The sequence below is a fragment of the Saccoglossus kowalevskii genome, chromosome 22, assembly GCF_978046115.1.
Source record: "Saccoglossus kowalevskii chromosome 22, keSacKowa6.1, whole genome shotgun sequence".
Classification (NCBI taxonomy): domain Eukaryota; kingdom Metazoa; phylum Hemichordata; class Enteropneusta; family Harrimaniidae; genus Saccoglossus; species Saccoglossus kowalevskii.
In genome coordinates, this window is record NC_140662.1 from 6934663 (window position 1) to 7183254 (window position 248592).

The window sequence follows — 248592 nt, forward strand, 5'->3', positions numbered from 1 at the left end:
AATTAAATGACCTTTAGTCATCTCTGTATAATTAAATGCCCTATAGTCATTCCTGTACAATTAAAGGCCTTGCAGTCATTCCTGTATAATTAAATGACCTTTAGTCATCTCTGTATAATTAAATGCCCTATAGTCATTCCTGTACAATTAAACGCCTTGCAGTCATTCCTGTACAATCAAAGGCCCTTTAGTCATCCCTGTATAATTAAATGCCCTGTAGTAATTCCTGTACAATTAAATGCCCTATAGTCATTCCTGTATAATTAAAGGCCCTTTAGTCATTCCTGTATAATTAAAGGCCTTTTAGTCATTCCTGTATAATTAAAGGCCCTTTAGTCATCCCTGTATATTTAAATGCCCTATAATCATTCCTGTATAATTAAAGGCCCTTTAGTCATTCCTGTATAATTAAATGACCTTTAGTCATCTCTGTATAATTAAATGCCCTATAGTCATTCCTGTACAATTAAAGGCCTTGCAGTCATTCCTGTACAATCAAAGGCCCTTTAGTCATCTCTGTACAATTAAAGGCCCTTTAGTCATCTCTGTATAATTAAATGTCCTATAGTCATTCCTGTACAATTAAAGGCCCTGCAGTCATTCCTGTACAATCAAAGGCCCTGTAGTCATCCCTGTATAATTAAAGGCCTTTTAGTCATTCCTGTATAATTAAAGGCCCTTTAGTCATCCCTGTATAATTAAATGCCCTGTAGTAATCCCTGTATAATTAAAGGCCCTTTAGTCATTCCTGTATAATTAAATGACCTTTAGTCACCTCTGTATAATTAAATGCCCTGTCGTAATCCCTGTATAATTAAAGGCCCTTTAGTCATTCCTGTATAATTAAATGACCTTTAGTCATCTCTGTATAATTAAATGCCCTATAGTCATTCCTGTACAATTAAACGCCTTGCAGTCATTCCTGTACAATCAAAGGCCATTTAGTCATCCCTGTATAATTAAATGCCCTGTAGTCATTCCTGTACAATTAAATGCCCTATAGTCATTCCTGTATAATTAAAGGCCCTTTAGTCATTCCTGTATAATTAAAGGCCTTTTAGTCATTCCTGTATAATTAAAGGCCCTTTAGTCATCCCTGTATATTTAAATGCCCTATAATCATTCCTGTATAATTAAAGGCCCTTTAGTCATTCCTGTATAATTAAATGACCTTTAGTCATCTCTGTATAATTAAATGCCCTATAGTCATTCCTGTACAATTAAAGGCCCTGCAGTCATTCCTGTACAATCAAAGGCCCTGTAGTCATCCCTGTATAATTAAAGGCCTTTTAGTCATTCCTGTATAATTAAAGGCCCTTTAGTCATCCCTGTATAATTAAATGCCCTGTAGTAATCCCTGTATAATTAAAGGCCCTTTAGTCATTCCTGTATAATTAAATGACCTTTAGTCATCTCTGTATAATTAAATGCCCTGTAGTAATCCCTGTATAATTAAAGGCCCTTTAGTCATTCCTGTATAATTAAATGACCTTTAGTCATCTCTGTATAATTAAATGCCCTATAGTCATTCCTGTACAATTAAAGGCCTTGCAGTCATTCCTGTACAATCAAAGGCCCTTTAGTCATTCCTGTATAATTAAATGCCCTGTAGTCATTCCTGTACAATTAAATGCCCTATAGTCATTCCTGTATAATTAAAGGCCCTTTAGTCATTCCTGTATAATTAAAGGCCTTTTAGTCATTCCTGTATAATTAAAGGCCCTTTAGTCATCCCTGTATATTTAAATGCCCTATAATCATTCCTGTATAATTAAAGGCCCTTTAGTCATTCCTGTATAATTAAATGACCTTTAGTCATCTCTGTATAATTAAATGCCCTATAGTCATTCCTGTATAATTAAAGGCCCTTTAGTCATTCCTGTATAATTAAAGACCTTTTAGTCATTCCTGTATAATTAAATGCCCTTTAGTCATCCCTGTATATTTAAATGCCCTATAATCATTCCTGTATAATTAAAGGCCCTTTAGTCATTCCTGTATAATTAAATGACCTTTAGTCATCTCTGTATAATTAAATGCCCTATAGTCATTCCTGTACAATTAAAGGCCCTGCAGTCATTCCTGTACAATCAAAGGCCCTGTAGTCATCCCTGTATAATTAAAGGCCTTTTAGTCATTCCTGTATAATTAAAGGCCCTTTAGTCATCCCTGTATAATTAAATGCCCTGTAGTAATCCCTGTATAATTAAAGGCCCTTTAGTCATTCCTGTATAATTAAATGACCTTTAGTCATCTCTGTATAATTAAATGCCCTGTAGTAATCCCTGTATAATTAAAGGCCCTTTAGTCATTCCTGTATAATTAAATGCCCTGTAGTCATTCCTGTACAATTAAATGCCCTATAGTCATTCCTGTATAATTAAAGGCCCTTTAGTCATTCCTGTATAATTAAAGGCCCTTTAGTCATCCCTGTATAATTAAATGCCCTGTAGTAATCCCTGTATAATTAAAGGCCTTTTAGTAATTCCTGTATAATTAAAGGCCCTTTAGTCATCCCTGTGTAATTAAATGCCCTGTAGTAATCCCTGTATAATTAAAGGCCCTTTAGTCATTCCTGTATAATTAAATGACCTTTAGTCATCTCTGTATAATTAAATGCCCTATAGTCATTCCTGTACAATTAAAGGCCTTGCAGTCATTCCTGTATAATTAAATGACCTTTAGTCATCTCTGTATAATTAAATGCCCTATAGTCATTCCTGTACAATTAAACGCCTTGCAGTCATTCCTGTACAATCAAAGGCCCTTTAGTCATCCCTGTATAATTAAATGCCCTGTAGTAATTCCTGTACAATTAAATGCCCTATAGTCATTCCTGTATAATTAAAGGCCCTTTAGTCATTCCTGTATAATTAAAGGCCTTTTAGTCATTCCTGTATAATTAAAGGCCCTTTAGTCATCCCTGTATATTTAAATGCCCTATAATCATTCCTGTATAATTAAAGGCCCTTTAGTCATTCCTGTATAATTAAATGACCTTTAGTCATCTCTGTATAATTAAATGCCCTATAGTCATTCCTGTACAATTAAAGGCCTTGCAGTCATTCCTGTACAATCAAAGGCCCTTTAGTCATCTCTGTACAATTAAAGGCCCTTTAGTCATCTCTGTATAATTAAATGTCCTATAGTCATTCCTGTACAATTAAAGGCCCTGCAGTCATTCCTGTACAATCAAAGGCCCTGTAGTCATCCCTGTATAATTAAAGGCCTTTTAGTCATTCCTGTATAATTAAAGGCCCTTTAGTCATCCCTGTATAATTAAATGCCCTGTAGTAATCCCTGTATAATTAAAGGCCCTTTAGTCATTCCTGTATAATTAAATGGCCTTTAGTCACCTCTGTATAATTAAATGCCCTGTAGTAATCCCTGTATAATTAAAGGCCCTTTAGTCATTCCTGTATAATTAAATGACCTTTAGTCATCTCTGTATAATTAAATGCCCTATAGTCATTCCTGTACAATTAAACGCCTTGCAGTCATTCCTGTACAATCAAAGGCCATTTAGTCATCCCTGTATAATTAAATGCCCTGTAGTCATTCCTGTACAATTAAATGCCCTATAGTCATTCCTGTATAATTAAAGGCCCTTTAGTCATTCCTGTATAATTAAAGGCCTTTTAGTCATTCCTGTATAATTAAAGGCCCTTTAGTCATCCCTGTATATTTAAATGCCCTATAATCATTCCTGTATAATTAAAGGCCCTTTAGTCATTCCTGTATAATTAAATGACCTTTAGTCATCTCTGTATAATTAAATGCCCTATAGTCATTCCTGTACAATTAAAGGCCCTGCAGTCATTCCTGTACAATCAAAGGCCCTGTAGTCATCCCTGTATAATTAAAGGCCTTTTAGTCATTCCTGTATAATTAAAGGCCCTTTAGTCATCCCTGTATAATTAAATGCCCTGTAGTAATCCCTGTATAATTAAAGGCCCTTTAGTCATTCCTGTATAATTAAATGACCTTTAGTCATCTCTGTATAATTAAATGCCCTGTAGTAATCCCTGTATAATTAAAGGCCCTTTAGTCATTCCTGTATAATTAAATGACCTTTAGTCATCTCTGTATAATTAAATGCCCTATAGTCATTCCTGTACAATTAAAGGCCTTGCAGTCATTCCTGTACAATCAAAGGCCCTTTAGTCATTCCTGTATAATTAAATGCCCTGTAGTCATTCCTGTACAATTAAATGCCCTATAGTCATTCCTGTATAATTAAAGGCCCTTTAGTCATTCCTGTATAATTAAAGGCCTTTTAGTCATTCCTGTATAATTAAAGGCCCTTTAGTCATCCCTGTATATTTAAATGCCCTATAATCATTCCTGTATAATTAAAGGCCCTTTAGTCATTCCTGTATAATTAAATGACCTTTAGTCATCTCTGTATAATTAAATGCCCTATAGTCATTCCTGTATAATTAAAGGCCCTTTAGTCATTCCTGTATAATTAAAGGCCTTTTAGTCATTCCTGTATAATTAAAGGCCCTTTAGTCATCCCTGTATATTTAAATGCCCTATAATCATTCCTGTATAATTAAAGGCCCTTTAGTCATTCCTGTATAATTAAATGACCTTTAGTCATCTCTGTATAATTAAATGCCATATAGTCATTCCTGTACAATTAAAGGCCCTGCAGTCATTCCTGTACAATCAAAGGCCCTGTAGTCATCCCTGTATAATTAAAGGCCTTTTAGTCATTCCTGTATAATTAAAGGCCCTTTAGTCATCCCTGTATAATTAAATGCCCTGTAGTAATCCCTGTATAATTAAAGGCCCTTTAGTCATTCCTGTATAATTAAATGACCTTTAGTCATCTCTGTATAATTAAATGCCCTGTAGTAATCCCTGTATAATTAAAGGCCCTTTAGTCATTCCTGTATAATTAAATGCCCTGTAGTCATTCCTGTACAATTAAATGCCCTATAGTCATTCCTGTATAATTAAAGGCCCTTTAGTCATTCCTGTATAATTAAAGGCCTTTTAGTCATTCCTGTATAATTAAAGGCCCTTTAGTCATCCCTGTATATTTAAATGCCCTATAATCATTCCTGTATAATTAAAGGCCCTTTAGTCATTCCTGTATAATTAAATGACCTTTAGTCATCTCTGTATAATTAAATGCCCTATAGTCATTCCTGTATAATTAAAGGCCCTTTAGTCATTCCTGTATAATTAAAGGCCTTTTAGTCATTCCTGTATAATTAAAGGCCCTTTAGTCATCCCTGTATATTTAAATGCCCTATAATCATTCCTGTATAATTAAAGGCCCTTTAGTCATTCCTGTATAATTAAATGACCTTTAGTCATCTCTGTATAATTAAATGCCCTATAGTCATTCCTGTACAATTAAAGGCCCTGCAGTCATTCCTGTACAATCAAAGGCCCTGTAGTCATCCCTGTATAATTAAAGGCCTTTTAGTCATTCCTGTATAATTAAAGGCCCTTTAGTCATCCCTGTATAATTAAATGCCCTGTAGTAATCCCTGTATAATTAAAGGCCCTTTAGTCATTCCTGTATAATTAAATGACCTTTAGTCATCTCTGTATAATTAAATGCCCTGTAGTAATCCCTGTATAATTAAAGGCCCTTTAGTCATTCCTGTATAATTAAATGACCTTTAGTCATCTCTGTATAATTAAATGCCCTATAGTCATTCCTGTACAATTAAAGGCCTTGCAGTCATTCCTGTACAATCAAAGGCCCTTTAGTCATTCCTGTATAATTAAATGCCCTGTAGTCATTCCTGTACAATTAAATGCCCTATAGTCATTCCTGTATAATTAAAGGCCCTTTAGTCATTCCTGTATAATTAAAGGCCTTTTAGTCATTCCTGTATAATTAAAGGCCCTTTAGTCATCCCTGTATATTTAAATGCCCTATAATCATTCCTGTATAATTAAAGGCCCTTTAGTCATTCCTGTATAATTAAATGACCTTTAGTCATCTCTGTATAATTAAATGCCCTATAGTCATTCCTGTACAATTAAAGGCCTTGCAGTCATTCCTGTACAATCAAAGGCCCTTTAGTCATCTCTGTACAATTAAATGCCCTGTAGTCATTCCTGTACAATTAAATGTCCTATAGTCATTCCTGTATAATTAAAGGCCCTTTAGTCATCCCTGTATAATTAAATGCCCTATAGTCATTCCTGTACAATTAAATGCCCTATAGTCATTCCTGTACAATTAAAGGCCCTGCAGTCATTCCTGTACAATCAAAGGCCCTGCAGTCATCCCTGTATAATTAAATGCCCTGTAGTCATTCCTGTACAATTAAATGCCCTGTAGTTATTCCTGTATAATTAAATGCCCTTTAGTCATTCCTGTATAATTAAATGATCTGTAGTAATCCTTGTACAATTAAAGGCCCTGCAGTCATCAGAAATTGAATACTTGTCCCATCTCTGAAATCATTGGCCTTATCATCTGTGTATATACTTATAGCAAACACTGACATTATAAACGTGACCATCATTATGGTATTAGCTTTTCCAGGTTTTTTGTACCAGTGAATGTGCTCACCAACATCGCTGCTTGTGCTCATTGCTACTCACCCTAATTGCTGGTTACCCTTATCACTACTCATCCTCATCGCTACTCACCCTCATCACTGCTCACCCTCATCACTGCTCACCCTCATCACTGCTCACCCTCATCACTGCTCACCCTCATCACTGCTCACCTTCATCACTGCTCACACTCATCGCTACTCACCCTCATTGCTACTCACACTCATCGCTGCTCACCCTTATTGCTACTCCCCCTCATCCCTGCTCACCCTCATCCCTGCTCACCCTCATTGCTACTCACACTCATCGCTGCTCACCCTTATTGCTACTCCCCCTCATCCCTGCTCACCCTCATCCCTCCTCATCCCTGCTCACCCTCATCCCTGCTCACCTCCATCACTACTCACCCTCATCGCTGCTCACCATCATCACTGCTCACCTTCATCGCTGCTCACACTCATCGCTGCTCACCCTTATTGCTACTCCCCCTCATCCCTGCTCACCCTCATCCCTGCTCACCCTCATCCCTCCTCATCCCTGCTCACCCTCATCCCTGCTCACCTCCATCACTACTCACCCTCATCGCTGCTCACCCTCATCACTGCTCACCTTCATCGCTGCTCACACTCATCGCTGCTCACCCTTATTGCTACTCCCCCTCATCCCTGCTCACCCTCATCCCTGCTCACCCTCATCCCTGCTCACCCTCATTGCTACTCACCCTCATCGCAGCTCACCCTCATCGATACTCACCCTCATCGCTGCTTACCCAGGCAGCAGTTTATGCCTAACAAGGGGGAAAATGTTTTTGTTTCCTCATTAATCACTTTGAATGTTTTCTTGTCCTGGCATTACAGGAGACTGGGGGTCACTTTATGGGTCAGCTGCTGTTACATGTACAATAAACAGGTCATGCAAGTCATATATATCCCACCCAACATGCAACTCAATTAAATGGTGCATGTCCTGTCGGCTCTCTGTACTTAAACGGTCAGCCGTCAACCTGCAAGTAGTGATTCTAACACAATGAGAATGAATGTGTGCAAAGAATTAAAATTACCGGTATAGAAGGTTGCGTTAAATATGCAGATAAAAAAAAAAATGGACAAAACCAACGTGTATCCTGGGGCAAATGTATAGCGACGATAATGTACTTGATATGATCATGAGCTACGACCTTCATTTACTGCCCTTCTGCATTGAAGTGAAATATGTAGTGTGCGTGATGTAGAACGAATAAAAGATGTCTCTAACACTTACATAAACCTGTATAGTGTCCTGTGAAGTGAATACAATTTTTTAACCTTTTGAAAACCACTATTTTTTTGCTAATTTTTTTTTTATAATTTATGGTTAATTTAAGATGAAAATAATTTCCCCTTGATTACATGTCTTGATAACAATTATTGAAAATTTGAAAATAATAATAATGCGAGTTTGATTTTGTAAAAGTTCAAAGCGGCTACAGAATAAAACTTCTTTATTTTGTTCCTGATTTTTTTCAAAAATTTTGTTCATGACATTATGGCCAAAGTTAAATTTTTGGGTCTATTTTTTGTATAGTTCAAAATTAACAAAAAAATTAGTGAAAAATGCAAAAATATGCATGGAATGTTGAAGTAGATTTTTGGCAGGAAAGAGTTGGCTGTTTTTCTGCAATCTGGTAAAAAAGGTAATGTATGTATTGGTATGGAACTTAAATTTTAAAATTGATGGTCCATATCCTATGTCTGCAAATATGACTGTACTAAATTTTCAAAATAGATTGAAAATAAAAATTAAAAAGAATGGGTAGATGTAGTGCAATGCCTTCTATTTTGAGACTGAAATATGGTAACACTTGTAAATTTGTTAATTTAATAATATGTTGATATTACTTGTTTGTATTGACTACATCAGTATGAATATACTGGTAGTATTGTCACATGTGATACAGTATACAATATTTGCCATTGAGAGAAACATGTGAATAAAATACCATTATATTCAACCATATTTCATCAAACATGCTGTAAAACAATTTTTTTCACTTACATTTAATTTCACTATTTTGATGTTTTGAGCAATTTCACTGGTTTTCTATTTCATGAACTCAACATACATGTATGTTCACATGGATTTAATTTTAAATTAGCATATTATTGGTGAAAATAGCAAAAATAAAAACCTATGAATAATTACTGCAATTTACAGTAGAATAAGTATTTCTGGTAACATGCATTCAAAGAATCTGCAGCAACACAATGTCACTACACCATGAAGTAAAGCTCTCATTGTTTCAAGACAAAATTTTGTATAATGATAAATTCTCTATCAGGATGTTTAATGCCCCACATACATGTATCACTGAAATGGTGACATACTGGTATGTACTGTACAACAAAAGCAACAGCTATGGTATTTGCAAATATCTAGAGTTTCTTATCAATAGCTGAGCATCACCGATTTTGTGGATTTGTTTGTGATTGAATTTGCATATGGGATTCACCAATCAAAGATGGACTATATTAAACAATCCATATTCCATGTTAAGTATTTTTCATTAAGATTAATCTGAGATGTACTTGTGTTGTTTCCTGTTTCTCGGGGTGGCCATTCAGGCATTTTTGAATGCCTGGCAACCATTCCTGGTGATAACAATGGTTGAAAACTCCCAGGAAACGGTACTTTAAGCTAGTTGTTGAGACTCCCCTAAACAGTGTAACAAGACAAATGTACATATAAATCACATGTATAAGTTTGGTTGTTAAGGATTGTCCTAAAGTTGAGTTTGTACTGTTTTCTCAACTTTAGGCCCATAGAAATACATGGTAGAGTGGTGCGCGTCTTAGCAACATACTAGTAGAATGTTCTGTGACATAGCTCCGCCTCCAGGAGTAGTCTTTAGGTTCTTCCCATTCAAAGTTATCATGTTCTTTCCCTTCAAAAATGTTAAATTATGGTTGATTTAGGCAAGTCATCAACTTTATTTTGTTGTTGCCAGTACAAACTATTTTCTTAGAGAAAGACTGTCAGAAAACATATACATGTACAAATGGTACTTTTTGGAACTATTCCTATAGAAATTTCTAAAAAAATATTATTTGTCAGAATTTCACATTTATTCGGGCAACCATCTTCTCCATGTAACTACATACATTTTCTTTTATGCTATCGATAAAGAGCCATTGCTCGAAACGTCTAGCTATTTTTAATAGTTATTTAGGACTACGATTACCAAATATTATCTTCTATATATCATGTTTATCAGTCCGAGCAGCGTTTATTAATTTATATACTACATACATTTATGATTTTTTTTCGTGCCATACATGGTATGCACCTGAACAAAACTATTTTATGACAAAAATTTTACTGTAAGAACAGTAAATGGTTCTAAAATTATCATTTTTATGCATATTTGTTCTTTGTGCGAAAAGTATTTTGATGGGCTTACTTTTTTATCTGCATTTTGTGAGCACCAGCATAAAATAAATTCATATGGTAAAAGTCAAGGAGATCTGGCGATAAGTTTTTATGGTATTCAACTAGTGTACATTTGTAATCAATAAATGATGCAATATGTTCAGTTTCAATCATAAACTCAAGAATGCTTTAAGTTTCAGATTTGATTCTTGGCATAGTTGCACACAATTGAAAGGGCTTTCAACTCAGTTTATTAACAAATGAACAAATATTATTTTGGGAGATAGCTGAATTGTTTGAAGAAAGATGTTGTGAGTTGTTGAATTGTTTGAAGAAAGATGTTGTGAGTTGTTGAATTGTTTGAAGAAAGATGTTGTGAGTTGTTGAATTGTTTGAAGAAAGATGTTGTGAGTTGTTGAATTGTTTGAAGAAAGATGTTGTGAGTTGTTGAATTGTTTGAAGAAAATGTTGTGAGTTGTTGAATTGTTTGAAGAAAGATGTTGTGAGTTGTTGAATTGTTTGAAGAAAGATGTTGTGAGTTGTTGAATTGTTTGAAGAAAATGTTGTGAGTTGTTGAATTGTTTGAAGAAAGATGTGAGTTGTTGAATTGTTTGAAGAAAGATGTTGTGAGTTGTTGAATTGTTTGAAGAAAGATGTTGTGAGTTGTTGAATTGTTTGAAGAAAGATGTTGTGAGTTGTTGAATTGTTTGAAGAAGGATGTTGTGAGTTGTTGAATTGTTTGAAGAAAGATGTTGTGAGTTGTTGAATTGTTGAAAGTGTGGATTAGTCAGTGGTGACAAACAACAACATAGAAACACAGATGATTTTATTTTGTTGTCAATAAGAAGAAACATCTAGATTTGGATTGACTGAAAATTGATAAATAAAATATTGTTTTAGTGAAAATTAGGTAGAGTAACTACGGTAATAAAATAATTAGGTACATGGTTAAAGAGGCAGTGATGGGTGTTGTCATTGAACATGGGTGTTGTCATTGAACATGGGTGTTGTCATTGAACATGGGTGTTGTCATTGAACATGGGTGTTGACATTGATCATGGGTGTTGACATTGATCATGGGTGTTGTCATTGATCATGGGTGTTGTCATTGAACATGGGTGTTGTCATTGAACATGGGTGTTGTCATTGAACATGGGTGTTGTCATTGAACATGGGTGTTGTCATTGATCATGGGTGTTGACATTGATCATGGGTGTTGCCATTGATCATGGGTGTTGTCATTGATCATGGGTGTTGTCATTGAACATGGGTGTTGTCATTGATCATGGGTGTTGTCATTGAACATGGGTGTTGTCATTGAACATGGGTGTTGTCATTGAACATGGGTGTTGTCATTGAACATGGGTGTTGTCATTGATCATGGGTGTTGACATTGATCATGGGTGTTGCCATTGATCATGGGTGTTGTCATTGATCATGGGTGTTGTCATTGAACATGGGTGTTGTCATTGATCATGGGTGTTGTCATTGAACATGGGTGTTGTCATTGAACATGGGCGTTGTCATTGATCATGGGTGTCGCCATTGAACATGGGTGTCGTCATTGAACATGGGTGTCGTCATTGATCATGGGTGTTATCATTGATCATGGGTGTTGTCATTGATCATGGGTGTTGTCATTGATCATGGGTGTTGTCATTGAACACGGGTGTTGTCATTGATCATGGGTGTTGTCATTGATCATGGTGTTGTCATTGATCATGGGTGTTGTCATTGATCATGGTTGTTGCCATTGAACATGGGTGTTGTCATTGATCATGGGTGTTGTCATTGATCATGGGTGTTGTCATTGAACATGGGTGTTGTCATTGAATATGGGTGTTGTCATTGAACATGGGTGTTGTCATTGAACATGGGTGTTGCCATTGATCATGGGTGTTGTCATTGATCATGGGTGTTGTCATTGAACATGGGTGTTGTCATTGATCATGGGTGTTGTCATTGAACATGGGTGTTGTCATTGATCATGGGTGTTGTCATTGAACATGGGTGTTGTCATTGATCATGGTTGTTGACATTGATCATGGGTGTTGTCATTGATCATGGGTGTTGTCATTGATCATGGGTGTTGTCATTGAACATGGGTGTTGTCATTGATCATGGGTGTTGACATTGATCATGGGTGTTGTCATTGATCATGGTGTTGTCATTGATCATGGGTGTTGCCATTGAACATGGGTGTTGTCATAGATCATGGGTGTTGTCATTGAACATGGGTGTTGCCATTGAACATGGGTGTTGTCATTGATCATGGGTGTTGCCATTGAACATGGGTGTTGTCATTGAACATGGGTGTTATCATTGATCATGGGTGTTGTCATTGATCATGGGTGTTGTCATTGATCATGGGTGTTGTCGTTGATCATGGGTGTTGTCGTTGAATATGGGTGTTGTCATTGATCATGGGTGTTGACATTGATCATGGGTGTTGTCATTGATCATGGGTGTTGTCATTGAACATGGGTGTTGTCATTGATCATGGGTGTTGTCATTGATCATGGGTGTTGTCATTGAACATGGGTGTTGTCAATGAACATGGGTGTTGTCATTGATCATGGGTGTTGCCATTGAACATGGGTGTTGTCATTGAACATGGGTGTTGTCATTGATCATGGGTGTTGTCATTGGACATGGGTGTTGTCATTGGACATGGGTGTTGTCATTGATCATGGGTGTTGTCATTGTTCATGGGTGTTGTCATTGATCATGGGTGTTGTCATTGATCATGGGTGTTGTCATTGATCATGGGTGTTGTCATTAATCATGGGTGTTGTCATTGGTCATGGGTGTTGTCATTGATCATGGGTGTTGTCATTGATCATGGGTGTTGTCATTGATCATGGGTGTTGTCATTGAACATGGGTGTTGTCATTGTTCATGGGTGTTGTCATTGAACATGGGTGTTGTCATTGAATATGGGTGTTGTCATTGAACATGGGTGTTGTCATTGAACATGGGTGTTGCCATTGATCATGGGTGTTGTCATTGATCATGGGTGTTGTCATTGAACATGGGTGTTGTCATTGATCATGGGTGTTGTCATTGAACATGGGTGTTGTCATTGATCATGGGTGTTGTCACTGAACATGGGTGTTGTCATTGAACATGGGTGTTGTCATTGAACATGGGTGTTGTCATTGAACATGGGTGTTGTCATTGAACATGGGTGTTGTCATTGATCATGGGTGTTGTCATCACTGTATTGTGTGTGTTTGTTTTCCCAACATGTTGTCCTTGATATTACTTGCCAAACCCATTAAAATGCTGGTCAAATGACAGTTTTAATACTTTCATGTACTGTGAAGAACTAAACACTGTAAAATTGAAAGATTAAATAAAAAATGAATATTAGGTATAGCATATACAAGATACATGTAAGGTTATGCAACTTTTCTGTATATGTACTGTGATATTGTGAGGACATCCAATTTGAATTATAGGCCATAATTCGTGAAAATGTCTTGAGAAATTGAAATTGTGAAGAAAATATTGGAATATTTGAAGGATATCAAAGCATCCAAGATCTAGGCAATTGACAATAGATTTGGGGTTGAAATAGCACCCAAGCGTATACGTAGGGGACATAAACCTGTTCTGATCCTGTCATCGGCGCACAGAAAAAATCCCATCCTTGTCGTAGTGAGTAGCAGATTACACAATGTATGTGGGATGACTGGAACTTACTCTAATTCAGAGTCTGTAGATGGCCGCCATGAATTATGGAGACAATACTATTAATATGAGCTTACAGATGGATGGATGGATGGATGGATGGATGGATGAATGTGCTTATCAAGTAAGAAATCCATGTATGGCTTGTATAACAATCACAGAACTTGTTTAACCTTTTACCCTTTGAGCACCAAATTCAACTTATGTCACCATTCAAAATAAATATATATATAATTTTTCCAATAATTTGTTCAAATATTTTGATCAATATCTGTTGCCAATAGAGAATTATGTCTACTGGACCCAAAATTATCGATAAAATTATAGAAAAAAAAATAAAAATGGGCAACATTCTGCAACAACATTTTGTTGGAAATAATCATGGCATTAAAATGATTCAACTTAGTGTCCAGATGATATGGGTTACTATGGATACCAGTGCATGTCCATATATGTACAGTAACTGAATGATCAAACATAAAAAATTAATAAATTTTTTTTATTGCAGTGTTTTTACAAATTCAGTAAATAAATCATGTACATTACAAGTATATATCTCTAGTTCTTGGCTGACCTTTGACCTGAGTACTTAACTAGCAACCTGGTAACTATGTGTTAATGATTATATCTAATGAACAACATGACACTAATGTTGTTAAATATCGTGGTTACCTAGCAACCAGTACTCAGACTTAATAAGTCAGACATATTCCCGTACAAATAGTTTAGCTCAAACTTAACCCCAATCACACATATGCTCGGTGATTGAGTCTGTGCTCAGATTTAACTTCTTAAATTGTGTAAATGTTGTTGTTGAAAATATGTGATAAAATATTAGACGTTCAATTTTCTCAGCAGGAATTATTAAAATTGTTCCATCAATTTAGAAACTACATAAACACATGTATGATACAATTATTCATCTACTGTAGAATACTTTATTTTAGCTGGAATTAATTTTTGCTGAAAGGACTTTTTGGGTTTTTTTTGTGAGTTGAATGTAAGATATAGGAAAAAAGGTATATTCACTGGATTTTATTTTCACTAAATCACTCCTTCAGCGAAAATAGCGAAAATTTATTCCAAGCAAAAATAAAGTATTTTACAGTACGTGGATCTAAAGATAGAGATTAAGTAATTTGTTCTTCTTAGTGTACTCAAATGTTTATTATGTTTGAAGCAATTTTACAATTACAAATTATCACTTATATTTCCCTACATTTTTGGAGAGACAATATTTCCAAAAAACCCTGGGAAAAAAACTAAACAGTGAGGCAAATGTTTCACATCTCATAGTGAGAAAATTAGGGGTTGAGTTACATGTCAAAATCAAATTTAATTTGATTTACTGAAAACTCATTGATATTTCTTCATTATGAATGAATGAATGATGTATTTGTTGAAACTTTTTCCTTCATGAAGCACGTACCTTTACATACCTGAGACAAGTACGGTATCTCTCAAATATTGTGTTCATATCCACAATTTTCTCTGCTTAAATTGAGTATATATGGTGCAAATTCATATTTACATGAACTTATATCGAATATAATTATTTCATTATAATTTTTGGAAGTGATTTACAAAAATGTTTGAATTTAACGTTATACCAGGGTGAGCAAGCCAATTGTCAGACCCAATTCACTCAAAATATATTGCCAAGGATGAATAATTGTTTGACCTTTGACCCAGCTGACTTAAAATCGTTTGCTTATGCCTTGGATAATGGAATAGGCTGGAGTTTCCAATAAACTGATTAGGTTTGGAATTAATTTGGGGAATGCAGGAATCTGGATCAAACTATTACTTTCTAGGGGTGTTATAGCAGGGGGAGGAGAGGTGTAGTCTAAAAACGAATATCTAAAGGAAAGCATTCTGGAATAATTTAAGTTTAACTTGACAGTAATAGCAATAAATTGGGTCCAGTTGCCTGCACATGTATGTAAAAAATCCCTCTACCTGCACTTGCTTCTACCCCCTTATCTGGAATGAATTCTTCCACAGTAAATTTGAATGTAAAATATGTTATTTGGTTCAGAAATTGAAGGCATATCATGACTAGCCATAAGATAATCCTCATTTAATAATAGAGATGTGTTTTCTGACATTTTATCCACTAAATTATAACATATAAAAAAGTGATATAATAATTGCGTCATAAAATGTGTGATGTGATACAAATGTATATTCACAAGAAATCACCTAGTGACCTAAAAGCTGCCGAAAAATGTTCTGACCTGAGCTTGGCAGAGAGATGTTTACTACAGCTAAACTTACAGAAAACTGGCATTGTTTAGAATCTCTTATACATACACCTTTAATACATACCTTAAATTCTTTGGAGACTTTGTGTGTTTTAAATCTCAGGTGTCTGGAACAATAATATTCTTACACTTTGACCTTTGAAATTGTGAAATATTTGTGGGTCTTACTTAAAATATTTTGTTTTCTGATCAAGATTGTAATTTTTTACTAACAGAATACTGAATAATATTCAAAGTTCATATCATTGAGAAGAATACAGTGAAGGGCAGAAAGTTGGGGTTGTTACAATGTTTTATAAAAAGACATTTTTATAAATCAAAATGGATGTTAGAATTCAGATGGTAGAATCATATGTTTTAATTAATATTAGTTCAAAAGTTAGTTCAAAATTAAAATTAAATACTTGAATTTGAATGAGAGCTGATAATTGGTATTTATAATTTTTTATATATACATACAAATGTATATAAACTAAAGCACAGCTTTATGCCATTCACTGTACTTTACTTTCACTTGGAAATTATTTTTCACCGTTTTCACTGAAATAATTTTTCACCAGTGAAAATGCTTCTTCCACAATAGATTGCATATGTTTTATGACCAATCAGTGACAGTAGACTGTAAATCACACAATTCAAGCCATGGAATCTATGGTCTATGTTCAAGAAAAAATGCTTTGTTTAGCAAAACTTCTAGCTCAATCTAAAGTAATCGTATTTAAGTTTTTTACTCTTAATGCATTTGTGTTTATGCTCAATTTGAATGTCACGTTGCACCAAATGATTGTGTTCTCTTGTTTTATTTCTATGAACGCCGAACAAAAGTTGAATTAGTTGCGTGGGATCTGGGGCAGGGACAGGAGGTTAAGGGTAATGTTTGTTTAGAATGACCCATCGTGCTGAAAACTGTCTGTGTGAAGTTTCATGTGTAACTCTATACAAAAACACGAACATACTAAAATCGTTAATCGCTATGATTTGGGTTTAGAGGGCATGAGGTGACGCTCGACAGTATTACGTTTACTGAATGTCCCCAGGCATTGTTATGATGTGCTTTTCATCTCAATGTAGTGTTGTGTTTCTTGTGGTTGAGTGGTTAGTTAAAGATACCTCATCATAGATGGAAGATACCATTAATTCATAGGGGGGATGTGTTTCTCAGATGGAAAGCGCAAGAACAATTATATGTTTTCCTAAAGTGAAAAAGCAAATTATGTAAGAAATAGAATGTTCTATATCGCTACTTGTGCCAGTTTCTCTGGGGCTGGTATAATTTGGGAAAACTATGATGAAACTACAATCAATACCAATTAAATAGTTTGATTGATGATGACCCACACAAAATATTGGTAAAACCCTTAAAAATAGATGAAATAAACATGGGAAACTTTTTTATGGGGTAGGGGTTGAAAAAGAAATGGTTTTCTGCCACTCACAAAATTATCATAATAAAAGAAACCAGACATTCAATTGCTTAAGTGATATGAGTATTGGCAGATTTCATTCATCTGTGGACATGGAGATGTACTCGACTTTGCAACAAGAGCTGTTGTTGAAGCAGGTCCAACTCCAATAATTTATTATCATGTTTATCCTGGTACTGTAAAAAAATGGAATTCATTTTTGCTCAAAAATCTTTTTGGGTGTTTTGTATGGAATTTATTCTCACTAATTTTCAATGTTGAATGTAAAATATCAGAAAAGGAATATTCACTCGATTTTAATCATCACTACAGTGAAAATAGCAAAAATAAAAGTATTTTACAGTACTATAGTTGTTTTAAAATTTTAAAAAAATTATGAGAAAATTGTGTGGGTTTAAAATTTGTGAATGGTGAAAACAAATAAAGGGTTTAATATTTGCGCTGATGCAAGAGCTTTTATTCTGACGTATTGTACATATTGGTAATCCATAGTTTATATAATAGTGTGTATTTTAATACAAAATAAAACTTAGTACTCAGTAATAATGTATCTGGAAATCAATTCAGATTTCATTATACCGGGGGTATATTGATTTTGTAAATACATGCACTACTGACAAACAGATTCTAGTTGTTTTTATTTACAATATATACATAAAGAAATATTGTTTATATTGAAGCTACATGTATGAAAATTATTGGACGTAGGAAATGGAACGGCGCCCTCTATCATGTGTGAATGCCCTCTGTGGTCAAATTTGTGGCTGATGGTGGAAAGCACAATTTAGATCTTTCAATGGAAAGAATAAAATCCAAATACTATATTCATGTCACTTCATGCAATCACTAAAGTTTTCAAAATGAGCAACATTCTGTAAAAAAAAATTTCAATAAATTCTTCATTGCTTTTATCTCAAATAGACATTCTTTTCTGGGTACATGTTGTGAACAGAATATTTGAAAACAAAAGTAAATAAACCCCCACAATATTTGTTTTAAATTCTGTAGTCAATACATTAGAGATATCCCTCGCTTTAGTAAGAAAGAAAAGTCGCATTTGGGATAAAGATACATAAAGTAAATTGAATCAATTTTTCTGCTCTTAGTGATTTGAGTGCATTACTCTACACCTATGCAGGAAGTACATGTATCATAAAAACACCACCAAATTTGAGCATACCAGTAACTTAACCTTTTCACCACCAGACCCCCCTCCCCCAAATGTTTCTGCATTTTTTTCTTGTATTCCTCAATATTTCTGGAAATAAACCTTAAATTTGGAGCCAACAGGCAAAATTTGGGTCAATTTTCATTTTTTACTCAAAAAATTGGACTATTTTTGTCTCTATCTTCTGAAGGAAAGTGCAGACTATAAACAGGACTATCTTTGAATGCGTGATGAAAATAGGAAACTGGTGGTGAAAAAGTTAACATTTGGTTAGTTTTAATCTGGCTTATCCTTAGCTCAGCTTGCTTTTCAATCTGCCAGATATCTAAATTGTTTAGAGTAATCTGCCTGAATATGTTTTTAATAATAATTTTTGTGTGAAAAGGAGAAGCCTGTCGATAGCTTAAGTTAGAAGTTTAACTGTATTTTAGCATACCATATTTAAAGTTGATCAATGACCTTTGACCTCTGCATCTTATATGAAAGCCACTATAATTGTTATGAAATGATTGCTGACCCAATAAGGTATGTAATGTCCCACGGCTAAAGGCATAAACCGATAAAACTACATTATTTAAGCGATGATCCCATCGGCACCAGTCTTCCTGTCTGCTCCAATTATAATCTACAAAGCTATGTTTCAGTGCTCACATCACGAGAATATGATGTAAGAAAAGATTCACGTAGTCATGCGTATTCCTGTCAGTTTTTGTCAACGACAACCGAAACAATTTTGCATTTCAGTACATGTTGAAACATTTAGGCTCCCGTTTAGGTTCTGAAAAATTAATCTAAAAAAAGGGAAAGTGAACCTTTCCTGTTGTCATGGTAATTGCATTTCTGCATACTCCCTATAGATCACCATGTGCCAGTGAGCATTGTGAGATTAGATGTGGAGATTTTGATTCTTGATTTATTATATGCAATCATTGTATAAATATTATCTCACCATTTTACCTCAGCATTAAAGTGCTCTGTGTATTGCCACTACCTGTGCATGATAACAAGATATATAAATTGCTAAAAATGTCTAATTTCTATTTTATTGCTAACTTCTCCTTTAGGAAAAATGTTTATGCACTTCTTTTCTCGCAGACCCAGCAAATTAGGCAATGTTTGCCTGTTTGCACATTAGTTACTCGAGTGAATAATCACTCTGTAAATGGAAAACTTTTTAAACACATGTCAGTTTTCATTATTCATCCAGTGCTTTAGTTTTGAGAAAAATAAATTGAAAACGATCTTGACTTTTGTAGAATGTAGCAAAAGTTATGGGTTTCACATGTGGTTTAGCTACCAAATATTGACAATCATATGAAAATTAGCATCAAAATATGCAAAATATTATGTAAATTAGCTTCCAAATATGAATTACCATATGTAAATTAGCTGCCAAATATGGATTACTACATGTAAATTAGCTGCCAAATATGGATTTCTACATTAAATTAGCTGCTAAATACGGGCAATTATATGCAAATTAGCATAAAAATATGCACAATCTTATGTGAATTAGCTTCCAAATATGGGGTGCCATATGTAAACTAGTTGCCAAATATTGACAATTATATGCTTATTGCTACCAAATATGGATGTTCAGCTCAGGAGAACAGTACAATGCTACCAATTTTCCAGAACTTTTCTAATTTTGAAACATTTAATTAAAGATGAGCTCTTATTTATTGATGCATTGTCTTCACATGCAATATTCATGCCTTGCGAAAATAATTAAGAAAAAAATTGGCATAATCTCGCCTAAAGGTGTAACATATTGATAATCGAGAGTGATTCTGACACTGATGTCATTTGATAATGAATAATTGAAATGCGAGAAAAATTAAAAGTGACATCATACAATGCGTTCGAGATGTGAAACATTTATCATGTTAGTAAAGTGCCAACAATCTGAACAGATGGGACAGTAAATTATACCGACAGTTCAATCAGATTTCAAGGAGCCCGCGTAATGGTTTGCACATCAATATTTTGGATCATTTTTCACGCACCAGCGTATTATATCACTGCGTGCGATTCATTTTATTGCATTGTGAAACGCTGGTGTGTTTGGACTTGCTGTGTTTGAAATTTAAGTTTTTTTGTAATAATGACGTGTTGGCTGTAGGTCTTCTAAGTTTGTCACTTTTGTGATAAAGTGTTTTTTTCATTTTTCGGCTGGTATAAATTTGTTATTTTTCGAGGTTGATGACTACGTGATAAACAATGGCTACACCAAGAAGTACGTATATGCGAATGCGTTCTTTTACAGGGAATGCTGGTTTCTATAATGTTAGCAGGTAGGACGATGACATTTATGAATTTTCATTCTTTTAATTCAAAATATTTAAATTTTACCATTTTCATACTGTATTCTTTTTAAAAAAAAACTTCAGTATTTTTTTTTCTGTTTCAAACCATGATAACAAAAAATGTCAGAAAAGGTATTTTTGAACATTTTAATAAAATGAAAAATAATTGAAATTTATAGTGTCTTCTCATCAGTTAAAACAATAACATTTTAATATTCTGTTTATGAATAACAAAAATAGAAATTCAGAATAAGGTAATTTCTGTATTTTTACTTCAATTTTGAGAATGAACTTTTTTATTCACAATTTTTTCTTCGCAATAGGACTTTACATTTGCACATGTTCATATTGTGTTAGTGAAACTAGTCACGATTTACAAAGTTTTTGAAATCAAAATATTTTCAATACACATAAATGAACCAACAATGAAATTGTATTTTCTGATTTGTGTCAATTTTATTTAAAAGTTACTCTTGAATTCTAATCAAAATTTATAGCAGTTTGTACTTCTGGCACACCAGATTCATTCTTAATTTTCAAAACATGTTTTCTGATATTCTGGAAAAAAACGTTGGGGTGGAATTTAAAAAACTACCGATTGGTGTAAAAATAATAAAAGTGTGCTTATAAAATTAATACTAAAAATTATTAGAATTAAATCAATATTGTATGTGAATGTTTTCTCAGTTACTACCAAATCACGAACTGTAAAATTCACTTGCATTATCCATATGATGGGTGTAAGGGGGAATATTTGCATTTAATCTATTATCAGAATGCTTTGATCTCCTTTGTGTTTGGAACAGTTAATGAGAGAGGTTACGCTGTCTGTCCATCTGTCCATTTGTCTGTGCATAAAATGTAGTTAGATCAAGTGACTTGTTCATTTATTATTTCAATTTTGTGTGTATTTTTTGTCGTATTCCTGCTCAAAATACAGCTGTTGCCATGACTACATGTAATGGCAGAGCTCTATGATGTAATTGCTCTTCTGTCATCAACCAGACCCCGTCAAACACATGTATGGACAAAGTAAATTTGACTGCAATTTCATGTATTTTTATATAATTTCTTTGTTAATTCAGAACAAATGGACATACAGTAGTTCCGCATTCTTCCACATCAAAATTCAATGTTTTAATTTTTCGGATAGTATTTCAGGCCCCCCCAAATTTGCATACAGATTACTACATGGGTGTTCATGTTACAGATCTTGACATGGCTGAGCCTGAGTTGGTACATGCTGAAAAAAACGACACAGAAATTAGTTAGGTTTTCCGATTATGATACAATCACAACCTGTATACCATTTATTCCAAAACGACTCCAGTAAAATACAGCAGCAAGAATATGTTCGACTGGAACAGTAACGCGGTAAAAAACAGAAATTGAACTGCACGCGAGCAGAAGTTATACAAACACTGATTGGTCAATACCGACCACGTGCGGACGTAGACTGACCCTAATTAACATAATTTATGCATTTCAATTGGATATCAGCAGTATCACTGTAACATCGAATATGACAATAATAACAATATTATTGTTCGCAACAAAAATTGCACGTGTCGAGATCTGCAGCCTGGACGCTTGACGCCAACTGAAATCACACCCTAGGTGTTGAATTTAATAGAATATGTACTTATTCATACTAGTATGACATGTCAATGGATGGAAGTCCAGCTAAATATGGTTGGATGCTGTAGTATTGAATGAAATTAATGCAAATTGCCGTCAGCTACATGTATTTAAATGCTGCTGCTTCAACAAGAAAAAATAATTGTTTTTTGAATCTCTTTGCTGTTCATGTGTACGATGACTCGTAATGAATACCATATCAACAAATGGATATAATTTCAATATAGCAATTATTATTATTGTTTTTTTATGTTTGGGTCAAATAACACATTAACAAATGAGGGCGTGATTTCGGCACGAGCCGAGTGTGTCCGGACTAATGTGAACGCACTGCTGTAATCCAAACGTGAAGGATTACAAATTTAGGCACGTTCCATGATCCCTTAATGTGAACGTAGAAGATATGTTAATTACCTGTAGTGTATTTATTGTCAGTGTAATGGTGTTGTATTGTAATAGCCCAAATTAGCATGCCCCTAAACATCTATGCTCTGAAGAGAAACACTACTGAGTTTGTTTTATCACCTGTATACCCTAATTATGTTGTTGATGACTAAGACCATGAGTCAATATCATCTTGAATTTCCCACTTGGTTACTGATCTGTTGCCAAGGACAGAGACTCAATGTCACTCACCTTTGAGGGACAGACCAATGATATCTATGGGGTGATCAACATCTTGTCTGTATTCCATATACACATCTTATTTTTACGTTTTTGACTGTCATTTTCATAAACAGTAACAATTTTACTAAATTTCATTTTAAAAGAAAGATAAACACACCAACAATTCCACTTGAGTAAATAATTAACAAACACACTCATGTTGTTTGATCACTGTATATCAGAGAGAATTTTTACATAATGTTGTTCTTACTTGATGTGCATATTAATTAGTCAGAGTTCACTGACCTTCTTAAATGGTGTTTGAAGGTGAAGGGCTTTCACAATAATGAAGTTGCTAAATTATTAATATCTAAAGTGAATAACCCATATCATATACTGATTAAATTAATTATTTACTAAGTGTGCATCATAGATTTAGTAGTAACAGTGTAGCAAAGTTTGATCATGACATTTTCTGTAGAATACTTTATTTTTGCTTGGAATTTATTTTCATTATTTTCGCTGAAGGGATGATAATAAAATCCAGCGAATATACTTTTTTTCCTGTATTTCACTTTAAACTCATCAAAAAACTGAAAATAAATTCCATACAAAACGACCAAAAAGCCTTTTCAGTGAAAATTAATTCCAGCGAAAATTAAGTATTCCACAGTATCTAACAAACTTTAAATATTTATTTATATCTATTTATTTATTTATTTATTATTCAAACATTTTCTTTTGACCATAATGATTTGACCCAGACATTTTCTGTGTCAAAATCGCAGAACTATCCATTTTTACGCAATCTGGGAAGTTCGAATCACTAAACAAATTACAGGACAACTAAGCTGATATATAAAGCTGAACCAACACAAACAAAAATTATATCTGAAAATTAAATATTCGTGGTAATTTTAAGTGTAACCGGACTGGAGAATTTGTTATTACTCTAAATATCCAAACATATTTTAGTATACGATAGTAGTATGAATAATGATAGTATGAATGAACTTTGACCTAACATGATTCTCCACCCTGAGTGAACATGGGTGGGTAAAATGTAGCTAATCTAAGTGAATTTGATGGAAAGAGTTTTGTACCCCCATTCCTAGGACGCAAAACACTTTGTATATGCCCTTATAAGGACACCTATAGTTATCTAGAGAGGACGTGTACAATCGAATTGGAGGGCTGGGGTGAGAGTTGGTGTTAAGGGTGGAGGGTACAAAAAAAACTCTTTCCAACTTGACCAACCTGAGTGAACTTGATGGAAACAGTTCGTTTTGCACCCCTAACCCTAACCCCTAACCCTAACCCTACCCTAACCCCACCCTACCCTCCAGTGCTTCCAAACTTAATTGTATATGCCCCTCCTAAGGACAACTAGCTTTCTAGAGGAGACAATTGAATAGAGGGACTCGGGTGTGGGTGAGGGTTAGACCTCAGGGTGGGGTGCAAAAGGAACTCTTTTTAACTTGACCTAAATTGAGTGGGTAATATACAGCTACCCTGAGTGAATTTGATCTAACCTGGGTGAGTAGGCAAGATGCAGGTGCCTACAGCAAGCTTTGATTGATATTGGATGGCTTAATTTTGAGCTGCGAGGCATAAGCGAGGAAGACTTTGTCATTTTATTGTTGAAATTTGACATACATGGGACATCTTGTTATAAGCGATGAGAGAAATATCAACCTGGAGCTTCAGGCTATATAGACCACTGTGGGTGGTGAAAATAAACCAACCATGTCTAGTATTGTTTGCTTATTCATGATGCATACATCAACGAGCTATTCGAAAGTTACCAACTGTGACTCAGCAAAAGCTGTTGTCATGTAGAAGTGGTGGGACAATTGTCTAGTCTGGTTGTCTGTAATTTATAATCAAAATAGATGAACATGATAAATACATTTTACAGTATTTTTGGTGGAATTATTAATATTTTTTTTATTTTGTATATATATTGCAGCAGTTCTTACCTCCTACGTGTTAGCATCCGCAGTTATGGCAAATATTTGCTGCTATCAAACTTTCTCGTTTTTCATCTCTTATTGATTGGCCAAGCCTATAGTGACACTAATAGTCTGACTTCTATTTGGTATGGAATGAAACCAAACGATTTCCACTTTCACTTTCCAACGAGAATTCATGTCATTCTGTGTTTCTATTGGTCAGAACAAGAAATACACATTAAAGCATGTACTTTACATTTAGTGTACACATTTAATCACCAAACATCGTTACAACAGTTTCTCACCCTTATCTCTAACTTGATATCTATTTTTGTTTGAACACATATACATGTATATATGCATGTTCAGTTAGATTAATAGTGCCTAATAATTTGTACTTTGATAACTGATTGGTTTCATTAATTATTTTGATAACAAATGTCTCCCTGGGGATACATGAAACAGTTCAAATTTTTGTGATATGTAATGATCGACTGAAGATACCCCGCTAGAATAAAGAGGATGGTCTCCATGTAATGCATTCTAACAGTTGGGTGTCTTTTTACTTGTGAATATGTTGCCGTGGGCTATAGCTGTAGAAACCTACTTCTAATTACCTTAAATATGTGCCATTACCCATAATCCTTTGTGCTTCCCATGATTCAACAGTGCACTTTACCATTACCACCTAAAATACATTAATACCTCGCTGACATTACTCTATCATATTATGTTTTGTGTTTAGTTTCTTGACCACTTATGTCATACTCAAAATTTGCGTATTAACTGCAAAATAACACAGTAAGCTTTGATATTAACATAAAATAACTGAAGAAAACCTGCCAGCAAAGCTGAAAATTACAACTTTGTGCAAGTTAGATGTACACATTGCTCCACACTATTAACTAGTCGAAGGTTCCATACCTCGTTGGCATCATGTGGCTGTTCTGTATGGCATATATCGCTAAATAAACTCTTGACATTTTACCTGAAACTTTTTTTTTTGATTCAACGTTTCAATTAAATAACTTTTTTGGGAACTTACATGAAACAGATATTTTGTTTTGTGTCTCAATATCTTGGGTATATATCTACATGTAGTTCTAAAAAAAGCTGAGCGAGAGAGAGAGACGGTATTTTATGATAAACAGTATTATAGCAGGAATATAAAGGCAACTCAGTTGATTATTTAATAAGACTGTGTTTATCTATAGTTGGATGTGATGTGCTTTTAATCCCAAAAATAGCTTTTTGTTGATTGTTACAAATTTGTAACGATGGAATGTACTGTAAATAATTTTTATAATTAGACACATAAATGTAAGTTGCGGACAATAATCATTAAAATCGATCGATAACCAAATTAAATATTGTGCAATGTTTGAATTTTGCTTCCAGTTTTTATGACTCATGTTTTGGGGGCATTTCACGAAAATTTAAAAAAATAATATAATTCTCACTACTTCAAAATGTGGCAGTTTCCTCTGATACACCGAATTGTATTGATGAACTATCATGCACAGAGTTATTCTGATATTTAGAATTTGAAATACCAGCATTAGGTTCTTATAGTGAGATGGTCATCATGCTGCACTTGTTTGAATTTCATATAGTGTATGTATCTGTTGTATACATTGCTATTGAAACACACATTGAACACAACATAGCGCAATGATAACAGCTTTTCTCAGAAAAATGTGTTTGAAATTAATTTAGAATTACATGTATTGCATCATGCTATTTATATTGCATAGTTATTATTAGATCTCTAACATAAATGCCATATTTTACTTTGCTCTATGACAAGCCCTTCTTCAATAAATATAATTTATTCCAAAATGTTAATTTTAGTAGGATTTTGAAATTGTACCAAATTACACTGATCTATTTCGCTACCTGTAAATGTGGTTATAATTTTAAAATAATTTAGAGATCTCAGTTTCTAAAGAATTCAGACATTCAGAAAATATCCTTGCAAATTTGTAAAGAGATTCCATGTCAATGTAGATATAACTTTGTTTGCTTTGGTTTCCTTGGTAGGCTAATGAATAACCACTCATCACATGAATGATACAGTTTGCATTTACAAATGATTTAAAATATTAATAGTTGGAAATTTATTCCACTGAATGAATTAAAGTCAAGTATTAAAAAACATTTGACATGTACCAGTATTGTGTGTTCTGTCGTTTCATGTTGTTACCTGTTTAAAACGTTTTTTTTTGTCATTTGTGTGCCTGTCAGTGCAGATGTCACTCACGCCACTTTCAGGCGCTATTGTGTATTTAAATCCCGTAGAGTAGAAGCCACTTGAAGTATAACAATTTCTGAAAATCATAAATCTGACAGCCAAATAATGTGCACTTGTCAGTATATTCTGGGTTTTCAATATCCGATGTTTAGAGATTATTAGTTTTGTTTATGGTTTAGAATGGATGGCTATTGATGGGTTGCTATGCAACCACTTGCGATGTATTGCCGTGGGAACATATCTGACATGCTGATGTCATGATTTCTACTTCATCCTATTCACCCAGCAGCATCACTTGAAAAACTTGCACCAATGTAAATTGTGATTGGTAATTAAAAAGATAATCTCACAATCTTTTGTTTGTATCAGCATTTCTTATGAGAGACTTAAATATGTCAGCCACTAGATAACAGCGACAATGGCACTGACGAGAGGTGTAAATATGCCAGCCACTATTCAACACGCACAATGGCGCTGAAGAGAGACGTAAATATGCCGGCCGCTAGATAACAGCGACAATGGCACTAACAAGAAGTGTAAATATGCTGGCCACTATTCAACACGCACAATAGTGCTGAAGAGAGACGTATATATGCTGGCCACTAGATAACAGCAACAATAGCACTGACGAGAGGCATAAATATGCTGGCCACTAGTTAACACGCACAATGGCACTGAAGAGAGGCGTAAATATGCTGGCCACTAGTTAACACGCACAATAGCGCTGACGAGAGGCGTAAATATGCTGGCCACTAGTTAACATGCACAATGGCGCTGACGAGAGGCGTAAATATGCCGGCCACTAGTTAACACGCACAATGGGGCTGACGAGAAGCGTAAATATGCCGGCCACTAGTTAACACGCACAATGGGGCTGACGAGAAGCGTAAATATGCCGGCCACTATTCAACACAAACATTGGCGCGGAAGAGAGGCGTAAACATGCTGGCCACTAGTTAACACACACAATGGCGCTGACAAGAGGCGTAAACATGCCGGCCACTAGTTAACACGCACAATGGCGCTGACGAGAAGCGTAAATATGCTGGCCACTATTCAACTTGCACAATGGCACTGACGAGAGACGTAAATATGCCGGCCATTATTCAACACGCTCAACAGCGCTGACAAGAAGCGTAAATATGCTGGCCACTAGTTAACATGCACAATGGGGCTGACGAGAAGCGTAAATATGCCGGCCACTATTCAACACAAACATTGGCGCGGAAGAGAGGCATAAACATGCTGGCCACTAGTTAACACACACAATGGCGCTGACAAGAGGCGTAAATATGCCGGCCACTATTCAACTTGCACAATGGCACTGACGAGAGACGTAAATATGCCGGCAACTAGATAACAGCAACAATGGCACTGACGAGAGACGTAAATATGCCGGCAACTAGATAACAGCAACAATGGCACTGACGAGAGGTGTAAACATGCCGGCCATTATTCAACACGCACAACGGCGCGGAAGAGAGGTGTAAATATGCTGACCACTAGTTAACACGCACAATGGCACTGACAAAAGGCATAAATATGACGGCCACTATTCATCATGCACAATATCGCTGACGAGAGGCATAAATATGCAGGCCATGCACAATGGCATTGACTCAAAATTACTGAGATAGTTAATTGTGGCACTTACATGTACAACACCTGTTGAGTTGGCGGCCGGTACTGCAGTATGGAGCTAAAAGTGTTATATTGAATATATCATCAATAATGACGAATATATCAAGTTTATCAATTTGGACAATATGTATCAAAGAAGACTGGGCTTGCAAGGTCAGCTTCAGGAATGTTTGTGAGGATGGGCTGAATATACAAACAAAACATGAAAATGATATTCATATTTCTGAATTTGCTTCTCTGATATGTGAATATTCACAAATGCATTTCCATGAAATTAATATTAAATATCATCATCAACAATGGACTGTTCATACTTAAACAGCCATGGCCCTCTTCACAAATAGGCTCCAGTGATCTCGACCCTGTGCCACTTTGTGCTCTAACCATTGTAAGCCCACACATTTCCTTTATATTGCCACTCAGTAGCGTCTTCGGCCTTCCCCTTCCTCTGTTTGCCATTCCCATGCCCATCAACAATCTCTTGTCCAAACTATCACTCCTTAACCATTTGAAGGAAGGCTAGTTTCCTTTTATTCTTGATGTTGAGCAGTATGTTTACACAATTTATTCTTTGCAGTACTTCTTCATTAGTTATCTTTTCTGTCCAGCTTATACGTAGTATCCGCCTATAGCAAAGTCCAAAGCTCTGTGTTTTCTTTTTTCTAATATAGTAGGATGAAAATACCCAGTGCAATGCCGCAAAATTACAGCACACTTTAACCTATGACATTATGGTGACATATGTATAATAATAATTAATATGTGTCTCATGTGAAATATGCTGTGGGAAAACTAGTCGTCTTTTTATTTCATCTGGCAAGCCAATAACGCTGCATGAAATGTGTTTAGAATGGAAAGAAGCGAGTAGACCAGAGCCTATTATTGGAATATTAACATTATTCTAAATGAGTTAACGTTTGTGAAATGGTAAATTTTGTTTTCAACCAACAACCTGTGTTGACCTATACTGTAGCCTCATCTTTATGTAATGTCTCTTCTTTTGAATCAAGGAAAGAGGACAAAGAGGACAAAAAGAAGGAAAAAGAACGGAAAAAGGAAGAAAAGAAAGAAAAGAAGAAATACAAAACAAAGAATGAGGTAGGACACTTACAAATGATTACTTGTATGAATTAGACTTGTTATTTCGAAACTTGAGATGCGAGAGACTCTAGTACTGTTGGTAGGGTTGAATGACCAAGATGAGTGAAATCCAACTAACTTTTCAAATCCATTTGTCAGAAATGTTCATATCTGCTTCTTAGTATACGTGTAGTATTCACACAGCTCTATGTGTTGATAGTTATAAACCGTATTTAGCTTTGTATGCTATGTTCCAAATTAGAATTTTCTGAGACTGCTTTGAATTTAACCTGATCAGGGTTGTGATAAAATATTATCTGCTTTGACAACGGACACTTGTTTAATGACATACTTTATAGATAGCGTCATTTCCAATTTTCTGACCACCTACTCAAAATCCTGCCAGTCAAGTTATAGAAGTTTGTAATACTGTGCATGACCCCTGAAGGTCACACATCCTGGTGTTTTTAGTGGAACAATTTCATCATCAATTATAATTTTTTGATTTTTCATTTAGGACATTTATAAATTATTGCCACCTGAAAATTTGAGAATATGTTTCAATAAAAACAAAGGCATTGAAATGTTGGCCACTGAGGGTGCTATGTATATGTGTTGCACAGTCGAGTGATCTCAGTATGTTGATCATGTTTTGTATTTTTCCTCATTTTTTGGTTAAATTTTGACCAAATGGATGTGAAAAGTAACAAAACTCAACTTTGCCATCAAAACGGTTATTGGATAAGACATTAACACTACTTGGGGTACTCACTATTCCAAGTCTAAAGATCAGTACAAATGTTTTGAATAAAGTCTAATAATTCTAGTTATTTTTTTGTACATTCAACCACAATAAAGGTAATCATACATTTTTACAAACCATTGCATTCACTGAACGTCATAACTCAGGAACCAATCAAAGACTGCTTTGAAGTTGAATGACAATTTGGGATTTAAATATCCTGAAAAACTGTTCTATGTTCTTCTTGAAATGAAGTGTTCATATGCAAGAAAATTTCCACACAAAAATGATGTTTGCGTTCAAATTTAAATAGTTAAGTAGTTGGTTTAATGTGATTCCAATAGATTGTTTGGTAAACAGAAAATTTGGTAAACCCTCCTAAATAAACCTGCTTCTTAACTTCGTAATCATAATCAAGATGACTGCCTCATATAGTAAACATTTATTTTTATTTATCAGTTTGTACAGCTGATTGTGTGTTTCTAGACTGTATCAAAGCTTGTACGCTATGCAGTGTTTGATATAGATAGGTTTAGTACATGTTCACTAGTTTTTTTATAACAAGTAATTTTATGATATTTTTTCCAAAAAAAATTGCTCACTTTGTTTTAGATTAAATTTTGAAAACTTTTTGACAAACAAAAATTAATACGATAGATTTTATTAATGATATTTGGCTATCATTGATTAAAGCCACATTTCAAATGTATTTGTATCAAAAAATTTATTTTTTTACATCTAACCTATTTCACTTTTAATAAAAAATCTTGTAGATAAACATAAGCATTATTGTAATTCCCTGCGCATTAAATCTCAAATTTTGCCAGCAAATATAGAAGATAATATCAAAATAAAAATGAAACAATTATCGTTTTCCTAATCTGTTAAAAATGTGGAACAAATTTTGAAGATTACACTAGAAGGACTGGGATTGTCATTACTAAAAACAGAACCCACATTGACACCCCCCAAAACAAAATTGACAATCCCCTAATTTTGTCTTTCAAAGTTTATGCAGCAGATGAGACAAAACCTTCCGAATATTAATAAGGACCCCTTAGTTGATGTCTAGGAAAACTACTAACTGGAACCCTTTAGCTTACGTCTAGTAATACTCTAACTGGCATGAAACATATATGTAACTATGTTATGTCCTGTGAATTACGGACTAGCTGGCAGGGAGGCTAGCTAATATACTGTAGCAGTAATAACAGTCTGCTGGCTATATTTATTACGGCACACGTTTTTGTTGCGTCTGACTTGGATACCCATTAGTAAATGAGGACATATGTTTCGATGTGGGATAGTATTTCGCCAAGCACTGGGATGCTTTTTTTAAGTCTTCAGTTTCAGTATCCAGTGCGTGCTGTGATCTGTCTGCGTTCACTTTCTCAACTACTAAACTTGTTTTGATACACTGTATCACTATCAAGGTAGGTGCATGTAGTCAGACTTTTCATGCTGGAGTTTGGTTTTGTTGTTTCATTTATTTCTTTATCGACTTTAAATTACTTGGTTCAACTTAATGCAAAATGTGCTGAATATCAACATGTATATGAATTATTAAAACTTGGGTTGTAGTAGAATTGAAAATCTATTGAAAAACCTAAGAATGCAAAATGTCTGGTTAAGAATTTAATTTTAGATTCAAATGTACAGCCATGCAAGTGTAACATTTAGTGTGTAATGTTGTTCCCGATCTCTTCACTACTAAATGGAAGATTATTTTTAAGGCAGTTTGGACTGAATTGATGATTGATTATTAAACATAATTAGAGTTTTTGTAGAAAATTATTTTCGTCTTTTTTCATTGGTTTGTATGGTGCAAGTATTTCTATATTATATCTACAAAAGTCTATGGTAACATGGGCTAAGTATTGTGGTTATGATATGAATCTGGAAGTTGTTAACCAATTTGGTTAGTTTCTAATAAGATGTCACCAGGCTATAATTTGAGATATGGCGTAATATCTCTGTCATATGAACCTATGGTAAAAGCATTATAATACTGATAAAATGGCCAGTGTCCACTAAAATACAACCATCATTTTCTCAAAAATTAAGCTGGTGACCCCCAACTTTTTTTAGTCAATATTTTCATATTGTCCAGAAGTGCAGTTTATTAAAAAATGAATACATTCTGGGTATTTGAATTCATGAGTAGGTTTCTACCTTAAACACTGTTAAATTTAATATCATAATTATATTACTTATGAATAATAACACACAGATGTACCTGCTGCATGTCAGTGAATCCACTTGGATGACTTTGTAACTTTGTAACAAGTGTATTGGTCATTGGTAGCATAGTGGTTGTCGCATCAGACTCATGATTGATAGACCCTAGTTCAAATCCTACCTTAGGCTGAACATCAAAAGGGTCAATGGGAAGGCCAATTCCACTGGCCGAGATTCATTCACTAACGAATGCGACTTTGGGGGAACCTTGGTTAAGGTTTTCAGGTGCTTGTGTTCGACCGAGCCTGGTTGACACCAGGATAGAGCATTAACATTTCTATTTGATAGAGAGATGGCCACACAGCCCTGTCATACTAAAATTAAAACAATTAAAAAATATATTTTATAAATAACTGGAATCTGACACTACTATATTAATAAAAAAAAAGTTGAAGTTTTTCACTGGGTTTTCTTTTCACTAGATAGTTTTCTTTAGTAAAAAGAGAATAATCTAAAAAGTAAAAGTTATATCATTTTAGTTTTTAAAATATTTCAATTTTCACTTTATTTTCAATTTTAATATTAATCATGTTATTGCGGGTCTATGCAAAAATAGATTGTGTTTTTGGAAACATTCCATGGTTGTTATTGTAGCAGTTGGTGAGTCTGACTAAAACTAGTTTTAAAAAAATATTCAATTATAAGATCATTTTTAAATGTTGGTTCAACTATTTTTGTCTCATTTTCACCATTTTTGAAAAAAATATCACAATTGCCATATGTTGACTAATCACAGCTGTAATAGCTGAGAAAACAAGCTACTGTAAAAACTTTATTTCTGTTGGATTTTATTTTTGCTATTTTTGCTGAAGGAATAATTCAGTGAAAATAAAATCCAGGGAATATACTTTTTTTTTTTTAGATTTTACATGCAATTCAGTGAAAATAAATTCCATACAAAACATCCAAAGAGACTTTTCAATGAAAATTAAATTCAACTAAAATAAATTATTTTACAGTAGATGTTATTTGATCATGTCTGTGGTTTTGTTGTTGAAAATGAAAAAAAATTTAATAGGTTAATTTGTGAGTGTCAAATTACACTTTTGAAGAGTAACATCAGACTGCATACATGGTGCTTAGGTCATTGGAGGTCATCGGTACCCAGCATGAAATTTGAAATATTTATAAAAAATGTATTTTAAGAAATATACATGTCATGTTTAAATTAATCTTGACATGCTGGCACCATGTGGTATCAATTGACCAATGAAAATGTTCTATTTTATCTGGCACAAACGCTATGTTATTCCTGAAATAACGCTTAATTTTTTGTCATGGGAATTATGGTGGGAAAAATGTAACGTACCAAGAGGTGATGCAATAACAATGACAAAATAAAATGATTTGAAATTCTGATATTAATTAATAACCTTGTTAACATTTGCTAAATGATAATTTCATAGTTTTCATATCAAATTACTCAATAATTCATACTAAGCTATGCACTGTGGAAATATGTTACCAGCCTTTCTCAAGGGAATATTTTCTTGAGTGTATTCACCTGTATATAACTCTAGCAATCTGTATGTGTCATGCATAGCTTGATGCAATAACAATGACAAAATAAAATGATTTGAAATTCTGATATTAATTAATAACCTTGTTAACATTTGCTAAATGATAATTTCATAGTTTTCATATCAAATTACTCAATAATTCATACTAAGCTATGCACTGTGGAAATATGTTACCAGCCTTTCTCAAGGGAATATTTTCTTGAGTGTATTCACCTGTATATAACTCTAGCAATCTGTATGTGTCATGCATAGCTTTTAATTATTATCCCTGGAAGGAGGATGTTAATTCAGCTGGTGTATCAAATTATCATCCTCTTCCAAGGACATGATCTTCAAATTTCAAATGTTTCTGTTACATGTGTCTCACATACTAAACAAAATATCGTTAATTCAAGTTTGAGAATTTGAAGCGTCACTTTTCAAAATACGTTTTGTTACGCTTTCAGGACATTGACCTTTCTGTAAGACATTGACCTTTCTGTAAGACATTGACTTTTCTGTAAAACATTGACCTTTCTGTCAGACATTGACCTTTTCATCATCATTCTTATTAGGTTTTTCCAAATATAAATAATGATATATTACTCTCTGAATTTGTTCGTTTGTACTGATCACAAAGGTTCATTTGTTCGAAGTCAGGGGGGCAAATATGTTTCGATTGGAATATTATACACTGATCGGCATTTGTATGTGACATAATCCTGGACATTAATCGCCGTCATCGTAATCTAGTTGACTGTTTCCTGCATTGCAACAGTTCGAGCAAGTGACAACTGTGCATACAAAACCATTACACTGAAGACAACTGTGTATACAAACCCTTTCCCTAAAGACAACTGTGTATACAAACTTTTTCACTGAACCACAAAATACTGTACATATTAATGTATCATATTTACAGAAAGCTGCAGTAAGTTTTTGTATAAGAAAGTCAGCTTACAAACACTAATGTCAACTTTTGAACATCAGAGTCAGCTTTTGAAGTTCTATAATATGCATATGCAGTCAAACCTATGCATTCTCAGGGGTGGACATCCAGGCATTTTCACTGCCTAGCAACCATTACGGTAAAAAAGGTTGAAAACTCTCAGAAAACTGTATTACTTCAAAGTTGAGTTTGTGTTGTTTCCTCGACTTTGGCTGTTTTCGCCAGCGTTCCATAGCAGCTCGTGAAAAGCCCATAAAAATACATGCTAGAGTGGTGCGTAACGTAGATCATTCTGTGATGTAGTGAATATCTACCATAGAATTTATTCACTATAGACAATAGGTACTATAAAATCTGTATTAATAAAAGCCGCTGCTTCTATTAAAATGGTACAATGCAACAGAGGGGATGCAGCTTCTATTAGAGCATCTACACATATGAGAAGTGGTGAATTTTAGATTCACAATTTTTCAAAAAGAATGGGTGCAACTTCTATTAGGGATGCAGCTTCTAATACAGATTTTACGATATTCATTATATACAGGTTGAATTAATTAATTAGATATTCATAATTAAATGAGAGTAAAATACAACACCTGCTGAAAGCCTCCATGGAAACCCTAATTGAATGGAAAATAAAACAGAAAATATGTTAAACATGCTATCATTTCCCCCCATGTATGTAGAAATCCCAAACATGGTTACTGGTTATTTTAGACAAATGACTTTTATACAGGTCAATTACATGTACACTTGAACTGCCCAAACCCGGATACTATGGACAGATGGTCCATATATGATGTACATACATTGTATATTAAATCCAGGTGTGTTATGCCCCATATATCGTGATTGACATGAAAATGGTAACCTGTAAGCCAATCAGAACTGTCTTCCTACAGGGATGTTTGAACAGGTGGAGATCAGAAATGGTAAATTGTTGTCTATTGTTGGAAATGTCAGGTGATTGAATGTCATGTGGTCGGGTTTGATAGCGCTATTGAATGTCATATGGTTGGGTTTGATAGCGTCATTGTCACATGTTCAAGTTAGCCATATCACCAATGTTGGTTCTAATTCGATTACAAAAATGTATCTGTTGTCTGATTTCTATACTTTTTTTGTATTTTAAAATTCAATATTTATTGGATGTTTCTCAACCATCGAATTCTTCTCTGGTAATTCATGTTTTGCAAACAATTCCAAATCCACACCCACATGACAAGCAAGCATATTAACAGTGAGGGCGCTGTTTCATTTTTATTTGTTTTCTAGAAAATTTGATATCAACCAATTCAATTGTACTAGTACCTTACAACACAGCTGCTGCTGCTATTCAGTTAAACACTGTGTATGCAGTCATATATATGTAACATAGTTCTAGTGGCTTTTGACTTGGTAGTATTTATGGTCCCACCCACCTCCCTCCTCAAGCCAGCTGTGTGTTTTTCCCCAGCTGTGTCTGACCTAGTTTCTGTATGTGTTCATTCAAAGTCATGACGCGCAGCAAGCTATTCGTTGCAACAACTACATTTCTGACAAAAAAAGAAAGCTGCAAAAAAATTAATTAATGTTATATACAGTAATAACAATGAAAATATTAAAAAACAAATCGCAAATATAAGTTTGATTCTGAAACAAGTACTGCATATTATAAACGTACTTTACTCTCCCTAGCTCTACTGTTACTTGATACTAATTTGACGTTATTTCTCATTATTACCATTTCCTTTCAAAGCTTGTCAGATTTCATTTTATCCTAACCATTAGAATATAAATAAAAAGGATTGCTTTACTGAACTGGATATAGTGTGGTCACATTAACTGTCTAAAACCTTCCTTTTCTAATATATATATATTAGAATTTGAGTTTCTGCCAAATATCTGCATTGTATTTGAATGGTATGCATCTGTTAATGTGTTGGCTTGCATCAATGAGACTGTGAGCGATCCCCTCAGCTGAAAACCTCACCTGTATAATTTACATCCTGTCAGGAATACCAATCAGGGTTTTTGTTAAGAGCCAGTTGCCAGCCATATGATCTGCTACAAGCCAAAATTGGCCGTCTACTCTCTGCCCCCTCAACCACCTACGCCGGTCACACTGCCAAGGGCCTTTTTATTTATTTTTTTGGCCTGTTGTTACAGGATGATGGCCTGTTATTAAATGCATTTGTGAAACCCCCTGCAAATACAAACAATATTCAATTCCGGAGAATGGTTTTCTGAATACTGGGTACGTTATTAGTTTTGCCCACCATTTCTGTCCTGACTACACGTTAGAATATACGTAGCATTCTCTTCGCTAAGAGTAGAGGATTCCTGCAGGATGATTGGTTCTATTTCCGCAGAGCTCGCTCCTAAGATCTGGAGCTTTCAGATTTGTAGTTGGGTCCAGTGCCCCTTGATCTGTGTAATAAATGTGAATATATGCAGATTTTCCACTGTTTGTTTTATGTAGAGAAATGAAAAATATCCAATAAATGCCATGCATGAATATTTTATGCCATCATTTTGAAAAAAAATTGGTGACGTTAATATCTTCTGTTAATATTCTGTATATTAGGGAATTTTTGTTAAAGAAATTTTGAGACTCTTTTTGTGTATAGATTGACTTTTATTGCAGTAATAATAATAAATTCTAATTTTTACATATCGGTATGTTCATTTCCACTAAAATTCTAGTATGTTATTATGACATGCCAATCATATTTTTGAGAAATGGTTGGGATTTTGGTAAAAACTTTACAATAACACAGTGTTCAAAATACTTGGGTGCACACTACACTGTGCATATACACCTGAAGCAAGATGTGCATGCTGTGCATGTAACAAATGTTACTAAAAAACAAAATATGTGTCAACTGTGGCAATTGTTATTTCGGAATTCAATGATGGAAGTTTGTAAGGCTTCCTCGTGGTTTGGGTTTTTATCATACTCAAGACCATATTTTGGTTTTCTAGAAAAACAAAAACTGATGATACAGCAAACATACTATTATTTCTTGAACAAAGTTTATTATTTGATTCAAATTACACTGAGGTTGGTTTTAAGGTAATTCTTAAAACCAACAAGCAATGTATGCTGGGAAAAGTGAATATTCCATTCCCTATAATGAACAATTTCTTTATACAATGGGCCATTCCAGTTTATATCTGCACCCCCCCCCCCCCCCCCCCCCCCCCCCCCTGTTGATGTGGTCGGATTTCCAGCACTGTATGATGGGGAAAATATCCCGGAATTCCAACTGTTTATGAAGAAACAAAATCTGGAAATCCAGACGAGTATGGAAAAAAAATTCCTGGAAATCCAGGCAGTTATGGCTACTAAATAAAATACGGCCTAGCTTATCTCGCCACATAACGGTTGATGAGGTTGGATTTCCAACAGTATGACTAAAAAAACTTGGGATTCTGACTGTATATGGTAAAAAAATTGGGCCAGTATGAAATAGTTATTACTGAAATTAGATAAGGATGGTGGCACGAATGAGCTCATCAACACCGTGAATCAGGCCTAGTTTGGATTTCCATTATCAAATATAAAATTTTGAACTTGGTAAATTAGCATATGATGAGTTATATATTTGGAAATCCTACTCTGTATGGTGGCACAATGGAACTCATCAACACCACAAGTAGAAACTATAGTTTTGGATTTCCATTACTGTATGGTGAATGGTGATTTGGAAATAAAACTTTGTATGACTTATACACCCATGGAAATTATACCCTGTATGAAGTAAACACACAAACTCATCAACAGGGGGGGGGGGGGGGTGCAGATATAAACTGGAATGGCCCAATGTTAAAAGAATTTTATTAATGAAAACCATATATGCATTTACAACAAATGTGTTATTATATTTGCTTTGTGCCTGTAATCAAATTAAATTAGAAGACAACATTGCCATTTGTCGATGGTACTTATCTTTTGTACAACATCGTACCGAAGACTATGTTATCCAATTTATTAGAGTAAAGATTTTAAAAGATGAATTAAAACAAACAATGGCTGAAAGATTGATGTTTCACTTATTAGTGGAATGAAAGCTCTGCAAAGTGACTATTACCTTGTGAAAACTTGTTTCATTTGGATTATATTTTCAATATGAAATATTTCTAGTGGAATAAAACAGCTATGAAAAAATCAGGTGAAAATACATTCTGTGTGGTTTGCAACATTCTAGTCAATCTTTTGAACGACAATGTCAATTTTTTTCGAAAATCACAGGATAAATTTTTCAATATTTTTTCAAAATTAAAAAAAAAAAACTCTAAGCAATGTAAAATAATGTCATTTGGTTCAAAATTAATAAAGAAATTTTAGAAAAATATATAAAAAATCACAAAATGTTACATCCACTTATTCTGGTGGGAAACAAGATGGCGTTCAAAGAGTCAAGAACTTACAATGGCCGCACGGCAACCTCTTTCAAGATACTGTATTTTGTTGATTTATTGAAAGATAAACTAAAATGGGCTATTATTACATCATGTAGATTTTTGTCTGGACTATAAATCTGTAAAGCCTATTACTAAAACTACAAAGTATGCACTCAGACAGTCTGCCTCTATGTCGTCTGAGAGTACTCTTTGTGGGTTTTTTGTTTAATAATCTTTTTTCTTTTACGTCACATAATATTCCGATAATCTCAGCTTGTAGACTCATTTGAAAGTCACTGTGTTAGGTATATTTCAGGGTTTCAACACTATGGTCAACCAGATTTAAAGTATTCTGTAAATTGCATTAAATTGTGATGAAAAATTTTGTAGAAACAAAAATCTTGTTTTAGTTCTTTTCATGTAACAAAAACCGAGAATCATTTGGTTTTCTAATAATTTTCTTTAATTCAATCACAATATAGCTATATAGAAAAAATGTTGCTGTAAAATACTCCAAATAGGTACATTTCATTTTACTGAATTTGGCTCAATGGACAAATTATCAGAATCTTAATTTAGCTAAAGTGCTAACAATCACATTGTGAGAATAGACTTTCATTTAAATTATCCACATCCTGAATTAGCGAAATTACAGATTAGCTAGATTAGCTGAAAAGGCGTGTCATGAAGTATATCACTCGTACATCATTGTCATGAAATATGTATTCTGATCATCATCTTTCAAATAAATAAACCAGGTTTTGATCACAACCATTGAGAGAGAAGTAAAACAATTTGACAACGTAGTATTTCAGATGATGCATTGCCACTCACGTTTCTGAGCAATATTGTACCAACTTGACGTATCTTAGGGACGACGTCAAAAGATCGATGTCGGATAAAAAACTTAATTCCTTTAGTTTTTTTCCAAACCCCCCTACCCCCCACTGAAACTTAATTGATAAATATTGGTCATGGTGTCAGACTACATTCACCATTAAATACAAATTGATAATCAGACAGTAGTTGGTTGTCGGGTGGGTGTAAACAGATTTTACAAATGCACCTCATTTGACGCACAGATTTACACTCGAATCAAACCATTTTTCTGTGTTTTTTTTCTCTTTTCGGTTATATCTGTCTATGATTGGATAGAAAAAAAAAAACTACAAATACTCCAAGATTTTTTTAACTTCATTAAAAAAATAAAATCGTTTTTGTAGGATGAAAACTTTTTGAGGTCAAAACCCCCCACCCCCAAACTAAAGGAAATAACTTTTTTATCCGACATCGATCTTTTGACGTCGTCCCTTACCTTGTAGAACTTATCTTGTAAAAATAATTCAGCATATATGTATTTATGTCAAAAAAATGCCAGAAAAAGATCATATGCTCAATTACGTATCTTTTGAGAATTTGTAATTAAATAGCTGATATAAATGCATGTATACAGTGTACACTACAGTGGGGCTTCCCGGATCAACATTACTGAAAAATAATTCTCATAAGTAACACTAGAGGGCAGTATACAACCTTTGTTTAATGCATCTGTCTATTAAAACGGGTCATGATTTTCTACAAATTTGGAAAATTAAATTCCCAGTTGCATCTACTTTAAGATGTCAATAATTTCTCTACTGCCAGAAACTAGGTAGTGAAAATTTCATAAATTTCTTAAATTCTCTGTGGATTTCAACTGAATTAACATAATTCTCATCCGTGTATAAGTCTTGATCCAAATTTGAAATAAAATGATAAGACATTATGCATATTTGACCTCAGTGTTTAAAAGGTTAAATACATCCGTAAACAAATTTCTCAGGTACATCTTTCAATAATGATGTTAGTGAACTTATGAAATTAAATGAGTAAATGAAGTTGTGATGTTAAACTCATAATTTAGACAAGTGGCAATTATGATTTATGGAATATTTTCCACTGAAATTGTGATACACATTTTTTCAGATTTCTTCAATATTGTTAAAAAATTCAGTATTTAATTAATTCAGATTTTTGAATAACTATAGGATTTATCTGAGGTGGAATATATGGAGGAAATTTGTTTCCATAGCAACAAACACTGCTCCCAATCCGTTTCGCTCAGTTTAATCTTAAGACTACCGGGGGGTACATACAATATGTGTTCTATAATGAATACATACATAAAATGACAGGTGTCCGTCTATTTATGCTTCTAATTTAAATGATCCAGTTTACAATGATTTTTTTTTGTTACGCATCCTACAATAAGGCACTCACGTTAAAGTGCTCCTGTTATGCCAAGTAAAACAAATTACATGCAAATTGTTTGTGCCTGTGTAAACATACAATGCAATGAAGCCCATATTGAATATAGAGTGATAGGAGGTACTTTAATGTGAATAATGTTATATTAACTCCCATTTAATTGTCTACTATGCTTACTCACTTTTGAGGAAGTTCAATGTTGTGTTTATAAATTTGTGCAGTGTTGCATGGCAGATTTATTCATAATATAAACATAGAAATACTTGTGCAACTACTCGTAATTGCACAAAATTATTTCTCTTCACGCTTTTAACAATTTCCTACTCGTTTTCTTTTTGACGACAGCGACATTCTTCACTCTGAAATTAAAATTGACACTTTCATTTCTTTCAATCGTTAGTGTGCTAGTCTTAACGCTCGCCAGGAAGTACACGGTCCATTGCACAGATGACTTGTTCTCGCAAAGACTCAAAATCGTTGCGTTTTGAAAGAGAAATATTACAAAAATTTAGTTGAAAGTAACTTGTTTAACAAGATTATTTCTGCTACTTTGCACAAGAAGAAATGATACCAAATTTACTTTTGATTGCATTTTTTTGCTGTTAATAAAAATGGAAGTTTGGAAATGACTATAGTGCTTTTCTTGGTGTTCATAATGATTGGTTGTTCAGGTAATATCCTTTTGTGGATTCACTGCTTCATTATACACCATATATTCTGTGGTTTATTGAGGGAGATTTCGTAAACTTGAGCTTCAGTGATTTTTGTCTGGAATCTATATTTACTGTATGTCATTATGCAAAGCAAAAATAAATTTTATGTGCATGAATAAAAATACGTGAACATGAATTGCTCAATTTTTATCTGAAAATTAGCATTTCTGTATTTTGTTGTATTCTGGTTTCTGCTATAACATATTTCTATTATTTCTTTTGTCTTAAATTACCACAAAATTAACTGAAAAAAATGTTTCTTGCATACATGCAATAGTTACAAATAGCTGTCAGTTTATTCCCATCCATCATGGAGTTAACTAATTGGGTTATTACAATGATACTCGGATGTCTGTGTCAAGGGAAACAAACCACATTGGTGTCCATGATTTTATCAGTGCAAAATGTTTTCTAACATTTTCATGGCAAATTTATATAACATTAAAATTTGTACTTTTTTTATTTTATGATAATTTTGTCGATTTTGATGCTAAAAATGTCAAAATTAGCTTTAAAAAAATTATAAACACACATTCACTTTGATTGTTGTTACATTTTTTTAAAAAGGAGAATTAGAAAATGTTCAAAATTAACAAAAGTATTATAGAAAAATAGATAAAAATGTTGTGTAACCCAAATTTTTGTGGAAACATATTGTTGTGGAGTTGAAAATTTGTGTTTTTACTTTGAAAGTGTGATATCTTTTGGGGATAACCAGCAACATTTTAGTTACATATATATTATTTCAAAATTATTTATTTTTTTAAATCTTTCAGAAAAATCTTATTTTATCATTAAAAATAATTTTTATTTTTAGCTCCGCTGTTGACTTTGTCGAGCGGAGCTTATCATATGAGTGATTGTCCGTCGTCGTCGTCCGTGTCAATGTTTTACTTTTTCGACTTCTTCTTGAAAACTACAAGCCTGAATGCTTTGATACTTGGTGTATATGTACCTTGGGTAGACCTCTCTTAGGTTTGTTCATTTCATGTTGATATCTTCAATTCTCTAATTTTGGTGAATATTTTTGTCATTTTTGGTAAAAAGTGATATTTTCGACTTCTTGTTAAAAACCGCAAGTGCAATTGCAATTGCTTTGATATTACATATATAGGTATTACATGTGGACCTCTCTCAGATTTGTTCATTTTGTAATGATATCTTTAATTCTCTAATTAGTCCCCGTTCGGACGTAGTCCGAAAACGGGGACTTATGGTTTGCCCTGTGTGCGTCCGTCCGTCCGTGCGTCCGTGCGTCCGTGCATCCGTGCGTCCGTGCGTCCGTGATCACCTGTATCTCGAACATGCATGGACCGATTAAGTTCAAACTTCACTCATACATCACACATTATATGGGACATATGCACATGCATTTTTTTCATGATCCGATTAACGATAGCCGAATAGCGGCCATTTTAAGGCCGAAAATGCATCAAAATCGCACATTTTCACCATTCCGGACCCGGATCTCAGTTATGCATGGACAGATTTTGTTTAAATTTGGTACATACATTAAACATAATAGGACCTTGATGCACGTCTTTTTTTTTTTTGGATCGGGTTCGAAATAGCCGACTGGCGGCCATTTTGTTTTAAAGAATTCAGTTCTGGATCCGTATCTGAGACATGCTTGGATTGATCGAGTTCAAACTTCACACACACAAGGTACATCATGTCACAAATATGTATGTGCATTTGTTTCATGATCTCATTAACGATAGCCAAATGGCGGCCGCTTTAAGGTCGAAAATGCATTGAAATCGCACATTTTCACCATTCCGGACCCGGATCTCAGTTATGCATGGACGGATTTCATTCAAATTTGGTACATACATTAAACATAATAGGACCTTGATGCACGTCATTTTTTTTTCCGGATCAAGTTCGAAATGGCCGACTGGCGGCCATTTTGTTTTAAAGAATTCAGTTCTGGATCCGTATCCGAGACATGTCTGGATTGATCAAGTTCAAACTTCACACACACAAGGTACATCATGTCACAAATATGTATGTGCATTTGTTTCATGATCTCATTAACGATAGCCAAATGGCGGCCACTTTAAGGCCGAAAATGCATTGAAATCGCACATTTTCACCATTCCGGACACGGATCTCAGTTATGCATGGATGGATTTCATTCAAATTTGGTACATACATTAAACATAATAGGACCTTGATGCACGTCATTTTTTTTTTCGGATCAAGTTCGAAATAGCCGACTGGCGGCCATTTTGTTTTAAAGAATTCAGTTCTGGATCCGTATCCGAGACATGCTTGGATTGATCAAGTTCAAACTTCACACACACAAGGTACATCATGTCACAAATATGTATGTGCATTTGTTTCATGATCTCATTAACGATAGCCAAATGGAGGCCGCTTTAAGGCCGAAAATGCATTGAAATCGCACATTTTCACCATTCCGGACCCGTATCTCAGTTATGCATGGATGGATTTTGTTCAAATTTGGTACATACATTAAACATAATAGGACCTTGATGCACGTCTTTTTTTTTTCGGATCAAGTTTGAAATGGCCGACTGGCGGCCATTTTGTTAAAGAATTCAGTTCTGGATCCGTATCCAAGACATGTCTGGATTGATCAAGTTCAAACTTCACACACACATGGTACATCATGTCACAAATAGATATGTGCCTTTGTTTCATGATCTGCTTAACAATAGCGAAATGATGGCCATTTTAAGGCCGAAAATGCATCAAAATCACGTATTTTCACAATTCCAGAACCGGATCTCAGTCATGCATGGATGGATTTTGTTCAGATTTAGCACAATGTGTTGTACATATGCAGGTGCATTTCGGTCATGATCTGCTTTGAATGTATATGTCACTCAAATATGAACGGAACGGGGACGTGTCATTGACAATGACTTGTTTTGGTGAATATTTTTGTCATTTTTGGTAAAAAGTGATATTTTCGACTTCTTGTTAAAAACCGCAAGTGCAATTGCTTTGATATTACATATATAGGTACTACATGTGGACCTCTCTCAGATTTGTTCATTTTGTAATGATATCTTTAATTCTCTAATTTTGGTGAATATTTTTGTAATTTTTGGTAAAAAGTGATATTTTCGACTTCTTGTTAAAAACCGCAAGTGCAATTGCATTGATATTACATATATAGATACTACATGTAGACCTTTCTCAGATGTGTTCATTTTGTGATGATATCTTCAATTCTCTAATTTTGGTGAATATTTTGGTCATTTTTGGTAGAAAGTGATATAGGCTGCTTGTTTTATTTAATGATAATTTTATGGAATGCACATAAAACAGCTTTTTTGGTCAGGAGTTATTCAATAATTGTCAAGATGATTAAGTATTACATATATCCTGTTATATTTGTGCAATTAAAACTTGAGATGATAAGAGAGATTATTTGTACACTTGGGGAATTGCTGTTCATGTGTGTAGTCTACTCACTAGGGGACAGCTACTGTGCAGTTGGTAATATTGTGTTACATATACGAGAGATTATATCAGCATTTGTGAGTACAGTCAACAGAAAATGACATACCAACAACTCAAATATATGCATGTAGGTTTGTATAGGTAGAACAGTGATGTAAAAACAAACTGCAAAGTTATTCATTGTTAAACCATTTGATTGCCAAAATCTACTTTCTTCATAATTATAATAATAACTTTTTTTCCATATTATTTTTTTTAATTAAGATGCGTTTAAAATAAAAACAAATTATAGAATACATAAAGTTTGAGGAGGAAAAATTATGACGGCTTACGGTTAAATAATCATTACCACTGCCTTTACCATAGCGTTCATAGATGAAGTAGATGAGGGACAGTTATCACGTAAGAAATTAGGCAGGGATGAAATAAGGAACAGAAACAAAAGGATGGAGGAGGTGAGGATGGCAGAGCATGATAAAGAACAATAAATAGAGGGTGGTAGGGTATTGAACGGGAATTTGAAAGTGCCTGTCAAAAATATGCTAAAAAGATGATTATATTTGATCAAATTGTCAAAGAACAAAGGAAAAAACAACAAATATTAAATGTTGCCTGCCAAAAATAAAAAATAAATAGTTTGATGTCAAGTTGACAGGTAGCTGGCTACAGTAAATAGAGGACAAAAATAATGTGTAGAAGATGGAGACTTGATAGGTAGGGATGAGATGAAAATAAAGATGGATGAGAGATGAGAGAAAAATTAGTTTCTTCTCATTTATATAATTATTGCAAACAATTTGAGCACAGAAACATGCAGTAAAAAATTGGCATACAGTGATATAGTTTTATTTTCAAGTAAAAAAAAAATGGAAATGTAGGTGATTCAAACATAACTGGAAAGCCAATGTCTGTCCACATGCATACATTTTGATTGTTTTTCACTGATAAAAAGCGAAAGTTATATCTTCTGATCTGAAATTGGGTTGAGGAGTTCCATATAACGTACATCTTAACCTTTCATAAACCAAAATCAACTTCAGAAACAGATTACAAAATTTATTTTTCACTTACAACGATGATGAAAATTAAAATTTTTTTGATCACAAATTAGAAGTTATGTCACATTTGTTCTATTTTGTTCAAAATTAAGATTGAATTCAGTGAAAATTACTGAAAATCTGGATAAATTTAATTTTGTTTGAGCGGGAAAAAAAGGTTAATGACTTTTTTATTTTAATCCACATCTATGACATAGCTTTACATAGTACCTGCCTGTTCTACTGCTTTACCATATCAAGTGACTGCTATCAATGGCGTACTGAGTAGCTCCGTCAATAATGAACCCTTAAAACACATGACATAAAAATCAGTCATGGGCACGTACAATATAATAAAATCTATCATGCAACTATTGACAGTTCTACATTTATCACAACCAATCTTTATACAAGGCCAATTGCAATACAGTTGTTCTATGCTTGAGTAAACTCTTAAAAAAAATATGCCCTAAGCATATTTGTTCCAATAAATAATTTGAGTTGTGGAATCCCAACACTTGCTTTCATTTGTAGTAGGCTAAATATTAATTATTTGAGAAAAAATTGCATTTATGATTTTTTTTTGATTCGTTCTAATGTTACACAGTGTGTGTTGAAGTTATCGAGAGATTTTTATAATAGCCAAAGGAAGTATGAAGTCATCAATTTTTCCCTGCAGTTTTGAGTTTAAACAATGAGTGAAATCAGCTATTAAGATCTGTATAATCAAAAAGTCTAGTAAATTTACATAAGAAATCGTTGTTTTACTTACAGCAACTCTGTGAAATTAAAACCTAGTAACTATGCTCAAAATACCAAACGAGTAAAATTAAATCGCAGTTAATAAAACTGGGATTTTATTTCGCTATTTTGATTTTGAATGGATTAAGTATTTGACTCCAACTAAAGCTGAACCAAGGTTGGTAGATTTACATTAAATTTATCTCAAATAAATAAATATGCCATCTTTCTTGTTTAATGTTTCATTTCCATTTTTCTTGTCATTCATAAAAATGGAAACTGTTTATTTCAGCAATAATTGTTATAGGATAACATGTGCTGTCATTTTATACATGGATGTTAAACATTAATAATGGACTGACCCACTTATTTGCAAAGAATCACCCTGTTTTTTCCCTGTCTATAAATGGTATGCCCCAAATGACAGTATGGGCAGGATGGTTCTTACACCATTGTTAATTATATGGAAATAAGTTCTAAGTTTGATTGAATCCCCAGGGGGGCATATAGTAGCTATATCCCCTATCTGTTCTAATGGTATAATCCAAGATGTGTGTTTTCTGAGTGTGTGATCTTCCTATAGTACTGCAAATGTTTGATGCACTGTGAGTAGACCAAGTAATGCAACTGGCACCAGTGTCTATCAATTTGCTATTAACTTTATTGACACATCCAGTCCAAGTCAATACCGTTTTAGTTGATTGGTGAATTCCACTTGTCCTTGTATTATAATGAATGTATAGACTACATGTCCAGGGCTGTAATAAGAAGACTTGACCACACCTTTGGATATGTGACTGTTGTAGAAGGATTCTGTCCACACGTCACATACTTTTTTAGAAGTTTCCGGCATGATTTAGGCTGAGGAGTTTTAAGACATTTCTCCCAAGTTGCCTCGGAAGGCGGTATTTCTTGGGATGTGCTTTGGATGCTGTGAATTGGACAGCAAGCGAATTGGCTTTGCACCTGTCAGCTAAGGTCTGGATATTAATGCTAAGATGTTAAGAAAGGTAGGAAATAGTAGTAATCTTTTTTTTTTTTTTCAACATTTTCTATGAAACTCGTCTATTTGTGGCATTAAATTTTGTAGCGATGAACATTTTGTTGCCACGGCTACAGTCAAGTTATCTCTTTCAAAAATTAAACAGTTATAATATAGCCAGTATATATTTCATAAATGCAGATATTTTTTTAAAAGAAAATTTGCAGTTATTTATGCCATTTCTGCTTCTCACTCAAATATTGAAAATATTTTTTGTCATGATTATTGCCTTTAACTGAAATTTCAAATGCAATACAGTAAATGGACTCTATAATATTACTATTATACTATATATTCTAAATCTAGGTGCAAGCTGTAGGCTAAATACCTACATTGTGAAATCAATTCAGGTTTTAGCTCACAATTGCACAGTAACTATATCATGCTTTTTACCTGGCCGTGATTATATCGCTTTTATTCCTAGATCGGGTCTATTGTGGTTTCGTCATGAAAACAGCACTTATGCCATCACCGATATCTTAGCACTTTCAATAGTTGGATTTCACTCCCTTGCTGTTAGTATAGAGTGTTTTTCTCTTTATTCACAATTAATCATATGTGTTAACAAACAAAAACGGATAATACATGAAAACGATCAATTGCACAATTCACGGAAAGGAGAAACCGAGCGTGAGCAATTATGGATTTTTATCACTGTTTAAATTGAGGTCGTTTTAGTCCGCTATCTCGCAGGATGTGTATTTCTCCTTCAAATAAAACTTGGATGCTATATTTTCACAGTATGATGGACATTCCAATAGATAGGTAGAGCAGATAAGCGCATTCCTTAACTAAATTTACATGTTCAATTTTGCAGCGTAAGTGCATTTGTACTTCAGTGTTGTGCTGATATGGGGTTGTGTATGTGTAATTGCAGGGTAACCTAGATCATGCAGCTGCAGGTAAATGTCAAAACGGAGATAAACTATGCTAAAGCATGAACATTAGTATTTTACAGTTTTCTATTAACTGTTTTTATCAGGTTAGGGTGTTGAAAATTATCGTCAATATTTGAGGTAACGCCCACCTAGGAAATCTGCAATTACTTTTAAATTAATAATTCTGTTAGTCATTCAATCTGTAACTTTAGCAATTTATATATTTTCTGAAAGTTAAATTATAAGGAGATAATATAACTGGTGTTTAAACACAGAGCAGAATTACCAGAAATGCAAAATCTTGCAAAGTGGTCATGGTATTAAATCTGAGAAACACAAAAAAAAACTAACCCAATTTTTGTACCCTGTATCATGAGATTTTTGATGTTTCTGAGGTTTCCATGACCACTTACCATTTTCCCGGTAATTCCACTCTATTGTGGTTAATTAACAATATAAACATGCACAATATTTTTATAGACACTTCAAAAATGTTGATCAAAACTGGTAAGAATTATGAAATATGTCTATTTGGTTCAAATGATAGAAATATACATTGACTTGTGAAATATTCGTACATATAGTTTGTTCAAAAATAAGCTTCACAATAAATTTGTGCTGCTTATAGTGTTGCATTCTGGGAAATATGAATGTTCATAATATACAATTTACAAAACATATAAATGAATACATATTTACTGTTTAATATTTAGAAAGCTCAATAAATGAGTATTTTTATGATTGATGATGTGTATAAAAAATATAATAATAAATAATATTAAAATATTTGTATATATAAGCAATAATTCAGAAGTACTAAATTTTATAGATGCTTATGATATTGAATTCTGTCATTTATAAAAAATATCTGTGTCAACTGGAAACCTGTCTCACTTCCATTCCAATAAAACTAGAATATAAGCTGCTAGGACAAATAAATATGATATATAGTCGATGATATTTGGTAAATATTGTCTTCATGTTTCAGGCTATGATAAAAAGCAATTGCCAGAAACCCACTTTTGGCTGTTTTACATTATAGAGATTGGCAAATATTGTCTGCTGTATTTCATATTTACCAGTCAAGACTTGCTAAACCCTTGAACACTAATGTCAATTTTAGTCAAGTTTCACAAAATAAAATCCACATAATTTAAAAAGTTTTTATTAATCCCCAAAAATATGACCAGAATCTGTAGCTAATAAGAAATCGTATTCATTTAGTCCAAAATTATCAAAAAAATTATAGAAAAATACATAAAAAAGGAGAAAAAGTATTGCACTGACATTTTGGCGAGAATAGTTATGGTGGATTAAATGAATGATGAAATAGTTTTTTTAGCATTCAGTGCAGGATTTATTGTAATCCCCAATTACAGCTTATCTTATAAGTCACATAAACATATCGACTTTATTTCTTTTTATGTTGCATGTAAACGCAGGCACCATTGAGTTAAAATGTCAAATATTAAATAAATTTTGATATTGACAGGTGTGATTTCGAAGGTGTCCAACTATAGAGTGATAGGTATTTATTGCTGTATGAAACAGTAGTTTTCTATTGGATAATTTATGAGCGTGAAGGCGTAATGTGCCTAGAAGGAGTCATTACACACCTCCAAGACGTCTTAATGACTTAACAGAGACTTGACGCTTCCAGTCTTTGTGGTGCCATGAATAATTACCGATTGATAATTCCAATTGAGCCGAGTGTTAAGGTAGTGATTTAGTGCTTCATTGCACTGATACGAGTCTCTGATCAAATGGATGACAATCCAGTCTGCTTTCTTGACTGACTACATTCAATCTCTTATGTATTTTTTTTATAGCTACATCAATCTTGGAGATATTTTCATAAAGTAACTTGTATACGTGTTCCATCAACTACTGTATTTCTACAGATGCATAATTGTTACATGAAAATTATTTTTTGAACGGTTGAATTATTAGAGAGGGTACCCTGTGTTCTAGATGCCCACTTGACATCAGTAATTTTCTGGTATTTTTTCAAAATGTCCTAATATTATTCTTATATACAGGCAAAGATCTTTAATGTTTCTGTTAAATTTACAGTTTTACACCCAAATTTGGAAATTAACAATTAGAAATATCCAAAGACCGTTTGGCGCTAATTACCATTTTGAACAAAATGTCTTGAGCTAATTTTGACCTGAACCTCCACGGTATTTAGTAACATCATATTTGTCGAATTACAGGTGCCAATCATATATTAAATTAAATTATTTTGAAATGAAATAGTGTGAATTATTGAAAAAACAGAAAGAAAGACTCAAAAGTGTGACTATTTTAACTTTTCATTTATAAGTTTAAAATACGTTGACAGTGCTCAGCTTTAGAAATAACTTATATATTATGTAATTGGATTTTAACATGTGAAGCAGAGTTGTTTCAACAGTTTAGAAAGTATAAGACAATTACCTATTCATGTGGGGTTTGAGACAGAAGTATCGGTACATTGTATTTTGTAAATACTAGTAATAGAGAGAGTGTCCTCAAATTCATGTCAATAAATGTGAAATGATTTAGAATCAAATGTGAAATGATTTAGAATTAAATGTGAAATGATTTAGAATCAAATGTAAAATGATTTAGAATCAAATGTGAACTGATTTAGAATCAAATGTGAACTGATTTAGAATCAAATGTGAAATGATTTTGAATCAAATGTGAACTGATTTAGAATCAAATGTAAAATGATTTAGAATCAAATGTGAAATGATTTAGAATCAAATGTGAACTGATTTAGAATCAAATGTTTTAATGATTTAGAATCAAATGTTATCATTCATATTTCATTACATTATCATTTGTTACATTTGATGTTTTATACAATAAAAAACTGAAGAAAATGTGAAATATGCGCAAAACTACCTTGTACTTTTGTTTCATTAGTTTCAGAGTAACAGTATTGATTTACATAAACACAAAAGGTTTCATTGAGTGCTTTGTCACATCATGTTATGTCACATAATGTTATGTCACATCATGTTATATCACATCATAGCTAATGTATTCTTCAATTGTCATTTACAGATCTATCCTACTCAATCTTTCATAGACTGCAAGTTATAGACTACCAAATCCAAAGTCATGATTCAAACCTAGCTTGGCCAACATTTTCAATAGAAATAATTTTCATTAATCTCTAAAATTCTGAATCTTAGCACTTGAAAAACCTGACTACTGCAAAATATTTTATTTTTGCTGCAATGATTTGTCATTGGTTTTGTATGAAATTTATTTTCACTAATTTTTTGGCAAGTTGAATGTAAAATATAAGAAAAAAAAGATATATTTGCTGGATTTTATTTTCACTGAATCATTCATTCAGCAAAAATAGCAAAAATTAATTTCAAGCGACAATAAAGTATTTTACAGTATTCACTAATGTACATATGAAGTTTTTGAATTATTAATTTACATATGCAGGAACACAAAATATGGACAGTGATGTAAAAATCAACAGGTTGCCGGTCAAAACGACCACCGACTTAAATAAAATATAAATAAAATAGTGGACAGCTTGTTGCTTTTTAGTAGTAAAATACAAAAATAAATGGACAGGGACACCTACACTTCCTTTTTTTCCTCGTAATTGAATAAAACAAATGTACATCACTGTGTGGGTGTTACTAATACATCTAAAAAAGAGACTGTGGAGAATAGACCCAAGTTTTCAGTTCCAGAAATAAACACAGCCAGGTCACTATATTATAATTCATATTTCTCAAATTTGTTTCCTTGAGGCATTTACAATAATATTTAAAGATAACAAATTTAAACTTTTACCGTTTAGATTGAAACGTTAAATGTCAAGTGATATTGTTTCTGCTCTGGTTGGTTTAATTTCAGCGAAGTTTAGAATTTACCCAGAAGGCAAATCTGTTCATTTAATCAACGATGAAAACTAAACACTGAGTATAAATGCTGAGTATACCTATAGTTAATTTCTCTTCATTGTTGAATTGTACAGCTTATCTCACTACTATGTCTGTTTGTGTGTGTGTGTGTGTGTGTGTGTGTGTGTGTGTGTGTGTGTGTGTGTGTGTGTGCGTGTGTGTGTGTGTGTGTGTCTCAGTATGAGGCAGGTTGATATTAATAAAAATTAACTCCAAGTTGTACTTATACCGAGATGACATTTACATGTACAATGTACATGTATAATTCTGTCAAAGGGGCCTGGCGGTCATACTTGAATCGGGCTGATGGCTGCATGTGCGTGTATAGATCTGTCAAAGGTTCTATTGCTGTAATTACACCGAGAAGACGTCTGAATATTACAGATCTGTCAAAGGGCCTAATGGCCAGACTAAAAAATATTAAAACGTAACAAATATATTAAGAACATCAAAATTTAGTAAATGTGAAACTTGACGTTTTCACGACTTTCTGGGGATGATTTTTACGACACTGAGGGTTTGCTTACCACACAGCTGGGCGGCCAGGTGCGTATATATAATATATAATTGGCGCCAAAAATTATAATTAATATTTTACAGAAGCCCTGAAATAGTCTCACTAGTTTCATATGTGTCTGTGCTGTGGCCCTGTAGTACACAACGTGTACTGTGGTACACAAAGTATAAATTTGTTTGACTGACAACATTTATGGACACTTGAAGTGGTTTACGTTACAGATACATAGCTCAGTAATGAATTGCTGCTTGTATGACAGGATAACCTTTGACCCTATCTCCTATATAAATTTATATTATTTCTGATCTAGATGTACAAGCATCTTCTGTATGTATAGATATCTTTGTGTAGATATAATTATGTTTTAGAATGTGTTTATGGATTACAAACAAAATTTATGGTATACATGTACTCTCGTAAACTGTTCATGGGTCGGTGGAAAGCCAAGCCATACTACTTTCAGTTTAGCGGTCTGGTTCACAACGCATGTAATATATTGTTTGTTCACATTAAATTCATACACGCACTGCGTAAGGACGATGCAATGCCTCAAATAATAGTCACAAAGTTGAGAATATGTAGTCTCAAAATTTAAAAGTTGCTCCCTCTCCCTCTCATGGATGGATCTGATTTTATCGTTGATTCGCTTTTGCATGTATGGATTACTCTTGTTTCCTGCCACCGATACACGCTTGCCTTGTTGTATTTGTCAAGATACGTAATGCAACCAACGCTTCTTATTTCTGTCGAGAATTGAACATCACCTTTACTTAAAAAGGGTCGGCGATGAGCAAGATGTGAGTGTATTTGCTCCTGGCAGGTTTCTTTTCTATAGAAACTGCTTGAAATGTCTTGAAAATGCCGCTGGCACTTTTTTTTAATCCACCGTAGCTTTTGTGATATTCTAGGTTCAGCTCATTGTTGAAACATCTTTTTTTGTGGTGCCGCCTTGTCTGAGATGAAAAGGTTAGCTTCAGATGAGTTTCTCGCCCTTTGTTGAATAATCTGAATCTCTCATAAGACGTGTGTTTGAGTAGCGCCGAAATGTACGAATTCAGGATACGCGTAGTATTGATTTCCCATCTCTTTGCTTTTGACGGATAGACGCATAATATTGCATAGCGTCACACAAAAGCAGGGGATCATGAACTGTATAAAATTAAGTTTTAAAAGAACATATTTGTTATCTCGTCTGTTGAATATTCGTAATTTTGATTCCAAACGTCTCAGAATGCATTAGATCTGTGCCATTCATTTTGAAAAGTAAGTCTTTAAAACTGTAAAAAAAATAATGTAATATATGCCCTATTGACAATAACTAATCTGTAAATCTTGTGAAGGAGTCTAAGCCATTTCTGATAAGTAGGTCAGTTTCACCAAAAAAAATGTTTTCTTTTTTTCTTATTTTTAACATTTGAGTCAAAACTTGACAAAAATTAATAAAATTTGACAAAATTTTGTCATTTTGCTCTAGAATTTTCCAAAAAAATATATGAGGAAAATATTGCACCACCGTGACATTTTGGGTAAAAAAATTAGCTGTTAATCTGCTTAGAAATAAATCATTCATATTTCTGTTAATGTATGTGAGTGTTCACCATTGAGTTTAGAAAATAATTTGATAAGCAGCTATTTCCTTTTTCCTCTGGTTCTTTTATATTGTGCTGTAATTTTTTTATATAATATTAGTAAAAGAAATGACCTGAGAGAAAATATCTTACAACCGTGAAAGCATTCTGAATACAAATAATTACTGTTTTTATAGCGTATTGCAAAATTTATTCTTTGATTGTTTTTACTAAAAAAAAAACACAATACCCTAAGGGCACCTGGGATGTACGTATGAACGTTTAATTTTCCGAGTTGTGTGTCATGAGTTACGATGCAATGTACAATATACGTGATAGCAAAGCATGAACGGTGCTTTGTACACATACGCTGTTAAGTTCAGGTTTCTATGTGAATCTGAGGGCAAATTGTATCATAAAAGTTTATTATATAAACTGTCAGAGTTAAACAAGGTTTGAGCATTCGGTGTGTTTGCTGTTCATTTACATGCATAGCTATTTTAATCTAATTTGAAGAGGAAATTTAATAATGGGAAAATGACATGATGTTGTTACCATGGTGATAGAGGTCATCTTTTTCTAGTATTCTTGTATATCTGAATGCACAGATCTTAGAGAAATGTTGCTACCCATCTTAAATTCTGTTCAATGTCGAGAAAAAGCATTTTAATGTGGAACACGTCCTTTAGAACATGTCAGTTATGGGTGCTTTATTTGTTACTTTCACAAAATAGTCACTGCAATAACATATACATGAAATACTTTATTTTAGCTAAAATTAATTTTGGTTGAAAAGACTTTTTGGGTGTTTTGTATGGAATTTATTTTCACCAATTTTTGGCAAATTGAATGTAAAATATATAAAAAAAAAGTATATTTGCTGGATTTTATTTTCACTGAATCATTCCTTCAGCGAAAATAGCGAAAATTAATTCCAAGCGAAAATAATGTACTTTACAGTATCCATCAAAATATTTGTATTTGGATGTTTTCTGTAATTTTCTCTAAATTATGTTTATATTTTAACAAAACAGTCATAATACAATGTTTTATGGATCAATTCAAATTTAGATCAGGATCTTTGATGGGAAACAAACTCAAGATTACAAAGAAATATTTTTTCCAAATTTCGTGTTCATGGAGAAGTGTTATATTTTGTAGAAGTCACAAATTTGTCTTCTTATGAAATTCTCAAGACGTTCAATTGTGAATGCTAGCTACAAAATTGAAAGGTTTACAATATTTATGTGAAAAGTGAAGAAATGTGATGGTGGACATTATGGCTAAACACTGTAGGGATTATACTGAATACAACTTTCGGTTTTCATTTTTACATTACTTTCTTCGGCTCAAAATTAATGTTCTTAACAGATTGTATCACTGGTAACATAGTAATCTGCCATCCTTGCAAGAATTTTCTATGACTCCACTGTGATTTCATTCAATTCTTACAAGAATTTTCTCTGACTCCACTGTGATTTCATTCCATTCTTACAAGAATTTTCTCTGACTCCACTGATTTCATTCCATCCTTACAAGAATTTTCTCTGACTCCACTGCGATTTCATTCCATCCTTGCAAGAAGTTTCTCAGACTCCACTGTGATTTCATTCCATCCTTACAAGAATTTTCTCTGACTCCACTGTGATTTCATTCCATCCTTACAAGAATTTTCTCTGACTCCACTGTGAGTTCATTCCATCCTTACAAGAATTTTCTCTGACTCCACTGTGATTTCATTCCATCCTTACAAGAATTTTCTCTGACTCCACTGCGATTTCATTCCATCCTTGCAAGAAGTTTCTCAGACTCCACTGCGATTTCATTCCATCCTTGCAAGAAGTTTCTCAGACTCCACTGTGATTTCATTCCATCCTTACAAGAATTTTCTCTGACTTCACTGTGATTTCATTCCATCCTTGCAAGAAGTTTCTCTGACTCCACTGCGATTTCATTCCATCCCCATCGTTGCAAGAAGTTTCTCAGACTCCACTGAACCTTTTGAGTTAGATAAGTGTATCTTTTTAGGGACACCTCCCTAAGAATAAACTCTTCTGCCTCAACAATCCCATTGATTGTGCTCTTTTAATTGCTTCAGACTTCTGTAATACTATAAACACATTAAATATTTACTGGTCTTTAATTTTGCTATTTTCACTGTTAAGTAAAATTCGCTACATTAATCCATTGAGCAGGTTATATAACAATAGAATGCTTTGTTTCTCTGCCAAATCTGTGAGCTTAAAAACCCAATAAAATTGCTCAAATCATTAAAATAGTGAAATTAAATGCCAGTGAAAATAGTTTGTATTACAATATTTATTTTCATAATAAATAAATATTTTACAAATATCATAAATATGACATGTTCATTTTCTCTTAGACAATTCTGCATACATTACAGAATTTACAATTTCTCTCTGTCTATATTTCTATCATCTCAGAAAAAAGGGTCTAGATATCTTGGCTCCTTTAGTCTTGTCTTGTACCGACGCATTTCCTTATTACACTGTTTTTAAAAGTCTTATTTTCATGCTTGTATGGGTACAAATCACTCAAGGAAGTGACAACGGAGACGATATGTCTAGCATGAATTGAAGCAATCAGGTAGATTCACTACCTGAGGGATAAAACTGGGTGAGCTGTGAGATTAGATTGTCTGTTGACAGTACTGGCACAGTATTTTCTTTTATTCATGTCTTTATTGTACTCTTCATCCATCTATAACTCTCTTTGACCTGATGTTATATTTGTTTAATAATAAATTCACTGTTATCAGACCCATTGTTACCGAAGGATCATCTTGATCAACAGCCTTTTATGATGAACTTCTCCTTCTTCTCCTTTCATATACTTTTCCCACCCATCTTTTTATTTTCTCCATCAAATGATGGTGATGTATACTGTTTCTTCTGCTTCAACTACCCTCCCTCTTTCATCCCCCTCTCTCTACATCTTCCTCCCTACTTTCTTTCCTATTTCATCTCCCTCTACATCTTCTTCCCTACTTCCCTTTCTCGATATTACCTACATTGTAGGTCCAGTAAAACACAAGCACTTTCTGTCTCCCAATGTTCATTTGCTGGTGAATGAATCTTTGCCTCTGGCTTTGACATCCCTGTTGAGTACATGTATGTGGCACACTCACGCACAGGGTACAGTGGGTTTGACCTCCCCTTTGAGTCTGTGGCACACTCACGCACAGGGTACAGTGGATTTGACCTCCCCTTTGAGTCTGTGGGACACTCACCCAGGGTACAGTGGATTTGACCTTCCCATTGTGTCTGTGGCACATTCACCCAGCGTACAGTAGATTTGAACTCTCCATTTAGTCTATGACACACTCACCCAGGGTACAGTGAATTTGATCTCCCCTTTGAGGCTGTGACCCACTTACCCAGGATACAGGGGAGTTGGTCTCCCCTTTGAGTCTGTGGCACACTCACCCAGGGTACAGTGGATTTGACCTTCCCATTGAGTCTGTGGCACACTCACCCAGGGTACAGTGGATTTGACATCCCAATTGAGTCTGTGGCACACTCACCCAGGGTACAGTGGCTTTGACCTCCCCTTTGAGTCTGTGGCACACTCACCCAGTGTACAGTGGATTTGACTTCCCAAATGAGTCTGTGGCACACTCACCCAGTGTACAGTGGATTTGACTTCCCAATTGAGTCAGTGACACACTCACCCAGGGTACAGTGGCTTTGGCCTCCCCATTGAGTCTGTGACACACTCACCCAGGGTACAGTGGCTTTGACCTCCCCTTTGAGTCTGTGGCACACTCACCCAGTGTACAGTGGATTTGACCTCCCAATTGAGTCAGTGACACACTCACCCAGGGTACAGTGGATTTGACCTCCCAATTGAGTTTGTGGCACACTCACCCAGTGTACAGTGGATTTGGCCTCCCAATTGAGTCTGTGACACACTCACCCAGGGTACAGTGGATTTGACCTCCCAATTGAGTCTGTGGCACACTCACCCAGTGTACAGTGGATTTGACCTCCCAATTGAGTCAGTGACACAGTCACCCAGGGTACAGTGGATTTGACCTCCCAATTGAGTCAGTGACACACTCACCCAGGGTACAGTGGCTTTGACCTCCCCTTTGAATCTGTGGCACACTCACCCATGGTACAGTAGATTTGACCTCCCCTTTGAGTCTGTGACAAACTCACCCAGGGTACAGTGGATTTGACCTCCCAATTGAGTCAGTGACACACTCACCCAGGGTACAGTGGATTTGACCTCCCCTTTGAGTCTGTGGCACACTCACCCAGCATACAGTAGATTTGACCTCTCTATTTAGTCTATGACACACTCACCCAGGGTACAGTGGATTTGACCTCCCCTTTGAGTCTGTGGCACACTCACCCAGGGTACAGTGGATTTGACCTTCCCTTTGAGGATGTTACCCATTCACCCAAGGTACAGTGGGTTTGACCTTCCCATTGAGTCTGTGGCACACTCACCCAGCATACAGTAGATTTGACCTCTCCATTTAGTCTATGACACACTCACCCAGGGTACAGTGGATTTGACCTCCTTTGAGGCTGTGACCCACTTACCCAGGATACAGTGGATTTGGTCTTCCCTTTGAGTCTGTGGCACACTTACCCCAGGGTACAGTGGATTTGACCTCCTCGTTGAGGCTGTGACCCACTTACCCAGGATACAGTGGATTTGGTCTTCCCTTTGAGTCTGTGACCCACTTACCCAGGATACAGTGGATTTGGTCTTCCCTTTGAGTCTGTGGCACACTCACCCAGGGTACAGTGGATTTGGTCTTCCCTTTGAGGCTGTGACCCACTTACCCAGGATACAGTGGATTTGGTCTTCCCTTTGAGTCTGTGACCCACTTACCCAGGATACAGTGGATTTGGTCTTCCCTTTGAGTCTGTGGCACACTTACCCAGGGTACAGTGGATTTGACCTCCTCTTTGAGGCTGTGACCCACTTACCCAGGATACAGTGGATTTGGTCTTCCCTTTGAGGCTGTGACCCACTTACCCAGGATACAGTGGATTTGGTCTTCCCTTTGAGTCTGTGGCACACTTACCCAGGGTACAGTGGATTTGACCTCCTCTTTGAGGCTGTGACCCACTTACCCAGGATACAGTGGATTTGGTCTTCCCTTTGAGGCTGTGACCCACTTACCCAGGATACTGTGGATTTGGTCTTCCCTTTGAGTCTGTGGCACACTCACCCAGTGTACAGTGGATTTGACATCCCAATTGAGTCTGTGGCACACTCACTCAGGGTACAGTGGATTTGACCTCCCCTTTGAGTCTGTGACACACTCACCCAGTGTACAGTGGATTTGACATCCCAATTGAGTCTGTGGCACACTTACCCAGGATACAGTGGATTTGGTCTTCCCTTTGAGTCTGTGACCCACTTACCCAGGATACAGTAGATTTGGTCTTCCCTTTGAGTCTGTGGCACACTCACCCAGTGTACAGTGGATTTGACATCCCAATTGAGTCTGTGGCACACTTACCCAGGATACAGTGGATTTGGTCTTCCCTTTGAGTCTGTGGCACACTCACCCAGTGTACAGTGGATTTGACATCCCAATTGAGTCTGTGGCACACTTACCCAGGATACAGTGGATTTGGTCTTCCCTTTGAGTCTGTGGCACACTCACCCAGTGTACAGTGGATTTGACATCCCAATTGAGTCTGTGGCACACTTACCCAGGATACAGTGGATTTGGTCTTCCCTTTGAGTCTGTGGCACACTTACCCAGGGTACAGTGGATTTGGTCTTCCCTTTGAGTCTGTGACCCACTTACCCAGGATACAGTGGATTTGGTCTTCCCTTTGAGGCTGTGACCCACTTACCCAGGATACAGTAGATTTGGTCTTCCCTTTGAGTCTGTGGCACACTCACCCAGTGTACAGTGGATTTGACATCCCAATTGAGTCTGTGGCACACTTACCCAGGATACAGTGGATTTGGTCTTCCCTTTGAGTCTGTGGCACACTCACCCAGTGTACAGTGGATTTGACATCCCAATTGAGTCTGTGGCACACTTACCCAGGATACAGTGGATTTGGTCTTCCCTTTGAGTCTGTGGCACACTCACCCAGGGTACAGTAGATTTGGTCTTCCCTTTGAGGCTGTGACCCACTTACCCAGGATACAGTAGATTTGGTCTTCCCTTTGAGTCTGTGGCACACTCACCCAGTGTACAGTGGATTTGACATCCCAATTGAGTCTGTGGCACACTTACCCAGGATACAGTGGATTTGGTCTTCCCTTTGAGTCTGTGGCACACTCACCCAGTGTACAGTGGATTTGACATCCCAATTGAGTCTGTGGCACACTTACCCAGGATACAGTGGATTTGGTCTTCCCTTTGAGTCTGTGGCACACTTACCCAGGGTACAGTGGATTTGGTCTTCCCTTTGAGTCTGTGACCCACTTACCCAGGATACAGTGGATTTGGTCTTCCCTTTGAGTCTGTGGCACACTTACCCAGGGTACAGTGGAGTTGACCTCCCCTTTGAGGCTGTGACCCACTTACCCAGGATACAGTGGATTTGGTCTTCCCATTGAGTCTGTGGCACACTTACCCAGGGTACAGTGGATTTGGTCTTCCCTTTGAGTCTGTTACCCACTTACCCAGGATACAGTGGATTTGGTCTTCCCTTTGAGTCTGTGGCACACTTACCCAGGGTACAGTGGATTTGGTCTTCCCTTTGAGTATAGCTGTGGCACACTTACCCAGGGTACAGTGGATTTGGTCTTCCCTTTGAGTCTGTGGCACACTTACCCAGGGTACAGTGGATTTGGTCCCCCCTTTGAGTCTGTGGCACACTTACCCAGGGTACAGTGGATTTACAGTGGATTTGACCTCCCCTTTGAGTCTGTGGCACACTTACCCAGGATACAGTAGATTTGGTCTTCCCATTGAGTCTGTGGCACACTTACCCAGGGTACAGTGGATTTGGTCTTCCCTTTGAGTCTGTTACCCACTTACCCAGGATACAGTGGATTTGGTCTTCCCTTTGAGTCTGTGGCACACTTACCCAGGGTACAGTGGATTTGGTCTTCCCATTGAGTCTGTGGCACACTTACCCAGGGTACAGTGGATTTGGTCTCCCCTTTGAGTCTGTGGCACACTCACCCAGTGTACAGTGGATTTGACATCCCCATTTAGTCTGTGGCACACTTACCCAGGGTACAGTGGATTTGGTCTTCCCATTGAGTCTGTGGCACACTTACCCAGGGTACAGTGGATTTGGTCTCCCCTTCCAGTCTGTGGCACACTTACCCAGGGTAGTGGTTAATGCGTTTCTTGTGTTTAATCCCCAGGTAGGATTTGAACTGTGGTCTACAAGTCATGTATGGAATACAACAACCATGCTGACACATGTATGTGTTTTACAAGTTCTTTAACAACATTTAATTTAGGGGAGAGATTTCTTCTGGTCAATCTGGATTTTGATGCATTGCAATTATAGTCAGTGATACTGTGTCCAGGTGTCTTGGTTGGAAACCTCATTAAAAATGGGTGTTGTTTATTTTCACAATTTACTACTATATTTGCTATTTTAGAAGCGCATAACTGATAGAAATGCTCATGAAATTTTATTTATTTCATGATAGGTTATTAAATGTGCTACTAATATCTATCCAAATGTATGTCATATTACCCAGCCAATTTATGGCCACAGCTGGGCATACGATAATAAACTGACTTAAAATAATGCTCAGGTTCTAGGCTGAAAGTGTGCATATAAATAAACAACTCTGACCATTTGAGTACGTACATGAAATCAATCTTATTGAGTGTCTACAACATCCATATAGTCGAATCACTTTATCCAGACAGCTATTAAAAATAACAACGGCTTGTACACTCAGTAATACAAGGTGTACAACTAATGACTGATATCGAGATAGTTGCTATAGCAACAGTGAAGCAATAATTGATGATAGACTCTCATCCATATTTGACAAAAATCATAGGAATCATTATTAGCTTTCTTTAACCTCTTCACCACCAGACTCCCTTGCCCAAATTATTCTGCACTTTTTTTTTTATCAACTTCAATTACTGGAAATGAACCCTAATTTTGAAGCCAACAGACAAATTTGAGTCAACTTTCAGTTTTTACTAAGAATATTTGTCCATTTTTGTCCTAATCTTCTGAAGGAAATTGCAGACTATAAACGGGACTATTTTGTGAATTTGTGATGAGATGAAAATAGGGACTGGTAATGAAAAGTTTAACCTTTTATCTATAACGGAAAACGCTGTTAGTTCATTCAATTATTCATAAACAAACAAATAAATAAATTATTATCGATCAAAGTTTTGCAATTTTGTATACATAAAAAATTAATATAAAAGGAAATAAGTTTGAAATTGTGAATAGTGTGCCTGTAATTTTAATGTCATAAAATTGAAGGATAGATAGCTGTGTGTTTCATAGTATGCAAGACACAATGTAGATCTTTCTTTATATTTAATTTACCCGGGTACATTGAAACTAAAAATTCATAAAATCACAACAACAAAAAACTTTCAAAAGTTAGATTTACTCTAACTTAGATTTACTCTAACTTAGACAAATAAATTGAGCAGTGGCTATTTTTAGCTCATAACCACGTCAAATTTACATGCTAATGTCAATTTGTGACCTGGCTAATGAAGTAAATGTCATCTTAATGAGAAGGGAAGTTATATTCACCCCTATTTATCTCTGCAGACTGTTGGCAAACTTTGATAGAGGTCAGATGTATATGCATAAATGTCAGCAGAAATGAGTGGATTATACATACTTATTATCCCACTTAATATTTCAGTTGTAAATTGTGTTACTTTGACAAAGGTTGGATTGCTAAAGGGTTTTTCTGTTATTAGTAGAACCCACTTGTGTGAAAGTTACATTGCTTGTAATGTTAATGGCTTGTTATCACATAAGAAGGGGGGAGGATATCTGTAGTTGTCAACATTTTCATTCGGTTTTAGCTGTTTTTATATTTTGCTTGTTATTTTTATTGTTTCAAGCGCCACCTTTCACAAATCAAACATGCTAAAGAGTTCTTCTGTTATTACTGTGAAAGTTACATTGCTTTGTAATGCTAATGGCTTGTTATCGCATGAGAGGGTGGAAAAAATAGCTGTAGTTGTCAATGTCTTCATACAGTGTTGATTATTTTCAACGTTTCCCAAATTTCACAAATCAAACATGCATGCCAATACAATTAAATGTATGATTCTATGTTAATTTGATTCAAAATTAACAAAAAAATTAACAAAAGTGTGTGGAAATCAGCAATAATGTTGCTCCAGATATTAGTAGTAAAAATGATGGTGTTCATAACATCAAACAGATTTACCTCATTTCACTTCAATTATAAGTTCTTTCATTTACAATATTAGTGAAACCTTGTAGTAGCATAAAATTAACCGCTATAAAAGAATGACATTATGCTGTGATAATTATAGACCATCCCTGTAATGCTTGTACAACTTGACATAGAATTTGTCAGTAGTTCATTGCACTTTAGACGACAAACTCATTTGATTTTGACGCTGCAGGTGATATCCACTCGTACGGTTTCATTCAAAACACACGTCAATCAATCAAACAAAAACACCATCTTCATATATAGGCAACGACTAAAGGTGTCGCCAGTAGTAATAGCCACTGCTCTGTAACTATTATTTATTGCTATTTGTGTACTCGCGTATCACACGTGTCTGACGCCAACATTTTACACTGTTTCAATAGATCGAGCCCTAGGAATACATTTTGCGTCGTCAATTCATAATTTAACAAACTGAATTGAATACGAGATGTCGGACAATTTAATGGATGTCTGTATTAATGTGACAGATAGCATTTTTTGTTTCCTTAATGGCTTCAATGGAGACATCTATTAGATGGGTCTTTAGAAGGCATTCAAGGGAGATTTATTTTCATCAAGTTAAATGGTCCGTACATATAACACTAACATTGTTAATCATACAAATTATTGTTAATTAGATTAATAGTAACAAATTGTATTAGGACATTTTTATGTCGGTAACACTTTCGTTGATTAGTGGGTGTAACATGTGGCATGACATTTGGGGATTAATTCTCATCTTTTTATGTAATATACAATATTTATTCTATTGTAGCACAACTCCATATCAAAAGTTAAGCTTTTTTTTGGAAGTTTTAAAAAGGTAATAGGACATACTATATATCTTACACAAATCATTTGAACTTTTAAAATCGGCAAATATGGTGATGAAACAGATGTGCATGTACCATAGCTCCAATAAATACTGTATTTCCTTTATAATAAATACACATAACTTATAGGGCTCAAAATTTGAGAAGGCCACAATGGCAATTGTCATTATATCCTACCTAACCGCTTAGAAGTTCTTAAACTCTCACTACACAGTTTCAATGTGACCAAGACATTTTCATAATGTTATACCTCGAAAATGGGTACCCTCACAATCAAGTTTAATTTTAACATTACATATAAACTATCTCTTCTATTGATATAAGCACCTCAAATAAAATTTTATTAACATTAATTTTTAGTGTATTTCTTTTAACATATTAAATTATTTATTCAATAATATAAGGTTATTTGGAGAATATCGTCAAGTGTATGCACAAAGGGAGTATGTCGATCATATCAATGTTATCCTGTTCCACCTTAGTGCATACTTTTCAGTATCCTCATGATAACCTTTATGATACATCTTTTCCTGATTGTGGTATGAAATTGTTTAATGAGATATATCAGCTCAAAATGGCAACAAAAATGTTTTGCGGTGTGCGAACGTTTGCATTAAATGACATGATTCTATAATTTGATGTAAACAAAGGCACATGTTTGTATGTGATGTCAATAATCTAGAGGTCAACGTCAAGTTTAATGTTGGTAACGTTTTGGCTCCAAATAAGGGAGTATTCAAATGAGTGTAAATACGTTCGAACCAATGCAAGCATTTTCAATGCCAGATTTATACCGGTAATATTATAAGCTATGAATGATGTCTCAGATTGACCACTGCGACGTATTACTATTAATTCAATTGAACAAGCAAATACGCAGTTTCCATAAGGGAATTAAGGGGGGACACAGTGCAACAGTGCAGGGACGGAGATGTGCGAAAAAATGTGTGAGACACAGTCAAGCTTATTATTCAAGCGTACATCCCTATCCAAGCCCTGTTATCATGTGATAATGGGCCGTGCAGAGTCCTTTATTTTAATTGTAATAACATTTATTGTTGAAAAATTGTATATACTGCAGCAGTAGCTTGAGAAGAAAAAAATTGATAGTGTGGCTAGCCCGTCATGGACACTTTTATTTCAGTTTTGCATAGTACATTAACAAACAACATGTGAATAAATGCACATAGGTACAAATGTAGACTTTTAGATAAAAATTTACTAAGATTTCTTAAGCTAAACAAATATAGGTGCATTTGTTGTATACTTTCCATAAATATTTTCAGGAAACCTTGAATGTCGACGAGTTGCTCAAACACACAATCCTGTTCCCATGCCAGTGCACTGACAAATACTAACAAACTCCATATTTTTTCCTTTCATAAAAGTTGCACACACACACACACACACAAATTAAAAAAAATTATTGGACTTTATTAATTAATGAAGATGTTTAGCAGAGACAGGTAACCGGTACAGAACAAATGAGAATGTATATTTCAAACCTGATACGCTACATTCGAACAAAACCTGCATCCCCGATTTCACTGGATCTATCACCCTGATAAACTTAGAAGTTCAGTCATCCATCTTTAAATTCCCATATAACATATACATATACATTTGTTCAATTCATAAAAGATTTAGTTTGATGTACTTATTATGCTGCACACTCGTAGAGTAAAAGCAAAACCTCCATATTGCATCTTATCCATATTGACCCGTTTGCGTGACTTGTAATTAAATTTCTACATTCTACATACATTTTGTATATTTTTTATTCCGTACCCCATGTTAGGTGTCAATTCATTTTTGTTAGATGTTACTTGTAAAATATTTTAACTGGCGTTTTTATAAAGTTTACTTTCACTGATGTTTGACGAGTTTAATGTAAAATATAATAAAAGTATTTTCATTGCATTTTATTTTCACTGAAATAAAATACTTCTCAGTACAGACAGGTGAATGTTATGTACATGCTAGATTGATTTTTTTTCAACACAAATTTTGAGTATAAATTATTTTGCATTTTAAAATATTTTTTCTATAATAAAAATTTAATAATAGTTGGTTCATCAGGAAAGAATTTGATATTTGTTCATTATTCTGATAAAAATTTTAGTAAAAATTTGTGTTTGAAAAAAGCAGACTATAAAGTGCTCTAATTTTGTAAGTTGGAAAAAATGATAACAAATTGTAGTAGTGCATGTTTCATTTTGATCCTCAAGTTAGAGTGACTTTTCCTTACAAATGATTTCTAGTGTTGAAAATTTAAGTACTTTGTGAAGTATACCAAAAACTGGTCACTTTCATGACCTCTAAAGGTCACACATCCTGGTACTTTCATTGATATAAAAAAAAATGAGTTATTGATATTTCTGCACAATTTCCTAAACCTGACTTTTTGTCGAATAAAATCTTTCTGTTCAGATCAAAAATATACATTAAAATGCCCAAATTGTTTATGTTTGGGATGCTGTCATACCAACAAAAGTACCAGGATGTGTGACCTTTAGGGGTCATGAAAGTAGCCTTTTGGAAAGTCCTTTTCAAATTTTAAACATTATGCAAAGCTAGTAAAACAAACTCAGAAACCGTAACCCACATGGGAGGAGGAAATTATAAAATTCAATTGTCAAATTTGATTTCCCATAGTTGCTATGGTACTGTTGCTAAGATACCAGCTGAAGCTGAATCTGCATTGCTAGAATTCAATTGCATGTACATAGATGAGCAGTTTGAGGAGAATTCATCAAATTTAGAGAAATTTCAGTATTAAAATAAACATCAGAATTTTAAAAATATTAATAGTTGAAATTGTGTGCAAATTCTGAATATTATTTTGCAATTTACTGAAAGATTTCATAATTTCTACTTTTGAAACAACTCGTGTACGTCAATTATTTGTAGTATTATTTCTCAAACTGGAAATGACATTGTTTGAGTGATTGAGAGCATACAAATGAGATAATTGTGAGTATTCAATTGTATTTGAACCGGGCGCCACCCACACAACCACCTGGAAATTAACCTACTTAGTACCTGAAAATAGAATGTAATCACAAACTCTGGCATGGAATGACGAGACAAGTGTGGATTACATAATACAGATATGCTTTGAATAAAGTTTACATTGCATTGAGGAAATTAAAGTGTACAATTATTGAATATGTTGATATGTTTGGATAGATAGCTTGCTAATAGGTGACGACAATACAAGAAGGGGTGCCACTTTATGGTGACTGCATGTGTTTGTAAAACCTGAGTGTGGTAAATAAAACACTGTTATTCCATTTAAGATTAACTGTTCAGTTTGGGAAACTTTGATAAGAATCGTAATATGGATGTTTTGTTTGTACCGGTAGCTTTTTCCCCTGACACCGTTTAAACTACCTTTGTCATTGCAGTGAGCATATCAGTAGGTCATCTTACTGTAACTGGGTGAAACTTTCAGAGGGATTATAGTATTACTGGTTTTTAAGAAAATTCTTTAAGACTGAGATATCAATCTTAATCCCAGATATGGGAATGAGAGGTCAAAGGTTGATGATTGTGTTTGATAACCTTAGAAACACTTTTGCTCAAACATTGTCTGTTTCTCAGGGACCAACTAATATTTAGGGGGGTACACATGTATGTTATTTTTTGCTCAATAGAGGTTCTTGATCTTTTGAAGGTCAAAGTTAACTTTTGTCATATTTCAAAGGATTTTTTTTTTTTTTGATTTTGTCAAACCTACAAACAGTGGGAAATTTAAATTATAGAAAAATATATTTGGTAGTAATCTTGGTGGACAAAATTAATGGAATTTAAAGATTTCATGCATAGTATTTCTCTGTAATATTTTTGGTCTACCGGTAGCCCCTTCATCCCCCCAGCACCCCATGGTGCAGTAAATTGTCTATTCCTTCAAAGTGTACACTAAATCCAGGTATGGAATTGCATATTCATGATGAATATGTACTAAACCCCATACCCTCCAACCCCATACCCTCCAACCCCATACCCTCCAACCCCATACCCTCCAACCCTATACCCTCCAACCCCATACCCTCTAACCCCATACCCTCCAACCCTATACCCTCCAACCCTATACCCTCCAACTCCATACCCTCCAACCATATACCCTCAACCTCATACCCTCCAACCCCATACCTTCCAACCCCATACCCTCCAACCCCATACCCTCCAACCCCATACCCTCCAACCCCATACCCTCCAATCCCATACCCTCCAACCCTATACTTTAGCCTTAAACGGGCTAGCAGTGCCAGTGGTAATTGCGTGAGTAGAAATATTTTCAACTTTGAATCTCTTCAGCGCAAGGCATTATATAACTTCAGTCAGCGTCTACTTACGAGCGATAATGCTTTAATTCGTACTTGTGTCAACTCTGACAGTTTTTTCTTATCCAAATTTTGGACTAATCTTAGACGTTGTATTTATTAGTGTTCGTGTTTGTTATGTATTTAATATGGGACTTTTTTGGCCTGAAATAAAGGATTAATAATAATAATAATAATAATAATATACCCTCCAACCCTATACCCTCCAACCCTATACCCTCCAACCATGTACCCTCCAACCCCATACCCTCCAACCCCATACCCTCCAACCCCATACCTTCCAACCCCATACCCTCCAACCCCATACCCTCCAACCCCATACCCTCCAACCCCATACCCTCCAACCCCATACCTTCCAACCCCATACCCCCAACCCTATACCCTCCAACCCTATACCTTCCAACCCCATACCCTCCAACCCTGTATCCTCCAACCCCATATCCTCCAACCCTATACCTTCCAACCCCATACCCTCCAACCCTATACCCTCCAACCCATACCCTCCAACCCTATACCCTCCAACCCTGTACCCTCCAACCCCATACCCTCAACCTCATACCCTCCAACCCTATACCCTCCAACCCCATACCTTCCAACCCCATACCCTCCAACCTCATACCCTCCAGCCCCTTCCCCTACTCATGAAATGAGCAGTGCCAGTAGTGACCGGGGAATGCAAACCTTTGCAATTACTGTTTTTTTTTTTTAAAGTACTAGTACATTCTTGCACTCATCAAAGTTTCATTTGTCACAGTCTGTAGAATTGTTAGTTTCTCTTAGTATTAAATCAGCATGAATGCATTATTTGCTATAATATAATGCTATATATAGTTGGGTAATTGGTTAATTTGAATTTAATACAGAGTATATTTTGGATATCCAGCTGGCAAAATAATGACCAAATGAATATATGCTATTACTTTAATTTGTCTCTTTATATTAATTTACCTGCTAATATACTTCCAAAAACCATCAACATTTTCCCCACACCAAATTTTGCTTATGCTGCCATGGCAACCAAGTACATATGGTTTCTGTTTCAAAAACAAATCAGTGAAAGTAAAAGTTGAGCATAACCTAAATTTCACAACAAATTTTTTTCGTACAATTAAAAAAAAATGATTTAATGTGTATTAAAATCACTTGACAATATTATGCTATCCCATGATTCCATGGGGCAATCCCTGGCATTGTAGCTGTCCCTTTTTGCATATACATATAATGTTAGTCCATCTATCAAAAATTATGTTGAAAGTGCAGATAAAAGAGTTGTCAAACTAAAAATTATTAAAATTTCAAAAATTTAAAATTCAATAACATTTTGTAGCAATAACTCAAAATGATATCAATGGATGATTTTGTTTCTTTCTCAATATATTAACGGCTGATAAATGATGCAATACGTTGTCATGGAAACATGGTACTTGCATCTTGATTCATTCATGGTAATGAGAAATGAGAAGTGGGAGGATGATGGGCGGTTTTATGTTTAAAAAAAGCCGTAATAGGAATTATCATAGTGAGGAAATTCAGGGGTCATATTAATCTCTGCCATCATTGCTAAATGAATCCCACCCAAAATGCATCAATGATTTGTGAAAGGTACGGTACACGTGGGAATCTAATTTTTTATGGGAAATTGTTGTTCCCTGTTTCACTTTTACTTCGGAGCTTTCTTTTTAATGAACGTAATCTTTTCATTTTCCTCGGATTTCAGCGTTGTCTTCCGGTAACATGTCTGCATATAATCTCCATCCGTACTCAGTGTGTTTACGTGACGACAACAAGTCTGTGGTTTAATTACTTGATTCTTTTTTGGATAAAAAAAATTACAGCTAGAACAATCTATTTGTAGTCCAATTCAAACCATCAACCTCAGATCTCTGATAGTTTCCCCTGATGAATATTCCATTTATGTGACAGGGGTGGAGGAGGGGCATGTGACTGTCCCTGCATTGAGGTCTCTTTACTATGAATTGCAGTTTGTTTTAAGTTATTCTTTTTCACGAAAAGTCGAATTCCAAATATTTAGTTATTTTATTTGAAAAAGACACACCCGCTCGATTGATAGTTACCCAATTTAATTACTCTTCTAAGTGTCGCTATCCCTGGAGAATTCCGAGACAACTCTCTGTCTAATCGTAATCTGCGTTATTGCCACCAGATATGTAATGCTATAAATCACTGCTCGTCTACCAGACGTTCTTTGTTAAAAAGGAAAAAAAAACGCAGAAATCTTGTGTAATGGTTTGACTTGTGTTGCTGGTTACTCATTCTCTGCCTAGCACCGATGAGTCACTTATATCAACGGTCAATTCTCAAAGGTCTTGGCTTAGACGCACGGATCTATGTTGTTTGCCATCGGCCATGGCCCGCGCTGACATAACATTGCCGAGATGGATGCACCGAAAACTGGAGGTGAGAATTGTTGATACCCTCTCCTCTTTTGTGTATGTTCTACGTCTGTTACATACGAATGTATAGTACGTGTGATACTGTTATATCATTTTGCATTGTGCATCATGTGTTTTATTTTTCTGACCTATATTTCATTAATAGGTCATTACAGATTATCAGATGCGGTTTCCCTCCAAATTTTATAGTATATTCAACCCTACCAATATCACATTCATTTTGTCCACCTGAATTTTGGATTGATTTGAAAAAAAAAAAATATTGTGCTAGGATTCGTAATGACATTACTCATGTTCAATTGTAATAATACATTTAATATGAGAAATCAGTTCCGTATTAAGTATGTTTAACCTTTGACCTCTTTCAAGTTTTCACAAAATTTATTTTTTCCACACTTGAATGATACAAAAAGCTGATGGAAAATTATGTCTATTTGATTAAAAAAAAATACATACAGATGTGTACAATTTTGTATCAATATATTATCAGATAATAACTGGAAGATATTACTGTTTAAAAAGTTGTACAATTAAATAAACTGAATTTTTTCTGTAATTTCAGTATTAATATTTTAACCATAGTCTTGATCAAATTTCCTGTGTGAATAAAATAAAATTTGTTTTTCAATTGATAAAAGTCCAAATTAATAATGAAAATATTGAATATTTTCAAATTTAATTAAATTCACTTAATTAAATACATGTCAGTATCAACAATTTCAATTTTTTTATGTTCCATCATTTTCAACATTATTTTGAACAGAAAACCATGCATGGAAATCACAAGCACAAATATTGTATACACTTATTGTGTGTGCATTTTTTTTTAATATTACCTTTAGGAATTTTGATTTTAATTTCAATTGCATGGAGGTTCCATTAAATTTATGAGTCAAACAAATTAAAGTAATGGCACTTAATTTGTGGAAAGTAATATATTAGTTGATTAAATCTGTTGCTGCCATTGTCTAAATGTTGTTGCATTTCATAAAATAGTATTCCATCAGCATCACATTTTTTCTAGCAACAATATTCATCCAGATTTTTTAAACATGTTAGTAATGTTAGTTACTGAGTTTGGTACAATAATGAAAAAATAATTATTAAACATTTTTGAAGGGGAAAAATTTGTGTGGATGAAAGAATGAATGTATTTCGTATTTGCTTTTTCGTATTTCAACTTCATGAATAAAAATTAGCAAAACAGAATGCCTATTTTTGTTATATAAATGTTTGGCTACAAATAAGTTGCTTTGAAACATGACATTTGTCATTGTCAGTGATGCTTACGAGCAGCTGCAACAAAATACCACCTGGTTAGTTTAAAATCAGGATGTGTCTGGTTCCAAAATTTTAAAATTTAATTTATGATAATATGGTTTTATTTATTACCTGTGATATACTTTAATAAAATGTAAGTGACAGTGTTATATTCGCAGCAATTCACGTTTTGTATAATAAAACCTTTTTATTTCGAACGCCAACATTTTATTGCGAGTTAGAATGCAAGATCAAAGATTAATTATTCCTATTCTCTGGTGCGGAAATAAATCGCTTCTTACTGTCATGACTCATCGAAACTTAGTAGATTTGCCGCTATGAACTTGACCCAGCACACACAACAGAGTCTGCTGAGGTGACCTTCACACTTAGCAGTAGACTTATTGTCTCCAGTCATTTATTATGTCCATCAGTCATATACCTGCGCAGGTTTCGAGCGTGCCTACCATTCTAGATTCAAGTGTAGTTACAATCAAGGTTTTGACATCAGGTAGTCTTCACATCTAGCTTTGCTGTCAGACTTCTTTCCTCCAATGATGCTGCTTCCCTGTGCACACCTGATTTAGGGTGTCAAGTTATTTGACGTGGTTTTGGTTCATAGATAGTGAACACACAACAATTTTGTTGTCATGCTTTCTCAACTCTCTCCAATCAAGTTTGTTCTTCTCTTCAGTGTACTTAGGTAAGAGATGTACATTCTTTTTTTCACTGCTTGTTTCTAAGTCATATCATAAAAGTGTTAGTGCCCCCCTCATCACAACTGAAGCATCGTTAGCTACAGCACTCAAAGCGAGATTTTAGTATCATGTTTTTTTTTTATTTTCAAGCTTTATTATTATTTCCCCAAATAATTTGGTTTGATATATGCAATTTCATTTTTAAGTACACCCCCCCAAAAAAAAACTCATTTAAAAAAATTATCTAGCGAATACTATCAAATATAGAATGACATAAATTAATAATATTTTTGTCAAAATTATGGGAGACATACCTCAATATTTACTGAAATTTGTGTATTTTGATGCTCGTTTTTCTACACATTTCCATGCATCACCACGGATACGTAATATAAAGCTAGAATAAATTGTTCTGCCACGATATGTAACATGAGCTTCTTGTACTGTTGACCAAATAGTGCAGTTCATCTATAGGGACCGTGAACTGAATTACGTCTGGAATACAAACTGTTTTTTTTCTAATCTCTGAGCTCCTGAGGAATCTAGAACATCCTTGCATGGAAATTAATTTTGTCAATAAATTAATCTGAATGCATTTGTTCTGTTTGAGGGAAGGGAAGATGTTAAAGCTTGTGTTAAATGAATATTTTTTCTTCTTTTCGTCAGCCGCTTTTACAAGTGCTTGTTATTCAGTGGTTTTGAGATGCTAATGTTTGATATTGTAGCGTATAATTTTGAAAACCGTTTATTTAGCATTTGGAGTAGGTATTAAAATAACAATCGTAAATGATTACTTGCAATTACATGCTTAAATTAAGTTGTCATGGCAACCAAGTAATCTGTTTTCACTGTAGCCAAATTCTTCATACCTTTCTTTTTTTTCCTTTTGTAAATAATTTTCATTTCAATTTTAAATTTGGTCAAAATATAAAAATGTTGTATATTTGATTTTATCTTTCACAAGTATGAGTAGTCCAACGACTGTTCAGTCTAAGAAAAGTTCGTCATTTCAATAAAAGAATACCATTTCATGTGTGCTAAAACAATGTTTAGATTATACTGTAGAATACTTTATTTTTCGCTTGGAATTAATTTTCGCTATTTTTGCTGAAGGGATGATTCAGTGAAAATAAAATCCAGCGAATATCCATTTTTTCCTATGTTTTACATTCAACTTGACAAAAATCAGTGAAAATAAATTCCATACAAAATGCTTGAAAAGTGTTTTCAGCGAAAATTCATTCCAGTTAAAATATAGTATTCTACAGTAGTATATAATGACCATTTGTGTGAAATACTGCATTTGCTAGAGCAGCGTATCTCGTCTGCAATAAATAAAATAAGACTAGTTTTGGCATGTCGTTTCTGTGTGAGCTACTAATACATTGTATAACAAAATATTTTCACAATTTTGTAATTTGCAGTATTCAGTAATCAACATCTCTAGACATCAGTAGACTATGCAATAGCTACAATATTTCTAGGTTTCTCTGAAACAAAATTTTAGAATATTTCAATATTTGAAAAATATTTATTAAATATAGATTTATCTTTTCACCACCAGACTTTCTCCCCCAAATTTTTCTGCACTTTTTTTCTAATAATTTTCAATATTTCAGGAAATGAACCCTAATTTTGGAGCCAATTGAGTTAATATTCCGTTTTTACTCAAAAAATTGTCTATTTTTGTCCCCATCTTCTGAAGAGAATTGCAGACTGCAGGTCTATATGATGATGTAAATTTGTGACAAAAAGAGGAAGTTTGTGGTGAAAAGATTAATATGGTTATTTATACCTGTCCCCCCTCCACCAAATAATGGTATATCCAGAATGTTCAGATAATGAATCTCATTGCATACATACTTATATAATAGAGATTTCAAATTCTGAACTTGACGATGTATGAGTCTTAGGTCAGAAAGGTTAAATAACTACGTGGTTTATTAATGACTTTCACCCCGAGATGTGACTGACCTTTTTACAAAGATCATCATCTCAAATAAGGAAATGATGTTCCCTGTCAATTTCTCTTCCTGGAAATTTTTCCAAGCATTCGTCTCTAGAGGTTTGACCCTTGACCTCAGTACTTTACATATATCAGTAAGATCCTAATATGGGGTATATGAAGACAATAGGTGATTCGTGCTAGAATCTCGGTACCACATTTTGTAAATTTTTATGCATTTTTTATATATTTTTTAGTTGTTAATTTTGGAACAAACAAACTTAATTTCCTATTAGGTGCAGATCATGATAAAAAATATTAAAAATAATCAAAAATTGACTTTCACATTTGAGTTTCTCAGCTGTTATTGCTGATTTGTTAATCTAATTTGCATATGTATAGATACTGTGGAATCTTTTATTTTCAGTTTAAAATTTTAGTTAGCTTACCCGGTGAATGGTAAATGAAATAAAATGCAGGAGAATTACTTCCCTGAATGGTGTGTATGTAGTTTGTATGAAAGCTGGAAACAACATTAAATTTTTGGTACAACATTATCTAGGTGGGAGGTGAGTATTTAAAATTGGCTGCAAGTACTGTAAAATACTTTATTTCAGCTGGAATTAATTTTTGCTGAAAAGGCCTTTTGGGTGTTTTGTACAGAATTTATTTTCACTAATTTTTGATGAGTTGCATGTGAAATATAGGGAAAAAAGTATATTCACTGAAATAGTGAAACGCGAAAATAAAGTATTCTACAGTACACCATTTTTCCCTGACAATTAGTAGTAGTAGTGTGTGAGTTTGTCTCATTCATGTTAAGTATGACATTTCACGTACACAGCAATGTCAAATATTTTTGACCTACTTAAATTGCAAATTTTAAATATTAAAATTAAACAAAATTCCATTGAACCCAAGTCAGCTTACTGTTGCTATGAGATTCGTTGCCATAGTTATGATTCAGCAGATTATACTCAGGGGGCATTCTTTTCAAGTCTTCAGAGATTTGATTGTTTGGTAATTGCGCACTCCAAAAACCTCAATTTGTTTTTCCTGTGATTGCTTTTGCAACATAGAGCTTCTAAAAAATGAAAAAGGAAAAAAAAATGCCAGTTTTTAAAAATTACAGCCTAAAATTTGAAGTCGTTTCATTATTAGGTTTCCATTTTTGGGGATTGCACCATTGCATTGTGGGTTATCATTGTGATTTATTCTTTTTGTTTCCCCATTCCAATTTTAATTCCGCAAATTGTCTTGGGATTAAAAGGATAAAAGGTTCCCCTTTATAATTTGTGGTAGATTTAACCTTTGCTTCTTTATGAACTATGACACTGTTCCCAACAAATTTCCATCCACAGAATGTCTTTTTCCTTTCTTGTAAATTAAACTCAAGGAATTTAAAATTGTCACAGCTGTCGCACGATATGCATCCCATGCAATGTACAGCACATGTAAAATAAATCGTTTATTGTAAACAGTTTCATTTTCGCTGCTAGAAATTTGCAAATTTTATCGTGAAAACACTCCAGAGAAATGTTCATTGCTATCAAATTTAAAATTTGTTGATTTTCACTAACTCACAATAATTTCTCTCTTTAATATGAAATTAAAACGGTATCTATACAAGATTTGAATACACGGTTACTTTAATATCAGCAATGTCTTTTCAAGTATTCTAAAAGTTAACTGAAATTTGAGAAAAACAGACAAAATATGACAGAATCTGCATGCATATTTTTGGTGGGGAAAAATTGTAATAATGTATTCAAACATTTATTTTGAAGCTGCCTATGAGATTCTTCAAATTTGATAGATCAGCAAAAAAATCAATTTGTTTTAGGATTTTTTATTAGTCTATCATACTCATTCTGTCATCATTGTGGATTTTACTGTAAAATACTTTATTTTCGCTTGGAATTAATTTTCGCTATACATGTATTTGCTGAAGGAATGATTCAGTGAAAATAAAATCAAGCGAATATACCTTTTCTCCTGTATTTTATATTTAACTCGTTGTAATCAATGAAAATAAAATCAATACACAACACCCAAAAAGTCTTTTCAGCGAAAATTAATTCCAGCTAAAATATAGTATTTCACAGTATTTTGCGACACCAGCTTGTAGTTTTATCATGGTTCATAAGTCACGAATTCTTATAAACTTGGTCAAAATCTGTAAACATCGACTAATTATGTCATTAAATTAACAAATTTATAAAGTAATTCATTAAAAATTGTAAAAAAAATTTTGTTTTGTAATTTTGGCGTGAAAGATTCTATTGTTTGTATTTGCATATGACCTAGATCTGTTTTCCATGTGTGTGTGAATTTATTGACATCTATAGGTACAATGTGATTAATCCTATTAATCGTGTGAAACCTTTAGTATTTCATTGATCAGTCTTTTCAATACCTCTCACTGAAAAGAACATTTTTGAAAGCCGTAAGGAATTTATCCATTGGTCCCTGATTTCCAAATTTTCTCAGAAGTTATCATTTTATTTTGGGGATTACCGGTAACCATTTGTCACATGTTGTTTATATTTTTAGGCCTGTGGTTTAAGTGTTTAAAATAATTAGTTTTGAGTATTTTGTATTATTGACTTACCACTCTAGCTTAACGAAAATAGATAAACTGGCAATATCTATGAATTTTCATATTTTAATGCAATAATTCCAAATACAGTTGAAATTATCTAACATTGGCATTTTTGATAAATTCAGAGTTTCTATGCCAGACACTATTAATGGCACTTAAGGGTGTTTTTAATCCAGTATCATCTCTTTTTGCTTTATAGGTATCGCTTCATAAATCACTATGACATACTATAGGTCATTGGGAGGCCTCATAACAATAGAATGAGACTAATTTCTCTGTCCGCATCTGCCAAATTTTTTTTATTACCCCCGAGTGGGTTTGTCATGTCGATTTCGTAAAAATTAATAAATCAGTATGTCTGTCTTTCCTGCCTAGTATCCAATCACTGTGAAGTAGTTTGTGTCAAGATGTGCCAAGAGATCATCATCAATTTTATTTCTGTTTTAAGGATATTTTCAATTATTTGACTTATAGTGCAGATTTACTGTTATTGGTAGTTGTGGATTTGTACACTAATGTTGAAATTAATGCTTAGGGACTAGCTAATAATACTTCCGGTTGAGACATGTACTTGTGGATCTCACCAATACTTTTCTGAGGCCATGTTTTGAATATGCAATTGTTCTAAAATTCTAGAGAAAAATATATTTTTGTATGGAAAGGTGATTGCTATCTTGAAATATTTTCATTTAATTTCATTAAAAATTCAACGCAACTTTTTACATGATACTCTTTTTTCATAGCGTGAATTTTGAATCAAGAATATGCTGCCCTCTAGTGTCAAGATATAGAGAACTTGATGAAATATAAAACGTGATTTCTTCAAGCAATTAATTAAGATCATGCCTCCTAAATTTGTCCCATTTCTTCAAACGCCAGGAAATCGCAAACTTCATTTGGATGGCAAATTTAATCTGAAAATTGCTTTAGCCTGCAGAGATGGTGAGATAGGATAGCACATATAACCCAGAGTTAGAAATATGAAAAAAATATTATTTCCTAGAATGTGGTTTGTAAAAAATTCATTTCATCGGTGCCACACTGTCTAATTCTTTTATAAGACTGAAAGCATATCGTTTTCCATAATTGTTCCGGGAGAGGGTGCACCTTGCATTATAAAATAGATTAGTACACAAATTAGTTTAACATACCAGTGTACTGATCACTGCTGAAGCACTTGTAGATTTGGTGTTTTAGTCGGATGTGATTTTCTTGCATATTAAACATAATTGAGTTTGCAAGCCATTATCAGGATATTTTTTGCTATTTATTTGATATCACGAACATGTCGGTAATGTATAGAAATGGAATAGATGTTTTAGGTAACTGATTCTAATTGGTTGCAAAAATCCAAAAATGTCCTGGTACAATTTTCAAATGTCATGCCTGTGCGATTAATGGATAACTGAAAAGTTATGGGGAAGGGGGTGTCTTTGAATCATGATTACCGTTTATTAATTTGTGTCAAATTCTTTAATAATTGAAGATCAAGAAGTAACAGCAGATTTTGGAAATTTTAAAAAATATACACCAAAATTTGGTGATTGAAATCTGATCAAACTGTTATTTTGTAGATGAAATAAACCACAGACTTCTGTCACAAATGATGTGCTGGCATTTCAACAGTTCACCTATCATTATCATTTTTGGAGGGATTTTTATCAAAAACAGGTGATTATGGTGATCTACTTTGTCTCAAAACTTGTATGTAAAAATAAAGTACATTCCATTTTGTGATTGGTGTCATTTTTTGTAGTCAAATTTGTTTAATAAAGTACATAAATTTAACAGTTTTATCTTCCGTTAGAAGCCAAATACTGTCAATAGGCAAATAGGGAGATGTCATTGGTCGATGTGATATTTAGCGAAATAAATTTCACTTGAACAACCTATTTATTTATTTCACCATGTAGAATGAGCAATGCTAATTACTTTTCTGAGTGTTGTCAATTTGGCCACCCATTTTGATCAGGATTCTATTTCTTGGGACAATGTGCCTGATTGGTTACCCAACCTTAACATTTAAATGACAGACCAATCATAGAGCAGCTTGTTTGTAAACAGGTTTTTTCAGTGTATCGAATTCTGCCTTGTATATAGATGTTAGTTGTTCTGTTTTACGCATGTATACTAAATGTTTCATTCCTATTACTTTGATCATTGCCCTTAAAAAGACTGGTTCATCCCTAAAAGCAGACTGGAGTGTAGTAATTAATGTATCCTCTTCAAAAACTAATTCTTCATCCCTAATTCTGAGGTCTGTCCTCAAAAGGAAAAATGGTTCATCTATGATACATAGGACACCCCTCCAATGAAAAATTGGTTCACCCTATAAATAAATAAATAAATAAATAAACAAGCAAATAAACAAACAAACAAACAAACAAACTGGTTCATTAATACATAATATATAGGTCACTTCTCTATTAAGAAAGTAATGGTTTAATGGTATCACCCCCTTCACAGACATACTGGTTCATCCCTGATACTAAGGTTATCCCTTCAGAGACAAAATAGATCAATCCCCCAATGAAATGTGCTTCCTTCCTTCCTTACCATGCTTCTATAAAATATTTGGTTCATCCCTCATACATCTAGAAAGCATGATACCCATTGTATCGCACTTTCCAGCTTTTACGTTTATCAAGTTCATTCATCTGAACTTGACTCCTAAGATGAAACCTATTCATCATCTTTAGAGCAACTTTCACCTGATTATCATCATGGAGGTAAAAACATGTTATCATCAACTAAAAAGTGTGATCCATTTTTTTTTATGAACATTATTTTGTGGAAATGACAGAATTTGTCATTGGGTAAAAAAAAGCTTTGAGAGGTGATTCTGAGCTAGCCCGTAAAACTAATATTAAATAGAAAGGATTTATTCTCACTTGTATGCTTATTGCTTGTAGCATGATTCTTTTCAAAATATCTGTGGACAGGTAAAGTTAATCTATCGTTTTGTGTCTGACGTGAGCAGGATTTGTCGCTATCATACTGTATATGTCACTTTTACTGTCATGAATACAAATTTATTCTAGAAAATATCTTGTCAATTTAGTTCGAAAACATTTTGTCCATGTTCTTTTTTGATTATTTTTTTTTTAAATATTTTTTTCAGAATTCACTGATTATTGAACAGACAGTAGAACATTTTGGTTAGCAATTTTAAATTTCTGATTCTGGTCAACAATTTTAAATTTCTGGCGTTGATCAACAATTTTAAATTTCTGATTTTGGTCAACAATTTTAAATTTCTGGCGTTGGTCAACAATTTAAAATTATTGATTTTGGTCAACAATTTCAAACTTCTGATTTTGGTCAACAATTTTAAATTTCTGATTTTGGTCAGTAATTTCAAATTTCTGATTTTGTCAACAATTTCAAATTTCTAATTTTGTCAACAATTTCAAATTTTGATTAGAATTTTGTTCATGATAACAGAATGTGAAAGAAGACAATAGTATAAAAAAGACGACTAGGAGGTTAAGCTTTATGGAAATACAATAGTAGTTTTATAGGAACGTCTTTATATAGAATTTGTATGCAATCTAACCTATCTGAAACACGCATCAAACTAACAAACTCCTCGAAAAGCATCTCGGAGACACCAAGTCTGTGGGCAGTCTCTGCGGAACATTTCAAGTACATGTGTATTAAGAAACGACATGCCGTCTAGTAAAGATATCAGACAAGGCTAAAAGCAAGGAGGGGAATTTTTAGAAAAGAAGTACATCAATTGATAGTGCACTGGGGACATTAGTGATAAATCGAATCAGGAAATTTCATTGTTACATTTATAAAAATATAGAAAACTTAACACCTTGCGTTCACGTAGAGAAATTGTATTAAAAGTTCATGATATTTTTGATATCTGCTGCGACTCAAGATCATGTACAAATATAAATGACAAAACTAGGTTAATTTATTCATTTTCTTGTTATGAAAGCAGAGGGTATGGAATGGGGGACAGCTGTGGCTTTTGCTGATCACAAAGAAGGGTACAGGGAAGGGGAACAGCTGTGACTGTTGCTGATCACAGCCTTACATTACTGGTCATTTCAGTTGTACTGGTAGCATATAATTTATACATACATCACCTGTGTTGTGTGAAGATATCAGTAATCAGATGATTATTGCCCGTAAATGACATGCACAGTAGTGTTTGATTAAAAGCTTGAGAGTTCCTGATAGTTTCATGAATATTTAGTTGGCATGCTTCCCAGCGTGATAACATTCTCTTTATTTTCACTTGAGTGAGTATGATATTTGTATTTAACAGAAAAGTGAAAAAATATCAATTACAATATGCATAGTTATAAGGAGGTGGAATATATAATATTGATTGTAAAATCCAAATTTTGTTGCTTTTTAGAGCTGGAGCTCCTTGTGCCTTATGACAAAAAATCAAATTTTCTCAAGATGTCGTAAAAGATAAACAAGTGTCTCAGGAAATTATAAGATACTAAAAACACATCCAGTACCGTATTAATGTATTCTAAAATATTTAAGATTATTAGTTTTAATATCTCAATGTGATAGTTTGTGATAACATTGAGATTTCCATGTATCCATGGCAACTGCATCATTTTTAATTATGCAGCATCCTCACATCTTTGGAGAAAGACTCCCTAGTGATTTGACATCATCTTGTCACTTTCTTGAAAGATAATACAGCAACAACACATTTTTATCTTGAAGCCAATACATTGCACATCATTGGTGCATAATGTGTATATCCGTCAGCGACAATACGTACGTTAAAACTGTACTATGCCGCATTCTATCTCCACTAGATTATTCACCATGATAATGTGTTGCAGATAGTAGAAGTGCTGCCTTCGAGTTAAGTCGGTGCCAGCCTGTCTAATTGTGTTCCAACTATCCATTGCCATTACATTGCCTCCCAATAATTGTATACATCTTCTTTTCAATTGCTAACATATTTTCCCAATCACATCTCCATCCTGTTCCGCCAACGACGTGATTGTCACATCAGTCTTTGTCGTTTAATTCTTCTTATTTTGGGAATTTACTGTCTGACCTGATTGCTGAAGTGGTGGTTGGTGCCTTATATACGTGGGTTCCCCCTCGCATGTCTGATCTGTTGAGCTCCCAGTATGTGTGCGTTCACTCACAGATATGTCTGTCTTTGTGAACACATTCCTTCTGGTGTAAGAAGCACACATCCTGTATACTACAAGAAAGTCATCATTTTTGTCACTCAAAACCAAGTTCCTGAGTGAGATTGAGAGTCTTCTTTCTTATGATGAAACAGTTTTGAGTTCAGAGGATCCTGGAAACCATGGTTACGACACTGCTTCTCTTCATCAGACTTTGTCTCTAAGTTCTTCTCATCAGCTGCACGAACTGAACATAGTAAACTTTCCATTGAATATTTTATCAGTTGCCAGTTATCAATATCATAAAGTCCATCTGTTCTTTGAAGTCATATTTGCTGTATCATAAATATGTCTCTGTTTACTCCAAAAGACATCCAGCATCCCAGTAACCAGGTAAATACTTTTTTATGCTCAGTTATATAAATCAAGGTTTGATCACCAAGGGCTGGCAGTTACCTTGATGAACTGTGGTACCCAGCAGTATCACACTTAAGAAATTGATAAGTGTTAGAATTCATAATTTCAACAGTTTCTCTCACTTGTCATAAACATAATGTATGTTTAATCTACAATTATCGATATTGCTTTTTTAGCGCTAGTGGAGAAAATTACCATTTTTTTTTTAATCAAACTTACTAACATTCAATTTCAAGTTATCACTCCTGGGCAAATTTCATGCATGAAATCAAACTAATTTTCATTTCATGTTAAGAATCAACTAGGTCACTCTCATCTGGAATGTACACTCCAGTGTAAACCCACCTGTTGATATCGGCAATGATACTTGCATTATTTAAACTACTTTATTTTCGCTGAAAAAGCTTTTTGGGCGTTTTGTATGGAATTTATTTTCACTGATTTTTGATCAGTTTAATGTGAAATATAGGAAAAAAAGTATATTCACTGGATTTATTTTTACAGAATCATCCCTTCAGCGAAAATAGCGAAAATAAATTCCAAGCAAAAATAAAGTATTCTACAGTATTAAAATTAAAAAGTCAGCTGGATTTTGAGCCATACTTTGTGAAACTAAAGAGAAAATAGTCATTTTTTTTATAATTATTTAATTATTAAGTGAATTAATTTCATCATGGAAACAACTATACATTTAGTCTTGCCCACCTGATTTAATGAATTATGCTTTTCAATACATTCATGGTACATCTTTAATTTTTGAAATCTCGTATTCTTCAAGATATGTATATGTGTATGTGTTTTATTTACTCAAACAGCATCGATTTTCATGGCTGAGCTGCATATGCTGTTGTTTTCTGCAACAGATGTTTTCACAAAATATAAAAAAAAAATATTGAATCTGTTTGTCCAATTCATATATTGTGATGTCTGTTAGAAGCACATCTCCAATAGAAACACACATATAACAAACAAATATACCAGATAATTATTTTATATTTTTTTTTATAAGATTGAATAAATATTTTGTCAAAGATCAATTCTATTTCTTTTCGACTGTAAAATAATTCATTTTCTCTGGCGTTATTTCCTTTGAGATTTCAACTCACATGGGATTGACTATCGACTTTTAATGTGATATGTGCATTTGAACGCCTTACCATATACAGGTATAAAGCCTCTTATATACATGGAGCTTCTTATTCATACAGAGCCTGCAATGAATGCTTATATAGTACATTATTTTAGCTGTGCCACTGGTGATGTGTTAATATAAGGCTGCACATGCATGTCACAGCTGCTCAGTTTGTGTGTGTGGGTCTTTGCGATCATGTTTGTGTCTAGCATAACAAAATGGAGATTGTTTTAATGCAGTTCTACATCGCCGCTGTGAAGGTTAAAATAGATTCAAACATCTTATATTAGACCTTAGATGAGACAACCACATTAACCACACCTCATTTATCTTCTGGTCAGTTCTATAGATGTATTTATTACGTCCCAGCAGACTTTTCATCCATGTTTGAAGGAGCTCCTAGTTTTTCCATAAGATACTTTAAACTTTATAATCACCATTAAAAAAAATTCTTTTTTTTTTGTTGGTACATGTAGTTGATAAAAAAAATTTTTTTTTGTTGGTAGTTGATAAAAAATATAACTTCAATTACCATATTACTTCAAATATCTGTTCAATATTAAGAATTATTGCCATTCATAGCTCTCCACAAATTATATTGAAAGATTATAGGGACACAATGCCTGTCGTCTTTGTAAGTGAAGGCATTGTCCTCATTGTCTCCATTGTTAAATTTTTGTGTTAATAATATATACTTAAGTTGATAGCCCGGTAATACTTGTATATTTTATGATTTGGTCATGAAATCTAACTCATGTTCGATTTAGGTGTGTCTTGCATCTGTAAATTATGATATATAGTTGAAAATCCGTAATTTTAATTAATAAAGTAAAAATACACATTTTACTATTTTTTTTAGAAATGACAATTACTTTTATAAAATTATGAATTTAACATACTTAAAGCTGAATGTATCTTTGTAAAATATAAAGTTTTTCATTCCTCAAGGAATGCTTGTAATCGACGTAATGTGGTACATCCACTGTGAAGCTGTTAACAAATGTTAAACATGTATTCATTGTTTGTAGAGATTAACGATTAGCTTGTTAATCACATTAAATTTACTGTGGATTATCATAACCTGTGCATTAATTTATACAATAGGTATGTATGTGTAGAGGGGATTATCTGTTATTAGATTCTGTCCACCATTTTCTATACTGGTAGGCCAATACATAAAATACCATGTAAAGTATCAGTTATGTTAGGTTGAAAACTACAACATATCAGGAGAGCGCCCTCTACTGTTTGTATGGCACCCTCTAGTGTCAGCTTTTACCATATTGTGAGCATTTATCTTTTTTTCTGCTAAATCTCTGGTTAAAACAATCTCTCCATGCATCTTTAAAGAAAATACTTTTGGTAATGTAAAATACTTTATTTTTATTTGGAATTTATTTACGCTGGGAGATGAATCAGTGAAAATAAAATAATATTTTACATACAACTCATCAAAAATCAGTGAAAATAAAATTCATAAAAACTTGACAGTAATCTACACAACACAGTGTGCCATATGGAAGGTTGTCAAATGGGAAAATTGCATACAAGTTTATGCTGCTATCCATGTGTAGTTTAACTAAGTTTGCATTAATTCTATAATTTATTTGTTCAATTTTTGATGAACATGAATTTTCATTAACCAGGTGTTGATCAAAATACTTGAAGAATTGTTTTAGAAAGCAGTTTTATGGGTTTTATTTGTGAAAGGTAACTGGCATTCCACTTATTTATTTGTAAAAAATAAAATAAATTCACTATTGAAGAAGTACACATACCTGTAAAGCATAAAATACGAGTAATGGTAATTTTACTGGAATAGAAAAGATAGTTCATACTGCCCTAAGCTGATCACTATTCTTTATACACTTGATTCATTTTGTACAGGCTTAGTACTCAATGAATTGACTTCAACCACTGGCCTTTGAGAAATTCCCTCTTAACTGATTCAGTATCAATCACTTGTACGTGCATCATACCCGTGCACTCAAGGCATATTTAATTCCTTTTCAAGGACAGTTGACCGACAAGTGGCGATCTGTGTAGTATTTCTGTGTTCCTAGCTTGTTCACTTAAATCCTGTCCCTAATTTGCCATTAATTCTCAGTCAATAATCAGCCGTGAACTGGGACCCGGCGATAGTGTACAATACTCAATGCATTATTAATGACAGCCTTAATGATTTTTTCAGTCATGATTAATGAATGTTAATTACTTGATTTCAGCTCAAATTAACCTAAATAACAACATTGTTATTATAAAACGTATCTTGGACATCTAACCCATGGGCTACAATCGTATCAATCTAGTTCGTTGCAAGGGACATTAAAATACTTGATCAAAGGGACTGTCCAATTAATTTAATGGGGAAAATCATTTTTCAACAGGTTGCATTTATTTTTCTGAATTTTTGTTACGGTTCATGTTATTGTGATCAAATTATCTTTTATAATTTTTAAACAATTAATGTATATTCATTTTTTTGTGATAAAAATCTATGAATTTGTAATATATGTCAAATAATTATTACCATATTACCCCGGGCACGCGCCCAGGGGCCTGAACATACAAAATCGGGAAAAATTGGGGTGGGCGCTTACCCGAGGACCACCCCAAAAAAGATTTTAAAAAGTTGTTTTTGTGATCGTATGAGGTCAAATAAAGGAATGCTTTCGTACACTTTGTACACGTACTTATTTCTTGATTTATGCGAGGTTTCAATAAACGTGAGCACTCGGTCAAGAACTGTGGGAACACTAAGACACAGGGTCGAATTTCAAGAATAAAACTTGTTTTATGTCAGCAAATTTAGTAACTGTGATCAGTGCAAGTTGAAACGACCGGGAAAAACTACCCCTTGTAATCCATGATGGCGATGATCTCATTAGCATAATTTTGTTCACGCACGTATTGATACAGCGCATCGTAATTACTGAAGAATAGCAGACAGGGTTATGAAACAAATAAACCTTTTATTACTGATGTGAAATGTTTATAAACTATTGTGAATACATAAACATATCCAAATGGCGATACATGAAAAACAGACTGAAAATGAACTCTGGTCGATCTCATTAACATGATTTATTCACGCACCCACACACGTGACAAAATTACAAAAATAACAATAATGCAACAAGTTTTCATCGTCGGCATGCCTCATTATGCTTATCGTAATGGACTTGAGGTCGGCAAAATGTTTTTTCTTCAACGACAGAAAAACACTCCACATGACCGTAATGCCATAGCTGTGATGAAGGATGAAAAGAAAGTAGCATGTTTACGACGTGATGTCTCAAAAGTGCTAGCTCCCGTTGGAGCTCTCAGTCAGCGAAATGCCACATTTTGAAACCAAAGCTAAGTGCTTTAAACCACTCACCAAGGTATGGATTGTTGCAATATTGCAATATTGGATTCATCGTGAATGAAGAGAAGGCAGAACGTGTGCGCCACATGCTGCGTGGTTTATCTTACATCGTTAAGTTCCAATGAGTTTTTACGTAAAAATACAAACAAAACGACCCTTTTCAGGGCCACCACACACTCCAAAAAAGAGAACTACCGTAACAAACACACTATTTAAATAAATCAAACGCGGTCGTTTTTGACAAAAAAAAACTTTATTGTTGACCCCGTTCTTGGCTAAAAATCACCCTGGGCGTTTAACCGAAGATGTCCCCAACATGTAACTTTTGTGCCCAGGGAGGGGCGCGTGCCCGGGGTAATACGGTATTTTTATGCTGGGAAGTGTTACTGATCATAGATATTAAAATATTACATATTTGTCGCCACCTTTGTCTAAACAAATTCTTGTTTTGTTTTGGTGCTATTTGACAATTCTCAACATTTAATATCACTACTGTAAAATACTTTATTTTAGCTGGAATTAATTTTCGCTGAAAAGACTTTTTGGATGTTTCGTATGGAATTTATTTTCACTGATTTTTGGTTAGTTGAATGAAGAATACAGAAAAACATGTATATTTACTGGATTTTATTTTCACTGAAAATAGCAAAAATTAATTCCAAGCGAAAATAAAGTATTTTACAGTATATTGTTTCAGACTTTTTATGTGCAAATTCAGGTGCAAGTACAAGTACACAGAAACCTAGCCCTGCGTACAGTGCTGTGTGTACGGGGACACGTTCGGTTGATAGATGTCCCCACCACAGCCCTGCGTACCTCCATAGACAAAGTATGGGACTTTGAAAAATACAACTTTTTTAATGAAATAACATGCCCAGGTACCAAAAATGATGATCGATCACCAGATATATCCAGAACTCCCAGTTCGGAGTCCAATTGTGGATGAAATCGGCTACTTTGCCCTAAAAACAAACACATTCTCTTGCGTGAATGAAATTAAAAATGGCGGCGCTTGGTGGATAATTTCTCCGGTACCTACGCGTTTACATTTTGTCCGTCTTTACTAGTCGCTTTTTAAAGACATTTCAGTTTCAGATAACTTTGTAATGGTTGTTACGAATAACTATCGTCATTTCAACCGATTTCGGCTGGGAAACTACTTATTTTTAACTTGCGCACCAATTACGGTGCGCTCCCGGATTTTGTCTAAGGAGGTACGCAGGGCTGTGGTGGGGACATCTATCAACCGAACGCGTCCCCGTACACACAGCACTGTACGCAGGGCTAACAGAAACCATATTGAATGAGACTTGTTCTTTTGTCATGGCAATATGGGATTTCAGTGTGCTATTCTGGCGTCAACCAGGCTCAGGCTTACACAAGCATCTCCTGGCCCTAACCATTGTTCTACAAAAGTCATGTTTATTATCCTGATTTGTTGCCACCCCATTTAAAGTTGTTCATTCCTAAAAACAGAAACTAATGGTTTCTTCTCACCCACATACTGTCACATTGTCATAGTCAAGGGAGAAACCATTCTATAGCAAGGGGGATATCAAGAAATGTGATTTCATTTACATTGATACATTTGTTTATTGACGAAAGTTCTCAATTAACATTTTACAATAAATGCTATAAGACTTAACTTGAATTTTAAATTTGTTGACCCCCCCAACCCCCTCCCCCTCCCTCCATGAAAATGGAAGAAGACCATTATTGGGGTCTTTGAACCCTTAATGTTCTAACTAGAAAGGTCACAACATGCAAAGTTTCCATGGTGGTGGGACATTGTATATTATATTGTAGTATGATCTAAGGTCATGTAAATAATAGGAAATGTACGAGCAGCATGTATTCTACATTGTTGTTTGAATAAGTTATCAACTTTGCACCAAGACTCATGTGATGTTTCTCTGATATTTGGATTCTGCGCTGGATTTAAAAATGGCGAGTGCAGCTTTGATGCAAGGTACAGGTGTTAAATTTGATCGGGATGTGTATCTACACACTCTGCGGATGCTGGAAAGGAAGGTAGTTTGCAAACTGTTGAAATATAAACAGGTATGAAATATACAATAACCTGTTTCAATTTATTTGCATGTTTGTTAGCACCATTACGTTTTGAGAGAGACAACAAACTGTAGATACATACGATGACAAACTATCATCCAATAGCTGTATTGTGTTGTCTTTGTTGAATTGGATTGCAGGTTCATTTCATTAGGTTTTTGTTCGGTATTCGAATGGAATCAAGTTATACATGTACATGCATGTTTCACAATTTAATTTGTTAAGTTTGCGAGTAGAATACAATCAAACCATTGTGTTGAAGTCTGTCTACCGGTAGTTTAATAATCGGTATTCAACTGTATCTCAACTCTGTGTTTAAGTAGCGTGCCGATCATGTTGACTTATATCAGTTGATAGATAGATCCTGAGAAATATTGTAAATTTGTCTCTGATCAACAATGTTTCCTGTGTTTCCACACTTTAAGAAATTTAATGATAAAATAAATACAAGCCCAGCTGACACTTTTTGTGCATATACATGCTTTTAGGTGTAGATTCCAATATGACTTTGATTGAAGCATATACTCAGATGTGAACCCCCTCAGTAAAGTGTCAAGGTGTGCACATATATTCAAATCTGTTTTTTGGGCCTTCAGTTTTATGGGTCAATTTCCCAAAATATGTGGACAACTTGGTAGATGGCAAAATTATGATACATTACTCCAAACTGAAATTCTTGCATAAAAACAATGTAGGTAGATAATACTAAGTATGGGGAACTGCAAAACGTTATTTTTATCACATGGTTCTTGAAAAAAACACCCTAATTAAATGTTAATTTATTCAAATCTGAATTCTGGAACATGGTCAGTTAGTGTGGCGTCACTATAAATTTTCTTTATAATCTGGATTGGTGATTGGATACGGATCTTGTTAGAACAGCTGAGTTCGTGGCAACATTTGAGGAAATGTGATTAGTTTGTGTTCACACACCTCATTTGAGGTAGTAGCCGAAGGCAACCACATGCTACAAAAGAGAGATATTACATTTATATCAAGTTGAACATTTTAAAGGTAGATCTAGATTTTGTTTTGTTCTTACTCTGATTTTTTTACAATAGGATAGAATACAGTAATTCATTAATTTTTAATAACCGGTATTATGAATATTTGCGGTTACAAGTATATAATTTGAAGACTTTAGCTAAATGTTTACAAAAGTCAATATTTTCGCATATACTTTTCCTAAAATATAAAAACCTGTAGAAAATCATAGAAAAATACATTCAAATTTAGGCAAGATTTAAAAAAAAAGTTTTACAAATTGTTGATGAATTTAAAACAAATTCACTTGAAGAAATTAATTTTTTTATATAAACGACAAACAATTTAATAGTTTGAAAAGCCTCAGAGCTGTCTTTGTTTATTAAAACTTTAATGTCCTGTCAACTTGATGCAATATTGACCGTGAAAAATATAAACACACACCTGTTGATTCTCTCACATAACCTTGATAGTAATGTGTAACTAATATGAACTATTAACTGTTACCATGACAATGAGATCTGTGGATGATAACCAAGACTTTGGAAACTGTGTTAAATACTACTGTGAATACTGCATAGATTCATGTTTTTAATATGATCTTTGTCTTCTCTGTTTACAATTCCTAGTATGTCTCAATTAACAGCGAGATGTTTGTGTTTGAAGGAGAACATGCTTATTTCTATATAAAGTCAACAACTGACTACTCCTTTGATTACAGTCAGCAAATATCAAATGATGATGAACTATTCGGCTATTTTTAGAAAACCAATATTAGAATTAGTACTGGTATATATCGATTTTGATCATGGTGTTACTTTACGAATAATGACATTATGAATTGTATTTCATGTAGTGGTTTGACAGGATGGAAAAATGACTGATGTTTGTCAAAATCGATTGTGAACTGGTTTCATTGAACACTGTGTGGAATCAAAGCTCTGAATCTGATCCCGACTTTATGTAGTACATTATGCAGTTGTATTTTGATTTCAAGTGGACATTGTGTTATCTCATTGATGTACAAATATGGTCAGATTTGATAATAAGGACATTTATATCTACTTAGTGTCAACTCTCTTCATCAGTCAAAAACAGATAAAGCTTTCTTTGGAAAGGTCAGGGAGAGGTCATTTCTCAAGGATGAAACTTTACAAGAATCTTTGTTCACAGGTGTTTGTTTTTTCTTCTGGCGTAGTTTTAATCGGGTCATTTCTAGGATACCTTAATTACACACTTAGACAACGTATGATTTCACCAACCATTACTGTTTCTGTACTGTCTTTGTGTTTGCTGTATCATAATCATACACATACATATGGTAAAAGTTTTTAAAATTAAAAACATGATTTTTTATATGACTTTGTACTTCATAAATGGGATATGATTAAATGGTGATCTTACACTTATTTGTGGAGGTAAAGTGAGATATGCTACTGTCATGAATCTTACTATGCCTTACTATGACCTGATACTTTACAATTCACAAAGCGATTGAGTTTCCCAAGGATTTTCAAAATCAGTGAGTTTCCCAAGGATTTACAAAGTAAATAGGTTTTCCCGAGATTTACAAAGTGAGTGAGTTTCCTCTGAATTTACAAAGGCAGTGAGTTTCCTCTGAATTTACAAAGGCAGTGAGTTTCCCCAAGATTTACAAAGCCAGTGAGTTTTAAACCGTGTGAGATTGCAACAGTTAGAGAGGTTAATGATGTGACCTCTCTTAGTGGAGAAGTGGGAGTTTTGTCGCTTTAGTCTCTATAGACTCATTTTACGCTTTGATAAACATCACTATCTTATTGACAAAAATAGATCATTTTGCCCGAAGACATCGCCTTGTGACTTGCATAGAGTCAGATGATTAGGTTACAGATACCTACATATCCTGTATTTTCTTGGCAAAGCATGAGGCATCTTGGGAAATCTGACTTTAGAATTTTAGCAATGTAAAGATAATTCTAAAACATACACATGTATTGTAGTTGACCATAATTGTGACTGAAGACATATAAGGGGTGGACCATTTGTAATTGGTGGGGTGGGGTGGTGGAAAACTGAAGACATATAAGGGGTGGACCATTTGTAATTGGTGGGGTGGGGTGGTGGAAAACTGAAGACATATAAGGGGTGGACCATTCGTAATTGGTGGGGTGGGCTGGTGGAAAACTGAAGATGTATAAGGGGTGGACCATTTGTAATTGGTGGGGTGGGGTGGTGGAAAACTGAAGACATATAAGGGGTGGACCATTCGTAATTGGTGGGGTGGGCTGGTGGAAAACTGAAGATGTATAAGGGATGGACCATTTGTAATTGGTGGGGTGGGGTGGTGGAAAACTGAAGACATATAAGGGGTGGACCATTCGTAATTGGTGGGGTGGGTTGGTGGAAAAGGGGAGGACCATTTGTAATTGGTAAGTGGGTTGGTGAAAAACTGAAGACATATAAGGGGAGGACCATCTGTAATTGGTAAGTGGGTTGGTGAAAAACTGAGACATATAAGGGGTGGACCATTCGTTATTGGTAGGTGGATTGGTAAAAAACTGAAGACATAAGGGGTACCGGTAGACCATTTGTAATTGGTAAGTGGGTTAGTGAAAAACTGAAGACATATAAGGGGTGGACCATTGGTAATTGGTGGGTGGGTTGGTGGAAAACTGAAGACATATAAGGGGTGGACCATTCGTAATTGGTGGGGTGGGGTGGGCTGGTGGAAAACTGAAGACATATAAAGGGTGGACTGTTCGTAATTGGTAGGTGCATGGGTTGGTGGAAAACTGAAGACATATAAGGGGTGGACCATTTGTAATTGGTAAGTAGGCTGGTGGAAAACTGAAGACATATAAGGGGTGGACCATTCGTTATTGGTAGGTGGATTGGTAAAAAACTGAAGACATAAGGGGTACCGGTAGACCATTTGTAATTGGTAAGTGGGTTAGTGAAAAACTGAAGACATATAAGGGGTGGACCATTGGTAATTGGTGGGTGGGTTGGTGGAAAACTGAAGACATATAAGGGGTGGACCATTCGTAATTGGTGGGGTGGGGTGGGCTGGTGGAAAACTGAAGACATATAAAGGGTGGACTGTTCGTAATTGGTAGGTGCATGGGTTGGTGGAAAACTGAAGACATATAAGGGGTGGACCATTTGTAATTGGTAAGTAGGCTGGTGGAAAACTGAAGACATAAGTGGTGAATAAATAAATCAGGATTACTTGATAGTTACATAGCTTGTCGAGTCATAAAAGTTGTTTTAAGATGGATGGTAATTGCACACAGGGAAAACTGTAAACTGATATATCATCACCACTAGAAAGGTTTATTTTTGCTCCTTCATAGTTTCACAATTTGTCTACTTTGCATAAAATTAGTAATGCACGACTAATCCTTTGGACGCCATTATTTTTCCTGGCAAAACTTTGGTGCAACATTAACTTCATATTTTTAGATATTTTTTTGGTATTTTTTTGGATAATTTTGGACCAAATGAGCATCCTATTGGTTCTTGATCAAAATTTTGGAAAAAATATGAAAAAAATTATGTGCAACATTTTCTTTATTTTTATGTTTTTTTTTTGTTTTTTTTTGATAATTTTCAACCAAAAGTTGCCGTAGATTGAGTTTAAAACACATTTTTTCACATTTTGGCATTTGGCGAGAGTCGAAAATCTGGACACAGTCTCCCGTTTCAGGATAGGTGGGCGTGGCTACACACGAGAAATATCCCAAATTTACTTGGATACGAGTAATCATTTTCAGCAAAAAAATCAAGAACTGCCCATTTCAGTGGGATACAGATCTAAAATGGGAAACGTGAGGGTGGGCATTGCACAGACACTTTAAATTATGTTCAATTTGGTCCAAATTTAAGAACAAGAATACTTAAAAATGCTCAAAATAAGTACTATGCGAATATATTGGCCTCAATGAGGTTAGAACTCCTGTTCTAGAGGGCAGGCTATTTGTTCATTATATACAGTGACTGTAAATTTGGAGATAACGAATCAATTTTCATGTCTGTTACATTGATTGTTGATCCCCATAGACTGAATAACATCACCCCACTTTGCGTCTGATTTGTATCCGTCAGACATTCGTTTCTATGGCGATGAATAAATTGACTTTTAAACGCCTTCAACTAAAACATGTCAATTGTTCCTGGCATTTTGAGAACATGTGTTGGTTTTGTCCTCTGATGCATAATTATAGTTTGTACCAAACGTGGAAGAAACCATTCCTTTAGGCGAGGAAAGCAAGGTGATTGTGGTTATGATTCTGGAAAAAATATTTTTTTTAAAGTGATTATGGTACATATGTAGTGAACAGAAATTAATATTAATAATTTAAGCCTTCTAAATTACCGTTGAAAAATATATTCTTCTCTGTACACTCTATTTTAATCTATGCACCCCTATTGTATAAATGGAATGTTCCCTATTGTATTGCAGTATCTGCCCATTATTGGTGTATCCTTTTGTCATGGTGCTTTTTTAATGTCTTGTTCAGTTCATGGGTAAACCAATTACACCTTGCACTACCAAAATAATCGGATTCTACTGTTACCTGCAACTTTCCTCGCACTTTAATCTGGGATAACTTTCGGAAATATGACAGGAATGAGTAACCACACTTTTGAAGGTAGGATTACAGGCTATGTGGGCCTGACTTAATGCACACTCACTTATGCACACGTGTGAGGCATTGTGATATTTAAACAATGGTGCTAAATGCACTGTCTGGATCAATAGGGTACAAAGCATTCCCTAGATAGTACAATGCTGGCAGACATTCATGCGTAAATCAACCCTCATGGTCTACAGTTTCACACTTTTTACCAAATTTTTCACAATTTTTTCAACAATTTTGGACCAGTATGCTTAATTTACAATTTTTATACATAAATCAAATAAACTTCGTGAGAAAACATAAATTTATTTAAAAAATGGAAAAATTAATATAATTTTATTTTGTCTTTAACTCGTTGCTTGCTGACTCATTTTTTTCCTCTATTTATTTTGATAAGTCTGTAGAGCTGCAGGGACTGCGTTGATATATTATTTAAACACACGTTAAACAGAATAAACAAGTCAATGTTTATGTTTGCAGGTTTTTTGGTGTTTCATTTAATCGGTTGAAATAAATTATGTCAAGACAATCAATGATTTGAAATATCTTAGTTTAATTTTTTGCAAAGCTTAGAAATTTATGAATTAACCTTTTCACCACCAGTTATTACTTTTCATCACAAATTCACAAAATAGTCCTGTTTATAGTCTGTACTTTCCTTTTTTGAGTAAAAATTGAAAATTGACTCAAATTTTGTCTGTTGACTCCAAAATTTGGGTTCATTTCCAGAAATATTGATAAACAAATAAAGTGCAGACAAATTTTAGCAAGTAAGTCAGGTGCTGAAAAGGTTAATTAAATAATCACGGTAATTTTAAAATCTACTTTTAAAAAAATTAGAAAAAACTGTAAACAATAATTTAAAATGAATTAATAGAAAAATATCTGTATTAAACACTGTTTATTTAAATATAGGATTGCATTCAAATTAAATAAACTGATAGTATATTAGTCTGCAGTAGGTATTTTTAACAATTTTATGTAATCTATCTGTTTGCAGTACCAGCATGTTTATTTTTAGTTTGCAAGCAATGACCAACTCAAAGGAATTCTTAAAAAATGAATGAAAATTGGACAAAATTCATTGAAAGAAGAAAAATCCGTGAACACCTATTCATTGACAGGTTAACACTTTTGAAACCATTTTTGAAAACTGTACATTCTACAAAAAATATATATGATTCAGTTAAATATCAGTAGTAATTCTATCTGCAGTTTTCATGAATTAATCAAATTAATCAAATTTTCATAATTAATCAAATTATCGACTAAATTTAAATTTATATGAAGGAGAACACAAGATGTCAAAGGTCATGTGTGAAAGTTGACATACTATTTTCCTGAGGACACACCAGTAGAGGAACAGCACTTAAGGGATTGTTCTTTAAAAAATAGGTTTTAAATATTTCCAGAACAATTATAAATTTGTGCCAGAAATATTTTGGAAATGAAAATGCTAATATAATAAATATCTTCTACATGTATTTGGGAGCTGGTTCGAATACATTTCATGTAACCCTGGTGGCCAAATTCAATGATTCACTTTTCACAAAATGAATATGATCAAGACATTTATTAATAATTATATAAATGTACAAGTTTTGGTGTTTACTGTGTTTTCGCAGGGATCTGCCCACGCTGGTTGAGTCAGAGTTTGGTTAGTCAGTAAAGGCAGCCAAACAGGTAGATACAGTGGAACTTTACTACAAGAGTTTGGTTAGTTAGTAAAGGCAGCCATACAGGTAGATACAGTGGAACTGTACTACAAGAGTTTGGTTAGTTAGTAAAGGCAGCCATACAGGTAGATACAGTGAAACTGTACTACGAGAGTTTGGTTAGTTAGTAAAGGCAGCCATACAGGTAGATACAGTGGAACTTTACTACAAGAGTTTGGTTAGTCAGTAAAGGCAGCCATACAGGTAGATACAGTGGAACTTTACTACAAGAGTTTGATTAGTCAGTAAAGGCTGCCAAACAGGTAGATACAGTGGAACTTTACTACAAGAGTTTGGTTAGTTAGTAAAGGCAGCCATACAGGTAGATACAGTGGAACTGTACTACAAGAGTTTGGTTAGTTAGTAAAGGCAGCCATACAGGTAGATACAGTGAAACTGTACTACGAGAGTTTGGTTAGTTAGTAAAGGCAGCCATACAGGTAGATACAGTGGAACTTTACTACAAGAGTTTGGTTAGTCAGTAAAGGCAGCCATACAGGTAGATACAGTGGAACTTTACTACAAGAGTTTGATTAGTCAGTAAAGGCTGCCAAACAGGTAGATACAGTGGAACTTTACTACAAGAGTTTGGTTAGTCAGTAAAGGCAGCCATACAGGTAGATATAGTGCAACTTTACTTTAAGAGTTTGGTTAGTTAGTAAAGGCAGCCATACAGGTAGATACAGTGAAACTGTACTACGAGAGTTTGGTTAGTTAGTAAAGGCAGCCATACAGGTAGATACAGTGGAACTTTACTACAAGAGTTTGGTTAGTCAGTAAAGGCAGCCATACAGGTAGATACAGTGGAACTTTACTACAAGAGTTTGATTAGTCAGTAAAGGCTGCCAAACAGGTAGATACAGTGGAACTTTACTACAAGAGTTTGGTTAGTCAGTAAAAGCAGCCATACAGGTAGATATAGTAGAACTTTACTACAAGAGTTTGGTTAGTCAGTAAAGGCAGCCATACAGGTAGATATAGTGCAACTTTACTTTAAGAGTTTGGTTAGTCAGTAAGGCAGCCATACAGGTAGATACAGTTAAACTTTACTACAAGAGTTTGGTTAGTTAGTAACGGCAGCTATACAGGTAGATACAGTGGAACTTTACTACGAGAGTTTGGTTAGTCAGTAAAGGCAGCTATACAGGTGGTACAGTGGAACTTTACTACAAGAGTTTGGTTAGTCAGTAAAGGCAGCCATACAGGTAGATATAGTGGAACTTTACTACAAGAGTTTGGTTAGTCAGTAAAGGCAGCCATACAGGTAGATACAGTTAAACATTACTACATGAGTTTGGTTAGTCAGTAAAGGCAGCCAAACAGGTAGATACAGTGGAACTTTACTACAAGAGTTTAGTTAGTCAGTAAAGGCAGCCATACAGGTAGATATAGTGGAACTTTACTATAAGAGTTTGGTTAGTCAGTAAAGGCAGCCATACAGGTAGATATAGTGCAACTTCACTTTAAGAGTTTGGTTAGTCAGTAAAGGCAGCCATACAGGTAGATACAGTTAAACTTTACTACAAGAGTTTGGTTAGTCAGTAAAGGCAGCCATACAGGTAAATATAGTGGAATTTTACTACAAGAGTTTGGTTAGTCAGTAAAGGCAGCCATACAGGTAGATATAGTGGAACTTTACTACAAGAGTTTGGTTAGTCAGTAAAGGCAGCCATACAGGTAGATATAGTGCAACTTTACTTTAAGAGTTTGGTTAGTCAGTAAAGGCAGCCATACAGGTAGATACAGTTAAACTTTACTACAAGAGTTTGGTTAGTTAGTAACGGCAGCTATACAGGTAGATACAGTGGAACTTTACTACGAGAGTTTGGTTAGTCAGTAAAGGCAGCTATACAGGTGGTACAGTGGAACTTTACTACAAGAGTTTGGTTAGTCAGTAAAGGCAGCCATACAGGTAGATATAGTGCAACTTTACTACAAGAGTTTGGTTAGTCAGTAAAGGCAGCCATACAGGTAGATACAGTTAAACTTTACTACAAGACTTTGGTTAGTCAGTAAAGGCAGCCATACAGGTAGATATAGTGGAACTTTACTACAAGAGTTTGGTTAGTCAGTAAAGGCAGCCATACAGGTAGATATAGTGGAACTTTACTACAAGAGTTTGGTTAGTCAGTAAAGGCAGCCATACAGGTAGATATAGTGCAACTTTACTACAAGAGTTTGGTTAGTCAGTAAAGGCTGCCAAACAGGTAGATACAGTGGAACTTTACTACAAGAGTTTGGTTAGTCAGTAAAGGCAGCCATACAGGTAGATATAGTGCAACTTTACTTTAAGAGTTTGGTTAGTTAGTAAAGGCAGCCATACAGGTAGATACAGTGAAACTGTACTACGAGAGTTTGGTTAGTTAGTAAAGGCAGCCATACAGGTAGATACAGTGGAACTTTACTACAAGAGTTTGGTTAGTCAGTAAAGGCAGCCATACAGGTAGATACAGTGGAACTTTACTACAAGAGTTTGATTAGTCAGTAAAGGCTGCCAAACAGGTAGATACAGTGGAACTTTACTACAAGAGTTTGGTTAGTCAGTAAAAGCAGCCATACAGGTAGATATAGTAGAACTTTACTACAAGAGTTTGGTTAGTCAGTAAAGGCAGCCATACAGGTAGATATAGTGCAACTTTACTTTAAGAGTTTGGTTAGTCAGTAAGGCAGCCATACAGGTAGATACAGTTAAACTTTACTACAAGAGTTTGGTTAGTTAGTAACGGCAGCTATACAGGTAGATACAGTGGAACTTTACTACGAGAGTTTGGTTAGTCAGTAAAGGCAGCTATACAGGTGGTACAGTGGAACTTTACTACAAGAGTTTGGTTAGTCAGTAAAGGCAGCCATACAGGTAGATATAGTGGAACTTTACTACAAGAGTTTGGTTAGTCAGTAAAGGCAGCCATACAGGTAGATACAGTTAAACATTACTACATGAGTTTGGTTAGTCAGTAAAGGCAGCCAAACAGGTAGATACAGTGGAACTTTACTACAAGAGTTTAGTTAGTCAGTAAAGGCAGCCATACAGGTAGATATAGTGGAACTTTACTATAAGAGTTTGGTTAGTCAGTAAAGGCAGCCATACAGGTAGATATAGTGCAACTTCACTTTAAGAGTTTGGTTAGTCAGTAAAGGCAGCCATACAGGTAGATACAGTTAAACTTTACTACAAGAGTTTGGTTAGTCAGTAAAGGCAGCCATACAGGTAAATATAGTGGAATTTTACTACAAGAGTTTGGTTAGTCATTAAAGGCAGCCATACAGGTAGATATAGTGGAACTTTACTACAAGAGTTTGGTTAGTCAGTAAAGGCAGCCATACAGGTAGATATAGTGCAACTTTACTTTAAGAGTTTGGTTAGTCAGTAAAGGCAGCCATACAGGTAGATACAGTTAAACTTTACTACAAGAGTTTGGTTAGTTAGTAACGGCAGCTATACAGGTAGATACAGTGGAACTTTACTACGAGAGTTTGGTTAGTCAGTAAAGGCAGCTATACAGGTGGTACAGTGGAACTTTACTACAAGAGTTTGGTTAGTCAGTAAAGGCAGCCATACAGGTAGATATAGTGCAACTTTACTACAAGAGTTTGGTTAGTCAGTAAAGGCAGCCATACAGGTAGATACAGTTAAACTTTACTACAAGACTTTGGTTAGTCAGTAAAGGCAGCCATACAGGTAGATATAGTGGAACTTTACTACAAGAGTTTGGTTAGTCAGTAAAGGCAGCCATACAGGTAGATATAGTGGAACTTTACTACAAGAGTTTGGTTAGTCAGTAAAGGCAGCCATACAGGTAGATATAGTGCAACTTTACTACAAGAGTTTGGTTAGTCAGTAAAGGCAGCCATACAGGTAGATACAGTTAAACTTTACTACAAGAGTTTGGTTAGTCAGTAAAGGCAGCCATACAGGTAGATATAGTGGAACTTTACTACAAGAGTTTGGTTAGTCAGTAAAGGCAGCCATACAGGCAGATATAGTGGAACTTTACTACAAGAGTTTGGTTAGTCAGTAACGGCAGCTATACAGGTAGATACAGTGTACCAATGTCTATTTTAATAGAAGGTGCAGCTTCTAATACAGATTTTACAGTATCAATCGGATGTGCTTAATAGCTACTCATATCTTTAGAATTAAAACTCATAAACCAATTCAAAAATGACATTTTTATTATGCAATTAGAACCTAATAAATGTCTACTATTAATTGAAAAGTTAATAATTATCATTTCATATGCCTGAGTGGCCAAGCTGGCGATTTCATTATTAATAACCATTTATTATTGACCATCAATAAATTAAAAATTGTTTTTGAAGAATAAATTAATTACAAATTTTTATCGTTATACTATTTTTGTGGAGTGATTAGTTATCACTTACTTCATTAATTATGATGGTAATTAATAAAACTTAATTCTTTGAGTGCTAAATTGATTTCCCGCTTAAATTTGAGTAAGTTTGTTCAAATTTTCTGTAATTTTTACTGAATTCAATCTGAATTTTGGAAAGCAAACAGACAAAATGTGACATTGTTTCTGGTTTGAAATTTTCACATTTCGAGTGAAAAAGAGCAGATTATAAATAGATCTATTTTGTTGATGGTGACTGAAGCTGACTTTGCCAATAAAGGGTTAAACATGGTTATAGGTGGAGGGGTGTACATAATTTTGATTTCCAATTTGTTGAATTTCACAAATTTATCAAATATTTGTACTTTTCAAATTCTCAAATTTGTTCACTATTGAACGAGTTTGTTGTATCAGAGTTTATAAAGTTATCATAAGCTTTCGGGTTGTGCTTTAAAGATATGGAATAAAGGATTATGGGTAGACATACTCATCTTGGTTGTTGTAGCATCTTGTAAAATGAAGATGTTCGGTTATGAATAAACACCAGAGCCATGCTGTCTGGCGGTGTTACCTTTATAATCCGGAACTCAAAAGAATTCTAAGTCGTACAGCATCTAATATTACATTCTAAACCACGCTGGATATCCACAAAATATAGCAGGATATTCTTTTGTTGTAGAGCTTATATCTTTTGCATGAGTAAGCGAATTAACGTTTCGCGGATGTTCCTAGAAGTCTTTATTATGAACTCTGAGGATTGAAAGTCTTTCATTATTTGACACGCTCGTTTCAAAAATTGTGTACATGTATTTGTTGCATAAATTTTTTTTCCCATGAATTTTTCCCATGTTTTTGTTCAATTTCCTAAAAATATATGTAGCTCGCCCTGCTTGTATAAAACCTTGCTGAGATTTGTACTTGGAATATTTAGGAGATGTTGAAGTAGCAATTAGGATAAAGTATTTTGGAGCATATTTAAGTAATTATTATTAAAAATGCATGACATTACCTAAAATATTTATATGATTTATTGTAAATACATGTATTATCGAAAGCATGCATGCAGTACTCGTTTGCATTTTTACAGGATATACTGTAAAAGCATTTATGTTCAGTGACATTTAAATTCACTATTTTGTTATTTGAGCTTTTTTACCACGTGTTGAGTTCACGAATTTCATAGAGAAATGGGTTATATTGTAATTTTACATATTCATGTTAAAATAACAGATTATACCTATCAGCGAAGATAGTAAAATTGAAACCTAGTGAAAAATAATTGACTTCACAGTATATGCAAATGGAGTCATTTAAAAATTGTTACACTATTTAGCACTGAAGCTGAACTGATCAGTGCTTATGTATGCTTTCCAGGTGTGTATGCAGTAGGATTCTGTTTTGAGTTCTGATTAATGTCTTGCAGAGACATTATAGAAAAGGCAGACATGGATGTCATCTCTAATAACAAAAAAGCCTTATATTGAATATTGAAATTTATGTCTTGTTTTTGTATCATATGAAATTTATGACAAGTTTGCCACCACCTGCAGCTGCTGATTTTTACGTTATCAATACAGTAGACGTTTCCTGAAATCTTTTTTCAGGGAAACAAGTATTTCGCAAATAATTCATTGTTAACTAAATGATCCCAACTGTATACCCAGTTATATTACATTTCAACATACATGTATAATGTTAAACTGAATGATCAGAACATTGTCCTTGTAGCATTGGTTTCTTTGCCATCTAGTTACCTGGTAGCATTGGTTTCTTTGCCATTTAGTTACCTGGTAGCATAGTTTCACTACATCTAGTCCTGCAAGATGGTATAGTGGTTAATATGTCTGCTTCATGTAGCTTTGTTCTTTACTACATCCATTTAGCAATGTTTCTATCTAGGATCCTGTTCCTGTTTGGACATACATGTACCAGTAATTTGAAAATCGAGGAATTTACATTTTGTATGGATTGACTTGTGTGCGTTCGTGCATACATCCCACCTGTATCTTAGACATGCCTGGGCCAATTACTTTCAAACTTCACATAGACGTTGTACATCTTAGATTACATACATGTATGCTTGTCCATTAATTCTGATTCAAGATGGCCGAATGGCAGCCATCTTTGTTATTAAAATTCATCAAAATCAAGCATTACTGCAATTCCATAGCCAGATCTTGACCATGTGACAAAAAATTTCATTCAAACTTGGTGCATATATTGGGCATTATTGGACCTTGATGCATGTCATTTTGTTTTTCAAATCAGGTTCATAATGGCCGACAGACAGCTATTTTTATCTGGTTTGCTTTATTATGAAAATAGTCCATGTTTTAGGTAAAATTCTAGCGCTGAAAACAAATTATACCTCACATTAAGCTGTGTGCCTCCAATATTGAAAAAGATGTGATGCTATGACTGGTTTTTAAACAATTGTCTGTTCACAGTAATACTGGTCTCTCTTTTAATTTTGCCTCTGGAGACACTTTTTTATTCTGCGAATATAATTGGTTTGCCCCTTATACTGGCTCCAGGATTCTGTGTCATTGATGTCAATTCGTATTTCATATTATTCCACATCCTAAGGCGTTCTTACATTGTCATTTGAACCCTGTCATTATCATCAAATGTCATCATTGTACTTCAAAAAATAATCCATTAAACTGTCTGCTCAGTTTCAACTACAATCATAGCATATAGACAATGATTGCATCAATGTTGAACCAAAAAAAGAAGCACAATGACTGTCATAGTCTAAAGTTTTGAGTTAATCAATAAAGCTTGTACGAAGATTTTGGTGCAAAGTGTAAAATACTGTACACGCTGGTATTTTTCACTGTTTTCTTTGTCAATTTTGGACCAAATAAACATAATTTTATATTGCTAAATATCAGGTAAATGTATCAACATTTTAGATAGAAATAACAAACTTGTGTGTATCGGTAGGTTGATTGCGTGAACTGTCATTAAATGGTTGAGGTGAAAGCCAGTAAATATACACTTCTTCGTTATTATAAGATGAAGTTTTACCAAAAGTGAAATCTTTTTCAATGTAATTATCTCAACATACTGTAAATTAATTATTATTAGCTGGTTTTTAAATTTGCTATTTTCGCCATAAAAAAGTTTATTCTACGTGAACATCTAAAATAACAATATAGTAAAATTAAATTTCAGTAAAAATAAATGGTTTTACAGTACTAGTTTTATCAGTAGAACTTATTAATAGTGAAGTTTTATGATAGTAATTATTAACTTACGATAGATATTTATTTACTTTACCAATGAAGCATTTCATGTTGGACCAAATTAATCGCTGATGCTTTGTTGCATGTGGAGGTAACAGTGAATACCGAGGATAACTTATATTTCCAGATAAAAAGATGTACCGGCGTTTTTAGAAATTGCTCATTTGGAAGCATGTTTATTTTTGCTTCAGATACAAATTGTTGTTGCTAAAAAGTGTATCTCTTGCCACATTAAATCTTATATTGTCTGAAAGTTTGATATTTCTCTTCTCCAGTAACCATTTACACTAACTTTAGGGTAGAAGCCTACTCATAAATGCAAATGCACAGAATTTATTCATTTTGAAATAAAACTTAGAAAATTTGGGGGTCACCAGCCTAATTTTTGAGAAAATAATGGTTGTATTTTAGTGGACATTGGCCGTTTTGTCAGTATTATAGTGCTTTTAGAATGTGTTTCTATCACACAGATATTTTGCCATATCTTAAATTGTAGGCTTGTGACATTGGCTGAAAAAATCATATATTGTTCATTACGGAGTACTGTGAAATACTTTATTTTCGCTAGAATTAATTTTTGCTGAAAAGGCTTTTTGGGAGTTTTGTATGGAATTTATTTTTACTGATTTTTGATGAGTTCATTGTGAAAAGTTTATTCGCTGGATTTTATTTTCATGGAATCATCCCTTCAGCGAAAATAGCGAAAATAAATTCCAAACAAAAATAAAGTGTTCTACAGTACTTTTTGTTCTGAATTATTTAAAAAATCTGGTTTTTAAGAAGTCTCAAAAAATGCATTGGGTTTAACATTTCTAAAAAAAAAGATTTTGAAAAATTTCAGCACAACTGTCAAAAACACAAAAAAATGGTATTTCATGCCATTGGACAATAATACATCATTTTACATAATAAACCAATGAACATTGTTATGTGATTTATAACCAACTTACTTCTACCTTAATAACTCTATATTAAAGAGAAATAAAACTCAATGATAATAAAAATCATGACTAAAAGCTTTACCAATGACATAAAACGCTTAATTTTTGTTGTGTCATGTTTAATTTTATCTTCTGATATGAGTCGTATATAAAAATGATTTTCTCTTGTATGTCTGGGTAATGTAATATTGATTTAATTGTTCATCATACAATACCCCTTTGTGGTCTGAATCCCTGTGTAGAATACACAATGACTAATGTCTGAGTGCTTCCAAGATTAAAAATTGATATTACCATCTGGCAGTGTGATGTGAAGTGCTTTTATTGGTTTTGTACTCGTGGAGGAAGATACTGCTCTAATTTAAGTGCTTTTGTCATGAAGGAAAGTCTAGCTATATCACATACAAATTGCATGAAAAATAATATAGTTAGGAAATTTGTGTTATTTGAAAATTGTTTTTAAAGGTTTTTTCTTTGAGCTGGAAGCGTTTAATAGAGTACTGTATCACCATAAGAGGGCGCCATCACCATAACATGTGTTGACATAGGATATCTCTAGTAATATAGTTAATGACTTTTGTTGAGCGTGGAGATGTTTTATCCCATTCTGTGCTGAAGTGTTTATGTTAAACATGTATTGATCTGTGTGACCTATCAAAAAACAGTATCTCAGCATGTGATGTGTATTGATCTGTGTGACCAATCAAAAAGCAGTATTTCAGCATGTGATGTGTGACCAACCAATCAAAAAGCAGTATCTCGTCATATGATGTGTATTGATCTGTGTGACCAATTAAAAAGCAGTATCTCATCATGTGATGTGTGACCAATCAAAAAGCAGTATCTCGTCATGATGTGTATTGATGTGTGACCTATCAAAAAGCAGTATCTCATCATGTGATGTGTATTGATCTGTATGACCAATCAAAAAGCAGTATCTCATCATGTGATGTGTGACCAATCAAAAAGCAGTATCTCATCATATGATGTGTATTGATCTGTGTGACCAATCAAAAAGCAGTATCTCATAATGTGATGTGTGCCTAATCAAAAAGTAGTATGTGTATGCAAATATTTCATGTCATGTGACCATTGAGGAGTCTTTTCTTGACTGACAGATCCTATTATTCTATTGCAGTGTACACATTTGTATACTACATATTTATGACCTAAAATATTGATGTGTAAAAATTAAATTGGCTGCAGTTACTTTCCACCCCTCCAATCTGAAATTTAGTTGCCAGGATTTGTGATAATTTGTTATTTACTGTGAGGTCTTGCTTTATGTGGAAAACTTAAAACAAGAAGACAAACGAAAGGTCATAGGCATCGCATGGGATTCGTCAAAACCCGAAAATATTTTCAAGGTATTTCCATACCTAATAATGTGTCGTACATGGTTTATGATGATCAATTTTGATGAAGTAAAGGTACTTCAACCCTATATTCCCCTCAGAAAGATCTGTATTTTAACATCGAACCACAAAAAAAAGTTCAAAATTACTTGATTTTCATGCAATATGCAAGATTTCCCAGTGAATAGAAAATTACCTGTACTAGGAAGTGCAGTGCAGTTCTTGACGTCTATGCTCATATTTATTTCAGTTTCTTTTCTTGCATCTTTCAGGAGTTCATGGATAAGAAGATCGATGAACTCAGTAAACAGCTGGTGGAGGAAAAACAAAATACAAGAAGGTAAGATTATTCAACTCTAGGGGGCGCTATAACAAATTCCTTGCCACTTCTGAATCCAATTTCAGAATTTATGTGTTGCATATTAGATTTGTAATACTAATACTGTAAAATATTTTATTTTAGCTGGAATTAATTTTCGCTGAAAGAACATTTTGGTTGTTTTGTATGGAATTTATTTTCGCAGATTTTTGACAAGTTGAATGTTAAATATAGGAAAAAAAGGTATATATTGGCATGTCTTTTTGCATACCTAATTATTTTTATTTTCACTGAATCATTTCTTTGGCGAAAACAGCGAAAATTAAAAATAAAGTATTTTATAGTAATTTACGAAATTGATCTTTATTCATTTAATAGCATGAGGCCATTACCTCCAAAATGGCAAATTAAACATAAGGAATACATTTGTTTAATAAGTCTATATTACATGATGAGTACATCACCTGGGACTCATGTCACATGGGACCTACATATGTACATTGAATATTACGCAGCATGATAGGCTACAATTCTTTCAATTAAACTTAGGAGAATAAATACTTCAACTCAAAAAAAAAAAAATAAAAAGAACAAGGTAATCTTGTCTGCTTCTGTTCATATTAGAATTATAAAAATACTCACATACTTGGCGTTATTCCCGTAAGGAGTCTCTCACTGTTTGGTTGAAATTACATCGTCTGTCGAATTCCTTGATAACAGATTTTATCCATTTCTTCGCACTTCTTTTCTGTCTCTGTGACAGTTACTATGACAACATAGTGGGAAACAGTGTCGTCTCACTATATGATGGACCCTTGCTGTGAGGTGTTGTTTTTTCTAGAATGTAACACTTTTTCTTATGAAGAGAAAGTTCAAAATCATAGGTAGATTAGTCTATTCATTATCATCACTGTGTGTTCCTTCCTCTTTCCTCTTTCCTCCTTCTGCCTTCTCATCACTCTCCCTTCTAAACACCCCCTCTTCCTCCTGATCGACCCCCTCCCGGTCACCCTTCCTGATCCACCCTTCTCGGTCACCCCTCCTGATCGTATCTCAACCTCCTCATCATCCTTTCTCTCTTGATCATCCCCTCCTCTTCCTGGGCTCCCCTCTTCTTTCACGAATGTAACGTATCCAATACTTTTTGTAAGCTTCAGAAAATTGAAATTTGTTGGTTCTTTTTTATTCTTTGTCTAAAATGTCTTAAAATGTGTAAGAATACCATTACCATGGTTACGTAAATTGGCATGTCTTTTTGCATACCTAATTAACTCATCATAATAATCTCATGAATGTTGTAGCAAATTAACCGATTTATTCTGCCGCATTCTTGCATGGATATATCTGACATACCATACTTAACGCTTGGGTACCTTTAATTTTTGTTTGTAACTACTGTCCATCTAGGTGACAGGAAAATAGTTTGATAATAATCATGATTTCGTCGGTAGTCTTTGAAGTTTGAAGCAACTCCAAACTGTTTACATCAGTTTCTATGAGAAGCGTCATTATTTAATAATCTAGTTTATATTAATTTTATTTCAGGATACAGAATTCCGATATTTTTGACGTTGATAAAAACTCATAACGAGTGAAACTGTATGAGTTCTTTGTCCTCACACAATTTCAACATTCCCCCCAAAATACTGCTGTTGCTAGGAGACGATCCCCACGCTCATCCGTTCTCCATAATACATGTACTCAGAAAGAGTAACTCATAAAATGAAAGTTCATCCAGCTTATAATGTTATTTGTGTCTTTCAATCATTGTATTTTTCACAAAACTACAAAATTGCCAAATGCTTCCTTTGTGATTACAGCTCATCTTTGTAAAGGATGGAATTACATAAAATTGTTGCCGAGTTACGTAGACGATTCATTTCACCGCGGTTCTAAAATTACGTTTTTTCAGAGAGTGATCAGTTATGAGTATGATAGATGCTACAAAATTGCTACAAATTTATCAAATACCTTTCAGCTATAGAAATTGAATATCAAATGTCACTATAATTGCGCAAATGAAAAATCTTATTATTTGAGTAGCAATTTAACCCTTCTCTGTCATTATTTTAGATTTTTAGGATAAAAATTTACATTGTATGTTTTAAGCTACTGCACTACTTTAGAGAAATACCTGCGAAATTTCATTCATTTAATTCCTAGAAAGAAAAAAAATTCTGAAATATATATATATTTTTTGTCCTGTTTTTTCATTCTCTGTATATTTTTAGAAAAATTCCTTTTGCAAATTTTTCTATTTTCTTTAATAGCTTGGGTAATTTTGACCCAAACTACAGAACTGAAAACAAAATTTCGGAAATGAACATGCAAAGATACTGCAAAAGTTGACACTGGTGTTAAAAAAAGAAAGAAAAAACTTAGAAAAAAAAAAGAATTCAGTATATTCTATGAAATCGGAATGATATCCAGTGAAATTGATAAAAAAAATGTCTCACAAATAATAAATTTATAAAAAGAAATTCGTATCACTACATAATTTTTTAAAGATACCTTCGACCAGAAACATATTTTTTTTTAGTCTTTTCTACATGTATGATTTTAACAGAAATATTAAAAAAAAAAATGACACCACATATATTCTATTTCAAAAATGTCTGAACACTCTTTCTAAATCAGGCATCTTTTGAAAAGGTTGCATAGAATGTATATGTGGTGCGATGCAGTACGACCTATCAAAATAGTTTTGCATTCCGATGTAATAATGCAGATAAAAAACCATATTGTAAATACTTGGAGGTGATTTCCACTGAGTATGCTTCTTCAGGGAATTCACATCTGAATGTGTGGGGTTTCTATGACAACATGATAAAAACTCAGAGAATATTTGTGCATGCCTGTTGGAAGGAGGTTTAAGGTATTACTATTTGGCACCAATGGTCTCTTGAATGTATTTTAAACACGCTTTACTTTTCAATAAAAAAAAAGACATTCTTGGCGTTGACAATTTAATTGTGTTTGATTGATGGAACAGCCAAAACAAAGGGGATTCTTTCTTAGGGAGGATGTGCAGCAATTGTGAGAGCCACTGTTGAATGGCTTGCCATTGGATGTAAACTATGACCAATCAAAAGACATGTGTTGTTTTGAATAGATTCTTGCGGATCACAATCATACTATACTTGTAAACGTCTCACTTCGTTTTTACGTTTGTCTGCCGTGGAAAGTCACCACCTCATTGTTGCTAAGTTGAAAATGTAGTACACTCGTGGAAGGATTTTTTTTTACAATACCCGCTTTCCAAACATGTGTCACCTGGTTGACCGTGTCGTTGTCTGTGGCAGAGAACTATGGAATAAGAATGCTTAGACGTGACTTGTGAGATCAAATATGGATCCAAAAGATAGGTAGGAAGCTTAAGTATGAAAAAAATATTGGATATTGGGTTTATTTATTTAAATCTGTCTATTGGAGAATTTTTATCGCTAATACATATGTAAATATTTAATTTTTCTTTGTCATATTTTTATTATTTAAAATTCTTTCTCATGACTTCAACTGACATATACTTAAAATTAAAGTTTAATAAGATGGAGAAAAGAATGTCGATTTTGTTTTTTTAAATTTTTTTTGTAAGCTTTGAACAGTAATATATTAAGCGTTGAAGTGTTTTCTTCAGTGTAATTTGCATTTTTAAGAAGTGGAAATATTCCCATCTTCCCATTGAGTAATTTAATAATTTCTTGTTATACATTTGAATCATGTTTGCTTCCATGTGCGATATACATTGTACCAGGTACCCAATCCATACTGGGGATAGAATACATCTACATGTCTTGTCTGAAATACGTACCTCAAAAATGATAAATGAATGTTTTCGTGACATTTATGCAAATTACTTAGAGAATTTTGAACAGATTCTTAATTTTTTTTTAAGCTGATGTAATAATTTAAAGGGATGTTTATTTCTCATGTGATTTGCTTTTTTTATTCTTTGTTACAAAGAGAACGTGATTTATGAATATTTTTACTGAATTTTAAATTGAATATTTATTATGCACCACGTAATGTGTCATTTATAATAGAATATTATTTTTATGGTGATAAAATCAGGCCAAGTGCCAAAATATATTATGATATAAAACAATTGATATATAGATCACTGATTTATGTGTCGTATTTAAATTGTCAACGATGTTACGAATTACACTAGGACTTAGTATGGGATTAACATTTGGATTATATTATAAATCTCAGTTTTAATGTTGTCACTTGTATATATATATATTTATATTGCGATGTGCAACTTTTTTAAAAAATTTGGTGGCAAATATTTAGTTGCACATTATGTGAATTCAGCGTTTTTAGATTGAAAGTTTTGGAAAAAATAAATAATGAAAAGATAAAAACAAGCAAATGCAAAAATCAGATCAGATTTTTTCATTCAGTGGTTATGACAATGTTGTACTAGGACTTCAATAAATCTGTAAATTAAGTACGCATATTAAAAAGCAAAATTAATCAAAAATGTGAAATTTTTATCAGTCATTATTTCATTCATGAATTCTCTTTTTTTTCTTTTTTCATTTTTTGACTGAATGTCTTTTCATTAGTTACTCGACACTGTTGTAAAAAAATGCAATAATATTTGTTCATTGCCATTCCCATTCATGCAAAACGACCACATTGTGAGCTTTTGAAATCACTCTGTGATGACAACGTCAATTTCTGGTTGCAGCAGTCATTGCAATTGACGTTATCTTGTAGCCCACAATTGGCACCATCTGTTTCGTGTTATCGCTGTTTCACACTCTTATCGTCATAGTGATCATTTCATATTTGATACTGTATTGAAATTTTGGGATAAATTAGAAAATTATGATAGCAATAAATAACAATAATTTTTTTAGCCAAAATGTTAAAAAAAAGTGCTTGTTATATAATTTTAGTAAAAATATTTTAAAAACTGAATCAAATAAATATTTCTGTCTTGTTGAATTCGTTTTGACTAATTTTACTAGTGAGTAAAAATAAATATTACATTTCTATGCATAAAAGTAAAGTGAGGCGAAACCTGCATATGCAACAAACCAGATTACGAAAATAAAATCATAAAGTAGAAATACCAATCTATAGTGGGGACTGGATGAATTGATAATTGTTTTTCTTTGAACCAAAAAAAAAGGGAGAAAATAAATAAAAAAAGGAGCTACTATTTTTCATACCAACATTGAAAACAGATTTTCACAATGAAATCCATTAAGTATTAATTAATTTCCTTCAGAAAAAAAAATTCTGTTGAGTCAAAGTGCAAATTAAACAGCTGTGTATGTTCTGTAACTTAAATTGTGTTAATTGATAACATGGCTGCAAATTCATCAGAAATACTCTAACAATACAAGGTTTGCATCGCTACAAAAGAACTGTTATTAAGTTACGAAAATTGTTAATTCCCCAGTGTTGATATTGACCTTGAAGTGGTATCAAAGTATGCTATACTACTTTGTCTAATTTGGCGTGTATTCAGCAAGTTTTTCATAAAAAGTACTATTTGGGAATTAAGTGAGAATGTTACTAATATGCGTTTAATTAACCCCCAGATCATGGGCAACCCTGTATTTCCTGTATTTGCATCGCATACACTTGAGAAAATCAAAATGAAAATCTACACTTCTTTAGTGTATAGTATATTTCCCAAGCAGGAAATTAAATATATTGAACTTTTAAAATGTAACTAATGTTGAATCTGAAAATTCTGAGATGTCATCAATATATGAATTTTATTAAAATTGTGAATAAATGGATTATACTTGTTTTGATATATGTATAGGTAATTAGTTCTAATCAACATTGCAGGCCTGTATTAACAATTTCAGTGCCATTGTCAACATTTGATACACCTACAAATATAGTTGTATAGTCTGCTTCTCTGCATGTGAAATGTAGATAAAAATTAATAATCCTTTTGGGCAAAAACTAAAAGTATTATTGAAACTGTTTGTATGGCCCAAAATGGTGATGAAATTTACTGAAAATGTGACAAAACGTAAAAATATGAGCGCTGAATTTTGGGCGGGAAAAATATCCGGCACTCAAAAGGTTCAAATGTTATTTCTTCTAATAATTTTATTTTCTTTTCAATTATTCAATTCCCCTCACTAGAATGATTAATATTTGCAGTGGGTCCCAGGAGATGCAGCATTATCTCCTCTAATTGGCAACATCATGCCCCATCCTGCCTGGTTTATTCACCCATTACACTGAATTCTGGGATGTCGATATATAAACCAATGAAAACATGACACAAAGTCTGTATGATCTTAATAAAACAAAAAAAAAGAAGGATAATATTTGTTACCCAAATTTGTCAGAAGTTGATTCTGAGTGCCGCTTCAGATTCATCTTTATCATACTGAAATTGGACAATCAGCACCGAACCAGAATATCAACTATTATGTATTCATCAAATTCCTATAATACCGTACTCACTCAATACGTAACCCCTTCCTCCCCAAAAATGTCAAGATTATTCTTTTGAAAATGAAAAAAAAAAATTAGTCTATTATTAAAAGACAACGAGGATAATCCCAAAATGAAACACCTTTCAGAAACTAATCCCCAAAGGTGTGAATGAAAGGAAAGTTAAAAAAAAAAAAAGATGCGAGAACTCATTCCTCGCATCAATTTTCCCAGTTTTTTTTCTTTTGTGTGCAGTATTCTCGTTATTGGTCTTTGTCAGCATGCCGATTTCTATAAAATGTAGCCTCATTCATATCGCTATTTTTTTTTTTCAATCAATAGTTTAGAAAATACACAAATGGTATTTCGTCTTTACGCGGTATGAATCTTACTGAACTGCATGACTCACTCGTGCATTTATCTCGTATCAAGTATTCAGTAAAGTTAAAATATTGTATCATTGTTAGTATGAGGTCAAAATGAGAGCTGAAGCGTTTTTTTTTTGTCATTTTGCTGTCATTTCTAATTAAGGTTGAGTTTCATAGTTTGTATATTAAAATTGATGATTTGTTATGTAAACTGCTATGTTGCCGACTTTTCAAGAGTAGATATACAAAAACCACCACATTTCTCGTCAAAATTTGTTTTCTCTTTTTTCTTGTACATGTAATCTCCAATATTTTTGGAAATGAACCCTAATTTTGGAGCCAAAAGACAAAATTAGTGTAAATTTTAAGTTTTTACTCAAAAAAAGTTGGCTAATTTTGTCCCAATCTTCGGACAGAAAATGCAGACTATAAACAGGACTATTTTGTGAATTTGTGATAAAAAGAGGGAACTGGTCAGTGATAAAAAGGTTTACATTCCCTGTCTCTCAACCGAATACATGATGTGTTGTTCTATTCAGTTTCAGTTTGATTTAGTTGTTACGTGATCACTGGTATATCCCCAGTTTCCTTTCGTCCTGTTGCTATGACTCTATCACCCACATATAGCTTACAATTCTCAAATTGTACTTTGCTCGCAAGTTTTGCTATAATTTTTGTCTTGAAATATGAACCAGGATACAAGGTGATGTGCTCTTGGATGTCCATTGGGATGTATTTGTTTCCTCCAATTATGTAATCTGATATAATACAGCCTGATGTGATATTGCTTGAAACTATAATTACTGTAGCTGCAATACGCCTTGTCCTTTTATGACTGTAAGACACTACCAAATACTGTAGCAAAAACTTTGTAACAAATGCATCGGGTTATAGTATATGCTGACAATTCTCTGACTCTTAAGAACTTACCGGAAAATACCATGTTTATTCTATATGTATTAGTCCAAACAACATTATTTTCTTTGATTAGTTAACAAGTTCCATGTTTAATGATGTTTACAGTATAGTCTTCTCTTTTGGCCACATGTCTCTTTGACATCTTGTTATATCTTCGCATAATTTTGTCATGTTTAGACAAAAAAGGTAAAACATTACATTTTAGGTAAGGTAGGATTATCAGAACTGCACATTATCATATTTTTTTTATCAACTGTGTCTTCAGGGATTGAAATACCCTGGTACACACTGTATTATGCACATAGATTATTAGCTAGTGCAAGTAAACTCAAAATATAATGTGCACGCTGTGCATGTAGAAACAACATTTCCTCATTATATTCACTAAGCGTAAATTAAGTTCAACCAACATTGTGAAACAACAACAAAAAAAACACAATTCTTTCGTGATCGCATCAATCAAGAACCCGTAAGTTTTATTTAAACTTTAAAAGTAGTGCATTTCACAACATTTCACAACATGCACACTATGTGCAGGGAAAAAATTCTATTTCAATCCCTGGTCTTCCCAGACAGAACCCAAATTTGAAAAATTTGCCATTTTTTAAAGTAAATTGATTGTGCTTGTTTAGTCGTCTCTTGTAATACTAAGTTATCGATATATTTTGTCGCACCCTTAATTACCTCCTTGTCAAACATGTAGTCCACATATTATATAAATTGTAGACTTACTTTGTGTAATTTTGTACACTTTTAGAGTGCATATGATTTTGGCGGCTTCTTTGTAACGAGTCTGCGTGCTTTCCTCGCAGTTCCCAACTACAATAGGTATTCATTCATAATTGTATGCTGTGAAATGCTGACTGTAATGAGTCACTTTTCTTGTTGGGGATTTCATGTAATGGTGTGCTTTTCTATGGGTGGTATATTGCTTATAAAGTGATTAAATGTTATTTGGAATGAAATTGAGGGGAAAAGGGTGCATTAAGAAGGCACTTTGAGACGTCTAGGGGCACTGTGAAGCCTAAATTACAAGCCGATAAATTATCATCGCAGAAATATACTTGGTTAGATACATGGGCACTCTTGTTTACAGAATTTAATCCTTGATTGTGGAAACGCACTGAAATTGAAAAATTGAAATTATTAACAATACCCTTTCTTAAAGTGAGATAAAAATCAGCACTATACATCTGTCACTGTAACGCCCTAAGTTATAGCACGTCGTAATTTTGCGGTATTGCACTGGGTATTTTCATCCTACCATATTAGGAAATGCGAATTCCAAATAAGGGACGATTATGATTAAAAATAAACAAAAATCATGGCTGCCTCCAGGGTTGGACCGCTCCCTACACAAAGAAGTTCGCTAAATCTGTTTTGGATTTCGGCATTCCTATGATGTATTTCTGGGAGGAAAAAATGTATAATTACTCAGACAGTACTTGGTCGCATCGATCTCGGCTGTGCATCGGTCGATACTCACGCTGTACTATCTTTGTGCATACTTTTGCAGTATCCTCGTAATAACCTCATATTATCATTCTATTATTTATACTTAATTATTTTTTTTTTTCAAAACTATGTTCGCCTTTTTGTGTATATAGGTGATAAACATTAACAAATACAAAATATAAGTATAAACTTTTTTAATCTATCACTACATGAAAATATATATCATCTTCGCTTGATAAATAGCACTGAATTCTATTATAGTGTATTCAACTTATAATTCTGCACCCCCAATAAAGTATACACTTTGTTAATCTAACAAAACCTGTAAACATCCATAGTATGCTATGAAGCACATTGAATAAATAGCATCACAACTTTGTTAAGCTAACAGAACCTAGAAAATGTAAATCACTTTTCATGGTAGAAATCACTAAATTCTAATTTACCACCATAAATAAAGTATTAACTTTACTAATCCAACAAGTCCTTGAAATTTATCATATATTACTTCTCATCGAGAAGCATTAATTTCAATCAGAAGTAAAAACAATTAGTATTTATAACACGCTGATTATAATCTGTTAATCCTTCGGTGTTGATACCGTATAAATCACGATGGTGCGTGATATAAAAATAAACTCTTTTAGTGTTATTTACGAAGATTTATTCCTCATCCTCGTAATAAGAGATTCCACATTATTGGATTTTCTTGTTTCATGTTGTAGCGGTAAATTAATCCTGAAAACCCAATGTGATTTCAGTGGCCTTGCTGGGAATTTACTTTTTATTTATGTGTCTGTTTTGTCCTTACTGTGCAGAGCTTGTTTTATTGACTTGTTTATATCTTTGTGAAGCTGACTCCGGTAGAAAATTAAATTGTGTAAACCTAAATGTAAATAGAAGATATGTTTGTGGAATTAAAACTATTATACTTAACATGTACATGTATATACCGGCACATATGTTGTGATTTGATCTCCGTATTTTTTTTTCTCACACATGGACAAGAGTGTAGATGGGAGACATAGGAGGTGGAAATTGGACAAGGGTTTGGATGGGAGACAGGAGGGCCAGTGATGTAATGGTCATTCATACATTCCGTCATTCATACATTCCGTCATTCATTCATTCATTCATTCATTCATGTACTGCTAATAAATAGACACTAACATTTGTAAACCAAAAACAACAATTTTGTAAACTAATCCCGAAAACAATATTTTTTTTTACTTCTTACAGTGATTTGCTCATAAATTTTACTGTATTTTTGCAAAGTGGAATTGAGTACATGTACATTCACCAACAATATCAGTAATCAGCTTAATTACATCCCGCCAATACCTGAATAGTTAATGACACGATTTATTTTTATTGAGGCCTGGGAACTTGGATAGTTTCTTCCCACGCAGGGGGTCCCATGAAACAGTTTTCATTGGTAATTGGTACAATTCATGGGGTAGTTTGTCACGTTTCTATTCTGTAATCGCTATCATTCAGTGGCTTTGTTTGCCGTAATTATCTCTTTTTGGTTTATGTGAACATTCAAAGTCATTATCATCTCATTGTCAACCTTTTCACCACCAGACTTTCTCGCCCAAATTTTTCTGCACTTTTTTTCTTAATTCTTCAATATTTCTGGAAATGAACCCTAATTTTAGAGCCAACAGACAAAATTTGAGTCAATTTTAAGTTTTTACTCAAAAAATTTGGTTATATTTGTCCCAATCTTCTGAAGAAAAGTACAGACTATAAGCAGGATTTTGTGAATTTGTGATGAAAATAGGGAACTGGTGGTGAACAGCAGGGAGTGATATTACTGACCTTTTTTTTGACTTTTTTGAAAAAAATGACAAAGTAGTTATTAACATGAAAAATATGCATTGCTGTTTAGTACCGGTAAACTTTGTTCATCATTGCAGCATTCCAAGTGTTGGGAGCAGCGCAGCTTGTATTCCTGTTTGTCTATTTTCATCTGTCCATCTTCAAAGTTTAAGATATATAGAAGATAATATTTGGTAATCGTAGTCCTAAATAACTATTAAAAATAGCTAGACGTTTCGAGCATCTTTTCTGAAACCGTCGTATAGATTGTGTTGATATTTGCATTGACTTTGGCTGGATACAATCTTTACATGTATTTCAACCACACTTTGCCCCTTTGTGTTTGTCAAGTTCAACGTGTTTACACCTCAACTCTGAAACTATTAGGCAAATTAATTGCTTCCTTCTTTGTACTGATATGAGTTGATTCAATTCAATATACAAATGTATCTGATTTTAGTGCTTTTCTAAGCCTGTTTATGCAGGCTGAATAATGAACATATACATCTACCGATACATTGTATGTACGAGACATGAACAAACTTGTATATCGGTATATTGAGATCATATACATGTACCATATTTCATTATTACTGGTAGTAGCACATGTACTTAATATGTAAATGACAGAGGTGTTTCTATGGTCAAAATAAGTAATATATTTCAATGATTTCTATACAAGTGTATATACATGTAGTATACAACAAATGAGATTTTTTTCCAATAGAGAAAAGAAATACAATACATGTCCTGTTGTTGTTTCAAAGATGCTCACAGTTCCATTACTATAAAGGAAAATTGTATTTTGTTTTTTGATAATAAAAACACAGAAACAACACGTTATTGATTGATGTGTGTTATACATGTACATGTATACTGTAATACCTTATTCCTGTCAGATTTGAAGTGTTCTGATCAATAACATATCATCAGAGTTAAACTTTTTCTAAACTAGTGAACATTTTTGTAGCAGTGACGAATTCACTGGAATCATTAAATCGACGCTGTCACCAGAACTGTGGACGTACATGTAAATAGGGGAGAAATTCACGCAACAATAAATGTTTATATAAAGATGAAGTCAGTTTTCAGAAAGTTGGTAAAAGTCAGTTGTGCATGCTAGTAATAATTCAAATTATTTTTCAAAATTTTGTGTCGTTCTTGATTATAGTTTTATGACAATAAAGTACTGATATGAGTAATTTTATCTTTTCAATTTCAGTAACCGTTGCATAGTGCGTATTCGAAATACAATTTACACTTGTTGTATATGTCGCTATAAGTCTCATATCAAACATGACATGGTGCAACAACCACTGTCCTTTATTAAAGACAGGGTTGCACAGTGACTTATAATTTACTGATACATATTTGCAGCGAAAATTTAACAGTTTTCAGTATATCAAAAGAAACTTGCAATGGAGGTCAAATTCTCTGATGTGAAAAGCGTACATTGTGATTCTGTGTAGGTTTGCTACCATGTAAATATTCACTTATTGTACAATTTTAATAACACACATTTTCAATATCTCTGTTTCTTTTTATTGAAACCAGGTACAATGGCTACAAACGAAGGCCGCCAGTTGCTGAATACTCATTCTTTAGGTTTTATCTAGTCACGCACACCCGTATATCCGTCTATACTACCAGTATTTGAGTTTCCAAGTACATTATTAAATAAATTGTCGGCATTGTAAAATAAATTATATATTTTATTACTTTGCCCGTACTGATCATGATACATGGGTCATTGTTGTCATTGTTGTCATTGTTCAGGTTATAATTGTGGTCACCATAACTTGTATCAATATGTATTTCCTTACTCTAGCAATGTGATTGGTCCATAATAGTGATTTGACCTTTGACCCATACCGGATGGCCACCCCCAAAATTGTTTTAATCTTTGCATTTTGTGATGATGTGTATTTAGAAGTACAAAAATGCAAAAACAAACCTTGGTGACCAAGTTTTAAAAAACCAAGGTAATTTAAACATTGAACATATTGACGCCATTATGTGCTTGTGCTAATTTTTTCCCCAAAATGTATGAGAAAATGCATCATAATTGCCTTCAACTGTCTTGAGATTGCTTCAAATTTAAAGTATTGTAAACTACGGCTTACTTGTTATCGACATCAAAATCAGAAGATTAAACTTAATCCCATGATTGACTACGTGATTGTACGTGTCGGTGTTTAATCAGGGATGTTCGCATTGGTGGAAATTGAATAATTCATAGCATCCATGTACATGTGATTGAAGTGACGGTTCTGACACACTTCTCACAGTTTTTGCTACCCCCTCAAAAGAACGAGATTCCAAACTATCAAATAACCTTGCTTGGTTCATAATTTATTACAAATTAATGTATTTTTGGTCTTATTTGTGATAAACGCTAAATGTAGCATTAATGCTAAGAAACGACACTACCAGCATTAACGCAGACTATGCTGACGCATAATCATACTATTAATATTAAAAACAAGTTTAAAAAAAAACACATAAATTATGTGGAAGAAATTATTAAATTTTACTTTTAATAAGCAAGTGTATATGAGCAGAGGTGAATTTAAGAACCCTAAGTAATGGATAACGTGGTCAAGTAGCAAACACCGTCCATGCATGGACAAATATACAAAAATAATTTCCTATATTCATAACTGCCTTCATTCATACCCAGAATTATCGGAAACCGAAAGACCAATTATTCGTGAGTACACTGAAAAAAAAAACATTTTCCAGATATCTTTTTTTTTTTTTTTGGTATTTCCGTGCTTAATGGATGAACTATTCTCTTTGCAGGAAACAATTTGGTAAAATTCCCACATTTCCATGGCAACGAGTGAAAGGTCAACCACCCTATTTTACCAATTTGGTGTTGATAAAGGCCTGGGAAGTAATCTGTCACAGAACACACATTGCTCCCCCTCTGGTTGACATGAACACCTTAATTATTTATCGATTGTGAAATTTTGCTTTTGTTTCCCACACAGTGCTTAGATACAGTGACTGAATAATGTAATTTGAAAAAAAAATTGAGATTTATCGATGAGTTGCTTTCATGGTTTTCATGGGCAGATCAGGTGACATTCATTTATTTCAAATCTGAGCTTTGTATTATTCAGAGCTTATGCCTCACACATTGCTGAAAAGTCAAATGAAATCTCGGCTTTCTTTTCTCAAATTCATGACTATAGTCGGTATCAGTTGATAGATAGAAAAGCAAAATAGTTTTCTATATTATATTAGGATTCAGTAAACTACATATGTATAGATAATTTAGATTGTTGTATTTGCTGTCTACTAATAAAACAATAATGGTATGACTCATTTTGCACAAAAACAAACAAACAAAAACACAATATTCCCTGGTAAGCAAAAGATGTAATTTGGATAATCATCTTTTCCGAGGTGGTCCTCGGGCATAAGTCCATCCCTTACTTCTCCAGATTTTACATGTTTCGGCCCCTGGGCTTATGACAGAGGAATTATGATATATGTTGTAGTGTTTTACTGCTTTTTAAATATTGCCCATAGCATTGATGAAGAGTATTATAAAGCAATTACACCTGTCCTCTTTCATGTTAAGTTAAGACTGTAATGATAAAATATCTAACCATATTAGCTACTATGTAGATGTTACCAATCATCATAACATAGTTGTTTGGTTTTCATTTTTACTTTCAAAAATGTTATGCATATATTATGTCATTTTATACTAATACTGTAAAATTATTTATATTCACTCGCATTTAATTTTGCTATTTTGAAGTTTTGAGCAAATTTGATTGCAGTTTATTGAGTTTATGAACTTCGCATGGGAAACAATGATTTTATTGTTATTTTACATATTCGCATGGATTTAATTTAGCGAAATTTATCTGCGAATTTGAAATAAAAAATAGTGAATAATAATGCATTTATAGTATCAGTTGTGATTAATTCTTATAAGTTGGGGAAATTGTTTTTTTCAGTTTATATGCAAAATATAAAATGTAAAAAAATACAAAAACTGTTGCCCGAGAGATTCAGATATTTTCCACTGTGTTGCAGATCATTTACAGTGAGAACATTTTACCTGACTCTCTTAATTTCAGTTTTGTATCTTTCTGTCAGATATACGATACTTTTAATATAATCCAATAAGTTTGGAGATGAAAATTACACATTAAAATCTTTTCTTGTTCAGGCTTTGATTTCATATAAGTCTTTGAAATTTGAAACTGCCTTATTATAAATAAAAGCCAAAATTGTTTTATTGCCGTAAACGTTTTTTACTATCCTTTTAATGTGACGACTCAGATATCAGTTTTATTTAGCCAATCATGTGACTCCTACATGCACATGTATGTATGAAGCACACAATGGGGTCTTTGGGTTTACCATGGCTGTCTGTGTGTGTGTCTGTGCATGTCTGTTCCACTGATATCTTATCCATTCAAACAAGAGCCCTGATTAGTTCAGGGTTGAAATCTATGCAAAATAAATTATCTAATTTACATAGATTAATCAATATTTAGCTGTTTCACTGATATCACAAGTACCACTCATTGGATTTCAATGGAAATTGGTACATATGTGCTTTTGGTGATAGAGGTGCGTGTATGGTTAATGTAGGGTTAAAATTCATGCATATTAGTGACCTAATTTGCATAATTTAGTCAATTTTCTGGTATCAATAACAATTCCATCAGATTTGAAATAATGTAGGCTCTTAATATATATGGATAATAACTTGGTCGCGTACAAAATTACTGGTAGCCGGAAAACCTCTAATTGGCTGTTTATGAAAACAAAATGCGGAAGTTTCTACTATGTTTGCACTTAATTTTAAATTGCTATTTCATACGTCTTCCATACCACCAGACACAGGAGTTATTTTTAAGTTTTCTTTGATTATAAGTTGTTCCTGTCTGCGGGACTTTTACCCTAATACTGTTAGCCATGCTCTGAAGGTTATATACCACCCACAATGCTTTGCCTGACTCAGTCAGCTTCATTTCCGTATTGCAGTTCATCTGCATTGAATGAAATCTTTGATTTAATTGCGCTCCTGCCTGTTTGAGTAAATCCCCTTGGGGCATTCCCATCAATAAACGATTTTGCTACAAAAAATTACATTTTTCAAAATGTATGTTCTCTGTACAAAATGGGGGAAATTGGAGAAAAAGAAATAATAGCACTATGAAAACAGAGGTAATTTCCGTAGGTGGTAAAAGGTATAAATATAGATACATATAGAAATGTAATACCGTAAATGGAGTGGTTTCTACTAATTTTTTTCAAACCTGAAATATTCTGAGCAGTATCGCTATAGATGTTAGCTGACTGTAGAAACAAGTCATTTAACAAATTATATAATTCCTAAAAATCAAAACATCTGTAAAAAAGTGCTACATTGTGCATGTATATACAGTTGTGAAAATCTGCACTCTGTTTAAGTAAGATGTTTAAATAGTGATATTTTACCCTACTCTTCTTCATTTTAAAATTTTCAGGATATTATGGTGATTTTTTCTCAAATTTGGATTTCTATTTTAATACTGTTCAGCCTCCCTTTGGTACATGTATAAGGAATACAAAGCGCCCTCTTTGGTTGATTCTTGTAATGCACTGTACCATATGTATTCTAATTTACATCAATGTTCCAATATTTCCGTACCTTAATTGGAATAAAATTTTGTTCATAGTCACTGACGCTTAGTGTTCTCTGTTTATGCTGAATTCTGTGTGGCTAGTATGAATGGGTGCACTCTGTCATTGGTTTGGCATCACCGTGAAAAATGTTAAACTAGTCTTCCATGCTCTTTATCTTTCAAGAACAGTAATCACCATTTGTAACACTTTCTCAGAATCCAGTTCCCTTCATGTAAAATGACACCAGTTGAAAATGCATTGGAATGTGTTCCATTCATTAATATTCACACCCAGTCGCCATCGAAGACATCTTTCACAATTTAAAGTAATTGCATTTCCACAATTAGATTTTGTTCGGAACATTGAAACACGTAAACCTGATCAAAGCAGGTAATGCATCATTATTAAGAACTGATTTGTAGTCTGCAACGAAAATGCATGGTTGACACATATTGAACAGTGTAGTGGACAGGTTACATGTATGAAATCATTGCAGTCCACTCTCAAGATATGAACAAAAAATGAACTGAGCACAAAATGTTTTACCCTTGTCTAAATGTTTCATTCACAAAGCTAATAATTGTTTCTGATCTTGCGATATTACAAAAAATGTTGTCTTGACTTTATTTTTTCTAACTTTATTTTTTTAATTCTTGGTAAAACCCTTTTTCCCTCCATTTTTATAAAATGCGTAACATTTCTACTGACCAGAAACAAACATTTTTCAATATTTTATTCAAAACTAATTTTTAATGTTTTGTAAATATTAATGATCACATAAAATTCAAATTATTCCAGAGAATTTCAAAAACCAGAAAAGAACGGACAAAAATACTGCTGATTCATCCTTGGGTGTTAAAACGACTGAAGGAGGTGAAATGAATTCTCCATAGAACCACAGCTAATCAAGGTCATATTTGAAAAAGCCTCAGAAATAATTCTGTTTTATCAAGAAGCTGTCGGCTGACAAAAGCAATTACCCGGCCTTGCAAATGGACTTGTCATTTATCACATTATGCTAGGGTTTTTTTGTTATCGCATCCATAAATGCACTTAAATTTTTTTCCAATTATAAATATGAAAAATGTTTCGTGTCTATTAGAATCATTTATTTGAACCGCAAACCGGTTTGCGTCTCTCTGAGGATGTGACAAAAGATAAAAAAAAAATTGAAGTTTGAGTTAATGGCTTTGATGCATAATGTAAACATGACTTGAAGCCTGGGTGAAATCAATGACTTAAGGTTATATCTTTTTGGAAAAAAAAAGGGCAACTGTTTTTCAAAGTTTCTGTGTAATTCAAAGTTTTGTGCGGTACATGTATCTATGAGGGGTTAGTTGTACTAGGAATCTATTTTTAGAGTACATGTATCTGTGTATTTACAATTCTTCTATGTCATTCTGCCTATCTAGACAATGTTCTATGATGATATAGTATAGTCAGGCCATAACCTGACCATAAACTTTTAAGCTGGCTATCACCTGGTTTACCTTTTTGATAGTATCATTGTCATCAATACTAGGGGGTTAGTTTAAAATTTGTGGTGTTTGCTTATGATACTAATATGATACATATAGGTGGATTACTGTAAAATCTGTATTAGAAGCTGCAGCTTCTATTAAAATGATACAATGCAATGGAAGGGATGCAGCTTCTATTAAAGCATCTACAAGTATGAGAAATGGTGAATGTTTAGTTCTCAGATGTTCAAAAAGAATGGGTGTGACTTACATTTTGTATATGAGGGATGTGGCTTCTAATAAAGATTTTACGGTACTTAAGGGGTTAGCATACGTTTAATGTTTGGTTTTTTTCAATATTTTTTTTTAATTTAATATTATTTAGATACAAACATGTATGTTACAGTTTAGCTTTAAGCAAAGACAATATAAAATACATTTTTTTAGTGTCTTTTTAAGCCAGCTCTAAGCTAGCTAATTGTTAAGATATGCTTGGACCATACTGTAGTAGCTCCTTTTTTTTTTTTTTTTTTTTTTTTTTTTTTGATAAATATTTTTTTATTACCCATAACAAAAAAAATTACAGGACTGTAGTAGCTCCTTATAAAACTTGATAGCTTGTTTTTCAGTTTGACTAATCGTGAACATTCTTTTAATAAAATTGTTCTTGATTGTACTTCAAATCATCGTTGAATTTCCTTCTCAGTGTCTCTGTGACTAAACTCATCTCTTGTCATAAGGAACCCAGTTAAATGGTCATAGCTGTTTCTAGAAGAAAAGGTTTATAATAATTGTATCCATGGCAACAGTTAAAATCAGTATGAAAAGCAAGAATAGCAGCATTTTGCTTATTGTTGATGCAGATGCTAGAAACTTAATCAAATTCAGATAAAAATGGTGGTCATATTAAAAATGAATATTATTACATAAATTTGACTTTCTGCAAAAAGTAGTATCTCCATCCCATGTCATCCAGGTAGAAAACCTGTCTCTATTACTGTAAATTACTGTAAATTACTTTCACTGAAGTGATTCATCAGTGGAATATATTTCCATTGAAAATACATTTTTCCTGTATTTTACATTCAACTTCATCAAAAATCAGTGTAAATAAAATTGAGTGAAAATTATTTCCAGCAAAAAAATGACTTTGACTTTGAATTTGAATTTATATCCAATTATTAAACATATTCAGTGTGATGGCCGCAAGGACTGCCCTCAAAATAACCTTTCAAACCTTTCCTGGGACATAACTCATACGAACATTCTATCTCTCGGTGTCATCATGGCATTTATCATCTTTACACGTGTGTCAACAGTCGTTGATATTCACGCCTTGTCATGGACAATATGTATTCTTCACAGCTCTATGTGTTAGCTATATCTTTGCATTTGGAAACATCCTCATCTTACTCAGATTACTTTAAATATCATGGCTTTAGAACATATGCTAAAATATACCTTACATGTATATATGACTACTGTCTATTCTTGTTTGATAACCAATACATGTACCATATTTTCTCTATTAGTAGCGCATCTACATTTAAAATTAGAATAGAAAATTTTGTTATGTACAATTAATATAATGTGTCTGAAATCAATGTGGTTGTAGGGATAGCCGCAATCTATTTATGAATGTCTATGGTCGACTAATGCAAATCATTCAGTCATGAATTAGTTAACCATTCAATAGTTTTATTTTGGACACCAAGAGATAATAAATTGGCGGCACAATGCGAAAGTAACAGATCGTAACAACAGCAAAATTTGAGCGGTAGACCGTGCGATTGGCTGAACGCTTTACAATGTATCTATATAACAATGATGTATGTAATCTTATTATTTATAACATAAACAAAGACTTGTGGGTTCTAACAATAGTGGTGTACCACTCGCTCCTCTAATGCCTACATGTAGGTACATTGCTAGTAATATCTCAATACCGATTCAGGTTTATGCAAATGTCACATACTATCAATCAGTAGTCTTGTGAAAATAATATACTAACGTTCAGTTAAAAACAATTTAAATGTTGCCCACTTGCAGGTATTCCCTATTATTAGGGGGTGGGCATCAACAAACATTCCATGTTGCTTTGCCTTGCACCAATGACTGTTCAATGTATTTCTATGGGATTCATGTAAGCTGCTTTGAAACGCCGGTCGAAGAGCTGGTGAAAAAGCTATAATGTTGAAAAAAATGCACAAACTCTACTTTTGAGGCATTCTTGAACAACCAAATCTACACGTATATACATACATGTACATGTATACCAACTTTATATTGTACATGCATGGGGTAATCCTGACAGGAGAGACTCAACTATCTCAAAGGAGTTTACTGGTACTTAGAGTGTTCAACTGCTGTTTTCACCAGTGATGGTTGTCAGGTGATGAAAATGCCTGGATATTTGTTTCCAATAATAACCACGGGCACAAATATAATTGACAGTGCTCATGTTTAAAGTGTTCCTATTTAACCAATCAAATTAACTGTCAATAGCTAAACACAATGAGATATTACTAACATTATAGCTAGGCTTCAGTGCAGTGATGTAGTGATTGGAACACCAGATACTTTCTCAGCTAAGGCACGTCTAAGGGCATGTGTGTACTATATACGGTACGGTACATTAAAGTAGAGCGAACCAAGCGTTATTAAATTGTCATGGTAATTGAGACTACAAAACTGACAAAAATTGAAACCGTTAATGTCTTTATTCGAATAGATTACGTGGTTTCGTGCAAACAAATCTAGTACAATCTTTATTGTAAATGTCACGTAAGGTGCTCTTGCCCTGACGTAACCATGACAACCATGAGTGAATTCTGCATCACTTACTTTCTCTCACAAAAAACTTGTTACTTGTCTTGTATCGTTTCTTTGATGTGTATTTATTCAGAGGGCGGATAATAGTCAAGGGTTTGCAACCTGGGTGACATGCGTTAAAGATCTCGCCATTTACTATAAATCAAAAGATAACCATAAATTTCACGTTGTTATGAAAGTTGATGTATACTTTTAAAAAAGATCTGCAATCTCAATTTTCTTATTAATTATGTCCATTTGGTCCAAAATTAACAAAAAATAGAGAAAATTTGAGAAATGTGACAAAGATTTTGGCGTGAACAATTATGGTATCAGAGCTTGCATCAAAGCAAAGTTCAACTTCTATGGCATTCAAAAGATTTAGTATACTCAGAAGCCATCATTATTATTCAGAAAAACACTATATTTGATGTAATTTCACAATAAATTGAAAAAAAAGAATCCCAATATCAGATAAAGAAAAACTACAACTCTGTTAATTGGATGCTATATACAGTATAATGAAAATAAACATATATTATAGTGATAAGTAACAGTATAATAGACGAGAGAACGCAATCGGAAACCAATTACCAGTGACAATCTGAAAGCAAAGAAGCTAAAATTAAGTTTGAAATAAAAAAAAAACATGAAAGAAACACAGCTTGCTTTGTAGTAAGTATAATGAATGTAAAATATCAATGGCCATTTGTAGTGAGAAAAAAAAACGATATATTGCAATTCAGTGAATGAGCGTGGGGGTTTATAAACGTTAAATTGTAGCTATATAGATCTGCGTGTGTACGCTGTCGCCATGTATTGAGTGGTGAGTGTGCGTGATGTCTTTTATAATCAGTATTTGATTGGCTGAGCTAAACAATTTATCTGTGTTACTGATATTGTCATGGTGATGTATGACTTTGTAAATTGGTCCAAGCTAAGTTATTTAACGTCTTCATAAGTGCATATTAATCTGGTTTTAATCTTAATCTTTTGATCTTTCAGTTCATCCTGCTGGTAAAAATAGCCTACAATATTGAGTTTATTGGCTGATTGAAGTCATGTGACAGCTTGTTTCTAAATTACTGTAAAATGACTAATTTACACTGAGTTTAAATTTCGCTGATTTACCATTTCAGGCATAGTTAGTGGGTTTTATATTCACAGTTTTATTATTTAGATAATGTGTTCTATGCTAAGTTTTACATATTAACTGAGTTTTAATTTAGCGCATTTTCCAGTCAGCGAAATAAGCAAAATTAAAACTCAGTGAACAATTAATCCTTTTACAGTAGCCTACAATATTGAGTTATGTTCTTATTGGCTGATGGAAGTCATGTGACATTATGTTTCTAAATTAGCCTACAATATTAAATTATGTTCTTATTGGCTAATGGAAGTCATGTGACAGGTTGTTTCTAAATTAGCCTACAATATTGAATTATGTTCTTATTGGCTGATGGAAGTCATGTGACATGTTGTTTTTAAATTAGCCTACAATATTGAATTATGTTCTTATTGGCTGATGGAAGTCATGTGACATGTTGTTTCTAAATTAGCCTACAATATTGAATTATGTTCTTATTGGCTGATGGAAGTCTTGTGACAGGTTGTTTCTAAATAGCCTACATTATTGAATTATGTTCTTATTGGCTAATGGAAGTCATGTGACAGGTTGTTTCTAAATTAGCCTACGATATTGAATTATGTTCTTATTGGCTGATGGAAGTCATGTGACAGGTTGTTTCTAAATAGCATACAATATTGAATTATGTTCTTATTGGATGATGGAAGTCATGTGACAGGTTGTTTCTAAATAGCCTACAATATTGAATTATGTTCTTATTGGCTGATGGAAGTCATGCGACAGTTTGTTTCTAAATAGCCTACAATATTGAATTATGTTCTTATTGGCTAATGGAAGCCATGTGACAGGCTGTTTCTAAATTAGCCTACAATATTGAATTATGTTCTTATTGGCTAATGGAAGTCATGTGACAGGTTGTTTCTAAATAGCCTACAATATTAAATTATGTTCTTATTGGCTGATGGAAGTCATGTGATAGGTTGTTTCTAACTATTAACCAATGAGAGGTGCCTAAGATACTATTTCTGAAGTGGCAGATTTGTAGATCTTGGTGAGATAACATTTTCTCTCAGATTTTGTTATGTTGTTTGTTGACAAATCATATCTTGGTCACATGATTATTTAAGACAGAGTTTCACCAATTTGTTATTAGGCCAAACAAAACATTATTTTTTGGAAAGCGTGCATGTCAAAAGTTTGAAACAGGTAACAATGGTAAGAGAATGCATTATTTTTTTTGTGAATGTGTGGATTGACTTTCTCAACATTTTATACAAAAAAATAAATAACGTGTAGAAGAGATTACTCTATTCGCAATAACTCTGACAGCTTACCGGTAGCCTGTTTAATAAATTCAACTTTTCAAGTGGACTATCATCAGTAAATTTTAAAGCAATAGGAAAACACATTGAGAGGTACAAATGTAACACCAGCTAGGTACATAAGGACAGTGGCGGCACTCCAATTCAAATGTTCATAGCAATGCATTCTGAAATGAGTCAGATTAGATGTTGTGGCCACCACATTGTAAATTTAATGTACCGAGCAAGACCACTACTGTATGCCTGCCTGGTAGACTTGGCTAAAACTGAGCTCCATATTCACTTCTACAATGTAAAAATGGATTACATTGTAAAATGGTAGACATAGAGTTCTGTGCAGCTGTGATTCTGTTGTATTAAGTTGACAAAATTCCTGCAATTGAAAGCGAGATAATGAGACTGCAGTGTTGTTATGGAAACCAGGGACATGTGCAAAAACAACAAAATTACATTGCATAGTGGTCATAATGTCACAGCAAATTATTAATTAATTATTAACAGCACCTTGAACCTCGGCTCTAAATTTCTGATAATGTAAAACACATAAAAAAAAAAAAAAAATTGAAAAAATACGCTTTATATAGATTGCACATATCCTGTACTTGGTTTTGAAATGCTCTAAATTTAATAGATTGACTACAATTGGCTGCAATTATTTGGAAGGTCAGGTTCAAAGTCATGTTTCTGTGACACTTCCTAAGAAAATCCTTTTAAAACTTGCACTTGACTTAGAAACCTTTCCTGTACATTCACACCTGACAGCATATCTACAATGATATTCAAATATGTTACTTGATACTGCTTAAGTTTTTCTATTTTCTTTGAATATGTTAAATCAGGGAGAATCAATGTGTTAAACCACTCTAGTGTCTTTGGTCAAACTAGTGCATAGTTTCCCTCACAAATATAGTATCAGGTAATCCACTGTATTAGACATAAAACAAAAAGTTTAAGAACTGATAATTATTTCATTATTTACTTTCGTGCTATTCTATTTGTCAGAATTCCCTCCCCCCTTCACCCAGAGCTCATCTATTCTCACTTTTTCATTTCTTGGCTCGTGAATATGTGCAAGATCTGATTGAATTGCTGATATAGAATTTACATTGTATATTTGATAGAGATCAATTTTGTGATTTCTAGATGGTCCTGTTTTTTTTCCTGGTTGGCATAAACTGACATACACTGTGTTTAATTGTCTGAAAGAAGACACAGGATAAATTAGCCGTTTCAGCACCAGACACTCTTGCCTAAATTTTCCTGCACATCTTTCTCGTATGCTTCAAAATTTCTGGATATGAACCCTAATTTTGGAGCCAACAACCTAAATTTGAGTTTACTGTAGAATAATTTATTTTCGCTTGGAATTTATTTTCGCTGAAAGGATGATTCCGTGAAAATAAAATTCAGCGAATATACTTTTTTTCCTATATTTCACATTAAACTCACCAAAAATCAGTGAAAATAAATTCCATACAAAACGCCCAAAAAGCTATTTCAGCGAAAAATAATTCCAGCGAAAATAAAGTATTCCACAGTATTTTCAGTTTTTACTCAAAAACTTGTACGTCTGTAAATCTCATCACCAGTTTCTAATCACTAATGCTTGTACATGTACCCATTAATCAGGTCTCAGTAACCTTGTAGTTCAGTTTCCTGTTTCTATGCTGTCAAATACAGGATTTATCATTGAAACTGGTCACTGATCATATCAGTTATTCAAGCTTACGTGTAATTGACAGGCAGAAAAGCAGTGAATTCTAAAATGATTTTTTTCTCTGAATTATTGCTATCGTTGTTTAAAAACTGATTTGTAAATAATACCGTTCTGTGATCAATAATTTAGAACTGCGTTTGATTGAGTGGGTTGAAGATTAAGAAGACATCTGAAGTAGATGTTTTATGACTTCGTCAAATTTGACAGTGCTGCACTTGACATAGATTTACTATGTATGTCGGTGTAAACCACATCAAAATTTGATCTGCATTTGACTATTGATACAATGTACATGTGAATAAGAATGATGGTTTTATTTTTGAAAGGATTTGTTGTAGAGAAATAAATTGAAGTAAATACTGCAAAGCTAGATAATACAGGAGCATATTATTGGTGTCCACTCCCGATTTGAAAGGAAATCATGTACATGTAATGTGAAAGATAGTCAAGTCATATTTCAAAATTAGGAAATAATGTTATCTCTCCTCAAAAATGGCAGAATGGAGGCACTGTAAACATGGAACCGCAATTAGGAACTACTTTTTTATATGCTTTTTCCATTCCAGGTTTGCAATGAAAAGCTGATTTTTTTATTTTTACTGCTTCTTATACATGCATTATAAATGTACCATTAAATCTGTATTAGAAGTCGCACACATTGTCTTTGAACAATTGAAAACCAAAAATTCACCATTTCTCATATGTGTAGATGCTCTAATACTCTAATAGGAGCCACATCCCCTCTGTTGTATTGTGCCATTTTAATAGAAGCTGCAGCTTCTAATACAGATTTTATAGTATTTAATAATGGTGAGAATTTCAGCATATTTTGTTTCCAATTTGGCCATTATCTTGATTTTTTTATGTTGATATCAATGTGAAGTTATTTAAAAGACTGTACCTGATTGGCTCCCCAACCCTAACACCTAAGAGTCTGACCAATCAGAGAGCAGCTTGTTTGTTGCCAGTTTTTTTCACCATATCAAATTCTGCCTTGTATATATGCTTCAATTTCATGTGGTGCTGACAAGCAAATAAGGGGTCAACCATTTGACTTCTGGGGGTGGGGTGGGGGTGGAAGAGTGTGACCGGTGCGATTTTTATTTTCATGGTGTCTTATAATTTTTATTTTTCCTGAATGTACTAATTTTTTTTTTCTGTAGTGTTGATCTTGAAAATTTATTTTTCCACAAATTATTTGCCACCCTCTATGATTTAAAGTCAGCAACCCCTAAATGATTACCATTTGATCAATCACTATGCAATGCAGCCTGAACTTGACTCATTTACTTTCCCTTTATAAAGTGTTCTTTTCTTGAACATGACAGACATCCACTTTAATAAAGAACTATACCACTTCATATTTACGATCAATTTGTCGTGGTCGTTGATGAGAAGGTTGTAAACTTTTATTGAGGAAGAATTGTATGTCAAGATCACATTGCAGTTACATTAAATTGACAAGCACCTGTCAAGTAAAAAAAATGTCTTCAAAACATTTTTCAGTGTGCTATGTAAAAGTTATATCGAGTAAAACTTGTCCAAACTGAACCCTGAGTAATTCACAAACCTGTCTTAGCTGAACCCAGTGTAATAGGTAAACCTGTCTAAGATGAACCCAGTGTAATTGGCTAACCTGTCTTAGCTGAACCCAGTGTAATTGACTAACCTGTCTTACCTGAACCCAGTGTAATTGGCTAACCTGTCTTAGCTGAACCCAGTGTAATAGGTAAACCTGTCTAAGATGAACCCAGTGTAATTGGCTAACCTGTCTTAGCTGAACCCAGTGTAATAGGTAAACCTGTCTAAGATGAACCCAGTGTAATTGGCTAACCTGTCTTAGCTGAACCTAGTGTAATAGGTAAACCTGTCTAAGATGAACCCAGTGTAATTGGCTAACCTGTCTTAGCTGAACCCAGTGTAATTGGCTAACCTGTCTTAGCTGAACCCAGTGTAATTGACTAACCTGTCTTAGCTGAACCCAGTGTAATTGGCTAACCTGTCTTAGCTGTACACTGTGTAATAGGTAAACCTGTCTAAGATGAACCTGTGAGTGTAATTGGCTACCCTGTCTTAGCTGAACCCAATGTAATTGGCTAACCTGTCTAAGATGAACACAGTGTAATTGGCTAACCTGTCTTAGCTGAACCTAGTGTAATTGACTAACCTGTCTTAGCTGAACCCAGTGTAATTGGCTAACCTGTCTTAGCTGAACCCAGTGTAATTGGCTAACCTGTCTTAGCTGAACCTAGTGTAATTGGCTAACCTGTCTTAGCTGAACCCAGTGTAATTGGCTAACCTGTCTTAGCTGAACCCAGTGTAATTGGCTAACCTGTCTTAGCTGAACCCAGTGTAATTGGTTAACCTGTCCTAGCTGAACCCAGTGTAATTGGCTAACCTGTCTTAGCTGAACCCAGTGTAATTGGCTAACCTGTCTTAGCTGAACCCAGTGTAATTGGCTAACCTGTCTTAGCTGAATCTAGTGTAATTGGCTAACCTGTCTTAGCTGAACCCAGTGTAATTGGCTAACCTGTCTTAGCTGAACCCAGTGTAATTGACTAACCTGTCTTAGCTGAACCCAGTGTAATTGGCTAACCTGTCCTAGCTGAACCCAGTGTAATTGGCTAACCTGTCTTAGCTGAACTTAGTGTAATTGGCTAAAATGTCTTAGCTGAACCCAGTGTAATTGGCTAACCTGTCTTAGCTGAACCCAGTGTAATTGGCTAACCTGTTTTAGCTGAACCTAGTGTAATTGGCTAACCTGTCCTAGCTGAACCCAGTGTAATTGGCTAACCTGTCTTAGCTGAACCCAGTGTAATTGGCTAACCTGTCTTAGCTGAACTTAGTGTAATTGGCTAACATGTCTTAGCTGAACCCAGTGTAATTGGCTAACCTGTCTTAGCTGAACCCAGTGTAATTGGCTAACCTGTCTTAGCTGAACCCAGTGTAATTGGCTAACCTGTCTTAGCTGAACCCAGTGTAATTGGCTAACCTGTCTTAGCTGAACCCAGTGTAATTGGCTAACCTGTCTTAGCTGAACGCAGTGTAATTGGCTAACCTGTCTTAGCTGAACCCAGTGTAATTGGCTAACCTGTCTTAGCTGAACCCAGTGTAATTGGCTAACCTGTCTTAGCTGAACCCAGTGTAATTGGCTAACCTGTCTTAGCTGAACCCAGTGTAATTGGCTAACCTGTCTTAGCTGAACCCAGTGTAATTGGCTAACCTGTCTTAGCTGAACCCAGTGTAATTGGCTAACCTGTTTTAGCTGAACCCAGTGTAATTGGCTAACCTGTCTTAGCTGAACCCAGTGTAATTGGCTAACCTGTTTTAGCTGAACCCAGTGTAATTGGCTAACCTGTCTTAGCTGAACCCAGTGTAATTGGCTAACCTGTCTTAGCTGAACCCAGTGTAATTGGCTAACCTGTCTTAGCTGAACCCAATGTAGTTGGCTAACCTGTCTTAGCTGAACCCAGTGTAATTGGCTAACCAGGACAAAAACCACAAAACAAACCACAGCCACAGTTTACACTTGAATTTCATGTTATTAGTGTAGTTCAATACCTTGCATATGGGTTTGTATTTTCAAAGACTCTTGCCAAAAACTGCGTCACGTTATATCCTCTATATATTCTTTTAATGAACGACAAATTTTGTTTGAATGAATAAAATACAAAACAAAAAAGTTAATAGGTGGTGACTCATCCTTCAAGTCAGAGAGATCTAGTGATAAAATCAAAAGATCAAAGTAAAATGCACCCAATTATCTTTTATTACAATAATTAATGGTAATTTTAGAGCCTCCTTAGTATCAGTATCCTCCAGAGTGAACTGAAGAGAAAGTAAAAATAAAGTCAGCCTCTTTCAAGGACCAAATCTTGGTGATCATGTCAGCCTCTTTCAGGGATCTTTTCACTTCTTGATTTAATGAAATATGACAAAGAAGACACTTGTGTTTAATATAGTGTAGTCTTTAATCATCTTTAATCATTGTCTATTTGACTATAAACTACTTATACTTCATTTTAGTCCGAGTTCAAATCTTGATATTTTATTCATAAAGCATGATAACAGTTCTCATGATTTTTTGTGTGTTATTGGGTTATCATTTCTCATACTTGATATGGCTTCTCTGTAGTAGATAAACATAAATAAATTGACAGATATTATCAAAATGGCCCCAAATAACAGTCACATCTCCAGGATCAACAAACTCTGACTAGCTGTGTCTACTTCTACATGCTGTATTGTATATGGTCTGTTAGAAGTGCATCTCCAATAAGAAGGCATATAAACCAACAGTTGTATTGGCTGTATACTAAATCAATAAAATAATGTTTTATGTGCTTGTGTTACTAATAGAGCAATTATGGTACAGTGTATATGCTACAGTGTATCTCTATCATTCGAAAATGTTGCTAATTCAGATTTTTTTCAAAATTACATTATTATATGTATAAGGAATATTATCTTTTTATTTCTTTGTGTTTACAATTTTCACTTTTATTGAGTGCACCCAGACATGTACCACCACTCTAGTTTAAAAAAAAAAAAATAATGAAGACTAAACTCTCTCACAAATTGATATCCCAGTTTCATTTCTGATTACGGATTCAAGTCACAGATGCATCTTCTAGAAAAGCCTGCCTGTTTCCAAGAGTTCATCAGCCATTGATGAAATCTTCTTTAACGGGAGACAGTATGTTGATGTTGAAGATAAGCCCCTTCCCCCCAATGACCCTCCTACATATACACATTGATGGAATTTAAATAACACACACATCTTCACAATCTTTACTCATGCTCCTAAAACTGCTACAGTAAGATGCAAACTAGAATAAAAAGATGAAAATTAATCAATTTTATTTTATAATATTTTGCCAAGCGATAAATTACATTAAATACATAAAATATAAATGTAGATAAAAAGATGAAATTTGTATAGTTTGTTGCCATGACAATAAATATTATGATTTCCCTAAAGTGGTACATGCCTACCTCAGTGATGCAACTATTTTAATTTTTCTAATAGTGCTAATGAGTAAAAAGAAACTGATTTGTTTTTCCAGAAAAATTCATCTATCTTGGGATAAACTTTGTAAAATTTCTTGCTTGTTTGTCTTTTGTCTTGTATGTTAGAATCTGTAAAAAAAATTTATGATTCTGAATTAGGATGTTATTTCTACTTCTCAGCCTTTTATCTGCATATTATTCGAAAACATTCTTATTTCCCATGACATCATAGCAATTGATCAGTGCCATTGTCATCTTTTATAAAGTAATCTGCTCCAGTCAAAATAATTGAGCAAAGTCAAGCTGTGTTTGCAGAAAATATTTTTAACAAATGCTTTGGTTAAAAAAAATCAAATGCCATTCTGTCATTGAATATTTTGTCATTTCAGTAAATTTTATCGACCCAATGAACCGCTTTGTTCTGTGTTTACTAAGGAAATTAAAACCAGTCGTTAATAATGACGGACAGCCTCGAAGTCTTTACAGAATTAGTAATTTCATTTAGATGTCCCTGCGTAAAGAACGTGATGTTACAAGCAACATGCCTAGATATAGAATTCTAACCTGAATTGCAAGTGACATCACTCTTAATTAACCAACGGTTGACAATAGAAGTAGTGTGTACAGTCAAAGAGTAATATGGTACGGTTGCTTATGTACTGAACTCTTAGCAATGCATGCAGCGAGGGTACGCAGGGTCTATCCTATATGTTTATGTATTAACATGAAATCTGTTTTAGAAACCGCATCCCTGTTAGAAGCCCCATCTATTATTTTCCAACAATTGAGACCCAAATATTCATGTTTTGTCATATGTGTAGATGCTCTAATAGAAGCCGCATCCCCTCTGTTGCATTGTATCATTTTAATAAAATCTGGGGTTTCTAATACAGATTTTACAGTACTACATTGTGTATGGGGTAAAATATTAAAATTGAGTGTAAAGTGTAGTGATTTGATCAAAATATAAATTGTGTGTATACATTCATCATATTAATGCTAAAATAAAACATTTTTATCAAAAATGAAACCATGTTCTCATACATACACAGTTAATTCTGAGCTAAACAAATAGAAATTGGTAATATTTTTTCTTGTAATTATTAACCAGATTTTTTTGTTACAAAGTTTTTGATTCTTTCTCAATTTGTTGTTGAAAAGGTTAATTGAGGTCATGTGACTATATTTGTACAACGCATGCATACATATGTGTCCCTGTTACATGTACTACTCGAGTTGATCGATCTGATTGGTCTAGGAAATTACAGATCATTGCAAGTCGGGAATAGTTAGATGAAGCGATCACTTATAGCGAGATGCGAAAAAAACATCTTTAACACATTGTAGAACTTGGACGCATCGCTGACCGCTTTAATATGTACATACTAATTCGAAAGTTAATAACTTTTTGTCACGTTTGTGAGTCAATGATTTTCACGTTATTGACAAGTGTTGTCAGTTTCATACATTGTAAGTAGGTGAAGGTGTTTCTAGGTCACCAAAGTACTGAGTCATATCGTCGGTGTTATGTCGTCCTTTTCTTAAACATACTATTGTAATGTCCTTTCAAGATTTACGTAATACTCTCTATGATTGCTTTTATCCTACTCCCAGGGTATACTGTATTTTAGGTAGAATGCTGCACATAAGTGAAAATATTGTTATTTTTAGATCTGATATATCTTGTTACTGAGACTAAGAAAATGAAATAAAATTATGGGTCACCATACTCGGCTCAGATAAAATAGATCAATAAAATACAGTGAAAATAGCATGTTTTTTACCATTGTTTCTATGGCAAGATTATATTTCAATATCTCTTGATTTTGCTCAGTGACATCTGGTAAAAAAAGATATATATGATCTTACAAGGTACTTGTTTATGTTTAGAAGTATTAAAAAATTGGCATTATTTTTGGTGGGTCTTAACAAGGAAATGTATTTTTAATTATGTTCCATGGAAACCGCTGCAAAAATGGCATTTTATACCAAAAAAAATCAGATTGACAGTGAACCAAAAATGTTCACTTACTTTTGACTAATACTACAATGAATGATTGTAGAACAATTTCTGTATTACACATGTTTGTATAATCTTTGAAAAATTCTTATCTGTTACAGGGAGAAGCTAGCCGTGGCTCGCCTTCATCGAGAGCTGACAACAGCAAAGTCTGAGCTGCCATCGGTGAGTGATATGTATACATCGTATTTCTTAAATTTATGTTATCAAAAAAATGTTAAACAATTTTTTCTTCATTGATTTTTCGAATTTTCATATAATGCATTAAAATACCCTTGATACCTTTACACACACACAAAAACAAACATCTTTTTCCCAAAAGTTTTGTTCAAGATCTGTAACCAATAAAATTTATGTCTTTTTGTTCAAAATTGATAATTTTTGCTGATAAATCATGATGTTTAGTGCGAAAAATTAAAAACAAAAGATTTAATATTTTTTTAATTAATTTTTAATAATTTTAAACACATCGGGATTCTTTGAGGGATCAAAACTTCAATTTTTTGTTCATTTTCTTTGTACATTAATATTATTACGTATATGCATTGGGTCAATAATGTCATCGCTAGGTTATTGACCTGCATCAAACCTAGCATCAGGGCAATAACTTTTTTATTGCCCCATATTTTGTACATGTTCAAGGTTAAGAACATATGTGAAAGGAATAATAACATTTATGGCCTGCAAGCCAATTTATACCTTAGTGTGACTTTAAACATTTATTGGCAACCTAATTTCCATGGAAAAAAAAAAACACAGTGGTGCTTTTTTACGTGAGTACTGTAAGTACATTAATTATGCACTGGGTTTTAATTTTGCTAATAAGTACAATTTGCTGAATTGAATGTGAACGTGTAAAATAACTATAGAACTTATTGTTTCACGGGCAAATTTGTGATCTTAAAACCCCTTGAATATGCTGAAAACTTCAAAATAGTGAAATTAAATGTCAGTGAAAAAAATGGTTTTATAGAATTCCTTGAATGGACCTATATAGCTGTGGGAATCATAAAATGGTTTCATAGAAAAACAATATTATTGTCATTATTTTGAAAACCCTGTCCATTATTTTGTAATTTTTGATCAAATTTGACAGTGTTTTGAAAAAGTGCTATAACAACGTTGACCTTAAAAGAAATGAGAAGACCATTCGATAAAATAATTGACTTCTTTTCAGTTAGAGTGGGAATACAATGTTTGTGAATGAGAATCCAGCTGTGGTTTTCCCACTGCGAAATTCTAAGATGATTGTGTCATTACTGTATCACGCTTCTGATCTTTGCGGCAGCGCTAAATTGGCTCAGTACGCGAAATTACAGAAAGGGTGTTAACAGTATCTTAAAAAATAATCTCTGTTAGACTTTGTTTCATCAAATCAGAATTTATACTGATGCCATCGTTTGGTTCCAGCTTGCTTCTACCTTTACAAAATACAGTGCAGTCTGAGGCTGGCTTTACTATTTAACTAATTTAAAGGGGAAGTCAATCCAAACAACATAATGCTACCCAAAAAAGAGCTCCACAAATGTAGGAGAATGCAATTTACAGTTTTTTTATATAACCAACATTACGTATCTATTTTTTTTCTCAGTAACCTGCCTAAATATGTCTCAATACATAAATTTAGGGAGATACAATGTACTTAAAAATTGTGAGCAATTTTAGCAAACCCAGTTGTAAGTTAAGTTACACACAGACCTTACTGTAGATATAGTTCTGTATGGCTTCAGTTTGTATAAAATAAACACTTGCTTTAATATACTTTACAAGTTAGTCTTGCCTTCTGGCAACGAAACTATTCTGTTACATTCACATCGTCACTATAGATCCATGTTGCCCGTTCATTTACGAGCAGATTTGCAATACTTTGATAAGACACGACCAAAGATATCGCTGCGGCCAATGCTGCTTTCATCCATCAGCATCAGTTCTATAGAAGTACTTTATCTCCTTGATTTATTGCGAAGGTGGATACAATTATTTATATTAAAAAAAAGTCAGCAAACGAATATAATAATCTTATTTATACAGCGTAAAATTATGCGAGTTTAAAATTGATGTTCCCGGCCGCTAACAAACTAACTCTATGTAATCCTCATTGCATGAACTCATCCCCACTTTTATGTACATGTATGTGTATTTAATCAATTTTTCGCTTGGCATATTTCTTTTTTTCTAAAGTGAGATTCAATTGTTATTCGTGAGATGTGCTCAGAGCAGCGTGAAATATATGCTCAGCCCAGCAAGCTATAAATAGTTGAGTACATTATCTGTGTGTCAGTTTTAATAAACAACCAAACTTAAGACGTTCTTGAAATGATGACATTAATTCTAGATAACTAGGATAACTTTCAGCTGACATGTATGATGACTTTCTATCATATTCCATCGTTTCATAACAATAATAATATTGAGGTTTTTTTCTTTTATGAAAATGGAGCAATGGCGAATGCCTTCCAGTGTTTTATACTGATTGTATGCTTTGTGACAAAATATTAATAAGTTAATGTCCTGAAAGAAAAAACGTTTACTGATCCAATTATGCTTAGAAAGACATATAACTGTTTCCCTGGGGTGTGCATGGTTAAAGTGGTTGTAGATTTAAAAGTAAATAATTTTCATCCAGAGGTGAAAAATGACAATGATAATGACCTCACGATCGTACAAAGTGCTCGCATTGTGAAGAATAGCTTCTAAATTTTCATGGAAATAACTCAAATATTAACAATGACAGGAATGAAAAGATAAGTGGACAGGTTCCCCCAAGTGAAATGAACTCAATTTCAATTCTCACGCAATGTATAGTTTTAATAATGTACAACCTCCCTCTTACGTATCATTTAACGTGCTTCTGTTGAAGTGAGGCTGTAATTAAATTCCATTAATCGTTTCATTTATTGCTTGATAATTTAAATACACAAGCAGTTTAATTAACCCTATTCACCTCTGCTCAACGAGCTGCATGTAGCGATACATGTCATGTACTCTCTTCTTCTTGAAATGTATCTACTGTGACCCTCTCTTGAATAATTCAAATATCAGCATCTTCTTAATTAGTTAAAGTATTATGAAAAAAATATAAATGGTTTTAAGCACTATTGGAACTGGAACTCATAAAAGGTGCACATGTTTAACATCTGACCTGCGCTAACCAGAAACGTTTAACAAGCCTACAGTACAATGAAACCTTCGTTAGGGCTACGTGAGAGGTTTTTTCCTAAAAATGTAACTACCGTACCCTGTCAGTGCTTTGGAAATGCAGTTAACATTCTGTTGGCGACTTCTGCTAATATTATCAAAGCTATTTTGCTTACTCAACTTCTGATGCATTATTGCTTTGGAAATGTAGTTTATTAACCTTTTAAAGGTTAATTTGGCCAAACACTCACCCCAAACGTTAAGCTACCAAGCTACGCAGTTTGAAAACAGGGACTTGTGTTTTGACCTCCGTGCGTGCATCCGGACCTGTATCTGAGAAATGCCTGGACCAATCACAATCAAACTTCACATATACATGATATTAACAGGGATTGCGTTAACCCCATATTTTGCTTCCCGGACTCCAATTATTGAAGAGGGACCCAGTTTTTCAGGCAAGCTGGGGGTCCAATCTCTAATAAAGTTATTCAGGGTCAAATTTCAATTTCTTAAAATTTTGTAAGTGGGACTCGTCTTGCCGAGAGACTAGCGCAAACCCTGATTATTATACATATGCACATCAATTTATTTCACGATCTGATTCAAGATGGCCGAACGGCGTCCAATCATCAAAATCAAACATTTCTCGGATGTTTACAGATGGATTTTGTTCAAACTTGGTATATACGTTGGACATTATAGGACCTTGATGCACATCGTTTTGTTTTAATAAATGTGGTTCTAGTGCCATATCTCTGACTTGCTGTGACTGATTATGTTCAAATTTTAAATATTCATTATACATCATGTCATAGATATACAGATATATCGGTTTGACGATCCTAATAAAAATGGCCGAATGGTGGCCATTTTTGTGCTAAAAAATCATCAAAATTGTTTTAATGAATGGGCTCCTAGAGCCATATCTCTGACATGCTTTGACTGACTATGTTCAAGTTTTATATATTCATTATACATGTATTCAAAATGGCTGATTTTGTTTTAATTAATGCTGTTCCAGAGCAATATATTTCAATACTCATTTGACGATCAGATACAAATGTCAATCATTTAAATGTTAAACAATCATTATAATCATATTCCTGACATGTTTATATTCCAGCTATATTACTATAAACAAAACTATATATTTTAAATTCGATAACTAACGAGGACTGTGCCATGCATGGCTCATTATCAGTGCCTTTATGCCAAATCTGAGCAATCCTAATGTATCAGTGCTTTGGTTATTCAGTTAACCCTTCGAAGGCTAATTTTACCAAGCATTCACCTTCAAACATGAGCTAATGCTATTTTTCTTTATCAGTGGTTTGGAAGTACAGGAAAACTTCTAAAGGCTTATTGTGCCAAAGCTAATGTATCAGTGCTTTTCAAATCCACTTAAATTTCCTGAGGCTTACATGTGTATTCTGCTAAAAATAAGCTACGCTTAGTGTATCAGTGCTCTTGAAATTTTTTTTAATAAACCTGTACATGTAGGTAGGTTATGAAACCTAAGTTTATTATTGTAGCGATCAAGGGACCATAATATTGCGGGGGGTACATGCAGAGGGAATTCATTACTAGTAGGTCCATATAAGCCCTCCTTAATTTGAAGATTTGTACATACTGGTATGTTTGTTTTTTTCGGGTGAAAAGAAGAATCGAGTAAAATAAACTTCCCCTGCTTCAATTTGATATTTTCGTCCCTGAATAGACGCGTCTTTTAAATTGCATAATATTATTGATATTTCAAGTTACTTCACTCAAATTTTAAATAATGTTAACAAAATCTGTATATTCATTATTGAAACAAAATACTGGGTATGTTAAAAATTACCATTATGCTAATTGCTTCGTAGTATATGGTTTCAGCCTACAGGCTATACTGATGAGTCTTATCCGCTTTTCTGTGTCATTAGAGGGAAATACAACCGTCAATTTTTTGGCGACAGGAAGTACCTTCTCATTTTCATCCGATTCCCTCTCATTTTCTGCTTCCTACTGTTAGTTTCAGATTGTGTAACTAGCCTGTGGACATACCATGCTGTCAGTGCAAAGTTGTTTTTTCATTATCATCCTGTGGGCTGTAAAACCTACCATTCAAAGCTTACATACACAACACCTTCACTAATGTACATCCTCTATTGGAAGTTTAAACTCCAGTATGAGTATAATATACTTTATAGTTTTACAGAATCTTCGTCCGGAAAATCATCTAGAAATTCTGTCTTTGACATACTGTAAAACATGTCTTTTTAGCAAATTTATCGAGAGAACTGATTCGCTAATTCAAGATGTTGCTAATGACTTTATTATAAATTCAAAATGGCCACTAAACAACGTTGTTTTTCTCCATACACACTTTGTAAACAACACAAAGAAAACATACTGACATGATAGATACACTTTATTGAAAAGTAAATTAACACAAAAAAATAAATGTATTCATTGTGGTCATTATTTCAATGAATAAAAAACATAAATGAAGTGATACTGATATATAGTTTTTCTTTGTTTTTATGGAGATGATAACTGTGCATTTATTTTGGCGCGCGACAGACAAGTATTGTGAAAACAGGAAATGACAGTGACAAGAGAGATTTGCTAAATCAACATTTCGCTATTGTGTCATTTTACCACAATTCGCTAAAATTGCATGTCCTTTTTCAACATGTTGTACAGTATCTGCTTGTAAGGGTGAATTTTGCAGATCTATTCACTAGATCACTGTGGAATACTAGCTTCATGGCTCAGGATTTTTCAAATGTATGCCAGGACATATTCAGGACATAACAAACATCACTATGAACATTTTGAAATGCAAACTGGACATATACTTGAATGAAATTCCTGATCAACCAAGGGACCCTGGATATACTAGCCTGACTCTATCCTTAGCTGAACATAACAATTCATCGGGCGGATTCCGCACCTTGGACTGCGTACTTTCTTGCTCTAATGCGATAACTATAACTAATATTCTTTTGTAAGTTATTTCAATTTTATCAGTCAAGGAAGTCACCTGTTATACTGTAATTTACCGAAGTAAAGTTAGCCATATGTCACAACATTAGTTGAATATAAAATTAAAGGGCGGCAGTCGTTGCGCCGCGTCCTGTTCGATATGGGACTCATAGCGACGTATACAACGTGTGTAAAATACATTGTTTGTTTACATGAAATTCGAACACGCGCTGCACGACGACCACTGCGCTTTAATATAAAACTTCTCATTTCACAAACAGAAAGTTATTTACACAACTTGAAAAAATATATAAATGAATACAGAATAAACACCAGCATATGTGTGAATACAAAAAAATGTAAATCATCTTAAAGGAACACAATAATATAATCTTGATTGCGAATGAAGATATATGTTCAAGATTATTTAATTATATTCTTCGTTATTTTTAAGATGATTTAATTTTGTTTAAGTTGTCACTCATTAATAGATGGTGTATGTTGTCAGTGTAGATTGCCAGTGTAGCCCAAACACAAGCATTCCCATGTGACTGAAAGGTAATATAACAGTCTTTGGATTATAGGGGTTGAGAGAAATTTAATGTTTACAGCCCTAATGAAATGACAGCTTTCATTTTGATCATGTACAATGTATTAAATGTGATTTGATGGACTGCATCACAGTTTGCCGAATTACCTTCTCCTTGTTTTCCACATTTTATTCGTCCAGTTCACGTAAATACATATAAACTAAGTATTCTATTTCAGGCGTCGAATTTAGGCTGATTAACTGGAATATTTTGTTCTATGACGAAGTGCTACATGTACATGTGACTGGCAAATCAGATTTGATTTTAATTGTTATTTTTTTCATTTCTAGAGAGAAAGTCTAATGAAGGACTTAATGCAAGAACGAGAGTTGCGATTGGAAGCGGAGAAAAGGCTCCTGGAAATGACAAAAGAAAGCGAGACATGTCGGACGAGACTGGAGACATTACAGGAAGAGTTTGATAAAATGGAGGAGGCTGTCAAAGGGATGTTGCAATACAAGACAAAAATTGAACAACTCAAGATTGAAAAATCAAATTTTATATTAGCATATGAGGTGAGAATTAACCTTTGTCTGTGTTCCGCATATGTCACCAGCATCGGCCAGAAAAGTAGACATCTGATTTGACGATATTTGAGATTTCTGGAAAATTTGTGTAAAGTTCTTCATGAAGTAGGCATGAATGACATCAATCAAGATCGTTTTAGAGTTTCTTAGTGATGGTTCCTGCCTCAGTTGAAACTCAGGTATATTTTTTTCAGGCAACTATTGAAAGTATTCTTTATACACTTTCAATAGTTGCCTGAAAAAAATATACTTGAGTTTCAAGTTCAGACTTGTTGCTTTCCATTTTTCACTTAGCAGCTCATGCTTTTCCTGTTACAACTTAAAAGAGATTTTTAGTTTACCCCGGTAATACTTCTGTTGTTCATTTTATAGGCAAAAAGTGCAGCATGTTTAAATTAAATTCAAAGTCTTCATCAGTAGCCAATATATTCATGATATCTAATGACATCAGTAGATGTGTTAATAAAATAATTTCATAATACATAAATCAGGAGATGCATATGTTTGCATTTTATTTCACTGAATAAATGGTATTTTTGTTGTGTAAACTACATTTTTCCAGTAAACTAAACCGTAACACTGTATTTATCAAGATGTAATATCAAACAAAATTATTTATGCTTAAATATACTTTTTTATGAAATCAGAAAAAATAAAAAATATTATTCATGTTTATGACTGACTTCTACAAAACGATTTTTTATAGTCTGCTCTTCTCACATGAAATGTTGATAAAAAATGACAATTTTTTCGATCAAAACCTAAAAGCAATATCTTTAAAACTGTCTGCATAGACCAAAATATTTATAAAATTTACAGACAATTTTACATAAAAATATTTGTACCAAATTTGGGCAAGAAGATTATCTGGCACTGTTTAATTTTAAGTCTAAATTCACAAAATGGATTCCCAGTCAATCTGTATTTGTGTTTTAACATCGTAACTGCAGCGTTTGTGTTAATCTGCAGATTTTATAATTTATGAATACTTGTATTGTGTTTCCCAATTAAGCTGATATTGAAATGTAATATAGTACGCATATAATATATCCTTTAATAACATCTCCCTAGAGATAGACTTTTTTTTTTCGTTCTAAGAAACATTAATATTTCACTGTGCATTTTATACATGTACATTTTGTACCTGTTTATAGACTCCAGTAATTGTATAAAACGTGTTACAATACTTAAACCGTAAAATGAGATGAATGATGTAATTTGGCAATAAAGCATCTTGTAAAATCATTAATATCGAATTAGTGCAGGAAATACTATAATATTGCAAATTTATACTTTTGAAAAATCAAACTCACAAAAAAAACATTCATATTTTGGATATTACGTGCATCACGGTAGATAAAAGTGCTTACTACAGCTTTTTTAAGTTTTTCTTTGAATTTTGTGGGATGTGTTTATAAGCTGTGTTTATCTCATCTAAAATAAAGAATTCTTCTTTGTTTCCAGAACAATTTACAGAAATATCGAACACACATCAGTAATTTGGAAAAAGAAAATACATCTTTGATGACAGAATTCCAAAATAGGGAGACAACGGTGAGTGTAGCTGAAACTATTATTGCCATGACAACAGTGAGTGTAGTTATCATGCAAGCATTGCCCAAAAGATTCAGATCCTTGCTCAACTAATGAGGTGATAGAAAACAAACAAACATACACCAGTGAAAAGAATGATCATTATAGCGATGAAATATCACAAATGTCGATGTTATCCCAGTGAAAGGTTGACTGCTATAAAATTGTATGCTTTACTGTGATTCTGTTGCATTTCTTGACTCTACCATATTTGCTATGACTCTACCATATTTACTATGACTCTACCATATTTACTATGACTCTACCATATTTACTATGACTCTACCATATTTACTGACTCTACCATATTTACTATGACTCTACCATATTTACTATGACTCTACCATATTTACTATGACTCTATCATGTTTACTATGACTCTACCATGTTTACTATGACTCTACCATGTTTACTATGACTCTACCATGTTTACTATGACTCTACCATATTTACTATGACTACCATGTTTACTATGACTCTACCATGTTTACTATGACTCTACCATATTTACTATGACTCTACCATATTTACTATGACTCTACCATATTTACTATGACTCTACCATATTTACTATGACTCTGCCATATTTACTATGACTCTGCCATATTTACTATGACTCTGCCATGTTTACTATGACTCTACCATGTTTACTATGACTACCATGTTTACTATGACTCTACCATGTTTACTATGACTCTACCATATTTACTATGACTCTACCATGTTTACTATGACTCTACCATGTTTACTATGACTGTCATATTTACTACCGGTATGACTCTTGTATTTACTTTCATGAAAGTGGTACATGTATCAATGTATATTGTATGTTGATCCGTGTACAGTAGTTCTGTTCTGGCACTTGTAGAAATTGAAAAATTGTTGAAATTGAAACATTCTGCGAAAGAAACATCTCAACACGTCATTAACAGCAGCCGACAAACATCAACACGTTATTGGTATAACTGACATCACCTAAATAAGTCTCTATTCATCTACTAACAAGCATCCCTAAGTCACTGATTATTATCTCATTTATAACATAAACTTAATAACATTGTCGGGGGAATTAGTCTTATCCAAATTGCAATGCAATGAATGCAATCTGATTAAAAATTGATCGTGTTTTAAACTCGGCAAGAATATTAAGTTGTTTTATTTGTTAGCCAGGTTATGAGAGTTCAAATTTTAATCCATTTCTGTTTTGTTTGAGAAGGTTTTTTTCTGGTACTTCTGAAAGACGAAATCAAATTATAGTTGTAAGTCATTGAGCTTGGAAATTACATCAGATGAATATTAATGAGTCCTGATTATTTTAAATACCGTACTTGCTCTATTAGTGCCGACCCACACTTTATGCAAAACCCTGTTAAAGGGGCCTCTGTTGTTGTTTTCATAATTTTATTTGTATCAAGCGTTGTCTCTAAATCAGCTTGGGACACTTACCTGGTAGTCAAAATTATTTGCCATTTTTGGTGTAAAACAGTGAATTTAACTGAAAACATTTTGACACTTTCTTTCTCTGAAATGATTGAATAAATTAAAGACATTTTGAAAAATGCCAGCAAATTTCTGATGATCCAATGAGCATCTGAATCAGTGATGTAATACTTCCCCAGTATGGCCGATGTGATACTGAATCAAATGATATGGGGTAAAATGTTTGTGCTACATATACACAAACTGTACCTTAGACAACTGATTGACACACAATTATTTCTCAGTTGTTTTTATGGTTATAATGATTATGTATGTTGTGAATGCCATATCACCATACATTGTTCATTTCGTACCACAATGTAGTTTTGACCATATGTGTGTAGTTTACAAAATCTGAAAAACTTGGTGAAAAACATAGCATATGCTCCTCACACATTACATATCTGAAGCAGAAAATGGTACAGTACTATAATTCCAAATAATCTGACTGGCAGGATATGAGAACACTAACTAAGCAAATGTTCTGTAATGAAAATTTTATCTTTCATATTTTGTGTTACACACCTCCTGTCTGTTGTTGTTTTACTGTCTGTCCATTCGGCTGTCTGTTTGCGTGTGATTCACAATCAAATTGTTCCAAACTCAGACGTTTAAAAATAAACTCGCTAATTTTCTGAGAAGTCATGCATCAAAAATGTGATAGTGTACATCATTAATTTAATACTGGAAACCATTTCAATGCTAGATTACATTCCCGTCAATTTCATGCAGTTCTCCTCGCTATTATCGCATTTCATTCCAGCTAGTTTCAGACTAATACTGTTTCATCACTATTTTAGGCAAATACTTGCACAATAAACATAATATAATCAAGCTAGATACAGTACCAATTTACTATGTGTGATTCGTCAAAAACTAATTGAAAGCAGACACATTTTGGTAATGTGCACATGTATGAGCACGCACACGCTGATGAGTAGATATATCTTCATCAGAGTTAAACTGTTATAATAGTTGATATTTATCACGCTTTACTGATATATGAATATCTGCATTCTCTGAAATTTATGTTGGATGCAAAACTTTGATAGTTCTTCGGCTATGGCTATTTTTATTATTACACTAGCAAAAACTAAACTAACAAACATACTGTTCAGTTTAATCACGATCCTATTGCTGTAACGCCACGGTCTCAGTTTTATTATCATTATTATTGCACCTAACCAAATCTGACCTCTGTGAGTATTGCTTGGAGACTTAAAATTCAAAATATTTGCTAAAGTAGCCTAAACGAGGCTGTAAGTACCGATTGAAGAACTCATCTAATTGAACTAAGCAATACTGATCAATAAGTTCACGGTTGGTTTTCGCAATATCCTGCTGGCTTCAGAAGAAACACCGACCACGGTTTTTTTGTTAAATTAAGCTAATGGTGTGTAGAATGAATATTGGGTAAATTACACCCAAAGACTAAATTGTCAAGTAATTGCGATTTTGTTCATATGCTTTATGGAAAGCAGATTTAAATGACCAGTCTATGTGAAAGTTACTAATGTTTTATTATTAATGATTAAATGCTCCATGTTATTTACATTTTTTCTCACTAATGGCAATTTAATCATTCTAATAAATGAATGAAGGCAGTGATTGTTTGCAGAGTACTACTAAATCAAAAGAAACCTTACTTTTGAACACTAGAGGACCAATTTCCAGAAAAGTGGAATGAATAATAAGGGATGGGCCATGAAAAATACGGGGGTTGAAGAGAAAAAATAATCAGAAAAATAAGGGTTTAGCAGAGTGAAATGTGGGGGGAGTGAAAAATTTGAGAACTGTATTCCCTGCGTTTCATGTAAGCAGAAATCTTGGGAAAGACATTTCAAATTCTGTATGAAACAAAATTGATGTGAGTAAACAGCTGAAAACAAATGAAGAAATTTAACATACAAGCAACTCTTATCTGGTCAAGTCAATATAAAAGTACGTGAGACTGGCAAGATTAGGGTTTAGGGATTTTAAATGACACCACCCAAAAGCAACCATTTAATGAGATTCAGTTATCAATTTACTGACCGTTACGTGCATCTCCAGCGAATGAAAACAACAATTTCAAACCTTGTTCATGGTCAAACCAAACCATGTTTGAGAATCGTGCAATTGTAAGCTTCCAACAAACATTGTATTTTTTCAAGTTCAAAGTTCTTCTGATCTTCTGTTGATTTTTTAAAATGCTCATCATCCATCACTTTAATTGCTGTTGAGTTTTGACGTTTTAATATTTTTTATTTTTATTTCATTTCAGTCAAAAGTGCATCATCAATCATGCATGCATTTAATACTTTGAACGTTAACTTTCGTCACCTTATACAAAATAAACTGACTGACACATTGGCAGGAAAAAATTTGGATCCTTCAAAGAATTAACCATTTGTATGCATGACATATTTTGGATGGTGCTGTAAGAAGGGTACGCTGTTGGTCCCATTATTTATTTTGCGCCATACATTGTATCAAAAAGCCATCCATTTTATCATCATTCTTGGAAAACTAAATTTCAGAAATGTTAAACAAGAAACTAAATTATTGTGGCCGTATTGCCTTAGGTCATGGCCTTGTCACTTATATTTTTTGTTTACATTAATAGTTCCATTGAAGTGTTACTTTGTTTCATCTTAATGCCCTTCTATGAGTTGAATTTATGACATAGTGTTCACATTTAGGAGTAAAGCATTGAAATTAGGCTAAATTTAACAAATTACAAGATGCTATGATGGAACCCTTATAGTTTATGTCTTTTATAAATCACTCAATTTTCTGTTTATTTTAATGTTTTCCTGTCACTTTGGTGTTATTTGTTTGAATTTCTTCTCCTGTAAATTTGCACCATCAGAACTAATGGCTACAGTCACTATAAACTGAATTAGTGAATTTTATGACTGACAGATTTCACTGGCATTCATCAGTAATTGTCAGAATCATGTTACTTTTAGTTTTACATGTACACACAGTGTTTATATGACTATGAGGGAATGTTGTAGTGAAGTTCCATGTACTCTAATGCAAATATGATTGGAAGATTGCCACACAACCCACAATCTAGTCCCAAACACACAATATGATAACTAATGTAGCAGGGTGTCTTGTTTAATTTTTTTTTTTCCAATTTCAGTTTAAAGCTTCTCATCTGAGTCATCCTATTAATGTGTTTACATTTATTACTACTTTTTTGTTGTTGAGTGCTGTCCAACAAATCATATCAGGCAAACGTACAGCAATCATTTTAAAAACCGTAAAACTTAGCTAGTAGCTGCAAAACATGTAACAAAAAAACTCACTTGATCGAAATAATTCAATGAATTTTGTGCTCAACAAGAAACGTTAAATGTAAATGAAATGAACTTACAATCGATTCGTTGTACTAAATTGATGGAGGTTAATTTTAAATTAAAAAATTTTGAATCTATGAAAGTTCATCTCTTATCCTCCAGCAAGGTCAACCTTTTTTTTCCCCCTTCCCTGACTCGTCATTTTCTCAACTTTCTTCTTTGATGTTTGCCGGGATATACTAATCCTCACATGGCGCACACCTTTGCATTCTAATTCCTACACATTAATTTCAATCCTATCCTTCCCCGGAGATAATTTTTAGCAGCTAAATACACTCTAAGATATTAAAATCCTTTCCCGGGCATAATGGATTTTTCACTTACAGTGTCACCTCATTCATGAAGAGTTTTGTGTTTCTAAATAAAAATAATTTTCATTTAACATCTGTTTTCTTGCAACGTCTTGCAACTATTTTTGATTAATTGGTAAATAAAAAAAAATAAGTGCATGAATAAGTTCTGTGGAAACTCAACAATCATACAGTTTTATATTTTGAAAGCATGTTTGTGTTAAATGTTCGATGAATCTTGGAACCTGGGATTCCCCTCCTATGATTGCATACCTTGACTCCTTACTTCATGAATGGTTGATTCCTGTTGAAATGAACATACAATACTGTATTATGAAATTCTGAAGAACTTAATCAAAGTAATCAGTATTTACCCACTTAAATCATCCAATATTTCAGGATTTTCTTCACTTTTTGAGTCGTTTTCGATTTAATGGATGAGAATTCACAACTGTATAAAAATGTCAGTCAAATTATATTAGATATTAGCTTGAGTGGTATATGTCATTCATTTTTGCTGCTCCCCTGATCTCCCATGTAAATGTGTCAGGAAAGGTTCTCAACAGTCAGACATGGCCTGGTGTTGAAGTAGAAACAGACACGTAGTGAAATAATATGACCCAAATCGCTTTAAATTATCAACAGTATACAATATACAATATACAGTGTATGACTGACAGTGGCAGAATAATTGTTATATCAATTTTTAACTCATTTGAAGGTGTACTGCAAGTAATGGGACTGAGTACAGTAGTTTCCTGTAGGAGTATGTGCATAAAAAATGCATCATCATTCTTGGAAATACGTAGAAAACAGATAATTCTGAAAATGATTGTTCTGAGAAATTTACTGTCAAATAAATAGGATATGAATAAACACAAATATACATTTTTCTATAAATAGGCAAAGATTAAAAAAGATTGATAAAACGAATGAAATTGAATCTACACAGTTATTTGTAAATGCAGAGCAAGGCTATATATAAATACATGTTGTCATATTGCCCACATATTAAATATTTTGAGTGTTTATATTAATTAATATTAGACAATACACCTTCAATTAATGACAATTAATGAACAACAAACAAGCAGTAATTAATTCCCATTGAGTAGTAATATGTAATGCAAAATGTCATTGAATGATTCCTGATTTTGCAAGTTATAAATAAATTAAACAGTAGATTTTTAAATTGCCAGAACAAATTGTAAGTCAACAATCTTTCAAATATGACAGTTTTCATCAATGGCCGCCGTTTTGAATTTTAGCACTGCAAGGATATTATAAAAGTACAGTTTCCATGGAAGCGAGTCAAATTTAGTGACCTATTCGTGTATATTGTAGATTTTTGGACCTGCATGTGTGACAAAAAGTATGAGTGATTTAAAATTAAAAAAAAAGTTTACTGCAAATAATCTTTTCATTCAGGTTGAATGGCTAAGTAAACTTTTTTTTACTTTTCCTAAAATCTTTCAAAATTTTCATCAAAACCTTCAGCCAATGGGAAATTATGTCCATTTGTCCAAAAATGAACAACGAAATGGAAATGTAAATTATGGCATCTTCAAAAAGATAAATACCAAAGTCGACAGAGGTTTCAGAATCAGATTTTAATATTCATGAGTTACATTTTTCTGACGGTATGCAAATCAAAGTAATGATCATTTTAAAATAAAATTAAGCTCAAAATTATTCAATTAATTAATTAATTATTCAGCAAAACTTTATTTACTCGTTAGAACAAAGGTTTAATTTGATCTGAACCTTATTTCAAAAATATCCTCAACCAACCTTAGCAGCTTTTGATACAAAACGTGACATGTGTGAATAAATCTAAAAATAGAATAAATTAAAGAGTGATATGACGAACAAAATAATAGTGGTAAAATAACTTTTTTTAATCTAACAAGCGAATAAATCGCATAATGGGAAACGACTTGAGGGGAAACGTATATGTAACATAGCTGGTATTGGATTATGCCTTCTCTGATCGCTCTAGGTGGATTGTTAGAGCTTACATGATTAACTGAGAACAATATGATTTGTCTTGTAAGTATACAAATTATTTCAATGCGCAGTCCAAGTGCTAGCGGCATTTGAAAATTAATGGCAGTGGAGAAAAAAAAATATGCTCAGAATATTTTATATATTTTTATTTGTTGAACACCCAGTAAAGTCTTCAAACGAAGCAGACTCAATTGTATTAACCCTTAGAAAGCCAACTCATTTTTACAGTAATCATATTTTTGAAACATTTTATTCAATATCTATTGGTAATTTGATATTATATATGTCATCCTGAATTAGAATTATTTGTTATGTTGACAACTCTGAACACTCCTGGAAACTGTAGAGGGCGCTGTTTTAGGAATGCACACAATTTTTGTATACTGCCCTCTATGGTTTTGTATTTTAGTGAATGGCTCAAGTTGAAATTTGGGCCAACAATTATTGGCAGTAGACAATTCTCTGGAGTGCATTTTTACTGTTTGTCAACCACAACCGGTGAAAACAACTCTTAAAACTCCTGAACAGTGTAACAAGATTACACCTTCATGTGCAACATGCATTAATTTAACTAAATTGGGGGTTTGTCTCATAGTTGAGTTGTGCTGTTTTCTTCAGCAGCTTGCCAGAGCCCAGATATATTTCTGCAGTGGTGTGCGTCTTAGCAACATAGAACTTTTTGTGATGTAGCTCCGCCCAAGAATAAGATTCTCATCTGAGTTTAGAAATGAACTGCTGTGATGCTATTGGTTAAAATGATTTTGAATGTTATACATGAAAAGTTAGAACTATACAGTTACAAAAATAGTTATCTGGATGCTTGATAAGTTTACCTTGGTGACCTTAATTAGATATTTCTTATGTTATTTATATATTGCCATGGCAACATCAATTTTGGCCTTGAAAATTTTGCCTCTATCAACTCTATCAAGTTTTGTAACAAAAATTTATTTTTCTTTTGTTATCCTCGCAGTTGAATCATGAAGAGAATCGAAAAGAGAAGTCTTTGTTGCTTGAAAGATTACGTGCCTTAGAAAATGAAAACTCGTCACTGGTGCTAGAGAATGAGACCCAAAGAGATCAGTATGAACGATGCCTTGATGAGGTAAGTGTGCCCTCATTAGGTGATGTTCCGAATACTTTTGTTTTTACTCTGAAGTTACTGATTTTTTCTTACACAGTGCCCTCAGGAACATTTACAGATTCACTTGAGACAAAAATATTGTGATTTTCTCAACATGCATGAAGTCTTCAAACTTCAAGATTATTTTTAGTAAAAATTTGTGCATAATTAGGCAATCATCAACTTTTCACTTACATCTCAAAAAATGCTCCATAGATTTTAATGAAACTTGGCACCCACTAAGGTGTTCCAGGGTAAACCACATATGTCATTAGTTTCGCATTGACATCTATACATATTAATTGCCTAATTTACATTAATTGGCTAGTTTTCAGCTGTTACTCAGTTATGTCATGAAACAGATTTAAACAAAACTTGGTACATAGGTGTTCCAGTATGCCTACCAGACCACAAACCATAGATGTACAATCAAATGTATTCCTTGTTTCAATAATAATTTTATTTCCAGTTAATTGTTAGTAATTAATTTTTTTAGTACCATTAATTTCAATTTTGTGGATTCTTAAGTCTCAATGAACTTTGCTATATTAGCCAATAGACTGTTTTAATTTTTTAATTGATTTCAATATATTATTTAATGCTGCATATATTGTCAACTATCTTTCTATATCGTCCTACAAATGTACCTCAAGTCTGTTCCTATTGTCTGCACTTTGGAATATTTTTTTTTCCATTGAAATTTCATCCGGGAAAGTACAGGGGCATTTATGTGCCTCGATGTAAATTCTGTCATCGTCAGTGTAATAGTGCTGCCCCCCCCCCCCCCCCCGCTCCCATGCTATTAAAAATTAGAAATAGGGGAACTCTCCGAGTGAAAGCTGAGTCACTGTTCCAGACTGATTTGAAACACATTTCAAACAATGCAGTCAAATACAAAGTAACCATGACATCATGGTTTCAATGTGGAACCATTGTTCCCTAGGAATGAATCAGTAATTGAATTGCATCATGGGAGTTTCAGTTTCAACCTCTCATTCTTTTTATAGAAACTTTTTTATTAGATTTAATTGTAAACATTGGAGTATCTTAAAATATTTTAATGCGACCATTTCCTTTTAATGTCTATGTACACCTGTTACACTCGTGTCATAGTTGAAACTGTAATAACATAATCCAAAATGTTGAAGACTGCCAACAAGTTGATGGCTGATATTTTCAAATCTTGAGGTTTTTTAACATAAATATAACAGTATAGTGAAGGTCACAAAGCTGGGGCTTTGTTTTTAAATGTATTCATAAAATATTGTAAATGTTGTTCGCTAGGTTTCATTAAAATTCAAATAATTATTCGTAATTGGCTCAAAAATCAAACATTGTATATGTCCATAATGCAAGCATGTCTTCATGTGGCCTGGCAACTGTGATCGTCCGCTTATTTAAAATAAGACACTTCTCTGATTGGGGAATATTGAACTGACTCTTTGATATTAACCAAAAGCAATAACGATATCTCAATACCATTTATGGATTGGTGAATTTGAACTCTAATATCCATTATGATTTATGAAAATGTATGTTAATAAAAAATTTGATAACGACCCCAGCTTTCTGATCTTTACCAAATCCAAAATTGCATAGTAATAACTGCCAAACAAATTTAAAATCACACCTTTCTGCCCTACACTGTAATCCAAGTCATGCCATGGGATATAATTACCAAACAAATTTAAAATCACACCTTTCTGCCCTACACTGTAATCCAAGTCATGCCATGGGATATAACTGCCAAACAAATTTAAAATCACACCTTTCTGCCCTACACTGTAATCCAAGTCATGCCATGGGATATAATTACCAAACAAATTTAAAATCACACCTTTCTGCCCTACACTGTAATCCAAGTCATGCCATGGGATATAATTACCAAACAAATTTAAAATCACACCTTTCTGCCCTACACTGTAATCCAAGTCATGCCATGGGATATAACTGCCAAACAAATTTAAAATCACACCTTTCTGCCCTACACTGTAATCCAAGTCATGCCATGGGATATAATTACCAAACAAATTTAAAATCACACCTTTCTGCCCTACACTGTAATCCAAGTCATGCCATGGGATATAACTGCCAAACAAATTTAAAATCACACCTTTCTGCCCTACACTGTAATCCAAGTCATGCCATGGGATATAATTACCAAACAAATTTAAAATCACACCTTTCTGCCCTACACTGTAATCCAAGTCATGCCATGGGATATAACTGCCAAACAAATTTAAAATCACACCTTTCTGCCCTACACTGTAATCCAAGTCATGCCATGGGATATAATTACCAAACAAATTTAAAATCACACCTTTCTGCCCTACACTGTAATCCAAGTCATGCCATGGGATATAATTACCAAACAAATTTAAAATCACACCTTTCTGCCCTACACTGTAATCCAAGTCATGCCATAGGATATAATTACCAAACAAATTTAAAATCACACCTTTCTGCCCTACACTGTAATCCAAGTCATGCCATGGGATATAACTGCCAAACAAATTTAAAATCACACCTTTCTGCCCTACACTGTAATCCTAGTCATGCCATAGGATATAATTACCAAACAAATTATTAGTTACTAGAGTTTGTGCTTTATAAAGTTGAAGTTAAAAAGTGGATAAAGTTGCAGTAATTTGAGAGGTTATGTGAAACTTGGTTGTGTTCATGGGAAGTAACCTTTTCACCATCAGTTCCCTTCATTTTTAATTCACAAAATAGTCCTCTTTATAGTCTGCATTTTTTTTTTAAAAGATTAAACAAAAATACCCAATTTTTTGAGTAAAAACTGAAAATTTACTCAAATTTTGTCTGTTTGTTCCAAAATTCGGGTTAATTTCCAGAAATATTGAAGATTATAAGTTAAAACTACAGAAACGTTTGATTGAGAAAGTCTGGTGGTCAAAAGGTTAGGGAATGCATCACAATCTTGTGTTTTGTACATTCACTATTATTTGGTGTTTCATGAACCGCTAACCTTTCTCACAATCATGTACTTTGTCTGATAATTGAATAAAAAAACACTCACAATCAGAACTAGCATCTTGATTTTAATCAAGTAAGTCACTTTTAATAGTTAGTGACAAGACATCGTGCTGTCAATAGAACAACAAAGAAATTTAACAAAAATGTAACATTGTTCCCACTTCTCAAAATAGTAATTCTAACTAGCTCAAGTTAAAACTGAACAAAACAGGAATAATAAACACCTTTTGCTCTGCGTCACTCAAGCCGAAATAGACATCTCCAACATTAGTCAACCGAAAAGCTTTTTAAATATTTGCTCTTTTGTGTCCTGTCCCTACTTGACATCCCTGTAACATGAATCTGTTAGTCCTTGTCTATGTAGAATAGTCTGGGTTAAACCATAGGTATTGAGAAAGTAGGAGGTTTTCAGGAGATAAGAAATAATAAAAGGAGAGTATGTTTTATAATATTATGAGGAATTTTAGGTTTGCTCTAGCTCGTTAAAAGGTGTGGGGGTATCAGTGGATGGGGACATCAGTGACTTGAATTCCTCGCCTGATTTGGTTCAGTTATGTGAGGTACTTTAAACAGAATACACTCAGGTGAAGAGGAAGTGCTTTGTAGATTAGCTTTCTTTGGTGCTAGGACATTTCCGTTCAGGTACTTGCCTCGATCAGGTAGGAATGGCCATTTCTTAAATTCTTACACTTATCTGTGTTGGTCTTCATTGCACTGATAATAGCCCGGGTTTCAGCCTTATGTGGACCGAGCAGTCTGGGAAAGAGGGTGATTCATGCATGGATGATTACGGTATCCATATATACCCTGGATGTTCAGCTGTTGTTTAGTCCACACAGTATATTGAATATATTTGTATGCACACTACTAGTAAGTCTGAAATCAATGACATTCAACATCCTCAAAATCCTGGCAGCAAATACAGTCTAACTAGTCAGCTCGTATATATACATGTGGGCGGCATGTTTGTTTCATAATTCAAATCTTTAGTTAGGCCAAAAATCATTGAGTGTTTTTTCATATGTAAATGTATCCTTCAAAATACTTTGCATTGATTAAATTAATTTTTTTTTCATAAAAAAAGGCATTATAAACTGTGCTCCGCCATTGTTAGCTTGTCCAGTGAATGGCATTTTTTTTCTAACAAATATAGTGGATGTGAAGAATATACTACTGTATACAATTTTAAACTTTATTGATTCAACCCCCACCCCACCCCAATTATTTCAAATAGTATTTTGAGACAAGTGTGAGAAACATAAATATTTTTGTTTATGTCCCTGGATTGAATCTACCTGATTTTTAGAAGTCGAAACAAGATCTTTCTGACCTTTGTTGTTTTAGCAAGAAGACTAATGTTATTAATTCAGCCTCCTTACTAACTGTTACAATGTTTAATAGACCGTGAATTGAGACACAAAGACGATATAATCATCTATTCAGTGTCTGGAGAGATTACTGGTTTTAACTGCATCAACCGAAAAATAAATTGCAATCATTTGTTGATGAACATATCAATCTACAATTAATGTTTACGTAAGATTAATGAAAAAAATTTGCACAATGTTGCACCAATCCTATCGCTGGAACAATTATGATTTCAGATTAATATTAATTATACAGGAATTCATTGAAATCTACACTGCTGTCTTCATGGGGTACCTGGCCATGAGGAAGACAAGTTTTGTTAATTTGGTCTGGTATATAAAGCCAATTAAAATATTGTTTAGATTAATGTTCCAAAGAAATAGTGAAAATAGTTGCAGTAATTGATACCTTGAAAAGTGGAATATTGTATTTGCTATATTTAGTCGCATACATGTGTGTGCTTTTGTAAATAACACAAGTGGGTCTATGTTCAAAGTAAATCTTTTTTTAATGACACAGCATACAATAATTGAAATTTGTGTTATGTCCATTTCTATTGTAGTTGTGTTTCTCATAGAGCAAATGTAGCACAATGAAAACTTGCTTGAAGGACGACCAAAATTGTTCGTTTTGTATATAGGTCCTTCATACAAAGAAGACCATGCAGAAAGAACTGGATAAGGCAGGTCAACGTTAACACCCCTTCATGTCCTTGAAATATGCCCCTCCAAATAACTATGTGTCCAGAAGATGGCCATATACAATTAAATGGGGGAGGGGCAGGGTTAGGATTTGAGTTATGGGTGAGGGAACTTAAGGAAGTGTTACCCCCCAGTCACAGTGCATAATGCCATCTTATTTTATAGTAAATGTATTTTTTATTTCTATTGTAGGTTGCTAATCAGGTTGTACAAGCTCTACTGATGCAGAAGGTAAGAGACATTGGGGTTAAAGGTTAAATCACAGGTCATAGGTCATTTATAATAAAATGACTATTCAAATCAAAACATTGACCAAAAATGCTGGAAACTTTTTTTCTCAATCTGTAAGCAATATTATTATTTTTTTTTTAAATTTACAGTAAGTCAACTCAAAGATATCATCAGCTAAAAAAATGTGTTTACACTTTTTTCCTGTCGACTACCCGTGATAAATAGTGTCTTCCACATCCTGTGGTTGTAAGAATCTTCTCTTGCCCCTCACTGGTTACCTGCCCCTCCCTTTATGACAAGTAGACCATTCCATTGAAGTTTGAGGTTTCATACAAATCGACACTTCAAGCGTAAGCACCGTGCAATAGCACATGTGTGTATATGGACTATGGCAAAACCTTTTGAAATAGTCCACAATGACAATGTGAACTTAATAATGGAATTGGACGGGATTTTATGCTTTGCCCCATTACTTTACTTCACTGTGCTTTTCATGTTATGGTGTGGGTTACACATAAAGGTAAGCTGACTGCTCAAGTTTTCTTCTTCTTTTTGTTTACATTGAAATACACAATAGCTGTGTTTTGATCTGAGGTCGCTCAGACCTCGTCTTCAGCTGTCATTTTGGTGTCTATGCACGTTTGATTTTTCAGACTGAAGTAGAAGCGCTACTGTGAAACAAAAAACGCTAGAATCGATTCTCCTGAATCATGTATTTTTTAAAACTTTTTTAAAATAAAAATCTCTTTTCTACAAATATAGCTATAATGATTGCTATTCCGTCACAAAAGTAATGACTTTCAATAATTCACTTTCGTATTTATGTTGTTTACGTTACGCAAATTTTCTTGAATAAAGATGCTACGTGTACAAAATGTAATTGTTTGATCATATCTTCTAGTAGCCGCTAGTTCACCTACGTCAATCTATTGTGTTTGCTTGGTGCTAGTATAAGTAAGATTCCATTCCAGTGAAGCAATATAAAGATGTTTGTTGTGCTCAGTGTAGCAGAGGTATTTAGTTAGACTTTAAAACAAAATTTGATGATTCAAGCATTTATAATATTTGTTTGTTTACGACTTGAACATATCTTCCTTTTGTGTATTTTTGGGAACGAAATAAATCCACAAAACTTTTGATGAAGCCATGTACCCCATAGTAAGTCGTGTCCATTTCGTCCATAATTAACAAAGAATAAAATATAAAAATCTTCAAAATGATGCATTTTTTGTGCAAATAGTGGAAAAAGCAAAAAAAAACTTATTTGTACTTGTTCTTCAACCAACAAACTAAACACTTTCACATAGCAACAACCCCTATATTTCTAATGGAATGTCTCACTCTTAAGAAAACTCACAGTATCTCACATTCCATAACCTAGCTGCATTGATTCCGTCATCACATCTCGCTTATGCAAATTTGCATAAAATGTAAACCTTTTCCATCAAAACCACTTTACACTTTCGATATTTTTTTCTTTATAATTTTCAACAAAATATACAATGGTGACCCTCGGTAACAGATCCTAGCTAAAACTATAATGAAGAAATTCATCCAACTTTTACCAACAAATAGGTCATTAGTCAAAGCAAAATGATTGAATTACTTTGAAACCAATAGCTATATTTATTTAGTTATACAAGGGTAGTAACAGTTTATTTATGGACGTATTACAGTGTTTACATTGTGGCAAATAATGACTGAAATATAAACACTTATCCAGCACCGACTTCAAGGAAGGAAATGGTTTGTCTAATTTCCTGAGGAATGTTATCATTTGAAATTGGTCAAGAACACATGCTTTGTTTTGTGGTTTGATCAATACTCGTTAATTTCCTAAGTATTAACGCCGCTGAAGTCTCATTGCCAGAGAAGTTTACAACGTAATGAATAATGTTCACACTAACTAGATTTTCCCAAAATTTTTTCCATGTTAAGAGAATCCCATTTTATTGAGTTTGAAACTCACCAAACTTTGATTTCTGCAAATATGAACATTGAAATGCTTGCCGTGCGCAGACTGTGGTAGTTTTACATCAATACATCAATTTCTGAAAGCTACCAGGGATAGACCAAAATAAAAGAAAAAACATCATTAGCAGACAGTGTTTTATCTAAATTGTATGACTTATCTACAATGTTGTCACTTTTGGCAATAGTGTGGGGTTATCTTCTAAAAACAAACACAACACATAGTACCAGGGTAACTAGAAATAACATATGATCCAAGATTTTCTGACAGAAATTTAGTACTTTCATTTTTCATCAAAAACTTTCCATTTCCTCAAATCTATCATTTTCAAACGTCAGTTTTTGATTATTTTCACTACTACAAAATTCCTGACAATTTGAAGTTAAGGAAGTTTATCTTTTTTTTGTGTGTGTGATTATTTTCTGTCATCCGAATCACCTCATGAATAATTCATGACATGATGTCATGTATCCTGTCATTCAACAATCCAATTCTTTCTTTCACTTTTAAGTAATTCATTTGCCATTTCTTAAACGAACTGAATCAAAAAATCATAAAAATATGATGGTCAGTTTCAGTTAATTATTATTTAGATGCATACGCACGTCATTTCCATCATTTCTCGGTTAGTGGATCGATTCTTGATGCATTAGGTGTGAAGAGTGAACTGTTCAATGTGTACGTGTCAGGTGTCCGCTGCTCTACAATGTGTGAAAAACCTTTCAGACATCCAGACACTTATTAAGGAAAAGGTCCCACTAATTCTTCTCCATTCGTGACCTACGTGATTTGCATTGACCCTGAAATAAACTGATCATGAAAAGGAATATTGCAATGGTTAACCTTTTCACCACCACTTCTCGTCCAATTTTTTCTGTACTTTTTTCTTATATTCTTCAATATTTCTGGAAATGAATTCTAACATTGGAGTGAACCAATAAAATTTGAGTCAATTTTCAGTTTTTACTCAAAAAATTTGGTTAATATTGTCCCATTCTTCTGAAAGAAAATGCAGACTATATATGAGACTATTTTGTGAATTTATGATGAAAAGAGGGAACTGGTGGTGAAACGGTTAAGAGGGGGATGGCAGTTTTAATAATGATAAACAAATTCATTTCAGCGTTCATGACATATTTCACCCCAAAATTACTTCCCCTCAATTTGAGGTTTTTTAAATTGCAAAATTGTCTTCCTATCAAATGGCAATTTAATGCGCTATCCTGGCATCAACCAGGCTTGGTCGAACACAAGCACCTGCAACCCTTAACCAAGGTTCCCCCTAAGTCACATTCGTTAGTGAATGAATCTCCACCAGTGGAATGGCCTTCCCATTGAGTCTGAGGCACACTCACCCAGGGTAGGGTCGACCTTTTTGATGTTCAGCCTGAGGTAGGATTTGAACTTGGGTCTACCGATCATGAGTCTGATGCAACAACCACTATGCTACCAGTGACCGGTTAAGCAAAATTAAGTTATCTAATGGTTTCAAGATGGAACCAATTTCAACTAAAGAGAATTCTGATAATTTATATACATTGTTGATATTTTGCATAAAATTCTATCATGTAAATGATAAAATGCAAATTAAATAGGGCATCTTGTTTCCATGGCTTTGAGATTTCTTCAATTTCCGGAGAATGCTTGTGTCCAAAGTTTAGCTGTAATACAAACCCACAAGATCTGAAATAAAAAATACTACTGTGGAGTACTTTATTTTCGCTGGAATTAATTTTCGCTGAAAAGGCTTTTGGGGCGTTTTGCTTGGAATTTATTTTCACTAATTTTTGATGAGTTTAATGGAAAAATAGGAAAAAAAGTATATTCGCTGGATTTTATTTTCACGGAATCATCTCTTCAGCGAATATAAATTCCAAGCGAAAATGAAGTATTCTACAGTATGTTGAGCATATTCACTGTGTTTTAATTTCACGAATTTGTCAAGGAAACAATGAGTTGTGTCGTTATTTTACAAATTCACATAGATTTAATTTAGTGTATTTTACTTTCAGCGAAAATAGCGAAATTAAAACCCAGTGAATAATTAATGCATTTACAGTACATGTAACTAAATAGTGACGGATTGTTTATAAAACAATTTTATCTAAAATAATACAGTTACTGTGTTCACATCTGTTTTTAGCTCCGCTGTCGACTTTGTCGAGCGGAGCTTATCATATGAGTGATTGTCCGTCGTCGTCGTCGTCCGTGTCAATGTTTTACTTTTTCGACTTCTTGTTAAAAACCGCAAGTGCAATTACTTTGATATTACATATATAGGTACTACATGTGGACCTCTCTCAGATTTGTTCATTTTGTAATGATATCTTTAATTCTCTAATTTTGGTGAATATTTTTGTCATTTTTGGTAAAAAGTGATATTTTCGACTTCTTGTTGAAAACCGCAAGTCCAATTGCTTTGATATTACATATATAGGTACTACATGTGGACCTTTCTCAGATTTGTTCATTTCATGATGATATCTTTAATTCTCTAATTTTGATGAATATTTTTGTAATTTTTGGTAAAAAGTGATATTTTCGACTTCTTGTTGAAAACCGCAAGTCCAATTGCTTTGATATATTATACATATAGGTACTACATGTGGACCTCTCCCAGATTTGTTCATTTTCTAATGATATCTTCTGTTCTTTAATTGCCATGTGCATTGCTAACAGCAAAGCTATCTCAGCCGACAGGCTGCTTGTTGGTAAAAAGTGATATTTTCGACTTCTTGTTGAAAACTGCAAGTCCGATTGCTTTGATATTACATATATAGGTACTACATGTGGAACTCTCTCAGATTTGTTCGTTTTGTGATGATATCTTCAATTCTCTAATTAATTTATTTTGGTGAATATTTTTGTAATTTTTGGTAAAAAGTGATATTTTCGACTTCTTGTTAAAAACTGTAAGTCCGATTGCTTTGATACTATTCATATTGTTCATTTTCTAATGATGTCTTCAGTTCTTTAATTGAAATGTGCATTGCTAACAGCGGAGCTATCTCAGCCGACAGGCTGCTTGTTTGTTTCCTTTTACTCCAATATAAACTGTGTTGATGTAAGAGAAAGCATGTTAAGTCGATGACATAAGGGGATTTAAACATGATGGAGTTTAAACCGCTCTGAACTATCATGTAATAGTTATGCTGGTGTAAAAACAGATGTGAGCATGTTAAGTCGATGACATAAGGGGATTTAAACATGATGGAGTTTAAACCGCTCTGAACTATCATGTAATAGTTATGCTGGTGTAAAAACAGATGTGAGCATGTTAAGTCGATGACATAAGGGGATTTAAACATGATGGAGTTTAAACCGCTCTGAACTATCATGTAATAGTTATGCTGGTGTAAAAACAGATGTGAGCATGTTAAGTCGATGACATAAGGGGATTTAAACATGATGGAGTTTAAACCGCTCTGAACTATCATGTAATAGTTATGCTGGTGTAAAAACAGATGTGAGCATGTTAAGTCGATGACATAAGGGGATTTAAACATGATGGAGTTTAAACCGCTCTGAACTATCATGTAATAGTTATGCTGGTGTAAAAACAGATGTGAGCATGTTAAGTCGATGACATAAGGGGATTTAAACATGATGGAGTTTAAACCGCTCTGAACTATCATGTAATAGTTATGCTGGTGTAAAAACAGATGTGAGCATGTTAAGTCAATGACATAAGGGGATTTAAACATGATGGAGTTTAAACCGCTCTGAACTATCATGTAATAGTTATGCTGGTGTAAAAACAGATGTGAGCATGTTAAGTCAATGACATAAGGGGATTTAAACATGATGGAGTTTAAACCGCTCTGAACTATCATGTAATAGTTATGCTGGTGTAAAAACAGATGTGAGCATGTTAAGTCAATGACATAAGGGGATTTAAACATGATGGAGTTTAAACCGCTCTGAACTATCATGTAATAGTTATGCTGGTGTAAAAACAGATGTGAGCATGTTAAGTCGATGACATAAGGGGATTTAAACATGATGGAGTTTAAACCGCTCTGAACTATCATGTAATAGTTATGCTGGTGTAAAAACAGATGTGAGCATGTTAAGTCGATGACATAAGGGGATTTAAACATGATGGAGTTTAAACCGCTCTGAACTATCATGTAATAGTTATGCTGGTGTAAAAACAGATGAGAACATGTTAAGTCGATGACATAAGGGGATTTAAACATGATGGAGTTTAAACCGCTCTGAACTATCATGTAATAGTTATGCTGGTGTAAAAACAGATGTGAGCATGTTAAGTCGATGACATAAGGGGATTTAAACATGATGGAGTTTAAACCGCTCTGAACTATCATGTAATAGTTATGCTGGTGTAAAAACAGATGTGAGCATGTTAAGTCGATGACATAAGGGGATTTAAACATGATGGAGTTTAAACCGCTCTGAACTATCATGTAATAGTTATGCTGGTGTAAAAACAGATGAGAACATGTTAAGTCGATGACATAAGGGGATTTAAACATGATGGAGTTTAAACCGCTCTGAACTATCATGTAATAGTTATGCTGGTGTAAAAACAGATGTGAGCATGTTAAGTCGATGACATAAGGGGATTTAAACATGATGGAGTTTAAACCGCTCTGAACTATCATGTAATAGTTATGCTGGTGTAAAAACAGATGAGAACATGTTAAGTCGATGACATAAGGGGATTTAAACATGATGGAGTTTAAACCGCTCTGAACTATCATGTAATAGTTATGCTGGTGTAAAAACAGATGTGAGCATGTTAAGTCGATGACATAAGGGGATTTAAACATGATGGAGTTTAAACCGCTCTGAACTATCATGTAATAATTATGCTGGTGTAAAAACAGATGAGAACATGTCACGCCAATGTAAAGAGTCTTAAATATGGCAGAGACGACACCATGCAACCATTCGCAAAGGGTGTTGGAACTTCGTTGTCGTCCTAAAATGAATGTGGGTGCCCCATTCAACTGTATTTAATTTTATTTTATTTCAAAGTATGTAGGCACACAATGTATGTCAAATTTTAAGGCTGTTTAGATTGTTAAATTGACCTGTATATGTCAAACTCTAAATAGGCTAATTGGTTCTTACATACATGTAACTCACACTTAGGGGGCTTTCTGCTCTGTCAGTGTGAGCTCACCCTTTGGGGGAGGGGGGGGGGGTGCTCTATGTCAGTTTCTGTTCTGAGTGAGATCAAACCTAGGGGCCCTTCCACTCCCATAGTATTTTGCTGTACGATGAATCTACAGCAGTTTGCTGCTCTGTGAGTCCACACCTAGAGGGTCTTCCACTATGATAGTTTGCTTATCAATGAGCCCACACCTAGAAGGCCTTAATCCACTATGACAGTTTGCTGCTCTGTGAGCCCACACCTAGAGGGTCTTCCACTATGATAGTGTGCTGCTCTGTGAGCCCACACCTAGGGGGTCTTCCACTATAACAGTTTGCTGCTCTGTGAGCCCACACCTAGGGGGTTTTCCACTATGACAGTTTGCTTATCAGTGAGCCCACGCCTAGAGGGTCTTCCACCATGACAGTTTGCTGCACAGTGAAATCATACCTAGGGGGTCTTCCACTATGACAGTTTGCTGCTCTGTCAACCCACACCTAGGGGGTCTTCCACTATGATAGTTTGCTGCACAGTGAGATCATACCTAGGGGGTTTTCCACTATGACAGTTTGCTTATCAGTGAGCCCACGCCTAGAGGGTCTTCCACCATGACAGGTTGCTGCACAGTGAAATCATACCTAGGGGGTCTTCCACTATGACAGTTTGCTGCTCTGTCAACCCACACCTAGGGGGTCTTCCACTATGATAGTTTGCTGCACAGTGAGATCATACCTAGGGCATCTGCTATGACTATTTGCTGCTCAGTGAGCATTTGCTCAGAGAGACAACTGTAAATGCAGCGTGACAAACTGAAGAATTTCGTAATAAATGAAGATTTGTTCATTTATTTTTTAATTTATTTCAGGATTTGAGATCAGAATGCATCAAATTACAGAACCGAGTTCATGACCTTGAACAACAAAACAGAATGTTAAATATGATGTTTGAGAAGGAAAGACAAATGCATACAAACAGAGACTCATCATCTGTCCAGGTAAGAACACCCCTATTGACAAATGGAATGATCAAATAATAATGCGAAAAATAAATTCAATGTAAAAAATTATAGTGTTTTCTCAGTTCATAATAGAAAGTTGGCAGACATAAAAATAATCCCCTTTCAAATGTATTCAGAATTCTCTTTAAATAATGGAATAGCCTATTTTGAATATTTCAGGACCTGATTGGTTGCTGCAAATACAATAGAAAATAGTGTTTTGTGTCTTTGATTACTTAGGTCAAATTACTATCTCTTACTTTATGACTTCAGTTATGTTTAAAAAGGTTCCAACATAAATTATTTTAATACATGGATTTATCATTCATTATTTGTCCAACTGTATTTCTGCTTAAAAAGTTTTGAATTGTATTAACCCTCCAGTTTCTAATTGAGACAGTACTGGACAGGGCTCACAATCAATATGTTTCCTGCTAAAAAAAGTGTTGAAATAATAAATTCTATTTTTGATGATGGCTATAATTGTATTGAGTGAGACAAGTACCAGGATGTTCGACCTCAGGGTCAAATTACATCACATTTCCTGTTTAAGTACAGTTAACAGAGTCTGACCTATTTGAAAAAAAAATTCTCAAACATTAGCTTTTAGGTAGGTTTGTGATTGAAAAGAACTTTTGTATTTTATTCCTATATTTTGTTACGCTGAATTTTGTTTTGTTTTGTTTTGTTTTGAAAAAAAAAATATTTTACTTGTTTCCATGCAACAGTTCTCGTTTTTTGTTTGTTTGTTTGTTTTTTTCTATAGAGGTTCATAAAAAGAAGTCAGTAAATTTATGTTTGATAAAATTATGTTTTCATGCAGAAAGAGTCAACAGATTGTCAACAAAGTAATTTGTCAAAAATATATGCCTTGTATGGGCTACTGTTATAACCTGTGGTTAGGTATATAGCACAATGAATTTTGTGTCTGTCTGAATTCACCGCCACCTCAAGCGACAATAATGATATTACGAATGACGTCAATGGTGAATTACTTAAACGATGTCTTCTTTTGAAAGTGTAAAATGATCTAGGCATGACTAATAGGGTTAATGTGATAGTTCTAGCAGTAAACTTTAGTGGTACAACATGTATCTTTTACATTTTTAAGGATGTGTTGGTTGTCACAAGGACATTAATTCCGTTTCTTGCTTTCATCTACTCATTTATAATTTTCTTGTTTGTATTTACCTCTGATGAGACCGATGATATCACAAAAATTCTTGCTGAACATTTTTTCACTCATTTTAGTGAGAGAGAGATTAAATATCTGCATTGTTAATTGTTCTCTGACTTCAACACTAGAGGGCTAGTATATATGTAGAGGGAGCTGTTCATCTAATCTCCACCATGTTTGACCCAAGAAATGAATGCTTCTCAGACCTCAACACTAGAGGGCTAGATATCAACTCTAGAGGGCACATTTTTTCTATGATTTATATATCCTCTTTACAGATAATTTTAAAATAGCAGAATATTTACTCATATGTTAATTTTTTAAGTGTGCACACACATTTTTTAGTTTAATACCTTAGATGCTAACGCCTTAGACCATGTGAATGTTTCTTGCCATTTTTCATAAATTAGCTTTCATCTTTTTGCAATACTGTGTATGCCTAGAGCATCTAACACCAATTAGACCTTTCTGCATTAAAGTTCATTTGGCGGCATATCTTGATTGCCCCTAGACATTTACCCACTCAACCGTAGTGTGCTATTGTTGTGGTGATTTACATTGTTAAGATGCTCAGTTCATTCTCCTGGATGTACGTGTAAACACGATTCACTGAATATTTACCCAACTAGCATCTTTGCAACCCTATGAAATGTCTCAAGGCATTGCCCTGCAAACAAAAACCTGCTTGTTTGTTGGTTTTCGTTTCCTATTGTTCATAACTTTTAACCTTTTCACCACCAGACTTTCTCGCCCCAAATTATTTCGCTTTTTTTTTTCTTATATTCTCCAATATTTCTGGAAATGAGCCCTAATTTTGGAGAGAACAGTAAAAAATTGAGTCAATTTTCAGTTATTAATCAAAAAAATGTTTTCCCAATCTTCTGAAGGAAACTGAGACTATAGACTTTTTTGTGAATTTGTGATGAAAAGAGGGAACTGGAGGGAAAAATGTTAACATTTGACTCAAAGGTCAGGGGTCGGGAAATGCCAAGACCAAAGACAAAATTTGGTATTATTTGATCTTTTTTAGTATTGAATTTGTAGTCACCCTCATTTATCTGCCACCCAACATATTTCATAATAGTATAATCCTTCATTATCTGAACTTTTATTTTTATGCAGACTTACTCAAGTAAGCGAAGTCGAGGGAAAGTGGGATCAGGTGACCATCATTCAGCTACGAACACCGAAAACAGTATTAATCCAACTACCTCCATCGCAGCATCTCAGGTGTGTGCATCTTTCTATACTGCTTTGACACCTTTTTTTGGCCAGCTTTTTCAGAATTTTTGTCAGATTTAACAACTTTTCTCACTGTTCAATAAATTTGTTGGCGAAATTGAAATTCCATCTATTTGGTAATAATTAGCAGAAAAATTGTGGAAAATACATAAAAATTACAAAATGTTACATATTAAAAGTGTTTGTGTGACAAATTATGGGATTCAGAAGCTAAAGATTCTGAGCTAAAAATCACTCTAAATGTATACTCGAATCTCACCTGTACAAGATAGTTTTGTTCGTTGTGAGACTTCAAAACATTCATTCATTGGTTTTGAATTTAAAGCGGGGGGGAGCACCTGTGCATGCGTCAGATGGCCATAGCAAACAAGTGACTACCCGTGAGTCTTTGCGTTTTTTAACGAGTGTAACTATCATCGCTTGGAATTCAATTCCCGCGTGTGTGCAGGTTACGACCCTCCCGCTTTAAATTCAGCTAAAATTCTCTAAATTATGTAGAGAGCTTTCAGTGTTTTTGTGCATGATAATATTCTTGCTTGACATCACATCGTAAAAAAAAAAGAATTAGTATACAATTCATTTAAAAACAATATTCTTCTCTCGGGAAAATTAGCATATTTGGTCCAAGATATTATCCGACATTAAGTATGTCTATTACCCTCCCCCTCAATATGTTAATATGATTTTATGTGTTTCATTTATATGCTGGAATGTTCACGTTCCTCACTGAAAGTTTTCTCCCAGTTATGATCCGTTGATCAGGAATCACGGTTGATTCAGTTTTTTTACATTTATTCAGTTTTAGGACAAGATCGCAAGTTTTCTAGTGCTATATTTAAGACTTTATCTGACTTCAGTGTAGTTTCACAAAGTATACAATGCAACCGTAACCTTTCACCACAAGACTTTCTCGACTAAATTTGTCTGCATTTTTTTTCTTATTTTCATCAATATTTCTGGAAATGAACCCTTATTTTAGAGCCAACAGACAAAAGTTGAGTCAATTTACAATTTTTACTCCAAAAACTTGTCTATTTTTGTCCCAATCTTCTGAAGGAAAGTGCAGACTATTAACAGAACTAGTTTGTGAATTTTTGTTATGAAAAAAGGGACTGGTGGCAAAATAGGGAATACATCTTATTTTGAGTATAGTGTAATCATTTTGAGATATCGTTATTTTCCAGGCTTTATATCGGATCCCTGGTGCTACCGGTAGTAACCAATCCTCTCCTGGTAGTCAACAACGAACGCTAAATAGTAAAAGTATTGCCTGTCGGCCAGCGTTAACTCGCAACGATAGTATTAGCAGTATTGAGCTCAACACACATAGTATGGAGTCTTTGCAAAGTATTCACTCCAATCACAACACCTATGTAAGTTTGATGACTGCCCTCACAAGGCCGATCTTGTTATTCTGAAAGTTGCCTGTGAGGGTGCTATAAAATCACATTTTGTCTTGTTGTTTTTTTCATTAACATTTCCATTCATTTGTTCTTGCCCAAAACTATACTCAAATGTTGACGTTAATTTTGGACAAAGCAATGTTTGTTCACAGTTTACATTTTGTGAACAGATTTTTATGAAAAATAACAAAATATATTTAACCCTAATCCATATTCATAAAACTTTTCTTTGTAATTTTAGATTCGATGAATATCGTTTTCTCTGCTTTTGTCAAAATTAGGACTTATGTAAAAATTTAATACAGTCAAACCTGTGTTATGACCACCTGTGTATAAAGAACAATTTCTTTGAATAACTTGGGCAGTTGTTATACACATGTTTAATTTTATGTAGTTTTATTAGATTAATGTTGTATTATTTTTATTTTTATTTTTTTCAGGCATATCCTAGTATGTCAACCATGCCACATGGTAAATCATCTTCATCTAAAAACAGAGCTCTTGTGAACGGGGATTTGTATAGTTATAACCAAACGGATATCACATCAACGAGAAATGCGTTCTCACTGGATAGATATAGCAATGGTAACCATGGATCATTAATAAAAGAAACCTCCACAATGGTGGACATGTTTGCACACTATGGTAGGCCAGACAGACTTTACCCACAATACAACGGTGCTCAACAGGAACTAGCTGAGGAACGGATGTATCAAGCGAGTGCATTGCGAAATGGATATTTAGTTAGTGGTGCACAAAATCAAAATTTGAGCTCGGAAATGCCAATTAAGCTACGAGAAACATTCAGACAATTTCACAAAGAAAGTCTGCAGACGGAGAGTCTGATTAAATCGCACGTTTATATAAAACCACATGATTTTATGGACAATGTTCAAATGACGCATAGTACGAAACAGTCTACGCAGGATATACATGTACCTGTATGTAATGGACAATCTGCAGATAAATACCATCTACCGTTTACGCGTGCACCATACGAGACAGCTCAGAGTGTGCTCAAAGAAATTCATGATGCGACGGCAAATGTGAAAAGCTTTGAAAGTTTGATTGCGTCTGATTCTAAACCTTGTAAGACTCCAGGAAATGTACCAAGACTGGAACGGAGCTCGGAAAATAAAAGTTATGAGTCAATAACAACGGAAGAGTCTGAACTTAAGGGGCTTCTTGACACTAATAGCAGCGTTCTTAGTAATGATAGCTGGGATGGTGGACAAGATATTCCAATGCTTCTTGGAGAAAGAATTAAATTGTTTCACTCAATGATTGATGGACAGCAAGTAACTCAGCCTTTGTATAACCCTAGACCGAATCAGGAAGAACCCATCGCTAAGGGTGAATTTCAAAGTTCAAATGATTCACCAAGTCATTGTATTGATGTTGAACGTGACTGTTTCAAAGGTCAGAATTCATTAAATATAGATGGGTATGAAAGTTCAGAGGTCAAAACAAGTAAAGAAAAAGTTTTTGTTTCACCATGGAGGCGAGACACAAAAGCACCAATGATCTCCAGTGCAGAGGAAACAAACACTAGTGCCTTTGTACCATATACCTCTGTTCTAAAAAAAGTGGGCGTTGATGATAAAAGCAAATGTTTGCGTAAAGGGTCACAAACTGTGGTCAGTGTTGAGCCTTCAAGGAGAATGCCTGACCAGTTAGATAATGTGTGGTCAAAATCTGAAGGTCAGGGATCAAACTGTTTAAAATCAGGTGACAGGTCACATGACCTAGCAGTAAAACAGTCTGATGAGGAATTAATTGTAGATGCCAATGTAAACGTTCATGAAAATGTTCAGAAGCAAACACAGATTGAGACACCATCTGATAGGAAATCTCCACACATAGACAGTGATATGGACTTTGTTACTAAAAAAGAACTCCTGTTGTATATGAAAAAAAAAAGAGAAAAGGAAAGTTTGAAGGAAACTATTTCTGACAAATCTCAAATCAGTTACAATAGCACTACCTCTAGGAACTTAACTTCTGACTATGACGACCACAAGAAACATAATGATGTCAAACCGGAAATTGTGAAACAGGCTTCTCTGAGTGAAACGTACAGTGGCAGTGAAAGTTTGAGTGTGGAAGAGAAAAGACAGCTGTTTCGGAGGTTGTCAGTTGACGCTCGGATGCCATCTTTTATTTCTCCTGAAAAACTAAAACAGTCTGAAAAGGATGGGGCTTTGAATGACCGTACTGGTAGCCCTGCTCCTATGCCAAACCCAGATGAGAGACCGATAAGGCCATACTACTCGAATTGTGAGTCTCGCCTTCTCAATGGTAGGGCCTCCCCTAAAATTGAGTCATCAGTGCTCAAGAACAATGCATCCCGGAATAGTCCATTTAAAAAAGGAGAGAGCAGCTGCAATGGCCAAGTTAGGGAGATGAAAGTCTGCCATGTTACTAAAACATTACCATTACTGGGTACTGATGATACGTTTCCACCACTCAGTCCCAGGAAAAGCTTGAAACGAAAACTTGACTCTGACGGCGAGGAAAAAATGTTGAACCCCGAAAAATTTCCAAACTCAGGACAAACCTTCGAGCTTATCAATGGAGCTACAGGGAAGAAACCAACCCGACCTAAATCCGAATCTAATCTTTTATCAGATAGCACATCATCTACAGTGTTCCAGTTTCCTCCATTGGATCGTGCGCCAGAATTTAAATTTACATCGGAAGACGTGTTCTGGAAGGATGACTCACTGCTGGATCCTGAACCTAAGGATTTAACCTTGCTGAATTTGTCCCCAAGGCTGTCTCTTAAAAGTGCACCATTACGGAGAACGCCATGTTTGATATTGGCCAATGGTAGAAACCCTGATGTGGAACATGTGAAAGAGGTGAAAGTTCAACCGAATGATTCCAGGCAAGTTTATATCTAGTTTTGCAGTGGATAATGACTATGTGACATGTAATGAATTAAGCATGACACCTGCATAGCAGATATAGAATTACAGAATAGGCCTAAAAAAAGAATACTGTGGAATACTTTATTTTCGCTGGACTTAATTTTCGCTGAAGAGGCTTTTTAGGCGTTTTGTATGGAATTTATTTTCACTGATTTCTGATGAGTTTAATGTGAAATATAGGAAAAAAAGTATATTCGCTGGATTTTATTTTCACGAAAACATCCCTTCAGCGAAAATAGCGAAAATAAATTCCAAGCGAAAATAAAGTATTCTACAGTATTCTTGTGTCTGATCATTGCTTGCATACATTAAAAATGCATGCATGCATTTTTTAAAACAGATTGGCCGCAAGTATTTTCTTTTTGTTCTGGGACCAATGCTTGATACCTTGATGATTAAGATTTTGAAAAGACAAAGTTGTTTTTGTTTGTCACCTGTGAGAGCAGCCTTACATTTTTTTCACTCATGACATGAGAGAGAAGATCCTGAAGTGTAACAAAATCTAAACTAATAATTTTTTTACAAATTCTGATTAGGTATGATACTTGATTGCTTGTTTCATACCTGAAAAAAAAGCAAATTTGAGATACAAAGATACAAGACTTCTACACAAGCACAAATGAAACAATAATGGAAATAAATGTACTCTTCAATAGCCATTGGCTTTTATTTAATTTGTAAACGTAAACTTAATGTCATTCATAGCACTGTATTTTGGCGTGATCAGTTTGCATATTTTTAAATTACAACTTATCCAAGTAAACCAATTTAATTCTTCTATTTATTTCATCACACAGTCACAAAGTAAAAGTCAGCACAGGTTATCCCTGTATTCCTGCCAGGACAACGCTTGCCCTTGCTTCTAGCAAGAGTCTGTCCGTGGAGTCATTGACCTCTCTCAACTCAGTGGATTCGGGCGGGTCGGCTAATATGAGCGTCCGGAGCAGTATTAGTAGAAAATCAGCAACGCCATTGGTGAGTCAGCCTTTTTTATTACTTAAGATTGGATGCATCTATTTCATGGGAAAGATATATTAAAGTACTTGCCAACAAAAAAAAGATGGACACTGCTTTGGCTTCAGTTTTATTTTTGTCAGCCATGAATTTTAAAGCAAAACATTAGTTTCATGACTTTTCACCAATTACTTTTCATACTCATTTTCAGAGCGAGTTCTTATCAGATTCTGATGACGATTTGGAGGACATGACAGACTTTGCTGATTTATGGAAGAAGCGACCGGTGGCACCGATGAAAATTACGGAATGGAAACCGTCAAAAACAGCAGAAGAAGTCAAACTGAAGGTGGGTATCTATGCAGTTACTTGGTGTAAGTTGTGTCAACTGAAAGTTATAGTGGACTTTCTCGAAGTTAAACCTTGTCTTTCATATCAAACTGTAAAATGAACAAGAATTGCACTTGCAAATAAATACTGTAAATTACAAAATTTTTGATAGAAATTTATTTTCCCTATTTTTGATAATAGGATGATTCTGATTTCTCCTATATTTTACATCCCACTAATCAAAATCAGTGAAAATAAGCTCCATAAAAAACATCTAAAAAGTCTTTCAGCAAAAATAAGGTATTTTACATTAATCAAGCAGAACCAGAGTTTGACTATGTACTGCAAATGTTAATAAGAAAGATAGTTGGTATTGTTGCTAGTCGTAGCATGAATAATGTAGCTTAACATTTAAATATAATTTTTTACTTCCTTCTAACTTAACCTGTTCACCACCATACTTTTCTGCCCAAATTATTCTCATATTCTTCAATATTTTGGGAAATAAAGCCTAATTTTGGAGCCAACAGACAAATTTGGATATTTTTGTCCCAATCTTCTGAAGAAAAACTTAAAATTGACTCAAATTTTGTTGGCTCCAAAAATATTGAAGAATAAAAGAAAAAAGTGCTGACAAATTAGTATTTGATTATTTATCTTACTTTATTATTTTTAGGTGAAAAGAACTAATTCGGGTGAAAAACAAATAAAAGAAAATCTTACACATGTTGTTGATGTCAGCAGTAATCTGAAAGTGGATAACTCTGAAGCCCAGTGGCGAACGGCATTCCCACTTCCTAACAGAACATCATCACCCGAATTGAAGTGTTATAACATACACGATGAAACGACAGGGAATGGCAGTGATTGTAAAAGTGGATCAGATCCTGGGTTGCAAGCCAAAGTCGTTGAACTCTCTCCTGTCAAGGTTGTTGATCTGCCGGATAAGAACGGGAAAGTATGGAATGTTGCGGATGAAAGCAGTTTTGATCCGAGTGAGATTAAGGATATGGGCACCGAGAAATCAGGCAAAACGGATCCTAAACATGTTAAGGAAAATTACAATGCTACTAGCGCTAAAATTGAGGAATTACGCAAAACTGATTTACCGAATGGTGAAATACAATCTTTGGATGACACAGTGATTTTAACGAGACCAACAACGTTATTTATTCCAAAGACACGACCACGAACACTACGGCCATATGACTATAAGATGTTTCTAAGGGACGACTGCACTGGAAAACCGGCCATTATGTATGATGTTAGTCATAGAGGAGTAGAGATAAAACAAACTGTCAAACGCTCATCAACACCGGGTGTTGTGCATACAGGAAATAAAAAAAATATAGGAAAGAAACAACAAACATCAAATCTAACAATCATTAATTTTGACCAGAATACTGGCTTGAGGAAAAATGAGCCAAGACCCACTCTCATGAGGTGTGTGTACCATGAAACAGAGAATGGGAAACCCGTCCAGTTAGGAGCTGTATCAACCAACCATTTTGCCATGTCTATAGACGATGTACCGTTTATTGATGATGGGAGTGGTCAGGACAGTGATTCGTTTAAAACACCAGAGGACTTTGCACAAGCTAAAAAAAAGAGATGTCCCGCTGCTGTAGCTAGGCAGAATGTATCGACCGTGAAACAAGTCAGTCATGCTGTTTCAAAAGTGCCGATACCAATAAGGAAAGAACCACAATTTCAAACTGAAATTAACACGCTACAAAAGACTTCTCATAAAAGACGTGAATCAGATTCACATCAAGAGAACATCTCTGTCAGAGTGTCAGCGCATCCTGTTCATAGCTTTTCAGACGTAGATTTACGAACTGATAAAACTGAAGTAGCAAAATCAAAATTGAGTTTGTCATTTGATGAGCTGTCTGAAAAACATACTCAAACCAACGGTACGTGGCATGAACCCGATGATGAGGAACCAAGAGTAGGAAGCCAAGAGCAGTTGCATGATGGGAAAGCTGTGTGGGGTAGAATTGACATCAGAGACGGTTGCCAGGCACCCATTGTAAATGCTGAGTTGTTGGAGGACTTTGAAGGTGCAGATATGTATGATGATGATGATATTGAGAGTGCTGGAGAAGACCCTGCTCAACTGGATGCCAATGTGAGTATTAAACCACTGAGCAATCAACTCCAGGCACAATTTCCACAATACATGTAGTTCTATATAGTTCTGTTTTCTTCCACAGAAAATGTTTATATTTTTTTTATCAAAAACTAGAAGCAATGTCAATTTTTGTCTGGTCCAAAATTAAGATTGAATTCAGTGAAAATTAAGGAATTGTGTCCAAATTTATCCCATGTAATTCGTGGCTGAAATGGTTGAAACTGTAATTTTTCCCAACATGCATTGTGTTATTCCAATATGAATATATCAAGTGGGTTTACAATGTTGAGAATAAAGGGAACTGAAGCCATAGTTCAATTGTGTATCAACTCAGCATATGCATTAGAGGATAATAAAATCACATTAATTAATTAATTCTTATTGTTAATGATAAACCATCTCATTATATTAATTGAGGTACATATAGCTGGCTACTTTTGAGCGTTATTTTCAGATTTTCTTGATATTCACAAAATTCAGATAAAAATGTATAGTCATTTCTTGTATAAAATCATGAATTGTTTACCATTGCTTCTCGTAAAAATCTTTCGTCTTCTCTGACTTAGGCTAAAAAGTAATATGTAGATTTGAATTTCTGCAACAAACCTTTAAATGACTTAGTGCGTGTGTATGTATGTATGTATGTGTGTGTGTGTCCGTCTGTTCCACTGATATCTCAAGAACCTTATGTTGGTTTTTGATGAAACTTGATGCATAGATACTCTGGGTTAATTTGGGCAGATTTGATTAAGGTTTTGGTTTTAGTTGAAATCTGTGCATATTAATTACCTAATTTGCTTGATAATTAGCTGTTCCATGACTGTTCCACTGATATCTAAAGAGCCACTCAATGGATTTTGATGAAACAATGTACATAGGTTCTCTGGACTAATGCACAGATTTGATTAGTTTTGGGTAAAAAAACCATGCATATTAATTACCTAATTTGCATAATGATTAGTCAATTTGGACTTTTCCACTGTTATTTTGAGTTCTAATCATCGCATTTCAATGAAACATGGTACATAGATGTCATGGGTCATTGCACTGACCTGATAGTTTTTAGGGTAATATCAGTACATATTAATTACATAATTTGCATAATTAATTAATTTTCAGCTTTCGATATTTTAAGTAGTAATCATCACATTTCAATGAAACTTGGTACATAGATGTCATAGGTCATTGCACTGACCTGATAGTTTTTAGGGCAATATCAGTGCATATTAATTTGCACAATTAATCAATTTTAGCTTTTGATATTTCAAGAACTAATCATTACATTTCAGTGAACCTTGGTATATAGATAGTCTAAGACTACGCAGACACCTGGTTAGTTTTGAGTATATATTTATGCATATTAATCACCTAATTTGCATAATTAGTTAATTTTCAGCTTTTCTACTGATATCTTAAGTACTATCATAACATTTCAATGAGACTTCGTACATAGATTTTCTACGACAATGTACATACCTGCTCAGTTTTGGGTTTAAATTAGTTCATATTAATTCTCTAATTAGCATGATAATTCATAATTTTTTGTTCTAATCATATTTCAATGAAACTTGGTACATATACGGTCTGCTAAAATTGTTTTTCTTTTCCTGCGATTGTTTCTTATTTTTAGGAGAGAGCGAACCTCTTGGATTCCTTCTTTCAAAGTGATAGTGATGATTCACTGAGTGGCAGTGAAGACACCGATGACAGCCATCCTGCGGAAGATGCTTTCCTCCGGTTGCTAGGAGACAAAGGTATTCATCACTTTAGATCTGTTTGCTCATATCTGTTTCTGTAACCTTCAAGAAGAGTGGTGCAGAAACTGCTCTTAACCATCGTTATAGTTTCTAATCCAAGCTTAGATGGAGTCCAGGACCTTTGAGCCAATTTTCTGACATATATCAACCAATTTCTTTCAAACTTGGTACAAAGTAGCTTCTCTGTCATGATATTTTAATATGATTGCAAGGTATAATGGCTTTAATTTTAATTGTTGAATGTTTTTTTTCACAAACCAGTAAAGCCTCGTAAAATATCCCTGCAAGTTCAAATTTGCTAAAATTAACTCAGTAAATATTTCGTAATCCTTCTGTAATATATCACTGGTTAGTCTACCTTGAGTTGACCTTTCTTAGGTTTCTTCATTTGGTAATGATATTCACTAATTTTGATAAATATTTTTGGTAATATTTTGACCATTGCTTTGATATTATACATATAGGTGGGCCGATTTCAGATTTGTTTATTTCATGATGATATCTTCAATTCTCTAATTGAAATGTGCATTGTTAACAGCAGAGCAATCTTAGCCTAGAGACAGCTTGTTTAATCATGGAATCTATTCATATTTAGCAATTATATTGGTTGAAATTTCATCATGGCGTGCTCATTAAGTTTTAGGTGCACAAGAACAGGCTGAAAAAAACAATATGCACAGTGCAGTGTGCATACAAATATTTCCTACACTGCAGTTAGATCGCTTCCTTATTTGTCAATAACCTTGAATCCTGTGTTGATTGCAGGTAATAAAAGACAAGTTTTGAGATATTCGGTGAGTAACCGACCGTCAATTCTGGATATCAACCTTCAAGACGTGTTCACTAGATACGAAGAAAAAGAAAAAGAAGCTATGTCTTGTTTTGACTTCCTGGATAAGTTAATTGAAGAATTAGAAGATGACTATACTGAACCAAATGTGAGTTGTGTATGTGTGCTCATCACGTTAACCGTACAATAAACACATGTCACGTTGACTGTACAGTAAACGCTCGTCACATTGACCGTACAGTAAACGCTCATCACATTGACCGTACAGTAAACGCTCATCACATTGACTGTACAGTAAATGCTCATCATGTTGACTGTACAGTAAATGCTCACTACGTTGACCGTACAGTAAATGCTCATCATGTTAACCATACAGTAAATGCTCATCACGTTGACCGTACAGTAAACGCTCATCACATTGACCGTACAGTAAACGCTCATCACATTGACCGTACAGTAAACGCTCATCACATTGACTGTACAGTAAATGCTCATCACGTTGACTGTACAGTAAATGCTCATTACGTTGACTGTACAGTAAATGCTCATCACATTGACCGTACAGTAAACGCTCATCACATTGACCGTACAGTAAACGCTCATCACATTGACCATACAGTAAATGCTCATCACATTGACTGTACAGTAAATGCTCATCACATTGACTGTACAGTAAACGCTCATCACATTGACTGTACAGTAAATGCTCATCACATTGACCGTACAGTAAACGCTCATCACATTGACTGTACAGTAAATGCTCATTACGTTGACCGTACAGTAAATGCTCATCACATTGACTGTACAGTAAATGCTCATCACATTGACCGTACAGTAAATGCTCATCACATTGACTGTACAGTAAACGCTCATCACATTGACCGTACAGTAAACGCTCATCACATTGACCGTACAGTAAACGCTCATCACATTGACCATACAGTAAATGCTCATCACATTGACTGTACAGTAAATGCTCATCACATTGACTGTACAGTAAACGCTCATCACATTGACTGTACAGTAAATGCTCATCACATTGACCGTACAGTAAACGCTCATCACATTGACTGTACAGTAAATGCTCATTACGTTGACCGTACAGTAAATGCTCATCACATTGACCGTACAGTAAATGCTCATCACATTGACCGTACAGTAAATGCTCATCACATTGACTGTACAGTAAATGCTCATTACGTTGACCATACAGTAAATGCTCATCACATTGACCGTACAGTAAACGCTCATCACATTGACCATACAGTAAATGCTCATCACATTGACTGTACAGTAAATGCTCATCACATTGACCATACAGTAAATGCTCATCACATTGACTGTACAGTAAACGCTCATCACATTGACCGTACAGTAAACGCTCATCACGTTGACCGTACAGTAAATGCTCATTACGTTGACCGTACAGTAAATGCTCATCACGTTGACTGTACAGTAAATGCTCATTACGTTGACTGTACAGTAAATGCTCATCACATTGACCGTACAGTAAACGCTCATCACGTTGACCGTACAGTAAATGCTCATTACGTTGACCGTACAGTAAATGCTCATCACGTTGACTGTACAGTAAATGCTCATTACGTTGACCATACAGTAAATGCTCATCATGTTAACCGTACAGTAAATGCTCATCACGTTAAAGGCCCATGACTTGCGGCCGGGCCGCAAGATAATCCTTGTTTATTGGGGAGTGGCTATGCATAATGTCCAGTGTTAATTAGTTTCTCGTTATCAGCACCTGGCACAGAGTGTGTTTACAGAACATTGTAATCCTCTGGGTATATTTAAAAACAGATTATTCAACATAGCGAACTGAGATCAATTACATCACTGTTTAGTCACTGTGATTACATTGAAGACGCATAGTTCCGGCACAGTCTTTTTTAGTGGCCGTGGTTCCGGGTTATATTCGCCTGTTACAGAAATCGCCCGGAGCATAAAGTCATAAATTGAGTGACATTGTAGTGTCAGGTACGATGAAATAATTTATATCATGCGTTACTCAGGCCAGAAAGCAGATTAAACTGTATTTAAATTCGTATTTCGACGAGGCCCTCAAGTCCGAACGTACACTTCCGTTGTTGTTTATTTTCTGGCATACACAAAAACAAAAAAATGACGGAAATAGAACATAAACTTGATTGGTGTTGTCAAGAAATAAGTATATTAACTAACATGGTGTGGTTTCTTTGGGAATGACAAGCATATAAATTCACAATGAGTGCGGACGAGAGACGTACACGCAGCTGAATAAGCTAATCGGTTACATTGTATCATTGTTGTTTTTCACCATAGAAGACGCAGTACACATTCAAACACGATAACAAATATTTAAAAAATGGAGCATATTTAGTACATGAACTGCGTAAAAACTACAAGTTGAAAACTTTTTGTGAGGGAATTCGCAATATATCATCACTCTCATTGTGATATTGACAATAAACTGCTTTCAAACAATACATGGTAAAGTGACAAACGGACGAAATGGCGGTTAGAATCGAAAGGGAAATGGCCCAAATCAAAAAACACAAATACCTACGATCATATTATTTTATATAGTCCGGATCGGGGTAATGGTAGTCAGTAAAAAGTAGAAATGGTAATAAATCGATCACCACGATAAAGACGAATAATGCCCTTGCCGACATCTTCAAGTTGTGCGTTCATCAAAAGTTGGCGCAACCGCAAATTTCAGCCAATAGAAATATTCGTACTATATCTCATATGATAGCAAAACCGATACCGGACGTCATTTTCAAAGTTTGACAGAATATCGGTTCTTGTAATTTGTTCACTAATAAAATAGCGATCGATATAAGAGTATGACTTTCGTTGTTTTTTATAGTACCGGAACGAATTAATCGAAAATGAAAATTGGATAATTTGTGACATGCCTGTAGTATGTCGAAGTCGGTATCTTTCTTATTTCCTTTATTTTGTATACTGAGTGTAATATCACAGTCACACGTATCCCAAATTGTTTGGGGTTATATAGTCACTTGATGATATTTACGTACGCCCAACAAGTAACTAATATTTTTTCGAGGGCGTACGTAAATATCATCAAGTGATCCCGAACAATTCGGGATACGCGGGACTGTATATACATACACATCACCCATTTATTATTTCGACTGTCTGTGGATAGGTTATAAATTGTGTGCAAGTTTTTTCTCGGCTGTACGACTCATTTTTCGCAGTATAAAAGAGCCTAGAATTTTTGATTTTTGATTACTAGTATATCGAAACACTTCATTTCGATTCCAGTCGCGTCTTGATCAATATGTACCGAATTACTCTGAATGTCACTGAAGAGCAAGAAGCTGCTATACAAGCATTATTTATGCACTCGGAATGGGAGTTGGATATAAATGATCGCTGCCAGAACGAAACTACCCACAAAGAAGCAAACGTAGATGGGGGGTTAGATGACAGCTTTTTGGACCAGACATGGCAATTTCCAGGGAGTTTGGCGAAAACGAGTGTCATTCGTGCTTGTGCCAACCGTGTGTAACAGCGAACAGGCAGGATTGGTTGGGAAACGGTCAGGGTCCGTGTGATAATAATGCTGCGATCAGGCGTAAAATGTATACTGTAAAATGACTAATTTTCACTGGGTTTAAATTTCACTGATTTACTATTTCAGGCATATTCAGTGGGTTTTAAATTCACGGTTTTATTATTTAGATAATGTGTTCTATGCTAAATTTTACATATTCACTGGGTTTTAATTTAGCGCATTTTCCAGTCAGCGAAATAAGCCAAATTAAAACCCAGTGAATAATTACCCCTTTTACAGTAAAAAATACTGGAACATGCTGAGCCGAAGAAATGCTTGGATTGATGAAAGATATATCCAACGCAAAGTTCAGCTAATGAGGTCTGATAACGTTGTTATCACTCACAGAGAAGTAATCCCAGATTGAGTTGTCCAACAGGTTCGGTACTTGTACCCCAATTTACCAGAGGTGCCATATATGGGGCATAGATGGGAATGATCAACGTGTATGTAATTTACACACAAACCAAACGGCCCTTTTCAGGGCCACTAAATCCTCCAAAAAGAGCCTACCGTACTTGTATGAACGAGTTATAATAAAATCATGCATGAGTGATGACATTTTTGTGATTATAAACCAAACCTAAGTGCAGTTTGCAGTAAACAGTGCCACGCCGTGAAAAAAAGTTACCATTTTCTAAATTTTTTCTAACACGTTTATTATTTTCTTTCAAAACATCCTCATGTATTTGAGAAAAAAAATGCATTCAAGGGGTAGTCTGTCGTAACTAACTGCCAACTTAATCGGTTTGACTTTTGATGGATTTATTTTTTTGTCCGAATGTCACTTCGTCAGATTTTTTTTCAACATGGGTGTCACAATGCCTCATTACGTATGCACGCAAATTGACATGGAAACGCATTTCAGTGCAATCACAAGTATGTCAGACAGGAAGTCGACGAGACGACAAATGACTTGCCCCAGGAGAAACAAAACCACGGGTAATGCGCCAAAATAAAAGTTGAAACGTATATTGTCACTACATGTTATGATATCCACGGTAAAGAGTCATAGAGTTGAAACATTTGTTTTTACACCAGAATGCTATAGGCAAAGGTTTATGCAGACACTCTCATGAATAAAATACAATGTTAAAAAGCTGGTTTCAAATAATCTATGACTCCAAGGAGGGATTCTCCAGAGGATTTCGTGGTACTTCTATCGAATTGTTTTCCAGCAAGGTGATCAGCGTCTCGTTCGAAATAGGGGTCCAGGCCAAGTATAATAGCTAGTCAATAAAGATGAAAATATAACGAACCATATACCATCACCACCACCGAGTCCATGGCTAGTATATTCATAGTCACAAATATTCCAATACGGTGTAGACTGGTATCAAATAAATAAATAATACGATTTGTGATATTTTATTATGGATTTAAATAACTGAACTCGTCAAAATATCTCGCCACCATTTTGTTTGGCACACCAAACATACGGAAGGCTTATATGACGAGTATAATAGAAAACAAAATCATATCGTTCATATTCGAATTCAATGAGCATATGACAGTGATACTGACACAGCGCAGACCCGCCGTAAATCTACCCAAAAGGTTGTCGATCGACCGGAACCCAGTACTCACCACTGTAAACATGCCCTCATTTTGTTTCAAAACAAATTTAAATCGAACATAAAAAACTACATGCTAATTTATGACACGGAGAACTCTCGTTTTTATTTTCAATGCAAAAGTAACGCTGAGTGGAAAATCAAAATGGCCGCCAATATTCCGGACACGTGAATATTTCCAGTGTTTTACAGGCTGTGGAAATAAATGTATTTTCTTGCTCTTGGAGTCTTGTCGGGACTGCGACTCCATTGTTTTCACTGAATCCGCTACATGGATAAGCAGATTTGGATTATAAACTAACTAAATGTTTGGATAAGTTAGCCAGCTCATCATGGGGTACGTTGACTATGTCACATGACTTTGATTGACAGTTTTGCATTTAGTAACGCGTTGGTTGATCCGTGGTCATTTCTGTCATTACTTGATCGAAATCTCAACGTACACGCTATTTGTGACCACAATCGTAACGTCACACCAAGGCTAGTATATTCATAGTCACACCTATCCATTTTTGATACAACATAGTGGCCGAAAGTACACCCAAAAACGCAATTTACTGAAAAAATATTTTGTGGAGCTGTGTACAGCAGCAGGACGCGTAACGAACTAATCCCTATTGTTTAGGGTTCCATTTATAGTCTACATGTGGGTTTAACCGTACAATAAACACACGTCAAGTTGACTGTACAGTGAACGTTCATCACATTGACTGAACAGTGAACGCTCATCACATTGACCGTACAGTAAATGCTCATCACATTGACCGTACAGTAAATGCTCATCACATTGACTGTACAGTAAACGCTCATCACGTTGACCGTACAGTAAATGCTCATTACGTTGACCATACAGTAAATGCTCATCACGTTGACCATACAGTAAATGCTCATTACGTTGACTGTACAGTAAATGCTCATTACGTTGACCATACAGTAAATGCTCATCACGTTGACCGTACAGTAAATGCTCATCACGTTGACCGTACAGTAAATGCTCATCACGTTGACCGTACATTAAATGCTCATCACTTTGACCATACAGTAAACACTCATCACTCATAAATGCTCATTACCTTGACCGTACAGTAAATTCTCATTACATAGACCATACAATAAACACACGTCACGTTGACTGTACAGTGAACGTTCATCACGTTGACTGTACAGTAAACGCTCATCACGTTGACTGTACAGTAAATGCTCATTATGTTGACTGTACAATAAACACACGTCATGTTGACTGTACAGTAAACACTCATCACACTGTCCTGGAGATCCAGGAAATTTAGTACTAAATTCACATAATCCAAGCTAATTTTAGTTTTTCTGTTGATATTCAAAGAAAGTCATTTCAACTTGCCAGAAAAAATCTCTAGCTGATTTGGAGAAAAAAAAACTAAAAAATGAAATATTTTAATGTCGTAGCCATCATATGTCACTATATCATTTGTGTATACTTTTCAGTTGTCCTGAAATGAACTAAATTTGAAAGTCATCCTCAAACTAACACAAATATTCAGAATTTTCAAAAACGAAAAGAAAGAATTTTTGTTAATCACTGTATCACTGAAACTAAATGATATGTCATGCATATATTAATGATAATAATATGTAAATAACTAATCAACCAACAATTTCCCAGCTGCCTTGGTGCAGTTTGTGTATCATAAAAGTTCTAATCATTTTACTTCATCTATGTTAATATGAAAGGTCGTTTTAGATCTGCATGTAGGATTGCTAAATACAAATAAATGCAAAAATAATGCAGTCCCCTTAACTCCCACAATTCCTTGGGGTATTCTCAGCTGATTGTTTTTCAGCTTTTCAGTTATTTTTACACCATAATTTATTTGTTAATGTTGGCCATTGCCATTTGCTCAAATGAAAAAAAATTGTGAATATTTTGGCATGTTTATTTTACGTAAGATGGAAAAATGTTAAGTGATGAAAAGTCATTTGGTTGTATGTCGTATAACATCACTCACTGTGTCCAACTCTCATCTTTGATATTGTCTATTTTTACAGGAAAATCATCTGAAGAATGGAAATAAGATTAGCCAGACTAACATTGTTGTGGAGGATGTTATCTGTGAATGTGAGAGTGACGACGAAAGTGAGCGAAAACACAGTGCTCGTGATCATACGTCTGAGGGAAGCAGTACACCTGAAAGATTGTCATTGAGTGATTCATTATATGACAGCTACTCGTCATCAAGTCATAGTCTATCCAGTTGATCAATGACAGCTCATTGTATGACAGCTACTCGTCATCAAGTCATAGTCTATCCAGTTGATCAATGACAGCTCATTGTATGACAGCTACCCAGCATCAAGTCATAGTCTATCCAGTTGATCAATGACAGCTCATTGTATGACAGCTACTCGTCATCAAGTCATAGTCTATCCAGTAGATCAATGACAGCTCATTGTATGACAGCTTCGCATCAAGTCATAGTCTATCCAGTTGGTCAATGACAGCTCATTGTATGACAGCTACCCAGCATCAAGTCATAGTCTATCCAGTTGATCAATGACAGCTCATTGTACGACAGCTACTCAGCATCAAGTCATAGTCTATCCAGTTGATCAATGACAGCTCATTGTACGACAGCTACTCAGCATCAAGTCATAGTCTATCCAGTTGATCAATGACAGCTCATTGTACGACAGCTACTCAGCATCAAGTCATAGTCTATCCAGTTGATCAATGACAGCTCATTGTACGACAGCTACCCAGCATCAAGTCATAGTCTATCCAGTTGATCAATGACAGCTCATTGTATGACAGCTTCGCATCAAGTCATAGTCTATCCAGTTGATCAATGACAGCTCATTGTATGACAGCTACCCAGCATCAAGTCATAGTCTATCCAGTTGATCAATGACAGCTCATTGTATGACAGCTACTCGTCATCAAGTCATAGTATCCAGTTGATCAATGACAGCTCATTGTATGACAGCTACCCAGCATCAAGTCATAGTATCCAGTTGATCAATGACAGCTCATTGTATGACAGCTTCGCATCAAGTCATAGTCTATCCAGTTGATCAATGACAGCTCATTGTACGACAGCTTTGCATCAAGTCATAGTCTATTCAGTTGATCAATGACAGCTCATTGTACGACAGCTAACCAGCATCAAGTCATAGTCTATCCAGTTGATCAATGACAGCTCATATTATTACTGTTTGTGTAAAAACAATATGTTCCATTGATTATTTATAGATAAGATATAGTTTTTGATTTCTGAGTTATTTCTTTTTTTTAGTGACTGAAATACTACCATGGTGCCAACAAGCAAAATTTAAATTTGTGTATACCTTGATTGTCAAAGTACTATGTAGTTAAAATACAAACGACCTGTAGATTCATGGGGCCAGGTACATTTTTTATGCAACCTACTGTTGACTGTACTTTGCATATTTTATTACAAAAGTGATTTGAATCTTTGAAAAAATATCACTGCCAGTATGAAATGCATTAGAAAACAACTCATAAAAACAAAGTAATTTGTTAATTGTTACTATGGAGGGTGCTATGACAATTAATGTGTTTCATATCACCGAAACACAACTATCAGGGCTTTTTCCAACCACCTTTATAAGTATGATGCAAGATTTTTTATAAGAATTCATCTTGCAACTAGCTGGGAATTCTACCCCCAGAATTATCCACCTATTCACCGGATGCAAAAAAATGATGTACTTAAATAATTCATCTCCACCTCTGTTGTCATAGTGACCAGTTCTCACGTTATATCCTTGATATAATCATTTTTATATTTCATACGTCTTTGACACTTGAAACCTTGGCTAAAAATAGATTTTATTTTGATATCACACTGCAATAAGCTGCTTTTTACTGGGGGCGCTCATTGACCTTTGAACTTTTGAACTTTGACCCTGTGAGCGCTAAAATTTTAAAAAAATCACTCTTTGCACAAAATATTTTTTTCTCAAACTTTCTATCAATAGGTAATGAAAGAATTATTCTATTTGGACTGAAAGAAATTATATTAAATTACTTAAAAATGTCCAAAATGTTAATTTTGGGAATAACTAAAGTATGCAAATAAGCATTATTAATAAAAAAAACAATCAGTCTTACCATTGTAAAAAAAGTATATTTTTGTTTATTTTTCAAGTATCAGTATTTTCACATTGCAGTTGACACACTGGATTTAGATACAAGATGTTTTGTATAATCCATTTCATTTTAGTTGTGAACCCCAAAATGTTCCTGCCTGTGAATATTTATTCAATATTTTCTATATTTTATATTTTTGTGCATGTACTCTTCAAACCTGAATCTTGTCTACTGGAAAATGTTATCTTATTGTACTTTTATAACATTGATTACTATGCATATTTTATGAAATGTACTTCCCTTATGCAGGACACTGGAAATTAATTTGCATAATTAACAGTAAAAGTTCTTTTTAGACAAAAATGCTCATATCTAATGCTGACGGATTTATAGTATATATACTTCCACTATGTTGATACAGTACTATTTCTCAACAAGTGTTTGTGTGTATGCTATTATCTGTCTCTCACATTTGAGAACACTGACCTTGATTAAACTAATTATAAAAGAAATGCAGATTAGAATATTTGTTAGTGAATGGTTAAGTATTTATTTCAGAATGAGGCTTATTGGTTCTAGTAGGCATTTTGAATTCTGAATGAGGCTTATTGGTTCTAGTAGGCATTTTGATTCAGAATGAGGCTCATTGGTTCTAGTAGGCATTTTTATTCAGAATGAGGCTTATTGGTTCTAGTAGGCATTTTTATTCAGAATGAGGCTTATTGGTTCTAGTAGGCATTTTTATTCAGAATGAGACTAATTTGTTCTAGTAGGCATTTTGATTCAATGTGAGGCTTATTGGTTCTATTAGGCATTTGATTCAGAATGAGGCTTATTGGTTCTAGTAGGCATTTTGATTCAATGTGAGGCTTATTGGTTCTAGTAGGCATTTGATTCAGAATGAGGCTTATTGGTTCTAGTAGGCATTTTGATTCAGAATGAGGCTTATTGGTTCTAGTAGGCATTTTGATTCAGAATGAGGCTTATTGGTTCTAGTAGGCATTTTGATTCAGAATGAGGCTTATTGGTTCTAGTAGGCATTTTGATTCAGAATGAGGCTTATTGGTTCTAGTAGGCATTTGATTCAGAATGAGGCTTATTGGTTCTAGTAGGCATTTTAGATTCAGAATGAGAGGCTTATTGGTTCTAGTAGGCATTTTGATTCAGAATGAGGCTTATTGGTTCTAGTAGGCATTTGATTCAGAATGAGGCTTATTGGTTCTAGTAGGCATTTGATTCAGAATGAGGCTTATTGGTTCTAGTAGGCAATTTGATTCAGAATGAGGCTTATTGGTTCCAGTAGGCATTTTAGATTCAGAAAGAAGCTTGCTGGTAGCCATTTTGCACCAGAAAGACACTGATTGGTTCTGGTAGGCTTTTGGGAGTCAGAAAGATTATGGTACAATTTTTTGAACTAGAATACAGCTAGTTGGTTTTGGTTTTAGAAAGAGGCTTGCTGTAGCCGTTTTAGAATAGCTAGTTGGGTCTCGTTGACATCAGAATGAATCTTGTCTGGTAGTCATGGATACAGAAAAGTGTCTGTCATGTGTCAAAGTGCACATACTATTTTGAATCTAGTAAAATTGTAATTATTTTTTTTACTACAATGTTTATAGGGAAACTTTCAAAGAAATAGTCTTGCATATAATTTAACAAATTTGCTCAAATTTACCGGTACCGGTAGTTGTTTTTATTGTCCTGATTGCAACATATGCAAGATCTATATTATAATTATATATCTGAAACATTATAATGGCAGGGACTTTGAAAACTATGCAAGTTTTGATCTATTTTAAATGCTAAATTTATATTATTAACAAATGTAATCTTTTGTAAAATTCAACCCAACAGCATTGTCATAATTTTTTTTTTAAAAATCAAAACTCCATATGTTATTTGCTTCAGACCTGAATGGGTTCTACCATTCTTTGATAGGGGTATAACTGGAATTGAAAGTATCGGTACTATATTTTTTGTCTAAGCACTACCTCACGCTTGATTTGCATATTTACATAATCATTCATTTTATTTATAGTCCCATATTCGTTTTTAAGCTGCAATATATTTTGCTACATTTGTAGTGTATTGTAGCAGAGCATATTCAATATTTAACTTATTTGTATTGTTTATTTTTTTTTTATTCCCCAGAAAGACTACTATGTTGTTTAATGAAAGAAAATTAGGTGTATTTCCAAGTTTTTAGAGAAAACTAATTTTTACCTGAAAGCAAAGTAATCAAATCACCATAGTGATTCTCTCCTTGACCTTAATGAAACGTATGTTAAATTGAAACTGTTGTTTTTTCCAAAAATGTTTGCTAATTATAAATGTAAAATGAGTGTGGTGATCAAGCTGCATATTAACCTTTTCACCACCAGACTTTCTAACCCAACTTTTTCTGCACTTTTTTCTTATATTCTTTTTAATATGAATTTGGAATATGAATCTGGAAATGAATTTTAAAAAAAAATTGTAAATTTTCGGTTTTACTAAAAAAATTGGATATTTTTGAAAGTGCAGACTATAAACAGGACTCTTTTGTGAATTTGTGATGAAAAGGGGGAACTGGTGGTGAAAAGGTTGTAATATATAAGAAACTGACTAGGTATGTGTGATTGTTTCATGGCGGGACATTCCCATACATCGTCTATCAGAAGCATCTTACCTTAACTGCAAATTAAATAAGAATTATGTATATTAATGAGACAGTAAATTAATATGCAGGAATTAAGGTGTCAATGCTGAATTGTACAATTTTTATTTCAAGCAATATCATTTATGTATTGAGTCCTGGCAATCCTTGCAGCCATGTTCGAATAGAATTGAGGCTTAATGGCCCGGGATACTATTTCAACCCCCAGAGCTTTTACTAGGTTGCTATGGGATCGTGAATGATATTCGTGACTTTTAAGCTGTGGCAACTGTGATTAATTAAAATGTGACTAACAGGATCAAAATGAGGCTAGTTGGTTGTGCTAGTAATTTTGAGATCAGAAGACAACTGACAGAACAGGCAGCCATATTGTGGCTGAAATGAGTCCTGGCAAATTATTCAACATTCTTGTGATGTCATTAGCTCTTGAAGATCTTTATTTGGAGTGAAATTGCAATGTTGAAATTCATTGAAGAAACCACCAATTAAAATGCAGATATATAATTGGAGTTGTGATGCAATGAACAAACATACTGCATTGTTTGTTTATAAACTCATGTTGTGTAGATCTAACATTAGAATTTTTATAAATAAGAAATTTAAAAAAGCAATGTTATTAATATGGAGAATGCAAATAATCTGCTGCAGTGACAAGTTTTGTACATATAATAAAACTGGCAATTAAGAAATTGTAATGTATGCATTAATGGGTAGATAATAAACTATCTATTTTATATTGATTTAATGTGTTGTCTTCATGGTATGTGTGTATTTTCCACTGATATATCAGAATCATTTGATTTCAGTTTTCAATGAAACTTGTTACTTTGTGTTCTGGGATCAAGTGCAGATTAGTTTTTGGTGGAATCTGTGCATATTAATTATCTAATCTACATAATAGCTAGCCGATTTTTGCCTGAAGTAAACACTGATCCATCTATTCTGATGCTGTGGATAATATGAAGTTATTGCGAGGATACCTCAAAGTATGCACGAAGACATTACAGCGGGAGTATCGACCAATGCGCAGCTGAGGTCGATACGACAGCGTACGTACTGTCTGAGTGCATACTTTGAGGTATCTTCGTAATAACCTTATTATTATACATCTTTTCTTTCCAAGGATACATCATGGGAATGCCGAAATCCAAAATTTTAGAACAGAATCAGCGAACTTCTGTGTGGAGTTCAGTCAAACCCTGATGGCAGCCATGTTTTTTTTTATTATTAGACGACACTTATGCACGTAATCATTCCATATTAGGAGTCGCATTTCCTTATATGGTAGGATGAAAATACCCCGTAAAATACCGCAAAATTACGACACACTGTAACTTATGATGTTACGGTGACCGATGTATAATAATGTGTAATAATGTGAATCTGTAGGTCATGAGAGCTCATTGTGCCCAGACTGACTAGATAAAGCTGTATGCATTGGTGACTGTGAGGTATTGTATGACCAAGGTAAATATGTATTGTTAACTTGAATACAATACAGTTAATTTTTGGAACGAAGGGAGAGGTAGGCAGAAGCTGCTGTCTGGATAGCTGGACTTGGCTTTCTCAGGGTAATTCTAATTTTGATGCAGAGCATTTAAATCATGTATTTTACCATTAGACAATTGTGACAACAATTCTGACCATTGCTGTGGGCAACCCTGACAAAGGGTGCAATCACAGACTACTTGTGAAAACCAAGAAGACAGTGTTACACTCCCTTTGCCAGTCTATAACACTTGGGACATTTTCTTTTCAGCTCTTTCCCTCTATTTTCACTGATACTACTGTTTTTGTTGAACATTACATCATAATACTGATAGCACCGTTCTTGCTGAGTCAGGTCTTTTGTGGTGGCTACTAGGAAACCAATCAAGGACTATACCTCCCTACATTGTGTTACTGATTATCACAGCGTGTCTGCGATGCCGGAGCTGTTTTATTTTCATACTCAATTCAGCACAGTGCTTTTCAGCGAACCTGACAAGTACTATGCTCCAGTCCTACCAACAAAACATAGTTCATTTATACCAGAGTTACTGGGGTATTACTGAATTTGGTGTCAGATACTTTCAATTAAGCCTTTGCCACAGTTAGCAGACTTTCTCTACCATGTAACCAACTAAATTCAGAAATAACAAATCTGCTATATGCACCATACTGGAGCATTTATCAAGGGGTTAACACACACACACACATACACACACACCCACACTACTGCTCTTCTGAGATCGTTGACTGTGTGCCTTTAGTGTTGGCATCACTTAAGCAACCTCTTTACTAGCTGTGGAATCATAGCCCTATGTTGCCGACCGCATTATTTACGTGACTGACTCTGGCCGGCCCATACGTCTATGTTCGACGTACAACTACAAAATTAAAAAAAAAGACGTCCAAATGAAATTGTTAGGGCGAAATTCGATTGTAGGTCGCACCAAAGAGCTACGGAACCGCAGCTACCTCTTTACAAGCCACACTCGTCCTGTTTTATCGTACCTTTGCTTACAACCTAGCCATCTTTCGAGCCCAATAAGTCACTTTGTGGAGAAATCACTTCTTCAGGGTTAAGTACCACCCCACAGTTGTTACTGGCTCCCACTTCAGCAGTATGGAGGGGTAAATATGTGTCCTATTTACACTTGGATATACAACTCAATTTAACACTGGCGTTTTACTGTCACCATCAAAGAAAGAAAGAAGAAGACCGTTGTCTTAAAAGCATCAAGCCAGGTCAGAAATTATATGGCATCTCCTACATTAAAATTGATTTTCTATGATTTTTGCTTTGCTTGCGAACAACATACTATGGTTGTCTCATCTGGCTGTAAAACAGGTGCGAATTGGAGTTGGAATGGCTCTAACTTAAAGGGCGGTGGTCATCGCGCCACGTCCCGTTCGATGTGGGACTCATAGCGACGTGTAAAATACATTGTTTATTTACATGAAATTCAAACACGCGCTACATCACCACCGCCCTTTAATATACATAAACATAATGACTCATTTCGCTTTGTCTCCCATGGCAGCCATTGCATTGTTCTAAGCCTAGAATCTACATTGATTGGATGTATCAGCGGCAAATCATACGTACTAGTATCCTCTTGTTTTTTGTCTGTACATAGTTTTTAGTTTAATCTTGTTTTTATTTGTTCTTAATTTTGTTTTTCTTTTGTTTATACAACCATAAAAACAACTTCTGTAATATGTTTTTTGTGTTGAATAAAATTATTATTGTTGCAAGGATCTCGAAAGCGATGATTGGGAGGCAAATTAGTCTGCAATGGCTACTGAGTGATATGAAATATGAATATTGCCTTTGATATTGAAAAATGTCAATATTGCGTCATGGTCTACAACAGGTGACAGTACACTACCTCAATTTTGGTATTATTTTACTCCCATCATGTGTGAAGCACAGAAATAGGAGTCTTTGCAGTTAAATAGTGCGGCTGTATGTGTGCCTGTTCTACTGATATCCATTTGGTTTTTGATGAAACTTGATGCATAAATGCTCTGGACTAATGCGTAGATACATTTTTTTATCTCTATGATATGATTAAGTTTTGGGTTAAATCCATGCATATTATTATCTAATTTGCATGATAATTAGCTAATTTTTAGCTGTTCATGACTGTTCCAATGACATATAAACTTGATGAAAATTGGTACATGTACATAGATGCTCTGGACAATGTGCAGATCTGATTAGTTTTGAGTAAAAATCCGTGCATATTTATTACTTAATTTGCATAATGATTAGTCAATTTATTTCATTACATTAAAAATTGGTATGAAGATGTCATTGGACAATCCACAGACCTGATAAGTTTTGGGTTAATATCCATGCATATAAATTACTTAATTTGTATAATTAGTCATTTTTTCGCAGTAATGAGAATAAGGGTGTGTAATTATATAACATTCATGACGTCATATGGGGGGGTTATAAACGTTATTCACCGTCTGTTATCTGACTTTGCGTGCCTACTGTCGACAAATTAGTGATGAAGAAGAACATACAGTAGAAGAGTGAGGAGCTGAAATATACATAGCATAGCAATTACTAATTATACTGTACAACCTGAGTCAAAGCTAATTTATACTTGACAACCAGGCAACATAACAACAGCATAACATTATGTTCAGACATTAGTAGCATATTACGGTATATTAAAAATAATTCATTTATTATATGCAGACGATTGACTTTATTCAATAGAAACCAAATTGGTCTGCGAAATCTCCGGAATGAATTACGTGATTACTAAAATAAGTTACTTGAAATGAATCTGAACAAAACTAAAATTATTGCGTTTCGTACACCCGAATGCTTGAAAATGAGTTTGGGATGGAATAGAAAATGTAACTAAATTGAATTTTCTATGTGCTAAATCGTCATAATCTGTTCTCTAGTAACCATTGAAATTTCCATAGCAACATGGTTCAACAGTGAAATGTAGCATATCACATGCGTTTCGCGCCATATAACAAATTTACTTGTTAAAAAGCGTAATTTCTTTTTTAAATTATTAACTACATGGTCTGGAATTTGGTTTGTAATATATATATATATTATAAGGGCATTAATTAATGACTACTTTTGGACACATGATTAATCCTCAATCTTAAAGCGCGGTGGTCGTCGCGCAGTGCTTGTTCAAATTTCATGTAAATAAACAATGTATTTTACACGCGTTGTATACGTCGCTATGAGTCCCATATCGAACAGGACGCGGCACGACGACTGCCGCCCTTTAAATGAAGTACTCATTTCCCACACTTGTCTCTTAGTGATGAAAATAAAATAAAATTCTTATCAGTTTTTTCTTACATCATGTTATTTAGTACTAATAGTGCATTCAATGTGGGAATAATTTAAAGCGGGGAAGTCGTCACCTGCGCATGCGTCAGATGGCCATAGCGTGTCATTGTTTGCAAACAAGCGTCTACCCATGAGATCTTGGCGTGTTTAGCGTGTGTTGTTATTGTCGCTTGACTCAATTCCCGCGCGTGCGCAGGTGACAACCCTCCCGCTTTAACGTTTACTAATTTTTAACAGCTTTAATTTTACCGAATTTTACTTCCGTTATTAATTTTAAACCGTTATTGAAAGTGTCCCTAGTCATCCACTATATGAAACACAGAGTAGCGTGCAAATGAAATAAAACGGGGAGTTATATGTTAATGGCGCCCTCAACGGCGTAATGTCAACGTCACCCCTGGTTATAATTACCATGTATTTGTTTGTTAAACTGTATTTCACTTATCATAACAAGAACGGTAACCGTAATTAAATAACAACTAAGTACAAGACTGACAAAATCGCTGTCAATGTTAAGACAAACACCCATTCTTCATTAACACCTTCTAAAATAATGACAGCCATCAAAATAACGCAAGTCACGAGAATCTCTGCCGATTACTGAGTGCCACGAGATTTCCGTTAGGTTTGGTAATTTGCGAAGACTAACTCGTGTCAATTTTCAAGTACCCAAAGTATACAGGTGACGTGAACTTTCGACAATCTTCGGCTAAGCTTCAAACAATGGACCGTAAGGTAATACATAGAACTTTTGATGAGCAAGATTAACGTCTTGAGATTCAACTCATTTAGTGGTGTCTAGTGGTGAAATGCAAGAATGTTATTCAAGTAACACAGGTATATGTTGGAGCCTTTAAAAGGAGTACACAGTTTCAAGTAAGAATATAAACAGTATTTGATTAGCAGATAATTACGTGTTAACACGTAAGGCTGCGGGCCAAATAAACATTTAATGGTCAAAATGTAACATCCCCCATGCTGTTGAAATCAGTTATAATTCCTGCAAATAATCGCATGAACCAATTAATAATGGAAATTTAATGGAAGTGTTGTTACGAGCTACAATAATTTGATAGCATATAGTGAACAATTGCTATCGGGTAGCCTTGAACGTAAACAAATTATATTGTGTGTCATTCGGTGTAAACTAACTTACATGGAGCGAACAGAATATGTGGCCATATTAGGTACATTCGTGATTAGGTTTGACAACAAATAATACATGTATTCAATTTGTCACAGTCATGAATTCGTAGGATATCATAAGATGCCATCTGATTGGTCGCTAAGGATGTCGCATTAATTGTATACTAGTATTTTACTGTTACCATTTTAGGATTCACTTTCGTTGTTAGATCGACTCTTTCCTGTTATAACGACGCTAATTCTAAACAACGTGCTGGTTGTTTAACTATCTAAATAGTTTGCGTTAGTTTGAAGAATTGTCTTTCACAAGAGTTCAGCACTGCCATGAATCTTTTGGATGAGTATCCATACCGAAACACAAGTGTATCAGGATTGGATCACAGTGTAATAGCAAACGTTATCAAAGTCACATTTATTGCTATTATCAGTGTTATTGGGATCATAGGAAACCTTCTAGTTATTGTAGCTGTCATATCGACTAAGCAGCTGCGTACAACGACAAACGCCTTTGTGGTGAACCTGAGCGTTGCCGACTTGATTGTATGCTTGCTACTCGAACCGTTCTATATCTTGACGATACTTGCCGGGAAGTGGCATTTTAGCGATATCGGATGCAAACTCTTGGCAGCTTTGACGGTGTCTACTCTCGGTGTTTCGATAATGACGCTTACAATCATCGCCATAAACAGGTATGTTTACATCTCGAAATCAGTTACGACATACTCCATGTTCTTCAACAGTCGGAAAAACTCGATCTTGATCGCATATTTATGGATCGCATCATTGGTCATTGGAAGTCTGCCTATGATGGGTGTCGGCAAAGCTGGTTACAACATCGCCCTACAGGGTTGCCACCTAGTACACGGTGATAATGACACATGGTTATACATGGTCGTCCTCATTGGAACCGTCTTTATGTCTATTATGTTAGCTTCGATCAGTTATTTCCTCACGTTCCGCCGTGTTAAAGAAAGTCACACGAGGATTGAGGCATCTATGGACATCGATAATGCAGGCGATGAGCGGAGACGATTTAAAGCCAGAAAAAGGCGTGACGAAGAATTGAGGTTATTGAAACAGCTTTGTATAGTATTTGGCATATTTTGTATATCGTGGCTTCCTTTCTCCATCGTTTACATCGCAGACCAGTATAGCACGTTACCGTATAGCCTCCACTTCGCCGTTACCACTGTCGCGTGGAGCAACTCGTCTCTGAACCCATTCTTATATGCGTGGATGAACAAGCGGTTTAGAAGAGCCTATGGAAATATTCTGATTTTTTGGAGACGCTCGAATGATGAGAACACCATTATAACGGTCACAGAGGCAACCCTGTGAAGAATATTACATTATGAAATTATGACATCGAGGCCTTTACAACAATACAATGTACAAACTATACTTCACGTTGAACGAACGAAAATAGCCAGAAATGTTGTCAACAACAGCTATTTTTTGAAAAACAATACATTATGTGTAAATTATCCTGTATTTCCTGGACAATACAACAATAGTCACTATGAATTATATACATATACCACGTTTTTTTGACATTAAACGCGATCACCCGCAACCAATATTCAATCAATAATTTTATAATTAATAGTTTTTATCAACACATATATGAGTATAATGAAGTCTTTGCCATGTACACTCAGTGAACCAATTAGGATCATTCATATTTCACGGATGACGTCTCTGTCGTTATAATGACATGTGCTTCACTGTATGCTAATGTATAAAACAATCAATATGCAATAATTGCATACAATTTGAGAAACTTAAATTACATCCCGCAATCCGCTGTTTTATTCATTATAAAGACATGGTTTATTCGCAAGGCTAAACTTTGTTTCACTTGTGAAGATTTGTATGTTAGGGTCATTGAATTTTACTTTGTTATCGTATATTGGAAAGGGGAATAAATCAATTGGTGTATTATGTATTTAATCAATAAAAGCTAATCCTGTGCTAAATGGTGTCATCAAATGCAAATTACCCACTACCTATCCTATTGAAAATTAACAGCAATTATCTTGTCACCGAGAAGCAGTCAGCATGAATTGTACATATTTAATTTGTTGGGCAAATAAAAAATTACGAACTGTCAATTATTGCGTGACAAAACGGGCTTAATAATTTACCGGACGTAATTGAGCCCATTATCAAGGCGATGATTTCCGTCTGAGATGAGTTATTTAAATAATAATGAATCCCCTACAACGCACAATTAGATGAGAAGAAGGGTCGATTTCAAGTTAATGTGTGTGTCTAGACAATATGACGCTGTAGAAGATGTGTTATTGTTGCTATAAATCAAAATCGGAATTAAAAATTAAAACTACAAGCGGCATCAGTGGGGCCCAAGCTATTAGAAATCTATTTAATAATTAATGAGGTCAACTGATTTTAATTAGGTTAGTTTAAATGATCTGTACCATTCAGTTGGTTCCATGTATTTACCTAATTCTGTTATCGATATATGGTTTTCAGAATCTATAATGAGCCATGTGCTTATGCATATTAATGAGGTTACATGATCATATATGACCATCTCTTTATCTTGTAACAAGCTATGACCGTTCATGTGATATACAAAATATCAAGTTGATTGGTAGAAGCATTTAAGAGAAACAAACGTCCAAACTCACAGTTCCAGGATGTGGAAATTGATGACAGTCAACACAACGACACAAAGAATGATGAATGATGCCTGTATCACTTGTCTCACAATATATAGTACTCAGGTGAAATGATGGTCCCCAGCTGTCCTCAGTCTAGCTTATTTATAGGGCATAAATGGCCCAGATTCGGGTACACCACCTGGGTTTCCACATGAGCCAATCAGAATTTGGTCTTGCTAGCAGCTGACTCACGTAGGCAACTCAGTAGATCCACCCTTTGTCATGGAAATCACAAGCACACCTGGTAGATTCCAATTGTCCTTTCAGAGTTTAAAACAACTATGACCTGTCAATCAACTTTATGACAGTTGGTAATTTTTGTCAATAATCCAAGATGGCTGCCAAACCATGTGACTGATTTTTCAAACTTAGACGTGCTCCATTATATAGAAGCTGAATACCGTACATGAGAGCATTTTGATTGGTGGTTCTGAAGAATAAGGTTTTCAAGTTTGTTTTGCCACAGAAAAAGTCACGTGATCGCTAAAGTTTTTATGGCTTAAATCTATTACACATGCGTTGTTCTGTGGCTTTTTCTTAAAATAAATTGATAAATAGACATCCACATTGTCACGTAAAGCTATGACGTCATAGCAATGATTTATGAAATTACTTAAAATACAATACGATTGTTAAAAAATATACAAACTTGCATTCGTAGATTGGGGAGGTACATTGATTGATTGTTTACATTATACATGCAATGGAATCGTTGAATACTGATTAGTTGCGTACACACAGTTACAGTCTTGTTCTTATGATAGTGCATTCACATCGGGTACTGCCATGTCTGATCGTCTGAGAATAGAGCTACACGTGGTACTGATCAACCAATGACAAGTCAGCGTTTCAATAATAGACATCGAATCTTTAATAACACAGATCATACGTCATTATGTCGCACGATGTACATCATAACGGTGGACACGTTCATTTATTCAAGAAATGGAAGAATAAATTACTGTCTCGTCAATTATTAACATTTCTGACTCCGAATCATTTTCTAATTGAAATGTTTGGATCAAATACAATCTGACATTGTTTTCTATCCGACTATCCTCTAATTTTATGACTGGTGACAGAAAATAAACGAGTATTTCATTCGATTCAATCCGTGACTGGCAACTTAGTCAACTTTGAACGGTTCACAATCTAAGCGCTGGTTGAAAGATCGTATATTGTTAGACACGGGGGACAACTGTCTAATCAACCACCAAAGCGTTTGTGTTGGGAATGTTATTAAAAGTAGAATATCCTAATTTAAAAGACGATCGTAATTCATTACCACCAACCCCAAATTCGTAATGATAGTAATGACGAATTGTGTGCTACCTGCAAGAACAGGGAACGTGTATCAGATACGTGTTATGATATATATTATGATTTCTGCAGGAGTTAAATTCATCTTACGGGAAATTTCCATCCAAAGCGTCAAGCTGAGAGAAAAAAGCTAATTACACCCTCGTGAATCGTCAGATCTGAATGTTTAGATCGGACCTGGCGTGAACGATAAAATCGATAATATCCCCCAGGTAATATTAGTTTAGATATGATTGTTGATGGATGTTACGTCCAGAAACAGTAAAAGGAAACACTAATCGATCGTGGTGCTTTGAATAATCGAAAATTATTGAAGTTGGTTTCTCAATACATCTGACATCTTATACAGGTGAGTCTAATATCACCATCGCTTTACATGAAACAATGATGATGAGAGTAATCGATCACCCAAAGGAATTCATTAGCTCCCAGCAAATTAAATTGAAAATATATAAAATTCCCGAATTATTTCAGACCTATAGATTGTGGGTAACGATCTCTTTAGTAATTATGTTGGTAAAATCATTATTGGTGATCGAAAAGTAAGATTAGATTTAGATTTAAGTGTTTGAAGCTGTGTGTTTTTCACTGACATTTCTGAGGAATAAAAAGGTAATCCCGATCACTTAATTGATTTACCAAGACCTATTCAAGTCACCACAAATCAGGATTAGTCAGTTGGTCGTGCATTGATGAAAACTAGAGTTAATTTCGCATATTACTTCTTGTAAAATTATCTTATCTCAATTGTACTATATTTGATTATATTTACATTAACCTTATATTATGTTAACTTCTTATATATTATTATTAGTGTAACATTTATCCGTGATTTGTTCGTATGGACAAATGCCATGTACGTATTATAGTAAACATTTATCATATCTCACATTCAAACACAATATGTTCTATTTTCAAATAGTTGGGGGGGGGCAGTTTGACTCCCCGCGTGGATCATGTAGGATTGTTTCGAGACCAGTTCTTTCTAAGTAACGACTATTGTTAAAAAAAATAGTAAATACATACAGTTTGGAACAAAGAATAAGAACTTTTCCAGTAAATGAACGAATATTATAGTGATTTTTGATTTACGGTTAAGTAAAACGAAATTACATTAACGGATGTGACTGATAACTTTTACTATGAAAACCTTAGCATCCCGTAGGCAGGCCAGTCACACTGGTTCTCACTACAAGATGTTACGATTCCCCTGCCAAATGCTAAGGAAAACTGAAATATATATATACATATTTACATGAAATTGTGTCCACCTATGCGAATCTGTTTGTACAGGAATTTTACGACCGTATGCCTTTACTGACGTCAACCAAACTTGTTATGTGAGAAGTTGGCACCCAAGGCTTACAGGTACTACGAATATTATAGTACATGCGACTCGTGTGCAGTTGAATTGTTGAACTATTGACCATAATCACGTGACCCAACGTGCAGCTCTAAATCGAAATTCTGTATAGGTTTTTATTAGTGAATTAGGAACCTGCAAATGGTACAATGCAATGTTGCCAACCTCATTCCATACGTATTAAAACGCATAATACATTAAAATTACTTATTACGTTACCTACAATACATACAAAGCATGACATTTTAATGGGAAATACTGAATCGATGAGTCTCCGCATAATATTCAAGCAGGAGAACAATAACAATCGTAGACAGCTGATCTAGTAAAAGTATTTATCCAAGGAGTAATTAATGAACCACATCTCATTAATTATGTGTATCCTGAGATTAATTGATCTCGATAATGTATCATAGTATCAACTGCAACTGTATCATAGTATAGAATACATGGGTATTGCATTCAGGTTCCATGAATTTGTGTTATTCTACGGAGTTTAAATACATAGCAGTGACTGGATTAAAGTATTATTTATTTTATTTAGGCTTTGTGCACAGTATGACTGGAATAAGTTTATCGAATTGTCGTTTTTCCCTTGGCTATCGACGATTCTTTGTCACTAGAGATCGAATTTGGATATCTTGGGCGTTTTAATAAATAAAAGTAAATAAATCGCTTGACTAAATTCATATTGGGGGAAAATTAGACCCAAGGTTTTTTCGCTTGGGGTCACAACAAGGTAAGACTCGTGACTTACGTTGCTTGGGTAAGACGATATATTTTGTTCGTCGCAGCAACATAGCAAAATAGCGTTTTTTGATGGATTCAGAAAATGCCTTGTTCAAATAAAGCATTTTTTATGTTGTTATATGCCGCTCCTGTACAAATATTTCTCAATTTTATAAACGGTAATGGCCCCGTAATGGACTTTCTGTTAAGCGTGTCTTTGGTGTTGTTGTTGATGAAATTGTTTTCGCGTATCTGTTAATCGATTTAATTAGCTGATTATTAGCGAATGGCTGTGTTATGTCTGTCATCGTTTAGGCAGGCGAGGTCCTGGACGGAACTCGACTCAGTGATTTGGAACTAATTACGAGATAACGGTCGCTATTCGGACTACTATTTCTGACAGTTGGTATTCGTAGTTATTAATGTAGTGAACGATTAACCAAAAGATATGACGTGTTCAGTACTTAGTGTGATTGGCTTTATGATTGAAGGTTACGCCCTAGAGTCTTTTTTCTGCTTTGTAGTTGGTTAGAGTTTTGAAAATGAATAAAGTAAAGTTTTAGTTGGTCTTGGCGAGTACAGCACGACAGACGCAGTCCAGTCCTAGAGAGTCTTGGGGCGAGCCTTGAGGCAGTCCAGTCTTGGGATAGTCTTGGGTCAGCCTTGCGACAGTCTTGGGGATTTTTCCCCAGGGCGCTGTGTCTTATAGAGTGATCGACTGATCGTCTAAGACGAGAGTTGAAACGTATTTCGTTGTGTGTGTCTTATTTGCCTGTAAGGCTTAAGTGACTTTCCCGATCCCGTACCTCAAGGGGACGCGTTAGAGAGACGAGACGAGATTCCCCCCTGACACGTGTGGAGAACCCCATAGGAGAAGAATATCCCCTGATAGCAGCAATGTTCATGTCAATTTACATTGAAGCATTCACAAACTCGGCAACAATCATTTCAGCGTTAACCCAAATAAATACAGGATTGTTCGTAATGTGAATTTTGTGCAGTAATCTACACCACATGTTAACATTGTCACAGCCTAATTTACTTACCTTTTGGTGTATAACTGGAATACACAAAATGATACAAGAAAGCGAAAATATGTTCATTTTAAGTGTCATCCACCATTTTGAGTAATTATTTTTCCTCTGACGCTTTCGATTAGGTCATTGAATCAGCTAGTAAGAGACTAACGAAAGTTTACAGAATGTGTAACGAAACAGTTGTACGCCAACCATGCGTGAGCTCGCGCTATTGTGTTTTTTTTGTAGGGGACGTGTGGTTGTAGATTTCATATACTGTTCTCAATGCTTGTAAAAATAAAAGATCCAGATGTGCTTACCTAACGACTGAACATTACATATGTGCCACATGCTACCGGATTAAGTTTAATTTTAAATATAAATCTGATATAGATCATTAAGTAAACCGCATATGAGCATATACCATATATATTCATATATATATATATATTTAAAGAAAAAAAAAAGAAAAAGAATATCGAGTGAATCAGAAACCTGAAACGGGTACAATGACTTACTCTGCAATGTTACCAACCTCACTTTGTATGCATTAAAACGCATAACACTGCTAAATACGTTAAAATGACTTATTACGTTACCTATTACTTATTTTGACGGGAAATAATCAATCGATGAGTCATCCACGCATGATATCCAATCAGGAAAAATCATAGACAGTGCTCTCTTGTTATCCTCCGATTGTAAGGCTCCATATCGTTTAATTCAGGCTACATAAATATGGTGTAGTCACAAAATGACGAATAACCTACAAATAAAATATTTAAAAAAATATTAATATAGAGAAGTGAAATTGACATTGAACTATATCCTAGTATATCAAAGGTCAGCATTGAATTTAGATTTATGCATTTCCGTAAGTATTATTGACTGGGTTTTAGTGTTACGTACTTGTGTTACATATACAGTATAAATAAAATATGATTTTGAAATGTAGTTCTCATTCCTTGGCTATAATTGCTGATTGCGTGTAACTGAAGTGAATTCCCTGGGCATATTTAATAAATCTAAGATCCCAGGGCATATTTAATAAATAACACAATCTCAGTACTAGATTAAATTCATATTATTATTATTAAAAATTTGCTGTGACAGAGGATTTACCGTTTACCGGAGATAAAGGGCAATACAACTCGATTTTCAGGGACGTATTACACTGCTACAGTTAAAGACCCACTGAACAGGAAGTTCATTCTTGGGCTACCACCATTGTCAAATTTTGGAGAGTTGAGAAATATTTACAGAGGAGTCATATGACATATACGAATGCTTTATTCGAAAAAAATATTATCTGCATCTGTAAAAAACAAACATTGCCTTGGCCTGTTTAATACTTGTCAGTTCTTACTGGTATATACAAAATACGACAAGAAACCTAAAATAAGTCCATTTCACATTCTTTGAATCAGCTGGTAAAGAGACTCGTGTTTTCCATCCAAATCAATCAAAGTGGGGGAGTCGTTGTTTACAAAAAAGCGTCAACCCATGAGTCTTTGCGTTTTAGTGTGCTTTGTTATTGTCGCCCAGGATTCAATTCCTGCTCATGCGCAGATGAACTCCTCCGCTTTAAATTTAAGATTTTCACTTTATGTGTTCTGTTTTATTAAAACTAGATATAGAGTGCATGCTGATATGTTTTCAGGCAAATCCAGTCATATTTTCTGATTTCCTTGTCATTGTGTTGGTGTGTGGCCTTTGGATAATTACTCGTGGTTAATTTTAGTTTCGATAAAACAGATTATTTCATGTATATAAAATATAAGGGGGTTTCAATTAAATCATAATGTCAGCATCCTTTTGTCAATGTTTTTGTCATATTATCTCAAACCCTGCAAATAGAAGTGTACATGGAATCACGGGAAGAAACTGTGATAAAGGTGATTGACAAGTCATACTTGATCATAAAAATTTTTATGTGGCACAAATCCCTTGAATACGAACACCTAATTACACGAAGAACACTTTCCTGGAATATTTGAAACCAAAAATTGTCATTCCAGCTCAGCAGCCAATCAGCGACGCTCTTACAGTTAAATGACAATTTCGGTTTCAAATACCCCGGGAAAGTGTTCTATGTTCTTCGTGTAATTAATTAGGTGTTCGTATTTAAGGTATTTTTCCACACAAAAACGACGAATTCGGCCAATTTTTGTTATCGTTTGGCTTAATATTATCCTAACGGATCGTATTTCTGAGAAAGATTGGCATTTTTGTCCTGATTTGTAGAAATCTGAAAAACGCGTTTCACAACTTGTCTCTTATTTAGTTTTATGCTGCATTCAAGATGGCGGCCCCCATTAGTAAATATCGCATTTGTTATTATCATTTGTGCGCCAGCTGATCACAGTGAACATTCAGCATATGTTACGTGAAATCACATTACAGGGTGTTGCTACACAAAATAATGTCCTATCATAAAATGTAAAAGTGTATTCTCCACTTGGATTATGTGTGAGTAAGGTCGAGAAAAAAATCACTTTTCTTCTTGTAATCGATAATATCTAAGAACAAAGAAACCAGTAAATTAATACTGTTCGGAACAAAGAAAGGTGCTTTCTAGTGAATGATAAACAGGCATACGTGTACACGTGATTAGTGTTTAGTGGAATTATCGAACAATGTACTGTATATCACTCTAAAGTCATGTGTTCAGTGTCAGAACACATATTAGAACACTTAATTGTAACACTTTTTGTACGCAGTGTATGTGTTCAGTAAGAAAAGTAGAACGCATGTGTTCAGATTTAGAACATATAGTGTCTTTATTTTTGAACGCATAGCATATGTTTAAAAACATAAAAAATAGAACACTGTTGATACATCTGCACACTGTAACACTTTTTGAACACAAAGTAAGTGTTCAGAGCAAGTAAAATAGAACACGTGTGTTATGGAAACCAGACTATCGCCACACAATGGGCGTATAGCAAATTACAAGCATAAATTCAAAATGCAAAATTTATAATAGTTAAAAAACATCTTATCAACTCTTTCAACTGGTTGTGAAAGAGTTAATATAGTCAAACACAATTGTATAAAATTGTAGCTGGTGCATGCAAGATGACCGTAAAAATTACCAACTTGCCACTGAATAATAAACCTAAAACTTATCAGACTGCAATCAAACAATCCTTCATTAAAATGCTGCTATAAAGTCATAAATTTGTTCAACCTGCAATGGAATATTAAAATTGATAAAATAGCTGGTAATTCAGGAATGTAGCAACTTACAATAAAAAAGTGAATATTGTAAAATACTTTATTTTCACTGGAATTTATATTTGCAGAAAATAGATTTCAGGCATTATGTTGGGATCTAATTTTCACTGTGTAAGTCAGTGTTGTATCAAGACTCAATGTAAAGTATAGAAAAACACCCTTTTTACTGGAATTTAATTTAGCAGAAAAAAAACCTTCAACGAAAATAAAATCCCAGTGAAAATAAAGTATTCCACAGTATTAACACTGGTTTTCAAAAATAGCCCTCCAACCATTTTCAGCCTAATATAAATTCACAAAGCTAAAAACGGCTTTAACAAGTGCTCCTTAAAAACTGCATTTTTGCGAACAGCAGAAAACAGTACAAAATGGGCAAATCATCTGATTTTCTAAAAAATAGTATAACAAGGATTTGTAGAAGATTAATTTATGAGTGTTACAGATATTCTACAACAAGAACTGCTTATGGTACTATATTAGTCATTGACGGTGTTCCATTTCTTCCTAACTTCTTTAAAGAGTAGTCACTTGACCAAACCTAATTATCGAATTTGAAAGATTATCAATATTTCTTGATGGCGTAGTCATATTTATTGAGTTTAATCTATTACCCAGAGTTTATTACGCAACTTAATGTGTAAAAGATTTACCACGTGCGGTTCGAAATATGGAGATAAAATGCAATTACTCATAATTTTAATAACATTTAATTTTTATAACAAAATTGCTCACCGTTGTGTTACTGCATGAACATAATTATTTTGTTGGATTGATAAGTTGACACATAACACAAAGCTTTGCCCATATCTACTCTGTAAGTAAATATTGGGTCATTTCTCATTAATTAAGTGTATGAAATGCTACACCTGTATCCTAGGACATCAGAAGTGAGCATCAAATTTAGAATTCATTTATTTATGACTTTTAATTTGTGATGTATTACCACGTGCTCGATTATAGTCTTACTATTCGTGATACAAGGGGCATTTTTTCATTTAAGTATGACAGCCTGTGGTCCATGTTGTGTATTACAGAGATGCGTGCAATTAAAACACATTTTCCCGAGAATAAAGTGCTTTTAATATACGTTGTTGTTTTTTTAGTTTTTTCCCCACTGCATTGAGGCTGGGTTTGGCAATCGGGAATCCAATCTTCGTAATCGTCTTGAACATTTGAATACACTTTAGAATATGTGTAACGATGAGCATATAAGTCTCTGCAGTATACACACAACTATATTTTTGTTTTGTTGAAAGTTTATTATATTTCCTTTTTGGCAATCTTAACATGAGTGACGTGTAAGTGATATCCGAGTGATACTGCTATTTGGAAAAAGTGTCCCTTAAAAAAACAATTGTATTGGAACTACTGCCGGTTCCATTTATCAATACATTGTTATCGATGGTGTGTTGTACATGCAGCTTGTTCTACATCACGAGCGTCATTGTTTCCATGGTTACTAATGTATGTCAACAATTTAATCCCTGATTATATTGTAATTTCAGGGGGCGGGTACATCTTATTCACTTACTCACTATCAAATAACAAGGTCAAATCAATGTTGAATGGATATGAACTAATACATTCAATTTATCCCATGACATCCCCATTGTTGTTATATTATAACATGAAGTGACAAATCATGAGGCACTTGAAAATGACGATATGGATAAACATGATTAAAATCGGTTCAATAATTACTATAAAAACGGGAATTATCCTGTAGTCAGTGAACGTAGTAGTGTAATAACAACATCTCAAAGTGTATATGTCAAAGGCGATGCGTAGATGGAGTATTTCCCGTGAAAATATCAGTCTTTTATATATAGGTAATAAGTAATTTTACCGTATTAGCAGTATTTGCGTTTTAATACATATGACGTCAAGCTGGCAACATCCCATTGTACCATTTGCAGGTGTTGTATTTTGCATCCCATTCACAACTTGTGTGTTGTCCCAACATACGTGAGTTACTTGACATTCTTTTGTAAGAAATGGGCAAATGATCTGTAGAAACTCCACCTCAGTAATTCATGTACGTTTAATGGTGAACATTCAGTATATGTTACATTTAATCCAATATCCCCATGTTACTGTGAGAAGAAGATCGTTCTGAAATCAGTTCTTTCCTTGTAAACGAGTATTGTTGAAAACAAAACTATTTAAGAGAACTTTTAGTAAATGCTTAACGAACTTTACAGTACATGTGATCCCACATACCCACGTGAAGCCCTACAAAGAATTTGAACTTTCTGTATAGGTGTATTGCAATTAAGTGCGACTTTGAATTCTTCCGATTGTAAGGTTTAAAATTCGTTTAAATTATGACGACAAATATGTAGGCTAATATATAAACAAAGTAGATAAAATGTGTAATTTTGACAATTAAACAGGGAAAAAATGCAACTGTGTCCTACTAAGTCGAAAGTTAGTATCAAATTTATGTTTCATGCATTTGTGATATGTTATTCATTTCCTTACATGATATTGACTGGGGTGTAGTGTTACTTATTTATATTACAAGAGACACCTTTTCAGCCTGTGGGTAAAGTTGTGTATTTCAAAGATACGTGAATGCAGTGGTATATACCCAAAATACTTATTGAGCCTTGGGCTGACAATCAGAAATACTGCATACTGTGTGTACATATAAATCTCTGTACCATGACAACCGAGGTGGCTCACAGCATGGCATTTTATAAAACCATTTTTACAATTCATTTACATTCTGAAAACTCATTTTAATTTTTAAATTTTTTTTTAATAACTATTTTTGGTTTTGAAATTAATTTTACCACTTTCGTTTCTGAGATCTGCTTTTATTTTAAAAATCAATTGTTTAAATCCATTTTCGTTTTTAAATCCATTTTTGTTTTAAAATCAGTTTTTGTTATTAAAATCGTATTGATTTTTGAAATGCATATTCATTTTTTAAATCCATTTTCATTTATAATATCCGTTTCCATTTTTAAAATCCATTTTTGTTTTTGTTGACCTTTGAACTATAGCACTGGCTGCACTTAATTTTTTTAGGTTCTATATGCAGTATAAATATACTATGATTTTGAAATACTGTTTCTCACCTCTCGCCAATTGTTGTCAGTAGAGTGGTCTAGATCCCAAATATGGGGTATTTTTAATAAATAACAATAAACTTCAATCGGTTGACTGAATTTAATTTCTTATTAAAATTCACAGAAGATTTGACAAAAAATGGTCTCTTTTTTCGTCGGAAACACAAGGGCGTCAAGACTCAAGTTTCAAGGACATAGATCGCTTGGATAGAACGCATTCTTTTGTTTTGAGTTTCTTGTTTTTCAAGAAAAATAGCAAAAATGTTTTTTTTTTATAGAATAAGAAAACGATTTCTTCAAAAAAGTATTTGTGTCATATGATTATAGAATTGTTACTGGGTAATTTATCTTATTAGATCGACAGAGTAACGAATAACACCAATATTTGCATATCAACATTGCCCGAATCTCCAAACTCTGAAGAATACAAAACAGGTCCACCATAGAAAACACGTTATAGACAAATGCTCTTAATTATTACAAGTGGTGAAATTCAATTGAAGCGTTGAACCCAATCAGGAAAACACACCGAGGAAGAAGTACGTTCTAAGTGAAAGCCAGGCAGGCTTCAGTTTGGGTCGAAGCACAAATCACAAATCACAAATCACAAATGCCAGAATACTTAACGAAAATGCAAACAAACAGTAATTTTCCACAACTTCGTTGACTTTAAGAAGGCATTTGATCGTGTTGCACATGAAGTTCTGTGGATCACAATGAAAAAGTACAACATTGGAACACATATGACTAACCTAATTCAAAAGTTGTATGTAATACCAAAACAAAAGTGATGGTTGGTGACCAATACAGCGACTGATTCTAAGCTACAGTTGAAGTGATGCAAGGTTGCATATTATCACCAACTTTATTTAATCTTTTTTTTTGAACGAATAATGACAGATGCACTTGGTGATTTGGGTATGGTGGAATTAAGAGATATGTGACTTAAAATTTGCAGATGATATAGATTTGATGGCAGCCACAGAAAGTGAATTACAACAGTTGACTGACCGACTTGATAAAACGTCGAATAAATATAAGCATGGAAATAAGCAAGGGGAAGAGCAAAGTGATGGTTGTAGGAGAGAACTGTGAATCTGAGCAAGCAATCATACATATTGAATGCCAATTAGAGCAAGTGAAGTCATTCAAGTATCTAGGCGGTACAATTACGGAAAATGCTAAGTCTTAAAAAGAGGTAATTAACCGTATTTGACAAGCAACTTTTGCGCTTGCAGAGCTGAACACAATTTGGAAAGCTAAAGGCTTAAAAATGGTAAATGAACTCAACTTGCTCAGAGCGATAGTTAATTCTTATAACACTCTTATATGGGTGTGAAAGTTGAACATTGAGCAAGAAAAGTGAAAATAAACTTGCAGCATTTGAGATGAAGTGTTAAAGACGGTTGCTGGATATTTCATAGAAAGAGAAGAAGACAAATGAATATGTGCTGCAGTTGACAGGAAATGGAGGCAGTGGTTGATAAGATTAAGAGACGGAAAATGGAATTTTATGGCCATCAGATAAGAAAAGAGGGCAGAAATGCGATGGTCATAAATGGTCTGGTTGAAGGAGTAAGAGGAAGGCCACAGAGACAATGGAGTGATGATTTCAAGGAAAGGAGGGGGGAAGTATGGGTGAGATGGCGAAGATGACTGGTTAGAGAGAGTTATTGCGAAGAAAATGCATGAGTGGGTGCACCCACGGCCGAGAAGGCCAAGGAACTGATGAAGTATGTATTCCCTACATTCAATTAATTACGGTGTGTTAAATGCTAAAGTTAATTGCAATTTAGTGTTTTTTTGTGTTCCTTGGATTGTAAAGTTTTAAATTATGGCGACTGACATAAGTGTAAGTGTATTCTAGTACAGAAGTGAACATCAAATTTAAAATTTATGTATTTGTGATTGTTATATTATAATTCATTTCCATATGTAGTATTGACTAGATTATAGTGTTACTATTTATGTTAAATTTCAGCATAACGGTATGTGGGCCATGTTGTGTATTTCAAGAAGTCTTTCCCGAGAATAAAGTGCTTTAATATATTGTTTTAGATTATACCACTGCATTGAGCCTGGGTTTGGCAATCAGGAATCCAATCTTCAGTAGATACAGTAGATTACTGTACACGTCGTTGCATATCACATTATACGTTAGCGAGAGGGGAAACACTAGTAATAGTTTAATTGAGGTTAGGACTGTTCTAGCCAGTTACTAAGCATGCAGTTATGACAATGTATATGTTTTCAGAAAGCTGAGATATAGCAGAATACGATCATGTATGTTTCTCGTTAATATTTGCTTGGGGGATTAATTTACGATCGTTCCCGTTTCTGAGCTTTCCACTGTTGCTTTATATGATAATGATCTTTGAAATTGCGTCTCGGATTTTTTATGTGCCTCATAGTTCTGGAAATATAGTTTGTTGAACTTTATGGACTGAATTTAATGAACGTCTCCATACTCTCGTGGCCGTAACTTAACGTCGACGGCTCAGATAAACGTCCATGAGACACCATAACCCATTTTGTGGCGAAAAGATTGTGTAATTTGTACATCGTTAGCGTAAAGACAAGTGTTAAAAGATGACATCTTCAATAGTTATGATAGTCGAAAATTAGTTCCCGTAAAAACTCAATAAAACGTTTCTTCGAATTTGGCCAACAACTAATTAATTACCAAATGTCTACCATTTCGATCATACTTTATAAATATACAAGTATCAGGTCTGAGAGGACTGTTATATCGTAAAGTATTGGTTGGTTGTTTCTTAAAAAGTGATAAAACTTAATAGTTTCATCGAAAGTGGGTGCTAAATTGAACAAGATGGCGTACCGCGCAATTAATTTATTCAAGTCCCTTTGTTATATTGAACAGTGTGACAGTACAACTGGTTCTCCAAACACAGGGCGGGTCATCATGACAGCATATATTTACTTACGGGATATACATGAACATTTCAAGACTCTCAATACAGATAAAACCCCATTTGACGACAACCTAAAAATAGAAACTGACAGCCTAAAAATTACACCTATTACCATTCTGGACCAAAATATCTCTCAATTAGAAATTCAAACTGCAATCAGTGCTTTAAAGAATAGAAAATCTCCCGGTGAAGATAACATAACAAATGAAATGATTAAAACTGGTAGAAATGTCCTGATAAAGCCTCTACAAAAACTGTTTAACCATATCCTCAACAGTGGTCACTTTCCTAGTGCCTGGAATATGAGTATTATTACGCCAATCTGTAAACAGGGAGAGCGAGCTGACCAAGGACATTATCGAGGAATTACTCTTCTTAATAGTCTGAGTAAGCTCTTCACCTCTGTACTGAAAGAGAGACTTACTAAACATATAAATAAGAATAACATTATAATGAAAGAACAGATTGGCTTCATGCCAAAATTCAGAACAGCTGATCATATCTTTGTACTTAAGCAGTCACTGAGTAAATATTTAAAAAGTTAAAAGCGAATCTTTGCATGTTTCATTGACTTTAAAAAGGCTTTTGATTCAATCTGGCATCAATGCTTACTTAACAAACTTCGTAAAAACAACATCTCCGGTAAATTCTACAATATAATAGAATCAATCTAACAAAATTCCCTTGGTTGTGTCAAAACAAAAACAAGGCTTACACCCTCTTACCCAGTAAACAGAGGGATTAGACAGGGAGATAACCTGAGCTCTCTTTTATTCAATCTATATGTTAACGACATCAAATACCACATTGATTTCTCACAAAATAACCCACCAACTCTAACCAGCTATCTTGTTTACTGTATGCAGATGACCTATAACTAATTTCAGAATCAAAACATGGTCTCCAAAATGCCATTGATTCTGTAGGAATATATTGCAAACAGTGGAAGCTGGATGTCAATGCATCAAAATCAAAAGTAATAATTTTCAACAAATCTGGGAAAATATTATCAAAAACAAATTTTAAATAAATGGACAAGAATTGGGAAACATAACATCATATACCTATTTAGGACTAAAAATAAATTCTTCAGGTAAACTCAGCAAAGCACAGGAAGATCTTGAACACAGAACAACAAAATCACTATTCAAAATGAAACAACTATTATACTCAGAAAATAACATACCAATAAAAACACACCTGAAACTATTTGACAGCATAATCAAATCAGTCCTACTTTATTGCAGTGAAGTATGGACTAGTGATTGCATACTACAATTCAAAGATCTTCATAATAATATGCTTCCTATGGAGAAGCTACACACCAAATTCTGTAAATATGTGTTACAAGTTAACTGTAAAGCTAGTAATTTAGCATGTCTATTAGAACTTGGTAGGTATCCCCTACTTCTAACGAGCATAAAGCACTTAATAAATTATTGGCTAAAAATTAAAAATTAAAATGAAAATACTCTAGTTCATAAAACATATCAACTTGAAATAGAGCTTGACAAAAACAATACACCTAACTGGGTAACTGGAGTGAAAAGAATAAAATATGTAAATGAAACAATGTGTGGGAGAACTAACATCTGCATAATGCTGCCTCTATAACAACAGAGGTTATGGACAATCTCCAAAAATATTCACAATTAACAATCAAGAAAAAATGCAGGATGACAACAAAGGAAAAAAACAAAAAAACACAATAAATTGCGCACATACAGAATGTTAAAAAAAGACTGCTCATATGAGGAGTATCTTTCAGTAATAAAAGACTCTAAACATTGATCAGCACTAACAAAACGAAGAATTAGTGCCCATGTTCTACAAATATGGGTCTATACAATAAAATTGACACATGCAAAAGGAAATGCCCTGTGTGATTTAGACAAAATTGAAGATGAAAACATTTTCTGTATAACTGCAAATTAAATGAAAATGAAAGAAAAAAACTAAACAGTGAGTCAAAAATTTCACTCCCAAACACGACCGATGAAGAAAAAATGATAGCTATGATGAACAATGAAAACAAAACAATTATAAAACTAGCTAAATACATATATGAATGTTTCAAAATTAGAAAAAAATAACATGAAAAAGTCTTCATTCTCATCCAAATAAACAACAATATTAATATCAAGGCATATCTGCAAGGTTTTTTTCTGTTATTATCATCTTTTTTCTGTTATTTTTCTTTCATCCACACTTTATTGTAATTTAACTCAAGATCCTATAAAGGATACGATATCAATAAAGTTATTATTATTATTACATGCCTTCAAGTACAGATATGTTTACTTTCTGCCTATGCCTACGGATTTGGCATAATTAATTAGTTCCACGTCAGCACTGTTTTTTTCCTCCCGATGAAAACGAAATGTGGCGTTGACCATGGTCACAGAGAACCACGAGCGGGATGGTTGTTGAAAAGTCTTCTTTATCACATCTCATTGTTGTTACGCATGCTGTGATTGGTTTAGACTCGGTCACATGAAATTGAATAAAAATGGATATTACATAGTATTTTGCCTGCCAAGTGGATTTTACATCGGTATATCACATGGATGACGTCACTGAAACTACTGCGCAACGATACTGCGCATAACAAATTGTCGTTCGCTGCACTGGTGCTGCCCGGCCGGGGTTGCTTTCAAGGTTTTGAAGGAACTTTAGCCACCCGAGATAGACAGTGAACGTGCCAGAATGGATATTAAGTAAGATACTCTATTTTGATGTTTAGGGTATTTTTTATATGAAGCAAAAATGCACGGCAAAGCCGGGGTCGCTGCAGCGCAAATACGTTAACATTATTTCGTTACCTACAAGCAGCGTATATGAAACATGGTGATTTAACGGGAAATACTCAATCGATCTACGCATAATACTCAATCTGCAAAGCACAATAATCATAGACAGCAGATTTAGTTAAACATACCTATCCGAGGATATTGAGATATTGGCCCATATCTCATTATTTATGTGTATACGAAGAACATTTGATTACGGTTTGGTTATCCTCCGATTGTAAGGCGCCATTAGTTTATATTTAGGTTATATGTATAGTATAAATAAAATATTTCTATTGAAATGCAGTTCGTCCCTTGGCTATTTTCGTCAATGAAGTGATCTAGATCCCGAATTAGGATCTCCCGGGCATTTTAAACAAAAAACAAGAAACTCTAATCGCTTGACTAAATTTGTATTCTTATTAAAAAATCACAGAGAATTGGGAGAAAATAGGTAACGACTTTTTTCCGCTCTGGAACACTAGATTTCTTGAGTTCGTCGTAGAAACATAGCAACAATGTTTTTTGATGGTTCAAAAAATTATTTGTTCGAATAAATTTGAAAATGGTAATAGCCTGGAATGGACTTTCTATTAGGCGCGTATTTGGTTGTAGCAATGTTCAGGACAGTTTACGTGCATCGTGCACACTCACGAACTCGGTAACATTCATTTCAGTGTTAACCAAAATAAATGCTGGATTGTTCGTATTGTGAAGTAATCTGCACCAATATATGTGATTCTGTATGACTCCATCTTCGGGGCCTGCTTAAGATTCCTGCTAAGACTTACTTGCCAGTGTATTGCTTGAATATACAAAATGCGCCAAGCAGGCTAAAATAAACTCATTTCAATTATCATCCTCTTTTCATGTAATTAATTTCCCCAGATGCTTTTAGTGAGATCACTGGATCTCAACTGAAAAAATGACTACCAATAGTTGACCTGATGTTTTGCGAAACAGTTAGCATGTCCGCCCACACTCAGTAGTGGAAAAAAGGAGTACATTCTGTTCACTTGCCAGGCTCGCGGCATTCGTATTTTGGAGAGTGGTGTTTATTCAGAGATGACTGTACTGTACGGCAACCGAGGTGGCTCACAGCATTGCATTTTATAAAACCATTTTTACAATTCATTTATATTTTGAAAACTCATTTTTATTTTATTATAATCCTTTTTTAAACACCATTTTCGGTTATGGGATCGATTTTTAAAACCCACTTTCGTTTCTGGTTTCTGTTTTTATTTTAAAAACCAATTGTTTAAATCCATTTTCATTTTTGGAATCCGTATTCATTTTTAAAATCCATTTTCATTTTTAAAATCTCGTTTTCAAATTCCATTTTCATTTTTAAAATCCATTTTCGTTTTCAAAATCCATTTTCATTTTCACTTTTTGATCTGTGACCTCGCCCTCTGACCTCTGCGTGACTAGGAATTATAACTCGGATTCTGGCATTTTTGTTATTTCCACCAGTAACGTTTCCATGATATTGACTATAACCTATTTGGCCGTGGTTCCACGGCGTTTTTGGATCCATAGAGGGTTCTTAGCTTCATCTGTCGGCTTACGCCGTGGCGTCGATGTCTGTATGTACATCGATGGCGCTGCCTTGTATACCGACAGTAATTTCCGGTACGATAACACAGCAGACCCATAGCTATAACTTCTAATTTGAGTATCAACGTTACAGCTGATAAAATGAGAGCTCCAAGGTTGATTGAAATAAGTTATAGCCGTGGTTTTGCTGCGTTTTGGTACCAGGTAGGGTATTGTCGGTAAACAAGACAGCGTCGTCGGTGGACAAGCCTGACCACAAATGCATTCAACGCCAAAGTGTAAGCCGACCGATGAAGCCAAGAACACTTTATGGACCAAAATCGCCGCGGAACCACGGATAAAGTTATAGCCTGAAGAATAACTTACGTAAAGAAGCCTTACCAAGAAAACATCACTGGTGGAAATAAAAAAAAAACACTATCAGGTCTAGTTGAAATGATATACAAAAACACATGAGAATCTTTAGTGAAAAAACAATAGGCGATAGGCGGGAAACAACAGCGATTTTTATGTAAATTCTGATAGAAAATTTGCCTCAACGTGAAAAATACGTATATACCTATACTTCAAATGTCAACAAAAGAGTGAAAAAATGATTTTTGAAATAAAAACGGATTAGTCAGGTAAAAACAAAAACGGATTTTAAAAATGAAAATGGATTTAAAACAAGAAAATGGATTTTAAAAATGAAAATGGATTTTAAAAATGAAGATGGATTTTAAAAATGAAAATGGATTTTGAAAATGAAAACAGATTTTAAAAATGAAAATAGATTTTGAAAACGAAAATCGATTTTAAAAACGAAAATGGATTTTGAAATTAAAAATGGATTTTGAAAATGAAAATGGATTTAAACAATTGTTTTTTAAAATAAAGACAGATCTCAGAAACGAAAGTGGGTTTTAAAAATCGATTTCAGAACCGTAAATGGTTATTAAAAAGGAATTATAAAATTAAAATGAATTGTAAAAATGGTTTTATAAAATGCCATGTTGTGAGCCACCTCGGTTGCCGTTCGTATTCTGCATGTAAAAGATAAAAGATCTAGTTGTACTATAAGTCGTAATAAGTACACTGTAAATCTAAGTGATTTAAAATATGGCAAATTTGTGTCCCCACTTTATAATCATTTAGATCTATTATATTTAAACACATTAAGTGTTTTTAAATCGCAAATGAATTATATTACAACACTACTGTTTTAAAGTAAAACATTTTTACTGTTTTGGGGTAAAACATTTAAAGTCTGTATAAACCACATTAAAACACTTAAAGCGTTTATAATCTATAATATGTATTGAAAAGTGTTCATTATCACAACATTTTTAAAAGTGCTTTCACTAGACACATATTTTGAAAAGTGTTTCCATCAGAAACACGTAATGAAAAGTGTTCATTATCACAAGTCTTTTAAAAGTGTTTTCACTAGCAACATGTATTCAAAAACCCGTATTGAAAAAATGTATCATCGTTGCGATGCATTCATAATATACAATTAACAAATCACATTATCAAGTAAATATTTATTACTAAATATAAGCATTAATATTAATAAATTTGTGTATAAAATAAACAATTCAAAACAAACATGAGTAATAAACTAAAACAAACGATAACAGCTTTAAACTTGTTCTTTGATCTCTTGCCTTGTGGTGTTTCTTCAAGCACACTAAATCCATTGAAACTAGAAAACATTGTGGGACAAATCACTGTTAGTGAGAAATCACTAATTAAAAATTTACTCTACGCCAATCCCATTCTCACTAAATCCACAAGTATGCACTACATCCATTCCATCTCATTCATCTTTCCCTTTTCTATCCGTCCAAAAGTTCAATTGTTTTTTTCACCGCTTTAAATATAACACCTGAAACGGAGCAGTGTGGTATTTTAAAAGCATATTTACCTAACCAAGGTTCGTCTGGAACATGAGACGATTACATTAATCTAACACTAATCCATATTTACAGGAGAAATTGATTTCCAATATCAGCAAAATCAGAGTCCACTCTTACCAGACCCTTATTTTTTCTCTTCAGACTGAAAAATATACATTATTCTCAAAATCCAGTAGGTAATGTTAAAATAATTATCAATATTGTTCGGATGAATGCGTAATTTGATTCAGAAATATTGCTGTTGTTATAAAGCATGTAGAAACGAAGATATGACTACACACCATGATTTGAGGCCGCTGCAAATTACCATGCAGTACAAAGCTGTCGATGTTGACTCTATCAATTACATTTCCACACGTTTTATAATGGAGTAACAATACCACCATACCGTCTTTCTCAGTAAATCTAAAAGGCAATTGATCCAAATTGTATTTCACTTTAGGGATCATGCAATGCTGGATGTTTTAGGTTGAAATATGGCATTTATGTTTCTTTTTTGAAGCGTTTCAAAATAAAACAGTTTGGAAGAAAATGTATCTTATACATTAGCGCTTTCTGAACAATTTAAGGTCTGGTATTATGCTTTCAGAAGTGCTTCAAACATATTTCCAGAAAAATGTTTAAATCACATGTATGAATGTTCTGATGTGATTCGAATCACCGCCACCGTTCACCACATTCGGAATATCAAACCCCATAAGGCAACAAAGAACTGCGCCAAGTGTTTTGATTTCCAGTTGAAGTATTTGAATTTAATAAAGTCGTAACATCATAACACATAAAATTATTCTCATGGCATATATACCATAATGTTGACTTACAAGTCCCCAGCTCGAGTCTTGAGACTATATATTTTTTCACTCAATGTTGATAGTAGTGCTGGCGTAGCATTAGTCAATAACTGGCTATTTGGGGTCGAAGCTCTTGCGGACAAAGAGTGAGTCTCCAAAACAGATCGTTATCTACTGTTAACGTGCGAGTTGCAGAAATTCAACAAAATAAACGGTAGGTAACGGTCCGTTTTGAGGTTTCAATCCTTGTCCATTAAAACTTCGCCCTTGAATGGGTCGTTAACTACTATTAGCCGTCTTTCAAATTTCAGTAAACCATGACAAATCAAATATTCATGGTGCAGAAAAAATATTCAGGTGAGTGACAATGTTTGTAATTGCGACATTTTTATTAGCCTACACTGTGCACCGAGGCGTTATATAAATGTTTTGCATTACTTTGGGAAAACTGCAAATGTATATTAATAATCATCATTGTGCGTCAGAAATATTAAGAGTTTTACTAAACATCCATTAACATGTGATTGTCACGTCGGGTCATTTATTTCCATTGTTTTGAATTATAGTTGTTACATGTGGCACTACTGAAAACCAAATAACTATTATTATTCTTCATATGATAACAAAATGTAGGATATCTGCTGTAAAAGCTAGGCTGTAATCGCTGTATAACACACATGCATGGAACCTAAATTTGATGCACACTTCTGATTTACTAGAATACAGTTGCCATCATTCTTCAAATTCTCAGTGTTTGTCTTTCTTCTTTTATATGTTATATGTTGTTCGTCATCTTGTCACCTAAATAAACACGAAATGAAGCCTTACAATCGGAGGAATCGTAATCTATATATACGCATAATTAATTATATAGGGTAAATATTTACTTCTCGGGTGGATACCAGATTAGCTATCTACGCTTGTTGTGTTCTCCTGATTATGAAATTTCCGTTAAAATATCATGTTTTATATACACCAATTACAGGTAGCGTAATAGATAATTTTAATGTATTAGCGATGTCTGTGTTTCACTGCATATGAAGTGAGGTTGACAACGTTACAAAATATATCAATGTACCATTTGTAGGTTTCTGAGTCACGCAATAAAGAGAGAAAATCTGATTTCAACACAACTAATAACTACAACTAGTGTGGAAACATCGACATGCGACAAATAAAAAGCTAATGGTGGAAATGTCACAGAACGTCGCCTTTGAAATATTCACTTTGAAATGTGTGTCATGATTTGTCACTTCATGTTATGAAACCACAGCAACAAGGGAGAAATTGAATGTAATAGTTCATATATATTCGTAATTTATTTGTCCGTAGTGAATGAGTAAGTAAGTAACATGTGCTCGCCCATAAAATTACTATATATTCAGAGACCAAATTGGTCACATACAGAACAAAACTCCATGTATAACACACCATCTTTAACAATGTGTGATTAATGTGAAAATACGTCTCCTCAATGTCAATAGCAGTCGAATAAAACTGTTGCCACATTCGTTAAGGTTGTGCGCAAAACAGAATGTTAATAATCTTTCAACAAAACGAAATACGGTTGTGTGTATTCTGTGGAGATTTATATGTTATTCGATGCATATATTCTAATGTGATTTTACAACGTCTACTGTATTCTACTGTTCAAGTCGATTTCGAATATTGAATTCCTGATTAAACCCTGTCATAATGCAGTGGCACAACTAAAAAATTGCATATTGAAAGCGCTTTTGGGAAAAGGTGTCTTTAATTCTACGTATTTTCTTATTTTAATTGTCTATAATTACACTTTTTTATTCACCGTGTATGTTTTATCTTTTCTCTATATTATATGCCAAGGAACATAAAGAAACACTAAATTGCAATCAGTATCACCATTTCACACACGTAATTAATTAAATATATGGACCAATATATACTTCCTGTTTAAACTAAGTCGGTTTTATTTGAATGGTATGTTTTCCTGATTGGGTTCAACGCTTCAATTGAATTTCACCACTTGTAATAATTAAGAGCATTTGTCTATAACGTGTTTTCTATGGTGGACCTGTTTTGTATTCTTCAGAGTTTGGTGATTCGGGCAATTCGTTGATTTGTCGATCTAATAAGATACTTATGTTAACCAGTAACAGACCGGTGGGCAAGTTGGAGTCAAATAGTATGGAAATTATGAATAATGTTTTTAAAATCTCTCTACTATTCGAACCACATGTGATAATCCTAAAATCGTTTTTATGTGATAAGTGGCGCTATAAACTCTGTGATAATGGACCAAACTCAAAAGACGTGATTGCAAACCTACCACCATCAATAAAGATTATAAAATTCACAAACTTGAACATGCATACATATTTTAAAAACTATACAGAAATGTCAAATTCGATATTTCGCAAAATTCCATATAAGGTTTGGTCAAGTGACTACAATACAATGTTCAACGATTCCACTGCACACGAATCACGTGTACACTAATGTTCGTTTGCCATATCTTTTTCCAAACAGTATTTATTTACTAGTTTCTTTGTTCTCAAAAATTCTCGTTTACTATAAGAGATCCTATTTTTTATTTCGACTTTTCTCTCTCTAGTGGAGAATACACGCCAAACAATTTTAAATGAGAAATAAGTTTGTGTAGCAACACCCTGGATTGTGATTAAATGTAATATATGCTGAATGTTCACAAGAATACGTACATGAATTAGGTTGGATTTCTACAGGTGATTCGCCTTTTTCTTATAAAAATAGGTTGCGTAACTTGCGAAGAAACTGCTTCGCAATCCACGGTGTTGCTGCTCAAATCAATGTCCCATGAATAACTGGGGGAATACTGTTGTACTCTTCACTAGAATCATAAGAGAATAACATCGTTCTGAAATCAGTTCGTTCCCAGTAAACGTGTAATTGTTGAAAACAAAGAAACTAGTTAGCACATACTGTTTGGAACAAAGAAAGAGAACTTTTTCAGTTAATGCTTACCAAACATCGAAGTACATGACTCGTGTGCAGTGGAATTATGTTGAATACTTTATTGTAACCGGTTGACGTGCAACGTGCAGCCCTACAACGAATTTGACCTTTCTTTATAGATTGATTTCAATTTAGTGTTTCCTTGACTTCCTCTTACTGTAAGGTTTCATTTCGTTTTACATTATGGAGACAAAAATTTAGGACAAAAATGAAGAACAGCTATTACATGAACAAAGTGAATAAAATATGTAATTACAATTAAAATAGAAGAAAAACGATAACCTCTCTACACCGGCTAACAACAATCACAACCATGAAAACAAGTGTGGAGTGTATACCAGTATATTTGAAATGAGCATCACGTTTAGGTTTCATGTATTTGTGATATATTATCGACTATTCATTTCCATACGTAGTATGGACTGGATTGTATGCTACTTATTTATATTACAAGAAACATATTTTTTCATTTAAGCATGACCGCCTGTGGGCCATGTTGTGTATTTAAAAATACGTAGAATTAAAGACGCCTTTTCCCAATAATAAAGTGCTTTCAATATACATTTTTTTATATTATACCATGGCATTTAGACTGGGTTTGGCAATCTGGAATTCAATCTTCACTAGATACAGTAGATTATTGTAGACGTCGTTGAATATCACATTAGAGTATGTATTTTGAAGAACATATAAATCACCGCAGTATAAAGACAACCTTATTTTTGTTTTGTTGAAATGTTAACAAAATGTTAACGCAAGTGACGTATATAGTGTTTTATCCTAGTGTACCAATTTGGAAAAGGCATTGTCACATTAAGTATTTTTGTCGCCCCTTAATAACACAATTGTATTTGAAGTATTGTCAGTTAACGTTCTATTGATCAGTACATTATTTCCGATGGTGTATTATACTATATGCAGTCTTATTCTACATTATGAGCCTCAAGTTGGTCTGTGATATTGTTCTATTTTTTTATTCTGTGTATCTCTGAATATATTGTAAATGTATGGGCGAGTATATATTATTCACTAAGTCACTAAAGACAACTAAATTACGGATGCGTATGAATTATTACTTCCAATTTTTCCCATCACATTCCTATCGTTGCTATGGTTTCATAGCATGAAGTGACAAATCATGAGGCAATTCTAAAATGGCGATATGGATAGACATGGATTTAAATGGCTCAAATGATTACTATTTTTATAAGAACGGAAATTACCTTGTAGTTAGTGAATGTAGCATTGTAATCAAAACATTTCAGAGTAAATATGTCAAAGGCGACACTCTGTGACCAGATATTTTCTTAATTAGCTTTTTATGTTTCCATACCAGCTGTAGTTATTCAACAATTGCGTAGAGTTTTGTTGTTTCACGATGAGACCAGATTTTCCTTTAAATGTATAGTAGTTATTTACATTTAACATAACATATGTAGCATATGCTTCCAGATTAGGTCGAATTTTTAAAATAAATTTGTTTATACTACAGAGTTGTGTATATAATAAAAATATAATGGTACAATGACTTACTCTGTTATGTTGCCACTCTCACTTTATATGCAGTAAAACTGCTAATACAATAAAATTACTTATTTCGTTAACTGCAAGTGGCGTATATAACACAAGGTATTTTAGCGGGAAATATTCAATCGATCTACGCATAATACTCAATCAGGAGAACACAAAAATCACAGACAGTTGTTCTTTGTTAAAAGTACCCGAGGTGTAGATATTCACCCATATCTCATTATTTATGTGTATACTAAAATAAATTGATTACGATTCTTATCCTCTGATTGTAAGGCTCCATGGCGTTTTAATTTAGGCGACAGAAATATGATATAATCACAAGATGACGTACAACATATCAAATATTTATAAAAGTCAGAATACTTCAAGTTATAACAAACATACAATTGAAGTACACAATAAACCTACATAAGATTATATTATATTGGACATATCGTAATTATTGACCAAAAATGCCACCGAGTATGCATTTCCATGCGTATTATTGACTGGGTTGTAGTGTTATGTATTTGTCATACATATACCGTATAAATAAAATATAATTTTAAAACGCAGTTCCTCACCTCTAGATTTTATCTCCGATTGCTTGTCACTGAAATGATCAAGATGCCGAATTTGGATCCCCAGGTATTATTTTAATAAATGAATAAACATTTTAACCACTTTGCTTATTAACTATTCATATAACATTGGGCGGAAATCGGTCGCTACATTTTTTAAAGTACGATTTATTTTGTTCTAAGTTCGTCGTATCATAGTCAAATCAGTAAGAGAAAGATATATGAACTTCATAGTATACTTGAAAATGTGAATACAAAATATATGTTGATGAATCCATTATTTATGTGCAACAAAACTATTATTAAGATTCTGCATGAAGTTACAGAAATAGGAAAAATATTTATTTATTTAAGAACATGCTTTCTTCTGTCCAGGTTATTATATAAATTTATTCACTTATATTTGATGGATATTTTATGTGTAAATGCATGTATTAAAATCATAGATACGTGGAATTAAAAATACATTTTGCCCAAGAATAACGTGCCCTCAGTATACATTTATTTTACTTTTCAATCAGGAATCCAACCTTTGAAATCTTCTTGGAAATTTAATTATTGTAAATTGTGTTAAATATTATAATATGAGTGTTGGGAAACGTATAAATCACACATATAAGGTTAGGTTGATGACCTGAAAATCCAATAACATCTAAATTAATATCTAGTAGCATTTAACGAAGAATCTGATCTCATTGTGACTCTTCACGGGTGTTACGTAACTGCAACTCGTATGGAAACATCGCCATAAGACAAATACAACACAGTTCGCTTTTACTCTAAAATGTTTTGACTACACTGCTACGTTCACTAACTACGAGTTAATTTCCGTTTTTAATAAAAAAACAATCATTTGAGCTATGTCAATCTATATCGCCATTTGAAAGTATCAATGTTATGAAACCATAGCAACAATAAGGATGTGATGGCTCAACTCGGATTCATTAGTTCATATAGGTTTGCAATGTATTTGTGGGGGAAAACTGCCACAAACAGTATAGGATCTTTAAATCTCACCAGATAGACTGTAGATACATCAAGCAGTAGACGGTATACCAGTGTGCAATGTTCTAATGGTGAACACGCATTTATTCAGTTGTACAGCAATGAGATAGAGCTAGTTGAAAACTACATACGCTAGGACGATTTGGAACAATGTATCACTTGGAGTACAAAGGATGAAGTCTGTCTTTATTAACACTCTTTGTCAATTTAAAGGCAAGGGTGGATTCACACCTTAGAATTTTAATCCTTGGCGTCAATTAATATGATTGGTTGTTTTAATTGAGCCAATCAGGGAGAATACACTTATGTAAACTGATAGAAATGGCTGAATACAGGCCAAAGTGTGTTTCTTTGCGTCACGAAAACAGCATAAATCTATAGAAACTTTGATTACAACTACTCAATCTTGATAACATAACTAAAGATAATAAATACTGATAATTACATACAACAATGAAATAAATCCGATAAAAAGAAGTGAAGTTATGGTTAAATAACATGAAAAATATATGTATCCACATGGTAATAACGATATACTCCCGGGGGCGGAGAAGATACTCTTGTACGATACAAGGCATATGTGGACGATATTAATGTTATTTAAATACTAGAATAAATCAAAAAATGCTGAAAAGAAAATACGAAAATTATTACTAGAACTATAATAAAAATAATGTCAGCAAATAGTCATTGTACGATAAGGCAATGCTTACAATAGTTATACATTACTTGTTGACAAATGAGACTGATTAGTCACATAACTAAAGAGTCAATAAAGTTTGAAGAAAGTGTTGTTTTTATATAAAGTCTCATTTATGTTCTTAGACGGGGTCTTTCTTAATAAGCATATTAATGCGTTTGTTAGCCAACACAGAAGCCTTTCGCTGCTTTCGTTGAAAACGGGGAGTGTCTGCGTGATTCGATTTGCGTTGTGTAAGAAGCGTTCGATTCTTTGAACTGGGATTGGAGTCGTGCACATGACTTCTGGGGATATCCCCATCGTTGAGCGGAGGCGTGTTCGTCGGGACGCCGGCATTTAATTCCAACGGATATAGTTTTGCGATGGCTCGATTTGTCATCCCGTGTCGCGTCTTGAGCTCGACTACACGAACAATACCGTCTTTGCCTGGAAACAGTCGCGTTATTTTGGCCATTTGCCAGTTGATTCGTTTCCGAATATCATCGTGAATTAACGCGATATCACCGACTTTGACTGTGTTATTTGTCACGCCTTTCGTGGTGAGTAGGTGTCTTTCTCGAAGAGCGGTAAGATACTCCGCCGACCAGCGTTTCCAGAAAGTGCGTTGGAGTGAAGCAATGTGTTGATAGCGGCGGTTTAACACGCGGTGATTGCTCGGAATGTCCGTTGCATCATCGGGTACTGCATGTATCGGTGTGGTGACACTGTTACGTTTTACCGAACGATGAGGCAGGTAGTGATCGACGGATAGGTTGTCGTTGTTGACTTCTTCAATGAATCCACGATTTAGTTGGTCAAAAATTACCTTATCGTAAATGCTGACAATGTCACGTGTTAATTTGTGGATCATGTTACGTGTGCGTTTCTCTGCCGACTTGTAGTTTGTAGGCAGAGGGTTGTGATTCGCCTTCCATGGTAGTTTAGCGATGAATCTGCCATCTTGTTGTGATAAACAATTGTCAGTGTATTGTTTATACTGCTCTTGATTGTTAGTGAGTTCGTCCGAAGTGGTTATTGCGTCACGTATGCCGATGGCTTCCAGATCCCAATACGATGTAACGTTTGCTTCTAGTTGGTCATGGGTTGAAGGCAACGCGGTGATGTGGAAAGTTTGCACTCGTGATGATCGAGGTTCACCAATGGGTGTTGGTCCGGAAAGCAGGTAGCCGAACGGCGATGAAACAGCTGTAGGCCCTGGACCACGAATTATGTGGTCACCAACGAAATCCCAGTATTTGTCGACTCCTATGAGAATATCAATTGTTATCGTTGGTTCGCTTGAAATGGGATGTGCTAGTTCCAATTCTCGAAGGTACGGCAGTTGTAAAATGTCCGCGGTGACATTGTTCATCAGATCATCGGATATTTCGTTGACGTAAAGCAAGTCAATAGGAGCGGTGGTACCATCACGCTTATGTAAATTCAATGTAGTACGCGGGATGGTTTTATATCCGGTACGCGGGTTGCTAAACGCCTTGAGATTGAGAACTTCTGATGAATGAACGTTAGCGCGTAATTTGTTGGCGAACCCTTGAGTAACAAAGCTACGGTCGGCCCCTTCATCAAATAACACTGTGGCGGGTAAAGTATTTCCATTATATGATGTAGGAATTTTAGCTGTTTTCAGCAGAGTTCTGCGTAGTTTGGGCTCAGGCGTAGTATATGTTCTTCGATCCGATTGAATCCGAGATTCAGAATTACGAGTAGCATGCGAGAAATGCACGTTCACTTCGGACGATTTGGGGTTTGAAGTTGAATTGCTATTGTCCGTATGCAATGACGTGTGGTGCTTACCTTGGCATTGTCTGCACGTAAAACGGGATCTGCATGCTCGCACTGCGTGTTTGCCGAGGCAATTGAAACACAACGAGTTGCGTTTCACAATGTCTATGCGATCTTTGTAATTGTTATACGTTGTGCAATTGAGCGACTTGTGTGGTCCCTCACAGAAAGCACAGTTTTGGTAATTCTTCCCTTTCGAGTATCGCGTCGTGGACTGTCTCGGGGGACGTCGCTGTGAAGATCCGTGGAAGGCAGATATATTCTGAGGATTGGTCTCGTTACATTTATCGACTGGGGTTCGATTTACCTGTGTACGGAACGCAGAGACGGTTGGTTGATAAGTGTCGGGTTGAAACATAGTGGGTTCATGTCCGACTGAAAGTACACTTATCTCATTAATCATAGCTTCGTTGAGTGTTGTTAGTGTCCACGCATTTCTTCCTTTCGCACGCGTTAACTGTCGCTGGAAATCGATAGGTAACTTGTCTAACAGCATTGGTATTAGCAGCTCGCCGAAGTTTTGTTCGTCACGTCCAAGGGCTCTTAATGCTCTGATGGTCGTTTCTAGATCATCGTGAAAGTGGCGTAGGCTTGCTGGGTTGTTTTCCGGTGCGGGTCTGTTCCACAGTGATCGCATGTGAGCGTTTATAATATCTTGGGTTTGTCCATACCTTTTGTTGAGGAGATCGTAGGCGATTGTGTAGTTTACTTCGGTGATCGGGAGTCCGTCGATTAGTCTTCCAGCTTCTCCGTCAGTGAAACTACGCAAATAAGAAAACTTCTGGACCAGTGGAATTTGCGTATCGTTGTGAATAGCGGCGTTGAAACTGTCAATAAATGAAGACCATAGTAGTGAATCGCCATAGAACGTCGGTATCTTGAGCTGGGGTAATTGTATTGATTTATGTCGATGTTGCGGCGGATTAGCTGCCTGGGTTTGCTGGACTGGCTCGCGTTGGGTCTGCTGACCGCGTTGGGCTGTCGCATTTTGTTCCTCCAAGAATAGCGTGAGTCGGGTGCATCGGTGGCTGACATCGACTTCGTACGACTCTGTTTCGTCGAATTCTTGGCTGTCAACATCGACGACGTCCATGACTGCTTTGTTAGCGGCGATGAGATCGTTAAGTTTTCTTTCTATCGTCACTTGCTGCACGCGTATATTTTGATGAGCGGTCTCTTTGTCTTGTAGCTCATTGAACTGATTGACTAGTAGTTCAACTGGTTCGAGGACTCTTCGGAGTTGCGTCCGAGCTTTATCCCGCTTCTGGATGAGTTGAACTGTTCTTGGCATGATTGCTTGCTGTGATCTGACGTTGAGTCGTAGAGGTCTGGTTGAGAATCCTGGTCTCGGCACCAATTTGTGGGGGAAAACTGCCACAAACAGTATAGGATCTTTAAATCTCACCAGATAGACTGTAGATACATCAAGCAGTAGACGGTATACCAGTGTGCAATGTTCTAATGGTGAACACGCATTTATTCAGTTGTACAGCAATGAGATAGAGCTAGTTGAAAACTACATACGCTAGGACGATTTGGAACAATATATCACTTGGAGTACAAAGGATGAAGTCTGTCTTTATTAACACTCTTTGTCAATTTAAAGACAAGGGTGGATTCACACCTTAGAATTTTAATCCTTGGCGTCAATTAATATGATTGGTTGTTTTAATTGAGCCAATCAGGGAGAATACACTTATGTAAACTGATAGAAATGGCTGAATACAGGCCAAAGTGTGTTTCTTTGCGTCACGAAAACAGCATAAATCTATAGAAACTTTGATTACAACTACTCAATCTTGATAACATAACTAAAGATAATAAATACTGATAATTACATACAACAATGAAATAAATCCGATAAAAAGAAGTGAAGTTATGGTTAAATAACATGAAAAATATATGTATCCACATGGTAATAACGATAGTATTAGTAAGTGAGTAATATGCCCATACACAATTAAGAGAGACATTTGGTCACATTCACTAAATACACAATTCAGGACTAAACAATATCTTTATAGAACATATAATTAACTTGAACCTCGTGGTGTAGAACGCAAGACTGCAGTATAACACATCATCTGTAATATTGTGCTTGTCAATGCAGTTGTGTTATTAAGAGCTGAAATAAATACTTAATGTGGCAAGGCTCAGTCTCCTGAATAGCACTCTAATTATGCTCATATACCGTAACGATATTGAAAGATAAAAAACACGTAATTAGTATTTTGAAGAGTAAATAATGATTTTCTGTGAGAACATAAACTTTTATATATTAGAAAATGTGTTAACATTCAAAGCACGTATTGTGCGCAAAACTAGATTTTAACAGACTTTCACCCAAACACAAATTTGGTTGAGTAGCAAATCGGAACACAAAATAGCAATGTCGCAAATATCTACATACACTAATGTACTTACTGACCGTGTGGGGTTAGACTGTTTATTGAAAACGTTTTTATAGATTTATAAACGTAATCATGTTATAAAGTGACAAGTTATGATTCTGTAATATTTACTCCCACGTGACGTGAATTAACAGTTCTAAGCAATGCATATCGACTTACAAATTAATTCATCTTAGACGCACACACAGTTAGTGCTGAAACCAGGATGATAATCCAGAAACAGAATACAAACCAAATGATGTAACTTAATTTGAAAATCATACACGTCTGTTATTTTTGTTGTCAAAGAATGAACTTTTCCAACGAACAAAAGGATTAATGCAAGTTGAAAACCATAATTGTGTTGTTGTATTATCATGTTTGCTCCATGCGGGTAGGCTTTTTCACATTACATTGCATATCTAAACCTTAAGCGTGGAAAATGTAACATCCCATACCTACTAAATTAGACAAATAACCAAATTTATGCAGTGTGATAAGACGCGACCACAGGTGTAAATTGGCATCGATAACAGGGGTTAAAAGGAAGAGACTGTTTGTTTTTTTGATCGGGGGGTTTTGGAGTGGAGCGATGATGATAGATGTTGGCAATTAAAGATTATACATGTAATTATACACAACTGACTGTGCGTGAATGACTTTGGTGTTCCGTCCTAAGATCTAATGGTAGCTCATACTAGAAGCAAGTATTCCCTGATATTCCCTTGAATGGCAAGAGCATGTTCCTTATTTATTTCACAGTATGATGTTAAACTTGGTTCTTATGACAAATTTGAAAAGACAAAACAAATATTGATCAGGTCATATATCAATGTAATTCTCTAGTTGTTTCAACCTGACATTCTATGACGCATGTCATATTCCCGAATAAAAAGTATTATTATACAACTGTCACCGTAACGCCATAGGTTACAGCGTGCCGTAATTTTGCAGTATTTTACAGAGTATTTTCACTCGCTGCGCGTCGGGCGATACTCCCGCTGCACTGTCTTCGTGCATATTTTGAGGTATCCTCGTAATAACCTCATATTCTTTTCTCTAAAATACTGTCTCGCTGTCACTCTGTCCCGTAACTGCGTAGTATATACACACTACCAGACTCGTTATAATACGAATCCTGTCTTATATTGTGACATCCATCCACATATGTAGTATCATACGCAGCATTGAGTGGATTGTAGTGTTATTTATTTATGTAGTATAATTATTTATTATACATCATATATAAAATGCGTTTTTGAAATGCAGTTCCCAGGACCCTTGGCTAAAATCACGGATTTGTTGTCACAAGAGGGATATAGATCTCCGGGCGTCTCTAATAAATAAATAATCTATCTATCTAACTGCTGGACTGAATCCATGTTCTCATTAACGTTTCATACAGGATTTGGCGAAAATAGATTGTTTTTGCTCTCGAAGGCCTCGACAATTATTTGACGTTTCCAAGGGCGACAAGACTCGATTTTTCAGAAAGAAGGTCGTTTTGATAGAACGGTTTCTTTTGTTCCAATTTTTTTCATATGTCGAAACACTGTTAGAATTAACCCGTTTTATATGTCATTGGCAATTATTTATTGGAACAACTCAAACATTTGACAATGTTATTAGCCTAGAATTAACTTCCTGTTCAGCGCGTCTTTGATTGTAGCATTGTTCGCGTCACTTAACGTAAATACTCATTCATTCACTCGAGCATTGAGGATAGCGAGATTGACACCCACAACCTAATTTTAGCTTTACGTTTACTATTCTGGCGCTTTCCCGGTCGCAATTTGTATATGCCAGTCAAACACTAAGATGGACTCCAAATATAGAGTTATCATACAGCATCCCATAGATTGGTACAAATTGATCATTGTACAAAAGTTGGATGAGAAAAAATAACAGCTGAGGGGATGTCGGAAAAAAATGACAATGATTCATTGCAAATGACGAGAAGGGAAACAAGTCTTTCTCACCCAATTTGTAATAATTTGCAAACAAATTACAATGTTCATGAATAAGTGCCCTGTTTGAGGTAGGTCATTTTACGGAAAAAAAGTACCGCCATTCAAAGGACACCGAGGATAAGACGTACGTGTTCACACGATTCGTAAGTACGTGGAATCTTAACGCTGAAGGTTGGCGTCATTCAACTCAACTGTCCTGCGTCATGCATATTATTAGCTCAAATAACAACCAGAAATATTACTGGTAATAATATGTCCGAGTCAGTGAACACACTGTTTTGTAAATAAGTGCAAATAAACAGTTTAGAGTAAATTATATACATATGATATTGTAGTCTGTAATAATTATTTGTAGATAATGTACTTGTCTATAAAGAATATATGTATATATGATTCAGAATATACATATAAATAAAGTGAGCTGTTTTCATGATTTGCAAATAATATTCCCAAATTTATCATATAATTGAAACGAATTAAATTGATTTATACATGTTGACAATACAGTTTATATTTATATTATATATTATATGCAAAAATAAGTTTAAGGTTACTTAATAACAGGTTATTGCGAGAATACCGAAAAGTATACACGAATACGTTACAGCGGCAGTATCGAACGACGAGCAACGGAGGTCGATGCGACCGCATAGTGCCTGGGTTTGTTTTTTATTATTAGAGGACGCTTATGCGTATAATCGTTCCATATTTGGAATTCGCATTTCCTAATATGGTAGGATGCATATACCCGGTGCAATACCGCAAACTTACGACACGTACGACAGATTTTTAATGGAATTAAAATTATATAATTGAGAATTTATACAAACAGCACCACATTTGTATTAGCACTTATTGATGAAGAATCGTGTAATTATTACATATAATTTCATATATCAATAAATACACAATTACGGCAATACAAAATAATGGTTTCTTCTGTCCAGGTTATTATACAAACTCTTATTTTAATATTTGATGGATATTTTTGAATGTATATGTATGTACTGTACATCCATGAAATTATTAGAACTTCAAAAGTAAACAAATATCCAGAGTGATTTTCAGTTTGTTTAGAATGAGCCGAAATACTGTGACACTATATATAATTGGTGGTGGAAATTGCAAAGTCAGGTATAAAAGGTATGTGCAGTTGTAAACATATTTCTGTGAATATCACTGACCGCGAAAGACGTCCATCATTGTTTAGCGGTTTAGGTTAAAAAAAAATGTATTCTCATTTCCGCTTGACTCCCTTTAGGTTATGTTGTGCATTTCACAGATACGTGAAATTAAAGATGCCTTTTGCCTAAGGATACTGCGATTTCAATAAACGCTTTATTTTGTTTAATCGCCGCTGCATTGAACCTGGGTTTAGCAATCAGAAATCCAATCTTCGAAAGTTTTAGACTTGAAGTGCTGACTATTCTAGATGTTGGTGAATGTCACAATGCTAAACATATACCGTCTCTGAAGTATACACACATAGAGGTAATGTTGTATGATTTGAGAACATATTTATATTGAAAATAAAAGCTTATCTTGTAGAATGTGTCACACATTTATTTTTTAAATATTAGGTAAATTAATTTTTTTATTTAGGTCTCAAGGAAACTCTTTTCGATTGTTGTATCACGGGGAAAATTCTTCTCCTCTGAGGTTCTCCACACGTGTCAGGGGGGGATATCGTCTCGTCTCTCTATCGCGTCCCCTTGAGGTACAGGATCGGGAAAGTCACTTAAGCTTTACAGTCAAATAAGACACACACAACGAAATACGTTTCAACTCTCGTCTTAGTCGGACAGTCGAGTACTCTATAAGACACAGCGCCCTGGGGAAAAGTCCCCAAGACTATCGCAAGGCTGACCCAAGACTAGCCCAAGACTGGACTGCCTCAAGGCTCTCTAGGACTGGACTGCGTCTGTCGTCGTGTACTCGCCAAGACCAACTAAAACAACATTATTCATTTTCGAAACTCTAACCAATTACAAAGCAGTAAAAAGACTCTAGGGCGTAACCTTCAATCATAAAGCCAATCACACTAAGTACTGGACACGTCATATCTTTTGATTAGTCGTTCACTACATTAATAACTACGAATACCAACTGTCAGAAATAGTAGTCCGAATAGTGACGGTTATCTCGTAATTAGTTCCAAATCACTGAGCCAAGTTCCGTTCAGAACCTCGCCTAAACGGACACAACGCAGCCATTCAGCTAATAATCAGCTAATTAAGTCGATTAACAGATACGCAAAAACAATTTCATCATACATCCCTTCACTCAAACTGAGCAATGCCTCCTGGAATAACACGTTCATAAATCAAAGATACCGTCCTCTACTCATCGTCATACGGGTTAAATACAATACTAAGAAAAAGGTATAAATCAAAAGAGTAAAACACACTAATTAAGTACAATGATTATAATGTCTAAATACAATGGTTATAAAGTCACAAATATCAACGGTTATGAATCAAAAAACAAGGGAAGGGCTACAAATTGACTTGCTTATCTCAAAACGGTTCGCTGAGGTAACCCTTCGCTGCACTGTCTCTCGTTACTAAGGTTACAATCTCTATATTAAAAGGTCAAAAAAACTAAGGCGTGGCGGTGTAACCAAGCGATCGGCCAATCGCGGCCGTCGACAGCACGATCACATGCTAATAATCAGCTAATTAAGTCGATTAACAGATACGCAAAAACAATTTCATCATAGTTGAATAACTACAACTAGTATGGAAACATCGCAGACGATAAACAAACAGCTAAATGTGAAATGTTCACTCACAGAACGTCGTATTTTACTTAATCCCGCTGAAATATTTTCATTACACTGCTACGTTTCCTAGCTGCAAGGTAATTTCCGTTCTTATAAAAACAGTTATATTTAAGCCATGTTAATCGAGCTCTCTTCATATGGCCATTTTAAAGTCATCCATATTTCATCACTTCATGTTATGAAACCATGGCAACGATAAAGATACTAATTATCTTGTATATAATTTTTTTTTGGTCTTTAGTTCTGCTTTCACCAATATAGAAATAATAAATTTTTAGCATTTATCGTGTACACAAGACAGGACTAAATAATGTCATCATATCGATGGAAACAACTTCGTACTTCGTAGAATAACACACCATTTATGGCGGCCATTTTGTTCATAGCATGTCAGCAAAGTGTCAACAATTTTTTTTCTTGTTCTTTGATATGTATTCTAGAATTCAAAAACAACTGTACGATTTCAGCATTAAAAACCCACGGGATTGGTAATAACGTACTTGTCAGAGAAACATTCACGGATAATACTTAAGATTCAATTTTGATATTACGGAAACAATTTAATGTACCATCTCTTTCTGTAAATGGCACTCTGTTAAAACTAATTTACGCAGTTTTGAAAGAAAAAATCACGTAATTTGGACTGTTTTGAAGGGTACTGACAAGACTAACAATTATCTTCTAACCATGAGATTATGATAAGTTCACCAACAAAACCATCAACTTCTGATTCAGGACTATTAATTAGGATTCCACCCGTGCATGTCTGCATGCGTACACAATCATTTTTCTGGTCACATTCAAACACAACATGTATGATCACTTACACATGCATGTTAATTTTTATTATCATTTTAATAAATATGGCTGACTAACGGCTATCTCGGTTCTCAGCTAAAACCTGATAAGTGAACCGTTTCACCGAAATAGACGGCTATTTCACTCAAACATTGTATCATGATTAGGACTATTAGGATATTGTTTTTACAGTCTTTAACCATGCTGATTTACTAATATATTGCTTAAAATTGCTAAACATACGGGTAATACCGTATCAAGCATATTAGGTTACAGGAGCACAAGATTCAAACAAAAACTGCACTTTGTGTTCATAATGTTTTTATTTATATAAATTTATCACTAATATATATCACCTGATTCAATTGAAAATGTTTGCACATAAGTATTCTATGTTAAAATACAATGATGTAATCTAATCGCTTGTATTTGAAAATTTTCTAAAATATGGACCCTTTAACATGCGATCCTACGGTAAAATGCAATAATACAAAATGCATGTGTGCATTATAGTTTTTATAGTTTTTCAATGAGCAATAATATTCTATAGTAAAATACAATATATGAAAATTGTGACAATTCTAACTTGTACCAAACTAGAGCTTGACTATGTATGTTACTAATATAATATTAGTATTGCATTTAAGGCGTATCAAACTGGTAAAATGCAAAGGTGTTATAACTGTACAAACTATAGTGGAATTTAGCTGCAGCTTGGGCTAAAATTTGTATTGATTAGCGATAGAACAACGATCTGCTTATGTCTAATGTACTATAACTAGCGTTATCCGACATTATATCGCAGTTATTTTAAGTCACCCGATTGTTGAGATAAAATGAAAGTTATAATGTTTACAAATAGCAAATTCGTATCATTTAGATTTGTATTTAGATTTATAAAGGAAAAACACAAGAAGAAATCTGCAAAATAACAATATCGTCACACACATGTTGTTGGCTATTTGACGCAATATATATAAATTATTGTACATTTGTGAATTATATTTTATCCTCGTGGCAAACTTGGAGAAAATAGAGAAATTAACTTTAACTTATTAAGCTGTTCACAATAAAGAACAGTAATTGCGCCGCATCTAGTTATTTGGTGTAACACTGTTATATATCGTGCATGTCATTGGAAGATGCATTTGATTTAGCGGAAATGTTCGTTACTCAAGATAACATTTCATCAACGTATCATTGCATTCAAGATCATCGGTAGTGAGCATTTTCAAACGAACTTCTAATAATTGACTTGACACTAAACTACACAAAGGTCACATGATATATCGTTGTGCAATTCCAGATTAGTTTTGTCATATTTTGACGTATTTGTTATTTCATAATAAGAATGCTATAATGGGGTGGGGGTATAACGCCTTTAAGATGTCAGGATACAATTGTTGCGTAATACATTATTAAATCCATCATTTTCACCTTTTCCTACATCTAGTGTTGTCATGGTCACTAAATATACTCCGAAATATATGCAAGGTAGATTTTTCTGAAATGTCGTACTTGAAGAAAAACGAACAACAAACGCAAAACATAAACATTAGGATAAACTATACGGCAGCGGTATTATTTTCGGTTGACCAAATCTTGGGAACGGCATAACCTAGTATATCATAATCAATCTTGTATAATTGAATCAAGCCATTTAAGACGCTTCTCGGCAAGCTCTTCAGTGTATCATTAAATAATGTGCTTCCTCTTGGTATGTGAGTTTCTGGAAAACTAAACAAATCTGCAGCGCCAATCAATTCAAGAAAACAGGTGGCGTCCTGAACAAGCGTCTCAAAGTGTCCAATGAAGTCAAACATATGCGAACACAGACTCGCTCCTAAATGCTGGTGTCTGACATGACCAGATATTGGAACGCTGCCATTTGCCCTGTAATAAAGAACTAACTGTCCGAATTCTGGAAATGTTATATTGTAAATGGATCCTTTTCTTTTGAAATGCATCACACTGTGGTTACGGATTCCGATTTTCTTTATTTCATCATCAAAATCTTTATTATTTCCCGAGTGTGGGGAAGAATAGTGTAAATTGTTGTAGTAAAAAGACACCAGTCTCTCCAGTGGTTCACGAAAGAACACTGCATGAACGTATTCTTTTTCGTCTTGACTTGATATGCTTAACATTTGCCTGTCTAATTTCACGCCATCATATACAGACCCTCGGCAAGCAGGGTCAACTATACGCAAGAAGTGTTTCCAGGATGTCGATGCTGCTTTAGGCGTTAACGCAAACATGAACTTGTATTTCTTCGAAACGATGTATTTGCCGATGTGCCTTTGTCGTTTGGATGGTCGTAAATTGTAGGCAATGCAAGCTTGTCGGGCAGTCATCAATCTATCTCGGTTTCTTTGTTGGCATTCATAATTTTTCATCAGTTCTTTTCTCCATTCAGGCTGTGAATTATCAAATACACTAAATTTAGTCAATGCTAGCAAAACCAGGCAGTAAATACACTACGTGGGACCAATATTATATAACCAGACTGTAATTAATCAAATACACTATATTAAGAGATCGGTATATGTTTACACAATCAGGATGTAAATATTCAAATACACTAGACTAGGAAAATGGTATATATGCTAACAGGATAAATAACAAAATGGTGACGCATATATGATATGGACTGTTACCATTATAGATAAACAAGGTGGCGGTATATACCTGCGTGTATGTGAATAAATTCTGTACAACACGTACAATGACAAGACGTTCAGTGTGCATATTTAATATGTATGTATTTATTATGTATGTATTTAATATGTATTAATATGTATTATTTATTATAAGAGAAAGACTGATCTTGTCATTCAATAAGTTCTATGGCAAGTATCTTCAGCTGGTGGACAAGTATCATGTTTCTATGAAACAGATGATAATATAAGCGCTGGATGTCAATTGTCTTGCACGGGGATGACCTAAAATTCACGATTTTGACTCAGAGAGATATATGGCAGGTGCCGCATGTGGAGCAGGATGTGCTCACTATTTTCGAAACGCCTGACATAACCCCTATGTTCTCTGATTTGTAAATATTGCCTTTTGACATTGATTGTTTGGCTTATGGTTGGGTATTGTTGCTTGGATGTTTACATTACTGCACATTCATAAAATTCGCCAAAATAAATTTAAATAGCTGGGGCTTGGATTAAGAACAATAATTGCATTATAAAATGTATATTTACTACATGTTATATTGTTTCCTACCGTGTCAAATGATGTCTTATTTTTCCGCATCCAGAAACGTTTTGTTTTCGATCTAGCCATCTTTCGCATAGTTTTCGTTTTCGCTCCCGTTTCTGTAACCAATCCAACTTTTCTTTTTGAATCAAGATTTGTTTTGCTGTGGTCTTGGTTAATTCGCCTCACCTTTCCCGATGTAAATTTTGTTTTGTATTCCGAAACATCTGCCGGAGACGTTGAGATGTCTACAAATATGAATAATTATTTTATTATTCAAACATGGCGCGTATCATCATTAAATGTTTACGAGATAGGAATACAAATATATTAATGTATATAGCACTGTATTTGTCACTACATTTTTTACTCATATCTTTTAAAAGTTCATCTACATAAGGACATATATAAGGAAATTTACATTCAATAAATAAATTGTCATTATAAATAATAGTTGTTATACAACAATACCGTATATAAAAATTTGCTCAGAATATTTAACAATAAGTAAGATTATGGGGTCAATATTGTTTTTACAATCGAGATAACTGTTAATGTATTGTTATTGTTGTTAGAATTGTGCTATTCACAGCACCCACCAACGTTTCATATTCATCACCGTCGTAAAAGATTGTCTTCACCTTACCTAAGTTGACAAGCTTGGTAAATACACTCTGATACAACACGAGAAACAACAAACTAGCGATGATCGGGATCACGTGATGTGGCTTTGGCGAGTAACGATGTATAGCTCTGTTGGCAACCATGTTATTTTTATATACGATCTGAAAGACATGAAATATAAATGTCTGTTTCAGCAAAATATATGTCTCCAGTACACTTGTAATGATATAATTGCTATATATTTAGTATTTAATCGCTAAGTGAATGAACTGAGAGGTATATTTTAACGCTGATGTTATTAGCCGAGAATCAATTTCCGAGACCACTAACCACCTAGTAACAATAATCGAGGTAGCTTATTAGCGATGCAAATATATTCAAACCTGACATATACGAGGGATTATTACAAATATACATATATTCACAAGTTTAGTATCTTAAAGCATTCTTATTACCAGCTTTCTCACCAGAATGCATTTATGGAATTACCGGAATGCTCTGAAAAAATATTGTGAACGTAATTTAAAAAATATAAATAGTCTGGGTTACTATATAAATTGAAATTAGCAATAGACAATAGAAGGCAACTATTTAGCAGTGCAAGGTGGACGTACAGTTTCAACTAGGCTAGCGTCATTTATAATACTCTCCGATACCTTACATTGAGTTTTTTAAATAAATAAGCAATACATTAACATATAGTCACTCGAGTTTGCAATGATAATAAATGATATACGGAATAACTTTATAATACAAATTTAATGGAAGCAATTATTGGGTTATTGCTAGGCACATCAGATAAGATGTCAAATTAATACAGCTAATATACTCAAAATAAAGCATAATTGAATCCAAGTGAATAATCAAGGAATTTATTGGAATTATAGTATTATATTTATTGTATTTTGTTTTCAATTACCCCAATTTAGTTAAATGTAAGGTCAAGAATATTTGTTGATTAAACTGACCCGTAACAGATCTAGCATTTAGTATGGTTACGCAGCAGCGCACATATACAACACATGGATTGTTTTTATTCCGTTTTGCTAATAAACAAAAATAAATTGAAAACATGAAATAAATGAGTCAAGTGATATTCATTACTTTTTTAATTGAATCATAGTCATAAATTAAATTTAATTGAAAATAACGAACTGTTTTCCTAAAATTGAGGATAGTTAGCGTTTAAAACAACGTCGTCATAGTGACGAGTTGGTTATATATTACTTGTTTGAGCTGATAAAATGTGTTTTATAATGCAAGGTTTGCAATCCGTTCCGCTAATAATTCGTTTAAATAATATCCACTAAAGGCTACTAAGGTAAGATTAAATTTGATATATGGTGTCAATAATATAATCCCAATTCGTTGTCAGACGTACACCTCATTTTAATAACAATATTGCAGACAAAAAGATTAGACGGTGCCTATCAGTACACTGAATTTAATTTTACTGTTACCTAACGAAATATTGAAATATTCTTGCACGAGGGCCCACTGCATGTAATACAGACGTGTTGGTTCATCAAGTTCTGGAAACCCGAACAAAGTGAATTACCATTTTTATTATTATAAAGACACGATCTTATAGAAAGGTGTAAATGTATGTAAAATGATACATTCGAAAGTGTTATTTTTATAGACAATAATTTAAGTGATTTACACACAAAATACATGATTTGAAATTGTTTCATAATGCTTGTAATTTACAGCGTTTCCATTCATTTACCAGTGTACCTATGCAGAGGTCTCAGAAGCAGCACGTAGTGGAATTAAGAAACGAAGACAAAGTCGTCAGTGATATATTGAACATCTGTATTTCAATAATTTTAAATTATCCATGATTTTGTTTTTGTTTAGGACTATATTACATGCACGGCGTCAGGTGGCCCCATGCGCTAATGTTGAATGGGAATATAACGAAATGAGATGTATGTGCCGAACAACAAGATGATGAAGTGAACCGTTTGTACTATAACTATACCTACCTTAAATTACGCTGGTCTTTGAATTGAGTATGATATGGAGTCGTATATATCTGTTTAACAATGTAGAATCAGTCAACAATGGAGGTATATTTACATACGTAACTAATCCAATGGCTATTCTGTTCGTGTGATAAACAATAAAAACAGTCTAACATATGCTGATATTAGGAATCCTCTTAATCCCGATGAGTGTACGTAATTCTATTCATAGCACATTAGACTGTCACACATTAACATTTCTGAAATAGAGGAATAATTTAGAATAGCAAAGTCCCCGGAATGCTTCCGTGTAAATGGGAATGTAATTACACGTTGTTTTGATGTTTTATGTGTGTATATTTTATAATTTGCTTTAAATAATTGTAATGCATATTAATTAGGTCATGTGACACAACCAAGTGCGACCCGACAGTTGATCATATACAATCATATAGAATAAAACCATTTCCATCTATATTGTAACCTCAATTCCATACAAATACATGATGCTAAATACTGTTGGCATTTTTTGTAAAAAATGCACATCAAATAGAACAGCTGCAGAGGGGCAAACTTTTGAAGTGATTGAGCGACCACGGTCGGGCAGAGGTAACCAGTTAAGGAAAAGGAAACATGTTTTAGTGACATTTGTGGAACGACAACAATGATCATTCAACGATTAATGAAAAACTGAGCTCTAAATACTTCTTTATTGACTACAAAAAAGTACGACTTTTCAGCAAACAATAATGAGAAATGCGACTTACTCTATAATGTGAATGCGAGCATACTTTTATATGTAGCATGTTGAAATACATATGATGTAGACAGGAATTGTGTAAATAAACCATGTTCCTAT

The 248592-nt window shown here is 34.3% G+C and overlaps 3 protein-coding genes across 3 annotated transcripts; 2 read left to right on the forward strand and 1 right to left on the reverse strand.

The window, feature by feature from the left end:
- The first annotated feature begins 91166 nt into the window (after positions 1 to 91166).
- On the forward strand, positions 91167 to 191680 carry LOC100372012 (uncharacterized). The gene is made up of 17 exons (XM_085496143.1): positions 91167 to 91438; positions 108934 to 109001; positions 141125 to 141188; positions 148009 to 148233; positions 149710 to 149799; positions 157935 to 158066; positions 163343 to 163381; positions 171338 to 171466; positions 173769 to 173876; positions 175073 to 175261; positions 175732 to 178193; positions 179019 to 179196; positions 179387 to 179524; positions 180182 to 181636; positions 183270 to 183393; positions 184162 to 184334; positions 191369 to 191680. Exons 1-17 carry the CDS (start codon positions 91322 to 91324, stop codon positions 191576 to 191578), a joined length of 5901 nt encoding a protein of 1966 aa, XP_085352269.1. The 5' UTR covers positions 91167 to 91321; the 3' UTR covers positions 191579 to 191680.
- A 10695-nt stretch (positions 191681 to 202375) lies between these two features.
- On the forward strand, positions 202376 to 203389 carry LOC146728647 (5-hydroxytryptamine receptor 4-like). Its single transcript, XM_085496144.1, has one exon. The coding sequence runs from the start codon at positions 202376 to 202378 to the stop codon at positions 203387 to 203389; it is 1014 nt and encodes a 337-aa protein (XP_085352270.1).
- A 40114-nt stretch (positions 203390 to 243503) lies between these two features.
- On the reverse strand, positions 243504 to 245426 carry LOC102807962 (carbohydrate sulfotransferase 13-like). Its single transcript, XM_006814506.3, has 2 exons — positions 245170 to 245426; positions 243504 to 244355 (listed from the first exon to the last, which is right to left on the reverse strand). Exons 1-2 carry the CDS (start codon positions 245236 to 245238, stop codon positions 243504 to 243506), a joined length of 921 nt encoding a protein of 306 aa, XP_006814569.2. The 5' UTR covers positions 245239 to 245426.
- Positions 245427 to 248592: the final 3166 nt, after the last annotated feature.

Bases quoted from the DNA above. Each gene is read 5' to 3' on its own strand.
- LOC100372012 (XM_085496143.1), top strand. From the start codon at position 91,322: ATGGCGAGTGCAGCTTTGATGCAAGGTACAGGTGTTAAATTTGATCGG. The intron at 171,467-173,768 runs GTAAGAACACCC...ATTTTTATGCAG, and splicing joins GAGACTCATCATCTGTCCAG to ACTTACTCAAGTAAGCGAAG. The intron at 179,197-179,386 runs GTGAGTCAGCCT...ACTCATTTTCAG, and splicing joins GAAAATCAGCAACGCCATTG to AGCGAGTTCTTATCAGATTC.
- LOC146728647 (XM_085496144.1), top strand. From the start codon at position 202,376: ATGAATCTTTTGGATGAGTATCCATACCGAAACACAAGTGTATCAGGA.
- LOC102807962 (XM_006814506.3), bottom strand. From the start codon at position 245,238: ATGCGAAAGATGGCTAGATCGAAAACAAAACGTTTCTGGATGCGGAAA. The intron at 244,356-245,169 runs GTAGGAAACAAT...GATAATTCACAG, and splicing joins ATAAGACATCATTTGACACG to CCTGAATGGAGAAAAGAACT.